We start from the raw sequence: 283559 nt of genomic DNA on the forward strand, positions 1-283559 counted from the left end.
GATGAACTTGTTGACTCAGCTTTATTACAACTCCAGAAACGCTTCCCACAGGTCGCCAGCCAATAATCAAACCACCATCAGATCATAAAAATCTTTCACTTTTACGAAGGTATTTTCTGCTCTTGTCCTTAAGTTCGTGGTAAGATACTATCATCTCCTGTGACCGTAATGTCAGTCTGTTCTGAGGGGCAGAGCAGTCAATCAGGAAATAATGAGGAATTAGTGAGAGCTCTATGTGAAGTTGTGTATGTATTACTGGTTAGCTCCTTGGAATAAACATTTTAAAAAGGAAATAGTTGAATAACAGAGCCTGCACATTTTAAAGGCTTTTAGAACATATTGTAAATTTGAGCTCAGGGATGTGCGACCAGAAGTTCATGGGAGTATCTCTTTCCCTACAACCTCATTAAATCTAACCGTTGCCATTTCTCTTTATTTTTACTAATATGAAGGTGAAATGGCATGATGTCTAATTTGTAATGCTTTATTGGACATTTTTCCATATATTTATTGGTCCTTAATGTTTATTCTTTTTTGTTCATGTGTTTAGCCTATTGCTCTTTGGAGGTTAATTTTTTTCTTATTGCTTTATAAAAGATCATTGTAGTGTAGATGCATTAACTCTTTTTTGTTCTGTTTTGTTTTGTTTTTGTTTTGAGATGGAGTCTTGCTCTGTAGCCCAGGCTGGTGTGAAGTGGTGCGATCTCGGCTCACTGCAGACTCTGCCTCCCAGGTTCAAGAGATTCTCCTGCCTCAGTAGCTGGGACTACAGGCATGCGCCACCTTGCCTGGCTAATTTTTGTATTTTTAGTAGAGATGGGGTTTCACCATGTTGGCCAGGCTGGTCTTGAACTCCTGACCTCAGGTGATCCACTCACCTCGGTCTCCCAAAGTGCTGGGATTATAGGTGTGAGCCACTGCACCCAGCTAATGTATTAATTCTTGACCACATATTTAACAACTGTTTGAGTTTGTTTGTTTGTTTGTTTGCTTTATCCAGTATATTATTTCACTTTTAAAGTTTATTATACTGTTTTAGAATTGCCTAAAAAATAATGAGCAACCATTTGTCCTATCCAATATAGATTTACTGAATGCCAACCAAGTGCCAGGCTCTGTGCCAGGCATTGGCATTAGAAAAGGAAAAAAGCTCAAATCGCTGCCCTCTAAGAGATCACAGTCCAGTGAGGATAGTGAGGAACAGTCATCAAAACCAGTGCTAGCAACGCAATGCAATTGTTGTGATAGTGAAGGGAAGTACTGGGGGCTGTAGGAGTATCCTAACCTAGTTCAGAGAGGATGAGGGGAATGAGGAAAGGTTTAGACAGAGCAAGGAGGGCATCCTAGGAACATGAAAGAGTGTAGGAAGAGGAAAGATCCCAAGGCATCAAAGAGGCTCAATCTTTTCAAAGATTCCAAATAGTTCAGTGACTAAAGTACATGATATAATGGGTTGGGGTAGCCTCATTCAAGGGGAGAGATTTGACAGTAATGAAGTTGGACACATAGTCAGGAACCAGATCATCAAGGTCCCCAGCTGTCAGCATAATGAGACCGAATGTCATCCTAAGAACCAAGGGTTGCTACTGGGGATTCTGGGCTCAGAAGGGACCTTGGTCAGAGTTAGGTATAAGTGTAAAGGCATAGACTAAAAGTGAGAATCCAGTTAGTTGGGTAAATGAACAAGCCAGGAAGAAAACTTGGTTTCTAATGGTGCAGGCTACTCAATCTTCTCTGGGAGGGTGCTGGGGCAGGATGGTATTGGGCCTCTGCATGCATAAGCCCTTCCTGGAAAGATCAGCTCCTGTTGCTCATATCCTGGAGTCAAGTTCAAGAGGCACAAGAAAAGGGTTCATTGCTACAGCCTCCCATCTCAGCTTTGGCCAGCCAGGGACATTGCAGCCCTGATTCCTGGGATTTGCCTATCCTGGGGAGGCAGGAAAGAGGGGTGGCAAGGAAGTTGAGGTCCATAATTCTGTTGACTTCAATTCACCAGGCTCTTACCAAAAACCCTCTGTATGCAAAGCCACAGAGAGGAATGAGGTTTGGTCCCTGTATTTGGTACAGGGATGAGAAAATAACAAAGCATAAAATAAAAAGCTGGCTTAAGCCTGACACCATATGATAATAACTACACAACTAGAGTCTAAGAATTAGGAAGAGCATCAAGGGGCTTTTGGGAACTGGCCCTAAAAGGCTGAGTGATGTTTCATTTGTAAGAATGGGAGAGAGAATTAGAAATTTTGGGCAAAGGATGTGACTTTTCAGCTCAAGGCAGGGCATTTCGAATAAAGTATTCAGAAGTAAGCCTGGAAAAGGAAGTGGAACCCTGTCTGGGGTTTTGTTCTCCAGGCAGTGGAAAGTCAGTGAAGATATTGATCTAGGAAGCACTAGGGAGAGAAGCATTCTAGCAGGATAACTTTAGAGTCACATTTACATAGACTGGAAACCAAGCAACTAGTGAAGAGACCATTGCAGCTCTCAGGCTGTTCTGAATGGTGACAGTGAGAAATGAGGGGAGGCATGGATTGCAAGGACACTATAGAGGTCAAGGACCTCAGAGATCAAGGTATGGGTTAGGGTGATGCTCTTTTACAGAGTCAGCTTAGGGAATTAGCAAGAAGCTGCTGGTATCCAAGGCCGACTATTGAATCTTTAAAACCACAGGACACCTGAACTGGCAGAGTCCTTGGAGTTCATGATTTAAGTGGAAGAGACACAGTCCCCACCTATAGGAGGAATGTCAAAACTTGAATCTGGGTGGGCTCCGCAACTGCAAAATTGCAAATCTGCAATTTGGTCCACTTCTTTTCCAGCCTTCCTTCTGAATATTTTATTCAAAATACCCTCCCTTGAGCTGAAACATCACCCAGCCTTTTAGGGCCAGCTCCCAGATTCAAGGCAGTGATGCTGCACTCCAGGAAGCATCAGCTGGGGAAGCTCAATTGGGGCAGGACGATCCACTTCCAAGATGGCTCACTTCTGTGGTTGGCAAGCTGGGGCTGGCTGTCAGCTGGGAACTCATCTGGGGCAGTTGGTGGATTTCCAATAATGTATGGTGACACTGTGCCAGTTTCTGAACCCTGGCCTTGAGACACTGACAGCCTCTACCTCTCATCTCTTGGAAAATTTACTCTTAGAACACAGCTGCCATACTGTGGGGAAGCCCAGGCAGCCCTGTGGAGAAGTCCACGTGAAGAAGTATCTTCCGGCTGATTTTTTTTTTTAAACAAAAACCAGTGGAGTCCCAAATGTGGCTGTCTAGCTATAGTTTGCCACCCTCTGCTGGATGACTGTTCCCTTTAACTATTGCTATGTGATAGGCCACTAGAAAATTTGGCAGCTGCTGGGCACAGTGCCTCATGTCTGTAATCTCAGCACTTTGGGATGCTGAGGTGGGATGATTGCTTGAGTCCAGGAGCTCAAGACCAGACTGGGCAACAGAGTGAGACCCTATCTCAACAACAACAACAAAATTTAAATTAGCTGAGTGTGGTGGCATGCGTCTGTAGTCCCATCTACTCGGCTGAGGTGGGAGGATCCCTTGAGCCCAGGAAATTGAGCTGCAGTGAGCTGTGATAGCGCTACCGCACTCCAGCCTGGCTTACAGAGAAGAGAGACAGAGAGAGAGAGAGAGAGAGAGAGAAGGGAGGAAGGGAGGAAAGGAGGAGGGAAGGAAGGAAGGAAGGAAAGAAAGAAGAAGGAAATGTAGCAGCTTAAAATGACAGTTTTAACAGTCCTTGCCATGGTCAGGAAAAAAGAATAACAAAAATACAAATAAAAACAAAAAGCAAAAAAACCCAACAGCAATCATTTACTTTGCCCATGAACTGCCTATTTCTATTTATTTGAACACAGCAGTGCCCACTTGCTCATGTACTGTCTTTGGCTGCTTTTGGGCAGCAGTGGTGGAGTTGAATGTTCATGACCGAGACCATATGGCCCACAAAGCTTAACATATTCACTATCTGGCAATTTACAGAAAACGTTTGCTGACCCTCATCCAGTGCATTAGAAAGAGGCCGAAGGAGAAGAAAGCACTTGCTCAAAGGCTGCACACAAGTCTACACATAGAATCCAGACAGAAACTCAGAATTCTCTAATCCCAGTCTTGTGCTATTTACCCCATCTAGTAAGACTTATTAACCACCTCTGTAAATCTGCAAGTTTAAAGATGATAGAGGTCACAGCTCCTGCCTGAGAGAGGATACATAACCAGCAGGGAAGACATGCAGATAAAGAAATGACCACCTAGAAAAATCTGTAATAGAAGTGAGCTCAGCACATGACAGAAACAAGAGCAAGTGCTTTTCACTCCTGCCGCAGTGGCTGGGAAGAGCTCCTGCGTGCCTTCCCAGCATCTCGCCTCCTTCTAATAACAGCATCCTAATTCTCCCTGAAGAAGCCACTCTGTCATGTCAGTTTCTGCGGTCTGAGTGAGGCACACCTCATGGTTCGGCTCCAGGCCTGGCCACTGTGCTCTGTTCAGGGATGTCCAGATGTCACAAGCCTGCCCCTGAGAGTCCACCCTCAGACTTTGGCTGGCTCTTCTGGGACAAAGAAGAATTCTTTCCCTGCAGTAGCTAAGCCGGAACCATTGGTGGCCACCTGTGTTGCCACTTTGTGAGGGCCTGGCCAAGACGGAAGTTCTCACAGAGGAAAGCAGAACCAGGGGCTGCAGAGAGACTCTGTAAGACACAGAGTCACTCTGAGCTCTTCCATGACGCCAGTAAATCTCCTTTTCTCCTTCAACCGCCAAGAGTTGGGACTCTGTCATTGTAACTCAACAGTTCCAACCAACATTGTTCTTTTCCTAGCAACCGCCACCCAACTCACTTGTGAATCTTTCCCTCCTCCAATCCCATCTCGGCTGCCTGCTTTCTGCATCAGCATCCTCCATTTAGGAATGCAAATTTCAGAAACCTATCATGCCTGAGGCACGCCTGAAAGGAGTGGAGCCAAGTCTGATAATGAATTTGTGTGCACTGTGTGAGCCGTTCTGCAGCTATTCAAAATCCATTCAATGTTTTTCTCTAGCGATTGTAAGTACACTGTTCTTGGTATTGCCTCTGTCACCAGCTAAATGATGGAGATATTTCCACTCAGGATCTCGATAGACTTGTGGCTCTGGCAACAGATGTGTGTGAACTGATGCACTTGGAACACCTGGAAGCAGGAGGTCGGCTGCTCTTGGAGGACCTGCTGAAGTCTGGACCCCATTGTTCTTCTTTTCTTTTCTGTTCTTTTCCTTTCTTTTGAGGTGGGGGCTGCCTCCTGGAATGGGCATCTCCACTGTGGCCAGGGGGCAACTGGGAAAGAGGTGGTCAGCAGCACCTTGACCTTGAGTGGGCCCAGATCTTAGATCTCCAGCCCCTGCTACTTTATTTCTCCTTCTCCCTCTTCTACAGAGATGGGGTCTCACTATGTTGTCCAGGCTAGAGTGCAGTGGCTATTCACAGGCACAATCTCTGCTGCTTTAGAATGTCCTGGAGAGCTTTCTGAAAGTCCAAGTTCCAGTCTCTATCCCTGCAAGACTCTGAATCAGTAGGTCTGGGGAAAGCAATTCTGATTTTACAAAGCTCCACATTTCTTTTTAAAAAAATATCGATGGGGTCTCACTATGTTGCCCAGGCTGGTCTCAAACTCCTAGGCTCAAGCAATCCTCCTGCCTCAGCCTCCCAAAGTGCTGGGACTACAGGTGTGAGCCTGGCCAAAGCTCTTCACTTCTAAAGGGCAGCCATGCTGCAGAATCCCATCAGCATGAAATGTCCAGAGGCCAGTGTCCTTCCTTTTCCAAGGGGCCCTCTCGTTTGTCCCCCAAGGCACCTCTCCTCCTAGTCTCTAAGGCCCCTCACTGGGACCCTTCCCCTCCATGGCTTGCCTAGGGTTACCTTTGTGGAGTCAGAGGTTGTTAGGGAGGAATATGTAGAACCACTGACCTAGTGCAACCCCTTAACTTTCTATTAAGGAAACCAACGGAGGACCAGGGAGGCCAAATGAGTTTCCCAAGATCACATAACAAATCCAGGGCTTACCGACCAGGGTGCACACCTTGGGAGCTGGAAAACTGTCCCGGGCCTGCTCTCACACAACAATGTGTGGGTTGTTTTTTGTTTGTTTGTTTGTTTTTGTATTTTTTAAATTTCATTAATTATTATTATTATTTTTTTTTTTTGAGACAGGGTCTTGCTTTGTTGCCTGGGCTAGAGTGCAGTGGTCCAACCACACAGCTCACAGCAGCCTCAGCCTTCCAGGCTCAAGCAATCCCTCCCCCTTCAGCCTCCCAAGTAGCTGGGATAATGGGCACAGGCCACCAAGTCCGGCTAATTAAAAAAAAAAAATTTTTTTTTGTAGAGATGGGGCAGAGGAGGGGGTCTCCCTGTGTTTCCCAGGCTGGTCTCAAACTCCTGGCCTCAAGCGATCCTCCCACCTTGGCCTCCCAAAGTACTGGGATTACAGGCGTAAGCCACTGCACCCAGCCTCACACACTCTGAATTATGTGGGGTGGGGTCCTAACTAACTCACTGAGCCTCCCAAGCCAAACTCAACCGCAGCTATTCTCCATCCCAAAAGTGGGAAGGAGCTGCCTATTGAGGGAGAGGTGGGCCTTCTTCCCATTCTCCATCTTCACCTACAAGCTATCCACTATGCAGGGGCTGCTTGGAGTTTTAACACTGATCCAGTAGCTCACCTGGCTCTTGCCTAAGTAAATTACCTTTCTCCCTTGGGGTTGGGGAGGTGTGGGTCTGGGTGGTGGGCACTGGCTTTACCTCCAGCTCAGCTCCTTCTCTTTGGTCCCGCCTCCCAGGGTTTTATGTGTCCATATAACCACTGACTCAGGGTCAGCTTTTTCCAGTCTAGTGCGTCAGCACAAGTGAGTGATAGAGCCTGAAGGCCATTACTCAGGGGAGGATGGTGGTGAGTCATCACGAGAGACTCCTTCCCTAGTCTGGCCACTCTGCTCCAAGCTGTGCTGGGAGACAGAGAATAATAACACCTTTTGGACTGGCCTTTTAAAAATAGAAACAATGGAGTCTGTGGCTTTAGGAGGAGAGGTCCTGGGAGTCAGAAGCTCAGTCCTGCTAGCTTGTCATTCCTTGGAGGATGCTGGCTACTACTTTGCCCACCGGTAATTGAGGGTGTTGCCCTTGGCCATTTGGGGTGGGCTTTCTGAGTCTTTTAGAGGTTGCAGAATCTTACATGTGCTATAAACCAAGGACACACCCTACCCAAAATTTATATACACATTCATGCAAAATGTGTCATGCAATCTCAGGGTTTCATGGAACCCGCTGACACCCAGTCATGGGCTCCTGGCAATGAATTCCTGATCTCTGGGCTCTATTTGTCTAATAATTCTATGAAATATGTTTCTTCCAAATTCTATACTCCCCACACCCTCCATAAAATCATTTTTTAAAACATTTTTTTGTCTTCATTTATTTAAGAAACATTTATTGAGTGCTACCCACTCCTGTGGAAAAGTCCAGTATTGCTGGGAGAGAGAAAAGAGGAAAGGCCTCCACCTGGGGTGTCTGCAAGAAGGGCACGGACATTGGAGGTGCAGATGCACTGAAGAACTGATGGGCAAGCAAGATAGATGGTCAAGGTTGGCACTCAGAGGGGTGACCGTTACCCGCCCCTCCACCCCTTTCCCCGGCTTGTTGTAAGGGCAAGATCCTTCCCTCAACTCCAGAAATGAGTCATCATGTGTCTATGCCAGCCCTGGCAATCCCATTCCCCTTTTTGAGTGTTTCCAACCCCAGTTTTGGACAAAGAGACCTAAGGGAAGTCAGTGTGCGACCCTCAATTCCTAGAAAAAAGACAGAGCCTCAGAAAGAAAAGGCTTTTGGGCTGGATTACAGGTGGCTCACACCTTTAATCCCAGCACTTTGGGAGGCCAAGGCAGGTGGATCACTTGAAGTCAGGAGTTCGAGGCTAGCCTGGCCAATGTGGTGAAACCCCATCTCTATTAAAAAAAAAAAAAAAAAAGAAAGAAGAAAAAGAAGAAAGAAAAGACTTTTGGACCATGCCTGTTCTTTCTGCTTTGGAAGGTTGGTAGCAGAGTTTATGCCTAATTGCTATCTTGTGACTTTGAGATGACAAGTGTGAACATGAAAAACTAACAGCTTAGGCGGAGCCAAAAGATAGGAAGAAACTGGGCTGTTGATCCCAGTGCTCATCACCTCTGAGCGGCCCTGCATCCTCTGGCTCCTAGTCTTCTAGGAGACATAATAAGGTCTATTTCATTTAAGCCACTATTGGATGGGTTTTGTAACTTTTAGCCAAAACCATTGGTCACTGATTCAGGTGAACAGTCCCAGAAGTACGGGGTATGCACAAAGGACTGATGGATTTCTAAGCAACAGGACCATTGTGGTGACACGTCAATCAAGTCACCCACCTGATAGTATTCCCTTCTCAGAGCATGCGTATTCTCACAAGGCTTACTGAGAAAAAATGAAATTGGTCCACACCTTTCCCAAAAAATATTAGAGGTCATTGGCCAGTGGGTAGTACGGTGTTCATCCAGGGATACCCCTTTGTCTTTTCCCTAAGGCCAAGACAGACATAGGGCTCAAACTGGGGTGTCTGCAAGAAAGGACACTGGTAGTCTGTTCCACCGTTGGACATCTGTTTAGCCAGCTGATTTGCAAAACTTCTCATCTACTACTTGAGCTGGGGAAAATACTTACGAAATGGCATGGCGGAGGCTGATCAGGTAGAGAGGGTGCCAGAAAGGTCACCTTGAATTCTTACTCCCTAGGAATTAAAAAAGATGAACTCCACACCTTCACATAAAATACACTGTGAATGGTGCCTGAGGAGGTGGGCAAACATGGTGGTCCTGTTGCACTTCAAGGGAAGAGCTGGGAAGTCCATGGCCGAGTATCACCACCTCTAATGTTGAAGGGGATGGTAATACTCAGTCTGGCATCTGTTACTAAGATCTGTCCCCAGACCATTTGTCTTCTAGAGGGGGTTACAATTAAAACTTGATGGACTGTCTCTGATTCCCATGACACCAACTAGGTGTACAACAATCCGATCCTATTCTGACATCGACTAACCAGAATTAGTGTCAGACTCCATAGGTTTAAGGGCTCAGTGCCACAAGACAGCCCTCACTTGGGACGCCAGCCATAAGTCCTGGGTTTCTGGGCTACCTGCACTTTTGTCCAATTTGGCTACAAATTCAGAAATCCCCATGGCCCATGCCTGCTTCAGGTACTATAATTTGCTAGAATGACTCACAGAACTCAGGAAAATACTATACCTACAGTTTATTATAAAGGATACGAATGAACAGCTAGATGAAGAGGGGCATAGGGTAAAGTCTGGAAGGGTCCCGAGTTCAGGAGCCTCTGTCCCTGTGGAGTCAGGGTGCACCACCCTCTCCATCCATGGATGTGTTCATCAACTCAGAAGCTCTGAAACCCTTCTGTCTCCTTTGGGGGATTTTATGGCAATTTCATTACATAGGCATGGTTGATTAAATCATTGGCTATTGGTGATTGAGCTGAAACTCCTGCCCCTGTCCCCTCCCCAGTGGGACTGGATGTTGCATCCCTGTAATCACATGATTGATTCCTCTGATGACCAGCCCCATCCTGAAGTCATCTAGGTGCCCAACAAGATTGACCTTATTCACATACACTTTCATATATGGCTGGAGACAGATAAGGACCCAAAGTCTCCTTTGAGTAACAAAAGACACTCCTTTCACTCAAAAAATGTCAAAGGATTTAGGAGCTCCTTGTCAAAAACCAGGGACAGGACAAGGACCAAATTATATATATATATATATATATATATATATATATACACACACACAATACCACAGTGTGTTTCACCAATTATTGATTAAGAAGTGTTAACTTTTGGAGTATAAATAGGGTTACTAGGACCCTTCTGAGGACGAAAAAGGATGCATAAACCAGGAGTGTCCTGGGCAAATTAGAGTGTGTGGTCCCCTTAATATAGAAATTGCTTCCCCTCTTTCAGTAGGTGCACTAACTAACACATACCTCCCCTGTTTCCCTGCCCCCCCCCCGCCCCCACTTTGCCTTTCCCATTGAATAATGAGTTCCATGATGTCATCTTGGTAAGGTTCCTTAATTTACCTTCACTTTTGGTCAGAGGTATCCAATTAAGGTGCCACAGCACACTGAACTATTAAGGTGCAGGACAGATGGAGAAATAAATCCCTTAACCCTCTGAGTAGCCTGGGTAGGGCCTGGGGCTGTCAGAGCTCTTGGCCAGTTGCCTTGGCCGAGTGGTCAACAAATGTCATCCTTTTCTTTGAGATTTGGAAGCACTGTTTTAGGCTGTTAGTAAAATCTCATTTTGACATTTATGATACAATTCTGTTTGTTCAATTATTTCACTTCAATTCCAAATGCAATTAAAACTCTTTTTCTCCTCTTTTGTGTTATGAGCTAGGAACAGGAGCTCCCTCTGGGTGGACAGAGAATGTGATGGCTTTGGCAGGCAGAGTAAGCATTGGATCTCAGCCCCTGTCCACATCTCAGCTGCGAACCCTTGTGCTAGGCACAAAACATTCATGGTCCTATGGGCACACTCCACAGAATACACACCACAGAAGATGCCATGTAAACACTGTCCCTGGAGTTGTGCAGTGCCATTACCCTGGGCTGCTTCCTCTCCTAAGAGCTGACTGTGCTGCAAATAGTCAGTTCCACTATAAGATGACTTATGTGTTCCTGAAAATCATTGTGCTATATAAAATTGTGTGATTAAAAATCACAGGGTAGGCCAGGTGTGGTGGCTCATGCCTGCCATCCCAGCACTTTGGGAGGCTGAGGCAGGTGGATCAGCTCAGGTCAGCAGTTCAAGACCAACCTGGACAACAAGATGAATCCCCATCTGTACTAAAAATACGAAATCAACCAGGCATTGTGCACACCTGTAGTCCCAGCTACTTGGGAGGCTGAGACACAAGAATCTCTTGAACCCAGGAGGCGGAGGCTGTAGTGAGCCAAGATTGTGCCACTGCACTCCAGCCTAGGCAACAGAACAAGACTCTGTCTCAAAGTAAAATAAAATAAAATAAAATAAAATAAAATAAAATAAAATAAAATAAAATCATAGGGCTTATGGAAAAATGGAGTTAAGGCACACTCAAAAGCATTGTCAGTGACACATTAAAAGAAAGTTAGGAAACTAATAAAAATGGTAGCACAGTCTCACACATATTAGATGGTTAAGAAAGACATAAACGCCATACTATTGTTTGAATGTGTCCCCCAAATTTCATGTGTTGGAAACTGAATCCCCAAATGCAGCACTGTTGAGAAGTGGCACATTTTAGAGGTGATTAGGTCATGATGGCACTGCCCTAATGAATAGATTAATGCTATTATCACGGGACTGGGTTAGTTATTGTGGGAGTGGGTTCCTGATAAAAAGGATGAGTTCAGCGCCCTTCCCTTCTTTCTCTCTCTTTTTCACTCATGTGCTCTCTTGCCCTTCAGCATTTCACCATGGCATGATGCGGCATGAAGGCCCTTGCTAGAAGCCAGTGCCATTCTCTTGGACTTCCCAGCCTCCAGAACCGTGAGCCAAATAAATTTCTGTTGATTATAAATTACCCAGTTGGTGGTATTCTGTTGTAGCAACACAAAACGGACTAAGACACACTACAATAAATGTGGCAGTTTATCTTGAATAAAACCTGAAGTTTAAAGTTCAAGAAAGAGTGACAGCTTGTGAGATACTGTGCAGTGGCAGAAGTGTTACCAGAATGGAATCCCAATCCAGACCCCAAGAGAGGGTTCTTGGACCTTGTGCAAGAAACAATTTGGGGTGAGTCCATATAGTAAAGTAAAAGCAAGTTTATTAGAGAAGTAAAGAAACAAAAGAATGGTTACTACATAAGCAGAGCAGCCCCAAGGGCTGCTGGTTGGCTGTTTTTAATCATTATTTCTTAATTATATGCTAAACAAGGGATGGATTATTCATGAGTTTTCCAGGAAAGGGGTGGGAAATTCCCGGAACTGAGGGTTCCTCCCCTTTTTAGGTCATACAGACTAACTTCCTTTTTTTTTTTTTGACATGGAGTCTCCCTCTGTCACCCAGGCTAGAGTGCAGTGGCGTGATCTCAGCTCACTGCAAGCTCCGCCTCCTAGGTTCACACCATTCTCCTGCCTCAGCCTCCTGAGTAGCTGGGACTACAGGCGCCCGCCACCACACTTGGCTAATTTTTTGTATTTTTAGTGGAGACGGGGTTTGACCGTGTTAACCAGGATGGTCTCAATCTCCTGACCTCGTGATCCACCCACCTTGGCCTCCCAAAGTGCTGGGATTACAGGCGTGAGCCACCGTGCCCAGCCATAGGGACTAACTTCCTGATGTTGCCATGGCATTTGTAAACTGTCATGGCACTGGTGGGAGTGTCTCTTAGTAGTATAATAAGTGTATAATGAGCAGTGAGGACAACCAGAGGTCACTTTCATGGTCATTTTGGTTTTGGTGGGATTTGGCTAGATTCTCTACCACATGCTGTTTTCAAGCAAGGTCTTTGTGACCTGTGGCAACTTCCTATGTCATCCTGTGACTAAGAATGCCTAACCTCCTGGAAATGCAGCCCAGTATGTCTCAGCCTTATTTTACCCAGCCCCATATTCAAGATGGAGTCACTCCGGTTCAAATGCCTCTGACAGAAGGAGGGTCATCTGAAATCGGAACATCAGCTGTAACACCATTTGTAGGGAGGTATGGCTTATAACACACCCACCTGGAGAACTGAGACAGCTAGTAGGTGTTTGAAGTGTATGTATTTGTATGTTTTGTTGAATTCCTATTCAGCATTCCTGTGGATGCTGTTGAATTTTATTGGAGTCCTCTTATCCCGGAAGACAGCAATAGGTAAAGAAATCCTGTCACCCTTCTGTGTTCTGGAAACAGCTTACTACAAAGAGTGACACTTCACATGTGACTTAGATAAGCCTCATGGAAGCCCCCTTGTTAACCTATGACAAGGCCAGACACAGATCCTCCAAACTGCTGTTCTCATAAGCCTTGTAAAATGCTTAGCTGAACTGGTTTGCCCCACTGATCAATCAGAAACAAAATCCTTGTTAACTAAACTCAGGTTAAGCTCCTCTCTTTCCCTGAGGCTCCTGAGCCTTGGCCCACCCTCAACCTCAGCCAGCAGACAGCCCCTCCCTATGAGAGATCCTCCTGGGAGCAGGCTGACATTCTCTGATCTGCTCTATTTGATCACACACGGCCTTTTATCTTAGTGTTCACACTGGTTCTTTCTAGCCTTGTTTACTTCTCTCCATAAAAGAAAAACTGGTTTTGCCTAACCCTGGAGATGCTTACAAATCTCGTGGTTAAAGTGTTCTTTCTTTTGCAATAGTCCACTGACCTTTGTGAAAAATCTTCAAATAAAAGTTTTCTTACCTTGGTCTAGATTTGTTTTTCACTTGACACTGTATGGCTCAGTTCAGCTGGAAGCAGTTTTCTGTTTTCACCTAGTGTCCTGTGGATGAAATCACACGTAAACAAATGCAAAATTTGCATTATGCTCAAATTGTTCTTCAATATATCAATTGCATTGGAACAAATTTGCATTTTCAAAACAAATGTTAAAGCAGAACAGACTATAGATGTCTGGTCCAGACATTTTGAACCTCAGTGGTGGACACAAATTATTTACATGCCAGGGTCCCTGTTAACGTGACAGTTTTTTTTTTAACTTATGGAAAGAGAGATGCTAGGTGAGCGTTTTGGTACTTGGCAAAAATCCATGACATCTCAATCGTCTCTCACCCTTATCTTTGTCTTTAAGTAAATCCTTTATTTATTTATTTTGAGACGGAGTCTTGCTCTGTTGCCCAGGCTGGAGCGCAGTGGCACGATCTTGGCTCACTGCAACCTCCGCCTCCCAGGTTCAAGTGATTCTCCTGCCTCAGCCTCCCAAGTAGCTGGGACTACAGGCACCCACCACCATGCCCAGCTAATTTTTGTATTTTTAGTAGAGACGCGGGTTTCACCATATTGGCCAGGCTGGTCTTGAACTCCTGACCTTGTGATCTGCCTGCCTTGGCCTCCCAAAGTGCTGGGATTACAGGCATGAGCCACCATGCCTGGCAAAGTAAAACCTTTCTTCATGGGCTTCTTCTGAGAATTGACCTCAGATTCATACAAATGGTAGAAACTCAAGGTGAGAAGGAATTTAAAAATCGTGTACTCTGACATCTTCATCTTACAAAGAAAGAAAGCGATGTTGCTGACCATGAGCTCCCTGAGGCAGATCCTGGGCTAGATTCACATCTGAGACCCTCATGCCTAGCTCTAGACCTGGTACAATCAGGTACTCAGGTGTGTGTGCTGTTTTGAATCGAAATGAATTACCCAAAGGGAAAATAAATGAAGGGCACCCAAGAAGAGCTTGCTTCATGGGCTCTTTTTTTTTTTCTTAATGAGGGTTTCACTTTGTCGCCCAGGCTGGAGTGCAGTGGCATGACCATGGCTCACTGCAGCCTCAACCTCCTGAGTCCAAGCGATCCTCCTATCTCAGCCTCCCAAGTACCTGGAACCACAGGCACACACCACCACAACCGGCTAGGTTTTAATTTATTTCTTTTTACTTTGTAGAGACAAGATTCTCCCTATGTTGTCCAAGCTGGTCTTGAACTCCTGGACTCAAGCAATCCTCCCACCTCAGCCTCCCAAAGTGTTGGGATTACAGGCATGAGCCACTGTGCCTGATCAATGGCCTCTTGAATGACACCAACTGGTCAAAGTCTTCCTTCCAAAGCCAATCAACAATTCCCATTGTTGTCAGTCCCACCCTCCAGTTGTTTCCTAAACCACCAAAAATACAGAGCACCTTTGTGCTCAGGGAAGACTGAGTTGAACCTGTTTTCCCTCTTTGATTGTTTTTGGCTGTATCAAAGTGGGTGGTGTGGATTATAAATGGTCAGACTACACATTCTAAAATGTGACTCCTTTGAGAGTTTTTAATCTATCCTAGACACAGGCACAGCACGAAAAGAGAAAACATCCCAGCTTCATTAGGGGAAATTTATAGCTTGCCTAGGGTCACCATGGCAACCAAAAGACAGGAACTATTTGTAGATGCCAGTATCTGCAGAAGAGCTCAGGTAAGGGACGGAGCTACATTTACTGACAACAAACTATGCATCAGGTTGCTTAGCACCCATTGCTTTATTCAATCCTTAAAAACACATGTGAGATAGTGTTCTCCCATTCAGAACTGAGGAAATTGAGGCTCAGAGGCTGAAAGCCATTCATTGAAGACCACACAAGACTGATCTGAACTGAGGTCTGTCTGACTCTAAAGTCTCCATGAGTTGGGCCTTTTAAGATTGTGAGAGAAGCTGTGCTCAGGTTGAGGCAGATGGTGGAAATTGTTTTAAAAGTGCACAGATGGCCGGGCGCGGTGGCCCACGCCTGTGATCCCAGCACTTTGGGAGGCCGAGGCAGGTGGATCAGAAGGTCAGGAGTTCAAGACCAGCTTGACCAACATGGAGAAACCCTGCCTCTACTAAAAATATAAAAATTAGCTGGGAGTGGTGGCGCATGCCTGTAATCCCAGCTACTCAGGAGGCTGAGGCAGGAGAATCTCTTGAACCTGGGAGGCGGAGCTTGCAGTGAGCTGAGATCGTGCCACTGCACTCCAGCCTGGGCAATAGAGTGAGACTCCGTCTCAAAAAAAAAAAAAAAGTGCACAGACATATTGGCACCCTCAGGGAAGCGCATCAGTGGGATGGTATAGTCAGGACTCAGGAGGACACTATCCTCCCCCAGGATGCCACCATTCCCAAAAGCCAGCTCATTTGTTACTCTTCCTTTTTCCCACTTTAGTTTCTTCCTTCTGTGCTCCCTGAGAAAAAGTTGGGTTGCTTTCCTAACCATAATCACGTACAGGGCAGAGTTGTGGCCAACCACAATGGCTGTCTTGGGTCAAGGCTCATTCCTTGTCTAATCAGTTGAGTCTGGTGATTAGTATGGGTTCTCTCAGAAGAAAGGATTTGAATACAAGTTTGTCTTTGGAAGGTGCAGGGCAGACTGGTAGGTGAGTGTGGAAGTGACACAAAGACTGCCAGGCGCAGTGGCTCACACCTGTAATCCCAGAACTTTGGGAGGCCAAGGCAGGCAGATCACCTGAGGTCAGGAGGTCGAGACCAGCTTGGCCAACATGGCGAAAACCTGTCTCTACTAAAAATACAAAAAATTAGCCGGCTGTGGTGGTGGGCACCTGTAATCCCAGCTACTCGGGAGGCTGAGGCAGGAGAATCTCTTGAACCCAGGAAGCGGAGGTTGCAGTGAGCCAAGATGGTGTCACTGCACTCCAACCTGGGCGACAGAGCGAGACTCCGTCCCCCCACCAAAAAAAGAAGTGACACAAGAAGGGAAAGTGCGTTATTAAGCAAGCTACCATAGTGGGCAACTAGAGTTTACTTCCCTGGGGGGAAACCCACCATGAAACATATGCTTCAGAATTATCCCACCAAAAGGAGGAGGGAATAGATGTATTTATATACCAACTTCCTACTGTTACTGTTTGAAGGCTGCTCTCTGAGGATGCTAATTCCCAGACACTTTCACCCTCCCCTGTGTCTGGGAAGAGCCACCTTTCTCAGTTCTGCGGAAAATAAAAAAGCCTCTGGGCTAAGAGTCGTAAATACCGGAAGTTGGGAATGGGCTGGAGCCCACTAAAAGGTCACAGGGAAATAAGTGGAGCAATGACAGCTCTGCTACTTCAGGGCTACAGGTCACATGAGTAAAAGCATGGCAACCCGTGTGCAAGGATCTGCTGCCTCTGACCACTTGGCTCATGAATGAACTGAGGGAGTGGCAGACGCTGAGTGTGGTCTCGATTCTTCGGTCAACCCAAATAACAGAGAGAGAAGCTCTCCAAGAGAAAATGATGTTTGTTACTGAGGAATGAGCATTGCAATGGGAGTACAGGTGGGTATATTCGGGGAAGTAAAGGAAGACAATGATTGTTTTGTTTTGTTTTGTTTTTGAGACAGAGTTTCACTCTTGCCGCCCAGGCTGGAGTACAATGGTGCGATCTTGGCTCACTGCAACCTCCGCCTCCTGGGTTCAAGTGATTCTCCTGCCTCAGCCTCCCGAGTACCTGGAATTACAGGCATGTGCCACCACACGCGGCTAATTTTTTATTTTTATTTTTAGTACAGATGGGGTTTCGCCATGTTGGCCAGGCTGGTCTCGAACTCCTGACCTCAGGTGATCCACCCGCCTCGGCCTCCCAAAGTGCTGGGATTACAGGTGGGAGCCACCGCGCCCGGCCCGCAGAAGTAGTTTTTGTGGGCTATTGTAGCAACTTTTGTGCAAGGTTGTTTTTGTAGTCCCTTGTGACTGTTCTTGTTACCAGGTGCATGTGCACGAGATCCCCCCTTCGTGGCTTCATTTGTCAATTTGGTTTGACACAAGTGATTCCATTTTGATTCTGATAACTTTTGTACTTTTCTTTTTTGATCAAGATCTTTCTCTGAAAGCATCTTTGATTAATTATCTTTTGGTTAGCTTTTGACTGTCTGTTGGTGTGGAGGTAACCTGTCCTGAGTTGTTAGTCTGGTCCCACATCAGAAGGAATTAACTGGCAACTAGGAGTAAGTGTCAAAACCCTTTTAGCCACATTTGAGTAACAAGGGAGGTTTGGAGGGGGTGCCTGTCAGGCGAAGTCTATCTAGAGTCCATCGTCAAGTTTAATTTTGTCTGTTCCGTAGGCATTGGCTAGCATTCAAAGCCCTGGGACAGCATTATTGTTAGAAGTCCTACTGCTGCAGAAATTTAACAGACAACAGATACAAAGTTTAAAAAGGAAAACACAAAATATCACTGATACTACTATGATAATTTCAGCTTGCCTAATAGTTTTGAACCATGAACGAAGGTTTAAAGGCAACCGACTAATAAATCAAATGACTATGTCGAATTAGGTGAGACCTATTGCTTCCATGTGGCCTGTTTTCTTATTTTGTGTATTTGGGTCTCGACTTCCCCAGAGGAATTTATCTGAGTACAGCATGTAGTGTTAGCAATAGCACAGACACTGCCTTTTTCAGCTGGATAATCAAGAGCAATTCTATCATCTATTATCTCATGACTGGGTTGAGTTAAAGCAAAGAGTGACAGTTGTATTAGGGATTTTGTTAAAGTTACCTATTGGATGCACTAAAGGATTTTTTTTTTTTTAGGCTATGTAAATACTTAGGATTGGCATGACAGATACAACATTTGGTCAAGTTCCCTGCAGAAGCTGCTGAATGTGAAATTTTAATTACATCATTATTATGCCAAGTGAAAAAGTTAGGCATAAGCAAGGAAAAATTCAGAGGGGCAAGAGTCTCATTATGACGGGAAATCTTATTCCATCATTTTAGGAACAGCATGCCCACAGCATGAAGATGTCAACTGCTCATTCTGGTTTGTAGTTTAAATGTCTCTGGTTATGGCATTGGGTGGTTTGGTGAACTTTTGATGTGACCCACACATCAGGCGTGAGTCTTGACCCTTGAAATTTACATCAAGTTGTCTAACTTCAGCTTACAGGGCTTCAGGAAAGAGCAGTTCCCATTCTTAGTAATTCCATGGGAGAAAAGTGGATTGGAGGAACCTAGAAGAATTTAAGATCCAGTTCAATCCACAGGTAAATAAAAAAACTCAAACAAACAAACAAAAATACCCCACACAGGGTTACAATCTAATAACAGGTATAGTCTAGCTTTTCTTCAGAAACATAGAAACACGATTTTTCTTTCTACAGTCATTCTGATTTCTACCAAAGATAATCCGAGTAAGACTAATTTGTTGTTATTTGTGTTTTATCAAATTTGGCCTGATAAATTCACACAAGCACAGCAGAAATAGTAATTGACCACATAGGAATCTCAGATTTGACTTTTAAAAATTTCTCAAGGCTAGAAAGCTAATCTACGGCAGACTTCAGACTTTTTCTGCTATACCTATAAATAACTTAAAATATGACATTCCATTTAAAAGCCTGGTAACGTAACCAATGTTTCCAACTATACCTTGTTATTTAAAAAGCAGCTTCTAATTAAACTTATGCAGACAACTTCATTGCCATAAAAATTAAGCATACTCACAAATAGTTTCCAAATTTTGGAGGGACAGAGAAAAAGTAAGTGTTGCCAGTTTTGTTCACAAAAGTATACTTTACCAAATTGTTGTAAACTATAGATATCTTGAGAGAGAAAGTCTCCTTAAATCTGGAAAACAAAACATGTAAGTAAAAAACCAACAATGTTTCAAATATCTGTCTTCATTAGATATTTAATCTCATGTAATTAATTTTTGTTCTGTTTAATCTTAGTTGTCAGTTTCATGAATTTATCAGTTTCTTCATGGGGGTCCTGAATATCTTTATTTAGTCCATTGATCTTAAACTTATCAGAAACCCATATTCAGGAGTACTTGCCAGAGTCTTTTCCATGAATCTGATTGCAGATGCATTTAAAGAAGAATTAAAACTGTGGAAGACAGAGGCTTAAAACAGCCATGGTTAAAAATCTGATGAGAGTTCAGCAATTGACAAGGAAACTCAGTTATGTTTATTGCATACAGCATTTTAAGACAACAACCAGAAAAATGACTAACAGTATCACATTAGGACCATCAAACATTTATAAATTTTACATAATTTTTAGATCTTTCACATCAATAACATAGCCATATAAATATAACTTAGAGAAGACTTAGTGTCACTTTGTTATTTGATCCCATCTGTGCCTCCAACGCTTCTCATACAACTCAATACATCAAACAAGCCTAATTAGTTTAACAGCTCTACAAGCTGAAAAATACATTGTTTGAGGCTCTCCAGGAGCCCAACTAGAAAATCTCAAAGATAATTCTAGGTTGAAAAGACTTCATTTAGAACTCTGATATTGAGAAAGCTGGCCAAATATGTCAAAAAGTATAAAACATTTAATTAAAACAGAATTGCAGATCATAGTGAAATAATAGTTGTTCACTTAACAAGAGTGACTGAAGATTTCAAGGTCTGAGGGTGGCACATCTCACACACGAGTGTGAACACTCAGTCATCATCCTTATGAACTACAAAAGGATCGTGACTGAAGATTTTAAAAGTAAGCTGAGCATGATGGTGTGCACCTGTAGTCCCAGCAACTTGGAAGAATGAGGTGGGAGGATCCCTTAAGTGTAGAAGTCTCAGGCCAGACTGGACAACATAGTGAGACCCTATCTTAAAGAATAAAAATTCCAAAGGCAAATGCAGAAAGTTGCATGTATGTTTTATTAAAAAAAAAAAAAGGCTAAAGACTCAGTTTTCCTAAGTAATCAAAAACCTGGCCGGGTGCAGCAGCTCACGCCTGTAATCCCAGCACTTTGGGAGGCTGAGGTGGGTGGATCACGAGGTCAAGAGATCAAGACCATCCTGGCCGACATGGTGAAACCCCGTCTCTACTAAAAATACAAAAATTAGCCGGGTGTGGTGGCACACACCTGTAGTCCCAGCTACTCGGGAGGCTGATGCAGGAGAATCGTCTGAACCCGGTAGGTGGAGGTTGCAGTGAGCCAAGATCACGCCACCGCACCCCAGCCTGGCAACAGAGCTAGACTCTGTCTCAAAAACAACAACAACGACAACAACAAAAAACCAATAAAGACAGCATGAAGCACAGGAAATTACCTTGATAAAACACAGAATCTTTGTTTCCTAGACCAATTACCAAAAAATAAATACTCCTGCAGTGTAATTGCTTCTTATAGGAAGTCCTTTTAGATAATCTGAAAATCTAACCTAATGAAAAGGTACTTGAATTCAAATTGACACTGGATGAGTGTGTGTCCAAGGTTATGAGTATACACTATATTATAGAAGAAGTAAACAAAAAAAATAAGTACCTTGAGCAGGGAAACATATGGCTCTTAGAAAAAGTGAAAGCACATTAAGTTTCCTTGTTACATGGAATAATTCAGACATTTCAAGAAAAGCCAACAGCACAGAATCAAGTTATTCTTGGAGGAAAACATTGCTTTTCTAGACCTTTAAGACAAACATATCAGCATTAGGCCTCAACAGCAGAGTTAGAACCAGAGAAAATAAATGCAGAAGCTTACCAAAATGTCAAGGGAGTGAGTCATTAAGTTGATTAAGAAAAAAAAAAAGTGTGGCCGGGTACGGTGGTTCATGCCTGTAATTCCAGCACTTTGGGAGGCCGAGGCAGGTGGATCACGAGGTCAGGAGTTCGAGACCAGCCTGGCCAACACAGTGAAACCCCGTCTCTGTTAAAAATACAAAAATTAGCCGGGTGTGGTGTCATGCACCTGTAGTCCCAGCTACTCGGGAGGCTGAGGCAGGAGAATCGCTTGAACCCAGGAGGCGGAGGTTGCAGTGAGCCAAGACCATGCCATTACACTTCAGCCTGGGTGACGGAGTGAGAATCCGTCTCAAAAAAAAAAAAAAAAAGTGTGCCTTCTTAAGGGGAGAAGGAGGAAGAGCAGAAGGCAATGGTGTATGACCTGCAAATCATGTGCAATGAGGTGCAGCAGAAGTTGAGCTTCTGAGACATAAATCTGAAAATCTTCAAGAGAAAGACTCTATTTTGAGAAAGTAACTTACTAATTTAAAAGATAGCATTCTAAACCTAGAATTAGGGAAATTAAACAGAAACCATAAAACAGGAAGAGGTTATAGTTCAGAAGATGGTAAAAAATTTAAAGAATCAGATTTCAGGGTTTTTGTTTGTTTGTTTTTTTAGAGATAGGGTCTTATTATGTTGCCCAGGCTGGAGTACAGTGGTACCATCATAGCTCACTGCAGACTCAAACTCCTGAGCTCAACTGATCCTCCCACCTCAGCCTCCTGAGAAGGTTGGGGGGTGGGGGAGGAACTAAAAGTGTGCACCATCATACCTGGCTAATTTTTAATTTTTTTTGGTAGAGATTGGGGTCTCATGATATTGTCTAAGCTGGTCTCAAACTCATGGCCTCAAGCAATCCTCCTGCCTCGGCCTCCCAAAGCACCAGGATTACAGGTGTGAGTCACCACATCCAGCCAGATTTCAGAATTAAAAACCAAAACCTGTGGTAATTTTTTTTTTAACTAAGAGCAATGATACTCCAGGAAACCCTTGCTGCTTTAAACATAGAGAACTAGTTTTGGGTTTTGTATCAGTATATTCAATTTTCAGAAAAATTTATAAACAATTTCCTTCTAAATTTAGCCAACTTGATTACATACAAAATTTATTTCATAAGATTCATGTTTCACAAACCTTTTGCAAGTTGCTCAAACCTCTTATGGCTTGCTTAGGCCTAATTTTGTTTTAGACTTTCTTTTTTAATATTGGAACAAATAATTATTCTACCTTAGGACAAAAATTTGCTTTTCTTTTTCTTTATCATTTTTACCACACAAGATTCTTTCTCATACAAAGTTATGTATCTTTTTCATCTTTCTTACCAAAGATACCTTCTCATATTTATAATTTTCTTTGCATGTCTCTTCCTACTTATTGATTTCTTTGCCTTGTTTTTATTTTCTTCTTAAATCTATATTTTGAAACCACCTTTAAATAATGTCTGAATTAGATATAATTATTATTTTTAAATTAAAAACATATATTCATGTTCTTTTTTAAAACAATTTTTTACTGGCTAGGTGCAGTGGCTCACATCTATAATCCCAACACTTTGGGAGGCTGAGGCAGGAGAACTGCTTGAGCTCAGGAGTTTGAGACTAGCCTGAGTAACATAGCAAGACTCCATCACTACAAAAAAAAAATTTAAACAATATTAAAGTAGCCTTATTCATCAAAGAATTACACAAAGATAATTTTGCTTTTAAGGCTGGATTTGTGGGTCTATGACCTTAGAACATCTAGCGGAGACAAATATAGAACTTTCTGACCAGTAAACTCAGGCAAAAATTTATGCTAAGAATTCTGAAGACATTTTTATTTTTATTTTACCAACAATTTTTTTTTTCTTTTCTTTTTTGAGGTGGAGTTTCACTCTGTCACCAAGGCTTGAGTGCAATAGCACGATCTCAGCTCACCGCAACCTTCACCTCCCAGGTTCAAGTGATTCTCCTGCCTCAGCCACCTGAGTAGCTGGGATCACAGGTGTGTGCCACCATGCCCAGCTAATTTTTGTATTTTTAGTAGAGTTGGGGTTTCACTATGTTGACCAGGCTGGTCTCAAACTCCTGACCTCAAGTGATCTGCCCACCTCGGCCTCCCATAGTGCTGGGATTACAGGTGTGAGCCACCATGTCCAGCCTATTTTACCAACAATTTTAAGATTAGTTTACTTACAAAAGATTTACCCACCAGGCGTGGTGGCTCACGCCTGTAATCTCAGCACTTTGGGAGGCTGAAGCAGGCGGATCACGAGATCAGGAGTTCGAGACCAGCTTGGCCAACATGGTGAAACCCTGTCTCTACTAAAAATACAAAAAATAAGCCAGGAGTGGTGGCGCATGCCTGTAATCCCAGCTACTCGGGAGGCTGAGGCAGGAGAATCACTTGAACCCAGGAGACGGAGGTTGTGGTGAGCAAAGATTGTGCCACTGCACTCCAGCCTGGGTGACAGAGCAAGACTCCATATCAGAAAAAAAAAAAAAGTATAGATTTATGTTCATGTGAACTTAAAAGCATTTGTGTTAATTACTATATTTCTAATAAATTACTTTTTAAGCACTTAATTATTTTCCTTCAAGCCAATTAGAGATCTCTGTAAATTTAAAATAATATACATAAAATATGTAGACACAAAAACGTAAAAACATATAGATGAAGAAAAACAAAAAAATTATAGTTTTTACTTTAAAATTCTAATCATCACACAGTAAAACAGTAATAAACTTGTCAGCTTATAAAAATACAGTTGGATCCAAATTATATCCCTAACAAAATGGGACAAGTTAGGGTCATGTTCATATGGCTAAACTTGAAAATTTTTATTTGTCCTGAGATGTAATATTATGAAGGCTGTGAACCAAATTTTGGGCAGTTTCCATAGCACTTTGGTTTTAAAAAGGCTTTTTTTTTTTAACCTTCTCCCCCCCTTTTTTCAGTTTCAAATGAGTTGTTCTAGTGAACTCTTGGATGTTTATATTTCATTTAGGGGTTGGAGGAAAAATGAAAAGCTCCAAGCAGCCTTTAGTGAAAGATTTATCTTGGCTGGGCGCGGTGGCTCACGCCTGTAATCCCAGCACTTTGGGAGGCAGAGGCAGACGGATCACAAGGTCAGGAGATCAAGACCATCCTGTGAATGGTGAAACCCCGTCTCTACTAAAAATACAAAAAATTAGCCGGGCGTGGTGGCGGGCGCCTGTAGTCCCAGCTACTCGGGAGGCTGAGGCGGGAGAATGGCGTGGACCCGGGAGGCGGAGCTTGCAGTGAGCCGAGATTGCGCCACTGCGCTCCAGCCTGGGCGACAGAGCGAGACTCCGTCTCAAAAAAAAAAAAAAAAAAAGATTTATCTTAATACAAGTGAAAAAATTAGCAGATTCAGAATAAACAACAACAACAAAAGTACATAGAGCGATCAGAAGCCTCTTCATGCATCCAACGTTTAGACTGCTTAACTCTGTAGTTGAGGTTTTCTGAGAAAAACAAGTTTAGAAAATTCAAATAATTCCCATAATGGCCATAAATTATCCTTGGTATAGATTGCCCATCAGTTTAAAAATGTGCATGAGATTAGGCCATCAATTTTGAATATCTTTCCAGCTGGAATGCCATCCCAGAAAGTCTGGCATGCCTAGAATTTTGAGAATCCTGTCCAATTTTTTATTAATCTTTTGAGAGCAGAAGAAACCCCTATAAGCCCTGCTGGGAATGTCAGGGGCTTGGACCCGTGTTTTTTTTTTTTTACAGTGTACCTGGCACAGAATACTTTTTTTATACCTGGCAGATGGCCTTTATCCGAAGTTGTCCAACCTGTGACCAAGTTTTTCCTAGTCACATGGCAATTTTCTTGAGACTGGCAGGCACCCCAGTAATAATCATACCTGTTTATCTTAACATGGGAGACTTTTTCTTCAGGGACAAGAGTCCCTCATAGATGGTGGCAACTACCCTAGTGGCTTTTATTTTTTATTATTTTGAGACGGAGTTTCGCTCATGTTGCCCAGGCTGAAGTGCAACGGCACGATCTCGGCTCACTGCAACCTTCATTTCCTGGGTTCAAACGATTCTCCTGTCTCAGCCTCCCGAGTAGCTGGGATTACAGGCATGCACCACCACACCTGGCTAATATCGTATTTTTAGTAGAGATGGGGTTTTGCCATGTTGGCCAGGCTGGTCTTGAACTCCTGATCAGGTGATCTGCCCGCCTCGGCCTCGCAAAGCGCTGGGATTACAGGCCTGAGTCACCACGCCCAGCCCCTAGTGGCTTTTCATTGGCCCACCTGTGCCCACCACTTAGAATGTTTATTTTTTGCCCTCAGAAAATGTTCAGAAACAAGCAGGGAAAAATAAAAGAACCCCCAAATCATTTGCAGATACACGTAACCAATCCAAAATGATATCAAAGTAAGACAGCCTCAAAAATTTTAAGCCAGGTGTGTGGACCACAGGAAATATTATATCAGGCATGCAGAAAAAAACAAAAGAGAATTCACCGGAAAAGGGGTGCCTCACAGAGAGAACATAAATTCTGTACAAACCAGACTTTGCTCTGTGATGATGCTATCCTCATAGGACGTGCTTGCCAGAAAAGACAAAAGCCTTTTATAGTCCCAAGAAGGATGCAAGGTCATTTATTAAGGAGGTCTTGGCCGGGCGCAGTGGCTCATGCCTATAATCCCAGTACTTTGGGAGGCTGAGGCGGGTGGATCCCTTGAGGTCAGGAGTTCGAGACCAGTCTGACAAACATGGTGAAACCCCATCTCTACTAAAAATACAAAATTAACCAGGAATGGTGGCGCATGCCTGTAATGCCAGCTACTTGGTTGGCTGAGGCAGGAAAATCGCTTGAGCCTGGGAGGTACAGGTTGCAGTAAGCTGAGATCGTGCCATTGCACTTCAGCCTGGGGAACAAGAATGAAAGTCCATCTCAAAAAAAAAAAAAAAAAAGGCCTTATTACCAGACCAGACCCCAAATAAAGTCAAAGAGCTTCTACAAAAAAAGAGGGAGGTTCAGCCTGAGAGAAGACTCACCAGAGGCTGGGCATGGTGGCTCATGCTTGTAATCCCAGCACTTTGGGAGGTTGAGGTGGGTGGATCACTTGAGCCCTGTGGAAACATAGAGAAACCCTGTCTCTACAAAAAAATACAAAAATTAGCCAGTTGTGGCGGTATACACCTGTAGTCCTAGCTACTTGGCAGACTGAATAGGGAGGATGGCTTGAGCCCAAGAGGCAGCAGTTGCAGTGAGCCAAGATTACATTACTCAAGGTGATCTTGACGTAGGTCTCACTTCTAACTCTAAGTCAGGGGTGTCCAATCTTTTTCTCTTCCCTGGGCCACATCGGAAGAAGAAGAATTGTCTTGGGCCACACATGAAATACACTAACACTAACAATAGCTGATAAGGTAAAAAAAAAATTGCAAAAAAATCTTGCAATGTTTTAAGAAAGTTCACGAATTTGTGTTGGGCCACATTCAAAGCTGCATACATGCGTGATGAGAACTCTCCCTTCATGGCCTTCCCCAGCCATATGTTTGGGTTTGACACAAGTAACTCCATTTGGATTCTGAAAACTTTCACACTTCTTTTTGTTTTGAGATGGAGTCTCGCTCCGTTGCCCAGGCTGGAGTGCAATAGCACGATCTTGGCTCACTGCAACCTCTGCCCCCCAGGTTCAAGCGATTCTCCTGCCTCAGCTTCCCAAGTAGCTGGGATTACAAGCGCCTGCCACCACACCCGGCTAAATTTTGTATTTTTAGTAGAATCGAGGTTTCGCTATGCTGGCCAGGCTGGTCAAACTCCCGATCTCAGGCGATCTGCCCGCCTCAGCCTCCAAAAGTGCTGGGATTAGAGGTGTGAGCCACCGTGCCCGACCTAACTTTCACACTTCTTATAGTAAAAGAAGAAAAAAAACTCTGCTCACATCATTTTTTACTTCTGACACCAAATGTGTGTGGGGTTTTCCTTCACTTTAAACAATTTAACAGCTCTCTGGCCACCATCTGGGTGTCTTACAATACAGTTATGACGCTATCCACCTAGAGTCAGACCTTAACCACAGGTTAAGGTCTCAGTCCCAGCAGACTGTCCCCTACTTCAGATATCAGTTGAAAGTAGTGAGTTCCCAAGTTACTCACTCCTCTGTCCAACGTGGCTACAACGTTTCACCAACTTCACCAACTTGGAAGCTCTCTGAACCTTTTGTTTTTTATTTATTATTTATTATTATTATTTTTTTTTTGAGATGGAGTCTTGCTCTGTCACCCAGGCTGGAGTGCAGTGGCGTGATCTCGGCTCACTGCAACCTCTGCCTCCTGGGTTCAAGCGATTGATTCTTTAGCCTCAGCCTCCCGAGTAGCTGGGACTACAGGTGTGCACCACCATGCCTGGCTAATTTTTATATTTTTAGTAGAGATGGGGTTTCACCATATTGGCCAGGCTGGTCTTGAACTCCTGACCTCGTGATCTGCCTCGGCCTCCCAAAGTGCTGGGATTACAGGAGTGAGCCTCCGTGCCCGGCCTGATGCCATTTCAAACAAGGACCTTTTCATTGATGTTTAGTATGAGAGATTCTTGGGACCTGAGATCTTTTTTTTTTTTTTTAAATCCAGAGTTTGCTAATCCAGACTTCACACAACCTACCCCGGAAGTTGTAGATGAAGTAATTCAGGATTGTCCTGTGAATGTCAGACATCTTCCCTGCAAGAATATTGTCCTCTCTGGTGGTTCAACTATGTTCAGGTACTTTGAATATTGCTTATGAGAGATTTGAACTCTAAGATGCCAGGAATTAAGTGAGGAATTGAGTAGCAGTAGATTGAGGCCAAAACCTATTGATACACAAATCACTACACAACACATGTAGCAATACAGTCTGATTTGGAGGATACATGCTGGCGTCTATGAGTACGCCATGCCAAAAAGGATTATGAAGAAACTGGACCTAGCATTTCTCATCACAATCCAGTGTTTGGAGTCCTGTCATAAAACTGACCTCATAGTTATTGGGGTTAGAGAGGTGGGGAAGAGATCAGCTTTCTGATTACCTGTTTTTTCTGGATGGCTGGTTTTGAGGTTTTATACCTGGCTGGAGGCTGGGTGCAGTGGCTCAGGCCTGTAATCCCAGCACTTTGGGAGGCTGAGGCAGGTGTATCACCTGAGGTCAGGAGTTCGAGACCTGGCCAACATGGCGAAACCTCATCTCTACTAAAAATACAAAAATTAGCCAGGCGTGATGGCGCACACCTGTAATCCCAGCTACTCTGGAGGCTGAGGCAGGAGAATTGCTTGAACCTGGGAGACAGAGGTTGCGGTGAGCCGAGATCATGCCACTGCACTCCAGCCTGGGCAATGAGTGAGACTCCGTCTCAAGAAAAAAAACAAACAAAAAAAACTGGCTGGAAACAGTAAGATTAAACATGATCATACAGGCGTATTTTTGTAAGTATACCACCATGCAGATGTAGAAGACAGCGAAAATGATTAAGTGTATTTCTTCAGACAGAATATTTGAATTTTATGTGTAACAAAAAAAAAGTGGGTTTTAGTTCTTTCTGAGCCTTGATATTTTTAAGGAATTGTTTAAGATTTGATGGGTTTTTTTTTTTTTTGGTGTGTAGATAGTTCCATGATGCTTGAATTGCACACACCTCTACATGTGCAATGCAAAAGCTTGTTTATATTTCATACTGTTTATACTTTGAGAAAAAAATTAAAAGAAAACCTGTGATATTTGAAGGGGGGAAGTGACCAAGTAAAGGATAAATTTTTAAAAATAGACTTATGAGGGCCAGATGCGGTGGCTCATGCCTGTAACCCCAGCACTTTGGGAGGCCGAGGTGGGCAAATCACGAAGTCAAGAGATCGAGACCAGCCTGATCAACATGGTGAAACCCCGTCTCTACTAAAAATATAAAAATTAGGTGGGCATGGTGGCGGGCACTTGCAATCCCAGCTACTCGGGAGGCTGAGGCAGGAGAATTGTTTGAACCTGGGAAGCAGAGGTTGCAGCGAGCCAAGATTGCTCCACTGCACTCCAGCCTGGGTGACAGAGAGAGACTGCCTCAAAAAAAAAAAAAAGAGACAAAATGCATAGGAAAATTAAGGATAAGATTTTATTAAGGCTATTGCAATAGGGAGAGCCATCTAGATGTGAAGATCAAAGTATTCTGGCAAAGTAGCTTTGCCTTAGACCTTTATAGTTAGGAATGGGCAAGTCACAGTTGCATAAGGAACAGTTAGAATGGTTTTGCAATCAGGGGAAGTCTCTACCAGCTGAACAGAAAATGTTTACTTTTGTCTCTAGTTTCAGGGGGACAGGCAATTCTAATCTTAATTGCTCATGAAAAAAGGAACTCGAAGTTGAAGGGTCTGCATTTGACCTTGTCACAAATACCTGGAAGTCATCTGTGAATCCTATAGAAGGGAGTCTTATCTAAATTAGTGGAGCCTGGAGCAGTGGCTCACACCTGTAATCCCAGCACTTTGGTAGTTCCAAGGTGGGCAAATCACCTGAGGTCAGGAGTTTGAGACCAGCTTGGCCAGCATGGTGAAACCACATCTCTACTAAAAATACAAAAATTAGCTGGGCATGGTGGCACACACCTGTAATCCCAGCTATTCAGAAGGCTGAGGCAGGAGAATCGCTTCAACCCAGGAAGCAGAGGTTGCAGGTTGCAGCCAGCCGAGATCGCTCCACTGCACTCCAGGCTGGGTGACAAGAGTGAAACTCCATCTCAAAAAAAAAAAAAAAAAAAAAGAGAGACCTCCATCTCTACAAAAAATTAAAAAGTTAGCCAGGTGTCCCAGCTACTTGGGGGCAGAGGTGGGAGGATTACTTGATCCTGGGAGGTAGAGCCTACAGTGAGCTATGAATGCACCACTGCACTCCAGCCTGGGCAACAAAGTGAGACCCTGTCTCAAAACAAAAACAAAAACAAAAAACAAACATAGAAGAAAAAGAAATAATTAATTAATTAATTAATGGGAGGAGCCAGTGGTTCTTACAGGTAAGCAATTTCCAGGAACACAAAAGGATGAGGGGAGTGTGAAAAACAAAAGGTTGGGAGATGTCTTAACTCTTGCCGTTTTCCAGGAGCATAGGGCTTAGGTAAAGTTCAACGTTGTTAATCTCATGAAAAAAGTGTGAAAATTAAACAAAAAGGGGCACACACACATAGGCTCTGGCTCCCTGCATCGGAGATGCCAGAAAGAGCAATCTCTTAAAAGGCATTCCTGCCATTCTCCTGCTGCCCTCCCATTGCTTGCTTGCTTGCTTGATTTATTTACTTTATTTATTTATTTGTTTATGATGGAGCCTCACTCTGTTGCCCAGTCTGGAGTGCGTGGCACTATCTTGGCTCACTGCAACCTCCACCTCTCGGGTTCAAGCAATTCTCCTGCCTTGGCTTCCTAAGCAGCTGGGATTACAGGCGCCTGCCACCATACCCAGCTAATTTTTGTATTTTTAGTAGAGACATATTTCATCATATTGGCCAGGCTGGTCTCACCTCCTGACTTCAGGTATCTGCCCACCTCAGCCTCCCAAAGTGTTGTGATTAGCAGTGTGAGCCACTGCACCTGGCCCCCATTGCTTTGAGATAAAGGCCAAAGTCCTTAGCAAGGCCTCCAGGCCCCACTGAGCTGGCCCCTGCCTACTTCTCCGGCCTCACCTCAGGGCCTTCTTCCCCTCTGTCTGTGCACTCCAGCTTCACTGCTCTTTCTGGAACACTCCATTCTCTCTTTTGCCTCAGGGCTTTTACTCAAGTTGTTCTTTCTGCCTCAAAAGCTCTCCAACCCTCCTAACCTCAAACCCTACCCCAATGTGGACACCTCAAGCTTGGTTAGTTACCTCTTCCTCATTCTTCAGTCTATATTGTCACCTGAAGAGTGATGAGGGTCACAAATTTCGAAGGCAGGGTTCTATTTCTCATAAAGGGTTGCAGCCTGCAAGTTGGGCCATTCTTTTTTTTTCTTTTTGTGACGGAGTTTCGTGCTTGTTGCCCAGGCTGGAGTGCAGTGGGGCAATGGGGCGATCTCAGCTCACTGCAACCTGTGCCTCCCAGGTTCAAGCGATTCTCCTGCCTCAGCCTCCCCAGTAGCTGGGATTACAGGCACCCGCCACCACGCCTGGCTAATTTTTGTATTTTTAGTAGAGACGAAGTTTCACCATGTTGGCCAGGCTGGTCTCGAACTCCTAACCTCAGGTGATCCACAAGGTGGCCATTCTGACAGGTTGGGAAGCATAGCCTGTGACAGAAGATGGGGAACAGGAGCTTCAAGAATGGGAAGTGTAGAGGCCGGTGCAGTGGCTCACGCCTGTAATCCCAGCACTTTGGGAGGCTGAGGCGGGTGGATCACGGGGTCAAGAGATCGAGACCCTCCTGGCCAACATGGTGAAACGCTGTCTCTATTAAAAAATACAAAAATTAGCTGGGCATAGTGGTGCATGCCTGTAGTCCCAGCTACTCAAGAGGCTGAGGCAGGAGAATCGCTTGAATCCAGGAGGCAGAGGTTGCAGTGAGCTGAGATCATACCATTGCATGCCAGCCTGGTGACAGACCGTGACTCTGTCTTCAAAAAAAAAAAGAATGGGAAGTGTAAAACAGAAATTTATGCTGAGCTGGTTGGCTGAGTATACATACGCAGTAAGCTATAGAAGGACTCATGAATATTTATGAAACAAGAAACATGCACATGTACAATTGAACTTCATGCCTCTTCATGGGTTGCATGTTCCAAAAACTGCGACATTAGCATGATCTGAGGGAGGTGTTTTCAGCCCTCTGATGTCAAAAGGTGAAGCAGAGGACACAGAGCTCACTGTCCCTCACTGCAGCCTCTATACCCTGCCCAGAACTGCTCTATGGTTGGTGACCTCTTAACAGGAAGGAGTGCTGGTCAGTTGCTGTGTGGAAACTGCAAAAGAGACGGGGAGTCTGGTCACGGCCTCAGGTGATTGACTAGAGGTGATAAAGGAATGAATTCTTTGTTTCTTGTTTCCTTTTTTTCTGTATTAATGTTATTTTTAAAATTTTTCTGTAGAGACAGGATCTCACTATGTTGCCCAGGCTGGTCATGAACTCCTGAGCTCAAGCAATCCTCCCAGCTAAGCCTCCCAAAGTGCTGAGATTACAGGTGTGAGCCACCACGCCTCATCTGTTTCTTGTTTTCTAGAGCTGCTCTCTGCTTATTCCTTAGGAAAGAATTCTGGCTGAGGTTAGTAAGGAAGGGGCCTCCTGAGGTGTGTCTGACCTCCTGTCCCAACATGACTGGGAGCTCAGCATTTAAAGATTTTCTGGGATCCGGTTGGCCAAGAGGGGGCCCATTCAGTTGGCTGGGAGGTTTAGGATTTTATTTTTATTTCTCATGATCAAGTTACTTTGTTAAAAAACCCTTGGATATCAAAATTCTGTTTTCTAGAGTAGCATCAACAGAAATATAATGCATACCACATGAGTAGTAATAAATTTTCCTGTTGGGCACATTTTTAAAAGTAAAGAGAAAAAGTAAAATAGATTTTTTTTGTTTTAACAATGTTTTATTTTTAATTGTAGTAAAATATAATATAAAAGTTATCATCCTGACCATTTTTAAGTGTACAGTTCAGTAACATTAACTGCATTCATATAGTTGTGGGATTAAACTCCAGAACATTTTCATCTTACAGAACAGAAACTGTCTACATATTAAACAACCCCTGATTCCTTTCTTCCCTACTCCCCCATCACCCGCCTTGCTCCTGGCAACCACCATTCTACTTTCTGTCTCTATAAGTTTGACAATGCTAGGAACCTCTTATAAATGGATTAATACAGTATTTGTCCTTTTGTGACTGGCTCATTTCACTTAGCAGAATGTTCTATTGTATGCATATATGTATATATATGTAGCTATCGAGCGCTTGAAATATAATAAATATTATTATATACATATATTGTGTTTAAATGTTAAATATATTATTTACATAATATAAATATAATATTAAACAATATCTGTAATAATTTTTTTTTTTTTGAGACAGAGTCCTGCTCTGTCACCCAGGCTGGAGTGCAGTGGCACCATCTCAGCTCACTGTAACCTCCGCCTCCCGGGTTCAAGTGATTCTCTTGCCTCAGCCTCCTGAGTAGCTAGGATTACAGGCGCACACCACCATGCCCGGCTAATTTTTTTATATTTTCAGTAGAGATGGGGTTTTGCCATGTTGGCCAGGCTGGTCTCAAATGCCTGACCTCAGGTGATCCGCCTGCTTTGGCCTCCCAAAGTGCTGGGTTTACAGGCATGAGTCACTGCACCCAACCTAAGAGTTTAAATATCTTAAATTTAAATATCTTTAAATATCCTAAATAAATTAAACACTTCATTCCATAAAATAGAATAAGTGTTCCAATGAGCCGAGCAGAGTCTCCTGACCTCGTGATCCACCCACCTCGGACTTCCAAAGTGCTGGGATTACAGGTGTGAGCCACCGCGCCTGGCGGATTGGTCATTTCAAAGTTCTCCTCTGCAAGGCAGGCACAAGGAAACAGAACTATAGAGAAATAAGTGATTGTTTTTTAAATTTCCTTTTCCTGTTTTTTTTTTAATTTAAAAACAATTTTTAGACTTCTACTTTTTATTTTATTTTTTTAGAGAGACAGAGTTTTGCTCTGTTGCTCAGGCTAGAGTGCAAGACTGGAGGCAAGACTGGGCTAAAATCCAGCCCATACTGTGACCATTTGGCCCAGAAGGTGCATCTTTTTAAATTTTTTTTTTTTTGAGACGGAGTCTTGCTCTGTCGCCCAGGCTGGAGGCCAGTGGCGCGATCTCGGCTCACTGCAAGCTCCGCCTACCAGGTTCACGCCATTCTCCTGCCTCAGCCTCCCGAGTAGCTGGGACTACAGGTGCCCGCCACCACGTCTGGCTAATTTTTTCTATTTTTAGTAGAGATGGGATTTCACTGTGTTAGCTAGGATGGTCTCGATCTCCTGACCTCGTGATCCATTTTAATTTTTTAATTTTAAAAAATTTTTGAGACAGAATCTTGCTCTGTCACCCAGGCTGGGGCACAGTGGCATTATTTCCGCTCACCGCAACCTCCGCCTCCCAGATTGAAGTGATTCTCGTGCCTCAGCCTCCCAAGTAGCTGGGATTGCAGGTGTGCACCACCACACCTGGCTAATTTTTGTATTTTTAGTAGAGATGTGTTTTGCCATGTTGGCCAGGCTGGTCTCAAATTCCTGAGCTCAAGCGATCCTCTTGCCTCGTCCTCCCAAAGTGCTGGGATTGCAAGTGTGAGCCACCACACCCAGCCACAATTACCTCTTGAAGCCACTTGCTACATAGTCTCTAGATCAACTGATGCCAAGTAGTCACCAAATGCCATATGCTGGATGCCATATCCCATACCCTATAGCTCAACGATGTCTAGCTGTTATAGTAGCTAGTCAGGCACACATGAGAAGACTAGACTGCAGTGGCTCGATCATATGGTAAACTATATATATACATAGCCATTCTTTTGGTCTAAGCTTCTGTACTAGGCCCCAGCAGACCAGACTAAAAATCAAAATGGAATCACTCAGGCTGAGGTTTCCATGCCACCAAACCAAAACTAATTTGTTATCTGACCTTCCCATAAATCAAGAGAGAGATAACAGCCTAACTTCCTGAACAGGCCAGTTTCAATTGGCATGATAATGAAGTTCTCTCTGCTTTAATCCTTAACAAAAAAGTAAACTGAGGTAAACTGATGTTAACCAATCACTTGGTTGGGCATGGTGGCTCATGCCTGTATCCCAGCACTTTGGGAGGCCAAGGCAGGTAGATCCCTTGTGTCCAGGAGTTTGAGACCAGCCTGGGCAATATGACAAAAGTACGTCTCTACAAAAAATACAAAAATTAGCTGGGTGTGGTGGTGCACACCTGTAGTTCCAGCTAATCAGGAAGTTAAGGTGGGAAGATGGCTTAAGCCCAGGTGGTCAAAGCTGCAGTGAGCCAAGATCACGCCACTTGTCACACCTAGTGCCAGGGAAAGGCAGTCTCCCAGTAGTTAGAAAAACCAGATACTAGTGATGAACAGCCTTCCAAGTTGGGTGAGTGGGCTCAGACATTCACACTAAGAGGCAAAATGGCAGAGTTTAACTGGTATATGACCTTCTAAGAGTATTTGACTAAGGGAAGAATGCCTCAAGTGAGCATGCATATAACTCCCGTAAACACGCTGCGCACGCAGCCCCTCTGAAATGCTGGCAGGCCACTGTACATGCGGACAGCCCACTCCAAGGGAAGAAGAATCAGGAGAGAAGTAATGCAAGACCCCAGAAAAATGCCAACATATAAAACCTCAAGTCAAAGGTCAAACTACACATTTGATCTCTCAAGTCACCCACTTGGCCCTCTTCCAAGTGGACTTTCCTTCCTTTCATTCCCACTCTAAAGCTTTTTAATAAACTTTCACTCCTGCTCTAAAACTTGCCTCAGTCTCTCACTTTGCCTTATGCCCCTGGGTCAAATTCTTTCTTCTGATGAGGCAAGAATTGAGGTTGCTGCAGAACCCTACAGATTCACTGATTCACCGCTACTAACATAGCCAGTTGCTAACCAATGTCATCTCTGTAAACCAGTGAGAATTCCTGTCAAACAACTTTGCATCAGCCCACTTCTTGCTTTTAAAACCCTGTTTAATAACAAAGGCCAAACAAAGCACTCTCCCAGTCAACTTGGAAGTGTGTCCTGGGCTGGAGTCCTCAAACTCTGCCCAAATAAATTCTCTGTATTAATTTTGCCTTAGTTTCTTTCTTTAGGTGGACAGGATGTTGAGAATTAATGGATGTTGAGAATTAATGCATAGCTAACCCTTCCTCTCCCTTGATTTATATGGAAGATAATTACTGTTAAGTAAAAATTATAGACGAGCCAGTCATGGTGGCTCACCACTGCAATCCCAGCTCTTTGGGAGGCCGAGGCGAGAGGATCGCTTGAGCCCAGGAGTTCAAGACCAGCCTGGCCAACATGGCAAAACCCGTCTCTACTAAAAATACAAAAATTAGCCAGATGTGATGGTTTACACTTGTAATCCCAGCTACTTGGGAGGCTAAGGCATGAGAATTGCTTGAATCTGTGAGGTGGAGGTTGCAGTGAGCAGAGATCACGCCACAGCACTCCAGCCTGGGTGACAGAGCAAGACTCTGTCTTAAAAATTAAAAAATAAATAAATTAATTTAAAAAATAAAATTAAAAAGATGCTCCTTCTGGGTCAAATGGTCCGGGTATGGGCTGGAATTTAGCCCAGTCTTGCCTCCTTATGCAGTAAACAGCCTATCCCACCATTTGCAGTGGCACTGCAGAGTCTCTGGAAGGAGTCCCCTTGTCTAAGGTGACCTTTCATTGACCAGATACACTAGGTCATTTCTTATCTTCTGTGGTGAAGTCCCCAAAAGCCAGTGGGAACTCGACCCCTGCTGGTGTCCAGGTTTTGTCACTGTCATGAGAAGGAATTCAAGGACTAGCAGAAAAATAGTGAAAGTACTGAGATTTATTGCAAAGTGCAGAGTACACACTCAAGAAAGGGAGGTGCAGGTGTTCTCAAGACAGAGAGCTATGCCATCGGGTTTGGGGTTTCTATCTTTATGGGTTTCCTTAGCCAAGGGGCAGAATATTCATGAAGGTTCCTGGAAAAAGGTGAAGATTTCTCAGAACTGTTGCTGCCCATTTTTTTTTTTTTTTTTTTTGAGACGGAGTCTCGCTCTGTCACCCAGGCTGGAGTGTAGTGGCGCGATCTCGTCTCACTGCAAGCTCCGCCTCCCGGGTTCACGCCATTCTCCTGCCTCAGCCTCCCGAGTAGCTGGGACTACAGGCGCCTGCCACCACGCCCGGCTAATGTTTTGTATTTTTAGTAGAGACGGGGTTTCACCATTCACAGGATGGTCTCGATCTCCTGACCTTGTGATCCCCCCACCTCGGCCTCCCAAAGTGCTGGGATTACAGGCATGAGCCACCGCGCCCAGCCTTGTTGCCGCCCATTTTTACACCAAATATGGGTGTTCCTGGGACTGTCCAGGTGCTGGTGGGTGTATGATTTGGTATGTTAATGAGCGTATAATGAGGTCCTAGGAGAAACCTAGGTCAAATTCAGCCCCAGATTGGGTCCAGTCGAACTTAGCCAGCTTGGCCTATACTCTGATTTTTCAGGGTTTTATCAACCCCTAGCTTATGCATCCATTTCAAAAGTTGCCTTTTATTAGTCATATGAATCTGCTGCCTAGAATTTTCCTTTTTTTTTTTTTTGAGACTGAGTCTTACTCTTTTGCCCAGGCTAGAGTGCACTGGCATGATCTCGGCTCACTGCAACCTCCGTCTCCCAGATTCAAGTGATTCTCTTGCCTCGCCCCACTAGTAGCTGGGATTACGGGCACATGCCACCATGCCCAGCTAATTTTTGTATTTTTAGTAGAGACGAGGTTTCGCTATGTTGGCCAGGCTGGCCTCGAACACCTGACCTCAGTTTATCCACCCTCCTCGGCCTCCCAAAGTGCTGGGATTACAGGCATGAACCACCGTCCCCAGCCTGCCTAGAATCTTCTATTCTCCTGCCACTGCCCTGTATTATTCTTGTGTCAACATGGGGTCCAGATATCTAAATTCTTGTGAGCAGTGAGTACATTGTAAGCTAGTTACATGTGTTAACTGATTTAATCCTCACAATAACATTATTATACTATTATTAGCTTCATTTTTTTTTTTTTTGAGACAGGGTCTCACTTTGTCACCCAGGCTAGAGTACAATGGCGTGATCACAGCTCACTGCAGCCCTCAACTCCTAGGCTCAAGCAATCCTTCTGCCTCAGCCTCTGGAGTACCTGGGACCACAGGCATGTGCCACCATGCCTGGCTAATTTTTTGAATTTTTTGTAGAGAAGAGGTCTCACTATGTTGCCCAGGCTGGTCTTAAACTTCTGGGCTCAAGCTATCCACCCACCTTGGCCGGCTAACTTCATTTTTAACATACGAGGAGTTGAACCCACAGAGTGGTTCCATTTGCTAAATTACAGGGCTAGGGATTTGAACTCGGGCCACCTGGCTTTCTTACCCAAGGTAGTGAGAGGCTCCACCTACCTTAGTTCTAGCTGAGCTGGGGTGTGTGAAGAACACCCTTGCTGCTTCTCCTTGTTTCCAGCCTGTGTTTGAATAACTACTTCTCAGAATGGAAACACTCCTTTCTTTGATATGCTAATACATTCCTTGGTCAGGGCAGCAAGGCCTGAGATCCACTCTGTTTCCTTCAGACGACTGTCTGAATCTACCCTACTGGCTCAAAACTTTCTCTCAGAGGGCAATGGCTTCACCTTTATTTCCTAGTTATTGTGGGACACCTCCCCAGGGTACATGAGTTCTGACAACAAACACCCACTCAGATCATCGGAAAATCCAAACCAGTCTAAAAATTTCAGAGGCGGGATTGTCTGATTTTTTTCTCTTTACACAATAAACTTTTGAAATGCTACAAGCAAAAAGAATTCTGGAATTTGTAGATATTTAGATGGTTTGAGGGACTGGACTGTTAGAGGAACCCTAATGTGAAGGCTTTTGTTAAGTGGAGCACCACATTTGTAATTCAAACAATCACCCCCTAGCCAGATAAAAATAACAGCTTCCATTTCCTGGCTCTTACTGCAGACTAGAAATTGCAAGGGCTTTACATCTGTCATCATCTCTCTCTAATAACACCTTTATAGAGGTATAATTCACATACTGTACTTTTAAAGTATGCAATTCAGTGTTGCTTTTTTTTTTTTTTTCTTTGGAGAAGGAGTTTCGCTCTTGTTGCCCAGGCTGGAGTGCAATGGTGTGATCTCGGCTCACTGCAACCTCCGCCTCCCAGGTTAAAGCCATTCTCTTGCCTCAGCCTCCCAAGTAGCTGGGATTACAGGTATGCACCACCATGCCCACCTAATTTTGTATTTTTAGTAGAGATGGGGTTTCTCCATGTTGGTCAGGCTGATCTCAAACTCCCGACCTCAGGTGATCCACCCGACTCAGACTCCCAAGGTGCTGGGATTACAGGTGTGAGCCACCGTGCCCGGCCGGGTTTGTTTTTGTTTTTGTTTACTGTATATTCACAAGGGTATGAAACTGTCACCACTAATTCCAGAATGTTTCCATCACCCGAAAAAGAAAACCCATGCCAATTAGCAGTCACTCCCCCATTCCTCTCCCCTCAGCCCCTGGTTAACCACTAATCTATTTTCTGTGTCTATTTGCCTATTCTGGATTGTTCCTATAAACGGAACTGTATAATATGTAGTCTTTTGTGCCTGGCTTTTTTCATTTAGCATATTACCAAGTTTCATCCACGTTGTAGCTTTATTTCCTTTTTATAACCAAATACTATTCTATTGTATGAATATGCTACATTTTATCTACTCATCAGTAGATGGACATTTGGGTTGTTTCCAGTTTTGGGGTACCATCATCTCTTTTAATCTTCATGCCACCTCTAGAAGTGTGTATTGCTGTCTTCCATTGATTGACTGAGTGAACTGTGGTTTCTTTCTTTTGTTCTCCTTTTGTTTATACAGATGGGGCCTCCCTGCATTGCCCATGCTGGAGTGCAGTGGCCATTTACAGGGGCAATCATAGTGCACTACAGCCTCTAATTCCTGGCATCAAGGGATCCTTCTGCTTCAGCCTCCCGAGTAGCTGGGTCTACAGGCATGTGCCACCATGCCCAGCTAATTTTTGTATTGCTAGTAGAGATGGGGTTTCACCATGTTGGCCAGGCTGGTCTGGAACTCCTTACCTTGTGATCCACCCGCCTCAGCCTCCCAAAGTGCTAGGATTACAGGTGTGAGCCACCACGCCCAGCCTTTATTTCTTTATTAAAATGTACTTTAACTGGCTGGTCGGGGTGGCTCACACCTGTAATCCCAGCACTTTGGAAGGCCGAAGCTGGTGGATCACGAGGTCAGGAGTTTAAGACCAGCTTGGCCAAGATGGGGAAACCCCATCTCTACTAAAACTACAAAAAAAATTAGCCAGGCACAGTGGTAGGCACCTGTAATCCCAGGTACTCGAGAGGCTGAGGCAGGAGAATCGCTTGAACCCGGGAGGCGGAGGTTGCAGTGAGCCGAAATCGCGCCACTGCACTCCAGCCTGGGCTACAGAATATCTAAAGAAAAAAAAAAAAAGAAAAAAGAAAAAGAAATAAGGTACATTTGCAGAAGTATAATCACTAACTCTGTCAGATGTTATCTTATGTGTAAAAGAGGCAAGGATTAGTGTAATTTATCCTTTAAGGAATATAGTAACTCAGGCAGGAGACATGTGGGCCCATGTGCTCTATTCTGTTTTATCTTCAAAACTCTTTCCAGTCCTGTTTCTCACATCAGAAAAGGATAGAAATTCTGTTCTTTCCAACCCCACCACGTCAATCAAATGAAAATGTCCTGAGCCATGAATCCAGCTCCTGGAGTGAAGAATCTTTGTATCAAGAAAAATTCTGGCATTATTTTATGTTCTCAGCACTCAGTGGACTCTAAGAGGTCACCTGGTCCTTTCCTCAGCCCAGAGGATTCCGGCAGAAAAGCAGTAGCTCAGAGGTTTTACTCTGCAGCCCTGACTGGATTCAAATACCCTGTCTGTGTGTTAATAGGGGCATGACTTTTGGCTCAGAGACTTTGCGACTCTCTGAGCTTCAGTTTGGTCAATATAAAATGGAATTAGTAACAGTATCAAAGTTAATGTGAGGAGTGAGTGAAGCGATGACAAGGGCCCGTCATACTGTAAACTCAAACCATGGCTTCCTATTTCCCTATTCACGGTGGATGGGGAGATGTCTCCGTGCCAAGTTGACCCCCTCCCCAACTCCGCACACGCTGGTCCTTTTCCCCTAATCATCTCCCACCGCCTCCATCCCCCACTATCCTTTCCTGGGTAACTTCTTATTCTTCAGATCTTATTTTATTTTTTGAGAATTTTTATTATTTATTTACTTATTTATTTTTGAGATGGAGTCTGCTCTGTCACCCAGGCTGGAGTGTAGTGACACGATCTCGGCTCACTGCAACCTCAGCTCCCAGGTTCAGGCGATTCTCCTACCTCAGCCTCCTGAGTAGCTGGGATTACAGGCGCGCGCCACCATGCCCGGATTTTTGTATTTTTAGTAGAGACCAGGTTTCACCACATTGGTCAGGCTGGTCTCAAATTCCTGATCTCGTGATCCGCCGGCCTCAGCCTCCCAAAGTGCTGGGATTATAGGCGTGAGCCACCGCGATTGGCCTATTTTAATTTTTTAATTTTAATTTTTTTGAGACAGTCTTGCTCTGTCGCCCTGGCTGCAGTGCAGCGTCACGATCTCGGCTCACTGCAGCCTCCGCCTCCCGGGTTCAAGCGATTCTCGTGCCTCAGCCTACTGAGTAGCTGCGATTACAGGCGCGCGCCACCACGCCCGGCTAATTTTTGTATTTTTAGTAAAGACGGGGTTTCACCACGTCGGCCAGGCTGGTCTCGAACTCCTCACCTGAAGTGATCCACCCGCCTCGGCCTCTCAAAGTGCTGGGATTACAGGCTCGTGAGCCACTGCGCCTGGCCTTCAGATCTTAAACACCACTTCCTTGGTACAGCATTCAGAGACACCTCCATATTCCTCTCCCCTTACTAAAGGTTCCTTCTTACGGCACCCTGCATTTTTCCTTCATGACTTTATCACAGTTTGTAATTGTCTATTTATTTTAATTAATCTGTCTGTGTCCATAAACTGTGAGCTCCGCCGGGACCTTGTTTGCCCTGCTCTCTGCTATGTCCTCAATATCAACAGTGGACTAGGATCACAGCAGGCTTTCATCAAATATTTATGGGAAACAGTCCAGTCCATTCCTGAACTCGGGTTCAGAAAAGGATAGCGACCTGTCCAAAATCACACAGGTTAGCGGCAGACTTGATCCCGAGTCTCCTAACTGGCAACCCAAGACTCTATCCCCGGAACTGGCAAGAATCTTCCTGAACTACCCCGATAAAATTTTGAGTGCCAAAGAAAGTCCCAGAAAGGGAGTGAGTAGAGCAGTGTGGAGAGTAGGAGGAAAGTGATTTGACTTGGCCCCTCCTCTCTTGACGTTGAGCATACTGCAAACAGACACTATACGTGGCAGGGCGGCTACAGAGTGAACCAGCGACAGGGTAGCCATTAAAAGAGGCCAGGGAGCGGACAGAGGAGTAGAGGGCAGTACTGCGCAGTAGACTGCACAGGCGCAGTCGAGGAGCTCCGCTCCTTTCTCCTCAGCCCCGCCCCGCCCCATTTCTGCCGAATCACAGAAGTTCAAGAGCGGTCAGCTGATGCTACGCTGTGCGGTCACGTGACAACGGGGGCGAAGCGCAGGCGCAAGGAGCAAGCGCAGATTGTGGGCGGCTGTGTCAGCTGACCCAAGGGGCCTTCGAGGTGCCTTAGGCCGCTTGCCTTGCTCTCAGAATCGCTGCCGCCATGGCTAGTCAGTCTCAGGGGATTCAGCAGCTGCTGCAGGCCGAGAAGCGGGCAGCCGAGAAGGTGTCCGAGGCCCGCAAAAGTGAGTTTCAGGGTGGGGCTGCCCGGCGTGGCGCGAGTCGAAGAAAGACCGCTGGGCCTCAGGTGGTGGGTAGATTAGGCCCGAAAAACTGCGGGGTGCGGGCGTGCGTATAGTCGCGGAAGGTTGTGTGTTTCGAAGCTTTGAGGAGCTGAGGCTCTGGAAGGCTTGCGGATCGCCTGGAAGCCACGATGTGAGATGGTAAATTGGGCGTGGAAACAATAATGGGTTACCGTCCTTGGGGCCTGGAGGCATGTGAAATGGGCTCTCCAAACGGAGCTCTTTGTTCTTCTTCTCTCCCACTTAACCGCTCTGGGGTGGTCAGTCTCGGTGAAGGGAGCCAGCATCCACACAGTTGCTTGGTCTAGAAACCTGGAGTCCTGCTTGCCTCTTCTCCCTCCCTCATTTAGTCAGTCGCCAAGGCTTGCGTATCTTTCACTTTTTCCCCCATGTCTACTACCAGCGTCTTAGTCCAGGACACCAGTTTCTCTAAAGGTACTGTAGTTGTCTAAATCGTTGGCGTGTGTGCGTGTGTGTGTTTCTGATATGTGGCAAGCGCAGTGTGTGTGTGTTTCTAACATGTGGCAAGCGCAGTGTGTGTGTGTGTGTGTGTGTGTGTGTGTTTCTGTCTAATATGTGGCAAGCGCAGTGCCCAGTGCATCAGTTGTCTCCCCTAACGTGGCATTCAGTGTCGCAGTGAAGGAAGCAGGTATTGGGTCAGTTAATTAATTGCAGGAGAGATGAGGGCTGGAGTGGAGAAATGTAAGGTTGCTAAAGAATTTAACAGGTGAGTTTAATCTAGACTGGGGAGTGGAAGAACCCGTTCTGGTCCCCTCCAGTCAATCCATTCTCCTCTCTGCAATCAGTCATCCTTCTAAAATGCAAATATGTGACTTCCTGCTGGTAAGGAACAAAATAAATAAATAAGTGCAGATATGATTTCCCTACCGCCTTTGTAGTCAGACGTTTAGTTCCTGCAGAAGAAAGCTCAAATTCCTTAATGAAGTTGGGGAGGCTCTTGTGGGTCAGGCCTGGTGCTTTCCTCCAGCTATACTGAATCGTTGTGGTCCCTCAGAAGCAGCATGATGTCTTTCACCTGCAGGTTTTTGCACACGCTGTTTCTTCTGACGTGAGAAGCCTTTTCCAATTCTCCTCCCCTTTGTTCTCTGACCCTTAGTCTTCCATCAGACCTCAATTTAGGAAACACTTCTTCCCGGGAAGCCTTTCCTGACTCATGCTTGTCCCCCGGACTAGGCTTGGAGTCCCTCCCAAGTGCTGATTTCTGCCACTGCCGTGCAATAACCTGTTTGTTTATATGGCTCAGTCACTAGACTAAGCTTCTGGAGAACAGAAACTATGTCTCATTTAACTTTATGTATCCAGTTTCCCGTCTGGTGAGAAAGATGCTTCTATCCCTATTTTACAGATAGTAAAAATGAGGCTCAGAGAGAAATGATTTATCCATACCCTGGGAAGCAACATAGTTGGGACTCAGAAGCCTCTTTTTCCATGCAAGGCGAAGATACTGATCTTAGTAATTCCTTGGTGTTTCTCCTAGTATAGGAGTTATTCTATCTGACATCCAACTAGATTTCAAGCATGTCTCCTCTACTTGTGCAGTTAGGGGTTGTGTGGTACTTGGAAAGCTTTCTTTGAGGGTGTTGGGAATGAGAAGAAGCCTTTTGTTCTTGCTCCGGTGACTGGAAAGTTCTTTGTTCTTCCCAGAATATTTCCAGTCATGCCCTTGATAGTGTATTTCCAGAATGACTTCTCACAGTTTGTGTTCTGATGGCTCATCAGTAACAGAAGTTGTATCTGTCGGGAGGGATAGGAGAATAGATTGGGGAAGTGCAGGAAAAAATGCTTGGAATAGGTAAGAATAATTCTGAGTGCCCTAGCCAGGTAGGATTTATGTTTTATACCTTTATCCTGTCAAGCCTGGTGCAGGGTTTTGTATATGTCAGGTAGCTGTGAATTGGTTTTAAAAAGTATTAATTTGGCTGGGCGTGGTGGCTCACGCCTGTAATCCCAGCACTTTGGGAGGCTGAGGTGGGTGGATCACCTGAGATCAAGAGTTTGAGACCAGCCTGGGCAATATGGAGAAACTCCGTGTCTACTAAAAATACAAAAGTTAGCTGGGCGTGGTGGTGTGCGCGTGTAGTCCCAGCTACTTGGGAGGCTGAGACAGGAGAAACGCTTGAACCCAGGAGGCAGAGGTTGCAGTGAGCGGAGATCTGTCCCACAGCACTCCAGCCTTGGGGACAGAGGGAGACGCCGTCTCAAAAAAAAAAAAAAACAAAAAACAAACCAAAGTATTAGTTTATGGCTTACATACTTCTCAGATTTTTTTTTTTTTTTTTGAGACAGAGTCTCACTCTGTCACTCAGGCTAGAGTGCAGTGGCACCATCTTGGCTCACTGCATCCTCCACCTCCAGAGTTCGAGATTTTGTGCCTCAGGCTCCCAAGTAGCTGGGATTACAGGTGCCTACCACCATGCCCATCTCTACTAAAAATACAAAAACATATAAATTAATACATAAATAAAAAAATAAATTTTTGTATTTTTAGTAGAGACAGTGTTTTACTATGTCGGCCGGGTTCTTCTCAAACTCTCGGCCTCCCAAAGTGCTGGGATTACAGATATGAGCGACTGCGCCTTGCCTGTCTCAGAATTGTTAATAGTTAGGAACAGAGAGGTAGTCAGAAGAACTGCAGTTTGAAAATTTGCCTTTCTTGATTTATAATTATGGTTGATTTGCCCAGTTAAGAGTTGGGAAGAGGCAGTATATAAAATGATCCCATCCAGTTTTTTTAATGAAATCATTGAGTTGGACCTTAAATTTTTTTTATTATTTTTTATTTTATTTTATATATTTTGTTTATTTATTTTTTTGAGATGGATTCTCGCTCTGTCGCCCCCAGGCAGGAGGGCAGTGGCGTGATCTCGGCTCACTACAATCTCTGCCTCCCAGGTTCAAGCGATTCTTCTGCCTCAGCCGCCCGAGTAGCTGGGACTACAGGTGCCTGCCACCATGCCCGGCTAGTTTTTGTGTTTTTAGTAGAGACAGGGTTTCACCATAGTGGCCAGGTTGGTCTCGAACTCCTGACCTTGTGATCTGCTCACCTTGGCCTCTCAAAGTGCTGGGATTACAGGCGTGAGCCAGCGCGCCCGGCGTGGACCTTAAAATTTTAAAAAAGTTTGTGTTAATGGCATATTTCATTGGAGTGAAACAAAACACTGGCTCCCATATGTAAGGCCCAAGAAGAACAAGATTTAAGAGAAATACGATTTTCTGTTTAAATATTTTTGATTTTTAGAGGCCCCTGTCAAAATTGAATGTTGAAGATGTTTGCCAAAGGCAGTAAATGGTATTATCCTGAGTTATAAATGCAGGGAGCCATGGGAGTTGGGAGGTGATGTCTTGTGAAATCATGCGGAGCTACTGCATAATGTTCAGGCCATGAGTGTTATTTATAGATTGTTGGTTTCGAAAGTATCTTTAGCTTTGAAATACAGCCCATTATAGCTGATGGGAAGATAGCATGTGAAGGATTGGGGTACAGGTGGCCGAAGCAGACAGTAGTAGGCCAGAAATAATACTGGAGTGAATGTGGACTTGCAGAAATAGTTCTTGGAGTTTTGAGAGAGAGACCTGTTAATTGTTTCAGACTAGCATCAGGGAATGTTGATGTCATGGGGTCATTTCATTACAGGTCCAAAGTTCTGTTCTGAATCAGGATGTGGAAGGTTAAGTTCATTTTCACTCATTCGCGTGGACTCTAGACAGTTGGTATACAATGATGTACAGTGTTGTATAACAAAGCTTAATTTTAGATGCAGGATGTCTTTTGCTCTCAAATAAATAGGTTGATGGTCTAGAACCTCTCTTTTTTTTTTTTTATTGGTGAGCGGAGACTCAAAGCAGAGATTATATGTTGGCTGTCCTTGTGGTCTGTTTTCATGTAGACTCTGACCAAACCTAGAGATTTTTTCCAGCTGTATGTTAAGCCACTCACTTCTAGAAACCAAAATACCTGTGTCTCCTCTTCTCTCAGCCACTTGTGCAGTCTTACTGTCCAGTACTCCTCATTCAGCATTCCTTCTCAGTCACCACTGTCCTTACTTCCTTGTGACAGGGACTGCTTTTAGTTTCCAGTGTTACATTATATAGTTGGTTCATTAGTTACATTATATGTTGCTGTCCCTTGCGAGCTTATTAGCCTTCTTGCTAAGCATCTGAGTAGGGTTGCACCTTTAATCAGCAGCATACTTAAGGTGTTTACTTCTGGAGAAGAGTTCCCTAGATGGTTAATGTTACTCATTTTATGTTGGTTCTTAATAGTTGAGATTGAGAGAATATTCTGACACATTCTACAATTTTTTTCCATCTTTTTAATGGGCTGTAGTTACAGAAGGTATTCATTTTTGTCTTGTCACTTCCTAGTTAAGTACAGCCTATAGGAGGGAGGAACCTGTACTGTTTGTTAGCTCTGAATTCCCTCTTTCCCATGCACATCTCTTCGGACTGTGTCATAATTTATTCTTGGCTTATTGTTATAATATACCATCTTGTCTCTGCTTGCTTTTCTACTTTTAACCACTTCCTGATATAGCTCTCTCCTTTGAAAACAGGAAAGAACCGGAGGCTGAAGCAGGCCAAAGAAGAAGCTCAGGCTGAAATTGAACAGTACCGCCTGCAGAGGGAGAAAGAATTCAAGGCCAAGGAAGCTGCGGTGGGGCACCATTTGTTTTTGTTACTGCTTTAGTTTCTGATCCCCTGTCCCGCCAAGGCTTTCAGAATATCCAGCATAGCTCAGAGATCCTGGTCGAAGTTTGAAAATGTGGTAGCTGTGTGTTTTATTGGCTGCTCAGGCATCTGTCTTTTAGGATGATCAGTTTTTCCATTCATATTGATTTCTAATTTTCATTTATTCACTCATTTAACACGTATCTGTTAAGCAGTTAACATGCGCCAGGTACTGTGCTAGATGCTAGGGATCAGTTGTGACCAGGAATAGACATGGTCCCTTCCCTCATGGAGTGTAGCTTACCATCCAGTGGTCAGGGAGACTCAGTAATACAGTGCAAATCATGCAGAGCTACTACTGAAAAATGCTGTGACGGTCATAAACATAAATCAAATGGAGCCCCACTTTAGTATATTGTATATAGTACAGACATTTACCAGTGATGTAGGCTATACTATGGTGCATACAATAATAGTACAAAAACAGATCACAGAAAGCATAGAGGAGGCAGGGACAATTGTGGAAAGGGGAAAGGATGGATAAGGGCCTCACAGAGAAAAGAAACTATCAGGACTCTTGGGTGCAGGTAACAAAATATAATTAAAACTGATTCTAAATGGGATGTATTGGCCTATATAATTAAAAACCCAAGAGCTTAAATAATATGCTCAGGACTTTCTCTCACCTCTGTGTTTGGCTTTGTATCATTCTCAAGTTCTACACTGTGGCCTCTAGTAGTTCCAGCATACACACTTCCAGGCCCAAGTCCAGTGAGTAAAGGCACATACCTCCCTCCTTGCATTAAGTAGCAAAAATTTTGATCAATTTTTTATTTTTTCTTTTTAAGAGACAGAGTCACACTCTATCATTCAGGCTTTAGTGCAGTGGTGTGATCATAGCTCACGGTGACCTGGAGCTTCTAGGCTTAAGCGATCCTCCCCTGCCCAGCCTTCTGAGTAGCTAGGACTGTAGGCATGATCCATCATGCTCAGCTAATTTTTTTTTTGTTTTTGTAGAGATAGGGTCTTGCTGTGTTGCCTTGGCTGGTCTCGAACTCCTGGCCTCAAGTGATCCTCACATCTCAACCTCCCAAAGTGCTGGATCATCTTTGTTCTTGGCAATTACAGTGCCATTAAAACGTGGCTGGGCATAGTGACTCACACCTGTAATCCCAATACTTTGGGAGGCTGAGGTGGGAGGATTGCTTGAAGCCACAAGTTCAAAACCAGCCTGGGCAATAAACCAAGACCCTGTCTCTACAAAAAAATAAGACAAATACAAATAAAACTTAACATGTTTCTTTGATTCTTGAACTGGGGCTGATAGGTGCTGTAAGTTGTCAGGCTGCTCATAAAACAATGTAGAAATACCCTTGTGTCAGGGCAGCCATCATCTTCATTTTTTTTTTTTTTTTTCTGAGACGGGGAGTTTTGCTCTTGTTGCCCAGGCTGGAGTGCAATGGCATGATCTCGGCTCACTGCAACCTCTGCCTCCCAGGTTCTAGCGATTCTTCCACCTCAACCTCCCGAGTAGCTGAAATTGCAGGCATGCGCCACCACATCCGGCTAAATTTGTATTTTTAGTAGAGATGGGGTTTCTCCTTGTTGGTCAGGCTTGTCTTGAACTCCCGACCGCAGGTGATCTGCCTGCCCCGGCCTCCCAGAGTGCTAGGATGACAGGTGTGAGCCACCGCGCCCAGCGCCCCCCGCCCCTTTTTTTTTTTTTTTCCTGTCCGAGATGTAGTCTTGCTCTGTCACCCAGGCTGGAGCGCAGTGGCGTCATCTCAGTTCACTACGACCTCCACCTCCCAGGTTCAAATGATTCTCCTGCCTCAGCCTCCCAAGTAGCTGAGACTGCAGGTGTGCGCCACCATGCCCGGCTAATTTTTGTATTTTTAGAAGAGACGGGGGTTTCACTGTGTTGGCCAGGCTGGTCTTGAACTCCTGACCTTGTGATCTGCCTACCTTGGCCTCCCAAAATGCTGGGATTACAGGCGTGAGCCACCACGCCTGGCCCATCTTCATATTTTTACATTCTTTTTTCTTTTTCGTGGCACAGGCCTAGGAGGTCCCAATGACATGTGCCCTCATATTCTTACATTCTGTGCTGTAGTTGATTATAGAGATGGTACTGGTATTGCACTGTAAAGCACAAGCTCTGATTCCTTTTTTCTTTCTTTTCTTTTCTTTTTTTCTTTTTTTTTTTTTTTTTGAGACAGTTTCACTCTTGTTGCCCAGGCTGGAGTGCAATGGCGCGATCTTGGCTCACTGCATCCCCCACCTCCCAGGTTCAAGTGATTCTCCTGCCTCAGCCTCCCAAGTAGCTGGGATTACAGGTGCCCACCACCACGCCTGGCAGTTTTTTTTTTTTTTGTCTTTTTAGTAGAGACAGGGTTTCACCATGTTGGCCAGGCTGGTCTTGAACTCCTGACCTCAGGTGATCCACCTGCCTCAGCCTCCCAAAGTGCAGGGATTAGAGGTGTGAGCTACCATGCTCAGCCAAGCTCTGAATCTTTCTAGCAGTGTTCCATTGTAACCTCTTTAGTTTTTGAGACAACTTAGCGGAGCTTGGCGTATGGTTTATATTCAAGAAACAGGTAATGGGGTTCTGAACATAAAAGAATGAGTTAGCAACTGAGCTGTTAATGAAATGCCCCAGGAGATTCCTGTAATATGAACAGTTATAGTATAGTATGAAGAGCCCTAAGGGCACAGTGGCTCATGCCTGTAATGCTAGCATTTTGGGAGGCCAAGGTGGGTGGATCGTTTGAGCCCAGGAGTTCAAGACCTGCCTGGGCAACATGGTGAAACTCTGACTCTACAAAAAAAATACAGAAATTAGCCGGGCATGGTGGTGTATACGTGTAGTTCCAGCTACTTGGGAGGCTCAGGTTGGAGGATGGCTTGAGCCCAGGAGGTGGAGATTGCAGTGAGCCGAGATCGTACCACTGCACTCCAGCCTAGGCAACAGAGTGAGACTCCATCTCTTAAGAGAAAATGGAGTGATAAAGTCAGGCACAGTGGTGCACACCTGTGGTCCCAGCTCTGCAGGAGGATCTCTTGAGCTTGGAGTCTGAGGCCATCCTGGGCAACATAGTGAGATCCCATCTCTTCGGGAAAAAAAAATGGAGTGATAGCCTCCTTATAGGTCGTTGTGAGGAATAGGTAATGGAGAGACTCCTTTGCAAATTAATATATTATGCAAATATGAAGGGATGTTATTAGCATATATATATATGTATATATAGTGAGGCAAGAACAGGTTAGGTGAATAAAAAGGGTCAGACAAAAAAGTTACGTCTTCCAGAACGTTATAGGTTAAGTTCTAATAAAGAAGGCACAGCAGTTAACAAAAAGCTGGCTGTATTGTGAAGATCATAGAAAGTAAAAGAAAATTCATGTCAGTGTGTGTGAAATTGCTAAGAGAAACTGAAGAGGTAAAATGTTTACGCTAAAAATTCAGGTAATAAAAAGGGGCAGGCTGAGGCAGATGGATCATGAGGTCAGGAGATCGAGACCATCCTGGCTAATATGGTGAAACCCTGTCTCTACTAAAAACACAGAAAAAAAAATTAGCCGGGCGTGGTGGCTGGCGCCTGTAGTCCCAGCTACTCAGGAGGCTGAGGCAGGAGAATGGCGTGAACCCGGGAGGCGGAGCTTGCAGTGAACGGAGATCGCGCCACTGCACTCCAGCCTGGACGACAGAGCGAGACTCCAACTCAAAAAAAAAAAAAAAAAAGTGTGGGGGCAGCAATGAGAAATTAGTTTTCCTCTCTCTCAGACCTGCAGTCCTCCTCAGAGCCAGTCACTGTTAACAGGTTTCTTTTTTTATTCTTCTAGAATATTTATATTTGCAAGAATAGATGTGACACACTGGTGAATCCACTGTTGAACTTAAGAACTAAAACACTAACCAATAATGGTGAAACTCCTTGTATATTCCTCCTAAATTGTATCTTCCTTGTGTTTGTTATTCTTGTTTGGAGATGGGGTCTTCTTGCAGTTTTGCTCAGGTAGGGCTCCAAGTCATGATCCTCCTGCTTCAGTCTCTCGAATAGCTGAGACTACAGGCATGCACCACCACGACTGGCTTGTGTTTATTATTATTTAGGAGTTTTTAAAAACCTTGTATCTCCCCACATTTAAAACCACAGGTACAAAAACATACTAACCACATTGATACTGTTGTATATCTTGCTTTTCCCCCTCCTTAAGCTGTATTTTACAGTTCACTGCAATTCCTGAATAGTTCTCTTGCACAGAAGCAAGTTGAGTTTTTAGGTTGATTCCTATCTTTGGTTAAGGCTATATAGCAGATTCTTTTTTTTTTTTTTTTTTTTTTGAGACGGAGTCTCGCTCTGTCGCCCAGGCTGGAGTGCAGTGGCGCGATCTTGGCTCACTGCAAGCTCCGCCTCCCGGGTTCACGCCATTCTCCTGCCTCAGCCTCCCGAGTAGCTGGGACTACAGGCGCCCGCTACCACGCCCGGCTAATTTTTTGTATTTTTAGTAGAGACGGGGTTTCACCGTGTTAGCCAGGATGGTCTCGATCTCCTGACCTCGTGATCCGCCCGCCTCGGCCTCCCAAAGTGCTGGGATTACAGGCGTGAGCCACCGCGCCCGGCCTATATAGCAGATTCTTAGAGGAGAGATGCGAATACATGTCTTTGGAATAATTTCCTAGCAGTGGGAATACTGTGTAGTTTACTTTTGGTAGATGTGGCTCCTGTTAACTCTGAGAATACCTCACATGTGCTCCAGCCATGAGGTCATATTGCCAGCTTCTGAGTATACTGATAGGTGAGCCTGGGTTTCTCCAAAAGTCAACAAGTAGCTTACGAAATGTACCTGACCAACCAGAGCATTGTTCTGATAATCCCTCCGTGACATCACTCCCCATCTCCAGGCATTGGGATCCCGTGGCAGTTGCAGCACTGAAGTGGAGAAGGAGACCCAGGAGAAGATGACCATCCTCCAGACATACTTCCGGCAGAACAGGGATGAAGTCTTGGACAACCTCTTGGCTTTTGTCTGTGACATTCGGCCAGAAATCCATGAAAACTACCGCATAAATGGATAGAAGAGAGAAGCACCTGTGCTGTGGAGTGGCATTTTAGATGCCCTCACGAATATGAAGCTTAGCACAGCTCTAGTTACATTCTTATGATATGGCATTAAATTATTTCCATATATTATATAATAGGTCCTTCCACTTTTTGGAGAGTAGCAAATCTAGCTTTTTTGTACAGACTTAGAAATTATCTAAAGATTTCATCTTTTTACCTCATATTTCTTAGGAATTTAATGGTTATATGTTGTCTTTTTTTCCTATGTCTTTTGGCTCAAGCAACATGTATATCAGTGTTGACTTTTTCTTTCTTAGATCTAGTTTAAAAAAAAAAAAAACCACATAACAATTCTTTGAAGAAAGGAAGGGATTAAATAATTTTTTTCCCTAACACTTTCTTGAAGGTCAGGGGCTTTATCTATGAAAAAGTAGTAAATAGTTCTTTGTAACCTGTGTGAAGCAGCAGCCAGCCTTAAAGTAGTCCATTCTTGCTAATGGTTAGAACAGTGAATACTAGTGGAATTGTTTGGGCTGCTTTTAGTTTCTCTTAATCAAAATTACTAGATGATAGAATTCAAGAACTTGTTACATGTATTACTTGGTGTATCGATAATCATTTAAAAGTAAAGACTCTGTCATGCATTTTTCCCCATTCTTTTTTTTTTCCCTGTCTCCGTGACAACCAGTGGTTCTTCATTTTTGATCATGCGAAATGCATTTTGACCCAGATGGTCTGCAGAACTTCACTTAGGACATTAGCACACAAATAGCACACATATCACATACCCATTTATATACATAATTAGAAAATGTTCCTGATACATGTGTCATGTGATTTCTTCCAACAAATGTTTTGGAAAACAGCAAGCAACTAGTCTGTAGGTTGTCTTTTCTCTAGAGATCCTTGTCCTGGGACAGCCTGGGGCAAGTTATTAAGCATATTTCCTTCCTGGTGGGCTAGATGATGTGCATTATACCTGTAGTACCTTCATACTAGCCCTTACAAGTTAAATGTCCTGTGGCCATCTTAGCCGAAAGTCTTTGGTTGCAAAATCTTATAGGTAAAAACAGTTGAAAGAACATTATGGGATTTCCTTGCTTGTTCTGATACAATACAACTAGATGACCTTAAAAACCCTCATATTTAATATGACTCAGGATTTTATTTTTCAGACCACTACTGTCTCTAGTTACTGTTTCATTTCTCTGTTCCTTTTTAATAGAATTCCTCAAAAGAGTGACTGGATGAGCTTTTCCTGTTTTTTTTTTTTTTTTTTTTTTTTTTAAACTGTTAAAACCCTCAAGGCTTGCTGTGCCACTGAAGCTGTATGTCAAGATCAGCAATGTGGTCCAGGTTGAGAAAGCTCATCCTCTTCCTCCTTGACCTTCAGTACTCTGACAGGGTTGACCATTCCTTCCTTGAAGCACTTTTTTTGAGACAGGGTCTCATTCTGTGGCCCAGGTTGGAGTGCAGTGGCCTGGTGTGATCTCAGCTCACTGCAACCTCCGTGTCCCGTGTTCAGTCGGCCCACCTCAGTCTCTCAAGTACCTAGGACTACAGGCACACACCACCGCACCTGGCTACTTTTTCTGTTTTTAGTAGAGACAGGGTTTCTCCATGTTCCCTGGGCTGGTCTCAAACTTCTGGGCTCAAGCGATCCTCCTGCCTTGGCTTCCCAAAGTGCTGGGATTACAGGTGTGAGCCACTGCACCCAGCCCACTTTACTTAGCTTCCATCGTGCAGTATTGTGCTTCCTTGCTTCTCATTCTCTCCCTCATTCTTCCTTCAACTTTTTTTTTTTTTTTTTTTTTGAGATGGAGTTTTGTTCTGTTGCCCAGGCTGGAGTGTGGTGGCATGATCTCGGCTCACTGCAGCCTCTGCCTCCCGGGGTTCAGGTGATTATACTGCCTCAGCCTCCCTAGTAGCTGGGACTACAGGTGTGCGCCACCATGGCCAGCTAATTTTTGTGTTTTTAGTAGAGACAGGGTTTCACCATGTTGGCCAGGATGGTCTCAATCTCTTGACCTCATGATCTGCCCACCTCGGCCTCCCAAAGTGCTGGGATTACAGGTGTGAGCCACTGCACCCGGCCTCCTTCAGCTTAATTTATTAGTCTTTTCACGCTGCTGATAAAGATATACCCGAGACAGGGAAGAAAAAGGTTTAATTGGACTTAAAGTTCCACATGGCTAGGGAGGCCTGAGAATCATGGCGGGAGGCAAAAGACACTTCTTATATGGTGACGGCAAGAGAAAATGAGGAAACCCCTCATAAACCCATAAGAGCTCATGAGACTTAGAGAATAGCATAGAAAGACACCCCTATGATTCAATTACCTCCCCCTGGGTCCCTCCCACAACACGTGGGAATTCTGGGAGATACAATTCAAGTTGAGATTTGGGTAGGGATGCAGCCAAACCATATCATTCTGCCTCTGGCCCCTCCAAATCTCATGTCCTCACATTTCAAAACCAATCATACCTTCCCAATAGTCCACCAAAGACTTACTTCAGTATTAACCCAAAAGTCCACAGTACAAAGTCTCATCTGAGACAAGGCAAGTCCCTTTGCCTATGAGCCTATAAAATCAAAAGCAAGCTAGTTACTTCCTAGATACAACGGGGGTACAGATATTGGGTAAACACAGCTGTTCCAAATGGGAGAAATTGGCCAAAACAAAGCAGTTACAGGGCCCATGCAAGTCTGAAATCCAGCAGGGCAGTCAAATTGTAAAGCTCCGAAGTGATCTTTGACTTCAGGTCTCACATCCAGGTCACGCTGATGCAAGAGGTGGGTTCTGCCCCTGTGGCTTTGCAGGGTACAGCCTGCAGTGGTCTTGGGCAGCTCTGTCCCTGTGGCTTTGCAGGGTACAGCCTCCTTCCTGGCTGCTTTCATGGGCTGGTGTTGAGTGTCTGTGGCTTTTCCAGGTGCATGGTGCAAGCTATCAGTGGATCCCATTCTGGGGTCTGGAGGACGGTGGCTGTCTCCTCACAGCTCCACTAGGCAGTGCCCCAGTAGGGACTCTGTGTGGGGCTCTGACCCCCCATTTCCCTTCCATACTGCCCTAGCAGAGGTTCTTCATGAGGGCCCCGCCCCTTCAGCAAACTTTTGCCTGGGTATCTAGGTGTTTCCATACATCTTCTGAAATCTAGGCGGAGGTTCCCAGACCTCAATTCTTGACTTCTGTGCACCTGCGGGCTCAACACCACGTGGAAGCTGCCAAAGCTTGGGGCTTCCACCCTTTGAAGCCACAGACTAAGCTGTACATTGGCCCCTTTCAGCCAGCCATGGCCAGAGGGGCTGGGACATGGTGCCAAGTCCCTAGGCTGCACACAGCACAGGGACCCTGGGCCTGGCTCACGCAACCACTTTTTCTTCCTGAGCCTCCAGGCCTGTGATGGGAAGGGCTCTCTAATAAAAATACAAAAATTAGCCAGGCGTGGTGGTGGGTGCCCGTAGTTTCAGCTACTCAGGAGGCTGAGATGGGAGAATCACTTGAACCTGGGAGGCAGAGGTTGCAGTGAGCTGAGATCACACCACGACACCCCAGCCTGGGCAACAGAGTAATGCTCTGCCTCAAAAAAGAAAAGCTGTTAGCAGTTGTAGCAGAAACATGGTTTTACCCGTGGAATATCCATGGGCTCTGACGTAGATATTCCATGTCCAGACCATGAAGGTCTCTGACATGGCCTGGAGACATTTTCCCTATGGTCTTGAGGATTAACATTAGCCTCCTTGCTACTTACGCAAATTTCCGCAGCCAGCTTGAATTTCTCCCCAGAAAATGCATTTTAATTTTCTATCACATAGGCTGCAAATTTTCCAAACTTTTATGCTCTGCTTCCCTTATAAAACTGAATGCCTTTAACAGCACCCAAGTCACCTCTTGAATGTTTTGCTGCTTAGAAATTTCTACCAGATACCCTAAATCATTTCTCTCAAGTTCAAAGTTCCATAAGTCACTAGGGCAGGGGTAAAATGCTGCCAGTCTCTTTGCTAAAACATAGCAAGAGTCACCTTTGCTCCAGTTCCCAACAAGTTCCTCATCTCCATCTGAGACCACCTCAGCCTGGACCTTATTGTTCATATTGGTATCAGCATTTTGGGCAAAGCCATTCAACAAGTCTCTGGGAAATTCCAAACTTCCCCACATTTTCCTGTCTTCCTCTGAGCCCTCCAAACTGTTCCAACCTCTACCTGTTACCCAGTTCCAAAGTTGCTTCCACATTTTTGGTTATCTTTTTAGCAGCACCCCACTCCTGGTACCAATATACTGTATCAGTCCGTTTTCATGCGGCTGATAAAGACATACCTGATACTGGGAAGAAAAAGAGGTTTAATTGGACTTAACAGTTCCACATGGCTGAGGAGGTCTCAGAATCATGGCAGGAGGTGAAAGGCACTTCTTACATGGTGGAGGCAAGAGAAAATGAGGAAGAAGCAAAAGCAGCCTGATAAATCTATCAGATCTCGTGAGACTTATTCACTATCATGAGAACAGCACAGGAAAGACTGACCCCCATGATTCAATTACCTCCCCCTTGGTCCCTCCCACAACACGTGGGAATTCTGGGAGATGCAATTGAAGTTGAGGCTTGGGTGGGGACACAGCCAAACCATATCACCAAGGTTTTGTTCTTGGACTTCTCTAACATTCTATTGGTGAGACCACATTCATTTCCAGGCTTTATTACCTATACTGAAGACCCAAATTTCTATCTCAAACCCATTTCTCTTGAGCTGTAGTCATTAAATTGCTTATTTGATATTTTGACTTGGATGTCTGGTAAACATCTCCATCTTAACATGTCAGTTTGGAGGGCTTAACAAACTGTATCCAGTTTTGTTAAGGCTTTACTCTCCTTATTGCTAAGTGTAGCAACTCCTAATCTCTGCCAACTGCAAATACAGATTTCCCAAACTGGAGAAACATGAAGCAACACTCATGTTCAAGTGCTTAGACTCAATGTTTAAATGGGTTGCCAACAGTATTTTTATTCTGGATTAATGGAGTTGTGCTTATTTACTTAACTGCTTGACTATTAATACTGAGCCAAGCAACCCAACGTTGCCAGTCACAGAAACCAACAGCAGAGAGGTTTTATTTTTTTGAGACGCTCTTTCGCCCAGGCTGGAGTGCAGTGGCATAACGATCAGGGCTCACTGCAGCTTCAACCTCTTGGGCTCAAGCCATCTGCCTGCCTCAGACTCCAGAGTGCAGAGATTACAGGTATGAACCACCATGCCTGGCCGGGAGGGTTTCCTTTTGTACACTTAATACATTATAGGGCTTTGTAGCAGTGTCCCTGGCCTCTACCCACTAGATGCCAGCAGAACCCCTTCAGTTGTGAAACAAAAAATATCTCCAGATATTGTCAAATGTCCCCTGGGTGCCAAAAACCACCCCCAGATTAGAGAAGATAAGGCACTATACAAGATGTCTGGAACATTCTAGGTACTCAGCAAATGTTTCCTAATTTTCTAAAATTTGCTGTCCTTTTCTCAGACTAATCATTCTTGATTACAAGTTTAATAATAGCTGCATCGGTCAGGACAGGACAGGTTCTGAAATCTCTGTGGCTTAATGTAACAAAGGTTTATTTCTTACAAAATCTGATACAAGTTGGGTGACTTCAGGGTGACTGTTCTCCATGTGGCCGCTCAGTGATTTGGATTACTTCCAGTTTGTGTCTCTACCATCTCACCACATGGTTTCCATGAAATTTCAGTGATGGGAAGAAAAAGTTGGCAAGCATGCATCAGCTCTCACCTGCTTCAGTCCTCAAATGACACTTGTTCTCAGCATATTGGTGTAGGTCACGTGTCCCGACCCAACACAAGGGAGGCTAAGAAATAAGGGGAAGCCCATGGATATTCCATGGGTAAAACCATGTTTCTGCTACAACTGCTAACAGCTTTTTTTTTTTTTTTTTGAGACAGAGCCTTACTCTATTGCCCAGGCTGGGGTGTAGTGGCATGATTTCGGCTCACTGCAACCTCCCGCTCCCAGGTTCAAGTGATTCTCCCACCTCAGCCTCCTGAGTAGCTGGGACTACAGGCGCCCACCACCACGCCTGGCTAATTTTTGTATTTTTAGTAGAGATGCGGTTTCACCATGTTGGCCAGGCTGGTCTCGAACTGCTGACCTCAAGTGATCTGCCTGCCTTGGCCTCCCAAAGTGCTGGGATTATGGATGTGAGCCACCATGCCCTGCCTGCTAACAGCTTTCTATGTGCCAGCTAGTTGTAAGAACTTTTACATTTATATTGACTAATTTAATTCTTTTTTTTTTTTTATGGGATATGAGACTGAGAGAGGTTAAGGAACCAGCCCAAGGATGTGCAGTGATGGAGCCAAGATTCAAACTTGCAATCCGGCTTTTGCATCTGTGTTTAACCACGGTGTGTACTGAGTATTGAACAACTTCATAGCTATATACCTTTTATGTATCTTACCCATCTGATTCTTTTCCCTTTACCTCTCCCAAATTGTAGAGTGATGCTCTTCAGTTGCCCTCTGGGCAATTTTATGTCATGTAAACCTACAGAGGATGCCCTGATAAAAGGCATAAAATATGGCTCACACCTGTAATCCCAGCACTTTGGGAGGCCGAGGCTGGTGGATCATTTGAGGCCAGGAGTTCGAGACGAGCCTGGCCAACATAGCGAAACCCTGTCTCTACTGAAAATACAAAAAATTTACTGGGGCGTGGTGGTGTGCACCTGTAGTCCCAGCTACTCAGGATGCTGAGGCATGAGAATCGCTTGAGCCTGGGAGTTGGAGGTTGCAGTGAGCTGAGATCGAGATCGCACCACTGCACTCCAGCCTGAGTGACAGAGCAAGACTCCGTCTCAAAAAAAAAAAAAAAAAAAAGACATAAAATAGTTTACAGCAAGCCATTGTGTAACCTTGTGGTAACATCTCACAAATTCCCTGAAGAATTACCCCTTCCACTTTCTGAATGGGGGAGAGGAGAGGGAAACTTGTAGAAAAAAAAAAGTAACTTGTCAGAGGCCACATGTCCAATCTCTGCTTCTATCAAGGGAAGGCCATTATGTTCTATGCACATATATAAACACACAGCAGCCCTGCAGGTTAGACACTGTAATCCCACTTCCATGGATGAGAAAGCTGAGGCCCAGAGGCTTACAGAATGTTCAATGTCACAGAGCAAGGAAGTGACAGAATTGAAGTCCCATCAGATCAGCCTGCAGGCTGCAAGAGAAAACCTACCATGCTCTGCCTTCAGGCTTTTCTCCCAGGACATTAGTGGACTGGGTACTTGGCTTCCTGTAACCCCAGTAAAGCCTTTGAGCCTGATTGAGTAAGGCCCGTAACTAACATTCTGCATTTGTTGGTCTTTATTGTACTCAAGAAAACTGATGGTACCAGAAGTCAGCAAAAGCTGTTCAACAGAAAAGAAACGCTTTGATCAGTCTTGCGTGTTCCTTGTTTTTCCACCTGTTTAATTATTTTTCTCCCCTTGAGGGTCATTCTGGCAGATCTCAGAGTGTTTTTCTCTTGTCAACTGATCTCACATCACTTCAGTGGCTCTGAAATTACTGAAAAAGCTTCAGCACAGGCAGGCAGCTCTAGTTTTGCTTTTTTTTCTGGTTTTTTTTTTCCTTCTTGTGCAAATACATGGGTCTTAAGAGGCAGGTTAAGCACATTCTTTATTGAAAGATTTGGCCAGTGGTTCAGGGAGATCTAGAAGGTGAAAGATCATCAGGTCAACATAGATCTTCTCTGGCTTTTAAAAAAATTTCAGATGCCACTGGCTCCTGGGTCAGCTGTGAATTTAAAGCCATAGTTTACTGTGTTTGAAGGGATGATTGATAGGGATGGGTAGGCTTGAAGAGTTAAGGAGCAGGCAGCCTCCTTTTTTTCCTACTTGAAAATAACTTACGGCCGGGTGCAGTGGCTGACACCTATAATCCTAGCATTTTGGGAGGCCAAGATGGGTGGATCGCTTGAGCTTAGGTGATCGATGCCAGACTGGGCAACAGGGGGAAACCCTGTCTCTACAAAAAATACAAAAGAAAAAAATTAGTTGGATATGGTGGTGGCGCTGCCTATAGTCTCAGCTACTTGTGGGGGCTAAAGCAGGAGGATCGCTTGAACCTGGGATGCAGAGGTTGCAGTGAGCCAAGATTGTGCCACTGCACTCCTGCCTGGGTAACAAAGTTGAGATCCTGTATCAAAAAACAAAAAAGAAAAGAAAATAACTTACAAAGCAGGATGGCAGCATTCTAGATGCTACTGTTGATGATAAGTTTAGGAGAGAAACAAGGCTGGTTGTTCAGAGAGCATGACTGGGTTGTCTACAATTATCTTAGGTGGTTTTTAAAGATGAAAAGACCGATAGTCTAGTTACCTAGTTAAAAAAGCCCAATTGCCTTCAACTGCCCTTGCCTCTTCTCCACAGCCGCTAGAGGGGAGTTCTCCCTCTTCTGACTCTTCTGACCCTGGCACTTGTCTTTCTGTTCATAGTGTAGAAACAGATCCCTGACCCCTATCTGCCCCGGGGGGATTGCTGGCCTTCCTGATAGGAATTCAGAGGATTTTTTCTTCTGACTTAGGCCCGGTTTCCTGACAAACAGCATGTGATCTGTCTGACTTCCAGCACACCTCCTGCCAAGCACAGCTATGTATTTAGTCCCAAGCTCTCACGTACAGTTAGTCTACCTCTCCCATAGTGGAGTCCGTCATTTGAGGATGTGACTTCCGGGAGCTGAAATCAATGTAATGGAGCCACTAGCAACGGAACATTCTGTGGGACACACTTTCGGAAATAATTTCTAAAATAGCTCACATTTATTAACATCAACTTTATACCAGGTGGCATTCAAGGTACTCTATATACATAATCTAATTTTCCTACCATCTCTATGAGGTAGGTATTATCATTTCTATTTTGCAGATTAGGAAACTGAGGCTACAGGGTCACAGAGCCAATTTGTGGTGAAGTCTGGATTTAAACCCAGGTCTGTCTGAGTTCCCAGCCTGAATTACTAATACTGCATTCTTTGGTTCAATTTGTTCAGGCCATGGCAATGTTCCAAGTAGTATGTCTCCATGAAAAGTTTAGGAAGTTAGTGAATCTATAACTGGCACATGAGCTCCAAAAGAAAAAAAAAAAAACCAAAAAACACCAAGATGTAAGTTTTGATCTTTTGATCTTTGCCTTTTCACTTACTCATCCAGCAGTTCTGAGGTTCTCTCAGTACCATCTGCTGCAACACTAAGGTTCTGCCAGGCTGGAAAAAAGTTCATTCTCTTACTTCATCCAAGTTATCAAACAGTGTTGGCAGCTAGCCCTCAGCCCTGGGTCTGTAACCCTTACAGACACAACAGGACAGATGGAGCAACTGCTGAGTAAGGGTGGCTTTGGCTGGGGTTTGTGGTTATTTGGATTTATCTATAGTTGAGGCCCTGATGATTTCATTCATATTTATTCATTCACTACTTCATATGCATTTAACAATTACTGAGGACAGGGTTAGGGGCAGGGGGATAGCTATGAACATGGGTAGAAACAGCCCTATGCCCAAAAGGCTTACTCTCTTTTTGGGAAAGGGGACACTGAACAATGACAATACCATGTGATGGGTATGGGATGAGTGTAGGTTAAGCAAGAGTAGGGCTGGACGCAGTGGCTTACACCTGTAATCCCAGCACTTTGGGAGGCCGAGGCAGGTGTATTGCTTGAGCTCAAGAGTTCGAGACCAGCTTGGGCAACATGGTAAAACCCTGTCTCTACTAAAAATAAAAAATTAGCCGGGAATGGTGGTGCATGCCTGTAGTCCCAGATACTTGGGAGGCTGAGGTGGGAGGATCACTTGAGCCTAGGAGGTCGGGGCTGCAGTGAGCCAAGATCGCGCTGCTGTACTCCAGCCTGGGTGACAGAGTGAGACCCTGTCTCAAAAAATAAAAACACACAAAGCCAGAAACAAACAAACAAGAGTAACTATGAGAATGAACTATGAGAATGGGGAACTGGCCTAGGCCCAGGACAGGGCAGGGCTCCCAGAAGAAGGGCCCTTTCAGCTGAAACCCGAGAATGAGTTGGTTCGTCAGGTAGAACGATGGGGCTGGGGTTTGGAGACAACTTTCCAGATGGGAGAGAATGGCAACCACTGAGAACTAGAAGTGAGAGAACAGGGGGAGAGGGTTATAGGAGGAAATGAGAGATGCTCTGTATTTTTGGAGCATAGGGTTTTTACGTGTTGGGAGAGAGTGAGTAAAGATTAGTCCAGGGTAGGCTGTGGGTGGGGAGAGGCTTGGGCCCACCACAAGGACCTTGTGGATTCAAGATGATCACTACTGAAGTCTGCTTTCCAGCACACCTGACTGGATTTCACCCTACTTTCACTGGATTCTATTGTCCTTTCTCCATTCTACATGAGCACCCACTCCTCCTTGCTATGCCAGGACTGAACACTGGTGACATTTCAGAGATGCAAACACATGATACCTCGTTGTCCAAGAATGCACCACACTTTTACTGAGCATTTTCTTCTAAGCATTTCATCACTTCAATTAATTCTTGCAATCTCCCAGATTAGCAGTTATCTGCCTTTCATAAATGAGGGTATTGAAACTCAGAGAGTGAGCTGAGCTGCCTGCCAATGCCACATGCCAGTAAGTGGTAGAGCCTGGTGGGCCAGCTCCAAAGGCCCCTGTCTTCTGTGCCTCCCTGGTATAGGAGATTGATGTGTCAGCACTAAGTTCACGCTGGAGTGACCAGCAGTGAGAATGAAGAGTAAAGGCAGCCTGGCAGAAAGGGCAGGGGGACCACATCTGGCTTCATGGAGGAGGGCAACCTTGTTGGAGAGGTAGGGTTTAGATAGATGGTGATCAGGCCACACACCTGTTGCAGGATCCCTTTTAATATCCTATCATCAGTGAGTAAAGCTTCAATATCTCTTGAGGCTCTTGCTCCCACGCGTCTAAATTGTTTTTTGTTTTTGTTTTGTTTGGAAATCAGGCACACTAAATAGGGACCTGGTGTGTATTGTTCACTCTTGCTCAGTACAATGCCTGTCCCTTAGCAGGTACTGAATGTCCATTTGTGGATAAATAAATGAATGAACTTCATTTTTAGTAGCCCACTACCTGGATCCTTGTGAATGAGGGTGCCTGGGTGGTATCTACTTCTCAGGTTGCCAATTCCTGCTCCTGCCTCCAATCATGCTGTCTCTGAGGGCTGGCCGAGCATGCAGCCAGCTAAGTTCTGGGGTCTGAGAGTTTCCCAACAATTTGGAATATCTGTTAAAATAAAAAAATGCATGCATAGGCCAGGTGCGGTGGCTTACCCCTGTAATCCCAGTACTTTGGGAGGCCAAGGCGGGTGGATCACCTGAGGTCGGGAGTTCGAGACCAGCCTGGGCAACATGGTGAAACCCCTGTCTCTACTAAAAATGCAAAAATTAGCCAGGCGTGGTGGCACACCCCTGTAATCCCAGCTACTCGGGAGGCTGAGGTGGGAGAATCGCTTGAACCCGGGAGGTGGAGGCTGCAGTGAGCCAAGATCACACCACTGCACTCCAGCCTGGGTGACAGAGCGAGACCCCATCTCAAAAACAAACAAACAAACAAACAAACAAACAAACAAGCATGTACATTCTGACTCAGCACATCTACTTATAGAAATGGGCCAGGCATGGTGGCTTGCACGTGTAATCCCAGCACTTTGGGAGGCTGAAGTGGGAGGATCACTTGAGTGTAGGAGTTTGAGACTAGCTGGGGAAACATAGTAAGACCCTGCATCTACAAAACAAAAACAAAAACAAAAACAAAAACATTAGCCGGGAGTGGTGGCATGCACTTTTAGACCCATCTACCAGAGAGGCTGAGGTGGGAGGATCCCTTGAGCCTGAGAGGAGAGGCCGAGGCTGCAGTGAGCTGTGACTGCACCACTGCACTCCAGCCTGGGCAAGAGAGTGACCCTGTCTCAGAAAAAGAAAAAGAAAAAGAAAAAGAAAAAGAAAAAGAAAAAGAAGGAAGGAAGGAAAGAAAGAAAGAAAGAAAGAAGGAAAGAAAAAGAAACAAAGAGAGAAAGAAATGAAAGAAGGAAAGAAAAAGAAACAAAGAAAGAAAGAGAGAAAGAAAGAAAGAAAGAAAGAGAAAGAGAAAGAAAGAAATGCAGGCTGTGGCATGTTTGCGTGTATGCAACAATGCTGCTATGTGTATCAGGGCAAGGCCTGTCAGCAAGGCTGGAAATCACCTTCATGTCCACTAAGAAAGAAGGGTTAAGAAAACAAAGACCCTTTCTATTAGGTTGGTGCAAAAATAATCGCGGTTTTTGCAATTTTTTTTTTTTTTGAGATGGAGTTTTGCTCTTGTTGCCCAGGCTGGAGTGCAATGGCGCAATCTCGGCTCACCGCAACCTCCACCTCCCGGGTTCAAGCGATTCTCCTGCCTCAGTCTCCCGAGTAGCTGGGATTACAGGCATGCGCCACCAGGCCCGGCTAATTTTGTATTTTTAGTAGAGACGGGGTTTCCCCATGTTGATCAGGCTGGTCTCGAACTCCCGACCTCAGGTAATCCTCCCGCCTCGGCCTCCCAAAGTGCTGGGATTACAGGCGTGAGCCACCGCGCCCAGCCTGTAATGTTTTTAATGGCAAAAAAACGCAATAACTTTTGCGCAAACCTAATATTAATATAGGGACGTTTATGTGCCCCTTAAAAGGAAATGAGGCAGTGTGGCGCGTTCTGGCCGATGAGCGCCAAGGTACTTTGTCGAATGAAAAAGCAGAGTGCCCAACAGAATAGAAAAGGCCTTCCTTTGTGTAAACGCACACACGCACAGGTACATATGTGCTCTAAGGAAAAATACAAGGAAAGCACAAGGTTAGTGTTTTCCTCAGGGGAAAGGTTACTTACTTTTAACCGTAGACCCTTTGAAATTACGAAGGATGGCGATGGGAGTGAGCCCTTGTGAGTATAGCAATTGGGAACACGAGTGAGTATGTGTCTGGTAGCTGTGAACATTTCACACACACTATCTCATTAAATCTTCACACGACCTCATGAAGTAGCTATAATTATCTGCTTTTTACAGAAAACGAAGGCACAAAGAGGTTAAATAATTTACCAAAGACGATAATAAGAAGTGGAGAGACCCGAATCACAGCCTAGTCTGACCCCAAACCAATGCTCTTAACAATACAGCACATACACAATTTTCCATTAGAAACAAGTCCCCGGCCAGGTGCGGTGGCTCACGCCTGTAATCCCAACACTTTGGGAGGCCAAGCAAGAGGATCGCTTGAGGTCAGGAGTCCGATAGCAGCCTGGGCAACACAGCGAAACCCCCGACTCTAAAAACAACGACAAAACCAACCAAACAAAAACCAAACCCAAGTCCCCAATAAACTTCTGGTCTCAAATACTGCCTCATCCACGGGTTCCGTGATTGTGTGTGAGGGGGCTGGACCTCTGGAGTAAGCCGCTCCTTTACAGTGGGGAGACGGCGGGAACCCGTGCCCCAAGATGCCGTGCACGTGGTCGGCTCCGCGCGGAGGCTCCTTCCGGCGTCCCGGGGGGGCGCTCGGCTGATGAAACGCGGCCTCCAGCTCCGCTCCGCCGCGGGCCCGGGAGGCGCGTTCCCTCTTGGCCCCAAAGCGAGTCCGGCGGGCGGCTCCTCGGGGTTGGGCGACCGAGCGGGGCCGGCCGGGCGGGGGGCGGGCCCGTGAAGGCGGCGCAGCGCGGCGCGGGAGGCGTGCTGGGCGCGGGGCTGCGGTGCCCAGAGGCTGCGGCATTAGGGGCTCGGCGCCCCCGACCTTCCGCGTCCCGGGGTGGCGGCGGCGGCGGCGGCGGCGGCGCGGGCGGTGAGTGTGCGCGGGCCCGGGCGCGCGCCCGTGTCCTGCGATCCGGGCTTGGTGCTGTGGGGCTCCGGGGCCGGGAAGCAGCCTGGGCGCCTCCGCCTTGGCCTGCGTTCGGGCCAGACGGCCTGGGTTCGGCGCGGCGGGCAGCCTGCGGGGGGTCCTTCGTGCGCCCTGGGGCCCCTCCCCCGCGTGCCGGCCGTGGGAGCGGCTCTGACAAGCCTCCTGGGGGCCCGCGGTTGGGGAGGGCCAGACTGATTTATGGGGAGAAGGAGATCCCCCATCCTCAGCCGACCTGGACAGTTCCAGAGGGCGGAGACTGAGACTGGGACGAGACAGCTGCCCAAGGCCAAGGCCGTGTATGGCGAGACAGCTCCAGCTGGCGTGAAGGAGCCTGGGTTTCAATTCTGGCCCAGTCCAGGACTGGCTCCTTGACCTTGGATGGTACACTTTCTTTTCTGGGTCTTAACGTCCTCACCTGTAAAATGGAGAGCTCGGACTCATTGTGTCTCAAGGTTTTTCCGCCCCGAAACTTCTGTAACAGGCCCTCTTAGGGTCTCGTGTTGTGTTTTTCACAAACAAAACAAAACCTGACTTAGGAAACTGACGAATCTCAGTGCTGCACATAGTTCCCGGGGAGGCTGGGCACTCGGTGTCTGCAGAGCTGGGGGCCTTTGCGCAATAGGACTTAAGAGTATGTTCCTTTGCAGATGCTCTCTACGGGCTGAAAAAGAGGGGAGTTGACCTTGTGCAAGATGGATATCTGGAAGTTCTGGTTAAAATGCAGAATCAGCAGAGGAGACCCAGAGAAGCTCTAGTTTTCCTGCTTAGTTGCAGGGGCCTCAAGGCTGTGCTCACTCCCCCTGCTCTGCCTCCACCCTGCTGTCTGTCTGACCTTCTGTGTTATCCTCGGGCTGGTGCAGGGCTGAGCTGGATGGGGAAATGGGGTTCAGGACATATGATAGGCATCTGCCCTTGAGGTCTTGCCAGCACCCCTCCTGCCCTCTGCAGCTTCCTGGTTGAATGAGGGGCTGCAAGGTGACCACACAGGCTGCCCTGATGGGCATGTCCTGGCCTCTGGTCCATATCCCTTTCTGCTTGGCACTGGCCTCTCTTGGCTCTCACCTCCACCTTTGCCAAGCCCAGGAGCCTCCTTCCTCCAGGAAGCCTTCCGGAGAACCCTTCCCCCACCCCAACCAAGGTGCTCCCTCTCACTGCCTTGTTGCAATTGTTTGTTTTGTAATTGTCTTTCCCTGAGTTTGTCTTTCCTACCAGATGGTGATCCCTAGCAGGGAGGGCTGAGTAGGAACTTCAGATTTTATTTCCAGTTTCGTGCTCAAGATAGCACAGGGCCTGGCCTGAGAAGGTGCTTAGGAAATGTCTGTGGAGTAAAAATGATGGCAGCTATATTTCTTCAATGATTCCTACTTGCCCAGTGCTATTTTGAGTGATTTACATGTGTGAACTCTTTAAACCTCACAACCACCTGAAGTTACTGTCGTTATCCCCACTTACATGTAAGGAAACTGAGGCAGAGAAGTAACTTACTCAAGGTTACACAGGTGAGAAGCGGCAGGACAGGGCCGGTTACTTTTAGCTATTACAGGAAACAGCCTCCAGGTGAATGGAATAAAGCCTGCTGATTAGTACTTTGTGAGAGGCTGATGGGGCCAAGTAGAGTGCTGTGGTTTCTTCTGAAAGACATTGCCTCATGGGGGGATTTTGCAACAAATGGAACCTTCCACGCAGTCTGAAAGGCTACCTGTGCAACTCCAGCCTGGGCATGGTCCCTCGTGGCTGCTCGGTCCCCCAGGCCTTTTTGAGACTCTAGTACAGCTTCTCTGGGCTGTAGGCCCCTAGCTACGATGTCCCTTCGTTTCTTGTCTGGAACATGGATCTCAGAATTATATCTGCCTCAGGGGCCTAAGAGATGATCAAATGAAGGAGGGAAGGGCTTCAGTGATTATCAAGTGCAGGGCAGAGATCCTTGTGGCTATTTTTGTTGGTACAGGAAGAAAGTAAGGCGTGATGAGAGTGAGAAACACTTAGCATATTTAGGAGAGTCTCCTGCTGTGGGCCAGGTGAGGAGGAGAAGGCCCCTGCCATCCCCAGAGTAGCATCTCAGGGCTGACTTGCATTTGTTGCTTGATCTTGCCTGGGAAATGCAGTCTCCCTTGACTCACTCTTTTTTGTTTTGTTTTGTTTTGTTTTGTAAGGGTGATTTCATGAACATTCTCAGAGACAGTCACACTAGAGTGCAGAGGGGCAAGGGCATGGAAATTATGGGCTTGGACCCTGGAGCCAGATGGCTTGGGTTTATCTCCTGGCTCCATGGCTGGTAGCATAGCCTCCCAACCTTGGGCAAGTCACTTTACATCTTTGACCTGCGGTTTTTTCTCCTGTAAAATAGGAAAATCATGTTGAGGAAAGGGGCCTGTCTGGTGAGCCGAGTACTGGATATTATGCTTGCATTTCCTTCTGTTACATCCCCACAGCAGCTATAGGAGGTAGACCTCTCTATCCCCATTTTACAGATGAGAACAGCAAGGTTCGGGTTGTTAAGTACCTTGACAGCTAATGTCAAAGAGCATGTATGTGGCAGAGTGGGAATTTAAGTCCAGGTTTTCTGGCTCTAAAGTCTTCAATGTTTTCATAGTTTGCTGCTTTGTAGCCTTAGAGCCCAGTGCAGGGCAGATACATGATAATTGTTAAAGGCTTGTCTTTTACATAGTCTTGGTTGGGAGAGGGGGCTCCTAAGTGATCTTCCAGAGCTGAAAATCGGGGCCAGCTTCAGGTGCATGCAATCTGTGCAGTCACACAGGGTCCCCCACTTAGGAAGCCCCTCCCATTTGGTTTAATGCTGTGCTGTCGCCATCTTGAAATTCTTCATTATTTTTGTAGAAGAGGCCCCACATTTTCATTTCGCATTGGGCCCATTCTGTAGCTGCTGCTGTTTAAAGTATTGAGAGAAGTGAAAAATGGTGAGGGCATGAGAGCCCTGTTCCCCCTCTAGGGGGCCTGATCAGTGGCCATCAGCCCTTGGGCCAGCTTGGAATCATGAAGATGTGTGCTGACTGGCCACTTCATATCTTCACAAACATCTAGAACCATGGCAGCAAAAGACGATTCTAGTAGACCTTTCACCAAGATGGTTAGTTAGCAGGGCTGGTGTGTCATCCCAGGGGACATAAGCCTGATTTTCCTTGGTGAGGGGTGATTTTCAGGCCTGCTGGAGGACACATAACAGAGGTAAATGTGCAGGTTGCTGCTGGAGGGAGTGGCACTGGAAACTCAGTTTCTCATTAAGGAAACACCCATGACAGGTGTCACTGCCTTTTTTTTTTTTTTTTTTTTTTAAGATGGAGTCTCTCTCTGTCGCCCAGGCTGGAGGGCAGTGGCGTGATCTCGGCTCACTGCAGTCTCTGCCTCCCGGGTTCAAGTGATTCTCCTGCCTCAGCCTCCTGAGTAGCTGGGATTACAGGCGCCTGCCACCATGCCCGGCTAATTTTTGTATTTTTAGTAGAGACGGGGTTTCACCATGTTTGCCAGGCTGGTCTCAAACTCCTGACCTCAAGTGATCCGCCCGCCTCAGCCTCCCAAAGTGCTGGGATTACAGGCGTGAGCCACCGTGCTGGGTGGTGTCACTGCTTTTGCTGATGAACGTGACTGAGTGGTTCCTGCTACGCCTCTCAATGACCTGGCTGTAGGGGCTTTGGAGAGTGTCCTTTGTTCAGATGCTGTTGTATGTCCTTTATATGTGTCATCCATTGATCCTTTGCGGCAACCCTGTGGGGAGGGTACCCAGATTTGGAGAGCTGAAGCTGTCTAAGATTAAACCACTTGCCCAAGTTGACATAACTAAGAGGTGGTAGAGCTGGCTTAAAAACATTTCTTTTTTGAGGCTAGTCAAGTGCAGTAGTGAGAAGGGGAGAAAAGAGTAGAACAAGGAGTTTGGTCTGTAACTGACTGTGAACACACAATTGAGATAATGCACTACTTTCAGAGCAGCCTAGAACTGGCGTTTAAACTGGTTAGTCTGACTTTGGAGACCATGTTCTTCAAAACAAACCACCACTGTCTCTGCTAGGGAGCCTGATTGCTTGAATATCTGGGTATTTTTGTTCTCTGTGGCTGCTACTTTTTTCTTTTTTTTGAGACAGTGTCTTGCTCTCTCAGGCTGGAGTGCAGTGGCACGATCTCAGCTCACTGCAACCTCCGCCTCCCAGGTTCAAGTGATTCTCCTGCCTCAGCCTCCCAAGCAGCTGGGATTACAGGTGCCCACCACCATGCCTGGCCTAATTTTTGTATTTTTTAGGAGAGACGGGGTTTTGCCATGTTGGCCAGGCTGGTCTCAAACTCCTGACCTCAGGTGATTCGCCCACTTTGGCCTCCCAAAGTGCTGGGATTACAGGCATGAGCCACCGTGCTCGGCCTACTTTTCTTTTTCTTTTTTCTTTTCTTTTTTTTTTTTTTTTGAGACGGAGTCTTGCTCTGTCGTCCAGGCTGGAGTGCAGTGGCGCGATCTCTGCTCACTGCAAGCTCCACCCCCCGGGTTCACGCCATTCTCCTGCCTCAGCCTCCCAAGTAGCTGGGACTACAGGCTCCCACCACCACGCCTGGCTAATTTTTTGTATTTTTAGTAGAGACGGGGTTTCCCCATGTTAGCCAGGATGGTCTCGATCTCCTGACCTCGTGATGTGCCAGCCTCGGCCTCCCAAAGTGCTGGGATTACAGGTGTGAGCCACCGCGCCTGGCTTCTTTTTCATTTATATTTCCTACCATCTGATTTTGTTTGTTTGTTTGTTTTTGTTTTTGTTTTTGTTTTGAGACAGGGTCTCTCTCTGTCACCCAGGCTGGAGTGCAGTGGTGCAATCTCAGCTCACTGCAACCTCTGCCTTCTGGGTTCAAGCTGTTCTGCTGCCTCAGCCTCCTGAGTAGCTGGGATTACAAGTGTGCACCACCACACCCGGCTGATTTTTGTGTTTTTGGTAGAGGTGGGGTTTCACCATGTTGGCCAGGCTGGTCTCAAACTCCTGACCTCAGGTGATCCACCCACCTCAGCCTCCCAAAGTGCTGGGATTACAGGCGTGAGCCACCGTGCCTGGCTGATTTTTTTTTTTTTTAATGTGTATTTTGCAGTGTCTTACAGGAAGCTACTTGAAATCCTGTGTGTAAACAAGACTCCCTGTAATGAATATACCTGTCCTGTGCCTGGTTGCCTGGGGCATCCTCTGTAAGGGAACAGAAATCCCAACTGCCTGGCAGTGGGGCCTGGTCAGCTCTTGAGTTCCCTGTGGGCCCCTGGCTGTGCCTGAGCTGGAGAAGACCCAAGACCAGAAGGGAAGTTCTCAGTTTGGGCCTTGGAAGGTTTTAGTTTCTCTTCCTCCTCCTTCTCCTCCTGGGAATTTTTCTCAGCATGTTCAAAAAGGCCAAAGTTGGCAAAAAGAGTCCGGGTAACTCTCCCTGGCCTTTGGTGACTTTGGCCCTGGAGACAGCCCCTAGGAACCCCGGCTTGCCCAGGCTCAGGCCTGAAGTTCTTTTTTGTGCTGTTTTCTGAAGGCATATGATGCTGAGCTGGCTGCTCCAGAATGAACCACAGCTCTGAGAAGGGGAAGTAGAAACAGCTGGCGCCCTGCCATGGCCTGTGAACCACAGGTGGACCCGGGGGCCACTGGCCCATTGCCCCCCTCCTCCCCTGGCTGGAGTGCCCTGCCTGGAGGGAGCCCTCCTGGCTGGGGGCAAGGTAAGATCATGACCTTTCATTTTCCACCTTCTTTCTACCTCATGCTGAACTGGACTCACAGGGCACAGAAGTTCCTTTAGATAAGGTCAGGGGGAGGTGTCTTTGAGGCCATATTCTGTCATTTTTACCAGTTCTGTCTCTTGGCCTTAGACCAAGCCACCATCACTCTCTGCTGAGCCCCTGCTGTAGCTTGCTTGTTGGTCTTCTCTTTTCCATTTATTCTTTACATGGCAGCCAGAGAGCTCTTTATTATTTATTTATATTTCTGATTTATTTTTACTTATTTAGAGACAGGGTCTTGCTCTGTTATCCTGGCTGGAGTGCAGTGGCGTGATTGTAGCTCACTGGAGCCTGGAACTCCTGGGCTCAAGTAATCCTCCCACCTCAGCCCCCTGAACAGCTGGGATTACAGGCATCCACCGCTACATCCTGCTAATTAAAAATGTTTTTTGTAGAGTTGGGGCCTTACTTTGTTGCCCAGGCTGGTCTCAGACTCCTGGCCTCAAGCAGTCCTCTGGCTTTGCCTTCCCAAAGTGCTGGGGTTACAGGAATGGGGCCCAGAGGTTTTTAATTTTTTATTTTTTTTATTTTTTGAGATGGAGTCCCACTCTGTTGCCCAGGTTGGAATGCAGTGGCATGATCTCGGTTCACTGTAGTCTTCACCTCCCAAGTTCAAGCAGTTCTCCTGCCTCGGCTTCCCGAGTAGCTGGGATTACAGGTACCCACCACCACGCCCAGCTAATTTTCGTATTTTTAGTAGAGATGGGGTTTCACCATCTTGGCCAGGCTGGTCTCGAATTTCTGACCTCAGGTGATCCGCCCACCTTGGGCTCCCAAAGTGCTGGGATTACAGGCGTGAGCCACCACACCTGGCCCCAGATATCTTTTTAAAATACACATTTAGTCCAACCATGTCAGTTTCTGCTCAGTGTTTTCCATGGGGCTTAGTGTGAAGGCCTGCCTTCATATTCTTTGCTGTGCTGTTTTGCCTCAGGACCTTTGCACCTGCATTCCCTTCTGCCTGTTGTGCTTTTCCCTTGCCTCCTTTCTCCTGATGAATTTCTATTCATCCATCAGACATGGTGGCTCACACCTGTAATCCCAGCACTTTGGGAGGCCAGGGTGGGCAGATCACTTGAGGTCAGGAGTTCAAACAGTACTTGAGTACATGTTTACCTGGCCAACATGGTAAAACCCTTTCTCTACTAAAAATCAGCTGGATGTGGTGGCGGGCGCCTGTAATGCCAGCTACTAGGGAGGCTGAGGCAGGATAATCACTTGAACCAGAGAGGCAGAGGTTGCGGTGAGCCGAGATCACACCACTGGACTCCAGTTTGGGTGACAGAGTGAGACTCCATCTCAAAAAAAAAAAGAAAGAAAAAGAATTTCCATTCATTCTTCAGAACTTAGTTCAATATCCCTTCCTTGAAGAATCTTCCTGGTGGCTCAGCCTAAGTCAGGACCCTCTGATATATTCCTGTTTCTCCCTCTAGCATTTATCATAGTCTGTAAATAATTATGTATAAAGTGTTGAAGTCTGGCTTCTTCACTAGAGTGTAAGCTCCCTGAAGGAAGGGGCTTCTGTCTTTTTCATCCCTGTATCTATAGTACCTAGCACAGACCTTGGCCCATAGTAGATGCTCAATCAATATTTTGTTGAATGAAAGAATTAATGAGTAGCTGGATATGGGCAAGGGGAAACAGCATCCAGAATTGTGGGGGCCCACGGGAATGTGGAGGGTTTTTTAGAGGCTTTGAAATTTGACTGCTTAAAAACAAAGGCTTCTTTTGTTACTAGTGTTGTTAGGAAAGCAATGTGTGTGTATATATGTAAGGAAAGCAGTGTGTACACACACACAAAAGTAGAACAAGATGGAATGAAATAATTTTTCTATCAGAACTTTGAAGACATTGCTTCACTGATTTTTGGCACGTCAGTTCTTGTTCCTTTGTAGGAAACTGCTTCCCCCTCTGCGCGTGCGTGCACGCGTGCACACACACACACACACACACACACACAGACACACACATTTTTCTTTGGTAGCTTTACTTAGCCTAGGTGTAAAAACAAGTATTTTTAAGCGGAGGACTTGCTGTTCTCACTTTAAGGAACAGATGAGAGCTGGTATTGCCAAGAATCCAGGAACTCTTGGTTCGAAAGGCAAACAAAGACATCCTGAAGGATCTTTGCATTGCTTGGGCAAACACGTAATTCAGTGTACAACGACCTAGACCTGGGAATGGTTCTGAGTCTCCATGCGTGGAGTCCAAATCAACGTGGAGTTTTCATTCTTGCTGTGGACTGGAGAGCTGGTCTGAGACCGGATCTGCTTGACTGCCTGCATTTTTGCACTACCTTCCCTTCTTGCTTCTTGTTCTCACTTTCATTTTCCCTGTTTACAAGGGAGTTTCTTCACTTTTCAAAGGCTCAGTTTTCTTTTCCATGCTGATGGTACCAAGCTTCGGGGGCTCTTGGAGGATGAAATGAAATCATGAATGAAGCCCAAGCATAGTGCCTGGTGCTTAGTAAATGGCTCCACATCCAGAACCTGTTCTTATTGTCTGCCTTTTTTTTTGTTGTTTTTTCTGGTTTTCCTCATTTGCTTATTTTAAAATTTATTTTTAGGCTGGGCATGGTGGCTCATGCCTGTAATCCCAGCACTTTGGGAGGCCTAGGTGGGTGGATCGGATCACCTGAGGTCAGGAGTTTGAGACCATCCCGGCCAACATGGTGAAACCCCATCTCTATGAAAAATACAAAAAATTAGCCGGGTGTGGTGGCGCACACCTGTAATCCCAGCTACCCGGGAGGCTGAGGCAGGAGAATTGCTTGAACCTGGGAGGCGGAGGTTGCAGTGAGCTGAGATCGCACCATTGCACTCCAGCCTTGGTGACAAGAGCGAAACTCCATCTCAAAAAAAAAATTATTTTTATAGTTTTAGTTACTTACTTATTTTTTTTGAGACAGGATCTCACTCTGTTGCCCAGGCTGGAATACAGTGGCGTGATTTTGGCTCACTGCAGCCTTGACCTCCCAGGCTCAGGTGATCCTCCTACCCTAGTCTCCCGAGTAGCTGGGACGACAGGCACGTGCCACCACGTCTGGCTAATTTTTTGTATTTTTTTGTAGAGACGGGGTTTTTCACCATGTTGCCCGGGTTGATCTCAACCTCCTGGGCTCAAGTAATCCACTTGCCTCAGCCTCCCAAAGTGCTGGGACTGCAGGCGTGAGCCACCATGCCTGGCCAGTTTTATCTTTTCATATTTTATTTTTATGAAATAAAATATGGAACAAGGTGTGGGAGGGTAAAAACACAAATAAATCAATGTTGCTTGATTGTAACTTTTGAGTTGTGACAAGCTTGCTTTTAAATTATGAAAATAGCAGCCAGTTATTTTGTACCCATCTTGTGCTGAGCACTTTATTTTTATCACGTTAATTATTTGTAAAGTCCTTTGCAGTGGATGTGTACGTCCTCTAAGCAAGGAAACAGGCCCATGGGTTTAAGTTTCCTCCTCAACTTTACCATGTTAGTGAGAGGCCGAGCTCCAATTTGAACTCCAAAGCTATCTAGCTTGTGTTTTCACCACTCACCACCTCGCCTCCTTGTCCCCCACCACTTCCAAAAAAAAACAGGAGAGAGAGAAAAAAAGCAAAATAAATTTCTTTTTGGCAGGAGGTGGAATTTAGAATTCTGTGGAACCCTTGAGATCAGAGATGATATCCCAGGGTATGAAAAAAGAACCTTTTCCTCTCTGGGTGCAGTGGCTCAGGCCTGTAATCCCAGCACTTTGGGAGGCTGACATGGAAGCATTCCTTGAGCCCAGGAATTTGAGACCAGGCTGGGCAACATAGTGACCTCATCTCTACAAAATAAAAAATTAAAAAAAAAATTAGCTGAGTGTGGTGGTGCATGCCTATGATCCCAGTTACTTGGGAGGCTGACGTGGGAGGATTGCTTGAGCCTTGGGAGGTGGAGGTTGCAGTGAGCCATGTTAGTGTCACTGCACTCCAGCCTGGGTGACAGAGTGAGATGCTGTCTCAAAAAAAAAAAAAAGAAAAAGAACCTTTTCCTATCTTATTAATTTGTTTATACACCAAACGTGTATTTAATGTGCCTCCTGTTTGTATCAGATCAGGGGATTCAGTGATGAACAAACCAGTGTGAGAGTGTATAGTCTGGTGGAAAAGATAGATTTTATTCAAGTAATTTCATGCATATGTAATCAAATAATTGCATACATAGGTATTTAGCTTGGGCGAGTATTAAGGAGAAGAGCGTCAGTTATGGTAGGTTTAGCAGAGGATTTGATCAGTTAGGAGTTTAGAGTGTCAAGGAGGCCTCTCTGGGGAAAGTGAATCATGAGCTGGGATACAAATGATGCATGGGCTGTAACTGGGTGAAGCTAGGTAGACGTGTCCTAGAGAGAGGAACAGTATATGCAAAGGCCCTGGGGTGGGGGAGAACATCATGTTCAGGGACTGAAGGAGGCGGGTGTGGTGAGACATAGAACGAGGCTGAGGGGCTCAAGCTGAGTCTGGCAGGAGGCTAGTTTTCCTAAGGGCTGGAAGAACGTGGTAACAAGGTTGGCTTTTGCAAAGCAACAGGAAGCGATTGAAAGTTTTCTCAAGGCATTGGTGTCATCTGATCTGCACCCTGGCCACTGTGTGGAAGATGCATTGTAGAAGTAAAGGTAGGTTTGCAGCAGAAGCCACTTAGGAGGCTACTGCAGAGGGCCAAGGGAGAGGTGAGGATGCCAGGAGGGCACAGAGTGGACAGATGTTTTGTTTGCCTAGTTGGCAGGGCTTGGTGATACATTGGGGGAGCAGGGAGAGAGAGGGTTTGGATAGGCCAGGAATTTCCTGGAAAGTGGAGTGAGTCATTTGGCTTTGAAGACTCAAGTACTGTTCAGAGCTAGACTGGGGTGACAGGAGTTTTGGATCAGCAGACAACACACTTATGCTTTAATCTCTTCTGTCCTGCCTCATTGTCTAAGCAGCCGCCATAGAGAATATGCCAAAATATCCAGTCCTCAGCAGTGCATGGCTGAAACCTGGGATCCTAGAATCCCAGGGCTGGAATCTCTCCCACCCCCCAGACCTCCTGGCTGCTGACCAGTGGCTCACAGGGCCTTGTACTGTGGTGCAAGGAGATCTCGATCCTTTTGTCCAGTTTCTCTACTTGGAACTGCAGGCAGGTAGGTTTGGCTTTGTGCTGCTGCCATTCCTCCCTGGTCTTGAGGGGATTTCAGTCCAGACTTTTCTCTCCAGCTGGTCTCATGGTCTGGCTTCATCCTACCCTTGGAGGGCGGGGGCTTTGGTAGCAGTTGTGAGCAGCCTGGGTTGATGCGTGTTTTTTGAGGGAATAAACACGTATTTTATGCTTTTGAAATGCGGAGTGTGTTGCAGCCATACGTAGGAGGGATTACAGTAAATCAGTGTATTAGTTTTCTATTGCTGCTATAACAAGTTACCACTAACATACTGGCTTAAAACCACGGATTTGGGCCAGGTGCAGTGGCTCATGCCTGTAATCCCAGTACTTTGGGAGGCCGAGGCGGGCAGATAACATGAAGCTGGGAGTTTGAGACCAGCCTGGCCAACATGGCGAAACTGTGTCTCTACTGAAATACAAAAATTAGCCAGGCATGGTGGTGCATGCCTGTAATCCCAGCTACTTGAAAGGCTGAGGCACAAGAATCACTTGAACCTGGGAGGTGGAGATTGTAGTAAGCTGAGATCGTGCCACTGCACTCCAGCCTGAGTGACAGAGAGAGACTCTGTCTCCAAAAAACAACAACAACAACAACAACAACAACAAGCCAAACCAACCACAGATTTGTTATTTATTTATTTATTTATTTTGAGATGGAGTTTCATTCTTGTTGCCCAGGCTGGAGTGTAATGGCGTGATCTCGGTTCACTGCAACCTCCACCTCCCAGGTTCAAGCAATTCTGCCTCAGCCTCCCCAGTAGCTGGGATTACAGGCACGTGCCACCACGCCCGGCTAATTTTTGTTTTTAGTAGAGACAGGGTTTCACCATGTTGGCCAGGCTGGTCTCGAACTCCTGACCTCAGGCGATCCATCTGCCTCGGCCTCCTAAAGTGCTGGGATTATAGGTGTGAGCCATTGCACCCAGCTGGATTTGTTATTTCATAGTTCTGTAAGTTAGATGTCTGACACTGATCTCACTGAGCCGAAATCCCCTTGGTGGCAGGACTGTTTTTCTTTCTGGAGGCTCTGGGGAGAATCCATTTCCTTTCCTTGTCCAGCCCCTTGGGGCCACCCACATTCCCTGGCTCATGGCCCTCTCCCTCCATGGTCAAAGCGATCGATGCCACATCCCTCCTTGCCTTTCATCCATAGTCAAATCTCCCTCTGACTCTACTTCTGTCCCGCTTTTCCACGTTTAAGGTTCCTTGTGATTTCATGGGGCCCACCCGGATGATTCAGGATAGTCTCCCTATTAAAGGCCAGCTAATGAGCCCCCTTACTTCCACCCTTTGCCATGGAAGGCAGTATATTTGCAGGCTCTGGGGATTAGGGTGTGGACATCTTTGGGGCCATTGTTCTGCCTACTGTGACCAGTTATTTCTTACTTAGACTCTCTGAGCCTACTGGGAATTTAACTTATTCAGCTGAGCATTCTTTGCAATGCTTAAATAAAGGTCCACTGCATCACCCCCCTCAATGTAGTTTTTCAGTCTCTGTTTAAATATTCCTTGTGTTGGGGAACATTTTTTTGTGGGGACAAAAAATGCCTATTTTTTATGGGGACAGCTTTTGCTCTTGGAAAATTCTTCCTTATATGGTCTCACATTGTGGTCCTAGGAGCCTCCTCCCTCTGGCCTTAATTCTGCCTCCTGGGGGCTTCCCAGTCAAATCCAGTCCTTCTCTCAAGAGGATTTGAGGATGGCCACCGTGTCCCTCCTTGTTGCGAGGAGGTTCTCATGGCCAGAGGTGTGATGCCGCCAGGCTTCGGGCTCACCCCACGAGCCTGGTATGGTTATCACTCAGCCAGATGAAGCTTCTGGTCTGCTTCCAGAGCTCCACAATGGCCAGGTCCTCACTGTTCTCCGGATTGACAATACCTGTGCACCCATCTCCTTCGACCTGGGAGCCGCAGAAGAGCAACTGCAAACTTGGGGCATCCAGGTGAGTGCTGATTTCCTTGAATCCCTACCATTTTCTCTTTCATCCATTCATCCCTCTATCTTTTCATCCAGTTTTTCACAAAATCTTTATGAAACAGTCTGTACCAGCTGTCGTAGGGTATATAAGGAAGGTATATTAGAAGTGCCCTCTCTTTCCTCTCTTCCCGGTTAACTCACTTAACAAATGTGTATTTTTTTGGGTGCCCACTCTGTGCCAGGCACTTAACTGGCTAAACATAATAGGGGTGGACAGGACACAGTACCTATGTCCACAGATCCCAGCGGGGAAGATGGACGTGTGTGGGAGAAATTGGGACAGTATCATATAAATGCCACAGAAGAGGAATGCACAGGCAGTGAAGACATTCACAGGAGAAAATGAGAAACTTGCCTGGGGGAAGAGGGCAGTGGTTGTGAAAGCTTTGCAGAGGAGCAGATGCTTGATCTGGGATCTTGAATAAATAGGAATATGCTGGGTGGAGAGGAGGAAGGGCATTTTAGGAGAGGGGACTGCATATACAAGGGAAAGTCCATATGAATTCATTAGATAATGATGCAGTACCTTCAAGCATAGTGATTTGAGGCCAGGCTTCACAGACCTGTGGAACTGGATGCAGATCTAGCTCCGATGCTCACTACCTGTGTGACTTTAGGAAGGTGATTTAACCTTTCTGAGCCTCAGTTTTATCATCTGTAAATGTGGATAATATTGATCCCTATTACAAGGGGTTTTTGTTAAGATTAAATGCAATAATGCTTGAGGAACCCTGGCATTGTCTCTAGTATATAGTAAATGCTCAATACATTGTAGCTATTATTGTTATGAAGTACCTATATGTATGGGTTTTACTCTCTTCCCAAAGCCCCCAACATGATCAGGCCTTTCCTGTGCTAGCCAAGGCCAAGGAGGATTAAGGATTAATTATGAATAGGGTAGATATACTGCTAATTTTAGCCTGAAGATTTTAGAATTTACTTCTTCTTCTTTTTTTTTTTTTTTTTTCAAGATAGAGTGTTGCTCTGTTGCCCAGGCTGGAGTGCAGTGGCGCAATCTGGGCTCACTGCAACCTGTGCTTCCTGGGTTCAAGTGATTCTGATGCCTCAGCCTCCCAAGTAGCTGGAACTACAAGCATGCACCACGGCTGGCTAATTTTTGTATTTTTTAGTAGAGACGGGGTTTCACCATGTTGGCCAGGCTGGTCTCGAACTCCTGACTTCAAGTGATCCACCCGCCTCGGCCTCCCAAAGTGCTGGGATTATAGGTATGAGCCACCACGCCTGGCAGATTGGGTTTTCTTATGGGTGAACAGTTTACGTATTGTTCTACCGTGTTCCTAAATATAATTTTTTTCAATTCAATTCAATTAATTAATTAATTAATTTTTTGAGACAGAGTCTTGCTCTGTGGCCCAGGCTGGAGTACAGTGGTGTGATCTCGGCTCACTGCAACCTCTGCCTCCCGGCTTCAAGCAATTCTCCTGCCTCAGCCTCCCGAGTAGCTGGGATTACAGGCACGTGCCACCATGCCCAGCTAATTTTTGTATTTTTAGCAGGAACAGGGTTTCACCATGTTGGCCAGGCTGGTCTCAAACTCCTGATCTCGTGATCCGCCCGCCTTGACCTCCCAAAGTGCGGGGATTACAGGTGTGAGCCACCGTGCCTGGCATTCTTTTTTATTTTTATAAAAAGAGACAGGGTCTTGCTATGTTGCCCAGCCTGGTCTTGAACTCCTAGGCTCAAGCAGTCCACCTGCCTTGGTCTCCCAAAGTGCTGGGATTACAGGTGTGAGACACTGCACCTGGCCTAAATATCATTTTAATGGTTAAGTTCTGTTTTCTTAGTTCTACTCTCACGGGGCCTTTATATTCTATAGACGCTTTTGTTTGGGCAGGAAGATGTGAGTGTTCAGTCTTTTGGACAGCATTAATAGATATTGATATTGCAGTATTGATAGTGGCAACTCTATATTGAGTGCTCACTGAGGGACTGGCCCTTTGCTCAGCACTGTACATGTATTATTTAATATGTACCTTAGTTCTACAAAGTGGGTACTTTTATTATCCTTATTTTACAGAGGAAAAAACAGGCTCAGAGGAGTGGGGTTACTTGCTCCAGGTCACACAGCACATGAGTGGCAGGGCCAGAGTTTGGGCCCAGGGCTGTCTGACTCCAGGGCCTATGCCTTAACCATCAGGCTGCCCTGTGTCTGCTGCAAGGTACTGAGTCTGAGGCTGTGTGGATCCTTCTCCAGATGTCATGATGCCTGTTCTTCCCTGAGCTGAGAGCTGCACCATGTGACTTCCACCCAGTGCTCCAAGCTCCTCATTCTGCCTTTGGGACAGCCCAGAATGTGCCTAATCCCCCTTCCACATGATAGTCACATGCACTGGAAACTGGCTGTCCTGCGGCTGATTGATCTCTTTCCCTGGGTTCCAAGCAGGTCCCGGCTGACCAGTACAGGAGCTTGGCTGAGAGTGCCCTCTTGGAGCCCCAAGTGAGAAGATATATCATCTACAACTCGAGGCCTATGCGGCTGGCCTTTGCTGTGGTAAGGGGGAGGTGGCCCGCACACTGACCCTGCCCTGACAGCTTATGGCACCACCAAATTCAGCACCGTGTCTTGGAGCCTGTTGGTGTGGGTCAGGGGCTTGGGGGCTGTTGGCCCAGGTGCCTGGAAACGAGCAGTACATATGGACATTGATTTGGGATCAGAGGAAATTTATGGGAGAGAGTTGTAACCAGGTCGTTGCATAAAGGATGGGAGTCAGGGTTTACTGTGGGCAGAGCTTGGGATTGGGAGTCTGCAGATCCACCCAGGCTCTGGGCTCAATATCTGGCCTTGGCCAAGACTTTCCTCCTCTCCGGAACTTGGTTTCCCCATCTGCTCAACAGATGGGTTATTTCAGCTCTATTCATATATACATGTACATATATATGTGTGTATACACATATGTATATATATATAAAATATATGTATACATCTTCATATTGATACATATAAACACTTACATACATAAATGACAGAGCCAGGATTTGAACCCAGGCAGTCTGGTTTCAGCGTCTGTGCTTGGAACCACTGTGATTTGCTGCTGTTTTGTATGTATAAATGGTCAAATAGCACACCTGACTCCCAGGTCCCACTTCTAGGGAGAAGGGAAAAGGGTGGGAACCAGCATTGATTCATTCCCTGGTGAGTGCTGGGCTGTTACTTATGTTGCCTTGTTAACCCTTATTACAATGCCGTGAAATAGGTGTTATTATCCCCATTTTACAGATGAGGAAACTGAGACTTAGGGGAGTTATAAATTGTCCAAAGCCATATAGTGCTTGAAGGATCATTATGGTCTTTGAACTGATATTTGTCTCACTTCAGATCCACCTGCCTTTTTCTGTTTTATTTAAAATTAAGGTAAACAAGGATTAGGAGTAGCTACTAACCCTTTTTGTCTACTTTTGCTTATAAACAAGGAACATTAGCTCATTCTCACAGATCCAGGTGACTGCATCAATCTCTTACTGGTGCTGTGAGCTGTCTGAATCCAAGGAGGGTATCAGTAGTGTCTGAAAGGTGTCCCTTTGAATGGAGCTGCTTTATGCAAGGACTGAAGTTCCTGACCATGCTCTCTGTCTGGCATCTTGCAGGTTTTCTATGTGGTGGTGTGGGCCAATATCTACTCTACCAGTCAGATGTTTGCCTTGGGGAACCACTGGGCTGGCATGCTGCTCGTGACCCTGGCCGCGGTGAGCCTGACCTTGACTCTTGTGCTGGTCTTTGAAAGACACCAGAAGAAGGTGAGATGTCTGGAGATCCCTGCCACACTCTCTCCAGAAGAGCGGTGCAGGCGTGAGAATCAGATTTTTCCCTTTTGCCTCCCTCAAAGAATTTCCCTGGCCATGAAAATTCACACTAGCCCGTAAGCCCAGTGACTAAAAGAAATCAAATTGTGTATGTGATTGTTCTCTCTGCTTTTCCTGTCTAATCCCTGTGGATTGTTTTTCTGGAAGCAAGCTGTGTTTTGGGAATGTGAGAGGAGAGCAGTAATTGCCCGTATCCTGACAGTACTTTAGTTAACTGAGCCCTCTCATGCACTTCCTCTCCCTGGGTGCTCACAACAGCCCTATGAACAAGGGAGGATTACTGAACCCACCCTGCAGCACAGGGTGCCTAAAGTTGACGTCTGGGGAGAGGTAATTTACATTATTCCCTCCTGTGACGGGCAGATGCCGACCTGGTGCTCTATTGACAGTCATGTCTCTAATCCCAGCAATGACCTTTGAGGCAAGGTGGGTGGTCCGAGAGTTTAGGTAACTTGTCCTGGATCCCACTGTTAGTGACAGAGCCAGGGTTCAAACCCTGAGCCCTCTGGTTCCTGATCATGTTCCGAAAGGAGGTGGATACCTCCCAGCTTGATGTATGATTTTAATTGTTTTCTGTCTCTTCAGTGTCTGTCTTTTGATATGTACTGAGCACATCATATGTAGTAGGTCCTCTGTTAAATGCTTACACATTAACTCATTAAATCCTTCGACATTAAATCTGGGTAGAGGCTGTTACACTCACTTTGCAGTCGAGGAACCCTAGACTCAGGCTCATAGAGTAGCCCTGGCCATGCTGCTAATAAATGCCAGAGTTGGAAATCAAGGCCAGGGCCTCAGATTCCAAGCCATGTTCTTAGCCACAACGCTAGAGAAAACTGTTGGTTTTCCAAAGCTGCTGTAACAAATTACCATGAACTTATTGGATTAAAACAACACCAATTTATTATCTTCCAGTTCTGTAGGTTAGATATTTGACATAGGTCTCACTGGACTAAAATCTAGGTACAGGCAGGGCTGCTTCCTTCTGAAGGCTCTGGGGGAGAATCTGTTTTCTTGCCTGTTTAGCTCCTAGTGGTCCTCTGCATTCCTTGGCTCGTGATCCTTTTCTTCATCTTCAAAGCCAGCAATGGCAGATCCAATCTTTTTCACATCTCCTTCTCTGGCTCTTTTGCCTCCCTCTTCTACTTTTAAGGACCCTTGTGATTACATTGGGCCAGCTGGATAATCTGAGATAATCTCCTAATTTTAAGGTCAGCTGATTAACAACATAAATTTCATCGGTGGCTTTAACTCCCCTTTGCTGTGTAACAACATTTGCACTGGTTTTGGCGAATAGGATTTAGACATCTTTGGGGACCATTTCTCTGCTACCACACCTATGTTGTCTTTCCACCTACTTGGGAAGCTCTTGTTCCTCCATCCCCCGATCCCTGGCACAGTGCTGGACTCTGATCTTGCCTGACTCAGAAAGAGGGGGCAGGATGTTGGGAAATGTAAATCAGCATTTGGGGTGTGAATTCCACTTAGTGCGTGTGTTCACGAGACAAACGGGAACTATATGGTGTACTCATTCTGTAAGGATCTTTGTTGGGCTTTGCCACAAGACTGACAAAATAATGCTGCCCTTGGGGTCTGTTGAAGCTTTCATGGCCCTTGTGTTTGGCCTATAAAACAAATCGAGCTGGCTACTCCTGCAGCAAGAACTTTGTCTTGGGGAGGGGAAGAAGCAAAGTGTTTTGTTTTAGTTAGCAGGAGCAAGCAAAAAAGATTGGCACCTGACAGGTGCTTCGAGGATGTGGATGTAATTCACATGGTGGAGGGAATGCCTGCTTTGGCTCTCTGCCTCTGTCTCTTCTTTCCTCCTTTTATTCAGCTGGTATTTATGAAGCCCTTGATAGTACCAGGACATACCTTGTCAGGGCCGCACAGCCAGGAAACAGCAGAGCTGGGCTCTGGCCCAGGACTGACACTATTGAATTTACTGTTCCAACAATATATATCTATCCATCCATCCATCCATCCATCCATCCATCCATCCAAGACAGGTCTTACTCTGTGCCAGGCACAGATCCCAGAAAATGCGCAAGGCTTGTGTGCAGCATGGAGGTCTCAGGTGCATCCTGGCAATGCCATCATCACTGTCTGCTCATTTAGGAGACTCCTTATTTTCTTCCTAATAATGTCCATCATTTCATGAGCACCTATTGTATGCTGTATGCTTGGGGCTTCACGTCTATGCCCAACAACAACCTTATAAGGAGGCAGGATACCGCCGCCATTTGCTAGCTCTGCAACTTGGGGTGAGTTACTTAATCTATCAGGGCCTCAGTTTCCTCATCTAAAACATGAGATAATAATTGTAGCTCCCTCATAGGGTTATTGTGAGAATTAAATGACTTAGACACACAAAGTGTTTATAATAGTACCTGGTGTAAAGTAAATGCTTTGTAAGTATTAACTGTTATTAACTCTGTTTGCCAGTGAGGAAACGGAAGTTCAGAGAGGTTAAGTAACCAGTCCATGGCCACACAGCCCTTCTCAGGTCTTCTTTTGGGTCTCAGCTCCAGGACCTCCTCCTCCCTGGATCCCTTGTCACTCAGGACTATGCAGATCCCCTCTTCCTGACCATTGTCACTCTTACTGTTAGCATCCTCTCTGTTGTTACTTGATGTCTTTGAGAGCATCAATGTCTGGCATAACTGTCTTGTTTTCCCTTTGGCTCACTGTTAGCCTTTCTCAGGATTGGAAGATTTGGGCCGGGCATGGTGGCTCACACTTATAATCCCAGTACTTTGGGAGGCTCAGGTGGGAGGATCACTTGGGCCCAGGAGTTTGAGACCAGGCTAGGCAACATTGTGAGACTCTGTCTCTACAAAAAATAAAATCAGCGGGGTGTGGTGGCACATGCCCATAGTCCTGGGAGGCTGAGGTGGGAGGATTGCTTGAGCCTAGGAGTTCAAGGCTGCAGTGAGCTCTGATGGCAACATTATACTCCAGCCTGCCTCAAAAAAAAAAAAAAAAAAAAAAAAGATTGGCTGGTTTGTAAAGGCAGGCAAGTCCTGGCACATTGCTAGGACACATGAGAAGTTCCAAGTTCCTACAAATATTTGCGGCTAATATGGCACAGTGAAAACACAATGATTTAAGTTCACTGTCATCCTCACTGTGATATTATCAGCTGACATGTGTTAAGTGTTCAATTCTTTCAATTATTCTACATGGATTAACTCATTTCATCCTTATTATACTCCTCTGAGGTAGGGGCATTATTATCTCCATTTGGGGGTAAGGAGATGGAGGCACAGAGATGTTTAGTAATTTGCCCAAGGTTATATGGGCAGTGAGAGGTACGTTAGGAATTGAACTATTGGTGATACAGATTTCTAGAAGGAAGAAATCCACATCAAATCCAAATCCACATCCAAATCTTCTTACTACAGATCTAGGCAAAACAAAATATAATTATTCCTCAATTTTCATAGTAGAGGCATTCCTGGAAAATTCAGTGTACATTAAACTCATGCAAACAATCACGTTAAGTGGCTGGGCGTGATGGCTCATGTCTGTAATCCCAGCACTTTGGGAGGCTGAGGTGGGAGAATTGCTTGAACCTAGGAGTTTGAGACCAGCCTGGGCAACATAGTGAGACTCGATCTCTACAAAAAATTTAAAAGTTAGCTGAGTGTGGTGGCATGCATGTGTGGTCCCAGCTGCTTGGGAGGCTGAGGTAGGAAGATCTGAGCTCAGGAGGTCAAGCCTGCAGTGAGCTGTGATCGTACCACTGCATTCCAACCTGGGTGACAGAGCGAGACTAGGTCTCCAAAAAAAAAAAAAAAAAAATCACTTTAGGTATAAATGTAAACTGGAGTTAGGTTGGCTGACCAGAGAATTCTAAGTAGATTTTTTTTTATCTGCATGTATGCTCAGTGGGACATTTGGAATCCAGGCAGCCCAGGGGACAGTCTTGAACATGCAGAATGGTTTCTAATAGGACATGTCTTTCAGTGGAAGGCATGGGTTCAGAACCCCTGGCCCTCATCCACTAAGTGCCAGCACTGTCCATCCCATCCCTGTGACAACCAAAGGGTCCTCCTTGCATTTCCAAAATCTCCCTTACAGGGTGCTGCCCCTTTTGAGAACTATTATTCTTGATCAGGCTGCTCTCTTCTAACTGAGTCTGAAAGTCCTCTTGTGCTTACTTCCCCAAACCAGCATTTGGGGTCCTCTTGTCCCTCCTCTTCTCCCCCACCTGTTTAGCATCCACTCTCCCAGCTGAATGCGTGGCGTCCATTGGTTTGGGTAGGAGAGCAGGAGGCTGATTCCCAGAGCCCCACCTGAGGGCCAGGCGCTGTGTTAGGTACTTTAAAGTAGGTGCTTTCTAGATGGAGTGAGTGCTTCACTTACACAACAGATTTGATGTGTCAGCTCAAACAGATCAAACCCATTTGATCTCCCATCTTCCGCAAATATCTTATGAACCTTGACAGAGTCCCAGGCCCTGGGTTAAGTACTTTACACACAATCTCAGTGAAATCTCACTCCATTCCTAGGAGGCAGACACATTCTTTTATTCTACAACTGAAGAAAATAAGGTTCAGGGAAGGGACATACCTTGTCCAGGGCCATATAGCTAGGAAGCAGCAGAGCTGGGCTTTATCCCAGGGCTGTCTGACACTATTGAATTTACTGTTCCAACTATCCCCCATCTCATTTTATTTTTCTTCCCTTATTTTTAAGAGATAGAGTCTCACTCTGTCACCTAGGCTGGAGTGCAGTGGCACAATCATAGCTTACTATAACCTCACACTCCTGGGCTCAAGTGATCCTCTCGCCTCACCCTCCCAAGTAGTTGGGACTACAGGTGGATGCTAACATGCCTAGTTAATTTTTTTTTTTTTTTTTGAGACAGAGTCTCACTCTGTTGCCCAGGCTGGAGTGCAGTGGCGTGATCTCTGTGCACTGCAACCTCTGCCTCCTGGGTTCAAGCAATTCTCCTGTCTCAGCCTCCCGAGTAGCTGGGACTACAGGTGTGTGTCACCACGCCCAGCTAATTTTTGTATTATTAGTAGAGAAGGGGTTTCACCATGTTGGCCAGGCTGGTCTCGAACTCCTGACCTTGTGATCCACCTGCCTCGGCCTCCCAAAGTGCTGGGATTACAGGCGTGAACCACCGCGCCTGGCCCCACGTAGTTAATTTTTAAACAATTTTTTATAGAGACGGCATCTCGCTACATTGTCCAGGCTGGCCTCAAACCCCTGGCTTCAAGAAATTCTCCTGCCTTAGTCTCTCAAAACACTGGGATTACAGGCATGAGTCACTGTGACTGCCTCCACCCCCGACCATTTAATAGGGGAGGAAATGGGACAGTCCTGAGGGTGGGGATTGTCCCTTGGCATCTGGGGGTGGGATGGTGTGTTTCTACTGCCCAGAGCCTGGGAGCTCCCCAGTAGCATGGAGGTCTGGTGATGGGCCTGGCGTTTGTCTTACAGGCCAACACCAACACGGACCTGAGGCTGGCAGCTGCCAATGGAGCCCTCCTGAGACACCGGGTGCTGCTGGGGGTGACAGACACAGTGGAAGGATGCCAGAGTGTGATTCAGGTGCTGTGTCTCATAGTTACCTCTTCCTGATGGCCCAGTTTTATGTTGGGCTAATGGAGAGCAGTGGCCTCATGTTCTCCCAGCCTACACAGTGTTTGCAGTAGTCTGCTAATGAGATGGCTGTTGGCAGCCCTTTCCTTCCTCCCTGCCCTGGTGTTTCTTCCTCAAGACACCTTCTCTGTGCAGTAACCAGTGGCCTGGAACCTCCACGTGGCAGGGCTGGAAGGGAAGCACAGATAATGTCCACACCTTGCTGCTCACCTGGCATTTATTCAGCAGACGGAGCCTCCTCTGTGCTGTGCCCTCGGTTGGACACTGGCGACATTGAGGGGCCCATGCAAGGTCCCTGTCCTGGCAGAGGATGACAGGCATACAGTGAGACAGTCAACAGTAGCCTCTCTGGCCTTATAGCAAACGGACAGCCCCCAACAAGGCTGAGAGGCAAGGTACACAGGGTCCCTTTGAAGGGCTGCATGGAGCTCACCATGGCTGGGGCTATACCAGAGTGACACAGCGGGGAGAGATGAGGCCGGAGAGGCAGGTCAGATGCTGAAGGCCTTGTTTGCCTGGCTTGGTCATTCTCTTTGCCCCGAAGGTTGGGGGGAGATCTGAAAGTGACTAGTATGGCGTGGCAGGGTGGGTCAGAACACAGTTAGGCCAGATCTCCTGATCCTGGCTGAACTCTCCTGTTCCTCCATCCATGCCTGATCTGCCCAGTGGAATTGCAAAACCTCCTTGGCACCACATCTGCATTCTCACCAGTCATGGCCCCTTGCCTGGTGGGAGCCCAGAGGTAGGTGTGCACGGGGGACCTGGGAAGAGGCTCCTCATGCACCTGCCTCAGTTCCTCCACGAATGTTTATTGAGAGCCTATTGTGTACCAGGCACTGTCCCAGGGATTGAGGCTGCAGCAGAGAACACATGCAGGTCCCTATGTTTGTGGAGCCTATCACACCCAAGATGGTGTAGGTATAAGATGATCTTGCCTATCATTGGAGTGAAGCAGATGACATCACAAGATTCTCGGCAGTTCAAGTGTGACATTGTAGACTGGGAGCTCCTGGAATGTGGGGGTCCTTTTTAGCCTCGTTTATCTTTGAATCTCCTTTATCCGTTGGCACGTAGGAGTGGCTTGACATGTGTTAGATGAATGCACGGATGGATAGATGACTAAAGAATGGGCTGGGCGTGGTGGCTCACATCTGTAATCCCAGCACTTTGGGAGGCTGAGGCGGATGGATTGCCTGAGCTCAGGAGTTCGAAACCAGCCTGGGCAACGTGGTGAAACCCCGTCTCTACTAAAAATATAAAAAAATTAGCAGGGCGTGGCAGTGTGCGCCTGTAGTCCCAGCTACTTGGGAGGCTGAGGCAGGAGAATCACTTGAACCCGGGAGGCAGAGGTTGCAGTGAGCTGAGATTGTGCCATTGCACTCCACACTCCAGCCTGGGCAACAGAGCGAGACTCCATCTCAAAAAAAAAAAATAAAAACAAAACAAAACAAAAAAGAGACACATCAGGTGGGCTCAGTGGCTCACCCCTATAATCCTAGCACTTTGGGAGGCTGAGGCAGGTGGATTGCTTGAATCTAAGAGTTCAACACCAGCAGCCTGGGCAACATGGCAAACTCTGTTTCTACAAAGAGTACAAAAACTAGCTGGGCATGGTGTCGCATGCCTGTAGTCCCAGCTACTTGGAAGGCTGAGGTGGGAGGATCACCTGAGCGCGGGATGTCAAGGCTGCAGTGAGCTGTGATCGCGCCACTGCGCTCCAGCCTGGGTGCCAGAGTGAGACCCTGTCTCAAAAAAAAAAGAATGGACACATCTTTTTAGACAACTTGAGTCTTTCAGTTTCTAAATAGTATCTTGGGATGAGGTGATACACTATCTGGCATGTCCTTCAGATTCACTGGGGGGTGCAGTGGAGGTTGGGGTGTTGGGGACGGGTACCGAGTGAGGATGGAGATGAACCAAGAGTGGCCATGAGGTGACCTAACAGTTGCAGCGGGAGGATGGGTTGCTGTCATCTACTTCTGAATATGCTAGGAAATTTTCATAGTAAAAAGCTTTAAAGGAACCATTTGAGAAATCCTCCCTTGTGGGTATGACATTGGGAGACTAGTTGGCAAGAAGGCTGTGACTTTGGGTCTCATGGGTCAGTCAGTGGGAGGAAGGAGGTCTGGGAACCAGAGGAGGTGGCCAGTGGATGGGAGTTTGGGGCAAGGGCCACCAGTTTCTCCAAGAACTTCAATTAGGATGTGTGGCAGCTGTGGTCTTGACAGGTTGTCGTAATGTGAATGTGGAAGATTTCAGCCTGGTTAAATTTAGCTTGGCCGGCCCCTGGGGTGGAAGGGGAGGCACAGGTGGGGTACGGACTTCTCACCCTGCTTCTGTCCCCACAGGCAACCAGGTTGATTACCTCAGACCTGGTTGTGGGCCACAGGTGTCAGCTCTGAAGGGTTTCACTCATTTGCATGTTCACGCCCCGCCCATTGAGGATGAAGGTAGCCTCAGGTGGACAGGTGATGTCCAGGAGGGTTCGGAGTCTGTCTGGGATGCTCAGCAGCTTGTGGGAAATGGGGCCGCAGCCATTTTGAACAGGGTTTAACTTTTTCTTTTCTTTTCTTTTCTTTCTTTTCTTTTCAGACAGAGTCTTTCTCTGTCACCCAGGCTGGAGTGCAGTGGTGTGATCTTGGCTTACTGCAACCTTCACCTCCCAGGTTCAAGTGATTCTTGTGCCTCAGGCTCCTGAGTAGCTGGGATTACAGGTGTCCACCACCACACCCAGCTAATTTTTTGTATTTTTTGTAGAGATGGGTTTCACCATGTTGGCCAGGCTGGTCTTGAACTCCTGGCCTCAAGTGATCTGCCTGCCTCGGCCTCCCACAGTGCTGGGATTACAGGTGTGAGCCACTGCATCTGGCCTAGGGTTTGACCTTTTCTAAACGTGCACACAAAGCCATTTTTCTACCAACCATACAAATGAGACATTGTCATGGTGCCAAATGGCACCTTCCTGCCAGACAGCAGGCTAAATAGGACTGTCTCAGGGAGGAAGAGTTCAGGGTTGGGCTGCCCTTGAGCCACGGTGGTCACTGCTGCTTCTCCCCACAGCTTTGGTTTGTCTACTTCGACCTGGAGAACTGTGTGCAGTTTTTGTCTGATCATGTTCAAGAAATGAAGACTAGCCAAGAGGTAAGATATCTTCAGTGAAAAAACAAAACAAAAACCAGGAGGCCAAGTTGTATCGATTTCATTATCTTAAGGGTGGGAAAATGTCTGAGAAAAAGTTACTTGGAAGAATACCTACGAGCAATCAGTGGTTGTTTTGCCTAGGGAATTATGGCTGCTTTTCTGCTTCTTTTTAATGCCTCGCTTCTTCTACATTTCCTATGGTGAGCATATATTTCTTCTTTTTTTTTTTTTTTTTTTCCTGAGACAGAGTTTCACTCAGTTGCCCAGACTGGAGTGCAGTAGAGTGATCTCTGCTCACTGCAGCCTTCGCTTCGTGGGTTCAAGCGATTCTCCTGCCTCAGCCTCCGGAGTAGCTGGAATTACAGGTGCCTGCCATCACACCTGGCTAATTTGTTGTATTTTTAGTAGAGACGGGGTTTCACCATGTTGGCCAGGCTAGTCTTAAACTCCTGACCTCAGGTGATCCGTCTGCCTTGGCCTCCCAAAGTGCTGGGATTACAGGTGTGAGCCACCACGCCCGGCCATATATTTCTTTATAATTATAATATTAATAAATTTTGGTGGATTCCAAAGTATCATGCATTGAGGCAACTTTTACTTGTTCACAGTGCCTTTCTACCGTTTATTAAGAAAATCAGAGGGATCTTGCTCTGCTTCTACAGAGGAGGAAACAGGCTCCGGGATGACCTGTTACCGGCCTGTGGTCATGGAGCTGGCTGGTGATGCCCAGGTTTGGAGGCCAGGCCTCCTGTCTCCAAGCCCTGGGCTCCTTCTCTAGGATTAGCCTTTTCTGAGCCCCGGCTGCAGTGAGTCTTGAAGTCAGAGTTGTGACTTAGCCCTGAATTTGGCTCATTAGTTCCTGTGTGGCCTCAGGCAGGGCCTTTGAGTCTCAGTTTATTCATTTGCAACATATGGATAAAGATACCCACATCCCAGGCTGCTTTGAGCAAGTGAGAGCATGAGAGGAAAAATATTTGTTTGTTTGTTTTGAGGCAGAGTCTTGCTGTGTCACCCAGGCTGGAGTGCAGTGGCGCCATCTTGACACACTGCAACCTCTGCCTCCCAGGTTCAAGCGATTCTCATGCCTCAGCCTCCTGAGTAGCTGGGACTACAGGTGCGTGCCACCACACCAGGCTAATTTTTGTATTTTTAGTGGTGACTGGGTTTCACCATATTGGCCAGGCCGGTCTTGAACTCCTAGTCTCAAGTGATCCCTCTGCCTTGGCCTCCCAAAGTGCTGGGATTACAGGCATGAGCCACCATGCCTGGTTATAAAAGGAAAAATATTTAGAGCTATTAATGACCATCTGTAGGGAATTATGTAATATCCCGAATGCGACCAGCTTTTTCTGAGGTCATCATCTGAGTCTGAGACCTCATCTTCTGCTCGGTCTGCAGCTTGGGGAGGGACTCAGCCTCGCAGATACCACCTGATTTAGGCACTCCTGAGCCCCTTCTCTGTTTCCTTTGCAGTCCTTGCTGAGAAGCAGATTGAGCCAGTTGTGTGTTGTCATGGAGACTGGGGTGAGCCCTGCAACAGCGGAGGGGCCTGAGAACTTGGAGGATGCTCCTCTCCTGCCCGGCAATTCTTGTCCTAACGAGAGGCCACTCATGCAGACTGAGCTTCATCAGCTTGTTCCTGAGGCTGAGCCGGAGGTAACAGGCACTGGGGCTTGTTGGGGCCATCTTCCCTCGGGGGAATTTGCATAGAGAAAGCCTATGTGGGGGCTTCTTAGATTCCCCAAGACATGCTTCTCTCAGTTAGTAGACACCACACAAATCTAGCTCAGGAGTTTTCAATCTTTTCATTCTTCACCCTAGCACTTAAAAAGATAGTTAACAGGAAGCATTTTATATTTATTGGGACTTTTTGTTGCATTATTTAATATCTTGGATATTCTTTTTGATGGTTGCATTGGATGGGTAGTTGCATGTTGATAGATTATAGCTTACTTAACCATGAACATACTGATGAACATTTGGGTCTCAGTCAATCAATTATTTATTCATCTATCCAACCATTCATCCATCTACTTTAATTGCAGTTAGACAGTTGACTCTTCTTTGAATTTTTTTTTGTTTAGAACAGGGTCTCACTCCCGTCACCCAGGCTGGGGTGCAGTGGTGTGATCACTGCTCATTATGGCCTCAACTTCCCAGGTTCAAGCAATCCTCCCACCTTAGTCTCCTGAGTAGTTGGGACTGTAGGCATGTGCCACCACACCTGGCTAATTTTTTGTATTTTTATTAGAGGCAGGGTTTTGCCATGTTGCCCAGGCTGGTCTCCAACTCCTGGGCTCAAGAGATCTACCCACCTCAACCTCCCACTTCTTTGCATTTCTGTTGAATTTCAGTTCCTGCAGCCCCAGAGTTCTGTTGGGTCCTGCCATCCACACTGTCTCTTGGCTATGGCTAAGCACTGGCAGACCAGAATTCTGAAAATGTGCAGCTTGTGCTTACCTTCTTCTCATGATGAGGACAGACCCACTGTCAGGGAGACAAGCAGTGATGGTGACCTCAGGTGACATTTGAAACTTCAGAAGAGCACTTATATCTTTTCAGCCAAGAGATTTGGGGATTCAAGGTCCAAACCAGTCCAGGCTTACTCTTTTGTGCTGGTGGGCAGTAGGAAGCCTGCAAGTAGTACTATTTAAAAGAGAAAATGACAGGAACATGCGGTGGCTCGTGCCTGTAATCCCAGCACTTTGGGAGGCTGAGGCGCGAGGATCATTTGAGTCCAGGAGTTCAAGTTGATCCTTCCGCCTCAGCCTCCCAAAGTCCTAGGATTACAGGCATGAGCCACCATGCCCGGCCTCTATTAAAATCTTTTATCTTTTTATATTAATTTTTAAATTTTTATTTAGAGACGGGGTTTTACCATGTTGCCAAGGCTTGTCTTGAACTCCTGAGCTCAAGCGATCCACCCGCTTCATCCTCCCAAAGTGTTAGGATCACAGGTGTGAGCACTGTGCCCTGCCAAAATATTAAAAAAAAAAAAGAGAGAAATGATAACTGTATTAACCTCTTCACTTTATCCTATTGACTTTTTTTTTTTTTAAAGAGAAGAGATTGATAAGGTTGTGTACTTTCTTGTGACATGCGTGTGTGGGTTTTTGTGCAATAGCCCTTTAAATATGGGTCTTTTAAGTGATTATTTTTAGATTTACTCAAACCAATAGTAATATAATTTCCTATCATGAGTATCAAGTGTGTGCACATGTTTTTAAAGTAGCTGCCCTTATAATTTAGTTAATGAAAATATAATCGATGCCCAAGTCTCAACCTGGGCCAGATGGTCACATTTCAGTAGGAACCTAGTGTCTGTAAAAGATGGAAAGATAGCGATAATGACCTCTTACATTTTTACAGATTTTTCTCATGCATAAAATTCATTAGCATACTCTTCGAGGTATGAATTATTTTCCCTTTTTCCTTGGTGGGTGAAATAAGGTTCCAAGAGGTCAGCTGACTGGCCCAAGGTTGCCAGAAAGGGAGAGTGCAGTAAGCCCATGGCAGAAGCCAGCCCTGCTGATTCTAAGTAGGCCAGTGTTCTTGCTACAGTTCCTTGCTTCTTACATTATTGATTTTAGAGTAAACTGGCGAGAAGACCAATCTGAGTTAGTGAGTGGTAAACTATTTGAAGTGTTTTATATTTTCTAGCACAAAGGATAACTTGAAACAAAAGCTAATCTTATGAACCATGTGGGGTTTCTGCTTTTTTGAGTGATAATGATGGAAAGATATTGATGCCATTTGTGGAGCACTAGGCACTGGGCTCAATGCTTTCTGTCTATTAGTCTCTCTCTCTCTCTTTTTTTTTTTCGAGAGGGAGTTTTGCTCTTTTGCCCAGGCTAGAGTGAAGTGGTGTGATCTCCGCTCACTGCAAACTCCATCTCCCAGGTTCAAGCAATCCTCCTGCCTCAGCCTCCCAAGTAGCTAGGATTACAGGCGTCTGCCATGATGGCTGGCTAATTTTTGTATTTTTAGTAGAGATGGGTTTTCACCATGTTGGCCAGGCTGGTCTTGAACTCTTGACCTCAGATGATCCACCTGCCTCGGCCTCCCAAAGTGCTAGGATTACAGGTGTGAGCCACCGCGCCCGGCCTCTATTAGTCTCTTTAATCCTCACTGTAACTTAGAGGGGTCAGTGCCACTATTTTCCTTATTCTACCAATGAAGAAATGGGCTCAGTAATGTGAAGTGACTGCTCTGGGTTAGTCATAGAGTGGCTGAGTTGAAACTCCCTCTTGGCCTTTTTGACTTTAAAGCCTATCCTTAATTACTAACTCTACAGACATACCTAGCGTAACCCACACTTCATTTCATTACATTCAGAGTGGACACAAGTATTGCAAAAGAGCTTCAACCCCATGCTTAAGGAAGTTAAGCATTTCCCCTGAGATCCCATCTTCTAGACCAGTGAATGGATCTTTACAGACCAACTGTGTTAATAAGAATGTGCATTAAGGCCTAGCGCCGTGGCTCACGCCTGTAATCCCAACACTGTAGGGAGGCCAAGGCAGGAGCCCAGGAGTTCAAGACCAGCCTGAGCAACATAGTAAGATCACATGTCTTTTTTTTTTGAAACGGAGTTTTGCTCTTTTTGCCCAGGCTGGAGTGCAATGGCGCCATCTTGGCTCACTGCAACCTCTGCCTCCGGGTTCAAGTGATTCTCCTGCCTCAACCTCCCAAATAGCTGGGATTACAGGCATGTGCCACCACACCTGGCTAAATTTTTTTTGTGTTTTTAGTAGAGACGGGGTTTCACCATGTTGACAGGCTGGTCTTGAACTCCTGACCTCAAGTAATCTCTCCTGCCTTGGCCTCTCAAAGTGCTGGGATTACAGGCATGAGCCACTGTACCCGGCTGTACTGTGTCTTTAAAAAAGAAAAAAAAAAGTACATTACATTCAATTTTTTAATCCTTTTTTACTTAAAATTGTTTTATTGTGGCAAATATACATAATATAAAATGTACCATCTTAACCATTTTAAGTATATAGTTCAGCAGCATGAGGTACATTCACATCGTTATGCAACCATCACCATCAGCCATCTGCAGAATGTTTTCCTCTTCCCAAATTGAAGCTCTGTGCTCATTAAACACTAACTTCCCCTTCCCTCCTTCCTCCCCACCCTCAACCCCTAGAAACCACCATTTTACTTTCTCTCCCTGTGAACTGATTACTCTAGGTGCCTCCTATTAGTGGAATCATACAGTACATGTCCTTTTGTGATAAACCTAATTTTTATAAGCAATCTCTTTTTTCCCTTTTTTATGTTTTTCTTTCTTTTTTTTTACTGTCAGTGATCATATTTAAATGTAAGCAGTTTCTTTTAATATGTTAGGAGTACTTGTGTAAAGAAATCTACCAGGTACCTTGTATGAATTAACTAATTCTGCTATAATGGGAATATTCCTCTCCCCACCTCCACATTTAACTAGTAATTTTCTTCAAGTGAGTCACTTTGATCTCATGTACTTTACAGACTCATAGACATTTGAAAGTGGAAAAAATGTATTTGTGGCTGGCTAGGTTTACTTTCTTTTTATATTTTTAAAATATATTTTTAATTTTAATTTTATTTTTGTAGAGACAGAGTCTCGCTCTGTTGCCCAGGCTGGTCTCAAACTCCTGACCTCAAGTGATCTTCCTACCTCGGCCTCCCAAAGTGCTGGGATTACAGGTTTGAACAACCATGCCTGGCCAGCTAGGCTTAAAAAATTAGATAATTAGAAATTTGGTAATTTCTCTAGGGCTTCGAGGTTGCATATTTTTTTTGTGCGTATTATTATTGCCATTCAGCAGTTAGTTACTCACCTTGGCAACGAGGACATTGAGGCTGCAGGAGCCCCACAGGCCATGAGTTGCAGAACTGGGCTTCTGGACCAGGCTGGCATCTTCTGAGAGTCCTAGGTGCTGACCTGGCCTGGTTCTTCCTAGAGAGCATCACTGCTGGGTCCAGGGGCAAGAAAGCAGCATGTCCTTCCCCTGGTGCCTAAGCCCTTTTTCCTCAAGGGGCTCCCCTGTGGTATTCAATCTGCTTCCCTGCCTCTTCTAGGAAATGGCCCGCCAGCTGCTGGCAGTGTTTGGCGGCTACTACATCCGGCTTCTAGTGACCTCCCAGCTCCCTCAGGCAATGGGGACACGACACACGAACTCTCCGAGAATTCCATGCCCCTGCCAGCTCATAGAAGCCTACATCCTAGGCACAGGGTGCTGCCCGTTCCTGGCGAGGTGACCTAGGGATGAAGGTACTCATCTTCCTTCAAGACTGAGCAGTCAGGAAGGCTTCAGGAGCCCAAGATGGCCAATGGGGAGCCCCAGGTGAGGAGAGAAGCATCTGGGGGCACTCCAAAAGGGGCCTGTGATGTCAGCCACTGGGGTGTTGTGCTCACTTCAGGGCCCAGCACAAAAATCCTTGTTTGACATCTCATGCTGACCCCCTGGCCTTTGCAGAAGCTGATGGTTACAGAGCTAGTCCCACCAAAGCTACTCTCTCTGCTGCTTAGAACTGTGGACACGTATGGAAAGACTGGACCCCCATTGCTTTCATTGTTCAGAGAACCCAGGAGACATGAAGATGACCAGACTGGGCAAATTATGTGTCCAAAACTTGGCCTCAGATGATGTTTCCATCTCCAACCCCTTCATGCCAGATGGGGAAACTGAGGCTCAGAGAGGATACTGCTCTATGTGGCATTGCCTTGAACCCCTAAAATTATCAGACTTCCTTTTTCCAATATAAAGAAAAAAAGTAAGTTTTCAGAATTCTCTCAATTTTTAAGTTTTTCTCCCCCATATTTTGTGAAAAGCAGTGGTATGTGTACGTGTTGTCTACCAGTACACAGGCTGCAGAAGACAGAGACAGAAGAAAGAGATCAAGGGCAGATAACTGTTGATAGGAATATTTGAGAAAGATTGATCCTGTTTGACTTGAGGACTTATTTTGTTCACAGGCATGCACGCTTGTGGTTGTGGTTTTATATTACAGATGTAGAACAATGGTTATGTTTCCCGACATGAACATTGTCCTGGAATGAAGTGTGATCAGCCACTTGTGGAATTCTTTGAAGAGCTCAGAGGCTTCCAAGTGATCTGCTCCTGAACAAGTTTGAAGACCTATTGTTTCATAGACCCAAGACCAAACGCATCTAAAGGATCCCCAGCCCCCAAGACCTAGCCTTTGTCTGCGATTTTGGCTTCATCTCCCACAAAACCCCTTTATGAGTTCACGCTCTTTCCTGGACTGACATACCTATTCCTTTCCATTTGTTGGACTCCTATTCATGCTTCAAAGTCCAGCTTTCTTAAGCCCTTCTTTAGGAAGCCTTCCCACACAGCCAACCCTGCTGCTCTCTGCCTCCTTTAAATTCTTGATACAGCTGCTGCTTGTTCTGATGTTTTATGGTATTGATTCTGTTTTCCTGTGTATATGCCAGTTTTTCTAGCTAGACTGTAAACTCCTTAAGGACAGAGACTACACCTTGTACTTTTTGTGCATGACCTGGACCTGCTAAGGAAAAAAAAATCTTGTGGATTGATTGCTTTGCCATCCCCACAGCAGCTTTTGCAAATTGCTTTCCAAACTCACTTGAATGATGACATTGCTGTGGACCTGGGTTCTGGACCTGATCTGCCACTTCAAGCTGTGTAATTTTTGGCAAGTTGCTTTCTTTGCCTGGTCCTCAGTTTGCCCATCAATATAATGGGTGGATTGGATGATTTTTTTTTTTTTAATTGAGATGGAGTCTTGCACTGTCACCCAGGCTGGAGTGCAGTGGCGCGATCTTGGCTCACTGCAACCCCCGCCACCTAGGTTCAAGTGATTCTCATGCCTCAGCCTCCCAAGTAGCTGGGACTACAGGTGTGCACCACTACTCCTGGATATTTTTTTGTGTTTTTAGTAGAGATGGGGTTTCGCCATGTTGGCCAAGCTGGTCTTGAACTCCTGACCTCAGGTGATCCACCCGCCTCGGGCTCCCAAAGTGCTGGGATTACAGACGTGAGGCACCACAACCAGCCTGGATGATTCTTAAGGGCCCTTCTAGGACCAAAGTTCTGGGAATTTCTAGCTTATTCTGCCCCCTCATAGCCCTTGGCCTATCTATCTTTATCCACATGCAGAAACATCTGGCAACCCCACATGGCTGAGATGACCTGGTCCTAGGACACCCTTGGACAGAAGACTGGCCTACCTAGCAGACCTGGATTTTTCTTCCTGATCTGCTGCTTCCAAGTTGTGTGACCTTGGCTAAGTCACTTAACCTTTCTGATTGTCATTTCGCTTTTTAATAAAGTGGGTCTGGTGAACAAGAAATGTAATAAACACGTGGCTTGCCATTCAAGAGATGAGTCTGACCATTCACTTTCTGTGTGCCAGAGAAGAGAGATCATGGGTATAGACCAGCCCCTGGAAAGGCTGCTTTGGTCAAGGCTGAGAGCAGCTTTGCTCAAGGAAATTATTCACGAAGGTGACCACTGTCTTTCTGACCTGGCACAGAGGAAATGTTGGCTGTGAATGTGACCAATAGAAAGAAGCCCGTATTTCTCAGTCAGTCCTAGAACCCCGGTAAGTAATTAACAGAGAATAAAAATGTGTTTGTTAAATGACAAAGCAGCAGTTTTTCAATTGTAAGGTCTGCTTGAGAGCCTTTGATGTGTGTTTCTTTTCCTGACTTTTCCTTTCTTTAGAATTTTTGATGGTCTCACCTGGTGGGTGGGGCTTTCAGGGTATGCCCACAATGTACATTTCTCGGCATCTGTGCCTCAGTTTCCTCATTTATAAAATCCCTATGATCTCTGTCTCACCTACTTTACAGGGTTGCTGTGAAGATCGCATACTACACACAGGAATGCTCATCAGTTTTTAAATTTTATTTAATTTTTATTTATTTTTTTTTAAATGTAATTTTTTCAGAGAGATAAGGTCTTGCTATGTTACCCAGCCTAGTCTTGAACTCCTGGCCTCAAGTGATCCTCCTGCCTTGGCCTCCCATGCTGCTGGGATTACAGGTGTGAACTACCATGCCCAGCCAGCTCCTAAGTCTTAAGGCTCTGTGTTAGTGATAGATGTGGCCATGGTGTAGGCAGTGCAATGTCTTCGAGTGAGAGTGAAGGTGGTAACTCATTGCATGGATTCTAGAGTTCTGTTTATTCTAATCCAAGTTCTTCCACTTAAAAACAATGTTCTTCCTCTCATTGAGTCTCATTCCTCATCTATAGGATGGGAATAAGAGCATGTACCTGGCAGGTTGTTGTAAGGATTAAATGGTGTAAAAAAATGTCAAGTGCTTGCAACTTTGAATACCAAACTTGAGTGAAAGCTCAATAAATTGTTACTTAAAAAATTTTTTGTCTCGCATATTGTAGATACCTGATGTATATTTTTGTTGATCTAGCAGGTCATTAACCGTTAAGGTTATTCAGTCTGCCTCAGACCTCAGCTATTTCAGTGCCATGGGGTATATTTATGTCAATAAAGATTTTAGTCAAATCTCTGGAATTCAGCATCCAGAGATAATATAGCAAGGAGATAAAGAGCAAGCTGGTGACTTTGGGCCAGATACTCACTCTTACTGTACTTTCTGTACCTAATTTCCTCATGTATTAAGGGGGGAGTGTGATAATAAGGGGGATTAACGGGAGTGATTGATGTGAAGCACAAAGCCTGGTCCACAGTAAGGGCTCAGTCAGTGGGGGCGTTTCTTCTGCAGCTGCTGGCTGCTGTTGGCTCCTAGTTTATGTTATCCTATGTTATCTTATAGTTGAGTGTTTTTACACTTAGGTCTGTGATTCATTTTGAGTTAGTTTTTCTGAAGGTTGTAAGGTCTCCATCTGGATTAATTTTTTGCATATTGTTCCAGCACCATCTGTTGAAAAGACTCTCTTTGCTCCATTGTATTGCCTTTGCTTTTTTTTTTTTTTTTTCAAGGATCAGTTGACTATACTTATGTGGGTCTATTTCTGGGCTCTCTATTTGTTCCATTGATCTATGTGTCTGTTCTTTCCCAATAACACACTGTCTTGATTACTGTAGCTTTATAGTAAGTCTTGAAATTGGGTAGTGTGAGTCCTCCAACTTAGTTCTTCTCTCCCAATGTTGATTTGGCTATTGTGTGTCTTATGCCTTTCCATGTAAACTTTAGAATCAGTTTGTCAATATCCACAAACTAACTCACTGTTTATTTTGATTGGGATTGCATCAAATCCATAGATCAAGTTGCAAGAACTGACATTTTCACAATATTGATTTCTATCCACAAACATAGAATCTGTCTTCATTTATTTAGTTGTTCTTTGATTTCTTTTATCAGTTTTGTAGGGGTTTTTCCCTTTTCCTACAGTTTTTTTTTTTTTGGTAATTTTTCTTATAGATCTTGTACATATTTTGTTAGATTTATAAGATTTATACCTAAATATCTTATTTTTGGGGGTGCTAATAAAAATAGTATTGTGTATTTAGTTTCAAATTTCATTTGTTCATTGCTAGTTATGGGAAAGTGATTGAATTTTATCTACTCACATTGTATCCTGCAACCTTGCTATAATCTCTTATTAGTTTTAGGAGTTTCTTTGTTGATTCTTTTGTTGATGAGATAATCATCTCACCTGTAAACAAAGACAGTTTTATTTCTTCCTTCCTCATCTGTATATCTGTATACTTTTTATTTCCTTTTCTTGTCCTATTTCATTGGCTTGGACTTCCAGTATGATGTTGAAGAGTAGTGGTAAGAGGGAACATTCTTGCCTTGTTTATGATTGTAGTGGGAGTTTCTAGTGTCTCACTATTTTTTGTTTGTTTGTTTGAGACAGAGTCTTGCTCTGTTGCCCAGGCTGGAGTATAGTGGTACAATCTCAGCTCACTGGAACCTCCACCTCCTGGGTTCAAGCAATTTTCCTACCTCAGCCTCCCGAATAGCTGGGATTACAGGCCTGCACAACCATACCTGACTAATTTTTATATGTTTTATTTTTTTATTTTTTTATTTTTATTTTTCTTTAGTAGAGATGGGGTTTCTCCATGTTGGCCAGCCTGGTCTCAAACTCCTGACCTTAGGTGATCTGCCCTCCTTGGCCTCCCAAAGTGCTGGGATTACAGGCGTGAGCCACCATGCCTGGCATTCACTATTAAATATAATGTTAGCTCCGGACTTTCTGGTAGGTTTTTTTTGTTTTATTTTGTTTTATTTTGAGACAGTGTCTTGCTCCATCACCAGGCTGGAGTGCAGTGGCCCGATCTCACCTCACTGCAACCTCTACTTCCTGAGTTCAAGCAATTCTCCTGCCTCAGCCTCTGGAGTAGCTAGGACTATAGGCGTGTGCCACCACGCCCAGCTAATTTTTTTGTGTTTTTAGTAGAGATCGGGTTTCACCATGTTGGCCAGGATGGTCTTGATCACTTGACCTTGTGATCCGCCCGCCTCAGCCTCCCAAAGTGCTAGGGATTACAGGTGTGAGCCACCATTCCCGGCCCTAGTAGGTTTTTTGTTTTGTTTTGAGACAGGGTCTCACTCTGTTATCCAGGCTGGAGGCTGGAGTGCAGTGGCACAATCATAGCTTACTGCAGCCTTGATCTCCCGAGCTCAAGCAATCCTTCTGAGTAGCTGGGTCTATATGCCATTTATTTTTTTTTTTGAAATGGGATCTCACTCTGTCACCCAGGTTGGAGTGGAGTAGTGGGATCTTGGCTCACTGCAACCTCTGCCTCCCAGGCTCAAGTGATCCTCTCACCTCAGCCTCCTGAGTAGCTGGGACCACAGGCATGCACCACCATGCTTGGCTACCAAAAGGTAGAGACAGGGTTCTGTCATGTTGATGTTGCTCAGTTTGGTCTTGAACTCCTGAGTTCAGGTGATCCACCCACCTTGGCTTCCCAAAGTGCTGAGATTACAGGCGTGAGCCACTGTGCCTGGCCTGGGCCACCACATCCAGCCATAATTTTTTAGTTTTTTGTAGAGATGGGGTCTCACTATGTTGCCCAGGCTGATCTTGAACTCCTGGAGTTGATCCTCCCACCTCAGCCTTCCAGAGTGTTGAGATTTCAGGCCTGAGCCACCATGCCTAGATGAGATATTCTTTAACAAGTTGAGAAAGTTTCTTCTCTATTCCTTGCTTACTGAGAGGAAATTAGCTTTCTTTTGATTAGTCATTGCGTAGTATATCTTTGTTCATCCTTTTACTTTTGACCTTTTCACATTCTTATATTTAAGGTTTCACCCTTGTAGGCATGTAAGATTTGCTTTTTTGAAATTAAGTTTTTTTCTAATTCAAAGTATTTACTACACTATATCTAATGTGTTTACTGATAGACTTAGGTTTGAATGTACCATCTTACTAATAATTCTTTCTATCGGTTTTTCTGTTACTGTGTTCTTTTCTTTTTTCTGTCTTTTTTCCTTGTTTTGGATTAAGGTTGTTTGTTTTGGGTAATTTCTCCTTTATTAGCATATGAAGTATACTTTTCTTTCAGTTCTTACCCTAGATTTAACAAGCATCCTTGACTTACTGAAGTGTATTATACATGATCACTTCTATCATTTCCTGGATAACCCAGCGACTACACAATTTTTTTTTTTTTTTTTTTTGGAGACGGAGTCTCCCTCTGTGGCCTGGGCTAGAGTGCAGTGGTACGATCTTGGCTCACTGCAACCTCCGCCTCCCAGGTTCAAGTGATTCTCCCGCCTCAGCCTCCCGAGTAGCTGGAATTGCAAGTGTGCACCACCACACCCTGATGATTTTTGTATTTTTAGTAGAGACAGAGTTTCACTATGTTGTCCAGGCTCGTCTCGATCTCCTGACCTTAAGTGATCCACCTGCCTCAGCCTCCCAAAGTGCTGGGATTACAGGTGAGAGCCACCGTGCCTGGCTCCAACAACTATACAATTCTTTCACCTTTCTACCTGTTACGGTAGTCTTGTCATGGATTTCAATTTTCTATGTATTTTAAGCCACAACAGACATTCTTATTAATGCTTTCTATAGTCAATATTCATTTAGATTTATTCACATGTTACTTTTTATTGCTCTTTGTTACTTCAATTTTATTGCCCTTTGTTCCTTTCTGTATTTCCATACATCTATTTTGGATCCTGCTTCTGGAACTAACTTTAGAATTTTTCTTCAATATAGTATCATATTTAGTATAGTATATTTAGAAATACCTTTAGTATTTTCCTTTCAGTACAGATCTTATGGTGACAAATTCAATTTTTGTTTGCTGAGAAGTCTGTATTTTGTTTTTATTTTTGAAAGATATTTTTGGTAAGTAAGGAATTCTAGGTTAGTGCAGTTATTTTCTTTCAACCTTTTGAAGATGTCATTGGTTTCTGTTGCTTCTGTTGAGAAGTCATCTGTCAGCCCCATTGCTGCTCTCAACATTTTCTCTTTGCATTGAGTTTTAGCAGTTATATTCTGATGTGCCTAGCTGTAGCTTTTAAAGTATTTTTCCTGCTTGTGCTTGTTCATAGCACATCTTGAAACTGTGACATGATATCTTTCATCACAGCATTCACCCTCTTCTCTCTCATCTTGTTCAGGACTCTAATGATAAGTGTTAGACCTTTTCACTATATCTCTAAGACCCTTCTTGGTATTTTTCCATTCTTTTGGTTCTTTGTGATTCAGCCTGGATATTTTCTACTGACTCGTCTTCTCCATTAATCTTGCCCTCATTTGTGTTTAATTCTATCAATGGAGTTTTTTTGTTAACCCTATGTTTCATTTAAAAATCAATCCAGTTTCTAATTTTTTTATCTTTTTTTTTTTTTTTAAGAGGCAGGGTCTTGCTCTGTTGCCCAGGCTGGAGTGCAGTAGCACAATCACAGCTCACTGCAACCTTAAACTCCTGGGACCTAAGACTCCCAAGTAGCTAGGACTATAGGCAGGTGCCACCATGCCTGGCCAATTTTTAAATGTTTTGTAGAGACGGGGTTTTGCTGTGTTGCCCAGGCTGGTCTTGAACTTCTGGCCTCAAGTAATCCTCCTGCCTCTGCCTCCTGAAGCACTGGGATTACAGCTGTGAGCCACCATGCCCAGCCTGAGTTTTTAATTTCATCCATCATAATGTTCAGTTCTATAATTTTGTTTTTTTAGAAATAGTTTCCAGTTCTCAAATGAAATTACCAATCTTGTCATCTATTCTCCTCAATATTTAATTGTACTGCTTTTAAAGTTTATGTCTGCAAACTCTAATATCTGGTTCTTTTTTTTTTCCTTTTGCTTTTCAGTCAGTTGGTCTTATTTTTTGATATTCATGGTAATTTTTCATTAAATGCTAGACATTTTGAAAAATGAAAATTTTGAAAAATTGAAGAGATATACAAGGCTCTGGATCTTCCCTCAGGCAGGATTTACTTTTGCTTCTGGGAAAAGTAGGCTTGAGATAAACTTGACCCTGGGCTTTGTGAGAGCTAGTCTAGGTGTGATTAAACCTTACTCTCAGGTTGTAGCCCTACAGGGGTTTTAGCTGAAAACGTGTGTGTGTGTGTTTATAAAACCAGGACTCCTCTTTCATGGTGAGTCCTAAACCTCCAATTTTTGTTACCCCAAGCTGTGAGACATTTTTTTTTTTTTTTTTTTTTTTTGAGACAGAGACTCGCTCTGTCTCCCAGGCTGGAGTGCAGTGGCATGATCTTGGCTCACTGCAAGCTCCGCCTCCCAGGTCCACGCCATTCTCCTGCCTCAGCCTCCCCAGTAGCTGGGACTACAGGCGCCCACCACCACACGCGGCTAATTTTTTGTATTTTTAGTAGAGACGGGGTTTCACTGTGTTAGCCAGGATGGTCTTGATCTCCTGACCTTGTGATCCACCTGTCTCGGCCTCCCAAAGTGCTGGGATTACAGGCGTGAGCCCCCACGCCTGGCCGCTGTGAGACTTCTGAAAGCTCTACTCAACTTTTCAGCTACTTGGACTCTGCTTAGGACTCGGCAGGTGCCTCAAGGGGATAAGAAGGCTTCGGTGCTCATCTCCTCTCTCTACTTTTCTCTTCAGCATCTTGGCCCCTCGTGTCCTGACTATGTTGATATCTCTCTGATGCATTCAAACACATTTAAGAAAAAAGAACAATTGCTTTTAAACTGCTGTCAGCAGGAGGGTTGGTCTGATACAAGCTAGTTTACCATGATCAGAAGTAAATCCAGCTGTGGTTTCCATGATTATTTTTATTGTTACTATTTGAAAATCCTTCAAAGAAAGATGTCACCCTGTGGCTGAGAGCCCTTTAAAAAAGTCACAGGATGGAGGCTTCTTTGCATCCCTTCTGTGAAGGAGTTTCTAAATTATCAAAGCAGGAAGTGACATTTAAGGAGCATCTTTTTTGTGTAAAGCACCTGCTACAGTTGTTGCAGAAAGCAGTCCAAGAAATAAGGAATATGGGGTTTGCTGGGGAAGGAAAGTGGGACCTTCGCATGAGAGGAGGTGAGGAATGCATAGGACAAGGGGAATCTGGGTAAGAGGGTGGGTCCAGGGGATACAGTATGAGAATGGGCAGTGGAAGAGGACTCTGGACATGAGGTCCGGGAAAGTGAACTGTATCTTCACCCAACAGATGCCAGTGGGGTCTCATCCCATGGGGAAGAGGTGCCACGATGCAGTGAGCTGACAACTCCACACACATGTTGTAGGCCTCTCTGCTTCCTTCCAGCTATAGTTCTTTTACCTTTTCCTGCTAAATATTGCCAACCTTCTTAATATGGTCATCTGGATGTCCCATAGGCCCCTCCAGCTTGGAATAGCCCAAAATTAAGTGATCTGCTGTTGTTGTCAACTTGGCCTCAATACCACAAGGACCTCATTCCCTAGAATCTTCTTTCCTGTATGGTTCTGAGTTAGAATTGGCCAGCTTTGCCTGAGAAATATGACTCAAGGTCCTCTTATTCATCCTGACTGCTGCTGCCCTACTTTAGGCCTGTATCACTGTCTGTCCTGATTGCCTAGGCAGTCGCTTAATTTGTTTTGTTTTGTTTTGGTAGAGATCGGGTCTTGCTGTGTTGCCCAGGCTGATCTCAAACTCCTGGCCTCAAGTGATACTCCTGCCTCTGCCTCCTGTATTTCTGGGGCCACAGACATAAGCCCAGCCTCTTAATTTGATTTCTGCATTAGTCATGATCCACTTGGGAGACAGAAACCACATAACAATTTGAATATGAGAAGATTAATATAAGTACTAACTAGAACAGGGGATTGGAGTAATGAAGGAGTGGTAAGAAGTCAGGAGAGCTTTAAAGAATATAGGAATAATGGACATAAGGAGCAGCCAGCACCCCTAGAACTAAGAAAGAACACCCCCAGGCTCTATCCCCAGCTGAGATCCAGATGTTGCTGGGAAGGGCATGGCTGTGCCTCACAATGGCAGAGAAGTCTGGGAGAATGTTCTAGAAGTCTGCCCTTGGGTGCCAGGGAAAGCTGTCATGGAACAGTGTCTGATTAGAGGCACACCTATTTGTGGGGGCACTAGGAGAAGCTGCTAGTTGCCAAGTGCTACTGACCACCATCCTCTGCAGGATTCCTGTTCTGGAAAAGTTGCCTGCACTGCGGGAGGGTGATGTTGGAGAAGCTGTGAGCTCTGTGCTGTTAAGATGAGCCCAGCACAACCAGAAAGGAAGGCCTCTTCCTCCTCCAATGTCTCTAGCTCCCCCTCCTGACAGAGCCTAGCATTGCACCAACTACCAAAAGAAAAATATTTAAAGGGCCAGCTCCATTTTTGAAGAGCAGGCGATGAACAGTAAATTTGGGGTCCAGAGTAATAACTGAATGTCATTCTACCATTATCGAGGGGCCGCATAACCAAGTTGTTAAGAGTGTGGACTCTGCAGTTGGGTTTCTTGAGTTAAAGTCTTAGCTCTGGCACTTAATGTGAGTTAGTGTAAACCTTAAAAGATTTATTTAACCTGTGTCTCACTTCCCTAATCTGTAAAATCAGGTAGTAACAGTTCTAACCTTGTTGGGTTATTGTGCTGATTGGGTTGATATTTATGAAGCACTTGGAAGAGGATCTGGCACAGAGTAAGCAAGGAACCAGGCTGTCTATTGTGATTACTATTACACTCAAATCGTGGTGGCATGCGCCTGTAGTCCTAGCTACTTGGGAGGCTGAGGCAGGAGAATCGCTTGAACCCGAGAGGTGGAGGTTGCAGTGAGCTGAGATCGCACCACTGCACTCCAGCCTGGATGACAGAGCGAGACTCCGTCTCAAAAAACAAAACAAAACAAAACAAAATCCATCCTTCACATTATAGCCAGGATGGGCTTTTCATTGAAGGTATGAATTTTACTCCACATTGCCATGGCATAGACATCATATTCCTTTATTCTTCTCTTTTCTGAGGTGGGGAAGGCATAAGGAGTGCTAATTAATAAATTGTCTTCTGGCCGGGTGTAGTGGCTCACGCCTGTAATCCCAGGACTTTGGGAGGTTGAGATGGGCGGATCACCTGAGGTCAGGAGTTTAAGACCAGCCTGAACAAAATGGCAAAACCCCGTCTCTACTAAAAATACAAAAATTAGGCCGGGCGCGGTAGCTCACGCCTGTAATCCCAGCGTTTTGGGAGGCTGAGGCGGGCGGATCACCTGAGGTCAGGAGTTGGAGACCAGCCTGATCAACATGGAGAAACCCTGTCTCTACTAAAAATACAAAATTAGCCAGGCATGGTGGAGGGTGCCTGTAATCCCAGCTACTCAGGAGGCTGAGGCAGGAGAATCGCTTGAACCCGGGAGGCAGAGGTTGCTGTGAGCCGAAAGTGTGCCATTGCACTCCAGCCTGGGCAACGAAAGAGAAACTCCGTCTCAAAAAAAAAATTAAAAAAAAAAATTAGCTGGGTGTGGTGGCACTTTCCTGTAGCTACTTGGGAGGCTGAGGCAGGAGAATCCTTGAACCTGGGAGGTGGAGGTTGCAGCCAGCCAAGATCATGCCACTGCCCTCCAGGCTGGGTGACAGAGCAAGACTCCGTCTCAGACAAACAGACAAACAAACAAAAAAAGTGTTGTCTTCCAACTCGCCTTGTTTGTTATGGTCTGAATGTTAATGTTCCCCCAAATTCATGTGTTGAAATCTTAACTCCCAAGGTGATGGTATAAGAATTGTGGTCTTTGGGAGGTTTAGGAGGATTAGGTCATGAGAGCAGAGCCCTCACGATTGAGATTAGTGCCCTTATGAAAGAGCCTGAGAGAGACCCCTTGCCCCTTCTGCTATGTGAGAACACAGCAAGAAGCGCCCTCTATGAGGAACAGGCCCTCACCAGACACTGATGCTGCTGGAGTTTTGATCTTGGACTTCCCAGCCTCCAAAACTGTGAGAAATAAACTTCTGTTGTTTGTAAGTCACCCGGTTATGGTATCTTATTTTAGTAGTCTGAACAGACTAAGGCACTGTTCATAGTACAAAAGTTGGAAATCAGGCTGTGTCACTTTGTTGCTTAAAACTCACCTGTGGCTTCCCATTATTTTCAAGATAGAGTTCAGCTCCTTTTCCCTGGATACAAAGCTCTTGATGCTCTGCCCACTTCACCTCCCACCAAACCCTGGCTCAGGTTTTCACTTGAGTCATTCTAGACTTGGTACTTTGCTACCCTCATGCCCTCCCAGGTCGTGCCCCTATTTTCCAACTTTGCTGATTGTATTCCCTCCTTCTGGAATATCATCCCTTCTCCTTTTAGCTAACTTCCCTTCAAGCACCATCGCCTCCAGGAAGCCTTCCATTAATCCCCGAGTCAGTTGCAAAATGCTCCTTTGTCATTTTGCTTTCCAAGTTTTTGCCCTATTATGTCAGAGTGATACACTTCCATGCCTGGCTCCCTGGCTAATGTGGAAACCATGTGGGGTCTTCTGCATATTACTCACAGTTGCATACTCCGTGTTTCAGCACAAGCGGTGCTGCGTATCAGCACTGGCTACGCATTGCATAACTCTAGGGCTGCTGTTTGTAGAGTTTTTCACAACATGCCCTGCTGTTCCCTATGGCCCTGAGCGTCAAATGGAGTCGCACAGTAGGCAAGCAGAATTGTGCCCTGAAGCTCTGGACGTTTATGACAGTGGCCTGTTATACAAACTGGCCTCTCCTAATATAGCACTTCCCTGTTAGGTTGGTTAGGAGTGACTGAAACAAATGTGTTAATGCGTTAAAATGACAAAACCACATTTCTTTCCAAGAGGTGCCAGGGTCTAATTGCTCCATGTTTTTGGGAATCTCAGAGGTAGGGCTGGCAAAGGGGGAAGGAGGAGAGACACTTCCTCTGATGTGACCAAGGACTTTAATTGGAGGCGGCTCCCCCCCACGGTGGCTTTTTCAGAAGCTGGAGTGACTCTTGGTGGTGGCACAGGGATGGCTCAGACGTCTTCTCCTCCTGCAGGGGAGTTTCTGAATCAGTCTTCATGACTCTTGTCCACTGCCCTCTTCCTCATGGAAGCCCAGCAGCTGTGCAGCCGCAGGGACCACGTGGGTGCCGCCGGCTAGAATGCTCATGGCCTCCTAAGGATGCACGCCTTGAGCATCATGCGGTTGTCATAGGGGAGGCGTGGATGTCTTTTTGGTACAGCACTGTGGAGAGAATTTGTGTTCAGATCTGAAAGAACAGAGGAATAAACTTATCCTGGGTAAAGGCTTTGAGTGATGCGCGTATAACCTATCTTGGCCATACTCCACTCAGAGACTCCTCAAATCATTAATCTCTTTAAAAATAAAAGTTTGCTTGTATGAGCTAAGAATGATCTCGAGCTGGGTGAAGCAATGGAGATTTTAGAGTTTACTCATTACCTCAGCGTGGCCCAGCTGATCCTTATACACATCCACAGATATCATTTGTTGAATGTCTTTTTTTTTGTTTTGAGGTGGAGTCTCGCTCTGTCGCTCAGGCTGGAGTGCAGTGGCGCGATCTCGGCTCACTGCAAGCTCCGCCTCCTCGGTTCACTCCATTCTCCTGCCTCAGCCTCCTGAGTAGCTGGGACTACAGGCGCCCACCACCATGCCCCGCTAATTTTTTGTATTTTTAGTAGAGACGGGGTTTCACCGTGTTAGCCAGGATGGTCTCGATCTCCTGACCTCGTGATCTGCCCGCCTCAGTCTCCCAAAGTGCTGGGATTACAGGCGTGAGCCACCGTGCCCGGCCTTGTTGAATGTCTTCTTTGTGTGGGGCCATATGCATTCACTTACACACGGTGCCTGCCTTCATCCTCCTAACAGCCTGCACAGTGGGCAATATATTATCGTTATCCTCATTTTGGAGAGAAGGATGCTGAGGCTTAGAGAGGGAGGGTCGGCGACATGCCCAAACTCAGTAAGCAGCAGAGGCAGAGTTTAAACTACCATCTAATAAAGTACCACAAACTCAGTGAGAAATTAAATAAATCAACAAATGGCCATGGAGGACTAAAGCCAGTGATTTCAACGAATATCTACCACCTAATAACTAATCTCTAATAACTGATAGAGTCTTTAGACTGTGTTGTTCCAGGCTTGAGTAACTACGCCCTTTCCACACTCCCAGAAGGCTGAAAGAAGTCTGACTATGTCCCAGCAGGAGGTGGCCGGGGAGGCCGAGGCGCAGAGAATCATTCAGGTGTTCCTGACACTATCACACACCCACGTCTGGAACCTACTGAAGGACCGTGGATGATGCTGTTCGAACATTCTTGGATTGTGGAAGCCAACAGTGGTGGAAGACCCCTCGCTGGTCTTGCGGCAACAACAGAAGATCTTGGACCCCATGTTTTGGTGCGCGGTGGGAGGAGGAAAGGGCACTGGGGCTCCTGGCTCTGCAGCTCCAATCCCAGAAACCCATTGTTATTTAAGCGCTGGGTCATAGTGGGCCCTTCCCCTCTCTCTGACCTGCTGTAGCTCCCTGTGGCCAGCAGTTCCAGGCCCACCTGCCTGGGCCCACCACTCTGAGGGTCAGTCTTTCCTCAACTGTGCACATTTCTCCTACCTGTGGAAAGGACATGGAGCCTCCACTCTGCCAGTCTTTCCCTGTAGCGTTGCCTTCTTGAACCACAGATGTTGGAGGTCCAGCACAGTTCTCTGGGCAGGGTTGTTTTCTAGATGAACTTAAGACTGTAGCTGGAAAACGTGAATCTCTGCTTTGCCAGGTCCTATGGCAGCAGAACCCCAGGAGATGCGGCAGCCCACACAGACAAGCTTGTGTTTAAGGGTCAGATTTGCCTTCTCTCTAGGTGTATGTGTGCTCTTGGGTTGGTTCTGTAATCTCTTTGTGCCTCACTTTATTTTATTTTATTTATTTATTTTTTGAGACAGGGTCTTGCTTTGTAGCCCAGGCAGGAGTGAAGTGGCAAAATCATAGCTCACTGCAGCCTCGAACTCCTAGGCTCAAGTGATCCTCTTGCCTCAGCTTCCTGAGTAGCTGGGACTACAGGTGTGTGACACCGTATCTGGCTAATTTTTTTTTTTTTAAACTTTTTGTAGAGACCGGATCTTGCTATTCTGCCCAGGCTGGTCTTAAACTCTTCGCCTCAAGAGATCCTTCTGCCTCAGCCTCCCAAAGTGCTGGAATTACAGGCATGAGTCACTTTGCCCAGCCACTGGCCTCCCTTTCTTATCTGGAAAATGGGAACAGTAATACCACCTTGGAGTAATGAGTGTTTAATTGTCTGTAAACTGGCCGCTCTGATGGGAGGTACCCCAAAGTACTTTCTGTGCTCATTGTCTTCCCATATGGTTTGTTGGCTCCATTATTCCAGCTGGGCCCAGGTCCCACAGGAGCATGATGATGAAGCCCAGCTTTGCTGGTCCCAGTCCTGGCACTGCCACTAACTTGCTGTGTGGCTTTGGGCTAGCCCATACTGAGGCCCCCCGCATCTGCAACAGGAAGTCAGTGGGCTGCGTCATCTATCTTTCCAAGGATTCTCCCAGCTCTGATGACCGAAGGTTGTAAGTCTATGTTATTCCCAACCTCCTTTCTCTTTTCCAGGCTCTGGCCATCTGCTGTTGCTCCCCTTTCTCTGTGGCCAAAGCCCCACTCTGGAAATTTCCATCATCGGTGGTCGTGTGTCGATCACAGCACACTGGGTTCACTCCATGGCCTCATCCTTGGGTAGTGAGTTCCCACCCGTCCAGTGCTCCTCTCCAGCCTCAGTCACCAGCATCTCCTACTTGGATTATTGCAACGGCTCCTAAGCATCAGCATTAAGCACCAACACAGATGAATCCTCCTCCTACAGACATTAGATCATGTCACACCTCTGCCCAGACCTCCCAGTGGCTTCCAGTATCATGTTGAATAAAAGAAAAGTCTTTCCCTGGGCCTGTCTTGAAAAAACTCATAATCTAACCATTTATCCACTTGTCCCTCACTGTCTCCTGCTACTTTACCCTTCACCCCTTTCCCGCCACACCAAACACACCACTGTTTGCATTTCTGCTGGAACGCTCTTCCCCTAGAAATCCACAAGACTCATTCTCTCACTTGTTTCAAGCCTTTGCTTAAAGAACACTTCATCTTTTTTTTTTTTTTTTTGAATGGAGTATCACTCTATTGCCCAGGCTGGAGGGCAGTGGGGCGATCTCAGCTCACTAACCTCTGCCTTTGGGGTTCAGGCGATTCTTATTCCTTAGCCTCCTGAGTAGCTGGGATTACAGGTGCGCACCACCATGCCCGGCTAATTTTTGTGTTTTTAGTAGAGACGGGGTTTCACCATGTTGGCCAGGCTGGTCTCAAACTCCTGACCTCAGGAAATCTGCCTGCCTCGGCCTCCCAAGTTGCAAGGATTACAGGCGTGAGCCACCATGCCTGGCCATGAACACTTTTTCTAGTGAGGCCTTCTCTGGCCTATTTACTCTATTTAATTCTCTCTGTTTATTCCCTCTGTTTAAGCCTCCTCCCTGCTCCCAGCACTCTCTATTTCCCTTCCCCACCTCATGCTTCTCTGCAGCCCTTGTCATGTTCAGAAGTAGCCTAGAATTTATTTATGAGCACGTACTCACTTTCCCATTAGTAAACCCAGGAAGGCAGGGAGTCTCCTGTGTTCACTGCTGGGTCCCCAGTGCAGGGTGTAGGACAGGTGGTTAACAGCATTTATGGCATGGTTGGATGAACCTGTATGTATCTCACTTTGGTCTAGGGTCCAAGCAGGTGCTGTCACCGGGGAGCAGCAAGGAATGTCACAACAAGTAAGACACCACCTGCCTCATCCACCTGCCAAGCTGATGGATGGCTTTATGGATGACTTATAGGGTTGCTTTTGGCTGCCTTCTGATGGGACCACCTCTCTTCTCCACCCTCTCCATCCCAAACTTGCTTTTCCTCCTCTCATGTTTCCTATTTTGGGGACAGGTACCACTATTCATTTTGTGTCTGCAGCTAGAAATGGGGCACCCCTTACCTCCCCTCCGCTCACATTCATCAAGGCCTTTTGAATCTATCCCATAAATATCTCCATTGTCAGCCACCCTCCGTTGCCATTGCCCTCACCACTAGCGCCTCCTGCCTTTGGATCCTGACCACTGCTTTCCCACTAGCCTCTCTGGTGGCTCATCTGCAACCAGAAGATCTGCCCCTGGTGCAAATCCTGTTAGGTCACTCCTCCTCTGCCTTAACCCCTCAGTGGCTCCCCTGTTCTGCTGCTCGAACTTGTCTGAGGATCTGCCCCTGTCGACTTTGCCAGCTCCGTTCATTCCAACTCAGTCACTACTCTTCGGCCATAGGAGCTGCTGGCTGTGCTCCAGACTTTTTCTTACTGTTCCATCCCTGTGCCTCTGCACAAGCTGAAACCTGCCCCTCCATGTCCTCTCCTCATCACACTTGAAGACAGCTCAGGTGTCACTTCCTTCAAGAAGCCATTCCTTTTTTTTTTTTTTTTTTTGAGACAGAGTCTCACTGTATCACCCAGGCTGGAGTGCAGTGGTGCGATCTTGGCTCACTTCAACCATCCTCCACCCTTTGGGCTTAAGCGATTCTTTTGCCTCAGCCTCCTGAGTAGCTGGGATTATAGGTGCACACCATCACACCCAGCTAATTTTTGTATTTTTAGTAGAGACAGAGTTGTGCCATGTTGGTCAGGCTGGTCTTGAATTCCCGATCTCAAGTGATCTGCCCGCCTCTGTCTCCCAAGTTGCTGGGGTTACAGGTGTGAGCCACCATACCCAGCCAGGAAGCCATCTCTTAAACCTGGGATGAATTGAGGCATTTCCTTTATGGTTCCCTTGTCCCCTGGGCTTCCCTGTGTCCTGGACCTGACTGTCATTCCAGTGTCTGCCTAAACCACAGTGGATGCTCAGTAATATTTGTTGAATGGACTGTATTTTCACTGCCTGTTTATTTGCCTACAAAAAATCAGTGATTAAAAAAATTTGTTCAGCATATACTTTTTGAGGACCTACTGGTGCCAAGCACTGACTGTGGTGCTGGGGATACTGCCGTGGACAAGAGCAACAGAGCCTCACTCTCGAGGAGGCAGGGGTGGGTCCAGCCCACCTTCGGGTCCCAGGATGCAGCACCGGGCTGTGTGCAGAACGCGTATGCTCTCCATACTGATTGAATAAATACAGGAACATTGTCTGACTGTTGGACAATGGTACGCTCAATCCTTCACCCTGTTCTCCCTTCCATGAACAGGCTTTTTTTTTTCTTTAATGTCAGAAAGTTATGGGAATAGAAACAGAACACTGACATTCATTGAGCATTTGGGCAGGTCCTTTGACATTGCTGAGCTCATTTCATTTTCCTCTCCACCTTGCAAGGCAGGACTTTGTCTGATTTTCCAGATGGAGGGAATTGAGCCTAAGAAAGGTGACTTGCTCAGCTGTGGCAGCCAAGAGGAACAGCTGGGATTTTAATGTAGTTTTATCTGAAGCCAGATTTTATTCCGTCTATACAATTCCAGAATGAGATGTTCAGAACCACCTTGATCTCCAAGAGTTGATGGTAAGTGGTTTTTAAATGGAAAGGCTCCATCTGAAGCCTGGCAGAACAGCATAACAGTTAAGAGCACACTCCTTTTTTACTTAGATGGACTTCAGTTCTTAATTCCTGTTGCACCTTGCTGTGTAATTTCGGGCCGTTTAGCTTCCTTGAACCTCAGTTTTCCAGTCTGTGCAGTGGTATGGTGAAACCTACCCGCAGAATGCCGTTGTAAGGATTTGGTGACATAAAGATGTCAAGTGCTTTGCAGGGTATGCGGTACACAGTAGGCGTTTAATATCACTGAGATGCTGGCTGGGACAGAGTAGGGGTGGGTGTGGTGTTTCTTGCATTACCAGTGTCCGCCTCTAGAGGGAAGCAGGAGCCAAAGAAAAGGGCCCTTGGGCTGTCCCCACTGGGCTGTGAGTTTCAGGTCTCTAGGGACCCCACAGCACCTTGATCAGAATAAGAAAGATCAATGAAGTCAAACAGGAAGTCGTCTGGAGCTAGGGGAGCCCTCAGGAGTCTTTCAGCACAGTGGGGGAGACTGAGACCCAGAGACAGAGAAACAGTGGGGTCAAGGCAAATAAGGGGTGCTTCTTGTAGCAAAGTGAATAGGTGTCCAGGAGTGGCGGGGACATTTTCTGTTTTAGTACAGAAAAATTACGCCCTCTTACCCTTAGGTCTAACCTATGAGTCTCATTCACCTGCAGCTGGCAGAGTGGACAGGAGGCTGTCTGTGATGTCACAGAGTGGGGGAACCGGGGAATGTTGGGGACAGTGGGGTTTGGACTGAACCACAAAGGCAGGGAGGAGGGAGGACATATGCTGAGCCCCTCTCCAGCAGTCCATTCCTTTGTCCACCATGCTGTAATGTCCACTGTGCCTATCAGGTCGGCTGGAGTGGTTCTGCCTCACATGTCTCTTACCCCTTTTGGGTTAGTAGGCTAGCCAGGTGTGTTCTTCTTCTGGGGCTGCTAGAGGAAGACACAGCAAGCCCCACTGTGAAAACACATTTCTAAGCCCCTGTTAGTGTCCTATCTGTTATGTTTTCATTGGCCAAGCAAGTCATATGACAATTTAGTTCCTTCTCCCCAGGAAGGGGATGTTGGTGAATTCCCGACTGCTGCCACCTCCTCTCCTGTCCTGGCCTCTGTGCTGTTGTGGCAGAAACATGCCCCAGAGTGGGCTGCAGATTCTCCCAATGTGATTAGATGGGGCCCACCCAGGTAATTGTGAATTATCTCAAGGTCACTGATTAGCAACCTTAATTGTATCTTCAACTTTAATCTTTTGCAGTGGGGTCATTATTCTGTCTACCACTGTGTTTAAACACTTGTATCAAGAAAATAAAAGAATGAAATAATTTCCCAATTCTTAAAGCTGGAAAAAGAGCAACAAAGTAAGGAAAAGAAAGTATAAGATTAAAAGCAGAATTTACTAGAGTATTAAAAAGCAGATCTAATTAATCAAAATCTTTTTTTGAAAAAAATTAACAAAATAGAAATACTGTGTAGCTTAATCAGGAAAAAAAGGAGAAAGCAAAAATATATAAAATTAGAAAGAATAAGGGGGAAAAATTGTTGAAACAAAAGAAATTTTAAAAATCTTTAGAGTCCATAATATACTTTTATGTAAAAAAGTTTGAAAAACTATGAAGTAGATAGTTTTCTGGGAAAATAGTTTATTAAATTGACTGCATTAAAGATAGAAACTATCAATTTCTGTAGAAGAAATTTATTAAGAAACTACCCTCCCCCAAACAGGCAACAGGTCCAGAAGGTTGCACAAGGAGAGTTTCACCAAGCTTTTAAAGACCAGTTACAGTACTACATAAATTGTTCTAGAGCATATAAAATAAAACTTCCAAATTCTTTTTGTGAAGCAAGTGTATATTGATAACCGCATGTGATAGGGATAATCAAAAAGAAAATTACAAGGCAACGTTACCTACCAATACTGATACAAAAATTCTTAATAAAATATTAGTGAACAGAATCCAACCTCACAGTATGAAGATAATAAATCATGATCAGGTGAAATTTATCTGTGGAATGGAAGTTTGATTCGATATGAGTAAAGAAATTGTGATTTTTTTTATAGATGCTGAAAAAAGAAAAAAGAGGGAATTGATGGATATTATATTAATATGATAAAATGGCACTCTCTCTCTCTCTCTTTATCTCTACCTCTATGCCTTTGTCCTAAACCCAACTTCTTCCTTAATTTGCAAATACTGGAGCTATTTAAAATCAGGAACGAAGCACAGATATCTACTGACTTTAACATTGTAGCGGTGGCATTAACCATTGCAATCAGAAAAGGTAAATTGGAGACATAAAAATTAGAAGAAGAAGAAGTTAAAGTATTTCTACTTGCAGATTACATAATAGTATTACTGGTAAACCATCGGAAAGCAAAAACAAAACTACTCAAACAATGAAAGAATTCAGAAGGGAAGCAAGGCATACAATTAGCATACTGAACTCAATAGTGTTATTATACGCAAGCAATAACTAACTACAACAATAGTGAGAGAGAAAACTTCATTTACAATAGCAACAAAAGATAAAATACCTAGGAGTAAAGTTAATAAGAAATTTGCAAAATTAATATAAAGAACTCTTGAAAATAGTCCTGAAAGCCAACAAAGTAGGTTTGAACAAATGAAAAGACATTGGTTGGTGGTTAGGAAGAATCAATGTTATAGATGTGTCAGTTCTTCCTGATTTATAATTTTCCCTAATTTGTAAATTTAGCACAATCATGATGAAAATAACATCAAGATTTTTTCTGAAGCTAGACAAATTGATCCTAACATTTACATGAAAAAACAAGCAAGAATAAAACAGGCATTGGGCGACAGTGAGACTCCGTCTCAAAAAACAAACAAACAAACAAACAAACAAACAAACAAACAAAAAAACAGGCAGACTCCCCAGTGGAGTAGAATAGAAAGTTCAGAAAGAGACACAAATATATATGAAAATTTAGTGTATGATAATAAAGGTGTCATCTCAGATGGATGATTGGACCAAAGATATTCTCCTTAATAAATATGCTGAAATGACTATATAATCATTTGGAGAAAGTGTAAAGTTAGATCCATACTTCCTAAATACATAATAATAAATGCCAAATGGAATAGGTTATATTTCTGATGTATAATGCTATACAAGCAAACGAAGAAGTGTGGGTGAATTCCTCTATAAACTGGATGTAGGGAAAGGCTAACGACAACCCAAAGTCCAGATTCAATGAAACATTAATAAACTTGACTTTGAGGAGCTAGTATTTCTAGTATATAAAGAGCACTCAAAAATTAACAGGAAACAGGAAAAAGAAAAAAGAGTGGAAGACATAAACAGATCATTAATAAAAACATATAAAAATGACCCTTAAACATATGAATAGATGTTAGTCTTCACTCATGGTAAGGGAAATGCAGGTTAAAACCAAAATGAGATACCGTTTCTCACCTGTAGGATTGGGAGAGCCTAAACAGTTGCTGAGGGCATGAGGAAACAGGTATCTCAGATATCATATACTCTTACAGAACAGAACTTGGCAGCATCTAACAAAACTGTATATATCTTTTCCATTTGGCTCAAAAGTCCATGCTGAAAAATTAACCCTAAAGATACACCGTATTAATCCGTTCTCATGCTGTTAATAAAGATATACCTTGGCCTGGCACAGTGGCTCACGCCTGTAATCCCGCACTTTGGGAGGTTGAGGAGGGCGGATCACCTGAGGTCAGGAGTTCGAGACCAGCCTGGCCAACATGGTGAAACCCCATCTCTACTAAAAATACAAAAATTAGCCAGGCCTGGTGGCAGGCACTTGTAATCCCAGCTACTCGGGAGGCTGAGGCAGGATTGAACTGAGTTCAATCACTTGAACTCAGGAGGCGGAGGTTGCAGTGAGCTGAAATGGTGCAAATGGGGAAAATGTAGATTAAACAATTGGTGACTCTGGGTAAAAGGTAAATGGGAGTTCTCTGTATTATTCTTGTGACATTTCTGTAAATTTGGAATTATTTCAGAAGGTATCCAAAAAGCTGTTTTCTCCTTCCTCTCTCTCTCTTTTTTCTTTCTTCCCTTCCCCCTTCCCCCTTCCCTTCCTTTCTTTCTTTCACGGAGTCTCACTCTGTTACCCAGGCTGGAGTGCAGCGGCGAGATCTCAGCTCATTGCAACCTCTGCCTCCTGGGTTCAAGTGATTCTCCTGCCTCAGCCTCCCTAGTAGCTGAGATTACAGGAGCACGCCACCACACCTGGCAGATTTTTTTATTTTTAGCACAGATGGGGTTTCACCGCATTGGCCAGGCTGGTCTTGAACTTATGACCTCATGTGATCCACCTGCCTCGGTCTCCCAAAGTGTTGGGATTACAGGCGTGAGCCACTGCGCCCAGCCAATAGGCTAAATTTTTTAAGCTTAGTTAGATGTGACAATATATTTAAAAATAATAAGACATTAGTTGGTAAGGGGGAAAGGAAAAGAGAAGGACACATCCTCTGGTGCAATCAAGAACTTTAATTGGAGGCAGCTCTTCCCATGGTGGCTTTTTAGGAGCTGGAGTGACTCTTGCTTGGTGGCACAAGGATGGCTCAGATGTCTTCTCCTCCTTCAGGGGAGTTTCCGAATTAGTCTTCATGACTCCTGTCCACCGCCCTCTTCCTCATGGAGATGCCCCAGCAGCTGTGCAGCCGCCGGCTAGAATGCTCAGGGCCTCCCAGTGAGGCATGGCTGGAATGGCCAGTGCTCCTGGCAGTAGCGGTTTAAGTTTCTCTTGTAAAAATTTCTTTGGGAAGCATATGCATTCAGATCTGAAAGAAGAAAGGAAAAAATTATGCTGGGTGAAGGCCTTTGAATTGGGCTTTGATGAACTGTTTTGGTTGTTTGTATCCATTGCTGATCATTCCTCAGCTTCTTGAATCTCAAGGGACCCAAGGCAGACCCTAGTCTAGGACTTGGAAGTCTTTTGTGATAGGAGGAGTTTCTTGCAGTGTATTTTGCATTGTGTTACGTTGGTGGCTTCAGTGACAGTAGGCTGTCTTGCAAAGCACAGTGATATGGAAGGTAGGAGACTTGGGCCCATCCTGGCTCTGACACTTACGTCATTCCCTAGTGCACTCGTGGGAAGTCCCTTTCCCTCTGTGAGCCTCACCCCTATGGGGGGGTGGGAAGGGCAGAAGGAAGGAGTGGGCGAGCTAGTGGGGTTCCTACCTTCTCAAGCTTGATTCAAGCAGAGCTGTTCCTCTTTGATCTTTTATAGAAAATGGACTCTGTGAAATGCTGTTTTCAAGGGGGTTTAGTTGTTAGGGGAATTCAAAATGACTGGGTTGGATAATCCTTAGTTCTCAACAGGACTCCTGGGGTGGTTGTGAGTTATGTGAGACCACCTGGGGATAGAACTGGCGCCCAGCAATGTGGCTGCATTTCTTCTTCCTGGGCTGTGCCACTGTCCTGGGATTGGGCATCTGTTCTTCTGTGACCCAGAGGCATTTCACCCCCAGTTGAACTACACTCAATCCACAAGTGTTTTCTGGCATTGTTTACTTGCCATGCACCTGGCTGGATCTGGGGGCATAACAGGGAATAAAACTGATGTGGGCCCCTGCCCTCCTGGCACTTACTGTCTAGTGGCCAAAGTAGACATCAAGTAAGCATATGAAAAATACACGTGTAAGATGATGCCGCCAGGTGCGGTGGTTACACCTGTAATCCCAGCACTTTGGGAGGCCAAGGTAGGTGGATCACTTGAGGTCAGGAGTTCGTGACCAGCCTGGCCAACATGGTGAAACCCTTTTTCTACTAAGAATACAAAAATTAACCAGGCATGTTGGTGGGCGCCTGTAATCTCAGCTACTCAGGAAGCTGAGACAGGAGAATCACTTGAACCTGGGAGGTGGAAGTTGCAGTGAGCTGAGATTGGAGACTGCACCACTGCACTCAAGCCTAGACAACAGAGGGAGACTCCATCTCAAAAAAAAAAAAAAAAAAAAAAGATGATGCCACAAAGCTTTGAAAGGAAAGCATGGATGTTTGCCCTTCCCCCCAGACCTGCTCCTTCTCATGCACTTCCTAGCTTGGAAGATAGTGGAGTCAGGTCTTAGCCTCTAGGGTCTCCCCAGTGTGCTCTGGAATATGACTGGGGCTGCTTGATGGGAGCAATTCCATCTCCCCATCTCGCTTAGCTGAAGTATCAATGGGGTCTGGTTATTAGGACCAGGCTCCCTGTCTGGGAGTTTCTGGTCAGTGTTAGGACCCCAATTTGGGACTCACCCTCAAACTCACTGCTGCTGGAGGAAGTGCTCTTTTTTGTCTGGATCAGGGGTGTTCTCGAAGGCAAATGGGAGACTGCGTTAATGCGCTTGGGATTTTGTCTGTCAAGCTCATCCTTCTGAAGCAGCAAATCTGGCAATGAGAATTCCACAGGGTCACGTGGGGGAGGCTTAGGTGAGATCACGGAAGTGAAGATGTTTTGCAAGCTCTGAAGCAGCGCACACAGGCAAGTGGGGGTTATTATGGGGTGGGGGTGTACCTGAAACTACCACCTCCTGTCCTCTGAGGGCTTCCCCTCACAAGCAGGTGCTGGATTCAAAGTGTGTATTTTAAAATAATACATTGTATTTGTATGTATTTATGGGCTACATATGAAATTTTGTTACATGCATAGAATGTGTAATGATCAATTCAGGGCAAAGTATGTATTCTTTTTAAAACATTAACTTTTTTCCATTTATAAATGTAATGCATACGCTTTATAGAAAAGTTAGGAAATATTGAATAGTATAAGGGAGGAAAAAGTGCCCCAAACATCTCTTCCCCAAGTTATTATCACAGTTCCAGTCTTTTCCTATGCATATTTTACATAGTCCATCATATCCTATGTATTATGGATGAATTTTACTTATCTATTTATTTATTTTTTGAGACAGGGATCTGCTCTGTTGCCCAGGCTGGAGTGCAATGGTGTGATCATAGCTCCCTGTAACCTCAAACTCCTAGGCTCAAGCAATCCTCCTGCCTCAGCCCCCCGAGTAGCTAGGACTACAGGCATGTGTCACTGCGCCCAGCTAATTTTTAAATTTTTTTTTGTAGGGAGCGGGAGTCTCACTATGTTGCCAGGCTGGTCTTGAACTCCTGGCCTCAAGTAATCCTTTAGCCTCAGCCTCCCGAAGTGCTAGGATCACAGTTGTGAGCCATCTCACCCAGCCCTGCATTTGACTTTATTCATATACATTATGGCATAAATATTTTTCTCATGTCACTAAATTTAAAAAATGGTTGTACAGTATTCTAGTTTTTGAATAATGTAAGATTTATTTAACCAAAGTTCCAATGTTGTATTATTTATTTATTTATTTATTTTTTTGAGAGAATCTCACTCTGGTACCTAGGCTGGAGTGCAGTGGTGCAATCATGACTTACTGCAGCCTCGACCTCCTGGGCTCAAGTGATCATCCCACCTCAGCCTCCTTAGTAGCTGAAATTACAGGTGTGCACCACCATGGCTGGCTAATTTTTTTTTTTTTGAGATAGAGTTTCGCTCTTGTTGCCCAGGCTGGAGTGCGATGGCACGATCTCGGCTCACCGCAACCTCCACCTCTCGGGTTCAAGCGATTCTCCTGCCTCAGCCTCCTGAATAGCTGGGATTACAGACATGTGCCACCATGCCTGGCTAGTTTTGTATTTTTAATAGAGACGGGGTTTCTCCATGTTGGTCAGGCTGGTCTCAAACTCCCAACCTCAGGTGATCCACCTGCCTTGGCCTCCCAAAGTGCTGGGATTAAAGACATGAACCACCATGCCCAGTCTGGCTAATTTTTTATTATTTGTAGAGGTGGGATCTTCCCATGTTGCCCAGGCTGGTCTTGAACTCCTGGGCTCAAGTTATCCTCCTGCCCCTCAAAGTGCTGGGATTATAGGTGTGAGCCACTGTGCCCGGCCCAGATTTTGCTACCATAAATACTGTTGTGATGAACATTGTTGTATATGAGACTTTGTCTTTATACACTTCTAGGTTTCTAGAAGAACAACAAAGAATTTTGTCAATAGTCTGAGCTGTGTTCTGTGATAGGCAGCTCTGTCATTTATTAGCTGCATGCCTTAACTAATTGCTTAACCCCCACCTGCCTCTTCATTCATATCTGCAAAATGCTATGCTCAATTTGAATACTAATGTCTGCTTCTTAGAGTTATCATGGGGATTAAATAATATCATTTTACTGTTAAATATGAAATATACACTCTGAAACAGTAAGGGATTTATCTGATCACAGCTGGGTCCCCAGTGTCTAGACAGTGCTTTGCATATTATAGAGTTTCATTAATTATCATCATTCTTACCTTGGGAAAAGGCATTGATATTTTTAAGGTTCCTGATTTTTATTGTGACTCTACTTCCAGGGAAAGTATTTTAAAGACCCTCACATGTGGATTTCTGTCAAAATACATCATTGTATTATCCTGTCTCTCAGTGGGACTCTGCCACGTTCCTGGCCATCTGTGCTCACCCCCTCCCACCTGTGTGAGTCCTAACTTTGGCTGATTTTGACAATAGTGCTTCTTTTTTTTTTTCTGTCTGAAATTGTTGATTTTGATCCCTGATCTTCTCTGCTTGATCTCTTTTCATGGATCTTCAAGAAGGTTTTGATTACAAACTGAAGGCCAGGGTGACTTCTCTGTCTCTCTCTCTTCCCTTGACATGGTAGCCTAGGAAGTCTCATATTCCAGAGGCTCTGGCTAAAGATTTAAAGGGGGGTGGCTGGTTTGTACTAGACTTTGTGCAAGCAAGAAATACATTTTTATTTTGTAAACCATTGAGATTTCAAGGCTTATTTGTTTCAGCAGCAGAACATACTCTATCCTGATCAATACCTATATATTTTTTCTGCATGTTGAGTGCCTACTCTGTGCCAGACCCTGAGCTAGATGCTTATTTATATTGCCTCACAATAATAATGTATTGTGAATATCCCTGTTTTAGAGGCAAGGACAGTGAGACTCAGGGAGGTCAAGAGACTTGCCCAATTTCTGTGGCAGAGCTGAGGTTTGAACTAACATGTATTGCCCCCAAAACAGGGATCTTAACCACTATTTTTATAGTCTTTAATCCAGTGCTTCTCAAACTATCATGTACATTCAAATTTACCTGGAGATCCTGTTAAAGTGCCAGTTCTGATTCAGTAGTTCCAGAGCGGGGTCTGAAAATGCATTTCTAACAAGCTCCCAAGTGATGCCAATATTGCTGGCCCATAGACTACACTTTAAGCACAAGAGTTTAAGCTCTCTTGTTTATTGGTTTGAGTACTTAGCCATCCAACACCCACCTCATTTTAAATTGGAATTATCACTCAGTGATAGTGATGAAGGCAGTTTGGGGGTATCCCAGCAGGCAGAGAGTGAGCAAAGTGAGGTTTAGAGAGGCCATGCAGAGTGTCCTTATCTGATACCTACTTTGGGTCGATGGCTTGTGCTCCTGGGTTTGACTGGGAACCTTGGAGTCATTGATGGCATAGGGCTCCTGACAGTCCCTGCAGCATAAACAGAAGATCTTCAAGATCAGGTTTTGGTGGGCTGCTGTTGGAGGCAAAGGAATGAGGGGCATGGGTTCCGGAATCTGAATTCCAGATGCCTATTGGAAATTGACTGTGGTGGGGGTATCATTGGGTCAGCCTCTCCCAAGGCATTAATATAATACTCCTCCCCTCTCCCAAATCTTCTGTAGCTTCCCATGGCCAGCAGATCCTTCTGCCTAGGCCATTTTTTCCTATTCTGTACAAAGTTTTCTTACCCATGGAAAGGAGTTGAAACTTCTACTCTGCCAGCTTTGTCTGCAGGGGTGCCTTGTTGAATCAGCCAGTCTTGAGTTTGAGCCCAGTTCACTGGGCTGGGCTGTTTCCTAAGTAAACATAAGACCGTGGCTGAAAAATGCTAGTCCTTCACCTGTGTTCACACTCCAGATAGGATCTAATGACAGCAAAATCCCACCTCATGCAGACATGCACATAAACATGCTCAGGTTTCAGATAGCTCTGTGTCCTACCCCATGAACAGGTGCATGTTCTTAGGTGGATTCTTTACCCTTTTTGAACTTCACTTTTATCACTTGAAAAATGAGAATAGCAGTGCCTACTTTGCAGGAGTAAAGACTCATATATATGAAAAGTAGCTCCTGTGAAGCTAGGTATATGGTAAGTGCTCAATCAATGGTCATTCCATTTTCCTCCCTTCTCTTTATGTAGCTCACTGGCTTCCAATGATCCCAGCTGGTCCAGGTCCTATGGAAAGGAAGCATATGGACTTGTAGGTTTAAATTCTGGTTTTGCCACTAATTTGCTGGAGGGCTTTGGGTAGGTCCATGCTTTTTTCTGTGTCTCAGGCTCCTCGTCAGTAGTAAGAAGTTAGGCTGGATGATCTCCTCAAGGATCTTTCTAGTTTTGAAGGTCCAGGATTATAAGGCCTTGCTTTAGTCCCAGATCCCTTTATTTGTGTATCAAGTTTTTAGATCTCTGGATACATTCTGTTCTCACTCCCCTTCTTGTGGCAAAACCCTCTTTAAAAGGAAATTCTTATCATGGTATTGTTTAGGCGTCCCTCACAATACCTAATTCACTTCGCTTTGTGAGTTTTGCCTTCATTATAGGCACTTGAGTCCCATTTTCTCTACTGCCATACCCTGGCCTAAGCCACCATCATCTCTTGCCTGAATTCCTGCGATAGCTTCCTGACTGGTCTCCTTATTTCTCTTACCCTGAACTTCCTCCATAATTAATACAAAAGTTGGGGTAGTTCTGTTAAAATATATCATGTCACTCTTCAGCTCAAAACTTCCAAGGATAGGAAAAAATGGGTATAGTAGATGGAGCGATATAATATGGAAGGAAGAAATGGAAACTCAAATAGAATCAAATAGAAATTCTAGTTCTATAAAAACCAGTATCTGAAGAAAATATGTATTGGGTAGGGTTAACAACAGATTGGACAAAGCAAAAGCAATGATCAGTAAACTTGCGAAAAGGTCAATAGAAATTATCCAAACTGAAACAGGGAAAGCAAAAAAGATTTTAAAAGGATGAAGAGTACCCCACTGACCTTGCGGGATGCTACCAAGCTGTATAACATACGCGCGTTACTGGACTCTCAGAAGGACGAAGGGCAGAAAAAATATTTGGCAATAGTGGCTGAAAAGTTACTAAATTTGATGGAAAGCATCAACATAAGTATTCAGTGAGCACCAAACATGAAAAACAAAAAATCACAACGACCGGGCGCGGTGGCTCATGCCTGTAATCTCAGCACTTTGGGAGGCCGAGGCTGGCAGATCACCTGAGGTCAGGAGTTCGAGACCAGCCTGACCAACATGGAGAAACCCCGTCTCTGCTAAAAATACAAAACTAGCTGGGTGTGTGGCACATGCCTGTAATCCCAGCTACTCAGGAGGCTGAGGCAGGAGAATCGCTTGAACCCTGGAGGCGGAGGTTGTGGTGAGCCGAGATCACGCCATTGCACTCCAGCCTGGGCAAGAAGAATAAAACTCTGTCTCAAAAAAAAAAAAAGAAAAGAAAAGAAAATCACACCTAGGCACATTTTAGTCAAATGGCTAAAAAGTAAAGAACAGGCTCTTAAAACAACTGGAATAAATAAACATGAAAGAAAGAAACTGTAAACCTTTCACTTCATATTCCATGAAAATATCCTTCAATAATTAAGGCAAAATGAAGACATTATAAGATAAACAAAAATAGAGAGAATTTGTCTTTAGAAGGCCCAGGCTGTAAAAAATGCTAAGATCGAAGGAAAATGATACCAGATGGAAATTCACATTTACAGAAAGGGATGAATAGGATAAGAAATAGCAAATATGTGGGGGTAAATGCAAACTTTTTTTTTTTTTTGAGACAGAGTTTTACTCTGTCACCCAGGCTGGAGTACAGTGGCGTGATCACAGCTCACTGCAGCCTCAAACTCCTGGGCTCAAGTGATCCTCCTGCTTCAGCCTCCCCAGTAGCTGGGACTACAGGTGTGCACCACCACACCTGGCTAACTTTTGTATTTTTTGTAGAGACGTGGTCTCCCTATATAGCCCAGGCTGGCCTTGAACTCCTGGGCTCAAGTGATCCTCCCACATTGGCCTCAAAAGGTGCTGGGATTACAGGAGTGAGTCACCGCGCCTGGCCAGAAAGATTTTTTCTCTTTCTTTTCTCCAAAATTCAGTGGTTTTGCATATTCCTCAGAAGAAAAACCAAAGTTCTCACCTGGGTCTTAAGATACTCTGTAATCTAATCATCCTTCTTCCCTCCTGTCCACCCACAACCCTCATCACCAACTCTGTCTTCAATTCCTCCAATTCCCCAATTCCATTTGCCCCCCCTGCTGAGTTTTAAAACACAGCAAGCTCCCAACTCAACAATTTGTGCTTGTTTTACTCTCTGCCTGGAATTCAGTTCTCTTAGATAACAACATTCTGTCATTACCTTCAAGTCTTTGCTTCACCTTTTCTAGTGAGACTTTCTCTGTTGTATTTAACATTATAACCCCCTTGCCCAGCACCCCAGCACTTCCTAATCTCTTCCTTGTTTACTTTTCAAACATTTTCTCTTTCTTTTTTCTTCTTTCTTTCTCTCTTTTTCTTCTTTTTTTCTTTTCTTTCTTTTTTTCTCTTTTCTCTTTTTCTTTCCTTCCTTCCTTCCTTCCTTCCTTCCTTCCTTCCTTCCTTCCTTCCTTCCTTCCTTCCTTCCTTCTTTCCTTCTCTCTTGCTCTCACTCTCTTTCTTGACAGGGTCTAGCTCTATGCTCAGGCTGGAGTGCAGTGGCACAATCATGGTTCACTGCAGCCTTGAACTTCTGGGCTCCTCCTGCCTCAGCCTCCTGAGTAGCTGGGACTACAGGTGCATGCCACCATGTCCAGCAAATTCTTTTTTTTTTTTTTTTTTAAGAGAAGGGGTCTCACTGTATTGCTCAGGCTGGTCTTGAAATCAAGTGATCCTCCCATGTTGGCCTCCCAAAGTGCTGGGGTTACAGGTGTGAGTCACCGTGCCCAGCTTCATTTCCTAACACTCTACATAATTTGCTAAATTACTGTGTTGAAGGTCTGCTTCTTCCCACTAAATTAGAAGTCACATGAGGTCATGGATTTTAGCTGTTTGGTTTACTGCTCTATTCTCAGTGTCTAGAGCAGTACCTAGTGCAGTGTGGGAAGTCAATAATTGTTTGTAGAATAAAAATTGAGGGTGTTTGTAGAATAAACTAGCATTTATTCTTGTCTTGAGTAAAAGCACTTGCAGGCCCTGGGGGCAGTAGAGAGGTGGGTGGTAGTTTTTGTGCCAGGAACATCACAAGCTGTAGGACACAGCTTACCTCATTCACATGCTAAGCTTACTCTGATGGTTTCATGAGTCAATTTTAGTTCTGCTCTCTGTTTACTGGTTGGGACTATTTTTCTTCCCTGTCCACTGCAAAGCATATCTATCTTCTTCCCATGTTCCCTATTTCGTGGGATGATCCTATTATTCACTCTGTCTCTAGAGTCAGAAGCCTGCCAGCCTCCTGCCATCTGCTCGTGTTCATCAGTCTTTGAACTTTACTTTCCAAATATCTCTTCAGTCTGTCTGCCCAGCCAATCCTTTGCCATTTCCTTCACCGTAGTGTAAGCCACCATCACTTCTCACCTGGACCACTGCTTAAACTTTCTCATTGGTTTGTTTGCCTCCACCTAAAGCTAGAGTTATCTGGTAGACATGTAAATCCTATCTCTCTTCTGCCCCAACAACCCTCTGCCCCACCAAGGGGGTCCCCAAGTCTGCAGATCCAACTCCTTTTGTGATCACCACTGTTATTCTCTTCATCCTCATCTTCTCTGGGTTGCACTCACCGCCCTACAGCCATAAGAGATGCTGTATAGGCAGCTTCCCCAATCACCTTTTACTGAATGGACCCTGTTCACATCCTGTTCCCTCTACCTGGGATGTTCTCACCTCAATCCTTGAGTCATCAAACTCCAGGATTCAGCTCAGGGGCTACAGGAAGGCATGGGATAAGTTAGGAGTCCCTCCCTTGTGCTCCCACAGCACTCCCCTGCTGGCCCACCATGTTTTCCTGTACACAGCCTGTTATTGTACAGTGACTGCCTAACTCATGGTAAATGCTTAATAAACACTTGTTGAAACGTTGTCTTGTAACTGCCTCTTGTTGACAGTCTGGATACTAGTTCATGAGCTTTTTCCTTTTTCTTTTTCTTTTCTTTTTTTATTTTTTGAGACAGGGTCTCACTCTGACACCCGTGCTGGACTGTAGTGGCACCATCAGGGCTCACTCCAGCCTCATCCTCCCAGGTGCAAGCGATTTCCCTGCCTCAGCCTCCTGAGTAGCTTGGACTACAGGCTCGCACTACCATGCCCGGTTATAGTTTTTTTGTTTTTGTTTTGGTAGAGATGGGATTTTGCCGTATTGCCCAGGCTTATCTCGAATTCCTTAGCTCAAGAGATCTCCTGCCTCAGCCTCCAAAAGTGCTGGGTTATAGGCTTGAGACACTGAGCCCAGCCAAGCTTTTTTCTTTTTTTTTTCTTCATTTATTTCACATGTATTTACTGAAAACCTGCCATGTTCCAGGTACTGTTAGGTGCTGGAGATATAGCAGTGAACAAGACACAGGATAGACAAATGTCCATGGAAGCAGGGACAGTATTTTATTCACTTTTTTTTTTTTTTGAGATGGAGTCGCGCTCTGTTGCCCAGGCTGGAGTACAGTGGCGCAATCTTGTCTCACTTCGTGCTCCGCCTCCCGGGTTCACGCCATTCTCCTGCCTCAGCCTCCCGAGTAGCTGGGACTACAGGCACCTGCCACCACGCCTGGCTAATTTTTTGTATTTTTAGTAGAGACGGGGTTTCACTGTGTTAGCCAGGATGGTCTCGATCTCCTGACCTAGTGATCTGCCCATCTCGGCCTCCCAAAGTGCTGGGATTCCAGGCGTGAGCCACCGCGCCTGGCCTTTATTCACTTTTGTATCCTCAGCACTCAGCCCAGGGATGGGCACAGAATAGGTACTTTATACATATTTGTTGAATAAACACATGAACCTTCTCTGACTGTTGGAAAAAAACTATGCCAAACAGATCTCCTTCCTCCCTTCCACTAACTGATTTTTAACTTTCTGCACATAAGCTGTTCCTTGTGGTTAGATACGATGCGGGCTAGACACATACAGATGTCACCATTGTGTGGATTTTTTGGTCAAAGTGGGGGCACTCACTAGGTCCATTTAGCTCCAATCTCCAATAGTCTTTTGGATCTGCTGCCAGGTGAGGTGTTTTTGTTTGTTTGTTTGTTTTTTTGTTTTTCCCTAGACCTAGTGTCAGTGTCATGGGATTTTTTTTTTTTAACATGATTTTAGCTCTGATGTATTTCATTGAGTTCTCTTTAGTGGATTTATTTCATTTTCCTATAATTTATAAAGAAATAGAAATTTATACAGGCAGTTAGATCTTTTGTTTTGGAGATACACCATTTAGCAAATATCCTTGCCATTAATCTGCTTCGTATTCTGCTACTTGCTTTAGTTTCAGTTGTCTTCATCCACTTATAAAAATGCTTGCCTCACGGGGTTTGGCTTTGTTCCAGACTGCCTTGTGTATGTTGAATGTAGAAGGATGCACTTCATAAGAAAGGAATGGAAGCATAGCTCTGACAAGCCCCCACCATGAGTCAGCCCTGAGTGTCTGGAGTTTTACTGGAGTGGTAATTGATTTGTCTAGAAGAAATTGCTAAAACCTGGACTTGGGTCCCTCTAAACCTTTGTCAGCATGTGTTCTGTCTTGGTAAATCATAAAAGAAGGTCACTTTTTTTTTTTAGCTTATATTCGGGAGTCAGTAATTTTCAGGTTTTTGATCATGTGGCCTCTTTTAGGCTCTGCTTGGTCAAGAAATTCAAGACACTGCACAAGTAGAAACTGTTTATCAATTGTAGCGTGCTCTTTCCTGCTTGTCGTGGTCTCATCTGCATTAAGGTTGTTGCCTCTTCCTGGAAAAACTCCGTATATATACTCTCACTATAGGTACTCTCATGTATTTGTCTTAATAAATGGCAAAAGTTCACTAGATGACTTAGGATTACTGTAGCCATGATGACAAAGTTTTGATGTCAAAAATCAGATTTAAGAGGAGCTCTAGAGAAGAGAGAAGACAAAAATGCCAAACATAAATAGAAGGCTTCTTTGTCTGGAATGCTATGGCCTCAGGAAGAAAAAGATAAAAAAGACCTTACTCTTACTCAAACCTTCTGACACCTGTTTTCTTTGCTTCTGTCTTTCTCTCTCCACCCAACTTGATCTTTACTACCCACGTATACTCCTCTTACTCCTTCCCCTGGCTGCCCAAATAAACTTTTTCAGGGAGCATTTTTCTAGAGAAGAACAATCACATTGCACAACACCCACCTAAAACTTCTGCACTGAAGGTAGATCAAGAGAGGCCGAATTTAAACTCTGAGTAAGAGTTGAGTTGGGTAAAAATAGAATCTTCCCAAATTTCAGAACAAAAGAAAGTTTGTTTTGTATATCCTGTGTAATTCAGGATTCTGTTCGTTACTTATTGTCTTGGACTATCATATTTGTACCAATTAGTTCATTTCGTTGTTGACCTTTAGGCCAGGCACAGTGGCTCACACCTGTAATCCCAGCACTTTGGGAGGCTGAGACAGGAAGATTGCTTGAGTTTTGGAGTTTGAGACCAGCCTGGACAACATACCTCATCTCTACTAAAAATTAAAATTTAGCTGGGCATGGTGGTGTGCACTTGCACTTCCAGTTACTCAGAGGCTGAGGAGAGAGTATTGCTTGAATTTGAGAAATCAAGACTTCAGTGAGCTATAATCATGCCACTGCACTCCAGCCCAGGCAACAGGAGATCCTGACTCAAAAAAAAAAAAAAAAAAAAATTGTTGACCTTCAACAATGGGGAAAATGTTTAAGAGTAGCAGGATGAAAAAGGTCAGAAGATTCAAATAACCTATCTATGCATAATATTTTTAAGCATGGACTTGAGAGGGTAAGAAAAATAGGAAGTATGCCACATGAAACTATTTTAAAAGATTTTCTCTTAAGGGTGGATAGGGCAAAGATTCAAGAATAACAAACAAAATGATGAATCAATAGGTGACTTAATAGACTTCAGGACACTTTCAAAGGACATTCTGGGGCAAACAAAAAGTGTAAGTAAAAGGAGCCCTTTCTTTATGCAAAAGCTCATATCTAAAATAGAGGATTTAGAAAAAATCAATTGGAATGGGAAATTCCATTAGTGTAGATATCTTGATCATTTTCCAAGAGTCCTAAAATGTTAACTAGAAATCGAGATAATCTTTTGACCTACTAGATAAAACAACTGGCCCCTGAAATAAAGACAGGACCCAAATCTCCTCTGTTCTTTAAGAATTTGGAGTCTGTGGAGAACACTTGCACTTACTGTATGCAGAAAGGCCATTAGAAGAACTAATGTTCCATGTCAGAAGGACAGCTGTCCATATCTGTCTACTGAGTCTTTCTGAGGAGAACTTTGCACTTAACATTTTCCTATTTTGCCTCTAAACTCCCAAAGGGCATTGTCTATAAATATAAATGAACAGCTATACTGCTTGCTTGTTGATATGGTTTGTTTCTTATGTGGAGATCAGACTCTTCTATTCCAACTATAATTAAGACTAATTGTTCTGCATGATGAATACTTAGACCATTCCAGTGCATGATTCTCCAGCACCCACGGTGGACTATGTCTTCTTACACAGAGTCTGAAGGGATGAAACCCTTCTTGGGGGTTTAACTACTAGTAGATGAAACAGACTTCTGAGGATTCTGAGTTGAACAATTTAAAGTGCCTTTTTTCCCCTCACCTTGACTGACACAGCAAATCATGTAGCCCACACCCTAGGGTACACCTGACCAATTTAAAATCCTTAGTTTGAGTAATTATGGATCACAGAAACCTTCGGGTTTTATTTTAGCTAATTAGGGGAGTCTGCACCATTGCTAACACTCCCGTTGTGCCTGGATTAATATCACAGGTGAGGTTAATCTATAGCTAAGCCCAAAGAAAAAGCAGCCTGGCTATCTAAGGTAGATGGTCATGCCAGGGAAATCATGGGGCATGACTCCAGAGAGGCTTTCAGATCTTTTTGAAAATACTTTTAATTGTCATTGTCCCTTTTTTTTTTTTTTTTTTTTTTTGAGATGGAGTTTTGCTCTTGTTGCCAGGGTTGGAGTGCAATGGTGCGATCTCGGGTCACTGCAACCTCCGCCTCCTGGGTTCAAGCGATTCTCCTGCCTCAGCCTCCCGAGTAGCTGGGATTACAGGCATGCACCACCACGCATGGCTAATTTTAGTTTTTAGTAGAGATGGGGTTTCCCCATGTTGGGTCAGGCTGGTCTCGAACTCCTGACCTCAGGTGATCTGCCAGCCTTGGCCTCCCAACGTGCTGGGATTACAGGCGTGAGCCACTGTGCCTGGCCTTAATTATCATTGTCTTGCATCATTCAGGTTCTGTTGTCCAGAGAGCTGAATGCTTTTATGTAGCCTCTGGTTTGACAAATGGTGAAACAAATGATTCAAAGAAAAAATGAGAAGAAATGAGGCAGACTGATACTCAAAATGAAAACCAGATCTCTGTACATGGAAAAATGGAACTGTGTTTTCAAGAAAAGCCAATGACAGTGGTGAAGATCTGGACAATCTTGGAGGGTCTTTCCTGCACCTTTAGTTGAGGGAGACCAGAAGGCAGATAATGAGAATTAAAAAGAGAAGCTCCCACATTCCTAGGTGACGATGGATTGCCCTGTAACCACGGTAACAACGAATCCCCAGAACCTGTGTGACACTCATTTAATCTATTAATGAAACTCCCTTGGTAACCATTCTAACAGACACATGCCAGTAGGTACATTTCATAGCTAAAGGTCTACCATTCCTAAACACTGCTGCCTCTGAAACACCACCAGTCCACGAACTCAACACCTCCCAAAGCCCCTTATGCATCAGCCATGAGCTTTGTTCAGAGACTTTGCCATACAAGCACAGTTCTCCCTTGTTTAACCAGAAATAAATTCAGTTTTTGTTTCATGTAGTGAATGCAGGCATCTTCCACCAAAGCAGCTTATGGATATACAAGAAAATGTAGTTATTCAAATTCTCTTTTTCTCTCTTTTTAATGCAAATGATAGCTTACTATACACCACGTTTTGCACCTTGATTTTTTTCAATTAAAAATAAACCGTGGAGATCGTCCGTATTATCAGCAGCGATCTGAAGCGCAGGTTTGTTGACACCCCGTGCTGATGCTCTCTCCACATCTTTACTAGAAAATTTTGCAAGAAAGAGGGTAGTAGAACCACTTTCTCCTCTAAGTGTTGACAGCAGAGAGCTTTGAGTTTTTGAACCCTCTTCAAGAAATGAAAAGGCTCTTAGGGAGAGCAGTGTATCAGTTACAAGCACATTCTCTGGGGGTATAATTCTTGGAGATCTACTGTTAGCTAGGAAATTTAGAATTTATGACCTCTTTGAATCTCTGTTTTCTGACCTGTAAAATGGGGATGAGAATAATAGTATCTACAATAGAAGGTAGTTCTGAGGATTAAATAATGATGGAAAGTGCTTAGCACAGCTTTCTGGTGTGTCGTAAAGGCTTAATAAATACAGATGAAGGTTCTGATGCTGATGAATATGTAGGGAGATGCCTAGGGGATGTGTGGCACTTCTTGCACTACCAGTGACCCCCTCTAGAGGGAAGCAGAAACCAAAGAAGAGGGCCCTTGGGTTGTCCCCAGTGGGTATGAACTTCAGGTCTCTAGTGACCCCATTGCACTTTGATCAGAAGAAAGATGAATGAGGTCAAACAGGAAGGCTTCTGGCGCTGCGGGCGGGGGTGGGGGAGGTCATTCAGCACAGGTGGAGACTGGGACCCAGAGAGAGAGAGAAACAGTGAGGTTAGAGCAAATGAAGGATGGGGATTGCTTCTTGGAGCAAAATGAATAGGTGTCCAGGAGTGGTGGGGACATTGTGCCTTTTAGTACAGAAAAATTATCACCTCCCGCCCTTTGGTTTAAACTGTGAGCCCCACTCACCTGCAGCTGGCAGAGTAGACAGAAGGCTGTCTGTGATGTCACAGAGCTGGGGAACCAGGGAATGTTGGGGCTGGGATGTTTGGACTGGACCACAACAGCGAGGAGGAGGGAGAAGTTCTGCTGAGCACGATGCCATGCTGGCCACCAGACTGTATACTGGGGCACAAGTCCTGGGGCCTCAGGAAGCACCTAGAGGATGGCCAGAAGGGGGCAGTACAACACTGGATGCTGTAGATCTGGGTGCCATTCTGTCTCTGTCCGCCCACTGGGTAGTAACCTTAGGCAAAGTGACTTCACGCTCAGGTTCTCCCTCTGCAATATGGGAATAATAATAATTTTTTTTTCTTTTTTGAGACAGAATCTCACTCTGTCACCCAGGCTGGAGCACAGTGGTGCAATCTTGGCTCACTGCAGCCTCCGCTTCCCAGGTTCAAGCGATTCTCATGCCTCAGCCTCCCAAATAGCTGGGGCTACAGGCATGCACCATCACGTCCGGCTAATTTTTGTATTTTTAGTAGAGACAGGGTTTCACCATGTTGGCCATGCTGGTCTCGAACTCCTGACTTCAAGTGACCCCCCCCCCCCCACCCCACCACCTTGACCTCCCAAAGTGCTGGGATTATAGGTGTGGCCTTCGCCTGGCCAGGAATAATAATAATTATATGTCCTGTTTGCATTTTTAAGTATTAAATGAAATCAGGTAAACATTTAACATGGTATCTAGATGTAGTAAGCACTTTAAGAAAGGGTAGTTATTAATAACATATGCAAAAATGAAGTGACATTTTCTTCCCTATTTATTTTTCAGAAAAGAAGGAATCACTTTGTATTGGAGTCCTGACAAAATCTCTCAGCTTATGGGGCACTCTTTCCATTCCTTTATTTAGGACAACCAAGTACTATTCATATATGGGGAAGCCACATTGGATTAACATGTTCTCAATCAGTGCTATCATTTGATGCACAGAGAGGTCACTGGATACAATAGAAACAGAAGAAAGCAAAGGAATTCAGCACAGCTGTGGGGTCATTCATGTGGTTGGGGCGGGTGATGTGACTCCACAGCTGTGCTGAATTCCTTTAATAAATATTTGATGGTGAGTTAAACAGCCTTTGAAAGCTCACAGGTAAAGCCACATTCTTTTTTTTTTTAAATTATACTTTAAGTTCTAGGGTACATGTGCACAATGTGCGGGTTTGTTACATACGTATATATGTGCCATGTAGGTGTGCTGCACCCATTAACTCATCATTTACATTTGTTATATCTCCTAATGCTATCCCTCCCCTCTTCCCCCCACCCCACGACAGGCCCCGGTGTGTGATGTTCCCCGCCCTGTGTCCGATGTTGCCCGCCCTGTGTCCAAGTGTTCTCATTGTTCAATTCTCACCTATGAGTGAGAACATGCGGTGTTTGGTTTTCTGTCCCTGCGATAGTTTGCTCAGAATGATTAAAGCCACACTCTTAAATGGTAATTGAAGGTTCTCCATTTTGGCTGCAAGTGAGATTCACTTGAAGTGTTTTTAAAACAAAGAATACCTGGGGCCTAACCCCAGATAAATTATAATTTTGGTAGGGTGTGGAAACTGGGTAGCAGTATGTTTACAAAAATTTCCAGGTGATTCTTGAGTATAATCAAGAACTGCTGAATTCCATTGTGCAGGTCATTATATACAGGTAAGCGGTGGTTCTCAGATCAGGCTGTATATTAGAATCATGGGAGGAGCTTTAGAAAATGCCACTCCTAGCACCTGCTCCCAGTCAGTAAAATCACTATTTTGGGGGCAAGGGCCCAGGTGTCGATAGATTTTACAGCTCCCCAGTTGATTTTAATTCGCAGCCAGCATTAAGAACTACTGATTTATAGAGGTTTTTTTTTAATCATAAATTTCATTGATGTGATACAAATGGATCCTTTTTAGCTTGGGATGAGCTTTTCAGGAACAGCATTATTTATATACAGATTCAAAAGCATTATTTAAAAAATAACTTAGAAATGAAGATAATATATTCTGAAAACCTGTGCTAGATGAGGTTAAAGATGTGTATGAAGCATTTGAATGAAATTGTTTCAGAAAATGAAAGATTGAGGATAGTGATATAGTTTGGCTGTGTCCCTACCCAAATCTCCTCTGGATTTGTAATCAAAATTGTAATCCTCACGTCGGGGGAGGGACCTTGTGGGAGGTCATTGACTCATGGGGGTGGTTTCCCCCATTCTGTTCTCCTGATAGTGAGTGAGTTCTCACGAGATCTGATGGTTTTATACGTGGCAGTTGCTCCCGCTCTCTTCTCTTTCACCTGCTGCCATGTAAGATGCGACTGCTTCCCCTTCTGCCATGATTGTAAGTTTCCTGAGGCCTCCCAAGTCATGCAGAACTGTGAGTCAATTAAACCTCTTTTCTTTATAAATTACCTGGTCGTGGGTATTTCTTTATAGCAGTGTAAAAACAGACTAATATGGATAGCAACACAGGTATTTCCAAATTAATGTATTTTATATAATATGCTCTGGCAAACACATATCAGGTACTGACTACTTATAAGTTGATGCTTGATTATTTCACCCATAGCACTAAATGTGTATATATTCAAATTGGAGAAAATACTTAAAATCTTTGCATAAAGAAACTGCCTTCTGTTTGGGGTGGTTTACCATTCAAGCATGTATGGTGTGATTACTTTCTTCTCTTTGGGTCTGGGAGGGGAGATGGGCCAACAGGCTTCTGTATTAATTTCTGGTTCAGGTAGGGAATAATGAAATCTTGACCTGATGCACTGGGCTAAGACAAATGGGTGGATTTTTACTCTGGTGATTTCACAGTGGGTAAGTTCTGGGGTCCGAGTACCTGGGTGGGACGCTTGCCTTCCTAACTTAATGCATGACCTGGGCCATAGCCATTAACCCCTCTAATTCTCAGTTTCCTTAACTTTAAAATAGAAATAATAATAGAGTTGGTGTGAGGAGTAAATTAGACCAGCCATGGAAAGCTGTAAATGTAGTGCCTGCTAGAGAGGCAGCACTCAATAAATTTTCCTTATTATTATCTGGTGTTGAGAGTGAAGGATTAGCTTTCACACCTGTGGATGTGAAATCAGGGAATTCAATTTAGGTTTTCAAAAGTTTTATTTTGTTTATTTTTATTTTTATTATTTATTTATTTATTTGAGACAGATTCCCGCTCAGTCGCCCAGGCTGGAGTGCAGTGACTCTATCTCCGCTCACTGCAAGCTCTGCCTCCTGGGTTAACGCTGTTCTCCTGCCTCAGCCTCCCGAGTGGCTGGGACTACAGGCGCCCGCCATCACGCCCAGCTAATTTCTTTCTTTCTTTTTTTTTTTTTGTATTTTTTTTAGTAAAGACGGGGTTTCACCGTGTTAGCCAGGATGGTCGCGAACTCCTGACCTCGCGATCCGCCCGCCTCGGCCTCCTAAAGTGCTGGGATTACAGGCGTGAGCCACCGCGCCCAGCCTTGTTTTTAAATAAAGTCTCGATCTGTTGCCCAGGCTAGAGTGCAGTGACATGAACTCGGCTCACTGCAGTCTTGACCTCTTGGGCTCAAGCCATCCTCCCACCTCAGCCTCCCGAGTAGCTGGAACCACAGGCACACACCACCACGCCAGGCTAATTTTTAAATTTTGTGGAGAGGGGGTCTTGCCATGTTGCCTAGGCTAGTCTCAAACTCCTGTGCTAAAGCAATCTTCCCACCTCTGCTTCCCAAAGTGGTGGGATTATAGGCTGAGCCACTGTGTCTGGCCCAAAACTTTATTTTGAAATAATTACAAATGCACAGAGAGTTACAGAGGTAACTTTGTAGCTTTCTCTCTTTAGAGAGAAACAAAGAGGTAACTTTGTAACTTTCTCTCTGCAGACAGTTCCCATGAACCCATCCCCCAGCCTCCTCCAATGTTAACATCTTGCCTTACTATATTACAAGATCAAAATCGGAAATTAACATTGGCCCAATCTACAGAGCTTATTCAAAGTTCAGTCGTTATTCAAGTACTCATTTGTGTGTGTATGTGTATAGCTGCATGAAATTTTATTACATGTGTAGCTTCGTGTAACTACCACCACAATCACGGTACTTAACTGTGCCATCACCACAAGGTTCCTTTCTGCTTCCGCTTTATAGCCACACCCACTCCCTCTCCCCAACATTTCTAACCCCTGGAAACCACTAACCTGTTCTACATTCTATAATTGTCATTTCATGAATATTACATAAATGGACACATGCAGTATATATGTATATTTCTGAGGTTGGCTTTTCTCAGCACAACTTCCTTGTTCCTCATATACATGAGGAACATGTATCAGTAGTTAGCTCCTTTTTATTGCTGAGTAGTAATCCATAGTAATGCATGTACCAAAGATTTTTTGACCATTCGCCCATCGGAAGATATTTGGATGGTTTGCAGTTTTTGGCTATTACAGATAAAGCTACTGAGAACATTTGTGTACTAGTTTCTGGTGAAAATGTTTTCATTTCTGTATGATAAATGCCCAATTTACTATACAATTGCTGGATTGTATGGTCAATCAATTTTTAGTTTTAAAAGAAACTGCCATATTATTTTCCAGAGTGACTGTACCATTTTACATTTCCATAAACAATATATGAGTAATCACATTTCTCTGAATCCTCTCCAGGGTTGTTTTTTTTTTTTTTTTTTTTTTTTTTTCCACTATTTTTTACTTTTGTCATTCTTATATCTTGAGCCCAGGAGGTTGAGCCTGCATTGAGCCATGATCGTACCACTGTACTCCAGTGTGGGTGACAGAGCAAGACACGGTCTCAAAAGAAAAAAAAAAAAAAGAAAAAAAAATTTCACTGTATGGATATATCACATTTTGTTTATTCATTCATCTGTTGACAAATGTTTAGGTTGTTTTCACATTTTGGCTCTATGAATAATGCTGCTATGAATATTTGTGTGCAAGTTTTTGTGTGGATGGATATTTTTGTTTCTCTGGACTATATACCTAGAAGTGAAATTGCTAAGTCATATGATAATTCTATGTTTAACATTTTGAGGAATTGCCAAACTTTTTCCAAAGGTGCTGCACCATTCTGCAATGCTGCCAGCAATGTTTGAAGGTTCCAGTCTTTTCACATCCTTGATGACACTTTATACTGTCTGTCTTTTAAATTTCAGCCTAGTGTGTTTTAAGTATTATCTCATTGTGGTTTTGATTTGTATTTTCTTAATGACTAATGATGTTGAGCATCATTTTATGTATGTATTGGCCATTTTCATATCCTGTTAAGAGAAATGTTTATTCAAATCCTTTGCCCTTTAAGAAATTGAGTTATTTGTCTTTCTAGTGTTGAGTTTTAAGAGTTTTAAAAATATATTCTGTATACTAGACCTTTGTCAGATCTATGGATTGCAAATATGTCTTGCATTTTGTGGGTTATCTTTTCATTTGCTTAATAGTTATAGTGTCCTTTGAAGCAAAAAATTTTAAATTTTGATGTTAGATTTATCTTTTTTTTTTCTTTTGATGCTTGTGCTTTTGGTGTTACATCTAACAAACCAATTGTCGAACCCAAGGTCATAAAGATTTATTTACTCCTGTCTTCTTTTTTTTGAGATGGAGTCTCACTTTATTGCCCAGGCTGGAGTGCAGTGGCGCGATCTTGGCTCACTGCAACCTCCACCTTCTGGGTTCAAGCGATTCTTCCACCTTAGCCTCCCAAGTAGCTGGGATTACAGGGGCACACCACCATGCCTGGCTAATTTTGTGTATTTTTATTAGACACAAGGTTTCACCATGTTGGTCAGGCTCTTCTTGAACTCCCGACCTCAAGTTATCTACCTGCCTTGGCCTCCCAAAGTGCTGGGATTACAGGCGTGAGCCACCACACCTGGCCTAATTTACTCCTATGTCTTATTCTAAGAGTTGTATAGCTTTAGCTCTTACACGTAGGTGGATCATCCATTTAATTTTTGTATATGGTGTGAGGTGGGGTCCAACTTCATTGTTTTGCATGGAGCTAACTAGTTGTCCCAGCACCATTTGTTGAGAAGACAATTCTTTCCCCCATTACATGGTCATTGTACTCTTGTTGAAAATCAACTGATCATAAAGGTAAGAATTTAAATTTAGTTCTGAGCATGTTGCATTTGGCTCTAAAGGATACTCAAATGGAGGTTTCCAGAAAGATCAAAGGAGATATTGAGTGTGATAGATTGAACTGTTGTCCCCAATTCTTTATCCCTGCCTATGGTTATACCTTTGCCATGGCCTCATTGTGGACAGTATGTGTTTCCATGCTTTTGATTTTGGATTTGACTAAGTAACTTGCTTTGGCCAATGGCTTGTGGGCAGAAGAATAGTATTAGGGTTCTGAGCTTATGCCTTAAAGTTCCCCTATGCTGCCAATTATGATCTTGCTCTTCTGCCAGTGTCAAGAAAAAGTATGCCCCCCCTAACCTATTAGTCCCTGGAGGACAACGAGAAACATAGATCAGTCATTCCAGGCAAGCACCCAGCTAGGCCCAGCATTGACCCGCATGCTACTCACAGATAAGAAAGTGATGAAAACTGGGTGTTGTCACTGAATTTTTGGGTGGTTTGTTACACAGAGTGGATAAGTGAGATACAGGGCACAAGATCTCTTTATATCTACGAAGTACTGTCCATATGAGAGGGAGGACAGATCACTCACTCCCCTTTCTTCTTTTTTAAAAAACTTTTAGGTTCAGGGGTACGTGTGCAGGTTTGTTATACAGGTAAACTCACACCTTGGGGGTTTGGTGGACAGATTATTTCATCACCCAGGTGCTAAGCATAATACCTGATAGGTATTTTTTCTGATCCTCTCCTTCTCCCCACCCTCCACTCAAGTAGGCCCCAGTGTCTATTGTTCCCTTCTTTATGTCCATGTACACTCATTATTTAGCTCCCACTTATAAGTGAGAGCATGCAGTATTTGGTTTTCTGTTGCTGCATTCATTTGTTAAGGATAATGATCTCCAGCTCCATCCATATTCCTGCGAAGGACACGATCACATTCTTTTTTATGGTTGCATAGTATTTCATCATGCATATGTATCACATTTTCTTTATCCAGGCTACCACTGATGGACATTTAGGTTGATTCATGTTTTTGCTATTGCAAATAGTGCTTCAATGAACATAGATGTGCATGTGTCTTTATGATAGAATGATTTATGTTCCTTTGGGTATATACCCAGTGATGGGATTGCTGGGTTGAATGGTAGTTCTGTTTTTAGTTCTTTGAGGAATCACCACACTTTTCCATGATGGTTGAACGAATTTATTTCATTCCACCTTTGTTTTTGAACAAGAGCTCTAATCAATCAGAGATCTTGGGACATTTCCTAGGTGAAGACATTAGTGAAATATTTTCCTGCAGTGTGGGGCCCAGTCCCCTGATGAGAAGTGGGGAAATTTAAGGCCAAACATGGACATGACATTCTATAGCACTGGTTCACATCATGAAGGAATGACTCCCTTTTTAGTCCTTTCAATTACCTAAATTTAGCTGGATGCTACCCCCTCAGTAATGCCTCCAAACAGTTGCTGACCTCCCTCACAATAAAAAGAGAACAGCAGGCAGGCTCTGAGTCTTTGGCAGGTGATGGCATCAGGCTAGAAGTTAAGCTCATTGTTTTGTTTTTGTTATGTTTATTTTTGTGTTGATCTTTTCTATTTATGGTAGTGGTATGTACCTTTGTTTTAATGTAAAAGAATAATATGGTTTAAAGAAAAATATTAAGGAAATAAGAGTAGAGGTAATAGAGTCACAGTGATATGTGAATAAATGGGGTTTAGAAAACCTCTTTTGAGATACATCCTTGTGTTAGGGTTCTCCAAAAAACGGAACCACTAGGATCCTGCTTTCCTCTCTCTTTCTCTCTCTCTCCGTGTCTCTCTTGGTGTCTCTCTCTCGGTGTCTCTCTCTCGGTGTCTCTCTCTCTCTCGGTGTCTCTCTCTCTCTGTCTCTCTCTTTCAGTGTCTCTGTCTGTCTGTGTCTCTGTCTCTCTGTCTGTCTGTCTCTCTGTCTCTGTCTCTCTGTTTCTCTGTCTCTCTGTCTCTCTCTGTTTCTCTTTCTCTCTGTCTGTCTCTCTCTGTCTCTCTCCGTCTCTCTCTGTCTCTCTCCGTCTCTCTCCCTCCCTCTCCCTCCCCCTCCCTCCCCTCCCTCCCTCTTTCAGTCTCTCTCTCTCGACCTCTCTCTCTTTCTGTCTCCATCTATATGTATGTCTTATCATCTACAAGCTGGAAAGCCAATGGTGTACAATCCCGCGTTGAGTCCGAAGGCCTGAGGACTGTAAGTGCTGAGGGCAGGTGAAGGTGGATGTCCAAGTTAAGGCAGTCAGGCAGGGAGAAGTTGACTCCTCCCTTCCTCTGCCTTTTTGTTCTGTTCAGGCCTCCAACAGATTGGATGCTGCCCACCCCCATTGAGGAGGGCAAACCAGTTTACTTAGTCCACTGATTCAAAGGCTGATCTGTTCCAGACATACCCAGAAATAATGTTTAACCAGATAGCTGAACATTTCATGATCCTGTCAAGTTGACTTATACAATTAACTATCACAGCCATTGTATCCATGACCTATATACTAAAAGTTATGGGATGGTTTTTTGTTTCCCTCCTAAGAAGCTGTGGGAGGGCATCATTGTGGATGTAAACTCGTCACTTGTCCATGGTTTCTGAGCTGGAAATTTGGTTTATTCTTTCAAACTACTTCAGATTCTTGATTTCCAAGAATCCTAGCACCTAAGCTCTCTTCAAAGCCCCAAGGTGATTGTCACAAACAAAACCCTTCTGTGGCTCATACATAATTGATACTTATAAACCTTTTGGAAAAAAAATCATCCTCTGTAATGTAATTTCCCATTCTAAAAATAGGCTTGACTTTTGGATTTCTGCTTAATAAAAATATATTTTTCGATTACACTGGAGACAGAGAAAAAAATTTCCAGTATCAGTTTGAGGCTTGTGAGAAAATGGAGAGAAGACAAGTTTCACTGCTCTTGTTGAAGGCTTTGTATTAAAATTTTGCCACAGTGGCTGAGTTCTGAGTGTGGTGGGGCTGGGGAGGAAGGAAGAGTGAACACTGTCACCAGTCATTTAAGATGTCATTTATTACTCAGATCTGACCCCAAATGCGAAGGCTGCAGCAGGGAGATGAAGCTGGCATCGCTGTACACGTTTGTGGTTAAGGAGCGCATCTCTGAAATTCTATGGTTTCTCTGAGTAATCACTGAATCATCTCTTTATTACAGTGAAACTTCACAGTGCCATTATTTGCTGTGGAGCGAAGCTAGAGAGCATCACTCTGAGGCTTCTTGGGCAGCATTGGAAAGGGCTTAGGTTCCGAAGAGGTGGTGCCCGTCCCTTTCTAAGGCTCTCTCCCCCAATAGATGGCCCAAGGAACAGTGTTACAGTGCAGGTCATCTCTCAGGAGCACTTGGTGGGCATTCCTCTTGGTGCTGTGTTTTGTGCTTCCCTTTTGGAAGAGAAGGAGGAAGGAGCCGCCGCAGTGTAGGGCAGCATGTGATTCAGAGTCAATATGGCTTCCCTTTCCTTCCACACATGCTTTCTTGTCACCAAGTCATCTGGAATGTCCATGGCCAAACATACTACCCACCCCTAGTTGGATTCAGACTTCTGCCTTTCCCATGCAGGGCAAATCACTTTCCTTCTCTGAGTCTCATTTGCTCATCTTTAAAATGACACCCACAATTCCCACCTTGCTCAGGGCAAAAAGAGCTGGCATGTATGAAGTTACATTTTGAACTGCATGGTGTGCTGTATCTTGGAAAGACTTCTGTGCCTTCCCCGATGACACACTGTGCTGTCTTTCGGTAGCCACCCACCTCTCTATGCTTTTGTGCTCATGAAGCTCAAAAGCTTCTTCATGATGATTCTATACTGAGCCTTATAACTGATTTCAAGACAGTGTGCTAATTTTCAGAGATATGGAAGAAATTTTTTTTTTCTTTTGTTTGTTTTGAGACAGGGTATTGCTCAGTTGCCTAGGCTGAAGTGCAGTGGCACTATTATGGCTCACTGCAGTCTCTTCTTCCCTGGCTCAAGTGGTCCTCCCACCTCAGCCTCCTGGGTAGCTGGAACTAAAGGCATGCACCAGCACACTGGGCTAATTTTTTCTATTTTTTGTAGAGGTGGAGTCTCACTATGGTGCCTAGGCTGGTCTCTAACTCTGGGACTCAAGCAATTCTCCCACCTCAGCCTCCCAAAGTGCTGGGATTATAGGCTTGAGCTGCTGCGCTTGGCCAGAGGAGATTATTTCTTAAGATTGTTCTGATGAAACCCTAAAAAGTGAAATCAACATTCTCAGAAACCAATAAAATAAGACAAATCTTCTGGCTTTGGCAGGGATGTGGGAAACTTACAGGAAAAATTATGGGTTTGCCAATGAAAATCATCTAGACACTGTGGGTTAAGGAATCTGTGGGACCACCTTGCCCAAATATATGCAGGAATCATTTTATTGATTGATTGATTGATTGATTTTTGAGCCTGAGTCTCCTGTCGCCCAGACTGAAGCTCAGTGATGTTATCTTGGCTCACTGCAACCTCCACCCTTGGGGTTCAAGTGATTCTACTGCCTCAGCCTCCTGAGTAGCTGGGATTACAGGTGCCTGCCACCACGTCTGGCTACTTTTTGTATTTTTAGTAGAGACAGGGTTTCACCATGTTGTTCAGGCTGGTCTCAAACTCCTGACCTCAAGAGATCCGCCCGTTCGGCCTCCCAAACTGCTGGGATTACAGGCGTTAGCCACTGTGCCTGACTGGCAGAAATCATTTTAAGGAAAGTAAGCATAATAGTAACATTTGTGACATTAACTATGTGTAAGACACTGTGCCAAGTGCTTTGCTGTGGAGACAACTATCTAAGATGAAATCCCAGCTCACCGTATGTTAGCTGTGTGACCTTAGATGACTTATGTGGCTTCTCTGAGCTTCAGTGTCCATGCCTGTAAGTGGCATGGTAATGCCTAATGGCTTTTTGAGGATGCATTGAAACATTGAACTCAAAGTTTTAAGCACAGAGTAAACACTCAATACCTAATGTTGCTGTTTTGTTGTTATAATTCATGCATTTCTTACAAAATTCAGGACAGTCGTGAATTTTGTGGCAGATAGAGCATTCTGAGGGCCCTGGGCTTCAGTGCTATTTTGAATTTTTTTTTTCCTCAAGGGGAGAGATAAGTACACTTGAGGTTTAGAGTAAAAGTAAGAGGATTCTTGAGTTGTAAATTACGTAAGTCTGATTTATCAAATATAAAGTGGGAAGTTTCTTTCATTGCAGAACTATAAAGATTTATAGGACTTTTAGAAAGCTGTAATTACACTCTGAGTAAAGGTTTCTTTCCTCTTTATAAAGTACACATATGGGCTATGTAATTTGATGATGGTAAATTAAAATGTAGTTTTCTCTATTCCTACTCCAAACAGGACCATATAAATGTTGCCTGGCTGGATTTTGACTATCAGACCACTCCCTTTCCATATCTTTTTGGGTCTCTGCTTCCTTAGATGGAGTCCCAGGCAGGAGTTGAGCAACATAATTGGATCTTTGTTCTCTGACCTCTACTGGGTGCTTGAGGGTTATAGCTAGAGGCCTTAATGGACTAGATGCCTGCACCAGACAGCTGCTTCTATGTAACTTGAAAAGCAGCAAGAGCGAGCCCAGGCAGATCTTTTTCCAACACAAGTTTCTGCTAGGTGTTGGCCTTTTTGTTCACTAAATAGCTTCAGACTGAAGGGGCAATGTCACCTAGGTGTGTAAATAGGTTCATCTTTGCTAGCATCTGATGGAAGGCCAACCCCTTCAAAATCTTCACTTTGATTTCTAGCAAGGAAAGAGCCAGGAGGAGCTTAAGAGCCCATGCGGACTAACTCTCCCTTGCTCCCACTGTATAGATAGGAACACTGAGGTCCCCGAGAAGGAAACATTTTGCCCACGGTCACAAGTTGAGTCCCTGGTTGAGCTGCGATATGGACCTACGTCTGTTTGATCCCAAACCTGTCTGCACTTGCAGCAAGACTTCTAATTGTTTCCCAGTTTCCTTTCACCACTTCTCCCTTAATAATAGAACTTGCAATTTGTGGCTGGAAATGTAACTGTCTGGAATAAAGACCATTATTTTCCAATCTTCTCTGCAGTGGAGGCAGCTGTGAGACTGAGTTCTTGCCAATGACAAATAACTGATAGCATCCTATGTGACTTCTGGAAACATTCTTTTGTCCTTCCTCCTTCCTGCTAGCTGGAATGTAGAGGTGATTTATTGCCACAATAATGCTTAGTAATAAATACAAAACCTCAGTGGCTTATGGCAATGCCTGTTTCTTGCTCTTGTGCCCGGGATGGCCGGCCAGTTCTGCTGAAATTGGTTGGGGTTGGTCATACATCAGGGCAGTTGGCTGGCTACTGGATGGTCTATAATGGGCATGGCTGGGACAACTGGGTGACTTGACCCTGGTTCATGTCTCTCATCTTCCAGCAGGCTGGCTTATGCCCATGGAAGAGGCTACAAGGGATAAATAGGAACATGCTAGTAATTTTTCTTGCCTCTGCTTGTGCCATGTTCTCTGATTTTCTGCTGGCTAAAACAAGAAACATGGCTAGGGCCCAGAGACAGAGTAGGAGGACACCTCACTTTTATATCTATGTCATGGGTGTAGGGTAGAAGGAAAGCTGGGGCCTTAATGGATCCAATCTATTGTTGATGGATGACTGAATGAATGGAGGGATGGATGGAAAGGCAGCGAAAAAAGGCAGACAGGGGAGGAAGTTCTCTTGACCGTGTCCAATACAGGGGGAAAGTAAGCACTAGAGAGCAGTTTCCCATGGCTCTACGGTTCTCTGAGACCCTCCTGGCTTGGAGACTGCGCATGGCACACGGGGGTGCTTGGAGCTTGTGGGGTGTTTATTTCATGACTTGCTTCTCTGTTGGGGAACCTTTGCTTCTGAGTGAGTCATTGCGAAAGGCTTCTTAAGCTTCACTTTCAGGTTGGGAAGAGTCTATTTTGGAGATGAGAAGCCTTTTCAGAGGTCCTGAGCTTATAACATGAAAACAGTTGTGCTGTGGCCTGAGAACTGAACTGAGAAGCAAGGGACATGTGTTTCAGTCCCACCTCTGCCAACTCAGGAAAAAAACAAAAGCAAACCAAGAACAAAACACATCAGAAGTAGGAATCTCTCTTGGGCAATTTCTAAGTACTATAGAACTTGTCAGCAAGAGAGAAGGCCAAGGAAAAAGTTTTGTTGTTGTTGTTGTTTGTTTTTTTTTTGAGACTAAGTCTTGCTCTGTCACCCAGTCTGGAGTGCAGTGGCATGAACTTGGCTCACTGCAACCTCTGCCTCCCAGGCTCAAGGCATCCTCCTGCCTCAGCCTCCTGAGTAGCTGGGATTATAGGCACCCACCACCATGCCTGGCTAATTTTTTTTTTTTTTGTATTTTTAATAGAGACAGGGTTTTACCATGTTGATCAGGCTGGTCTTGAACTCCTGACCTCAAGTGATCCACCCACCTCAGCCTCCCAAAGTGCTGGGATTACAGGTGTTAGCCACTGTGCTCAGCCAGAAAAAGTTTTAAGAATTCATTTTTTTTTTTTTTTTTTTTTTTTTTTGAGACAGAGTCTCGCTCTGTTGCCCAGGCTCTGGAGTGCAGTGGCATGATCCCGGCTTACTGCATTTTAACCCAGGCTTCATGGTTCTTTGAGCTTCTGATAATATATTTTTTAAATAAGATACAAATTTTAAAGGAGATAAAACTAAGGTTGATAATTGAGTTTTCCTTTTTTTTTTTTTTTCAATTCAAGAGCAGGTACTGTTTATTAACTGACCAGATTAGAAAAATAATCATGGTAGACATCTTCATTTATTCTTCTAAGAAGGCTGTTGATCTGGTCCCCCCTGTTGTCAGCATTTCCACCTTCTACAAAATGGGTGGTCTTTTTCTTCATTCCACCTTCTGGAGAGGATGGTTTGGAGGGCCACAGGAAGTTACTTGCTTGTTTGAAGCATTTTCCAACAGTATAGATCTCATGAATCAGATCTTCCGTGCAGATGATACCATATTTACCAAGAGATTGAGCAATCAAAGTGTTACCTGTCAAAGCAATTCGCTTCTTATTGATTTTGCCATAACCACACTTACAGATTAGTTCATTTACTGACTTCAGATTTGGCTACCCACATGCAATATATGGTTCTACAATCCTCAGCATGTTAATTGAAGATGTGTTGAGCTTCACAAAGGTTCCATTGAAGATTTTATTTATTTATTTATTTAGAGATGGAGTCTCGCTCTGTCACCCAGGCTGGAGTGCAGTGGTGCAATCTCGGCTCACTGCAAGCTCCACTTCCCGGGTTCACGCCATTCTCCTGCCTCAGCCTCCTGAGTAGTTGGGATTACAGGCGTGTACCACCACACCTGGCTAAATTTGGGATTTTTAGTAGAGACAGTGTTTCGCCGTGTTGGTGAGGCTGGTCTCGAACTCCTGACCTCAGATGATCCACCCACGTCGGCCTCCCAAAGTGTTGGGATTATAGGTGTGAGCCACTGTGCCTGGCAGGGTCTACATTTTTATCAGTTCTGGAAGAGCCAGGATTTTGCCTTTATTAGGTTTGCCATTTCACCCGGTAGAAGGTGGAGAACTAAATCCCAGGAGCTTTGGGGGTCCCTTCCTGCTCTGACTTTGGGTGGTTTTGCAAGGTTCACTCCCAGAGAAAGGGAAAGGTCCCATTATCACATGGTGGTGTGAATCGGAATAAGACAACAGCAAAAAACAACTCCCACCATCCCCCAACTTTTACTATCTCTGGGGCCTCTTCTGAATCTCTCTGCAGAGAGAGATCAGGGATGCCCCGAAATTGAGATTGTGGTCGAGGACTGAGACCAAGTTATTCACAACATGGTTATATAATGGATGCTCAGTCATATCAGGACTCAGAAGATGTGAAGGGCCCCGCCCTGCAAGCTGTTTGAAGGTCATGATGGCTTCGCAGTGATGGGAAACAAGGCCAGTGTCTCTGTTTGTGGGTTCCCTGCACCAAGGGTATAATTCACTGGGGCTCTTCCCACCATGGCCTGGCCATGTCTCCACCCACCCACCCACCACCTGACTCCTGGAGAATGGGGGGGAAACTTTTATACTTAATTTTTTTTTGTCTTCTCCTCTTTTTCTGTGTTTTCTTCAAATTTGTTATAAGGGGGCAGCTTGGCAGAGGAAATGTGGTAGTGGCCTGAGGCCTTGGGGCTGAAAGAGCCCGGGGTCTGAAATCATCAGAATTGTCTCCAGATGAATTGAAACTGAGATGGAAAGCAGCATATGACTCATCGTGGGTAAGAAGCCACAGTCTTTTTTGTATGATTGTAACCCCCGGCCAAGTGAAAGCAGAATGACCCCTGTCTCTTCTTTGGGGTCACACAGCTACTCAGGAGGGTGAGAGAAAATGATGTCTATGAAGCACCTGCTATGGGATAGGCATTCTATCTAAACCTGTCCCATTTAAACCTGACAATGCACAGTGAGGGAGGTGTGAGTACCACCCCTGTTTTGTAGATGTGGCTCAAGGAAGGTAAAGAACACATCTTAGGGGAGAGGTTTCTGGTAGTCACTCTCCCTAGACCAGAGAGAATAAGTAATCCCTTGGTACCCTCCATTTTTCAGCCCCTCTGCCTTAAAAAGTGTGTGCTATAGAAGGGGAGGTGTCATGTCCACTCTGCTCTGTGTCTTTAGGAAAATCCCCTTTCCTCTCTGGTCTATTTCTGCTTCTGTAAAATAAAGTCTTTGGTATGAGGTCTTTTTGTGCTCAAGGATTCTATATTTCATGCCCACTTCTTACTGCTCACTTTCATTTTCCCTAGCTCCAGGATAGGCCATATCACTTCCTGGAAAGTTCTGTCCATTCCCATGCTCCCATGGACAACTGAGAGTGAGGACATAAGGTGATTGGGATAAGATCTTGATATTGTAGGAAAAATGGTGAATGACTTTGAAATGGACCGAAAAGATGACTGGGTGTCTTCATCAGAAAACTAGGTGTTTCTATGGGGCCTCTGGGCCTTTCGTTGCCTTTGAACTGTTTCAGAACTGTAAGTTGTAGATGACTGAGAGTGATGCAAATGGTTCTTGTCCGTAGATATGCAAATACATTTTCTGGTGGTAATACAATTGTCTTACCACATCTCCTGTGGAATAAACCAGTTTTGCATCTTTATTCATTTCAGTATTTCTTGCTTGTGTATATGTGGTTCTTGGAATTATCCTTGCAACTAGATGTGACGTCCTACTAGTTCTCTCACAAATTAATGAGCTAAATCATTGATATGCAATTCTTTGATATTTCAGTGAGTGTTATGATTATGTGCTCTTCTAGCAATTATCCTTTAATGGTATATAGGTAAGTATAATCCAATTCTATTTGGCATTGTTGGTGGGTAAAGGATGATGGTGGGGTATGTTAACATAAACCTTCCTATGTATTTCAGCCTGGAGGCTGCTTTTCTGGCCCAAACCGTTTTTCATGACACCCTCCCTCCCGGCAGGCTTCCTATGGCTTCTGCTTATCCTGTGTGCTACCACTGCTCTGGGATCCCGGGCTTCTCTCTCTGCGTTTCCTGGAGGGGAATCTATTCTCCCCAGCTCCCTACTTCTAAGCTACCCTAGAAGCTTTGCTAGCCTACTACCTACATCTGTGTTCAGATTTGACTTATCATCATTTGGGGGGAATAAATACCTACCGTGGGGCAGTGATAAGAGTTCAGCTATGTTGCACGTGTCTGAGGTTACTGACCTGCAGTCATTCCAGGTACTAACGGGTGCCTGTGCCTACTCCATCTTCATTTATGAGAGTGGGACTCTCCCAACACCTGGCAAGGTGGTGGAATCCTCTACTACTTGGAAACAAAATATGGGCCTAAAGAGCCCAGATTTCCACTGTCCATGGGATAACACTCAAGTTAATCAATCCCATTTTATTTGCATCACAAAGGACAGTTACAATCAGCTAACATTGGGTTAGGAGAATATCCCAAACCAAAAGGAAGGGGTAGAACAGAGTCCTCCCTCACTCAGATCCTCTCTTTGACCAAGGTCACAAACTTCTACAACAGCCAATGTTGGGGGAAGCTGGCCATCTAGAGTCAAAGTGAAGAGTACAGCTAGAGGCGAACATCCAACCAGTGCAGAATGTTAGGTGTCTCTACTTTTCAGAGCAGGTGATGAGACTTGCTGAGGCCTTCAGTGTTGCCTGGAATGATATTCTCTAGAAATTTCCTCGCTAGTGCTTTACTATTTACACAATCTACTTCCATCCATTCTGAGTTGAGCCTACAATGACTCCTTGAGCTACGCAGGAAAAACTTGATTATCCTCCACCTTACACATGAGGGATGTGAACTTCAGAGAGAAGTGACTTGCCCAAGGTGGGTGTGGCAGGAAAAGAACCGGAGCCGGGACATGACAGACCTGGCACATCTCATTCTACTTTTCACTTTGACTCTAGACAGCCAGCTTCCCCCAACTTTGGGTGTTACAGAAGTTTGTGACTTTGGTCAAAAAGAGGATCTGAGTGAGAGAAGAGAACTCTGTTCTACCCCTTCCTTTCTGTTTGGGATAGTCTCCTAACTCATTGTTAGCTGATAGTAACCATCCTTTGTAATGCAAATAAAATGGGATTGATTGACTTGAATGTTATCTCATGGGCAGTGGAAGCCCTGGGGATCTCCTAAGCTCTCTCTCTCTCTGGTAGTGACACAGGCAGGAGGGCAGGGTCCCTGGTGAGGGCTCCACCCTCAAGCCTGGACCTATGGCCCTAAATGAGAACAAGTATTCCTATTTTTGTGCCTGAATGTTGCCTTTCCAAGACCAGTCTGGCCCACTCCACCCCTTATCCTATGCCTGTAAGAACCCCAAATCCCAGGCTCCATGAGCAGCAGAGCAGCAGAGTGGCACAGCAGAGGAGAGAAGAAGCATCTGAACGTGGTGAGGAGTTTGGCTATGGACAGTCAGAAAGGAGTTCATCCTGGGACGGCTGAACTCCAGGGGAAGATTATCTTCCCATTGCATCCCCTTTCCAGCTCCCTATGCCACTGAAAGCCACCCTGTCACTCAATAAAAACTCCGCATTCATCACCTTTCAAACTGTTCGTGTGACCTGATTCTTTCTGAACACTGGACAAGAATTTGGGACCCACTGGGTGTGGGAACCTCAAAAGGCTGTCACACTGGCCCTTTGCCCTTGTTGGCAGGGGGCAGCTGCTCTATACGATGAGGCAAAAGGGCCACTGAGCTGGTAACATGCCCTCTGGGGCTCAGGGGTTGCAGGCACCCCATCCTGGATGGCAGAGCTAAAAGAGAATTGTAATATGCTTTGATGCAGCCATGAGGCCTATACAGGGCCTGCTCCTGCTGGAAAGAATGGCTGGGGGTTCCAGCCTTTTTTTCTCTGGTTCCTGCACCCATCTGCTCATGTGCTCCCTCCTGTAAGGGATGGAGCATGGTAGCCGAGTAAACAAGCCACCCCCTTCATGAGGGGTCCCATGAAGGGGTCAAGGGAATTGTCCCATTTCAGTAGGATCTGCTAGAATACATATAACTGCAGGTAAATGTATTGATTTACAGTGATTTAAAAATTAGGCATTTATTTCTCTTATATAACATGGAGTCTGAAGACATGTGGCTCAACACTGAGTAGAGATTCTAGGAATGTCTCACTTTAGCTGTCTAATAAGGTCATCACTAGCCACAGGTGGCTATTTAAATTGAGATGAATTAAAATTAAAGAAAAATGGAAAAGAATCCAGTTCCTCCTTCCCACTAGCAACATTACAAGTGGCCAGTGGCTACTGTGCTGGGTCAGTGCAAATGTAGAACATTTCCATCATGGGGGGAAGTTCTGGTGAGTGTCAGCAAGAAGGCTCCTGCTGGAGGTATCGTGTATCTGTTCAAAGAAGAAAGGAAGAAGCTGATGCTGTTAGCCATGTTTGTTCCTTTTTATTAAAAAAGAAACACTATTTTAGAATTCCTACAAGGCTTCTGTCAGTATCTTATCAACCAGAACCATGTCAAGTGGCCCTTCTGAGCTGCGAGGAAAACTGGGAAAATGAGAATCTTGAATAGGGCTGGAAATTTTGAGACACTAAAAGAATTGGGGTGTGGATAGCCAGAAGGAAGAGAGAAGGATATTGGGCAGGAGACACTGCACTGGGAGAGGTTTATATTTTCCTGGCCACCTCTACTCTGAGATGCCCCACTCTGCTGGATTTGTTCAGCACATGGACTATTCCTATAGGTGCTGATCTATTCCACCTCACTTTCCCCAACAAGCTGTCTTCGATTTCCTCAAAAAACAACAAAAAAAGCAAAATTAAAAATGCTCACCAAAGGTTTTTGTGTGCAGTGTCCTTTATTAGAGGTTCGGGGGACATAAAGGAGGCTTAGATCATGTTAACAGAAATCCCTTCATGCTAACATCAGACATTCCTGATCTTTACATTCTGTCTGTACCACTCTGTCATGTGGCTGTTTCTCCTCTCACTCTCTACTTACCTATTATTAGGATCTTCACCCATCAGCCCTCCTGATTTCCCTGTTTTTATTAAGTAATTTAGGCTGATACCACAGATCATGTGGCATGGGGCCTCCCTTTGCACGCCCAAAGACTCTTTAAAGCCATGGGCAGTCTTCTTCAATGCCTCCCCACCTCCCACTACTTTCACTGGTGCCAGAGAACCTGGGAAAGACTCTGAAATGTCAGTCTATTCCTTTCTCTCTCCCTACCAGCTCTGCCAGACAACAGGGCACCACACAGATTTATCTTCCTTCTGATAGAAACAACATCATCTTTGAAAGGCAGCAATGACAGCTAGTTTTTATTTTAAATAACATGTTTTTTATCTTCTCACATTTATGAACATTGCACTATGAACATTGAAAAAGCAGTTAAGCATATTGGTTAAGAACCAGAGGTTGGCAGATTTTTTAAAAAATGAAATACAGTAAAGAAGTCTTAATCCTGGAGGCAGAGTGGCCCAGGAGTCAGATATGAAAAATGCCTGTCTTAATCACTGGGTGACCTTGGGCAAGCATACTTAACCTCTTTGGATCTTGGTTTTTCCTTCTGTGTGGTGAGAGGGTTGGGTGAAGCTGGGATCCACCAACCATGGTCTTCAGGCCAAATTCTGCCCCAGGCCTGTTTGTGTATGCTCTTGAGCTAAGAGTGGTTTTTTTTTTTAAAGGGCATAATGAAAATAGAAGAATATTCAACAGAAACTGGGTGTGACCCACCAAAACTAATATGTTTATAATTTGGCCCTTTAGAGAAAAATTTGGCCCATGCCTGGATTAGGTGTTCTCTGAGGGTTTTTCCAACTGTCAAGAGTCTACAAGTCTAGGGCCCTGGTAGCCTAGACAATTCCGGGTGTGCTGGTCAAGTTCAGGGCCTTATGGGGCTCATGAGAGTGAAAATCATGGGAGCAGTTTCCCACATCTCTGGGGTCTTTCTGTTCCCGTATCTAACGGGAAACCAGAAGGAGCATGACTAACTAGGGACTCGGGCTGGAAGCTGTGAGATGGTAACTTTATGGTAAACCTGCTGATATTGGTCTGTGGAAAGAGATTTCCCACGGCGGCTGAGCAGCGGGCGCCCACGTCAGAGTCTGGAAACTGTGGTGCAGAACGTCTGGTTTTCCGGTCACAGAGGGGCCTGCTCATCCGAAGCCGACAGGACAAGTTTTTCGTTTTTTTTTTTTTTTTTTTTGAGACGGAGTCTCGCTCTGTCGCCCAGGCGGGACTGCGGACTGCAGTGGCGCAGTCTCGGCTCACTGCAAGCTCCGCTTCCCGGGTTCACGCCATTCTCCTGCCTCAGCCTCCCGAGTAGCTGGGACTACAGGCGCCCGCCACCGCGCCCGGCTAATTTTTTTGTATTTTTAGTAGAGACGGGGTTTCACCTTGTTAGCCAGGATGGTCTCGATCTCCTGACCTCATGATCCACCCGCCTCGGCCTCCCAAAGTGCTGGGATTACAGGCGTGAGCCACCGCGCCCGGCCCGACAGGACAAGTTTTGTGGGAAGCTGATGGGTGCCTGTCTGTGGTCAGGTGCTGGTGGCTCCGACGGCAGTCAGCTGGGCAGCACTGGCACCAGGCCCTGGCTCAGATGGGGGTGGGGAAACTGAGTCACATTTGCTCTTCCATAAGAGTACTGAGTCTGGAATTTCACCCTATGTAGGGGGCTTTGTATGGGATTTGGCACCCTTGGCTTTTGCTCTGTTCCTCTGGTGATTCCGGGGCTTCTCCTTGGGGCCTGTGAGGCCAGCCTTTTACTGCAGGCCTTGGAAGGCACTGAGTCTTCCCCTCTAGTCATCCCCGGTGTGACCTAGGCCAAGTCACTTCATTTCTCCAACAGTCAAGTGGTGCTAATGAGTCCTATCTATAGACATCTGGTTGGGTTATTGGGAAAGCAAAAGAGGATACTATGTGGAAAATCAGATACAAACAGCAAAGAACAGAAAGCCTCAAAGTTCCAGCTGGAGATTTAAAAAAAAAAAAAAAAACACCCTACTGTTTATTGAGCACTTAATTAGGAATTAGGCACTAGGCCCTTGGATAAACCTTTTACATAGTTTATTCATGTAACCCTCACAACAATCCTCTAGATACATGTTGTTATCCCTGTTTTTGGGTGAGGAGACCATTTTAATGCATAAGGTAACTTTTTAAAGGGCAGCATTTGGATTCAATCGGGCATGGTGTGATCTCTCGGTCTTGTCCACTTTCTAAGACCTGGAAAGATGATGCATGGCTGGAACTGATGTTTTTAGGCCACTATAAGGATTCCTGCATTTGCTCAGCTGGCTTCCTCATTCCCTTTGTGGGAAAGACCAGTATTGCTTTAGAGGTGCTTTGTGTCTGCTGTCCCATAGAATTTTACCTTGGCTCCTGACTAGCCACGTGGAGGATTGTTGCTATGAAAGCTCTTAACTGGAGTATTTCTATTGTTTAGTAACACCAGAGAACAGAAAAAAGACAACTGTTCTTGGGAAGTAAACAGACAAAAAAGATTGTAATCCAAAATGAAATAATAGTAGAAATAACGAAATAGGGTTTAAGATGGGATCCAAATGTTCTGCTTTGGGTAGATTTTGTGCTATTAGAGGTTTCCAACATAGATGGGGTCTCACTATGTTGATGGGGCTAGTCTCGAACTACTGGCCTTAAGCAATCCTCCCGTATTGGCCTCCCAAAGTGCTAGGTTTACAGGCATAAGCCACTGCTCCAGGCCCCAAATATTTTGATTTTATCTTACCTCTCCCACTGCTAATTTTCATCTCTTTTCTGCCTGCATCCTGAGTAACTGTGGAATGAAAGCATTTTAGAATTACTGTTGTCCAGTCACATCTAAATCATAATTTTCCTTTTATGGAGTCATGCTACAGAGTTTTCTAACCACTATTATTTCTATTGTCTTAGTTGAATATTACAGAAACATTCTGAGGTCTGGATAGTATTAAAATCTATTTTCCACACCAGGCGTGGTGGCTCATGCCTATATTCCCAGCACTTTGGGAGGCCGAGGCAGGCGGATCACCTGAGGTCAGGAGTTTGAGACCAGTTTTGTCAACATGGTGAAACCCCATCTGTACTAAAAAAAAATACAAAAATTAGCCAGGAGTGGTGGTATGCACCTGTAGTCCCAGTTACTCAGGATGCTGAGGCAGGAGAATTGCTTGAACCTGGGAGGTGGAGGTTGCAATGAGCCGAGATCATGCCATTGCACTCCAGCCTGGGTGACAAAAGCAAAACTCTGGGGGGAAAAAAAATCTATTGCCCATAAGAAGGAATGGGGGCTCAGGGAGGTTAAATGACTTGCTTAGAACCACGTAACGACTCCCCAGCAGAGGCTGGATTCCCAAGACTGGCCACACCTAGCTGCCCTTCTGGGGAGGGCAACCTACCCTGATTTCATGGTATATGATATTAACAGTGGCAACCACCACAAACATTGGCTGACTCTATGTTTAATTGCTTCTTTTTTAAACATCATAAAAACCAGCAAAATAGGTATTGATTGTCACTGCTGTCTCACAGATGAGGAAACTAAGACTTACAGGGGTCCACACTTTGCCCAAGTTCACTCAGCCAGTTGGAGGCAGGATCTGAGCCCAGCTCTGCCTGCTCTGGGACCTACATGCTTGCCCACTGTTTTCTGTCCTGTCACTGGAACCGCCAGGGAAAATTTAGGTGATGGGGAGGGGAGAGCATAGGGTATCTTGGCTTCTAAATTCATTGGAATTTTTTTTTTTTTTTTTTTTGAGATGGAGTCTTGCTCTGTCACCAGGCTGGAGTGCAGTGGCGTGATCTCGGCTCCTGCAATCTCCGCTTCCCGGGTTCAAGCGATTCTTCTGCTCAGCCTCCTAAGTAGCTGGGATTACAGGCACGTGCCATCACACCCAGCTAATTTTTGTATTTTTAGTGGAGACGGGGTTTTGCCACGTTGACCAGGCTGGTCTCAATCTCCTGACTTTGTGATCTGCCTGCCTCAGCCTCCCAAAGTGCTGGGATTACAGGCATGAGCCACCACACATGGCCCAATCCATTGGAATTTTATGTGGCCAGGGAGTGAGTCTGGTGGAGGACCTACATTAAGTTTGGTGATCAAGACACACACAGTGTGTATTTAGATCTCTGTCATTAGGAAATTAGTATGTATTAAGGTAGCTAAAAGGATGGTCTACAAACAGCAGGCAAGTAGGGTCAATCTGGGCAGGTGATGTGTTTGTGCATGCATCAGTGTCTTGTTCCCCCTGCTTTTTTTTTTCTTAAGCTCAGCATGAAAAAGTTAAAAACATTTATCAAGCACCTCCTATGTACCCTGAAGCTTACTGCAAGATACATATTTATTATCTCCATTTTAAAGCAGAGGAAATGGAGGCTAGAGATATACAGTGACTTGGCCAAGCTCGCATGGCTGGAAGGGGCAGAACTAGGATTTACACCCAGGTCTCTTTGGTACTGAGACACTCCACCTGCTATCTTTATCTGCCTTTTCATTCAGCCTATGGCTACTTTTCTTTTAAGTAGCCCCTGCTGCCATATTTCTAAGCTGACTTTTCCCCAAACACAGCTCTGAGGAAGTCCATGCTGGGCCCAGGCACAAGAAAACTCAATTCCCAGAGGCTAAGATGCTGCTCTTGGTTATAAGCTCTGCTTGGGTGAGCGAGCTCCTGCTTTCTAGTTCTCTTTCCCTTACCAGCATCTTGTATGACCAGAGTAGGCTTTCTCCAAGAAGACTAGTGTTAGTAATGGCTAAAAAATGAGCAGTGCTTCATACTCACATTCATCCTCCATCTGGACTGCAAAGGCTCAAACACTTCATAGCTGTTGCCCTCTTCCAGGTGGGTTCCTGGGTTCTGGTGTAAGCTCTGCCAACTATCTTTGTAGGCCCTTGGCTCTGCAGCTTCCCTTTTCTGGATCTCAGCTTTCCCATTCGCAGATGGACGGGATCATTGGAGAGCTTCTAAGGGAACAGGCTGAGGCCTCTTTGGCTTCTGTGTAAACTTCTAAGATCTTACTTAGTCTTTTACATTTTGCTCTGTTAAAAGACTAGTTTCATAAAAACACCCAAAACAAACAACAACTCCTTCTCTCTCAAACCTTTTTTGGCAGAGGGCATATTTCCTTGTTACAGTGTGAACTGCACCCAAATATAATTGATTATTCTCTACTCTACCCCCAAGAAATGGGGAAGATGAATTTAGCTTTAGAGCGATTACTCCTAACCCAGTACAATATTTCCCTACCATGCCCATGAGCTGAGCTCCTAACAGTACATCAGAATGAAGATGTTTTCCACTCAGGGGACTGTATCTATTTCTGTGATCAATCTCATCCCTCCCCCTCTGACAGAACACTCAATTCTTGGACAATTTCGAGAGCTTGCTTTAGGGAAAAACCCATTTTCCACTTGACAGCAGAGCTTTCTTTTTGAATCAGCTTTGGATGCTGCAGCCCAGGCAAACAGATTGCTCCCTTTGCTTTACCAAATTGTTTTTCTTTTTCCCTTTGCGTATTTTTTTCACAGGCATCCCTGTACCCATCGCTACCCTACCCTCACCTTTGTGCTAACTGGAAGCATTGGCCTAAGATGGTAAATGAGACATCAAACCAGGAATCGTGTCCTTCCAGGCTGCAAGGAGAGCTGGAAGGTCAGAGGTCTTTGATTCCATTCCTGGCCATCTTGTCCCTTATGGCTGCACAGTATCTCCTGGCCAGGATGAGGATGTTTTCCTCATCTCCTCTGAAACATCATTAATCAGCTGCCCCTCCCCTATGCCTGCCTGAGCTTTGGAGGTTTGCAGAGAAGCCTGAAGGTCTACTTTTTGTCCTTGGGAGGGTGTCCCCTTGAGGCAAGTAGATTTGATTGAAAAAAGTGCAAAGTTGACCAAGAATGGTCTGCCGAGGCTGCACTGAAATTACTAACATGCTCTCTGTCCCCCACCAAGCCTGGGGCCACCAGCTCTTCCCAATTTGTGCTAACCCCTGGGGCTTTGCAGATCAAAAATAAATTTGGTTATTTGGTCCTTAGGAGGTTACAAGATAGTCTGGAAAAATACCACTTTCATCATGTCCTTGCTTTCTCAAAAATACTCAGTTGTTCCTTGTAATAGTTTTCTATTCTTGTGGAACAAATTATTCCCAAACCTAGCAGCTTGATATAACAATAAACATTTAGTATTTTACACAGTTTCTGAGGACCAGGAATCTGGGACCAGGTTATAGCTGGGTCGTTCTGGCCTCAAGAAAGAATATCCTCACACTTCAGCAGAGGAGACAGGTTTGTTAATAAACGTGATATCTGTGACTTGTCTTACTGGCTTTGGGGATAAGCATGGTCACAAAAATTTATTAGGAAACATATTTTGAAAGAAATAAGGCATAAAGAATAATGTAAGGTGGGTATACCTAACCTATTCTAAGAAACAAAGCATTTCCAATATGGTAGAACCTCCTGTGCATCCCTTTCCTACCACATCCTCCTCTGTGCCACCTCCTTTCTCAACAAGTAGCCAATTTGCTGAATGAGCTTTTTATCATTCCTGGTCATTTTACTTATACTTTTACTGCACTGGCACATGTGTGTCCTTAAGCCATGTAAAGCATTGTTTTGCAGGTTTTGAACTACATTAAATTATGTCATACTGCATATATGACATGATTTTTATGCAATTTGCCTTTTTTAAATTTACTGTGATATTTTACATGTGAATATCCTTTTTCATCCTTTTTTTATGCCATATAGTATTTCACTATGTGAAAATACCTTAATTTATTAATTCATTCTCTTGTTGACAGATACTTGGTTTGCTTATCATTTCTTTCAAATTAATTGCATTGCTTATCATTTCTTTCAAATTAATTGCAGAAGCATTCCCTGTCCCAATTAGCAGGAAGTTTCCATTGCATCCATGAGGATCCACCTTCCCACTTCCCCCCTCCCCCCACCCTCCACCAAGATGTCCGGGAGTCTCAGTGACTTTCTTAGGTTGAAGAGATCAGTTCTGCTCAAGAGTTGAAACAGTCCATGGCTGCCCTTGCTTCTGGATAGTAGTGTTGTGTCACTGCTCATAATTTGTTCTACACAGTCCTTTGTGTCCTTATTCCCTGACATGGTGATACTCTTAGAAGAAGAGCTGAGTTTTCTGAGTATGAACAAAAGAGCAGTAACCCAGAGTCTGAGTGTGGGGCACTGCTGATCCCATGCAGGGCACAGTCATTAAGGGGTTGTTGCAGCAGGGCACAGGGACAGAAATTCCCTGACCAGTGCCCCATCAGCGTGGAGAACACTTCTCCAGGCAAACCCATCAATAACTGATCAATAATTGTTTGAACGCTGTGAGATTGGAATGCTGTTGCTGAGGTCTGTAGAAGCACTGCCTTTGGTGGGTCTGTGGGAGGAGCTTTATTTTATTTATATATATATTTATTTATTTTTGAGATGGAGTTTCACTCTTGTCGCCCAGGCTGGAGTACAATGGCGCAATCTCGGCTCACTGCAACCTAGGAGGACCTTTATTTTTCACTAACATTTCCTCTGTACTTTAGTTTCCTTATCTGTAAAGAGTGTTACCCTATGTGATGAAGAAAACCATTGTTACTGATTATTTAGCTAGAAGTAATCTCAGCTAGCACATGCACTGCCAGCCCCTACATGCGCTCCCTCCTTCCCCTGGGCAGTAATTTTTTTTTCTTTGAGATGGAGTCTCGTTCTGTTGCACAGGCTGGAGTGCAGTGGTGCAATCTTGGCTCACTGCAAGCTCTGCCTCCTGGGTTCATGCCATTCTCCTGCCTTAGCCTCCCGAGTAGCTGGGACTGCAGGTGCCTGCCACCATACCTAGCTAATTTTTTTGTATTTTTTAGTAGAGACGGGGTTTCACCATGTTATCAGGATGGTCTTGATCTCCTGACCTCGTGATCTGCCTGCCTCGGCCTCCCAAAGTGCTGGGATTACAGGCGTGAGCCACCACGCCCTACCCCCTGGGCAGTAATTCTTGCTGGGTTTCCCTGACAGGTGACTGCTCAGCCCAGATGTCTCCAATGGAAGGCATGGCCAAAACACTGCTCTTGGAACAAGAAGTGGACCTTCAGGTTCTCCATCTGTTAAGTTCAGGGAAAACCACCTCTCTCTCCCCACAGAACTGTTTTGAAGGTGAAATGAGACAATGAACTTGAAAGTGCTTGAGAAGGTGGAGTGGGTAGAGTGAGGGTGAGGCTGTCATTGTCTTTGGAGGTAGCACATCCTGTTATTGGACAACTCTGATTTTACAGACATCTGAGTCAGGCCCTGATGCCCACAGCCCTCTGAAGCTCTGCTTGGAAGACTGCACAGCCTTTTGGGAATTTGAAGACGCTCAGCATGTTCAGAATATCCCCCAATTTGTTTATGGAACAAATTTCCCTAGTTCCTTAATATGTGACTTTATGATCTACAATTTCCATAAAACAGAAGAAGGTTGTGGAACATAAACTGCTTACAAAAGTATAAAATGTCACATAATTCTAAGGTGATACCATTGTGACCATTGTTATTGTCACAGCAGTGAAAATGACAACCTCCCCTATTGGGAGCAGAGGTGGCTGATGACTTCCATGTCCCTAAATCCAGGGAATACCTTTCAGTCCTCTGGTCACACTTATTTTTTTTGAGATAGGGTTTTGCTCTGTTGCCCAGGTTGGAGTGCAGTGATGTGATCACAGCTCACTGCAGTCTCAATTTCCCCAGACTCAGGTGATCCTTCTGCCCCAGCCTCCCGAGTAGCTGGGACTACAGGCATGTGTCCCCACACCTGGCTAATATTTGTATATATATATATTTTTGAAGAGACGGGGTTTCATCATGTTGCCCGGGGCTGGTCTTGAACTCTTGGGCTCAAGTGATCCTCCCTCTTTGGCCTCCCGAAGTGCTGGGATTACAGGCATGAGCCTCTGCACCCATCTTGGTCACATTTCTTGACACCTGCTCTTCTCTTGGCTCTTTTGACACTCCTGGGTTTCTTGCCATCTCACTGGCAGCTCCTTCTGAGCCTCCTTTCCTGTCTCTTCTTTTTCAGATCAGCCCTTAAATGTTGTGGTTTTCAGGGTTTATATCCTGGACCCTCTATTCTCCTCCTCACACCATCCCAGGAAGCTCACTTTAGCTCATCCATTCCGGTGGCTTCTATTACCATTCATATACTGCTGACTTCCAAAGTCATCAAGTCCACATTTCTCCCCTGGGTGTAAGGCCTAGAGCTCCAACTGTCTGCTAAACACCTCAATTGGGATGTCTTATGGGCACTCCCCATCCTCCTCCCTCAACCCCCAAACCTCCCCTTTCTGCTACATCCTGTATCACAGTGAAAGTCCCCACCATTTGCCCAGTGGCCCAAGCCAAAAACCTGGGAATCATTCTTGACCTTTTCCTTGCCTTCTATCCTACATGTAAAAAAGCACCGAGTCCTGTCAATACCATCTGTTTCTCTATTCCCACTGCCAGGACCTCTGTGTAGGATGTCAACAGGTCATCTGCTGCCATAGTCCCTTATCTGGTTTCTCTGCCTCTAATATTGCCCATGTCTGATTCAGTTTCTACACTCCAGCCGAAGAGACCTTTCTAAAGTGCAATCAGATCGTGGGGATTTCTGGCTAGATAGTTTTCTTCATTCTCCCTACCCCTCTTCCCGCCCCCACCACAAAAACTTGAATTCTGGAGGCACATGGAAGGAGAGGGAAGCATGGAGATGCTGAAGAAATAGCACAAAACTTGTGGGAAAACTCTGGGGTACTGCAGGGGAAGGAATCTTAACTCAGAAGGAAATGTGAGCCAGAGACAGATGGGGATGGATGGGGAGCCTCACCAGGGGACAGGCATGACTCCTACTCTTTCCTCTATCCCATGCATTGCTTCAGGGCATCAGTGCCTGCCTGGCATAACTGTGACATGGAAAAGTATGTGAGCACTTTGGATTATCACTACAGTTGAAACCAAGAACAAGCAATGTGAGATTGTTATGGGTGCATTGTATCCCCAGTTCGCATGTTGACATCCTAACCGCCAGAACCTCAGAATGGGACTGTATTTGGAGACAAGGTCTTTACAGAGGTAATTAAATTAAATAAGGTCACTAAGTTGGTCCCTAATATAATGTGACTGTTATCTGTATAGGAAGAGGAGATTAGGACACATATAGGTACAGAGACAAGACATTGTAAAGACACGGGGAGTGTAGCCATCCACAAGCCAAAAGGATCACAAGAATTGTGAGAAAATAAATTTCTACTGTTGTTGGATGACTCTGATTTTACAAACATCTGAGCCTTCAGAATTGTGAGAAAATAAATTTCTATTCTTTAAGACATCCAGTCTGGTGTGTGTGTGTTTCTTTTTTAATGGCACCCTAGCAAATTAGTATAAAAGTGTGTGAGGATTAAAAGGGAGAGGCAGGCTGGGTATAGTGGCTCACGCCTGTAATCCCAGCACTTTTTTTTTTTTTTTTGAGAGAGAGTCTCGCTCTGTTACCAGACTGGAGTGCAGTGGCACGATCTCGGCTCACTGCCACCTCTGCCTCCCGGGTTCACGCGATTCTCCTGCCTCAGCCTCCCGAGTAGCTGGGACTACAGGCGTGTGCCACCACGCCCAACTAATTTTTGTATTTTTAGTAGAGATGGGGTTTCACCATGTTGGCCGGGAAGGTCTGGATCTCTTGACTTTGTGATCTGCCTGCCTCAGCCTCCCAAAGTGCTGGGATTACAGGCGTGAGGCGCCGCGCCTGGCCATAATCCCAGCACTTTGGGAGGCCTAGGTGGGTGGATCACTAGAGGCCAGGAGTTTGAGACTAGCCTGGCCAACATGGCAAAAACCTGTCTCTACAAAAAATACAAAAACTAGCCAGGCGTGGTTGCACATGCCTGTAGTCCCAGCTACTCGGGAGGCTGAGGCAGAGAATTGCTTGAACCTGGGAAGCGGAGGTTGCAGTGAGCTGAGATTGCGCCATTGCACTGCAGCCTGGGTGACAGAGGGAAACTCTGTCTCAAAAAAAGGAAGAGGCAAAACTATCATTATTTGTAAGTGCTATAGTAATCTGCATAGAAAGCCAACTGAATCGGCAGACTCTGTTTTAGAACTGATAAGAGGATACAACAAGATTTCCAGATACAAGATCAACTACTAAAAACTAATAGCATGTGTCCATACCAGAAAATACAGAACCAACCATCAAACCTAAGAAAATAAAATGCCATTCACAGTAGCAAGAGAAACTAAATATACCTAGCCATTAATTTATCAAGGAGTGAAGAAGTTCTCTATGGAAGAAAAATTTAAATTCAATCAAAGGACATAAAAGGAAGTTTTGAGTAAGTGAAGAGATATTTCATGTTTGTGATAGAATAACAGAACCTTGTAAAAATGTCAATTTTCTTCAAAGTAATCTATAAATTTGATATAATTGAATTAGAGTTCCAGATGGCTATGTTGATAAACTTGACAAATATTCTAAAATTAATAAATATAAAGGTCCACAAATAGCTGAGCCAGCTTTTAAAAAGAGGAGGGACTTGTCTTCTAGATATTAAGATATATTACGGGGTCACAGTAATAGAAGAATTGTGTGGTTCTGATGGAAGGACAGGAAAATAGATGAATAGATAAGATAGCTCAGAGACAGACCACACATACATGGGAACTTGACATATGATAAATATGGTATCATGCATTAATGGGAAAGGTCTCACTGACTTGCAGATGGCTTTGAAAAACTGGGTGACTATGTCTATCAAATTATACCTAGAAACCTACTTTATCCAGAATATAAAAGTAGAGCATAAATTAAAGACTTAAATGTCAAAGGTTAAACAATAAATCTGATAAGAAACACTATAGGGCCCGGTGTGGTGGCTCATGTCTATATTCCCAGCACTTTGGGGGGCCGAGGCGGGCAGATCACTTGAGGTCAGGAGTTTGAGACCAGACATTATAGGGAAATATTTTTATAACCGAGGAATGATAAAGTCTTCTCAAATAATACCTCCCAAACACAAAGCACGACATAAAAGTGGATTTTATTAAAAGTTACGGATTTCTAATCAACAGAATTAGGTAATTATAACCCAATAGGATGAATAACCACTGGTTATAGACCAGTGGTTCTCACCTGGGACCAATTTTGCCCCCCACCCCTCAGGATGTTTGGCAATGTCTGGAGACATTTTTGGTTGTCACAACTGGGTGGGGGGTGCTACTGGCAAATCTGTCAGGTAGAGGCCAGAAATGCTGCTAAACATTCTCCAATGTGCAGGATACCTCACAACTAGTAATTATCTGGCCAAATATTAATAATGTTGAGATTGAGAAACCATGCTATAGATGGATGCCATATGCAGACTCCAAGTTTAAAATCCACATGTAACCTAATCCTAGACTACACAAAGAAGTCCTATAAATCGTCCAGAAAAAGGCAGGGAACCCGAAAGAAAAGTAGTCAAAGTATACAAATAGCAATTCACAGAAGGGGAAACACAAATAGCTCATAAGTATATGAAGAGATGCTCAAACTCAATAATTAGATACATATAAACACAATAGTGAATTATTACTTTACATTCACTAGCCTGGCAAAAATGAGAAAGTTGGATAATGCCAAATGTTGGCAGGGATGGAAAGGAACTGGGAGCCCCTGTATACCACTGTTGAGGATGTAGACCAATGCAGGAGTTTTGAAGAGCCATCAGGGAGAATTTATTCAAGATATCGTGTCCATATGAAGGATCCAGCAATCTCACTGATGAGCATCCCCAGCCCTGCTACATAGCTCCAAAAGGGGACATCGTCAAGCATGTTCATTGTGGCATTGTTTTTGGTGGCAGGACATTGGAGTTCCCTAGGGTCCTCCACTAGGGGAATGGAAAAGTAAATATGGTGTAGGCATATACTAAAATACTATGCAACAGTCAGAATCCATCTACTTGATATACATGCACCAACATGGATAGGCCTTAAACAATTGTAAGAATTAAATGAAATCAATTAGAATCATAGCTGGCACACAAGTTAACTTTGAATAATACCTTTGCACATGCCAGTTAGATAAATTTAAAATACATGTCTATATGTTTTTGCTAGAACATGCACCTGTGGTTTTTTTTTTTTTTTTGGAGGGGAGTCTCACTCTGTTGCCTAGGCTGGAGTGCAGTGGCGTGATCTCGGCTCACTGCAAGCTCTGCTTCCCAGGTTCACACTATTCTCCTGCCTCAGTCTCCTGAGTAGCTGGGACCACAGGTGCCTGCCACCACAGGTGCCTGCCACCACGCCTGGCTAATTTTGTTTTTGTATTCTTAGTAGAGACGGGGTTTCACTGTGTTAGCCAGGATGGTCTTGATCTCCTGACCTTGTGATCCGCCTGCCTTGGCCTCCCAAAGTGCTGGGATTACAGGCGTGAGCCACCACGCCTGGCCTGTGTGTTGTAAATTTACCTAAATTCCTTCTATGCCTTGTTTACTCAGTACTATGCTATCGGTGAACACTTAGATAGTATGCCAGGGACTATTTTCATTACTCACCTCCTCATGCCCCCACAAGAAACTAGATTAATAAGTATATATATATATATATATATATATATACACACACACACACACATATAGATATACATATATATATATATATATAGTGTGTTTGTGTGTGTGTAATAAAAATTAATTAAAGCAGGAGAGAAGCATTCATTAGTCTGCTTGGGCTGCCATCACAAGATACCATAGGCTGGGTGTCTTAAACCAGACATTTATTTTCTCATGGTTCTGGAGGCTGGAATTCCAAGATCAAAGTGTCAGCAGGGTTGGTTTCTCCTGAGACCTCTGTCCTTGGCTTGTAGGTAGATGGCCACCTTCTCCCTGTGTCCTCACATGGCATTTTCTCTTGTGGCTTGCTGCTGTCTTCTTTTTCTTATAAGGACACCAGTCCTTTTGGATCAGGACCCCACTTTATAACTTTAACATTAATTACCCTCTTTAGAGGCTCTGTCTCCAAATACAGTCACTTTGATGATTAGGGATTCAACAAATGAACTTTACAAGGACACAATTCAGCCCACACAGCCCGACTGGTGTTGAAGAGGACATGGGGAGGGCTCTGGGATGCTTCTTGCGTTCTGTTTCTTGATCCAAGTGCTCATTACACAGGTGTGTTTAGCTGGTGAAAATTCACTGTACAGTGAGGATTTGTAGACTTTTTTTGTAGGTATGTTATCCTTCATTGAAAGCCTTAAAAAGAATTGAATTGTAGCCACTGCTTTCTCTGCATTTACTGATATGTTTATATAGGTTTTCTACTTTGGTCTTTTACTCTAGTACTTTGCTGGGGCTGCCCTACCAAAGTTCCACAGACTGAGTGGCTTAAAGAACAGACATTTATTTTCTCATGGTTCTGGTGGCTGGACGTCTGAAGATCAAGGTGTCAGCAGGATTGGTTTCTTCTGAGGCCTCTCTCTTTGGCTTGTAGATGATTGTCTTCTCCCTGTGTCCTCACACGGTGTTTCCTCTGCAGATATCTATGCCTCTGCCCAAATTTCCTCTTCTTACAAGGACACCAGTCAGATTAGGGCCCACCCTAATAACCTCACTTTAACTTAATTACCACTTTAAAGACTCTATCTCCAAATACAGTCATATTCTGAGGTACTGGGTGTTAGAACCTCAACATATGAATTCTGGGGGGACATAATTCAGCTCAGAACAGGTATCTTATATTGAAATATTCTTGTGGTACTACTATCATGAGGTATTTTATGCATTGCTGAATTCAAATTGCTAGCATTTTGTATAAGATAAAAATAAGCTACGGCCACATTGAAATTTGTCTCACATTTTATTTTATGATGCCATCCCTGTCAGGTTTAAGCATCAAGGTTATAATAGCTTTAAAATGAGATAGGTAATTTTTGCTCTTTGTTCTATTCTGCAAAACAACTATTGTAATTTCATTTTATGTGTGTCTTGGAGGCTTGCTGAAACTGAACAGTAAAACTCTTTTACCTCAAACAAAAAGTAAATCAAAATGGGAAAAGAGAAGGGGAGGGAGGCACGCACAAAAGTAGATGAATGGCACCATGAGTGTATTTTCTGTCCAATTCCCACCCCGTCCAAACACATAAAGGAGCAAACAAAACAAGTTGCATCAAGCCACTCTCCTGCTCAAACTTTCCAGTTGCTCCCTATTGCCCTCTGGAAAGAGCCCACTCTTTACCATAGACCCCCTCAACCTGAAACAGCTTTTATCTCCCTTCTGCACTTTCGTTTTGTTTTCTGAAACAGGGTCTTGCTCTGTTGCCCAGGCTGAGTGCAGTGGCATGATCATGGCTCACTGTAGCCTTGACCTTCTGGGTTCAAGCAATCCTTCCTCCTTGGCTTCCTGTGTGGCTTGGACTATAGACATGTGCTCATCACACCTAGCCCCTTCTGTACTTTTGATTGGAACACTGTCCTACTTCCTAAATGCTCCCCAGGTGAACTCCTCTTCCTCTTTCAGTTTATCTCAGATAGCACCTCCTCCGTGGAGCCCCCCCACCCACCCAGGCTTCTCCCACCCTACCCGACTCTAGTCCCAACTAGAGGTCCTCCTCTTGGCTCCTCCTACTCTTTATGCTGTCCCAGCCTCAGCCCTCCCCTCTCCATTGTTCTTGTTGCTGGGAACCCTTTTATGGCCCGGCAGGGGTGTTGTGGGCTCCAGTCAAACTCTGCAGGATGGATGACAATCTGACTCAGTGGGTGAGACTCACAGACTCACATCATGGAAACAGCCTTTCCCTAATTAAACATGGAAAGAAATGGAAGTCAGCCTTTGCTTTGATGACCAAAACTTTTTCAAGAAGGTAGTGGCTCTCATAATTACATCTAGAGTTAAACACTACACAAGTTTGTATTTAGGAGTGAGGTGGACTTGGGTGGGTGAGGCATGCAGCCCCCTCTCTCTTCTCTTACAGCTCAGAGTGACAGGAGGTGTCTTCTTCTCTTGCTCCTGGGCTGCCTGAGACAGGCTCACTCACTCCCAAGGGAGGATTTAGAGTCTCTAAACTTAGCATTACCTCCCCTCCCTTCTTTTAGCCTTGAATGGGCTTGTTTGAAAGACCATCTGGCTCTTTTTTTGAGCCCCTGGGACATTTGCCCTTGGAAGAGAGCTTGGTTGTATCCTGGGGATATTTGAGAACAGCACTACTCCTACATTGTGTACCAGCGAAATAGAGACACAGATAGGGGAAGCGCTTAAAGTTCCTCCAGTGCTGGCAGAGGCTCTTGCTACCAATAGGTGCTGTTCTGGCAGTGTGTGTTCTAGGGCAGGTGTGCTTCCTGGGCTACCATTTTCCCATCTTCATCCTACCTCTGCCCTCCTGCTGTGGACTGAGTTGTGTCCCTCCCCAATTCAAAAGTTGTAACCCTAACCCCCAAGGTGACTGTATTTGGAGACAAGCCCTTTACAGAAGTAATTAAGGCTAAATGACGTCATAAGGGCAGAGCCCTGATCCAAAAGGATTTTAGGGTGCTTAAGAGATACTAGAGAGCTTTCTCTCTCTCTCTCTCTCTTTCCTCTCTCTCTTCTCTCTCTCTCTCTTTATCTCCTCTTCTCTCTCTCTTCTTTCTCTCTTCTCTCTCTCTCCTCGCACCATATGAAGACACAGCAAGAAGGTGGCCATCTGCAAGCCAGGAAGGGAGCCCTCATCAGGACCCGACCATGCTGAAACCCTGGCCTCAGACTTCTAGTTTGCAGAGCTGTGAGAAAATAAATGTCTGTTGTTTAGGTCACCCAGCCCATGGTATTTTGTTATGACAGCCTGAGCTGAAAAATACATCTCTCAATCCTGATAGACCTGCTCTTCCCCTTATCTCAGACTGCTTTACCTGTCTAATCCTCTGTCTCCTTTTTCTCCCTAAAATCCTAGATGTTGGCATTCTTCAAGGTTTTGCCCCTTACACCATGCCCTTCCTTCTCCCCTTTCCTGTTCCCACTCTTCCCTCTTTCTTCTCTTTTCTATACTCTGGCTTTCACATCTTCAGTTCTAGCCTCACTGTAGGTAATATCTTCATTACTTCTCTCCTGACTCCTATCTGGCATTTCCAGCCACCTCCTGAAGTTTTCTACCTGGGTTTCCTTTCATCAAAGATGGTGTCCTCTCCACTCTCCCCAACCAGAAAATTCATGGCCCTCCTGACTTCCTTGTTTACATCCTTGACACCCCACTCCCCCTGCCTTCTAATAAATTTCCAAGTCATCTTTGGTCTGCCATGCCTCCTTTCTGGACCAGGGAAGAGGGGGTGTGAGTTGCAGCCTTAGGGAGTGGTTAGCAAACCTGGTCGCATAGTCAAAAAGCACCTGCAGGAGTGGCCTCTGTGAGTCATGAAACCACAGGGGCCCCACCTCTTGTGTTTTTCTTGGAATCGGGTGTGTGGGTGTGAGCGCCCTCTCACGAAGACCTCTGCAGGGTTGCATCCTCAAAGGAGGGCAACAGCTGACCTGTGCAGAGCGCTTTGCAGTTTACAAAGCACTTTCACATACCTTGACTCATTTCCACCCTACGACAACTCCATGAGGCGGGATTATTGTTCCGCATCAAGAGCTGAAGGGACTGAGAGTGACTTGCCCAAGGTCAGCGCTAGAAGGTGGCCAAACTGGGACTCAAATCTGGTTATCCTGCTCACAGACAGAGGAATTCCCTGGGCACCTCTCACTGCTAGGCCCTTGACATTGGCTCTCTCAATACGTGAGGAAAGTTGAGGCTCAGCTAAGTGGGATGATTTGCTTAGGATCTCCAGTGGGTGAGTGCTGCCCTGAGGCTCTGAACCCATGTGGATCTGACTCCAAAGCCAGTGTATGCATGACTTCACTAGGTGCATGGCCTCCCAAATCCCAGGGCTTCCCATTAACCCAGAGGGACTTCCTGATGGGTATTGAGCCGTGGCTTGTCATCTTGTTGAAGTGGCTTCCAGCCTGGAGAGTCATCATCTCCGTCATCACCCTCATGTTTGGCACTATTTATTGAGTGCTTACCATATGCCAAGCACTGTGTCTGATGCATTATATACTTGATCCCTGCGTTGATGCATATAATGATGCAAATTCATCTGCTGAAGTCCTACTGTCCAGTATTTCAGAATGTGACTATATTTGGAGATAGAGTCTTTAGAGAGGTAATCAAGTTAAAGTCACCACGATGGGTCCTAATCCAATGTGACTAGGGTCCTTAAAAGGAAATCTGGACACAGACACATACTGAGGGGAGACCATGTGCAGACATGAAGAGAAGGTGATCATCTATAAGCCAAGGAGAGAGGCCATGGAAGAAACCAACTCTACTGATACCTTGATCTGGAACTTCTAGCCTCCAGAACTGTGGGGAAATGCATTTCTGTTTAAGCCACTCAGTCTGTGGTACTTTTTTATGGCAGCCCTAGCAAATGATATATCTGATCTCATTAGGTTCTCACAGCCATTATGGTAATGGGCTTCTGATCCCTAGGGGAGCCCAAGGCAGGAGAGAGAGAGGAATGGGCCCCATGAGGTTGTCTGAGAATGACCTGCTGACAATCAGACTGGTGCCCACAAAGTGGCAATTACCCTGGTGAGGCTGCCAGGGTTCGGGTTGTTGCCATGGTAAGGGCTGGCGGCCCCCAGCTCTGTGAGTTCAGAACCAGCCCACTGAGAATGAGAGCAACACAGCTGCACTTGACTGGGTCCTGCCTCTGTGCCAAGCACATGCTCAGTGATGTCAAAGAGTCTGTGGGTGGGAGCTGTCATCACCTTACTGTATGGATGGGGACATGGCGGTTCAGGGAGCTTCCCTGACTTGCCCAGGGCAACACAGCTTACAGGGACTAGAGGTAGAACATGAACCCAGTTCTGTCTGGCTCCAGGACTTGGCATCACACCAAGCAACTCAGAGACATGGCATCTATATTTATAAACCTGATGCCAAGGGATCCATTTCCAGTGAGGAATGTACCCCCATGTGATCTGGAATGCTCCAGGGCTTTGGGAGGATGTTTTGCTCCCTGTAGCCAACTTGTCACAGGGTTGCTTGGTGACCCTGGAATTGGAGTGATGAGAGTGAGTTTCCTTCTTTCAAGGCACAGTGGTCAGGAGGACACACCTGGTGGAGCCAGCCTGCGTCTCAGCTCTGACACTTGCCGGCCATGTGAACAGGGACAAGCTGCTTAATCTCATTGTTCCTCTGTTTCCTCATCCAGGAAACACAGAAGATGCAAATGGCAGAGTCCCTCCTAAGGCCATTTAGGAGGACGAGGGCATCAGGTTCCCATGCCAGGCTGGGCGAGGAGGCCACTCACGTCCGTGGAGGGGCTCACTGTACCAAGAGGTCAGGAGATGGAGACACTTCTGGGCAATCTTGGCTCAGCAACATCTCCTTGTCCTTCCCTTTCCCGGACACCAGATCTAGTCTAGTTGGTTTATTATCTTTTCTAACAGAATCTAATCCAATGACTTTTGATTGTCCCCCATGGGGTTTTGGAAACCAGGCTCTACACTCGCGCATTCTCCTGGTCCACTTAGATGGCTCATCTCTTCCTTTTGTGGGTGGATTTTGGTAACTAGAAGATTCTCTCCTTGTTCTTTCCCCTCCTCCTCCCATTAGAATGTAAGTTTGCTGAGGGCAGGAGTGTGACCCTCTTGTTAACGATTGAATCTGCAGCGAGTGTCTGCTTGGATTAGCTTGAGGTCATGATGCAAATGAAAAGGGTTGGACTGGAATCCAGATCTCAGGGCTCCCAAGAAGATCTTCTCGGTCCCCCATCCCTCCCTTCCTTCATACACCGCGCCAGATGCCCGGTTTCCAGCAGGGAAAAGACAGACACTCACCCTCTGCCTTGATGGGTTTCTTTCCTCCCATGCCAGTGCCTCCTTGGAAGCCTCCTGTTAATCACCCCAGTGTGCTCAGTTCTTTTCAGCCTCCAGGTTTTTGTCCTGCTGTTTCCTCCCCTGGAGCCGCCTTCTCCCTGCTCTGTGTGCTGGCTCCTCCTGGGGAGCCTGTCCACACCTGCCTCCCTGCGATGGCTGTTGTTCTGTTTCCCCTGCTCACTGCCCTGTCAGTCACAATCTGCTCACACAGGTTTGCTTGCTTGTTATCCACGCCCCCACTAAGCTTAAAGCCTCGCAAGGGCAGCAACTCTGTAGTCGTATTTACAGCGATGTCTACATGGACTCTGAGCTTGAAAACCACCTGGTGATTGAAAGAATGAAGGACTCTGCTTTCTAGTAGGTGAATGACTCTTTGTCAAAGGATTACACAAAAAACAAACAATGATGCAGTGAGGTAACTGCTGTGAAGGGAGTTTACAGTGTGCACGAGGGCACAACACACTGGGGCTGACCTCTGCTGGGTCTTGCATGGAGGCACACACAACCCTGTGGGGTAGGAGCTGGCGTTGCTTCCTCAGAGAAGCATCCCTGATACCCCAGATGAGTGCAGGCCTCCCTGTCATGTGGCTTGACAGCTCCCTGTACTTTCCCTACAGCACTTATTGCAACGATACACATTTATACAATTAGTTTTATTTTCATTGTGCTGAAACGTGCATAAAATTTGCTATTTGTGACGTTCGGTACATTCACAGTGTTGCTCAACCATCACTGCTATCTAGTTCCAGAAATTTTCATCATCTCAAAAGGAAACCCCATACACTTTAAACGGTCACTCCCCATCCTCCATACCCCGGGAAACACTCATCTTTCTGTCTCTATGATTTGCCTATTCTAGATATTTCTTATAAATAAGATGTAATTAGTTAAAAATGTTTTCCCCCCACAGCCATAAAAAAGAATGAAATCACATCTTCTGCAGCAACATGGATGGAGCTGGAGGCCATTATCCTAAGTGAAATGACTCAGAAACAGAAAATCAAATACCGTGTGTTCTCACTTATAAGTGGGAGCTAAACAATGGTTACTCATGGACATAAAGAGGGAAATAATAGACACTGGTGACTCCAAAATCCAGAAGGGTGGGAGGAGGGTGAGGGTTGAAAAATTACCTATTAGATGCAATGTTTACTATTCGGGTGATGGGTTCACCAGAAGCCCAACCTCACCATTACACAATATATCCATGTAACCTGTACATGTGCCCCCTGAAACTATAAAAAACAAAAACCAGTGGAGGAAAATATTTTCTTCCTCTCTTTTCGTCTCCCTCAGGGTAAGAATTGTAGGATTTGTGTCTGTCTGGCTTACTTTCGCCCAGTCCTGGCACAGAGGCTGGCATGTGCTCTATGCCCCCCAAACAGTGGTGGCATGATGGAAGAACATTTTCTCACTGCACGTCTGCAAGCTCACTGGATGAAAACGGTGTGACTTATAGGATACAGGAGTCAGCGTGCTTGGGTACAGTTCCTCCAAATGCCTCTTGCTAGATCAAGTATTACCTTAGTCTTGTTATTAAACACCTTGGCACATCAATTTCCTCATCAATGAATTGGGGAGAGTTGTAATGCCTGCCTCCTTCGGGTAACACGAGGACAACTGACACTCTATCTGCACAAGTGCCTGTTGCAGCAGCTGGCCCAGAGCAGGCTCTCAGGATCACTAGCTATTATTATATTCCTTGTGCTTTTCAACCCCAAGTTCTGGACTGGGTCATATACAGAGTCTATGGCAAATGCACGTTAGTTTGAATGATGCCTAAAAGGGTTTAAAAATTAGGCAGGTGGATGCCTAGGTCAAAACTGAAGAGAGTTCAGTTGGGATGATGATAAAGAAGAGACTTCTCCCATGAGATTTTGTTCAGTTGTGCTGCAACACCAGTATCTCAGAGACTTACAACACTGCGAGTGTGTTTGGCTCACTCTGTAGGTCCCTGTGGGCCAACTGTGGCTCTGCTCCATGGGCTTTTTATTCTGAGATCCAGGCTGAGGATGCAGCTCTCATCTGGGCTGTGCTGCTCCTGTCGCATGGCAGAGGGGAGTGACAGGGTTGGCTCCAAGACTCCTGCTCCCGTGTTGCATACATCACTACTGCTTATATCCTGAGGCCACACCAATCACAGCCAAGCCAAGCAGGGCAGCCACGGTGATCTCTTCCAGGGAGTGCAGCAAATGACTGGGAATAATTATACACAACCATGCTGTGGTCTCAGAGCTTTAGTTATGTTTCGGGCATCTTCCGATGCATCCCTCTAGTTCATGCACTCCAACTCTCTACCCACAAGTTAGAACCATCATCCCAAGAGTTTTGAGAGGGTTGTCAGCTAGCAGTAGCTACTCTGTGGTCTGTGAGGCTCTCCTGCTCTGCAGATTTGGTCCATAGATGGAAAGCTTTGAAACTCCATTTGTGGCAGTGTTATTTATGGTAATGGAAAGCTGGGAAGAATCTAAATATCCAGCAATAGGGGAAAGGGAATAAATGGTGGTTTGTTCACACAAATGGTACTCTGTACCACCATCAAAATAAATAAATGACAGCAAAGTATTAAATTGGAGGAATCTCCAAAACATACACAGTGAGTGGAAAAAGCAGATGTGGGATGATACCATGTGAAAATATGCAAAGTGCTGGAAACCATCTGGCAGTTCCTTAAAATGTTAAAATAAACATAAGTTACTATATCACCAAGTGATTCTACTCCTAGGTATGTAACCAAGAGAACTGAAAATGTCTGTCTGTATAAAAACTTGCACATGAATATTCATAGCAGCATTATTCATAATAGCTGAAAAGTAGAAGCAACCTAAATGTCCATCAACCGATGACTGGAAAAAGTAGTATATCCACCAAATGGAATATTATTTGGCCATAAAAAGGAATGAAGTACTGATACATGCCATAACATGGATGAACCTTGAAAGCATTATGCTACATGAAAAAAGTCAGTCACAAAAATCTCATATTTCATGATTCTGCTTGTATAAAAAGCTCATCAGCCGTGTGCAGTGGCTCATGCCTGTTGCAGTTTGGGAGGCCAAGTCAGGAGAATTGCTTGAGTCCAGGAGTTCAAGAGCAGCCTGGGCAGCTAAGTGACGTCCTGTATCTATAAAAAATAAAAAAATTAGCTGGACATGGTGGCATATGCCTGTGGTCCCAGCTACTCGGGAGGCTAAGGTGGGAGGATTACTTGAACCCAGGAGGTTGAGGCCGCACTGAGCTGTAATCATTCCACTGTACACCAGCCTGGGCAGCAGAGCAAGACCTTGTCTGAAAAACAAAAAAGTCCATTATAGGCCAATCTATGGGGACAAAAGTTATATTAGTGGCTGCCAGGGGCTAGGGAGAGGGGAGAATGAGGAATGATTGATTGCTTAGATGGCATGAGGTTTCCTTCTGGGCTGATAAAAATATTCTAGATCTAGATAGTGGTGATAGTTGCACAATACTTTGTATGTACTAAATGTCACTGAATTATACACTTCAGAATGGTTAAAGCTGGATGTGGTGGCTCGCACCTGAAATCCCATCACTTTGGGAGGCGGGCTGATCACTTGAGTCCAAGAGTTTGAGACCAGCCTTCGCAACATGGTGAAACTCCATATCTACAAAAATTACAAAAACTAGCTGAGCATGGTGGCATGCGCCTGTAGTCCCAGCTACTTAGGAGGCTGAGGTGGGAGGATCACCTGAGCCCTGGAGGTTGAGGCTGCAGTAAGCTGAGATCATACCACTGCACTCTAGCCTGGGTAACAGAGAGAGACCCTATAATGTTAAATTTTATCATGTTATGTGTGTTTTACCACAGTAGGGAAAGATAAGCAGGACAACACATATATAGTGTGTATAAAAACCCACAGGGAGGAACTGCATATACCTATATCAGATTATTATTATACAGCAGAATATTAGTTATCTCTGGGGAAGGAGAAAAGGGGCTGGGAGGATGGATGAGCAGTGAAGGAATTTCCAGCATACTATACCTGTGACATTTTATTGCTTTAGAATGCTTTTGAGGGCATTTTGTCAAAATGGCAAAATGTCAACATTGATTAAATCTGGGTTAGTGTGGGAGTATTTATTGTAAGATTCTATGCATTTTTCTGAATGTTTGAAATATATCATAATTAGAAGAAAGCCCAGCAGCTTGGAAAGCCCTGTCTCTGGACAGCTGAAAGTGTGCCTGTGTCTTCTACCTCACTGCATTCTGGGAGCAGGTGACTTAGGGAACAGGGAACATTCGATTTCATTGTGTTTTTGCCTGGCTGCATCCCATTATTTTAGATTCTATTGAAATTAATGATGCAGGGACCTTATTTTTTTTCCACCCAGGCCTGGAACTTTAACTCTGATCAATGAATTTCATTTTCCAGAGGCACAGTGATGGGCTGGGGGTTTTCATCTCAGATAATTGCCTTTTTTCCTTTTATTTGGTGAAAGACAGAATTTTCCTTTCAGGCCCAAACTATTCAAAAATAAGGCAGTAAACTTGTTTTCTCAGTTTGCGATTTTTAAAATGAGTTATTCCATCATCATTATAAGCAATTCTCCAATCTATAGAAACTCTCAGAAATGATGAAGTGGGAGACAGAGGAAGCTCTGTTGCTAATTTTAGATGATGTTACTGATTATGTCTCTTGAATAAACAAATTCTGAGAGTGTCTCTGGGGATGAGGCAGGAGGCGGTGGGGAGTTGTTTTTCCTCAGTAAGATTTAATACCTTTCTGGGTCCTGTTCTTTTTTCCTATAAAACAAAATGATTACCCTTGTTGTTTCCTGAGTGCCTATGCAATGAAGTTACCAATCGTTTTAACAAAATATAGCCATATTTTACATATCCAGCAACAAGCATAATATCCCTGGGGTCACTATTGTTCAAACCTTTTCTGAAGGTCCCTTCAAGGTCATGTTGTCCAACAAACTCGTTTTACAGATGAGAAAACTGAGGCCCAGTTTGGCAACAAGATTTGTCCATGATCCTGAAGTCTGTTTTCTATTTCAAGGTGAAATCTCTCTATGATCTACTCACTAATCTACCTCACTCACCAGTTGTGTATTCCAATGTCTTTTGTCTGTGAAAATCAAACTTTTCTTTCCAAGGGTGTAGATTGCCCACTAAAAATTTTTCCTTGGGACAATCATGCTGTGAAAAAACTCTGCATGTTGGAGTCAGAAAGCCTGGTTAAAATACCTGCTTTATCTGAGAACCTGTATGGTTTTGGGCCAGTCATTTCTCTTGCATGATTATCAGTTTCCTTCTATATAAATTAGGATAAGGATCCCCAAATTGAAGGGTTGTTGTGAGACAACAGAGGTTCCCTGTGTTTGAGCATCTTGGAGTCAAAGAAAGGGGCCCAGCACGTAGTACCTGGGCATGAGCAAAAGTTCAAATGGCAGTGGCCGGGTGGGATGGCTCATGCCTGTAATCCCAACACTCTGGGAGGCCAAGGCGGGTGGATCATTTGAGGTCAGGAGTTCGAGACCAGCCTGGCCAACATGGTGAAACCCCGTCTCTACTAAAAATATAAAAATTAGCTGGGTGTGGTGGCGCGTGCCTGTAATCCCAGCTACTCTGGAGGCTGAGGCAGGAGAATCACTTGAACCCAGGAGATGAAGGTTGCAGTGAGCTGAGGTTGCACCACTGCACTCCAGCCTGGGTGACAGAGTAAGACTCTGTCTCAAAAAAAAAAAAAAAAAGTTCAAATGGCAACAGAGCCAGCCTCAGCCTTCACACACTGGCATGTTACCAGTGAAAACTGGCTTCTCTCGGGCTCATACACGTGCTAAGCATTGTATTCATTGCAGTTTGTGGATTTTCTTTTTAAATTCTCATATAACTCTTTAATGTAGGTGTTATCGTTATCCTCATTTCAACTGATAGGGAAACTAAGGCACAGATGGGTGAAGCAACTCACCGAAGGTCACACAGCCACTGGAAAGCAGCCAGAATTTGCACTCAGGCCTGCTGGCTCCAGGGCCCTTGTGTGTGTAACCTCAAGGCTGTCATTCTTTTCTGCTTTTGTGTCCAAGGAGGTATTTGCAGATCAGTGAGATGTTCTTAGCTGATGAACCCCAGAATCTTATCATCTCAATCCAGAAATCTTCAGAATATCTTCATGGTTTATGAAGGAACACTAGGGAGAGACATAGCAGACAGTACAACCCAGATGATGTCAGCCAGGCCTCAAATTTCCTTTCCTTGACAGGGGTCACTTTCTTGTTTACTTTCTGGCTGTTGGCAGGATGATTTCTTTCTTTTTTTTTTTAAATTTTATTATTATACTTTTAAGTTTTAGGGTACTTGTGCACAATGTGCAGGTTTGTTACGTATATATACATGTGCCATGTTGGTGTGCTGCACCCATTAACTCATCATTTAGCATTAGGTATATCTCCTAATGCTATCCCTCCCCCCTCCCCCCACCTCACAACAGTCCCCAGTGTGTGATGTTCCCCTTCCTGTGTCCATGTATTCTCATTGTTCAATTCCCACCTATGAGTGAGAACATGCGGTATTTGGTTTTTTGTCCTTGTGATAGTTTGCTGAGAATGATAGTTTCCAGTTTCATCCGTGTGCCTACAAAGGACATGAACTCATCATTTTTTATGGCTGCATAGTATTCCACGGTGTATATGTGCCACATTTTCTTAATCCAGTCTATCATTGTTGGACATTTGGGTTGGTTCCAAGTCTTTGCTATTGTGACTAGTGCCGCGATAAACATACATGTGCATGTGTCTTTATAGCAGCATGATTTATAATCCTTTGGGTATATACCCAGTAATGGGATGGCTGGGTCAAATGGTATTTCTAGTTCTAGATCCCTGAGGAACCGCCACATTGACTTCCACAATGGTTGAACAAGTTTACAGTCCTACCAACAGTGTAAAACTGTTCCTATTTCTCCACATCCTCTCTAGCACCTGGCAGGATGATTTCTAAAAGAAAGAGCTTGTGTTAAAGGACATACAATTACAGTGAGATAGAAGGAGTAAGTTCTGCATCCTATAACACTGTAGGGTGACAATAGTTAACAATAATATATTATTTAGTGTATTATTCTGTTTTCATGCTGCTGATAAAGACATACCCAAGACTGGGTAATTTATAAAGAAAGAGATTTAATGGACTCACAGTTCATCATGGCTGGGGAGGCCTCAAAATCATGGTGGAAGGTGAAAGGCACGTCTTACATGGCAGCAGACAGGAGAGAAAGAGAACCAAGTGAAAGGGGAAACCCCTTATAAAGTCATCAGATCTCATGAGACTTATCCACTATCAACAGAACGTAATGGGTGAAACTGCCTCCGTGATTCAGTTATCTCCCACTGGGTCTCTCCCACAACAAGTGGGAATTATGGGAGCTATAATTTAAGATGAGATTTGGGTAGGGACAGAGGCAAACCATATCATATAGTTTCAAATCACTAGGAGGAAGATATTGAATGTTCCCAACACAAAGAAATGATGAATGTTTGAGTCGATGCATATGCTAATTACCCTAATCTGTTCATTATACATTATATGTATCAAAACATTACTATGTACCTTGTAAATAGGTACAATTATTATACGTCAATTAAAATAATGAAATTTAAAAATGGCACCTGGAGTTTTATTTACTTGGGATAAGGAGAGACTGAAGAGGGAGACCACATATTTCGAAAGGATGTTTTGAAAGCTGACCCAGGATGAATGCTCTTGCCTTCCAAATTTCAGATCAGAGCAACTTCCTTGGCATCACCTGCTTCCACCAACTCTGTCTGCACCAGGAAAAATCAGGTCAGCTACTTACTCAACAGGACCTCTGACATTGTTTCCTGTGGACAGAGTTCCCTGAGGTCTTCACTGCAATAGAGTTGGAACCACTGAGAATGGATTTGGGCCCTGGTAAGAACATTCCTTTGGTGCCCCCAGCAAGGGACCCCACTAAAAATCTTTGCATGTGATTTATAGTGCATGTCGTAGAATGGTGCCCTGCAACCCCTTTTCTATTGCTGAACAGAGTCCTGGTTTTCTGTGCTGGCTTCCCCATTCTCTGGGAGGCTCTGAGTGGGGAGGAATATCAAGAAGAAGGCGGCAGTTTTGATGCCCTGTTTCCTGGTCTGTCTTACCCTGCAACCCCTCAACCTCCCACACCTACCTGTGCCCTCACTTTTCCTTTCATCCACGTACGTCCAGCCTCATAGACTGAGAATCCATGGCCCAGGTCCTCTCCCAGTCCTTGTTAGTATCTATTTTACATGTCAATGGAGCATATTCTATCGACAGTGCTATTTCTCTTTCTTTTTTTTTTTTTTTTCAAATAAGTTCTTCAGTATTACCACATAATGAAAGCCAATCTTCTCATCAGCCTAAAAGTCTGCATTGTGCCCTTGTCAATGAACAATGAGAACACATGGACACAGGGAGGGGAACATCACACACTGGGGCCAGTCATGGGGTGGGGAGCAAGGGGAGGGAAAGCATTAGGACAAATACCTAATGCATGCTGGGCTTAAAACCTAGGTGACGGTTGAATAGGTGCAGCAAACCGCCATGACGCATGTATATCTATGTAACAAACCTGCACGTTCTACACATGTAGCCCAGAACTTAAAGTAAAATAAAAATAAATTAGTTAAGTCCACATCTCTTATCTGCATTTCTGAAATCTGTGAAGCTTCATAAACCAGTTCTTCTGCTGAGAAAGTTCTTTTTCCTAACCTCACCTGAACAGATATGAGGCTATTTGTATTCTTTATTGATCCCACTTATGATGACTGTGTATCTGTTTTGCTGCTGCTACTAGTGTCTTTGATGTATCGCCCTAGACTCTGCTGGGTATGATATACAATAGAATATAAGCAAAAATAGATTTTCTAAAATTGGGAACATTTTGATTTCCAAAATACATTAGGCCCTAAAGATTTCAGATAAAAAATTGTGTACCTATATAATGTGCCACACAAGCTGCTTATCTGTTCTCTTGTTGCTATGTGTTTGCGATTTTTTAAAAACACTACTCTATAATATAAAGATATAAAGTTACTCCTCACCAGTCCCTCCTTCCTTTGGGATTATTTCCTTGGGTACACTCCTCAGAACTAAATTATTTTACATTGGGCAGGAGCAGTTTTATAGATTGTGTGTCTGGTGCCAGGTTAGTTCCCCAGAACTGTTAAGTTTGTGAGCACCAACGACACCTGATCACTCTCTCCTCACTCCAGGGAGGGGGATTTGTGTAAGATGCTGTCTTGTTCAGATGAGGCTGTGAAAGTGAGCAAGCTGTGGGACTCCACATAAATAATCAGTTACCCTGTGAATGTCTGCTTGGATTTCTGGGTGCAATGTGGTCTCCTCAATTCTGTTGACTGGCTGAGGCCCAGGCTGTTGGCTGGCTTTCTAGGGGGTATCAATCTACTCATCATCCATCCATGCTTCCATCTTTTCACCCGCCCATCCATCCATCCATCCATCCATCCATCCATCCATCCATCATCCATTCACCCTTCTAACATCCATCGATCCACCCATCTATCCATCCATCTGTCCATCATCCATTCACCCTTCTACCATCCATCGATCCACCCACTATCCATCCACCCATCCACCTACCCATCCATCCACCCATCCACCCACCCACCCACCCCCCACCTCCACCCCGATCTATCCATCCACCTATCCACCCACCTATCCATCCAGCCAGTTATCCATCTAGCCATCCTTCCTTCATGGGATATTTGTTGAGATCCTATCCCTTATCCAGGAACCAGGAAGAATGCAGCAGGCAAGACAGACAAAGTCCTTGCTCTCATGGAGCCTGTGATACAGTGGGCATGGGGAAGGGGAGGCAGACAATAAATAACAAATAAACAAGATGATGTCAGATAGGATTAAATATAATAAAAATAAAATGAAGTGGGGTGTGGTGGCTCATGCCTGTAATCCCAGCACTTTGGAAGGCCAAGGTGGGCAGATTGCTTGAGCCCAGGAGTTTGAGGCCAGCCTGGGCAACATGGAGAAACCCTGTTTCTATAAAAAAAAGTACAAAAAATTAGCCAGGCATGGTAGCATGTTCCTGTAGTCCCAGTTACTTGCTGGGGCTGAGGCGGGAGGATCGCTTGATCCTGGGAGGCAGAGGTTGTAGTGGGCTAAGATCGCGCCACTGCACTCCAGCCTAGGCTACAGAGTGAGACCCTGTTTAAAAAAAAAAAAAGAAAGAAAAAGAAAAAAAATGAAGTGATAGGATTAGGGGAAACCTGTCTATTCTGATTTAAAAAGAAGTACCTTAAGGACCTAAGGATAAAGGCTATAAACTTAATATAGGAAGAAAGTAATCCACAAGGCTACTCTGTGTTCATTCTTCAAAAGTCACATGACAGAGGGTAAAGACTAATAGCCCCAGACACCAGCAATGATGTGTCAATACTCACAAGGCGTGGTTTGAGCTAACATCCATGCCAAGGCCATCAAGACTAGTATATTTCCACTAGTTTGTACAGGAAAATGAAGGAAGGCTTTTTGAGGAGGTGGTGCTTGATATGAGGCCTGGATGGCAAGAAGGAAACCATCATTCAAAGATCTTGGGGGAGATGCCTCCAAGCAGAAGAAATAGCAAGTGTAAAGGCCTTGAGTGGGAAGGAGCTGGCATTTTGAAGGAAGACATGGGGGCAATTTCTCCCTTCCCTCGGCCCCTTGGAAACCACCATTCCACTCTGATTCTAGGAGTTGACTATTTTAGATACCTCATGTAAGTGCAGTCAGGAAACATTTGTCTTTCTTTTTTTAAAGATAACATTGTTGAGATGTAATTGGCATATAAGACCTGCACATACAGATGTGCACAATTTGTTGCGTTCGGGCAAAAGGCACACACCTGTGCTGTCATCACAATCAAGGTCATAGACATATCCAACATCTCCCAATTGGATGGTGTAGATATAAAACAATTTCATTATTATGCAAAATGTTCTTAGACAATGCTGGTCTAATTTGAAATATAAGCAGGCCTATCATTTTCCAGGGAGGGCTTCCTTGGTGACTGTTAGGGGTTGAATTGTGTACTCCAAAATTCATGTTGAAATCCTAACCCCCAGTACTTCAGAATGTAACTATATTTAGAGATTAAAGTCTTTAAAGAGGTAATTAAGATTAAATAAGGTCATTGGGATGGGCTGTAGTCCAATATAATTGTTGTCCTTCTAAGAAGAGGAAATTAGGGTTTAGACTCACATAGACCATGTGAAGACACGGTGAGAAACTGATCATCTGCAAGTCAAGGAGAGAGGCCTTCTGACACCTTGTTCTTGGACTTCCAGTCTCCAAAACTGTCAGAAAATAAATTTCTGTTGTTTAATCCACCCAGTCTGTGGCACTTTGTTACGGCAGCCTGAGCAGCAAAACAGTGATTTTATTCTTTGATCTGCTTATAACACAGGAGAATGCATTGAACTCTTTGGGAATTCAAACCTGTTCAGTCTTGGCCTGTGGAAATATACTAGTCGTAATAGCCTTGGCATGGATGTTAGCTCAAGCCACACCTTCTGAGTATTGATGCATCATCCCTGGTGTCCAGAGCTATTATAATCTTCACCCTCTGTCATGTGACTTTTGAAGAATGAACCCAGAGTAGCCTTTGTGGATTGCTTTATTCCTGTAATTAAGTTTATAGCCTTTAATCTTAGGTCGTTAATGTATTTCTTTTTAAATTAGTAAATAAGTAAGTAATAGACATAAGAAAAAAATTCCATACAGCTCAAGAAAAGCAGGGGAAAATAAATTCTTAAGACAATAACAGTACAGGGTCAGGAGCAAGGAAATCAAATTCCTAGTTCAACATTGAATAGCTTGGATTTTAAAAATGTTATGTAATATTTTTATATATAAGATAATGTTACATAATGATAGTTACATTATCACTGTGACATTATTACATATATTATGGAATTATAGTTTATGTATATGTATGCATGTGCATATCTATATGTGTAGATATATAGTACTGTGGTTCCTCCTTGTCCTCAGTCTTGCTTTTCAAAAGTTCAGTTACCTGCCGGGCACGGTGGCTCACGCCTGTAATCCCAGCACTTTGGGAGGCCTAGGTGGGTGGATCACGAGGTCAGGAGATCGAGACCATCCTGGCTAACACGGTGAAACCCCGTCTCTACTAAAACAAATACAAAAAAAAATTAGCTGTGCGTGGTGGTGGGTGCCAGCTACTCAGGTAGTCCCAGCTACTCGGGAGGCTGAGGCAGGAGAATGGCGTGAACCCGGGAGGCAGAGCTTACAGTGAGCCGAGATCACGCCACTGCGCTCCAGCCTGGGCGACACAGCGAGACTCCGTTTCAAAAAATAAAATAAAATAAAATAAAATAAAAAGTTCAGTTACCTGCAGTCTACTGCAGTCTGAAAATATTGAATGGAAAATTCCAGAAATAAACAATTCCTAAGTTTTAGACCGTGCGTCACCCTGAGTGATGAAAACTTGTGCCATCCTTCTCTGTTCCACCTAGGACATGACTCATCCCACCATATCCACCCTGTATACGCTCCCTGGCCATTAGTCATTTAGTATCTGTTTCAGTTATCTGAAAACCTGTCTTGGTATTACAGTGTGGGTATTCAAGTGACCCTCATTTTCAAAATGCAAGAGTAGCGATGCTGGCATATTGTTATAATTGTTCTATTTCATTATTAGTTGTTAATCTCTGACTGTGCCTAATTTATAAATTAAACATCCTAGGGGTGTATGTCTTGAAAAAGCCATACCATAGTACATATAGGGTTTGGTACTGTCTGTAGTTTCGGGCATCCACTGGGGTTCTTGGAATGTATCCCCTAGGACTACTTTAAATTATGAAGAATCACATTTAAATGGATAAACCTACCGCGCACAGGGAACTTTTCTAATACTATTGAATTGATCTACGTGCTGCTCCTAATCCCATTCCTTCACCCGTCTTTCAGCAGTAAGTACTACCCTGAAATTAAAAAACATCATTTCTTTCTTTTTTTTTTTTTTTTTTTTGAGACAGTTTCGCTCTTGTTGTCCAGGCTGGAGTGCAGTGACGTGATCTTGGCTCACTGCAACCTCCACCTGCTGGGTTCAAGTGATTCTCCTGTCTCAGCCTCCCAAGTAGCTGGGACTAGAGGCGTGCCACCACGCCCGGCTCATTTTTGTATTTTTAGTAGAGACGGGGTTTTGCCATGTTGGCCAGGCTGGTCTCAAACTCCTGACCTCAGGTGATCCGCCCACCTTGGTCCCCCAAAGTGCTGGGATTACAGGTGTGAGCCACCACGCCTGGCCTTCTTTGTTTTTTTTAACAATAGGGCTTCAGTACTTCTCTATGTACCCCCTAAACATGATCTAATTTAGGATCGTTTGTGTTTTAACTTTCTAAAAGTGGTATCACACTTACATGTAGTACTCCAAGAGTTACTTCTTTTCATTCAATATTATGCTTCTAGGATTTATCCATGCTGCTTGGAGCTATAATTTCATTGTCTTCACTGCACAGCGTTGCATTGCATAAATACATAATTTAGGGCCAGGTGCGGTGGCTCACATCTGTAATCTCAGCACTTTGGGAGGCCAAGGGGGGCGGGGTGGATCATGAGGTCAAGAGATTGGGACCATCCTGGCCAACATGGCGAAACCCCGTCTCTACTAAAAATACAAAAATTAGCTGGGTGTGGTGGTATGCACCTGTAGTCTCAGCTATTTGGGAGGCTGAGACAGGAGAATTGCTTGAACCCGGGAGGTGGAGGTTGCAGTAAGCTGAGATCGTGCCACTGCACTCCTGCCTGGGCGACAGAGTGAGACTCTGTCTCGAAAACCAAAACCAAAACCAAAACCATAATTTATTTATTATCTGTTGGTAGATAGTTGGGTTCCTTGCCAAGAATATTGTTTTTGACATTCTTGTGCATGTCTCCTATTGTATATTACAATAGCTTCTCTTAGTTATGTACCTACAATGCTTTTATAATTTAAAAAGTTTGAAGGATATGTACAAATGTAAAATATGCTTGAAAGTAATTCTCTTTTTGAGTAAAATTAAGCAAATAAATATTGTTTTGTTTGAAACAATCTAGTCATAGGACATTCCAGAAACTGATCTTTTATTGTATCATTAGCAGCTCCTGTAGCTTATCTCATTTCTTACGATAAATAAAGGTAGTTCAGAATCTTTAACTCAGTAGCTTTCGTTGAAGTATCTTTAAAAGCTCATATGTGAGATGCTGTAATCTTCCTTTTATTTTCACGCCTATATCCTGATTTCTTGACTAGGTGGTAAACAATGTGAAGGTATGTAATGAAGATATATTGCCTCCATTTACGGGGAAGGAAATTGAGACTCAGCGAAATTGAGTAATTTGCCCAAGTCACAAAACAGAGCTGGGAATCAGTCCAAAACCCATGCATGTCTTGCTACGGGATGCTGTGGGTCACAGATGTTTGTCTCCTTCTCCCCCAGTGTCTGCTCTCACCTCTTGCTACTGGGGTTGGCACATGAGAAAAGGAAGCCTCTGTATTTGGCAGGCTGGTTGTCTACTAATTGCTGTCATTTCTTAAATGCCTGCTATGTGCTTCCCAGACACAGTGCTAAAAACTCTAGCTGAGGCTGAGTTAATCCTCATGACAACAATATGATACTGATGTTATTCTCTACATTTCTCAAGTTTAGGGGAATGAGACCCAGAATGAATAACATTCAAGATCACACAGGTAGAAGAGACAGCAGAGTTGGGTCTCTAATCCAGGTCTGTCTTACTCCCAAGCCTTTATTCTTTCTAAAAATATCATATTGCTTTCAGAAGGAGAAAAAGCCAAATGTGCTTCCAATGTGGTATTACTTCCCATCAGGCTCTGATTAAGTATCTGTGCCTATGTTGCTAGAAGGAGGCAGAGTGACACAAAAATGTTTAGAACGATTATGAAAACTTAATTTAGATGTGCCTCTGGGGGGATACCACCCAGGGCTCAAACCCAAAACAGAACCTTTTGAGTGATTTTTGACTTTTGATACCCGAAGTCCTAGTCCCTGCTGGAATTTAACTAGGATGATAAGGAAGTTGGTCTGCATACACATATGTAATTGATGATCTTCAGAGTGGGGTTGGGTTTAAAAGCATAGACTCTGAAGTTGGGTGGACTTGAGTTCAACCCTGGCTCTTCCACTTATGAGTTGTGCGATCTTGGATAAGTTACTTAACCTCTCTGAGCCTAAGTTTTTCCATCTTTGGAGTGGTAATGATTAACAGTGACATCTTTATAGAGTTTTTGTGATGATTGATTCAACTCATGCAAACCTCATAAAATAATGCTGCTATCAGCTATTGTTAGTATTGAGTGATAATAGTAAAGAGACAGAGCAGTGAATCAGGCTAAGCTTCAGGGATTCGTCAAGAAATGAGAGGAATGGCCAGGTTATTCCACTGTGGGTGATTAAAAATCTGTACATTTGTGTTGCTTTGTGATCTTTGGACAAAGTCCACTAGATCAGTGGTCCCCAACCTTTTTGGCACCAGGGACCGGTTTTGTGGCAGACATTTTTTTCCACTGACAAGGTTGAGGGGATGGTTTCGGGATGAAACTGCTCCACCTGAGATTATCAGGCATTAGATTCTCATAAAGAGTACACAACCTAGATCCCTCTCATGCGCAGTTCATAGTAAGGTTTGTGCTCTAATGCTGCTGCTGATCTGACAGGAGGGGGAGCTCAGGTGGTAATGCTCGCCCAGCTCCTGCTGTGTGACCTGGTTCCTAACAGGCCACAGACAGTACCAGTCCACTGCCTGGAGGCTGGGGACTCCTGCACTAGATTCTCTCAGTAGCCCTGCAAAGCTAGCAGGGCCTACCTGATGGCCCTCTACTATCAACGAGAAAGCTAGGCCATGCAGAGAGTGGGAGGACAAGTGACTCACTCAAGGTTTCTCTTGCTTTTTCTTTCTCTTCCTTCCTTCCTTTCTGCCTTCCCTCCCCTCCTCTCCCTTCCTTCCTCTCCCCTCCCTTTCCCTCCCCTCCCCTCCCCTTCTGCCTCTCCCTCCCCCCTTCCCCTCCCTCCCTCCCTACCTTCCTTCCTTCCTTCCTTCTTTGCTTTCTTTCTTTTCTATCCTTCCTTCCTTTCTTTTCTTTTTTTCAATTGATGAATAATAATTGTATCTGTTTAAGAGGTATAATGTGATGGTTATATATATACATGTCATAAAATATTAAATCAAACTAATTAACATATCCATCACCTCACCTACTTACCACTTTTTCCCCCACCTGCTCTTTCTGGGGACAGAACTCAGGTGGCTTATTTGAATCCTACTTTGGTTGAAGTTTTCCGTGTGTGTGTGTGTGTGTGTGTGTGTGTGTTTATGTGTGTTTAGTTTCCAAAGGGACTTAGAAAATAAAGACTTCCAAAAATCCCATTAAAAAGGACATTTCCTCTCCATTGCAAAGACCCAACATGACCGCTTCTTTCGGCATTTATTAAAATGGCAAATTGGAACTGCTTGAGTGTGGGTTCTTATGGAAATCATGCGTGGGCTGGCAGCTGTGTTGGCATGAGGAGGGTTTGCTTTGAAGCCCTCTGAACTGTTCTAGCTTCATAGATAAACACCTGTGGCAGAGATTGGTCTTTAAAATAAAGGGTCTTTCTCTAACTTGTGTAGAAATCAGGTATTCTGTTGTTCTTTTCTCTTAGAATTATCCAGTTATGCTTACTAGTGTTTTCTTTTTTTTTTTTTTTTTTAAATGGAGACGGAGTCTCACTCACTCTGTCACCCAGGCTGGAGTGCAGTGGTGTGATCTCAGCTCACTGCAACCTCCGCCTTCCAGGTTCAAGCCATTCTTCTGCCTCAGCCTCCCAAGTAGCTGGGACTACAGGCACACCACCACCACACCCAGCTAAGTTTTGTATTTTTAGTAGAGACGGGGTTTCACCATGTTGACCAGGATTGTCTCGATCTCTTGACTTCGTCATCCACCCACCTCAGCCTCCCAAAGTGTTAGGATTACAGGCGTGAGCCACCACACCCAGCTGAGAAGTGTTTTCTTTCCATGTTTCCAAGAAGTTGCCATAGTTATAGCTTGGGTTATTTGTACCAAAAGCAAAACATTAACATGGTACATTTTAAAGAGAATAACATAACTTTTTGACAATATAACTGGGTGGGGAAATTACCCAATCTTGGGCAGAATCCAGCTAACCTGCTGCTGCTGACAGCATGGCTGAGCTGGGTCAAGGGCTCAGGGATGTAGGGATATGAACCACAAACATGAAGGTTTGGTGTTTCATGGCAGAGAGAAGGACCTTGGCCCTGGATGGGGGTCGAGGGTTTGAGGTCTGGCCTTGGCTCTGACAGTTGTCCTTGGTGTGACCTTAGGCAAGTCACTCTCACTCTTGGGTCTTTCATTGTCCCATCAGTAAATGAGGATGTTAGACTAAATGGTGTCAAAGATCTCTTTCACTTCTGAAATTCCACGATTCTGTGAGTTCTGTTTTTGTAGCCTTGCAGCCCGTTTGAAAACCATACCCTTTCCATTTAAGCCCACCAGAGGGCGATATGCCCCACGTGTTGGTCCTGCCCCGGTCCAAGAGACCTAATCACTGGGTTAAGTGCCTTAGAAGAGGAAGCCATGACTCAATCCCTGCTTCTAGGGAAGAGAGATGGAAGTGGACACTATTTAAGTTGCTTCTTGGATCTGCGATTGACCAGGGCTCTTCACGTCCATTTTCTCTTTGATTTCATGTCAGTTCCCTGGGCCACATGCCAGTTTCTTATTTCACAGGGAACCAAGACTTAAGGAATTGAAAGGACTTACCTTGGACTAGGTGGGTTTCCAGTGGTAGGCCCAAGACCTTACCTCTCCATCTGTGACTTGTCCTTCTGGGCCTTTTCCAGTGGATCTCAAGAGGCTGCCTCTGTTTCTAAGGGGCTCCTGCTGAACTAATAAGACAATTTACACATGAGTTGATTAAGGCAAAATACGAAACCGTATTAGAGTCAGGACTAGGAGCTACACTGCATGGATAGACAAACACTTCTTTCCAATGAAGCTCTTCTTCTGGGATTTGGACTAAATGATCTGTTAAATGTGAACTTCCATAGGAACTATAATGGTCTTGATTCTATGTTGCAGACAGTGGAATCCACTCTGGCTCATTTAAGTAGCAAAGGAATTTTTGAAAGGGTATTAGGAAACTCTCAGAATCTCCAGGAGAGGCAGAGAGTGAGAATCTGAAATTATGTAGCCAGAAACCATGACTAATTCCAATGTGGGGGCTTTTCTAGAAAAAAACCCACTGCTACATTTGCTTGCCCCCTCAGATGTTCGGAATTGGGCACATCATGGAAACTAATATTGACTGAGCATCTCCTATACAGTGGGCTTTGTGCTGGGCATGTATCTTATTTAATCCTATGGGATGGGTATGGTTATCCCTAATTTATATATAAGGAATGCAGGCTTGGGGAGTTTGATGACTTGCTCAATGAAACCCACCTCTCTCTGACTTCAAAATCTAGGCTCCAACAGAACAAGAGAATATGGACTTTGGGTTGAAACTAGGAACCACCACTAGTCCCCAAAGGGCAAATTCAAGGGAGGAGGGACTTTCTCTGTGTTTCTTACTGCCTTTGTAACTCTTTTATTGTCTAGTAATTTGGAAGAAGAGGAGCACAAAGGAATGTTAAATTCTAATTTTCTATTATTATTTTTTGCCTCTGGTTCTTCTGATCAGTAGAAATAGCTGCAAAGGAAGGGAGTCTTTCCCATATGATGCTTTGTGGGCATTACTTGGATCTCTCTTTGAATAAAAAATTGTTGGACTTGGAAGAGACCATGACATAGATTTATTCAATCTTGTTAGTTTATGAACTGGGAAACTGATTAGAAAACTACTTGCCCAAAGTCATATACTGTAATAAGATAATGGCTTTCATGCATTCAACAAATGTTCAATGAGTTGCCTACTACTTGCCAGTAAATGGACACAGTGTAAGATAGACAACTTCTCTGTTGCCATGAAGCTTTATATAAACAGAGATCCTAGAGGTAGCTTCACTTGTAGTTCTCCAACCTTCAAATAATCTGAAACAAAAATACTTTTCGCTCTTGGCTAGCCACATGTAGAAGAATGAAATTGGATCCTCATCTTATACAAAAATCAACTCAAGATGGATTAAGAATTTAAACCTAAGACCTGGAACTATAAAAATTCTAGAAGATAACATTGGAAAAACCCTCCTAGACACTGGCTTAGGCAAGGATTTTGTGACCAAGAACCTGCAAGCAAATGCAATAAAAACAAAGATAAATAGTTGGGACCTAATTAAACTAAAGAGCTTTTGCAAGGCAAAAGGAACAGTCAGCAGACTAAACAGAAAACCCACAGAATGGGAGAAAATCTTCACAATCTGCGCATCTCACAAAGGACTAATATCCAGAATCTACAACAAACTCAAATCAGTAAGAAAAAAACAGACAATCCCATCAAAAAGTGGGCTAAGGACATGAATAGACAACTGTCAAGATATACAAATGGCCAACGAACATATGAAAAAATGCACAACATCACTAATGATCAGAGAAATGCAAATCAAAACCACAATGCGATACCACCTTACTCCTGCAAGAATGGCCATAATAAAAAAAGCAAAAAACAGTAGATGTTGGCATGGATGCGGTGATCAGGGGACACTTGTGCACTGCTGATGGGAATGTAAGCTAGTACAGCCTCTATGGAAAACACTGTGGAGATTCCTTGAAGAACTAAAAGTGGAACTACCATTTGATCCAGCAATCCCACTACTGGGTATCGACCCAGAGGAAAAGAAGTCATTATTTGGAAAAGATACTTGCACATGCATGTTTATAGCAGCACAATTCATGATTGCAAAATCGTGGAACCAACTCAAATGCCCATCAATCAACAAGTTGATAAAGAAACTGTGGTATATATAGATGATGGAATACTACTCAGTCATAAAAAGAAATGAAAAAAGGCCACTGCATTTGCAGTGACCTGGATGAGACTGGAGACTATTATTCCAAGTGAAGTAACTCAGGAATGGAAAACCAAACATCGTATGTTCTTACTGATATGTGGGAGCTAAGCTATGAGGACACAAAGGCATAAGAATGATACAATGGACTCTGAGGACTTAGGGGGAAGAGTGGGAAGGGGGTGAGGGATAAAAGACTACAAATAGGGTGCAGTGTGTACTGCCTGGCTGATGGGTGCACCAAAATCTCACAAATCACCATGAAAGAACTTACTCTTGTAACCAAATACCACCTGTACTCCAATAACTTATGGAAAAATGAAATAAAAAAATAAAATTTAAAGTAAAAAACACTTTTGGCTCTTTTTCTTAATTTTTTTTAAACAATAAAGATAAAATGACAATTTTATCCAATGGCAGATAAATAGAAAAAAGTTTAACTATATTAGTTATCAAAAAATACAAACAAACCTTTTTTCCTTATCGATTTGCAAATATTTAGAAAAAAAAGACTGCCCAATGACGATGAAAGAATGTGGAATTCCACCGTCTCATACACTATTGACATAAATATAAATTAGCTTTTGTGAAGGAAAAAATTTGCAATATGTATCAAAACATTCTTGACCCAGAATTTACTTCTTAGATTATCTCCTGGAAAAATAACTCTGAATGTGTATGAAGATACATCAAATAAGGATCACAGTGTGATGTATAATAAACAGCAAAATCTGGCAATAATCTAAATGTTCAACATCTGATTGATTATATAATGTATGCTACAGCCACTCTATTGGTCAGGATTAGATTTGGCCATGTGTAACAGAAAATCCTAAATAACAGTAACTTAAACATAAATGGATTTGCCCTTTTCTACCTAAACAAAATCTGGAGGTAGGTAGTTTGGGTCACAAAGTTATTTAGAACTCAGGTTCCTTCTGTGTTTTCACTATTGCTATTCTTCGTGCAAGTTCAAGCTGTCTGCTAGAGCTACAGCTATTGTGTTCACATTCAATATGGAAGAGAGGAATGGCAACGTGCACAGCTTATTGGCCAGACCTTGATAATATGTATCTGCAAAGAGACTTGGAAAGGTAGATCTTTAGCTGGACACATTGCCTACAGCTTTGGCATAAGGAACAGAAAGAAATGAGAGAGAATGGGCATTGGATAGGCCTATGGTCTTCAAAAAACCTTGCTCACATGTTCCTGAAAAGGATTTTGAGTCTGGTCATGGTGGCTCATGACTGTAATCCCAGAACTTTGGGGGGCCGGGGTCAGGACTTTGAGACCAGCCTGGCCAACATGGTGAAACCCTGTCTCTACTTAAGATACAAAAATTAGCCAGGCATGGTGGCATGCACCTGTAGTCCCAGCTACTATGGAGGCTGAGGCATGATAGTTGCTTGAACCCAGGAGGCAGAGGTTGCAGTGAGCCCATATCAGGTCACTGCACTCCAGCCTGGGCGACAGAGCAAGACTGTCTCAAAAAAAAAAAAAAAAAAAAAAAATTTTGAAAAATTATCTACCATTTTGTACTTCTTTAAATTGTTCCTGATTTTTTTTTAAAATCACAGGTGTACATGAATATGAAGAATACAACTTCTGGCCCATTGTAAATATTGACATAAAAAATAAAGCTGTTGCATCATCTCTTAAAATACACCCAATGGAATGTAAATACCATTGTGATGTAATAGCCACCATCCTCCACCTAAAACATAACTCAAACTGTTGGCAAATCTCTATTTTTCTTTTTTCTCATTCTACTTCTTCTACAGACTTTTTCCTAATATAGTATATATTTTTCTGTTTGAAAGTTTTTTGAATTGACCACCTTATACCTTTCCGCCACAACAATATATATAGAAATATAAATTTTAACTTCATGTGGCTTTAAGATTTTAAAAGTATTAAAATATTTCTTTGGATTATCATTACAATTATTAATACTAGGTGGGGAGCAGTGGCTTATGCCTGTAAATCCCAGCGTTTTGGGAGGCTGAGGCGGGAGGATCGCTTGAGCTCAGAAGTTCAAGACCAGCCTGGGCAACATAGTGAGACACTGTCTCTACAAGAAATTTTTGAAAAAATTAGCCAGGCATGGCAGTGCATGCCTGTGGTCCCAGCTGCTTGTGGGGCTGAGGTAGAATTGCTTGAGCCTGGCAAGTCAAGGCTGTGGTGAGCTATGATTGTGCCACTGCACTCCAGCTCCTGGAGGGTATGGTATCTGCATAAACTATTTGGTATTTTTTTTGGTATAGCAGATTTGTCTCTTCTCCTTTTGTTAACTTAGTCACTCTTTTTTGTTTATATCAACACAGACTCATGGATATTTATTTTATACTTTGGGCCATAATCCAATACTATCTTATTGATTTGGTTGCTCAAATGGTTCCAGCTTTGGCCATTGGATGATCTTTTAATTGGCTACTGGGTCCCTTGGAAATAATCCCATCATTTTGTCTTTTGAGCATTTTCTTACTTTTTAGCATGAGAGGCCATTTCTTTTTTTTTCTTTTTTCTTCAACCTTTATTTTATTTATTATTATTATTATTTTATTTTATTTTTGAGACAGTCTCACTCTATCGCCCAGGCTGGGGTGTAGTGGTGCAATCTTGGCTCACTGCAACTTACGTCTCCTAGGTTCAAGCAATTCTTGTGCCTCAGCCTCCAGAGTAGCTGGGATTACGGGTGAGCACCACCACGCCAGGCTAATTTTTTTTTTTTTGTATTTTTGGTAGAGATAGGGTCTCACCATGTTGGCCATGGCTGGTCTCTAAATCCTGGCCTCAAGTGATCTGCCCGCCTTGGCTTCCCAAAGTGCTGGGATTACAGGTGTGAGCCACCGTTCCTGGCCTTCAACTTTTATTTTAGTTTCAGGGGTACATGTGCAGGTTTGTTACATGGGTATATTGTTACATGGGCAGGTTTGGGGTAGATTGATCCTGTCACCCAGGTATAAGCATAGTACCCGAGAGGTAGTTTCTCAGCCTTTGCTTCCCTTTATTCCTCCTCCCTCTTATGGTCTCCACTGTCTATCTTTCCCATCTTTGTATCCATGTGTACCCAATGTTTAGCTCCCACTTACAAGTGAGAATATGTGGCATTTGGTTTTCTGCTTCTGTGTTAGTTTGCCTAGGATAATGAGATGTCATTTCAGATCACTAAATTAAAATAGCACTTCATCTCCAACCAATCCCTCTCTATGACACAACCTTTAAGATATTTTTATGGAATGAATCACTATAAAAATTATCTTTTTTAAATTTTAAATTTTGTGGGTTCATACTAGGTATATAGATTTATGAGGTACATGAAATGTTTTGATATAGGCATGCAATGCATAATAATCACATCTTGGAGAATAGAGTATCCATCCCCTGAAGCATTTATCCTTTGTGTTACAAACAATCCAATTATACCCTTTTAGTTATTTTAAAATGTACAATTAAGTTATCATTGACTATAGTCACCCTGTTGTACTATCAAACAGTAGGTCTTATTTATTCTATATTTTTTTGTACCCATTAATTATCCTCACTTTCCCCCCAACCTCCACTACCCTTCCCAGCCTCTGGTAACCATCCTTCTACTCTCTATGTCCATGAATTCAATTGTTTTGATTTTAGATCCCACAAGTAAGTGAGAACATGTGACATTTATCTTTCCCTGCTGGCTTATTTAACTTAACATAATGACCTCCAATTCCATCCATGTTGTTGCAAATGACAGAATCTCATTCTTTTTTAATGGCTGAATATACTCCATTGTGTATATGTGCCACATTGTCTTTATCCATTCATCTGTTGATGGACTCTTGGCTTGCTTACAAATCTTGGCTATTGTGAATGGTGCTGTAACAAACATGGGAGGGCAAATATCACTTCGATATCCTGATTTCCTTTCTTTGGGTATATACCCAGCAGTGAGACAGCTGGAACATACAGTAGCTCTATTTTTAGTTTTTTTGAGGAACCTCTGAACTGTTCTCCATAGTGGTTGTACTAATTTACATTCCCACTAACAGTGTACAAGGGTTCCCTTTTCTCCACGTCCTTGCCAACATTCGTTATTGCCTGCTTTGGATCTAAGCCATTTGAACTGTGTACAATTATGTTTTTTGGAGATGGGTGGAGTAGAGGAATGTTATTTTTTGGTGACTAAACCATGTATTTTTGTCAGCGATTACTCTCGCTTCCTAGTGGTCCAGTAGCTCCTATGTAAATAGTCAAATTCAGCCAACTTAGACCACAGAGCCTCCTGTGCCATGTAAAGAGGATTCTCCTCTACTGAGACAACAAGACCATGAGGAGCAAGGCGGATGTCACATTAGAGATGTTCTGATTGGGCTGGGAGAGGAAGGGGAAAACCTTGTTAGGGTGAGGGTCAGAGGATGCAAAGACTCAGATGTGTGTGTCCCATTCTGACCCTGCTTGTCTGGACTAATATCTGGAAGGGGAGGCCTTCCTCAAGATGAAGGGAGCACCCAAGCAGAGGAGGTTTGTGCTGGGTCGCTGGAGGATGCTTCTTTGCTGGGTCACTCATGTCAATTAGGGAGAGGAGGGTGGTGCAGAGAAGAGGCAGCACTTTCAGAAGCACAGAGGCAGAGCTGCAGAGCCAGATGTGGTACCACTTGTTGGGCGGGGAGCAGTCTTGGTCCTGGCTGCTCCTCCATGGAGTGAGAAGCATCCAGACAATTCCTGCATCCATCCTGGGGGCACTCTTCCTGGGGAGGAGATTGTGGCAGAGGCTTAGCATGGGTACCCTTCTCATAGGCCCAGTGGAGTATGTGACTGAGGCCCAGCAGAACCTTCAGGGCTAGCCAGAGCTGAGGCGGGGCTGAGTCACCCAGGGAGGACAACACAGGTCCATATCAGGCCTGGCATCTGTCAGTCATGTGTGAGGACCCAGAGGCCAGAGCATAGATCAGAGGCCCCATCTTTTAATATCATAGTGACACCACACCAGTCTCCTTACTCACCCAGAACAGAGAAAAAGAAAAGGTGAGGCTTTACCCAAAAGAACCTGAGATGAAAGAGACTATTGCACATGGAAATTACTGAGATAACTGTTAATTGGCAAATTGAAGTTTCCCTCTCTGTTTTCTTTACTGGTGAATCCCCAGACATTAGAACTGTGCTTGGCACAGAGAAGGCATCCAATAAATGTTTGAATGAATGAACCACAGAGACAATAACCCACTTCAGGAGGCCAGACTGGGGGAAGAAAGGCAATGCAATCCCATTCCATCTGGTTTTAAAAAATTGTTCTCCAGACCTTTATCCAAACTCCTCCTTCTCCTGCTATAAAACAAATGTTCCCGTGGCTAGCAATGAATACAAACAGATGTCGTGGAACAGTGATGGTGATTGCAAGAGAGAGGGGAGGATGCAGGCTTTGTGTCTCTAGGAGCATCTAGATGCCAGCTCAGCTTTTAAAAAGGCTTTTTCTGTGCTTTTCTTTATTTGTCATAGTTCTAATAATTCACAAGTGTTGATTTTGAATTCAGCAAAGGGAAATCTATTCAAACTGCTTTTGACAGCCTTTGGCATCCATTGTTTGGGATTGTTTTGTTTGTTTGTTTTTTTCTGTTTAAATATCAGGAGGTGGTATAGTACAACAGCTAAGAGGGTGAACTCTGGAGTCAGAGTGCCTGATGTCAAATCCCAGACTGACATTTGCTAGCTTTGTGACCTCTGGGAAACTAATCCTCTTTAAGCCTTAGCTTATTGACTGAGCTCCACTTGTCTCTTAGACACTGGTCCAATTTTTTTCATCCATTCTTGTTACTTTCTATGCTTCTATTTGCATATTTTCTATTGACTTGTCTTCTCCTATGTCTAGTCTGCTGTTAATGTATCCATGGTTTTAATTCAAACATATTTTTCAGTTCTAGAAAGTCTACTTGATTCTTTTTCATAAATTCTGACTCTCTTGAAATTCCTTTCTTTCCCACTATTCTAACTTCTATTTTCTTGACTATATTAAAATAGTCATTTTAGAGTCTCCATCTAATAAATCTGAGATTATCTGAATCATCTTTGAGTCTGTTTCGGTTGTCTATTTTAAATTTTCATCATACCTCATAATTTTGGAACAGATGCTAGATATAGTGGATGAAAAATTGTAGAGGTTCTGCATGATGTTATCTTTTTCCAAAGATCGTTAAGTTTTCTTCTGAAAGGCAGATAAAGCACTGGCAGATCACCTTGAAATTGTCAAAAGCCTGATTTTAATCTTTATTAGAGTCAGTCTATTTCAAGGTTTCTCTTACCCCTAGCGTACAGCCTTTACTGTTAGTGCATGGTCATTTATTCTAATGGATGGTCTTTTGGGAGACTCAATTGAAAATCTAGGGTATTTACCAAGGTCTTTCACCTTGGCGGGGCTTGAATTTCAACCTTAGTCTCCTAACACCTTGGAGTTGCTGAAGGTTGTTCTTGTCCCTTTAGCTTTTAAGCTGCTTTTTCTGCTGGGTTTCTTGGAGTCTTGGCCTGTGATTAAGCATTTTGGGAGTTGGCCATGTGTGGATTATATGCAGAATTTAGGAGTCTTTCTCTGTATTTTCCTGTCTCCCTCAAGTTCTCACCATTTCAGCAGCCCTGAATTCCAACATCTACCCCTTTGGCCCACTGAGACTGCTGCTTTCTGTCTGGGTTCTAGTCTTCTACACAGTGATTTGGAAAATGCCCTCATAAAATACACTAGGGAGAATGTAAAATTTGCATCAATTGCATTCTCTCTTTCAAAGACTCCTTAATTCCTGTCTTTGTTGGTTGTACACCAATGCTTTGAAATAATATATATTATTATATATACTTTAGCTTTAATAGTTACTTCCAGTGGGAGAATAATCTGTCATAAACTATTCTATCATGGCTGGAACTGAAAGTCATAGCCTTTTTATTTTTATTTTTATTTTTTTTTTTGAGATGGAGTCTCACTCTGTCTCTCAGGCTGGAGTGCAGTGGCATAATCTCTGCTCACTGTAACCTCTCTCTCCTGGGTTCAAGCGATTCTCCTGCCTCAGCCTCCTGAGTAGCCGGTACTATAAACATGCATCACCAGGCCTGGCTAATTTTTGTGTTTCTAGTAGAGATGGGGTTTCATCATGTTGGCCAGGCTGGTCTCAAACTCCTGACCTCAAGTGATCCACTCACCTTGGCCTCCCAAAGTGCTGGGATTAGAGGTGTGAGCCACTACACCCAACCCATTGCCTTCATTTTTGAAGAATATTTTCACTGGGTCTAGAATTTTAGATTGTTGGAGTGTGTGTGTGTGTGTGTGTGTCTGTGTGTGTATGTGTGTTGTCCTGGTGTTATTCTACTGTTTTCTGCTTTACACAGATTCTATTGAAAAGTTAATTGTCAGCCTTACAATTGACCGCAAAAAGCAGCCTTATTGGTTGCTTGTCTTTTTCCTTCAATTAGCTTTCAAGATTTTCATTTTGATTTTGATCTTTAGCATTTTGACTATTAAAGAAAATGACTGAAATTAACTGAGTTTCTTAAATCTGTATGTTGGTAACTATCACAGTTTTGTAAAATTCTCAGCCATTATCTCTTGATATCTCTTGAAATATTCCTGATGTATTTTTGTCTCTTTCTCTTCTCTCTGACTCTGGTTATGCATATTTTATACATGTTGACTGAATCCAACATACATCTTTATCTTACATTTTATTCCACTTTTCTTTTGTTCTTTTTTTTATTCTTGTTGCTTCAGTTCACATATTTTCTATGGCTGGGCTTCTATTTCACTACTCCTGGTTTTTCTGTGTCTAGTTTGCTCTTTACCTATTCTATATATTTTTAATTTTCGAATACTTTTTAGTTATAGAATGTCCATTTGATTCTTATCTGTAGATTCAGTTCTGTGTTGAAATCCTTCATCTTTTTAATTGCTTTGTCTACCTCTTCCTTTGTTTTCTTAATCTATTGCTTATAACCATTTAAAAGTCCCTACCTGGTAAGACCAATATCTGCCTGTATTGTTTTTTTGTCTTGATCATTAGTTATATTTTGTTGCATTTTGCAAATCTTATGGCTGGGTATGGTTCCTCATGCCTGTAATCCCAGTAATGCCAGTACTTTGAGAGGCTGAGGAGGGAGGATCACTTGAGCTCAGGAGTTCAAGACCAACGTGGGCAACATAGTGAGACCTCATGTCTACAAAAAAAAATTTAACAGGACATGGTGGCCTGTTAGGCCACATAAATGTGCCTGTGGTCCCATCTGCTTGGGAGGCTGAGGCAAAAGCTTCACCTGAGCCCAGGAGATCAGGGCTACAGTGAGCTGTGATTGTGCCACTCCACTCCAGTCTGGGTGAGAGAGACCCTGCTTTTTTTTTTTTTTTTTTAGAAGAAAGAAAATCTTTATTTTAATTGTGTGCCATAGAGACATACCACAGGAGCTCCCCCTTTGCTCTATTAGATGAAGGGCTGATACCTCTTTCTTTTTTTTTTTTAATTATACTTTAAGTTCTGGGATATATGTGCAGAATGTGCAGGTTTGTTACATAGATATAACACATGCCATGGCAGTTTGCTGCACCCATCAACCTGTCATCTGCATTAGGTATTTTTCCTTATGCTATCACTTTCCTTGCCCCCCACCCCTCAACAGGTCCCGGTGTGTGATGTTCCCCTCCCTGTGTCCATGTGTTCTCATTGTTCAACTCCCATTTATGAGTGAGGACATGCGGTGTTTGGTTTTCTGTTTCTGTGTTAGTTTTCTGAGAATGATGGTTTCCAGCTTCATCCATGTCCCTGCAAAGGACATAAACTCATTCTTTTTAATGGCTGCATAGTATTCCATGGTATATATGTGCCACATTTTCTTTATCCAGTCTATCATTGATGAGCGTTTGGGTTGGTTCCAAGTCTTTGCTATTGTCAATAGTACTGCAATAAACATATGTGTGCATGTGTCTTTATAGTAGAATGATTTATGATCCTTTGGGTATATATCCAGTAATGGGATTGCTGGGTCAAATGGTGTTTCTGGTTCTAGATCCTTGAGGAGTTGCCACACTGTCTTCCACAATGGGAAAGGCTGATATTTCAACCTCATCAGTGACTGAGTGTGGTTGGCGTGGGGTTGCAATTTTAGTAAAACTCAGTCAATCTCTGTTTCATTCTTGTGCTTAAGTCATGGCCTTTTTGTTTGTTTGTTTGTTTGTGATTGAAAGCCTGTTCACTCTCTATCTCTTTGTGCTTGCAAGATTGTGGTACTTTCAGTTATGTCGTTTGTTTGTTTGGGGCTTAGTTCTTGGGCCTCACATTGTCCATAGCTTCAAAAACTGGCAGGTGTCTTGATGCCCTGTGTTTGAGCCCGCCTCCTTCCCTCCAGTAGGACTCCCACACACTATGTTGTTGTGAGAACTTTTGCTCTGCCCTTTATTGAGCTTTGCTCTCCAGTCTTCTGCACTGCCCCAGAACTTAGCACATTTTTTTTTCATAGGGAATTCTTGACAAATTAAGGGGTCCTTAAGTTTTCAATATAAATATGTATATGCATGATATACATACTCTTGACATCAAGCTATGCATTGTGTTCTGCAACTTGCTTTTCCCAGTTACACAATATAGTATACATGTCTTTCCAGATCTATATATATGATTCTATTGTATTTTTAAAAGCAACATTTGATCTTCTCTCACTCTCTTTTATTCTCTCCCTCCACACATGTAGCAATTTTTCCATTGATGAAACATAGAGAGTTTTACTTTTTTTTTTTTTTTTTTTTTTTTTGAGATGAAGTCTCACTCTTGTCCCCCAGGCTGGAGTGCAATGGTGTGATCTTAGCTCAATGCAAACTCGACCTCCTGGGTTCAAGTGATTCTCCTGCCTTAGCCTCCCGAGTAGCTGGGATTACAGGCATCTACCACCATGCCCAGCTAACTTTTGTATTTTTAGTAGAGTCGGGGTTTCACCATGTTGGCCAGGCTGGTCTCGATCTCCTGACGTCAGGTGATCTGCCCACCTTGGCCTCCCAAAGTGCTGGGATTACGGGCGTGAGCCATCACACCCGGCCCAATTTTACATTTTTTTTTTTTACTGTTACAAACAGTACCACAGATAATGTGCGTATCTTTGTGAATTCTCAACTTTTTAGAGCTGTGAAAATTTTTAAAGAATTTACTAAGCAATGGCCACTATACTAAGTGCTTTTACATGTGTTAAATTATTTAACTCTCACAACAAATCTATAAGATAGCTGCTACCATTGTTCTCATTTCACAGATGAGAAAGCTAGGCTAAGATAGGCTAGATAACCTGTCTATTACCACATATTTGGTGGATGGCAGAGTCTGGATTTGAGTTCAGATATGTCTGCCTCTAGAATCAAAGAACTTAATACTATGGAATTTTGTATATGAGAGGAATTTGAGAAGTTTCCGGTATGCACTTTCTCAAAATTTCTTATGTTTATTCCCAAACTGCCTTTTCAAAAGCTGTACATAGTCTTTCTATCTATAATTCTGCTCTCTATATAAAATAACAATTCTGGCTTTTGATAAAAGTTATATGGTTGGCCGGGCGCGGTGGCTCACGCCTGTAATCCCAGCACTTTGGGAGGCCGAGGCGGGCGGATCACGAGGTCAGGAGATCGAGACCACGGTGAAACCCCGTCTCTACTAAAAATACAAAAAAAAAATTAGCCGGGCGCAGTGGCGGGCGCCTGTAGTCCCAGCTACTCGGGAGGCTGAGGCAGGAGAATGGCGTGAACCCAGAAGGCGGAGCTTGCAGTGAGCGGAGATCGCGCCACAGCACTCCCGCCTGGGCGACAGAACGAGACTCCGTCTCAAAAAAAAAAAAAAAAAAAAAAAAAAAGTTGTATGGTTAAGCCTTAATAAAAACTTTCCCGAAGGTACATGTATTTCTTTACTTTGACATCTCTACCATTTTGACTCTATGGTAGCCATTACTGCGGCTTATCAAATATTCCCAGATCTTTGCTTTCTGGGTATATGGTAGAATTGTACTTCTACCATCTCTGAATTTAGTATAGTTATATTATTTTCATTGCCCAAAGAAATGACCAGAGTGAGTGATGCGTGTCAAATTCCTGGGGACTCACACTGAACTTATAGTGGAAGCCAGAAATAAACTCTGGTTGTGTTAAGCCATTGAGATTTTGATTCTTTTTGTTAATGCAATGTAACCTAATTTATCCTGACAGATACAGCCTGATCTACAGTACCAATTTGCTGCTTCGTAATTCTCTAGCACAGAAGCATTGCTCTATTCAGGTTCCTTCAGAATACTTTGTATCCTCCTTCCTCTAACTCCTTTCACTGCCACCCTTCTTTCTGTCTTCTAAAATCTTATTTGCTATAGTAATAATGAAGTTATACTTCTTCCAGAAAGCCTCTCCAGACCACCCAAATCTATAAGCAAAATGTAAAAATAAAATAAAATAAAATAAAATATTTATCTACTGGGGCTTTGAATAAAGCAAGACTAAATTTAAATCCGCAGGTTGCCTGTTCACTCTGATGGTGGTTTCTTTAGCTGTGCAGAAGCTTTTTAGTTTAATTAGATCCCATTTGTCAATTTTGGCTTTTGTTGCCATTGCTTTTGGTGTTTTAGTCATGAAGTCCTTGCCTGTGACTATGGCCTGAATGGTATTGCCTAGGTTTTCTTCTAGGGTTTTTAGGCACATGGATGAAGCTGGAAGCCATCATTCTGAGCAAACTATCGCAAGGACAGAAAACCAAACACTGCATGTTCTCACTCAGGTGGGAACTGAACAATGAGAACACTTGGACACAGGGTGGGGAACATCACACACTGGGGCCTGTCCTGGGGTGGGGGGAGGGGGGAGGGATAGCATTAGGAGAAATACCTAATGTAAATGACAAGTTAATGGCCGCAGCACTCCAACATGGCACATGTATACATATGTAACAAACCTGCACATTGTGCACATGTACCCTAGAACTTAAAGTATAATAAAAAAATCTGTTTTCTGACACTAGGGGATTGACTTTGTGCAGGTAATTTGATGTTTTTGAAGCCTGTTGTATTCATTAAAGAATGTTTGCTACAGTAAGAGATAAACTTTTGGTGGCTTATTACAATAGAATTTTTTTCTCTTCTTCTAAGGTCACTAATCACGATCATAATAGAATTTTATTTCTCACTCACCTAAACTCCAACAGCAGGGGCCAGGGGCACTCTGCTCCATGCAGTGATTCAGGGAATCCGACTGAAAGAGCCTCTGTCATCTTCAGCATGTGGCTTCCAGGGTTCTCTGGGGTATGACATAGAGAAGAAGGGAGAGTAAAGGATTATACAGAGGTTTTTTTAGTTGTTTTTTATTTTTGTGATGGAGTCTTGCTCTGTCACCCAGGCTGGAGTGCAGTAGAGCTATCTCAGCTCACTGCAACCTCCGCCTCCAGGGTTCAAGTAATTCTCCTGCCTCAGCCTCCCTAGTAGCTGGGATTGCAGGTGCGTGCCACCATGCCTGGCTAATTTTTGTATTTTTAGTAGAGATGGGGTTTCACCATATTGGCCAGGCTGGTCTTGAACTCCTGATCTCCAGTGACCCACCAGGCTTGGCCTCCCAGAGTGCTGGGATTACAGGTGTAAGTCACCATGCCTGGCCTATACAGAGTTTTTAATGGGCCAGGTCTGGAAGTAGCACCTGTAACTTCTATTGGGCAGGACTAACTGCCAGGAAGTCTGGGAAATGTAGTCTACATGTATGAACAGTAAAAAGAGAACATGAGTTTGTTGAAAGCTTGCTAGTCATTGTTGTATGGAGTTTCTTCTCCCACTGTGTACAAAATGTAGGGACTAAATTCCATCTCATGATTTATTATGAGAATTGAATGAGATGCCATATAGAAAACACTCATACAGTGCCTAGCATATAGTAGGTGCCTGAAAATGTTTTGTTTCCCTACCTTTTGAATTTGTGCCTTTAATTTGGGCATTATATGCAAAATGGCCTCAGTTTATAATGTGACTTTATCACTGAGCTTTCCACTGAGCAAGATCTGATGATGGATGTAGTGCAGGTGTTTAATACAAATCTGGTGGTTGATTGCATTTGCTGAGATGGGGAGAAGGTTGAAACCTGCAGGCTCCAAAAGTCCAGAAGCAACAGACATCAGATAGCATATACTAGGCTCAGCTCTGAGCAGGGAGAAGTGGTTTATTCTAGGCAGAATAATTATGGTGATATGTTACTTCCCTTTTGCAAGATTGCTTGAAGAAGAAAGAGCAGTGGGCCCTGCTGTGACACCAAGACCACAGCAGCTGAGGAGCTATGGGTGTGTGAGGTGAGGCCAGAGAGTAGGTGGGGACAATTCTGCCATAAGAGGAAATGCTACCTTTTGTCAGATTTGACCTCCCTCCATACAGGAACCATTTTAACCACGGGTGAAGGGCTGGCAATTTGTGCGGTGAGGATAAAGGAAGTCCAGGCTCCAACTCTGATGGGGAATTTGAGATGAACAGAAATGACTATGGGTGATATCGCTTGGATTTTCTTCCTTTGTTCTCCTAAACAGGAATTTGGAGCTTCCAGGGTGATATTATTGATGATCAGACCCATGTTGGTTTTGGGAATTTGGCCTCCTGGTGTTCCCTTGTTTTTAGGAGATGTATAGTCAGGAGGAGTCCTCTCCTAGCTCTACTTCTTGACTTTATGACTCTTCACCTCACAGACTGTTAGTGTCTCCATTTAAGTGATGGGAGGAGTGCTATCTATTTCACAAGGCTTGTTGCAAGCAGCATGTAAATAACATATGATATTAAATGCACCACTGTCCTATCTCCTGAACCAGACTTGATTTTCCCCTAGGGTCATTTAGCTTTGAGAGCAGCACGACGATGCACTCAATTACTCAGGCCAGAAATCTGGACATCATACTTGCATTTTCTTCTTTCAACTCCTACATTCTATCAATTGCCAACGGCTGCTGTAAATAGCTCCTTAAGATCTCTGGCCCTCATTCGCCTCTCCATCCCTCTGCCCACACTTTAGTCCAGGCCACTGTTACCTCTTCTCTGGATGACAGCAACAGCCTCCAACAGGCCTTCCTAACCCCAGCGTCTCTCCCGACCAATTTCTTCTCCTGAGTGTAGCCAGAATAGCCTTCCTGAACTAGAAATCCTATCAATTCTTCCCGTTTCAAGCATATGCATGACTCCCCGTGACCCTCTAGAGAAGGTCTGGAATCATTAACGTGGCCTACGGTTCACCTTGTTCCCTGGCACCCTCTACTGCTCCAATGTCCTCTCTCTCTTTGTGCCCTTCATCTTCCCCTCTCACCCCCAGTGCTCTTCTCTCAGTTGTACTCAAGCCCCTCCAGTTTCCCAAACATCCTATCCTGTCTTGTACCTCCAGTCCTTTACCTGGGCCTTCTCCTTGCTTAAAACAGGCTCTTTTTTGCTAGGCTAACTCTTATTCAGTCTTGGAGGGGTAGCTCAGTTGTTCCTTCTTGCCTTGGGACAAACTTTCCTTGGGATACCCCTTCACCTCCTTCCTTGCCTGTAATCATCTGGTTCTTTGTCTGTTTCCCATACTAGGCACAAGCTCCTTAAAGCTAGTACTATCCATAGATCTAGGGCACATAAGGTCTTTAGCTTATAATTGTTGGATTTAATTGAAGTGATTTAACCATATAGAGTCCCTTTTCTGAAAGGCTTCCCAGCCAAAACAAGGTCAGTAACTATGATTATTAACTTCGCAAACACTAACACTATGCTAGGTACCTGCTCTCTCTTTCTGAATCAAACAGATTGGTCTCAAACAGCCTGTTTTCATGTCACTGGAGGCTACCAGGTAGTACTGGGATTGTAGCAGAGATAGCACCCTATTGCTACTAAATTCTTCTAAGTCTCGTTCAAAGAAGGTCTAGTTCTATGTGAATGACTTCCACGGGTCCCCAGGATCCAGAGGCTGAACAAGGTTGTTGGTCTTATCAGAAGGGAAGAAGAGGGCCACAGGAGTCAGCAGGGGGAATTTTTGGAGGGGACACTGTGTTTGTGGACTGTCAACTCTCCTTTCTCTTCCTCTCCTCTGAGGAGGGTGTTTGACTTGTCCTTCTCCTTCCTAAAAAATTGCCAAAGTCGAACTCCTGTTCCCTCACCCTCTTCAACACATTGAATTGGGCCAATTATCTCACTTCTGAAGCCTTTTGAATCCGATGACCTGGGGAGAACCAGAGACCCTGAAGCTGGTGGTGCTGGTTGTGGGAAAGGGTAGGTGAGAGCAGGTGGAAATGAGAGAGGAAGTGTGGGCAGGCTGGGCTCTCAGGGAACTGATAGGGAGTCTCCCGTAGGTACAGTGGGCCCCAGGAAGGTGTCTGGGCTTAAACTTTCTTGCTGGTTCCTCTAAGTGGACCACCAACTGGAAGAAGGGGCTTTTGCAGGCAGAGGCTATATGATGGACCACCCATGGAGGGGAGGGTTGAGAGAAGAGGAAGAGGTCAAGCCTCAGCTGGATCTGCCACACCAGGGGACTGGGTAGAGGGCAATCCCCAGAGAGCCCTTCAGAGAACCATAAACTGCCTCTACAAAAGGACCTGCATCTAAGCACCAGGCCCTAGAGTGAAACAGCCAGTCCCTTCAAGAGGGAGACTAAGAAGCAGAGACATCCCACAAGAAGGGAACTCAACATCACCCCAGCAGACCCCTGTGGGTTTGCTCACATAAGGGAACAGGAGTTATGAGCAATGAAGAGAACAGCCACATCCTCCAGCAACAGTCAGGTGAAGACAAACACCAATTTCCTTCTCCTTCCTTCCCATTCCAACACCAGAGGAGGGTGGCCAGGGAAGAACAATGAGCCAATGGGCCAAGAGTGCACCACATGAAGTGCCCTCTGCCCTAAGCAGCTGAGACCCAAGCACAACCTGGGCAGAGGGGTCAGGGAAAGGAGAACTTTTATGAGATGGGAATTCAAAAATAGATTGGACTAAGCTATAATAATAGAAATGAGACTGTTTTATATTTAAGCTGACTGAGAAGTAGCAAAAATGGACAGAATCATATTTAAGGGAGCCCATTACCCAGAAGCAAGAGAAGGTTGGATTGAGCATGAATTTGCCAAGAATTTGAAAAATAGTCATTTGTGGTTTACATACCAAGCTGAGCATTTCTGAATCCTTCCAACAGTCCTGCAAAATCGGTATTATTATCTTCATTTCCAGATGAAATTGAGAGTCATTTAAGTGACTTGCTAGAGATTGCCCAGCTAAAAGGTGGAAAATTATATCACAGCGTGACAGCCACACAGACTTCAGACAGCACAAAAATAGGAAAAGGGAGGGTGGGATTGTTCCTATCTGGGAGGGCAGTGGGTTTAAGGAGGGTCTTCTGGAGTAGTTAACAGCTGAGTTAGGTTTTGAGTGACAAATAGGAATTTCCCACCAAGGGGGTGGTAAGGACCCCCAGAGAGAGTGAAGGGAACATGTAAAGGCATGAAAATGACAATAAGCTGTGTTTATAGAACAACATACAGTTTATACAGCTGGAATTTTAATAACTATTGCTGAATGTTCCTTCTGACAGGCAAGTTTCATTTTAGACTTTATTTGGCAATATATGGGAGTGCCATATATTTTCTCTGAGCCTAGCCCACCTTGGGTGTTCGGTTAAAAACAATTACCGGCCAGGTGCGGTGGCTCATGCCTGTAATCCCTAAACTGTGAGAAGCCAAGATGGATGGATCACTTGAGGCCAGAAATTCGACACCAGCCTGACCAACACGGTGAATCCCCGTATCTACTAAAAATACGAAAATTAGCTGGGTGTGGTGGCACCTGCCTGTAGTCCCAGTTACTTGGTTGGCTGAGGCAGGAGATTTGCTTGAACTGGGGAGGCAGACGTTGCAGTGAGCCAGATTATGCTACTGCATTCCAGCGTGGGTGACAGAGTGAGACCTGTCTCAAAAACAAACAAACAAACAAACAACAGCAACAAAAAAACTGCCACTTAAATTTCTGGAAAATGGAGTCTCAGCATTTGAATTGGATTCTTTGATTGCCAGTGAAGTTTAAAGTTTTATTATCTGCTTATTGGCTATTTTGTTTTCTTCTTTTGTCTATATATCTTTGCCCATTTTCCACTGGGGTGTTTTTTTTTTTTCTTGATCTGAAAGAATTCTTTAAATAGTAATTTTACCGATAATTTCCCTAGTTTTTGATTTTTTTATCTTCATTTTTGACTTGTGGGATTTCAAAATATTCATCTAGTCAAAATGCCTTTCACTTTATGACTCTACTGTCAGAGTTTTTAGGAAGAGTTCCACCTTTATTTTATTTTATTTTTATCATTTAATAGTCTTCTTTGGGGATAGTTTAAAAATTTTTTTAATTAAAATATTTTTGTTTTAATAGTCTTTGTAGTATAAGTGGTTTTTGGTTACATGAATGAATTGTATAGTGGTGAAGTCTGAGATTTTAGTGTACCTGTCACCCAAGTAGAGTACAGTGTACCTAAAATGTAGTTTCTAATCCCTAACCCCTCTCCTCCTACCCCCATTTCTGAGTCTCCAATGTTCATTATACTACTCTGTATGCCTTTGTACACTCATAGATCTCCACCTTTGTATGTGCAATAGTTTATCCATATTTTCTTCTAGTACTTTTACTGTTTTATTTTTTATGACTGTCTAATATCTTATTTCTCAGTTTCGATAGGTTAGTAAATTGGAAGTTAAGCTTAGCAGAATGAGGGCCGTGTTGTGTGTGTGTGTGTGTGTGCGCACGCACACGTGTGTGTTTGAGCCATGTTCATGACTTTGAGTGCATGCAGTTATGAGTTGTCTGAAGTTTTTCTCTCCCCTTTCTCATTTACCACAAGTTCTCCTCTCAACCCACTTCCATCGGGCTATGGTTCTGAAAAATATTAAAGATGGCTGAAAATTCTTTGCCAATCTCTTATTGAAAGGTGAAGTCTGTTTCCCCTCCCCTTGATTCTGGGCTTACTTTGATTATAGAACCTAGTAGAAACAGTGCTTCATGACTTCTGAGGCTAGCTCATAATAATCCCTGTAGCTTCTGCCTAGGTGTCATGGAATGGTCCCTCTTAGGACACTGCCTTTTAGAACTGAGATGCTACAAGAATCCCAGGCCACATGGAGAGTCCAAGTTTAAACAATCTGGTCCGTAGCCCAAGCTGAGTTCCCATCCAACAGCCAGCATCAAATTCCAGCCATTGAGTGAGCCCTGTTGGATATTCCAATCCGATCAATTCCAGATGACTGTAACTATTCCAGCACACCATATGACACTGGATGGAACAGAGGAACAATCTGTCATCCCACAGAATCGTGAGAGATAATAAATTGTTCTTTTAAGCCTTAACCATTTGTTGATTTGTTACGCAGTGACCACCACATTGAAGTTCGTCTGCCAATGATCTTCTTTTTATCAAATCTGGTGGTCACTTCTTGGCTGTCACCTTGTGTGGACTCCCAACAGCATCATGTTTTGAAACACTCCCTTTTCCTTGGCTTTTCGACTTCCCACGCTCCTGGATTTTTCCCTGCTTTATTGGCTGCCACTTTTCAGTTTTCTTTGCTTTCTCTTTTATTCAACCTCTAAGTCTTGGAATGCCTCAGAGTAGTCAAGAACCTCTTTCTCCATTTATATCTGTACAGTCTCTTAGGTGACCTCATCAGTCCCATTGCTTTACAAATATCTTTGTGTTGATGGCTCCCAAGCATATTGGCTGGTGTTGACTTTTCCCTGGAACTGTAGACTTATAGAGCCCATTGTCTGCCTGACACATCCATCTGGCTATTGCATAGGCATCCCCAAATGTACATAGTGAAAGCATAGCTCTGGATTCTCCCTATACCCAAGACCTCTTTCTGTTGACCTCACCTTGGTAAATGACAACAACAGCTACCCAAATGCTAAAGTCCCCCAAATTAGCTGTTACCTTCATCTCTTTTCCTCGATCCCCACAATCAATCCAGTATTAAATCATGTGGAATACAGTTGAAAAACATAGTTTAAAATAATCAATTTCTCTTGAATCTACATATAAAGATTACAGCCCCACTTTCTCTTGCCTTGGTTCATCCAAACAATCTTTCAACTGGTGTCCTTCTCTCCTCTCTTGTGCCTCTCCAATCTGTTCTCTAAACTCCAGGTAGATTGATCTTTGAAAATATAGCTCAGATTTTGTCACTACCTTGCTTATGTTTAGTGGATTCTAATTGGCTTAAACTCAACTCTTTCTCCTCATGCAGAGCCCTCCATGATCTGGCCTCTGTCTTCTTCTCCGACCTCATCTCCTACTGCATTCCCTCCCATATATTCTTCTTGGATCACACCAGCTTTCTGTTGGTTCCTTGAACACTTCAAGCTCATTTGTACTTTAAAGCCACTGTGCTACTTAATCTTTGTGCCTGCAATTGTCTCTCTCTTTTTATCATCAACAACAATTGTTCCTTTCTACCCACCCCATCACTCCTGATTCCATCACTGAATTTTTTTTACTTCCTCCCCTCAGCTTTATTTTCCACAGCAGACATTTTACACACTCTCCAAAATTAATAAACAACACTTTGTCATATTTACTTCATGCTGTTTTTTTAAAGAAGTAAAATTTTGTAGCCTTTTCCCTTCTTTCCTTTCCAAAGGTAATAACATTCACAAATTTTATGTCTATTTTTATACTTCTACTACATATGTAACTACCCATAAATGATATATGTTATTTTTTGTGTATTTGAAAAAAATGTAGTGTTATTATCCTATACATATTGTTCTATAATTTGCTTTAAAAACAACAAAATAAACGTATTTTTGAGGTCTATCCATGTTGGTATCTATCTATCTATCTATCTATCTATCTATCTATCTATCTATTGTTATATAATTCTATCTAGCTATGCCATCACTGAATTTTTGTTTTCCATGTAGCACTTGGTTTGTTACCAGCTTCCCCCAGTAGAATATTATCTTCATGAGACCAAAGACCTTGTCTGTCTTCCTCGCTATGATGTCTCCAGCACTTCCAAAATAATGTCTGGCATGCAACAGGTACTCAGTGAATACTCATTGAAATAACTCTTCTTTTTAATCTCCTCATCTTTTTTGTCCTCTTTGAGACAGAGGTAAGTAAAATGCTACAATAAATGAGAAACACAAGCGAGTCACCAGGGAGGAAGCACACTAGAGCAAAGTGATATCCTAGAAGCACCATTTTGCCTAACAATATACAGTGACTCTTACAGCCCTCACAATAAAGCCTCAGGAGGTCCACAGCCCAGCTCCACCTACCACTGTGGTCTCACTGGCTGTTGCTGTTCTATGCCAGTCTCTCTCCCCAGTAAACTCGTCTTCTTTCCTAAATAGCCAACTCCTCTCCCTGTGTTCCTATATTTTTCACACTGTTTCCACAACTGAAGTGCCCATTCTTTTTTGACTCAACATAGCCTTCAAAATTCACCTCATGCCCCACCTCAACAGGTTTGCACATCTTTATTGAGCTTTTTTGTCAAGTGAGGGCTTTTCAGTCATGTGAGCTCAGGCAGGCCTCTTAGTGGCAGGCAGGGCAGGTACCACACCTTATGCTCATTTTACAGATGGTCCTGAACTTGGTCTCTAGACAGGTAAAGAAAGTCGAAAGAGGCTGCATTGGGTGAGGGAGATTCTTAGAGTTCATCCCACATCTCTGCACCAGAGAGGGCCTTCTCTCCTTTTCTTTTCTCTCCTCTCCTCTCCTCTCCTCTCCTCTCCTCTCCTCTCCTCTCCTCTCTTCTCTCTCTCCCTCCCTCCCTCCCTCTCTCTCTTTTTCTTTCTTTCTTTCTTTCTTTCTTTCTTTCTTTCTTTCTTTCTTTCTCTCTCTCTCTTTCTTTCTTTCTTTTTCTTTCTCTCTCTCTCTCTTTTTCTCTTTTGAGAGGGAGTCTCACTCTGTCACCAGGTTGGAGTGCAGTGGCATGATCTCAGCTCACCGCCACCTCCGCCTCCAGGGTTCGATTCCCCTTCCTCAGCCTCCTGGGACTACAGGTGCACACCACCACACCCGGCTAATTTTTTTTTTTTTGTATTTTAGTAGAGACGGGGTTTCACCATGTTGGCCAGGATAGTCTCAATCTCCTGATTTAATCTCGTGATCCACCCGCCTTGGCCTCCCAAAGTGCAGGGATTACAGGCGTGAGCCACCGTGCTCGGCCCTTGTTTATTTTTTTTTTATATGGTAGAATCCCATCTAACCAGGGTGAGCTTTTATTTATTTATTTATTTTTTGAGACGAAGTCTCACTCTGTCGCCCAGGCTGGAGTGCAGTGGCATGATCTCAGCTCCAGGGTGAGCTTTTAAAGCCAGCCCATGAAAACCCCTTTGAAAGGCTTAGCTTTGAAGAGCAAACCCATGGGCAGCACAGCCAGTTTTATATCCAATGGGGCTGCTGTTTCTTTCTTTCTGATTTTTTTTTTTTAAGATGGTAGTCTCAGTATGTTGCCAAGGCTGGTCTTGAACTCATGACCTCAAGCAATCCCCCTGCCTTGGCCCTCCAAAGAGCTGGGATTAAATGTGGGGCATTGCCCCTGGCCTGCTGTTTCTTTAGTTGAGCAACTTTGTCCTCTGTTTACTGGGAATACTGTATAAACAACACAAACCTATACCTTTAAATAACGGAATCAGCTTCAGCTCACATTCTTAAAAGAAGCATGGGGTGAGACCCTCCAAGTGTCCAGTAGTGTCACACCTGTTGCCCTGGTGGAACGATAAGCAGACGCCCATGAGATCTGACTTGTTGATTTTGTGTTCTCTCTTTTTGCGTGCCATGTTGGTTGAGATCTTGCCCACTGACTGGTGCATTTTCAAAGCATCTCACATTCACGTAAACATCTCACATTCATGTAAACATCTCACATTCACTTAAATTTGAACATTTTAAAATGTTGAAATCACAGCTCTATACCTCACTGTCTTCTGTGCTTCAGCAAATTGCTGAATTTGCATTATGCAATATTCGTGTGCAATATGTCTTGGAGAAAGTCTGAGGCTCGCAGTTTAATTATTGCTTTGAAGTTCTAGGAGCAGGGGATTTATCACCTTGTGCCATAAATACAAAAGTTGGTGACACATCATTAGAAATATGGATCCCCAGAATTAAATTGTTTTAGCTAAAAAGAATGCTATCAAAATGCTTTAAAAAAGATCCTAACTTCTCAGAGCTTAAGGCTATTATATCAGCAAGGTTGAGAGAAAAAGTTTCTTAATTGAGTAAACTTAAAGAAGCTTCATTAAGTGTGTGGGAACTGAGTAATTAGGATTTTCAATCCCTTGTTAAAATACCCTAGTGCATTTCAGGAGGGGAGTTTTCCTGTGGCAACAGATCAACAGAAAGGACCTATAGGCTTGATGTCATTTTATGAGGTTACTGTATTCAGTTTATTCATTCAGTCAATATTTATGGAGTGCTTATTTTGTGCTAGACAGTATTCAGTATGCATTGGCTATACTATTAACAACATAGGTAGGTCTCCCTTCTCAAGATTATTCCAGTGGAATGGGGCTGGAGATATGTATATAATAAAAAAAAACCCAGCATGATTTTGGAGAGTGGTACATGCTGTGTATGGGCAAAGTAGCAGTTGGGAAGTGCTAGGAACAAAGGATGGGGATCAGGCTTGCTAGGGTTGAGAAAGACCTCTCCAATAAGGGGACATTTTGATGTAAAACCGTAGAACCCTAAAAGCTAGGTTCAAGTACCTGATGCGTAGTAAGCCAAACACTGATACATCAGTGCTTAGGAGCAGAGAAAGTTTTATTTGATTTGGCCGAAGTGTGAGGATGGGAGAGGCAAACTCTCAAATCTGACTGGTCTTTGAACATAACTGGGGGTTTTTGTGAGTAAGGTAGGTATGTGGAAGGCGAGATCCCCAATGATCAAAGCTGCTTGCATCCCTCGGCTGATCAAACTTCTGGATGCCATCAAGGAGATCTGCATGAGCTAAGCATCATTGTTCTTTGAAAGAAAACCAAGTTCATTAATCTTGTGGGCAGCCCCCGGGGTCAATATATGAGGTTTATGAATTATTAGTGAATACTCTCTACCAAAATGACTAAGTGCAAGCAAGCACGCATGGAGGAAGAAAAGAACAAAGATTTTTATAACACAGGCTTGGTTACAATCTGAACTGAGACCAACTAAGGGGAAGGAGTGAGCTATGCAACATTCTGGAAAGGCCGTCATAAGCAGGAAGACAGCAAATGCAAAGTCCCCGAGAATTCCTGGAGAAGGAGGGTTGGCATAGTGGCCAAAGGCAGGTGAGAGTCTGGCAGACAACAGTCAGCAAATCCCCATAGTGGGGATTTGATTCTAATTGCAATGGGAAGCCATTGGAAGGTTTTAAGCAGGAGAATGGGATCACTCATATATAATCATTTTCTGCTTGCTGGATCAACTAATTCCCCTGCAGAAGGACTAAATCAGACATTCTAAATTATATCACAGAGAAAGGATTAAAGTAATACCTAGATCCAAGCCTGACCCTAGAGATTCTGATTTATCAGGCTGTAGAAAATTGGTATGTTGGCCCCTCTCTGGGTATTTCTGGTGTTCAGCCATGATAGAGTTGCCACTGAATTAGATCTTATTTTGCAGTAGGTGTTTACAAGTTGGAAAATGAAGCCCATACATTATTAATTATGTACATTCCTACTTAGATGGGAATGAAGCTTGCAATTAAATAAATGCAACAGAACGATTAAATTAGGAAATTATGCCAGAAATGGGATGCTACTACTGTACTATTTCTTTGTTGAGAACCAACTATATATCTAAGGCATTGGACTAGTGCTTTGTGTATCTGATCATATTTATACTTATAAGAAGCATGGAAGGTAGGTATATTATCCCATTTGGACTACAAAGTCTAAGGTCATATGACCAGAAAGTGTATGGCTGGGCCTTAAGATGAGAAGATAATTGTTGTAGAAATAGGGCATCAGACAGGACTGGTTGGTTCCTTCCTTTTGTACACAGACAGACCCATCATTTTCACATTGTGTCTTGGATTTGAGATAAACTCATACATCCCTAGCCATAATCAATTAGAAAACAGCCTCTCTCATTTCTCAGATGGTCTGAATTTATATCAGTGTATGGTTTTAGAATTTCCAAGCCCTAGACCTTGTAGATTTCATCTCCTGTAAGGACTGAAATATTGCCTCTTTTAGAGTCTCAGTTTTGTTCCAGTTTATGTGAAAAATTCTAGACCTATCCTGCCAGGCTGGGCTTCTTGCTCCTTGTAGGTTATCTCCAAAGATGGGGACTTGCAGGCTCATACTCCAAAGTCCCTGTCATGGCCTATGAGGGCCCCTGCTCATCTCCCTACTCCTCCACTGTTCTCCCCTCTTCACTCCTCTCCCGCTCCCATATCCAGCCGCACTGACCTCTCTGCTGTACCTGGAACATGTTAAGCTTCTTTCCCTTGCAGAGCATTTGCATTTCTTATCCCCTCTCCTTGGAGTGCTTTTCCCCCTGATCTTTTCATGGCTGGCTCCTTCCCTTCATCAGGTCACCTTCTCAGAAATGCCTTCCCTGACCACTGGATCCAAATCATGTCGCTCCCCCAGAATCCTTTATCACATCACTGTAACTTTTTTCCTTCATGGATGTATCATTATCTGAAATTATTTTGATTTATTTCTCAGTTGTTTATTTTCTTGAACAAGGACTTAAGCACTATGAGGGCCAGGATTTTGCCTCTCTTGTGTGCTGCTAATATCCCTAGTGCCTGGAACAGACACAATGCTCAATAAGCATTTGCTGAATGAATGAATCTAATTGTTTTAGGACTCCCCATCTCCCCAGGAGTGTAATCATGTCCTGTACCAAATATTAGGCAGAGTGTCAAAATATAAAGCAAATCAAAATGAGGTGTCTCTACTGAGGCAGTGTCAGGGCATGCCATGTACAGTGAAGGCAGTAACCCCTCCTGCCTCTAGATCCCAAGAAAATACTCTGTGGCCACTCATGGCTCCGTGGACCTCCATTTGAGAACTGCTGCTCTAATTGCAAAGCTAGGAAGGCTAAGACTCTGACAGGGGACAGGGCATGCCTGGGTTCAGTGAATCTGTGGCACAAAGAAGACTGGTGGAGCCCTGTCTTCCTTGCTTCCTCCTTCCCTCCCTCCCTCCCTCCTTTCTTTCCTTCTTTCCCTTCCTCCCTTCCTCCTTTCCTTCCTACCTTCCTTCCTTCCTTCCTTCCTTCCTCCCTCCCTCCCTTCCTCCCTCCCTCCCTTCCTTCCTTCTTTCCTTCCTTCCTTTCTTCCTCCCTTCTTTTTGATGGAGTTTCGCCCTGTTGCCCAGGCGGGAGTGCAATGGCATGATCTCAGCTCACTGCAACCTCCGCCTCTCGGGTTCAAGCAATTCTCTGCCTCATCCTCCCTAGTAACTGGGATTATAGGTGCACAACACCATGCCTGGCTAATTTTTTGTATCCTTAGTAGAGATGGGGTTTTACTCGAACTCCTTACCTCGTGATCCACCGGCCTCTGCTTCCCAAAGTGCCGGGATTACAGGTGTAAGCCACCATGCCCAGCCTGTTTCCTTATTTCTATAGGTCAGGGCTTTATATAGAACTTCTTACTTCCTGACAGTGTTATCCACTTCTTTCATTCCTCTACTCTTTAAATAACTATTTATTGAATACATTATAGGTACTAGGCTTCATAAAGGGGTTCAATTATGTAAGCTTTAACCAAAAGGGTTGCCTTTAGGCAATGGCCCTTAATGTTTCAGGGTCTCTAGCCTTGAGCTTCTCATGTTTTTGTCCAAACATATCAGAAAATAACTTGCAAAAAGTGGTTCTGCATCAGTAGCTCCCCACTTCTTGTTCACCTATGTGAGTAACAGAAGATGCACATTCCACAAATGTGCAGTGGGTCCCTGCTACATGAGAAACATGGGGACGCAGAGATGAAGAAAGCATAGCCTCTGGCTCAGGTAGCTCACAGTCCAGTGGAAGAGGCCAGTGCACATGACAGTGGCAGAGTGGATAAGCAGGTGAGCTAAGGCCTGCCAGGGAGCAAAGAGGGAGAGGCTAACCCAGCTGGGATGTCTGGTCAGAGAAGACTTCTTGGAAGAAGGGGCATTTCACCTGAGTCCTAAACAATGAATAGGAGTTAACCAGAGAAGGTTGAGGGAGGAGAGGGGACTGAAGGTGAGAAGGAGCTGTCCAGATTTTTGGAATATTTCATGTAAAGACATTAAATTGTCCAAGAGCATTTGAGAGAGCTTCAGGTGGCTGAGAGTGCCAGATATTCTAGGAACTGAGTACAAAGGGCTCTGTGGGAAGAGAGGCTCCTGGTTTTATTGTATCAGAATTGATATGGTTGAAGACAAAGATTCCTAGATCAAGTTCCCAAGTTAGTTTTACTCCTCTACTCGATTGACATCATGCCATACCATTCTTTGAACCCCCAAAGCAAGGGCAAAAGTTAGAGGACTAGCAAAGTAGGATCATTCTGCTCCCTCTCTAAATGTGAGTCCAGTGGTATGTGGGACTGGTCCCCTGAAAGGTAGAACAAAGGAAGTCTTAGTTTCTTTGGGTGAGTGTGCATACATTGGGAGTAGTGAGTGTGCAGATATATACATGTGTGTGCATGAATGGGGTAGAGTGTGCGTGTGTGTGCGTGGGGTAGATTGTGTGAATGTGTATGGATGCATGGGGGTTGAATATGTGTGTTTGCATGGGAGGGTGAATGGATGTGTGTGTGAATGTGTGTGCATGCATGGGGTTGAATATGTGTGTATGTATGTGTGTGGGGGTAGATGTGTGTGTGTGTGTGTTTGTGTGCATGCCTGGGGGCACTGAATGTGTATGTGAACATGTGTGCCTGCATGGAGTGTGCTGTAGACTGAATGTTTGTGTTCTTGGTAGATTCACAGGTTGAAATCTTAACCCCCAATAGGATGGTATTAGGAGGAAATTAGGTCATGGAATGTAGCCCTCATGATTAGAATTACTGTCCTTATAAAAGAGACCTCAGACATCTACCTTGTCCCTTTTACCATGTGAGGTCACAACACAAATATGGTCACCAATGAACCTGGAAGGTAGTGGGCCCTTGCTAGAAACCAAATCTGCCAGAACCTTGATCTTGGACTTCCTAGACTCCAGAACTGTGAAAAATAAATTTCTGTTGTTTATAAGCCAACCAACCAATGGTGTTCCCCTTGATAGCATCCCAAATGGACTGAGACTTCTTGAGTTTATGGCCCATTCCATCTTCTGATTTACTGAACACCCACTATGTGCCACTGCTGAGCTAGACACTAAAAGAATATGACATGTCCATATAAGCTTATGTCCATAAGCTTATAGAGAGCAGGGATCACGTCTGTCTTGTCCAGTGCTGGGTCCCAAGTACCTAATATAGTGTCTGGCACACAATATGCACCCAGAAAATTGTTTGAATAAATGAGTAGATGCCTCAAATTTGGTTTCTTTGTGGAATTAAGACACTTGGCATATCAATGATTCACAGCAATAAAAGTGCTTCTGGAGAGGAGAATAGATGTACAAGGTGATCCAGAGAGTTCTGATGACTTCCCTTCCCACCAGCATTTCAGAAAAAGTACTGATTTTGAGTCAGACAGATCTGGCCTCAAAGTCTGTTCCTTCCACTTTCTCTCTGGGTAAATTGGGCAAGTCATTCCCCTTCTCCTAGCTTTGCGTTCCATCTGTAATTTGCTACAGTGGTCCAAACAGCCTAACCCGAGGGGTGAATATGCATGTGTGTTCATGAGGGGCGAATGTGTGTTGTGTGAATGTGTGTGTTTAGAGTGATTGTGTGACATGGGGGTGAATGTGTGTATGTGCATGCATTGAAGGTGAATGTGTCTGTGTTTGTGTGCATGAGAGTGTGTGTGAATGTGCGTGTGTCTGTGTATGGAGGTAAATGGGAAATGTGTGTGGGTGTGTGCATGAAGGGTGAAAGTGTGTGTGTGTCTGTGTGCACAAAGGTGAATGTGTGTTTTGAGTGATTATGTGTGTGTGTTCATGAGGTAAATGTATATATGTCTGTGTGTGCCTAGGTGTGATATGTGTATGTCTATATGTGCTTGAGGGGAGCGAATGTGCATGTGTGTGGTGTGCAGTTGGAATGAGACAAGAGGAGGGCTGGGAGCCAACACAATGAAACAATACCACTTCTGAGGTCCCACTTTGTTCCAGGAGCCAGAGGGTTAATAGTGATTTCACAAAACCAGCATCTTTGGCTAGAGAAGCACCTGGCAGCTTATCTCACTCTCCCTATAATTCTTGTTTCACCCTTGTAGTAAAATTTAAATTAACTTGCTTTGATGGCTTTGAGTCCACATGGCAGGCTACACAAGATAGAAATATGCTCACATTAGCAGAAAAGAAAAAAAAAATACAGGCTCGCCCACAAAAGCTGACTCAAATCATTTGTAAGCTGATACATCCTAAGAGAACTTTTACTTTCCTTCTTGAATACTTTTGCACAAATGGAGAAGGGCATGCAAACATTAGATAGTGTTCAGCCCATGGAAATAGAATTCTGGGATAAAGATAATAATAATAGATAACATTTACAGAGAGCTTAGAGTGAACTAAGCTGTTTACATGTGGGGTCTCATTTAATGCACACAATAATTGAATGAGGAGGCATAATTATCCTCATTCTCATTTTACTAATGAAGAGGCTGAGGCTCTGAGAGATTGCCCATGGTCCTGCAGCTGGTGGAACTTAAGAGATCATCAGTTGCTTGCCCAGAGATACTCAGCAGATAAGGAGAGGAGTGAAGAGCAGAACCGCAGTAGTTTGACTCCAGTCCTCGACCTCCCAAGGTGTATCCACTGTTGAACTTTCTCTAAGGTTTGCAATCACTGTGGGGATCCATTTGGAAAGAAGCTCACTGCTTGTTTTTTAATGGACTGGGGTGAATATTTATCTTCAGAGAAAAATCCTCAAGGATCTGCATTTTTCTGAGACTTTGGTTGTGGAAAGGTCTGTGAAATCAAGTGCCTGGAATGGTTTCTGTGTTGGAGCTGGTAGATTCTGGCATTCTCAGGAAATCCGAGGTGCATGAGTTCCGGCTCCTACTTCAAGAGAAAGACCAATTGGTCTTCACTGGTTAGGTCATTCACCAACTCCCACTTTGGCTTGGTGCTCATTGTATCTGGGCCTTGTTGGGAGGCTGAGCTCTTGGATCCTAGTTATCAGAATGCAGGCCATTCTTGAGTTTCTGGCCCATTCCATCTTCTGATTTACTGAACACCCACTATGTGCCACTGCTGAGCTAGACACAAAAAGAATATGACATGTTCCCTGCCTTTATGGGACTCACAGTGTAGTGGGGGTGACAGATGCAGACACTAAAAATTTGACTACAGTATGGCTACATAAAATGATAGGGAGGTACTTGTACAAGCTCAGAGAAGACCTCCAACCTGTTGATGGCAGAGGAGGGGAAGGAGGATGTCAGGAAATGCTATAAATGACATCTCATCTGAGACCTGAATTAAGAGAAGTTGGCTAAGTGAAGAGGGGTGTGTGTGTTTGAACATTAAAAATGGGAAGCAATGTGCAAAATCAGAGCTAAGTAACTCAAGCGGACTGCAATACAGTTTGCAAAGGGAGAGTGGTGGGAGGTGAGACAGAGGTATACATGAACCGGATCATGCAGGCCCATTCCTGAGAGGAGATGGAATTTATCCTAAGGGCAATGGAGAGTGACACTGAAATATTTCTCTTTCAAACCAATCATTGACTGCCATGTGAGGGCCTCACTGGAGAGGTCAGACTACAGGCTGGCAGTCTGCCTAGGAAGCCATTGCAGTGGTAGGACTGCAACTAGTATGGAGGAAATGAAATTGCTCTCGAAATGGATGGAACAAAGAAATGATAAGGCAGGGTTCCATCCATGTCTTGAAGAAATCTGCAGATTAGAGTGTGAGCCTCTTGATGACAATGTCAAGGTTTTCTTCTTTTTAAAAACTGGTGTGCAATTTACATGGAGTAAAATGCATAGATTTTAAGTGCAGGGTCTAATGAGTTTTGATAAATACATATATTGATGTAACCCATATCACTATTGAGATATAGACTATTTTCTTCATTCCGTAAATTTCCCTAGTGTGCCTTCCCTGCCAGTCCCTGCTCAGAGGATAACATTGTTCTGATTTCTATTCTGATTTTTATCACTGTAGATTAGTTTGGCCTATTCTACAACTTCATATGAATAATATATATGCATTCTTTTGTGTGTTGCTTTTTCATTTAACATGATGTTTTTGAGATTCATACATGTGGTTGCATGGTGAGTAGTAACCTACTGTATAAAATACTGCAGTGTGTTTATCCATACTCTTGTTGATGGACATTTGGGTTAGTTCCAGATTTTGGCTATTACGAATGATTCTTCTCCAAATATCCCTTTTGGGGATATATATTTTAATTTCTCTTGGGTAATATCTAGGATTAAAATTGTTTGGTCTGGGTGGTTATATAAGGAAACTGTACAAGAAGCTGCCAACAGTTCTCCGGTGTGGCTGTACCATTTTACATTCCCTCCAGCAACGTGTGAGAGTTCCAAATGCTCAGTGTCTTGGACAATATTTGCTGTTGTCAGTGTTTTAAATACTAGCCATTCTAGTGGGTGTGCTGTGGTTTCTCATTGTGGTTTTATTTGTATTATCCTAATGACTAACAATCTTAAGCAATTTTTCGTGTGCCATTTACATATCATCCTTGGTGATGTATACGTTTAAGTCTTTGTCCGTTTTTGCTTTGGATTATATAATTTTTAAATTTTTATTTATTTATTTTTTTTGAGACCGAGTCTCACTCTCTTACCCAGGCTGGAGTGCAGTGGTGTGATCTCAGCTCACTGCAAACTTCACCTCCCGAGTTCAAGTGATTCCCTTGTCTCAGCCTCTCGAGTAGCTGCGACTACAGGTGTGAGCCACCACGCCTGGCTAATTTTTGTATTTTTTAATAGAGAAGGGATTTCACCAGAGTTCGAGGCAAGGTTGTTCTCGAACTTCTGACCTCAGGTGATCCACCCGCCTTGGCCTCCCGAAGTGCTGGGATTACAGGTGTGAGCCACTGCGCCTGGCCAAGGACTGTATGACTTCTAAAGATTGAGTTATAGGCATTCTTTTTATGCATTCTGATGTCTAATTTATTAATTTTTCTTTTATAGTTAGTGTTTCCTGTGTCCTGTCTAAAGGATCTCTGTCTATCTCAAGGTTAAGAAGATATACTCCTTTGCTTTTAGCTTTTGTTTTTACGTCTATAATCCATTTCAAATAATTTTTTTGATTCATGATGTGAGTTAATATTTTTCTAATACATATCTAGTTGTTCCTGCATCAATTATGGAAAAGACTTTCCCCTTTGAATTATTTGGCCCTTTATCAAAAATCAATAAAAGGTATAAATATAGGAGCATTCTTGGACTCTTTATTTTATTCCACTGAAATATTTATCTATCCTTGTGTCAATACGAAACTGCCTTGATTACTATAGCTTTACCATAAGTGTTGAAGGCAGGCAGAGTAAATCTTCCAACTATATTTTTCTTTCACAAGATTGTGTTGGTTATTTTAAATCCTTTGCAATTTCTTATGCAGTTTAGAGCCAACCTATCAATTTCTATTAAAAAAAAGTCTACTGGGGTTTTGATTTAGATGGTAATGAATTATTTATTAATCAATAACAGACAGAAATGACATCTTAGCAATATTGAGTTTAGCAATCCAAAAAGTGGTAAATGTCTGCACTTTTTTTTTTTTTTTTTTTCTTTTGAGACGGAGTCTCGCTCTGTTGCCCAGGCTGGAGTGCAGTGGCGCCATCTCGGCTCGCTGCAACCTCCGCCTCCCAGGTTCAAGCAATTCTCCTGCCTCAGCCTCCCGAGTAGCTGAGACTACAGGCAAGTGCCACCACACCCAGCTGATTTTTTGTACTTTTAGTAGAGACCGGGTTTCACCGTGTTAGCCAGGATGGTCTCGATCTCCTGACCTCGTGATCCACCCACCTCAGCCTCCCAGGTGCTGGGATTACAGGCATGAGCCACCGCTCCCGGCCAATGTCTGCACTTTTTAAGGTCTTAAGTTCTCCAAACATTGTTCAGTAATTTTCAGTGTAGAGCAGGGGTGGGCAAACAATTTTTTGGTAAAGGTCTAGATAGTAAGTATTTAAGCTTTGTGGCGAAGAGGCAAAATAGAAGATATTGGGTAGACTCTCATATAACAAGACAGAAAACAAATTTTCACAATTTTATTTTGATGAAATAAAAATATCGACTGCATTTTTTGGTATCTTTCTGTTATACCCTTTCAGGTTCTCTCCATTTTCACCAAGACGTTACTAAAACTAAGGTTTACTTTCACTCTAAAACCATTATATCCCTATGCTCTCAATCTAACTCATTAAACTATCACACAATTAGAGTTAATGAGTTAGATAAAAATTAAAATGCTTAAGGTTGCCACAATGAAAAATTCATGTGTGCTGAAAAGGCAGCATCAGAGAAACTCTATTAAGGAGGAAAAACTGTAGATATATTCTGGCTTTAAAGATAGTTTGGTAATGTGGTTTAAGCTGCAGTATTTTTATATTTTTAATATATTTCATAGCTTTAATAGGTCTCCGGAATATAATTTACATGTTTTGTAGAATGGTGTTATTTATATGCTTCAATTTTGACTTCAAATTGAAAGTCTTAACATTTTTAAAAGACTCACTATAATTAAAAATTGTAAAGCAATTCAATGTAAACAGTTCAAGATGTATAGTATCTAAATGTCTTCCTTTCAGTAGGCTATTTCTCAATTAAGTCTTCCTTCATTCAGCACATTTTCATTATGTGCCCACTATTAGGTTGGTGCAAAAGTAATTGCAGTTTTTGCCATTACTTAAAAAAATGGCAAAACTACAATTACTTGTATACCAACCCGATATATGCAAGGCACTGGGCCAGGTGCTGGGAGTCAGCAGTGAGAAGGCAGATATGTTACTACTACCTTAAAACACATTAAAAGAAATAAAAAATAATGCAAGAGTCTATGAAGGAAACAAAAGAGATGCAGAGCTCTATGTAGAGTGATCTTGGAAAGTCACACTAACGAGGTCATCAATGAATTGGCTGACTTTGAATAACTATTGGTGAAAGCATGGATGAGAAGGACAGTCTCAACAAACCATCTGAGACAACAGCAGACTCATTTCAGATTGCTTATGGCAATATGGACTCTAGTTTCATTTCCTTTCATTCAGTCTTAGAAGTTTCTATATGTAGCTGCTGAGCTGGAACTAATATGTATTGTTGCTGTTGAGCTGTGCTAACTGCTGAATTTTTAGTTCATTCGTCCCCTGAAAGAGCTGCTGCTGGAAATCGTGGTCAAAAGGGCCTGCTGCAGTAGCTTCTGAAGAGTCATTGGTACCTAAATACCACGATGGTCAAACTGTAAGGAATCCAGAGTACCTCGTTCCAGAGCATACTGATTCTGAATCTCAGGATCTGAAAAGTCTTCTACTAGTGGTTTATTAGCTGTAGAGTTAGGAAGAGACCCTAATCTATCTGGGGGATTATTCTGGACCCCAGATGCTCAACTACTTCGGTTGGAGAGACATAACAACTTCTAGGAGTACAATGAAAATCTTTGTAATTAACATCATTCTATTTCTTTGGAAAGTGTTGAGTTTCCCCCCCACCCCTCCCCTTGGTGGGGGTTGGTCCTTGGTTTAAGGACTTGTTGAAATGGGACTAAGGTAGTGTAGCACAGCCTACTCCTAATCATGGCCTTTTTAGGGTCTCAATGAATGCCTGTGGTTACAGTAATCTTTTTCTACCCTGGCTTGTCATAATTCCATCTTATTCTAATAGTGTGAGATCTCTGTAATCCCCATTCAGTTCTTGGGCCCCCGCAGCTGTTTTCTGTGAGGCTTCTGCACTTGCACAGTTTAACATTCAACCAAAGGGACCTAAGTGAAGATTTCTGCAGTTTCTCTGCATAGCATCCTTCTTTCCTTTATTCTTTGCCACAAATTTCAGCTATTGCAATAACACCAAAACCTGTTATATATTTCCCCAACCTTGTAAGATTGATGCTGTCTGTTTGGGCTTACTTTCCTGTGTCACTGGCAATTTTACAGGCAGAAAACTGAGGTAAATATGGAGTACATCTCACATATTTTCCTTCTGTCAAAGATTGTAGCCCTATGTTATCTGTTGTCTAATGTCCAATTTTATAGTTGTTATAATAAGCAGGCAAGTCCTGTAGCCATTGCTCTGTCTTGGCTAGAACTGGGAGTTCCAATGTTTTCTTCATCTTTTTTTTTTTTCTCAGAACTTAGAGTAGTTCCTAGAACTAGGTGCTTGGGGTTAGTTGAATGAATACACAATAATTTTGTTATGTTGACCTGGATAAGGGCACATGGCAAAGCAAAATGTAGTAGACCCCTGGTCTCTGGTCTCTTGGTGTGGGCTATTCTATGCTGCATCACACAGGGCTTCATTTTCTTCTCTGTGGTTCTGAATTGGGGATCACAGTTCACTCAACATGTACCTTTGTGGATAAAAGCCTTAAGTTCCCCATGAATGACTTTTCCCCCCTCCTTTATAAAATTGACACCCATGCTTGTGATGAAACCACATTTAACCTTTTGGGATTCACTTTGCACTTTGGGGGACTGTGGGGGAAGCACACAGAAATGTCTGGAATTTTTTCAGTACTATCTTCTTAGCTTCCTTCTTCATTTAACAAAGCCACAGAACATGGCTTAGATCATTTGTCTGATAAAATGCGGAGCTACTTTCCTGGTTTCTTGAATAATTCTGTTGATTAGCCAGGTCCTCTTGGGGCAACTGTTTATTGGCCTACATTCTTTCAAGTTGATGCTGAAATATTGATTTTTATTTAACTCACTTTCTTAAGTGACTTAAATATAAATTAAGTGGCTGCAGGGGGAAGTGGGGTACAGTTTAAGTGGCTGCAGAGGGAAGTGGGGTTAGAAGCTTGTGTCGGTCAGAAATGTGGACCCTAGAAGGAAGAAGGCTTTTGAAAGCTAAGTTCTATTGTGGATGAGATGTGCAACACTGGCCAATTTTCTCAAGCTCTCTGAACCTCAGTTTCTTTAGGTGTAAAATGGGAATAATAATACTTATCTTCTATATAAAGTTGTATTAGTCTCTTCTCACACTGCTATAAAGAACTATCAGAGACTGGGTAATTTATAAAGAAAAGAGGTTTAATTGGCTCATGGTTCCACAAGCTGTACAGGGAGCATGGCTAGGGAGGCCTCAGGAAAATTACAACCATGGTGGAAGGCGAAGGCGAAGCTGACACATCTTCATATGGTGGAGCAGGAGAGAGACCGAGAGCGAAGGGGGAGGTGCTACACACTTTCAAACAACCAGATCTCGTGAGAACTCACTCACTGTCATGAGAACAGCGAGAGAGAAGTTCACTCCCATGATCCAATCACTTCCCACTAGGTCCCTCCCCCAACATTGGGAATTACAATTCCACATGAGATTTGGGTGGGGACAGAGACCCAAACCATATTAATAATTAAATGAGTTAACAAGGGTAAAGCACCTAGTGCTGTACTTGCCTCAAAGGAGGTTCTCAATAATCTTGTGAATATTCCTTTCTTTTCTTTTCCTTCCCTTCTTTTTTCCTCCTCTTCTTCTCTTTCTCTCTCTCTTTCTTTCTTTTTTCTTTCTCTCTCCCTCTCTCTCTTTCTGTCTTTCCTTTCCTTCTTCCTTTCTCTCTCACTCTCTCTTTTTCTCTTTGTTCTCTTAAAGAGGTCAGGGAAGAGAGGAATAGTATGTTTTATTACAGTGTTTAACAACATGGTTTTTGCAATCAGCCAGACCTTGGTTTAAATCTTGGCTCCACAGCTCATTACCTTTGGGACTTTGGAAGAGTCACAGCATATCTTCAACCCTCAGTCTATTTAGCTGTAAAATGGAGGTAATGATTTCTGATTGATAAAATTATTGTGAGACTTGAATAAAAACTGAGTAAATGAGAAGTGGCCACCTAAACCTGTTCCATGGCAGGTGCCCAGGAGTTCTGTCTTCCAGTTTAGCTGTGGGTCAATCCCAGTTGTCATCCTACGATCAGCTACTTGATAGGTCTAGGTCCTCCCATTCTGAGTCCCTCTCCTTTCTCCTCACTAGGGAAAGTTTGTCTGGGGTGAAGATGTGAGTGTAAACTGGATTTATATTTATTCAAAACCATAAATGATTAAAATGCATTTTGCAGATTTGGGTTGGAACTTCCCCTTCCATTTTCCCCAACCTGCTTCCACTTCCCATATAAAGCCTGTTTTTGCTCTGGGTGACATCCTTGGGAATAGGAAGGATTGAATAAAAACTGGAAATTGGAAGACAAATGTATATAGGGAAGGAATCCAGATACAAAACTATGTTGAATAGTTTGTCCCACAAACATTTATTAGAGTTCAGCTGATGACAGTTCCTAAAAGTGAGTAAGACACCATCAGATGGGGGAAAGACAGACGATCAGACAACAAGCCCGAGACAGGGGATGGGGAGGGTTCCTGTGAGAGTCCCTGCATGAGGCATTCAGGGTTGGCTCCGCAGATGAAAGGACAGCTGAGCAGAGTCTTGAGAAATGACTAGCAGTTCACCACGGGGTAGGGGAGGGCAGGCATTCTACCCAGAGTGCTTTAATCAGGGGTGCTAGGGCAAATGTGTACCAATTTACAAGAAGGGAATATTAAATTACCAGGAGTTTTGTGAGCTGGTCATTAAACACAGCCATAATAAAATTAAATTACATAAACCTACATTTATATAAATTATATTACAACAAAGGTAATAAATACTCCAAACTTGTCACTTCTTAGTTATTACTACATTATCCATTATCTATCCTCTTGTGGTTGTAAATATCTATTGTATCCATATGGCTGAAATACATCCTTTCTGAACTCACTGGCAACACATTGGTTGCTTGTAATTGGTCATGGTGGAAATATTTACAACACAGATAGCAACAAATGGTGCGAATCAGGGCTTTATTTTGGAGAGCCGGATGTTCAACATTTATTAGCACATCACTGCCTCTATAACATAGGCAGAGGGGACATGGGAAACCAAATGAAGCAGAGAGGTTGGTAGGGACTGGATCAGGAAGGGCTTTGAATGCCAAATCCAGGAGCTTGGATTTCCCTCTAAAGATGATAGGAAGCTACCCTGGCCTTTCGAAGAAGGAGAGTTCTATGAACTGTTTTTGTAATAGCAAGACCACTGTAGTTGCTGTAGAGCAGATGGACTTCAGTGGGCTTCACTTGGTGCAGGGAGACCAGTGAGGAGGCTATTGACATAAAGAAGGAAAGAAGGGGTCTAATTTGAGACTCAGGAGTTGGCCTTAGTGAGTGATTAAATGTGAGGGATGGGGAGAGTGGCCAGCCTAAGATGACCCAGGGTTCTGTCTTGGGACACTTGGTGAAAGATGGTGATGCCTCAGAAGTACAAGTGCCCATGGGCAGATGGACAGAGTGTGACAGTGTCCTGGAGAGAAGGGAAGGGCAGATCCCAAAGCATTCAGACCTCACTCCTCAATTCCTGCCTTTATCAGACTCGTAAACACAGGGATTTATTTTTGCTAGACTCGCAGAGTGGGGTCTCTCTGACCCTTTTGCTCATGGACTGAACGCCTAAGGCAGCATCATGGGACTAGAAGCATGGTATTGGATTTGGTCAGATCTGGCTCAGTCCCTTTATTCCTATGAATATGATGGCTTCCTTTCTGAGCCTTGATTTATCTTTTTGTAAAATGGGTATTCTCATCCAGACCATACTTTCCTCCCCATGGAGCTCTTGAAAGAAGGGACACATGCTGGTAATTTTCCTTATCCTTATGATGTCAGATCATGTTTGTTAGCACAAGGGCAAAAACCAGGAAAACTTCCTGGCACACAGGAAAGCAAAGTCTATTTGGGCGTCATTCTTGAAAAACAGTAGGGAGTGCCAAGGACAACGTTGGATCTTCCTGTAGTGGCTGCAGGAGAAAAGTTTTCCATTGAGAGGCTGGAGTGGAGCTCTAGGGATTGGTGGGGTTGTCACCAGCCATACCAGTGCATTCTAAGGCACAAGTTGTTTGCTTTGGCCCAGAAACAGCTGGCAGTTGGCCAGTGCCCAGCCACCTTGTCCTTTGCCCATGAAGGCTCTAGTAATTAGCAATATTCACCGAATGAATCACAGTTGCTATCAGCCAGTAATTGTGCTATGGAGTCATGAGTCTAAATGTTAACTAAATCAAACACGCTGTGCAGAGTGGCCTTAGAGAGGCCTTCACTGAATCACTGACTTGGAAATTGGGTCCTATTTTTGTTCTTTATCTTTACAGCCTGTTTTTCTCCTTTAGATCACTTATCACAATAAGTTTTTGCACAGTAATTCCTTTATTGTAAACCTCCCCATTCCCCTCCAACTTCAACCCAATAGCATGGAAGTTTTATGAGTTTAGTAGCTATGTTTATTTCATGTGTAGCCCTTGGCATTGAGGGTCCTCATTAAGTAAGAGTTAGATGAATGAATAACCAAGTCTCCAGACCTTCATGTGCCATTCTATTATGATCTTATAATTTCTATAATTTGGTGTTGCTTCTTTAAATGTAGAAGAGAAGAAATAGAGACAGCAGAATTTTCAGGTAATTTTCTGATGAGGGACCAGGTACCTTTGTGGGTTTCATCTCATTTTATCCTCACAAGGGTGTGGTGAGGCATGTACTACTTTTTAAAAAATTTTTTTTCAAGTATTTCATATTTTTTGAGAAGCTTTCCTTCTGGTACCCATGAGCTTTTAGTTTACAGCATATAAACGTTTTAATGTCTTTATTTCCAAAACACAATACATTGCATTGTCTAAAGCATTCTTAAACCTTGGCATGTAGGAATAGCTTTATTCTGCTCTCATGCAATGGATGAATTGTGGTTTATATAATTAACAACTAGAGTGTCAAACTCAATGGGTATAACTGTGTACTGGGGAAAAATCAACAACAAAGGGATCAAGTCCACTGAGAACTTTTAAGAGATATCAAAAAATATTGTATTGGTACTAGAGTTCTCATCTTGACATGGTCACTGGCCAGGTATGTGACTCGCAACATGTGCTACTTTCATTCCCATTTTGCAGATGAAGAAATTGAGTCTCAGGTAGATTAACTCAGCTCTCTGAAATCTCATAGGTAAAAAGTGGCAGAACTGAAAACATAATGCGCATCTATCTAGCTTCAGGGCCGTGCTTTTTCTCTCATGTGGCAGTGCTTTGAAAACTGCAATTCTCAATTCTGGCTGCACACTGGAATTACCTGAGAGGTTAAAGAAAATATATCATTGTGTGCCATGCATGGTGGCTCATGCTTGTAATCCCAGAACTTTGGGAGGCTGTGGTGGGAGGATTGCTGGAGGCCAGGAGTTTGACACCAGCATGAGCAACATAGAGAGACCCTGTCTTTATAAGAAATTAAAAAATCATCCAGGCATGGTGGTGCATGCTGGGTAGTCCCAGCTGCTTAGGAGGCTGAGGTGGGAGGATTGCTTGAGGCTAGTAGTTGGAAGTTGCAATGACTGCACCACCGTACTCCAGCCTGGGCAACAGAGAGAGGAGTGAGACCTTATCTCTCAAAAAACCATTGTCTGTCTTCCATCATTAACGATTCTGCTTTAATTAGCCTGGGGCATGACCTAGATACTGGGCTTTTTATTTTATCCTAATCCCTGTTCCCATCAATGTGCAGTCAAAATTGGGGACTATTGGGCTGAAAGGTAATGAGATACACATGGAGTTCATCAAGTATCTTTCCTCCGGAGCAGCCACAGCAGAGCTTACTGGGAAAAGCTTTGGTGATGGTGCTTCATGGTTCCCTGGGGTAGATGCACAGGCTGAAGAGGAGGGGCTTTGGGTAAGATGCCCCTTAAAAATTGAGACCTGACTTACCTGGGAATGCTCAGCTGGTTACTGTTTAGCTGGAATCCTAGAAATTTTGGGCTGAGAGTGAAAGTGGCATTCCTTACTGAGGCCCAAAGAAGTTAGATGACTTACTCAAGACCACACAATGGTTAAGAGGCAGAGATGTGGGCAAACCTGAGAAGCAGAACAAGACAGTTGATGAGAGGCAGGAATAACACGGACCGATGGGTTCAAATCCACGTTTATCATTCTGGCTGTGTGGCTTTGGGAAAGTCACTGTGCCTCATTGAGCCTCAGATTTCTCATCTGCAAAATCACCGTGATGATAATAGTACCTGCTCTCCAGGGTTCTGTGACGAGGAGAGGAAAATGTATTTGCTAAGCGCTTAGCACAGTGCTTGGCCTGGGGTAGGTGCTCAAATCTTTCTGTGGTTGACAAAAGCAGAATGGAGAATAGAGACAAAGGCAAAATGGGCACCAGAGGCCAAGTTGGGTGGAGGGTAACATTGCAGAGGATCCTGAGGCCAGTGGAGAAGGGAAACCCATGATCACAAGGTTGGTAGCTGGAGCTGGTCTGCATGTGGCCAGAGCTGGGGCTCCCCAGGTTGGGCAAGAATAGCTGACATGATAGTGGTGGTACCAATATTTCTGTTAGAGGAACCAGGAATGGGGGATCAAGCAGGACCTGCATTCTAGCAAGAGGACATCCTTGGATCCCTTTGGGGTCAGTATGCCTGATCAATGGTTACTCTTTTGAATAGAAGACCCAGTCATCCTTTGCAGATTTGATGGCTCATTCCTGGGAATGCCACCTCTGTAAGAGTAGATGTGGCTTATTGACTTGGAGCCAGGAAATCCACCTTTGATTAAGGATTGCTTTTTTTTTTTTTTTTTTTTGGATACAGAGTGTTACTCTGTAGCCCAGCTGGAGTGCAGTGGTGCGATCTTGGCTCACTACAACTTCTGCTTCTGGATTCAAGTGATTCTCTTGCCTCAGCTTCCTGAGTAGCTGGGATTATAGGCACTGCCACAACACCTGGCTAATTTTTGTATTTTTAGTAGAGATGGGGTTTTGTCATGTTGGCCAGGCAGGTCTTGAACACCTGACCTCAAGTGACCTGCCTGGCTTTGGCCTCCCAAAGTGCTGGAATTACAGGCGTGCGCCAGCACACTCTGCCCTTGATTGAGGATTAAATGAGATGATGCAGGTGAAGTGTTCAACACTGTAAATGCTCCCAAATGTTTGCTGCTCTTATTCACTATTGATAATGAATTCAGCAAGGGGGACACTTTTATCCTGTCTGACTTGGAAACTTGGTTTAACTGATTCTTCCTGGGCAAGTGGACTTAATCCCTCAGACCTCATTTCCCTCATCTGTAAAACAAGAGGATAATGCTAATCTCATTGAATTGTGAAATAAGATGAGTTATGTGATGAGTTGAGCTCAATGCCTGACATGGCCTAAGAACACAGGAAACACTAGCTGGTGTAAGGACTGGTATTAAGGTCCAAAATGAACCTGTGAGGATGGCATCCTTGGCTATGCAGAATGGAGAGTGGGCCACCAAGCCCCACTGAAGGTTAGAGAGACCAGGTGGGGAGAGGAGGAATGAAGTGCTGTCAAAATGGGACAGCACTGGTGGACCTGGGAGTTCACAGCTCAGTTCCAGTTACCTTTCTATTTCCTGCACTGAAGAAGTAAAAAGTCCCCATATATCAGCTGGAGAGCTTTGCAGTCTAAGGTACACGGGGGAATTTTGCTTTCTCTTGGAGAAACCTCTTGGCTTCTACCACATACCTGAAAAAAGGGAGCTTATTTGAAACTCAAACACTACAAGCACAGAATTATTGAGACCTGCAAATAGAAGGGAATTTAGCTCACTTCATCCACTTCTCCTCCAGATTCTCAGAGAAGGAAACTGAGACCTGTTGAAATGGTTGTTCAAGGCCTTAGAATTTGCCAGTTTGGCAGACCCGGGCCTGGAGCCCAGGACAGCAGACTCCTGATCCATTGCATCTTCTTCAGTTCCATCTTGGGCATTCTTATTATGGCTTATGATGAAGGTGATGATGATGTGTGCATGTTGTGGAGGGGGAGTGGAAGCAATGAAAACAGGAATAGTAGTCAGAACGTCTAACAACCAGTGTGGTATGAGCATCCATTAATCAGAATCACATCTAACAAATCGGAACAGACGCCACCTGTGTGCGTCCTAACTGAATGTTAGCTGGGGTCTGGTTGGACACTAGATATCCCCTGTGGACAACTGGACAAACATCAGGAGAGACCAATGGATAGTTTTTCTCTTTGCTCTGAAGTTCTTAGGCATGGAGGGTCCATTTGAGAATTAGTTGAAAAAGTTGTCTTTGGTGACTTAGATTAAATAACTATCAATGTTTTTCCTCTAGAGAACTGGCACTATGACTTTTGCAGATACTTGGTTTTTAATAAATTCAGGGCAAATAATTCACTTCTCTCCCCAAGTGTAAAAATATTTTGTTCTTATCACCCCCAGGAATAGAGTGAGAACTGAATTTCAGAAGGCCATCAATACATCCATTCTGATTCCCCACTGGGAGGGAAATTTTTGAGTCTGATGTTTTAGAGGAAAGCCTTACCCCCTCTCCCTTGAAGTTTGATTCTACATACAACTATCAGGTGGAAACAAATGAAATTTCTGGCATGTGACCCCTTTTGACCTTCAGAAATGGCAATTTAGTATGGTTCAATCTAATATTATTGACTGAGCACCAACAGGGACCCCAGCTACTGTGCTGGAAAACAGAAAGTGATGGATGTGTTGAATCCTCTTGATTCCCGCGGATTGCTGTTTTGATGCAAGGCAGACGGTGTAGTGTCAGAGAGTGACCTGGATCCAAATTCGGGCTCCTCCATGTACTAGCATGGGTCTTTATGGCCTCTCTTTCTTTTTCAGGGATGTTCAATGTGAGATTAGGCTACTCAACTACAAAGTCTTCTAATTCATGAAAGGAACCCTGTAGATTCTCTCCTTCCCTCCCTTTCCCTCATCTGACTAGAATGACACCATCTGTGGTGTTCAGTTTAAGGTTTATTATAATCTCAAGGTTTTAAGGTTTATTATAACTATGAAAGCCAGTTGCCATTTTGCAGCCAAGTACATGGAGAATTAGAAGCATTTAAAAAAAAAATCCCAAGAGGTTACCCTTAGACTTAATCTAGAAAGAAAAACAAAGGAACACATTAACAAAAGAACTGACAGTGTGAAAATTCTTCAGTCTTCAATGCCAGTTTATTAAGTTACATCTATTAAATATATTAACACATACAACATTTCATTTACAGAGATTAGAATTCATACACTAGTACCCAAAGACATGGGATGCATACCAGTTAAGTACGTATCCAACAACATACAATATGCATTTTACCTTGCGGTTGATGTTTTAACATAAAACATAAAATCAATGAAAGCACATGGGGTTTGTCACTAAAACCACATAAACACCTACACTTCTTCAATCTGTACACCCCTGAAACAAAAAAAGGGGAACATTACATGCTTTAATGACTTTAAGAATAAAATCATTTGATGAAGTTCAGCTACTTTATTTACTTGGCACTGTGTGTCTTGTTCCTCCTGAATGTATACACTGTGAGAGTAGGACTTGCCTGTCGCATTCCTTCTCAGCTCTCCAGTATCCAGGCAAGTGCTGCCACGTGACAGATGCTCAAAACAAAAATGATTTACGAATGAAGTTGAAAGACTGCTGGGCTTATTGTTAAGATATCTAAATTCTACTTTTAGCATCCAACTAGCTACTGTCTGGCACTGGCCACGAAGGGTGACAGGGTGTGGATGTGATGGCTCCCTCTGAGCCTGGGTTTCTTCATCTTTGAAATGATATAACTTGGAATAAACTCCGCAGATACTGTCATTTCTAAAATTCCATGACATTTCTCTATTGGCCAAGATCTTAGGGGTATTTTGTGTTGGACACTCTCTGGACAAATGGGAAATGACAGCTAATTACTGAACCCTTGAGAAGGCCTGCCAGGTTTGTAATGATCAACTAGAACACATGGAAGTCAATGAACAAAAGGCCACATAATTATAGATTTGAAAAAGACCTCAGAGATCCTTTGGCTTAATCTCTCCCCCAACCTCTGTGAAGAATAGCTTCTACAAAAACCCTTGTGACAAGCCCTTTGTTTGAGTATCTCCAGGGACTGAGAAATAGCATCCTAGAAAAATTCTATTTTGGAGTAGAAAATTCCTTTGGGGATCAAGCCAGAGAGGGCAACCTTGTAACTGCAACTCTGTAGCCCTAGCTCTCTTCTCTGGGGAGCTACAGTAGAAGTCTCCTCCCACTTCCATGTTGTCCTACAGGTGTTTGAAAATACTTGTCCCATCTTCCTTCAAATCACTAAAATGAACTCTATTTGCGATGAGTAGAGAGGTTAGAAGAGTCCAGGATTATGGTTCAGGAAGACAGCTTCCTAGCTCTAGATCAGCCCTTAACTCACTATGTGGCCCTGGGCAAGTAACTTCTTCCTTCCAGGCTGGTGTGGTATTTTCATCTTAAAATGGGGTGATGGAAGGGGTGGAGGCAAGTGTGTCTCAGAGCTGGGGAAGTTGTAAATGTGGTTGTTAGAGGGTGACGGGGCATGGAGGTGATGGCTCTGATCCACATTCTCTCACCACTGGTGCAAAAGGATTCAAGGCTTATTAGGTTAACAGTCTACTAAATTCTCTGTAGGTCCAGCTGCCAATATGATGCAAAAATGTTAATATCCAGGATAAGGATGTACACTTGAAAATTCTGCTACAAATATCAAAACACTTCTAGGACTCTGGGCCATAGGAAAGCCAGAAATCTTAAGGCAAGAGATGTTTGCATGTGTTTTTAAGGTACAGAATATAAACAGTTCTGTCTTGCAGAATTAATCCCCAATGTCACAATCATGGAAACAGAATTGGGTAAGGGCTTGGGAAAATACCTTGCAAGAGAATGTTGGCAATGGCCGTGCCTTGTGCACAGTGAGTTAGTTAAACTTTTATAATCCAGGGGGATTACTGACCAGCACAGAGGCGGAATTTCCTCTGGGGTGATGAGAACTGAATAGTTTAGGTTGAAATGGAGCCAAGAGTTCTGGTGTGCTCTATTATTGATTCAACCTGACATATTTCAGGAAGTGAAAACGTACACTTTTCCCTTTTCTTACTGTACCTTAGTAAAAAAAAAATCAGAGTCCGGGCACAGTGGCTCACGCCTGTAATCCCAGCACTTTGGAAGGCTGAGGCGGGCGGATCACGAGGTCAGGAGATCGAGACCATCCTGGCTAACACGGTGAAACCCCGTCTCTACTAAAAATGCAAAAAATTAGCCGGGCATGGTGGTGGGAGCCTGTAGTCCCAGCTACTCGGGAGGCTGAAGCAGGAGAATGGCGTGAACCTGGGAGGCAGAGGTTGCAGTGAACTGAGATCCTGCCACTGCACTTCAGCCTGGGTGACAAAGCAAGACTCTGTCTCAAAAAAAAAAAAAAAAAAAAAGAAAAAGAAATTTTAGTAGCATAATCAATTCTGTTCTGCCAAATAGACTGAAACCATGCTAGCATCAAAATGTTAGTGATTCTGTGCATTTTGATCATGGTCTCTGTATTTGCTGAGGAACACAGATTTTCAAAGCATTTCTGGGTCATCCATAAAATTCTAATATTTTTAAGGGTATTGATGACCAAACTTGAATATAGCAAATAATAACCTGTCTCTACATGTAGTTTAAATAATGGATTCTACAATAAAAAATGGGAACTTTTTTACCTTCTTGATTTATGGAAAACTATCCTTGAGTAGCTATTTTTAAAAAAACACTTCGAGTAAACACAAATCATTTTGTTAGTCATCAGCCTTAATCAAATGGCATCCATTTTCATAATGAGAATAGATCCATGTGCCTAAAGTTTACGAATTAATTAGCTAATACAACCAAAATAAATTAAAGAATCTGCAGACAGTAGAGGTGCTGGGAAGTTAGAATGAGTGTGTCTGAGACTAAATAATTTATCTCTGTGTCCCCAGGGGCAGTAGGTACTCAGTAAATGTTTGTGGAATTGATTTGAATTCAGCCTTTTGAGTGACATTTAACCAACAAAGCATTTTCTCCCTAAATTTACTGTTTTCTAAAGCATGCTTCTTCCTCCCTCCCAAACCCTGAATACACCCCATTAACCCCTTTTAGGGGAACATCACATGATCTTAAAAGCATTTTCCCACCTCACTTTTGAAAACAGTGCACTAATTTTTGCTATGGAGATAATGCCTTGGGAACAGAAGTTCTGACATGAGCCCTATTAGGAATGTCTGACTGTGCCTTTCCGTAAAAAATATACTATACAGAATTTAACAAAATCAGCAGTAAAAACTTGAGCTATGATACATTCTTTAAAAAACAAGCTTATGACAGGAGCCAAATAAATGCACAGCAGAGAATTTCCCAAAGCCTCAAATGTCTTCGAATATTAGGAAATTCCTGTCTTGGGATAAATTTCCAGATCCACCAGATCACCTACAGAACAGTGGGCAGGTTTGAGCAGGCCACTCTTCTGTGCAAAACTCCTCCTGCATACCAAAGCTGCTTGGTGCTCTCACGCACCATGAAGACCGGTTCAGAAAGAACATTTTATGTTTTTAATGGGTGTTAGTTCTGATCATGGAGCTAGACTAGAGTTATTGAGGAAACATTCTTGATCTACCAATAAATATTGTCCTAGGAATTGGTTGAGGGAATATTCTCCTATCAAGCAAGTTTTGGAGTTACTGAGAAATCTTTCTTTTCTGCTTTAAGTCAAGGGTAATTCCTCCATCTGAGATGCCCTTTCCCTGTGGTCATCTGGGGCCCGCCCAGTTTCTTCCAGGCTTCACTTCCTCTATGAAGACTCTGGTGAGCCAGGTGGAGGTGACCACACTCCTCTGTGCTCCCACTGAGTCTGTGCTGACTGTTTTGAGAAAGGGAAGGCAAGAAAAAGGCCTGGCTTAAGTTAGCCTAGCAGAGGTTAGAAAATATATTTAGAGCCTTAACCTCCAAACTGAGAAATCAGAAATTAATTTTTATTTAATTATAACTCAATAAATATTAATGAAGTGCTCCTGCTACACTGGACACTTTGCTCAGGAGCCTCTCAAATGCCTCTCTGCCTCTATAGTCTACTGGAAACCAGAGTGAGAGTGATTTTGGTGCCAAATTTCCTCTCAGACTCATCCATGAGGTCTCCCAGGATAGGAAGCATTTATAATACGGGCCAAGGGTCACCAGTCATATAATACCGAAATGCTCAGATGGCACAGAATGCATGAAGTTAACATCTTTCATTCTCATGAGCTCATTTGCTCCTTGGAAACAAATGGGCAGATTCCTGCTTTGCAGACAAGTCAACAAAGGCTAGGAGAACAGAGCTGCCTCTCCTGCCCTTGACATATTAGCGTAGGAAAATCATACGGACTAGAGGATATGAACCCACTGAAGCACAGAAGGGACCTCCGCAATGACCAGCCTGTCCTCCAGGGAAGGTCTTGGCTAGGCTCATTAGCTAATCCCATATGTAAATCCCTTTGAATATTTTAAGGGAAAATACCCACATAATACTCTGCATATAAAGTTGCAAATCAAACCTCAAAGATCTAGGTTAACTTCTTCAGATTTGGTGATTGACTTCTTTTTTCCCTTCCCCCATGGAATAAGTCCATTGTCTCTCAGCATCAAACAAGTTGGCAGTGTAGTTGATCTAGTTAACCAGGTATCTGTCTTCAGGTTTCTTCAGGGAACTAATCAGCTGGCTATCTTCCAGTCAGCTGGCTATCTTCCACAGTCAGTAGAGTGCCAGAAATCTGATGTAACAGTTTCAGATGATATTTTTTAAAGGCTTGGAGTTATTATTTTATTTTTTTTTTTTTGGACAGAGTTTTGCTCTTGTTACCCAGGCTGGAGTGCAATGGCGCGATCTGGGCTCACCGCAACCTCTGCCTCCCCAGTTCAAGCAATTCTTCTGCCTCGGCCTCCTGAGTAGCCAGGATTACAGCCATGCGCTACCACGCCCGGCTAATTTTGTATTTTTAGTAGAGATGGGGTTTCTCCACGTTGGTCAGGCTGGTCTTGAACTCCCGGCCTTAGATGATCCACCCACCTTGGCCTCCCAAAGTGTTGGGATTACAGGTGTGAGCCACTGCGCCTGGCCAAGACTTGGAGTTATTCTTTAGAGTATGTTGACTGATGTTTGATCAGGAAGTATCTAGTGGTGTTCATATAAATTTTGAGTGGAGTCTGTCTTGTTTTTCATAGTGTCTTCTGGGTTAAGGTAGAACCCAGCACAAAATAGGTGGGCAAGAAAACTCTACTGAATACAAGCAACTGTTGTATTTTTGATATACATGTGAAACTCATACTTCCTTATTTAGATATCTGTGTACATAATCAAAAGAAAGGTAGCTTTTCTCATATGCTGTAGATGACATGAAAACCAACTCCTTCTGTGTGAACATTCATGAGACATACCAACTCTCTTTTCATTTTTTTTAGGCAAGGCATGAAAGTATGTGGAAAAATTGGTGAAGGATTTTGCCTCTGAAAGTTTATACTGTTTTCTAGAGCTTTCCTTGGACTTCCTTCAAAGCTCCTGAATTGAAGCAAATTTATGATCAAATTGAACAATAACTGGACCACTGGTGACCATTGTATAGCAGGAAGGTGTTGAAATATTTCTCTTTCAATCCTGACCCGAGTAGATCATCCATTCATTTAGTGATCAGTGTCTTAATATTTAGAAACTCGCCAATCCTCCAACCCATCTTAATAATATATTTGCTCTCTTCAGCCTTTTTCCAGTTAGTACTCTCATCAGTAAGGCACATGAAGTGTGAAATTTTGGGCCCCAAATTTCATAGCTAAACCGTTGTCCCTGTGGAATGCCCCCTACTCCCGGCCCCAAGAAAACCCCTGGTTATAATTACATTTGAACAAAGAAAATTAGGAACTCGGTGGCAGAGGACTTTCATATAATGATATTTGCTCTCCTCCTATAGTAAGAAGGCTCCAAAGAAGGTTTTATCTTCTTTTGTGTAATCCACCAAAGAGATGTCACTGACGTTCACCATTAGCTTGTCCCCTTCTTGCAAGGAGAACATGGCTCCGAGGTAGATGGGCTGGAACCAGTTGCTACCTACTTCGCATACAGACTTGGTCCCCATGAGGAGCTGGGTTGGCTCAGGGTAGCTGTCTGTTACCTTGGTGATGACCACAGTGATGGAGTCTGGCTTGTTTGGTCGGCCTGCTTGTCTGATTTCACTGCACTCAGAGGTCATCCCACGGAATGTGACCTGGGAGTAAATGAAGTAGTCTCCCGACTCTGGGATCAGCAGGAATTTGTTGGTATAGTTCATTCGGTTCTTGGTGAAGGCCAGGCCTAGTTCATGTTCCCAGTGCAGAGCTGGGAACTGATTTTTAAAGTGCTGTGTGGGAGTTTGTCTCACAACTGGAAAGACAAGAAAGAGGATTAATTTTCTCATTGGGAAACTGTAGACTTTGCTTAAAAAGTGTCTCATATCATTTTCAAAATAGACTAAAGTGATCGAATATACCTAACAGCTAAAAACTGCTTTGGGGAGGAATGAATGAAGAATATGTGACTGGACATACACATTTGTTCAAAGAGAATAACATCTTGGACTAGTGACCTGGGGCAAATTACTTTGCCTTTCTGAGACTGAGTGGTCTGACCTGAAAATTTTTAATTTTACCTGAGACCTATGATCCTGGAGAACAATGAAGGTTAAGGAATCCCCCTATTCTTCTGTGTTTAGGAAAATGGCTTGCTGCAAGAATTATCCTTTCCCAAATGACTCAGATAAAACTCATCGATGCCTCTCTTGTTTACGTATGACAAGGCCAGGCACCAGACCCTTCAAATTCCCATTCTTTGCCCCATAAGTGATTGGCTGAACTGTTTTATCCCCATTCATCAATTGGAACAAAACACTTGTCTTACAGGCATGAGGTAAGTGATAGAAACTTGGCATCTCCCTGGTCCTAATCCTCACTCAGAGCTCACCACAAATAATTTCCTCTTAGTCAAATGATAACACCAATGTCTTGGGCCACAAGGATATCCCCCTGCAGACTGAAAATTTTCTTATAGGTCAGGAGGGTATGCTTCCTTTTTAACCTTCTAGGTTTTCAGTGGGTTCTAACATATCCTTCTGCACTGTCTTGTTCTTTCCTCTGGAGTCTCAGAGGTATAGGAACTCTAGGTGTGAGGTGCCTTGGATTTCTGCACTAGACTTGGAAAGTTGGCCAACTGGTGATAGTATGGAATTTCTCTTGATTTGGTGATAGTATGGAATTTCTCTTGATTTCTATATATCGATGAAAATTCTTTGGAAACACCTCCCTGAAGGTAAATGTTTAGTTACATCATCTTGAACAGGGCACAGATGAACTAGATAAATTGGCAACTCTGGGGACTTTTTGTTTGTGACCAGATCCAGAATTACTTGCAGCTCCGAGTTGGAGAGAAGCCATTTCTGAATGACTCAGTGTATGAATGAAAGAGAGAGACAGGAGAGAAAGAGAGAGGGCTGATAGAATCTGAAAGAAAATGCCCAAGAGACATGGGCCTTTGGAACCCCCCCACAGGGAAGAAGACATCCAAAAAACCCTCCATGAGATACCTGCACTCACATGCTTATTGCAGCACTATTCACAATCGCAAAAATATGGAATCAACTTAAGTGTTCATCAACAGATGAATAGATAAGGAAAACGTGTGTGTGTGTGTATATACATATGTGTGTACACACACACACACACACACACACACACACACACACACACACTGGAATATTGAGGGGAGGAGTCTCTTACCAAGGAATGTAGTTTTCATTTTAAGCCACTAGAATGAATTTTGGTAAAGTGCTGAAAGAAATCTCAGGATTCTGGCCCATGGTCTCCCGTAAAACACAGCAGGGAGGCTTACCTGTCAGGTGTGCCCTTGGCTTATCTCCGTCTGCTCTAAGAGGTGCATCTGTAACAAAAGGAGAAATGTGCTTTGTATGAGACAAAGGGTGACTGAAATGAAGACGGCCCTTTGTGAGTTGCATGGCGCCTATGATAGGAGAGAAACCTTGATCTCCTCCAGCTTGGTCCAGTGCCACTCCTTGCAGGATTTTGGATTGGAATGTGGCACCCGCAGCAAGCACCACCAAGGACAGGGTGACTCAGAAGAAAGAGTCTTGAACACAAATGAATCTTGGCCCCATGGCTTTGGGCAAGTTTATCTAGCCTGCCTGAGACCCTGTTTTCTCATCTCATCTAAGATGGGCACAGTATAGATGGAGGTGCTTAGCATGAATTTTGCACATGGCCAATGCTCAATAAAGCACAACTCACTGCTCTTTCCCACAAAATTCTTTCACAGGAGTGAATTGGCTTTTTGCCTTCTTCCATGGTCCCTTTAACTATATTCACTGAATAGATGGCCCAAAAGAAATGGGATGAAGAGTGGATGGGAACTATTCTTTAGCTATATGACTTTGGTGAATCCTTTTCCCTCTCTGGGCCTCTGTTTGTCTATTAGTTCTTGAGAAGACCTTAGAATTTCCCTTTGGTTCTCAGAAATATTATGTTGGATTAGGCATGGTCTAATTACAGTTATAAATATGGTGGTGTTGATGATAATAAAAAGCAAAAATGAAGTGCATACTTTTGATGTGCTAGACATTGTTCTAACTCCTTTATAGGAATTAACTGATTTAATTCACATTAACCCTTTTGAGTAGGATCTACTATAACCATTTTTACAGGTGAATAAATGCAGGCAGAGACAGGTGAGATTATTTGCCCAAAGGTCACACTGCTAGTAGATTCCGGAGTTGGGGTTTGAGTTCAGGCCATCAGCTCCACAGGCCATGCACTTTGACATGGTGCCATTTTGCCTTCTTAGTGCCTGCAGCAGAGCCTCATTTCTCCTCTGGATTTGCATCCCTCAGCTTAGCAACTTGTACTTAAAGACTCATCTCTGAACTTCCTGCATACAGAACTACTAGAAATGTTCTTATTCCCCACGAGGAAAGGCGTTGAAGATGAGCATACTTACAAACTTGCTGATGTGAAGGTGCAAACTCCTGTCCTTTTAGAGCCTATTGGGAAAGAAAGTATAGTTTAGACCAACTGTGGTCCTTTTGATCCCAACACTTACAGCTTCCCATAGCACAGGTATGATTACAAAGCTTCTGCTGCCCAGCCTGGGTACTCTGTGATGAGGGAAATGAGAATGAAAATATTTTTGTTGATGGGAATCTTGCATCTCAGCTCTCCACTTTCCTCCCCTGACACTTCCAATGACCTTCCTCTTTCTTAGGCTTGTCTCTGAAGCTCAACTTTAAGGTTCTTTTCTTGAGAGATTTTCTCGTTCTATTCTAGGGGAACTCAGCATCTTGTCTATGCTTTTGTTATTTGAACAAATAATGGCACTTGCTTTATTTTCTTTCCTCTACCATAATTTAAAAATTGGGACTCTTCTTAAAAACGACACAGAAGAGAAAATAATGGCTATGTTCTCCTTTTCATCAGCCTCAACAATTCTTCCTTGTTTCTGTGCAATACATAAAGACTTTTTAAATAATTGCAACCCTAGTTTGTGAGCTATTTCAGATACCACATGATGGTGGAAGAGTAACTGCCTTAGAGGCAGACAGATCTGAATTTAAATCCTTGTTCCACCATTTATTAACAATATGACCTTGACAAGACTTTTTCTCTCTGAGCTTTGGTGTCTTTATTTCTAAAGTGGGAATAATAACATACTTAGCCCTAAATTACTCATAGGATTGAGGTGAAGAGCAAATCAGAAAATCTATGAGTTAGTGCAAAGAATGCATGGAAAATGAAGGAACCATCACTCACATACCTGAGCATAAAGCTTAATAGCAAAAGTATGCTCTTAGCTTACAAATAATATCATGCATTGGACTATTATACATGGTTGGTGGGAATATAAATTAGTACAGCCACTATGGAAAATAGCATGGATATTTCTCAAAAAACTAAAAATAGAACTACCATACAGTCTAGCAATCTCACTACTGGGCACGTATTCAAAAGAAAAGAAATGAATATATCAAAGGGATACTTGCGCTCACATGCTTATTGAAAGACTATTCACAATAGTAGAGATATGGAATCAATCTGATCCATATCTCTATCAAGATATAGATGGAAGGATAAAGAAAAGGTGGTACCTATAAACAATGGAATACTATTTGGCATAAAAAATGAAATCACGTTATTTGCAGCAACATGGATAGAACTGGAGGTCATTATGTTAAGTGAAATAAACCAGACACACAAAGACACACTTTGCATGTTCTCATTGATATGTGGGAGCTAAAAGAGTCGGTCTCATGCGAGTAAAGAGTAGAATGACAGACACTAGGGGCTGGGAAAGGTGTGTGAGTGGGAGAGGATGGGGATGAAGTGAGGTTAGACAATGGGTACAAACGTACAGTTGGATAGAAAGTTTAAGTTCTAATGTTTGGTAGCAGAGTATGGTGACTATATTTAGGAACTATATATTATACTGTACATTACAAAGTAGCTAGAAGAGAAAACTTGAAATGTTCCCAACACATAGAAATGATAAATACTCAAAGTGATGGATACCCCAAATACCCTGACTTGATCATTACACATTTTATGTATGTAGCAAAATATCACATGTACCCCACACGTATATAAAATATTATGTATCAATAAAAAATAAAAATAAAACAAAATTTATGATATTAAAAAAAGCCTTCTCTAATATGATTTCGACTCAACCCAATCTTCTGATTTGGTTCTTGTTGCTACACAGTCTCCTCTAATAGAGTGATCCTCTTATTATATGAACACTTGATCTATTTTACATCTCAAAATGTGTGTGTTGTGAGTGTATAGTCAGGTTCTATGATTTCCATATCTGCAGATTCAACCAACTGTGGATCAAAAATATTTGAAGAAAATTACAACCATGAAAATAATGCAAATAACAAACAATATAGCATAGCAACAATTTACACTGTATTAGGTATCATAAGCATTTACATGTATTAGCATTTACACTGTATTAGGTATCACAAGCAATCTATGGATGATTTAAAGTATATAGGAGGATGTGACTAGGTTATGTGCAAATACTATGCCATTTTATATCAAGGACTTCAGCATCTGCAGATTTTGGTGTCCATGGGGGTCTTGAAATCAATCCCTGTGGATACCGAGGGAGGACTGTCTCATGAATGAGGAATTGTGTGTCTGTGTGAGTGTGAGAGAATACAGCTCCATCAGTGGGGAGACTAAATTGACGTGTTTTAGCATCTGTACACGTGTCTGTGATGTGGCGTCATATGTATGGATGTCTTGCCATCTGCCTGCGTAGTCATGTGGATGTAATTGTGTCATTGCTGAGTCTAGGTCTGTGAGCAGGTGTGTGATGTCAGTGATTTTGTTAGAGCCGGGACCTCCAGCCTTTTTTCACTCCCAGGTCATGCTACCTAACCTCTACTAGAAGCCCCTTGAGGGCAGAAATCTTGTCTTTGAATGACTAACTGACTTTACAGTCTGTCCAGCCCCTTTCCATCCACTTCTCAATTCTGTTAAAGCCACCATTACTGCTTTCTCTCGATTACCAGACCTGAAATTTTCTTTTTTTCTTCTTCTGCAAAACCAAGGGCTGTCATTTCTATTTTGCAATTTTCTCATGGTGTTTCAATTCCAGGCCTTGGCATGCTGCTCTCCTGGATTCTTTCATCAGCCCCTGGCAGGGTCTTTGTACTTCAGTTTTCTCCTTTTCCTTGATCTATTTCCTGGCCTGCCTTCAGAGGGCTTTTTCTAAAGCATCACTTTATCTAGATACTACACTGCTTATAAACCTTCAATGGCTCCTCATGGCTCTTAAGACCCAGTCCAATCTCATTTTGTCTTGGCATTCAAAGTCCTAACTTATCCCAGTCTCGCTATCCATTATTTACTTCTCTCTAAGCCCTCTGTGTTCCCAGCCATGAGAGGCAACCACTGTGAATTGATTCAAGGTATCTGAAGAAACAGAGTTAAGTGTAGTTACTTTATTGAATTAGTAGGGACACAGAGACCTGGCCCAGAAATGGGAGAATCAGAAGAAATTGCTCCTGAACAGAGTCTTAGAGGTCCTGCAGGTACTAGCCAGGTGATAAAAGAGGTAATGACTATTCCAGACAAGGCCAACAGCTTGCACAACAGCAAATACCTCAATACCCTGCATCTGTGATGTGGTGTCGTATGTATGGATACGACATGTAAGGAGGCTCAACAGGACATGGGAGTAGTTGGAAAACATCAAGGCTTTCTGCTGGGAAATGAATACATTATGTGCATTTGGCACAGAGTCATGAGTACAGCAGTTTTTGAAAACCTAAACCCAATTTCTGTGATCACCTATCCAGAATCAATAACTTGGATGGTCTTGAGGGAGTGGAGAAGCAGCCCAGAAATGAACTTATTCTGTAGTCTATTGCCTTCCTTGATATTGACAGAGCTGAAGGAATTGATCCTTTGGCAAGGCAGAAAACTGAAGGTGGAGTTCTCAAAGAGAATCAGAGAGATCTTGATTGCATCCTCTGGTGTAGGAAAGGTACCTGCCCTGGTTGGCCTCTTTTGATTTATTTAATTATCTGCTGAGAAATTTTGAACATCCTGCTTGTCTTTGGCTAAGATGACATTCAGCTAAGAGTTTACAACATTCCTCTTTGACTCAGAATCCCATTGTCATTAGCATGTATCTGAGCTGTGGACACATTTCCCTGTTTGCTCTGCTGGACTTCTGTAACTTGGGCACACATTTTATTTTCATATATGGATGGATAAGTATGGTCCAGTGTGCCACTAAACATCTGGAGGTGGTGACCAAGCCTGTTGGCAGATATTGAAGACTACAACATTCCAAGAGTCCGCAAGAAGGACGTCATTTGAGACTCTTTCTCCAAGAACAACATCTAAACCTTCCATTGCTGCTTCTCTTAATAACAACTCTGTCTATCACAGGAGGAAAATTATTGTGATAGGAAGCAGTAATGAATGAGGAAGAAATTTGAGAGGATGGAATAATAGCTTATTTGAGAAAAGGTTTATGCATTACAGCTGTCCTAATGCCTGCTCTCAGGATGGTTCCTGGGAACACCAGGCCAATGCAATGTCTTCTGTGTTCCAGCCCTGACTCATCTCCATCACTTCTTGTTATTCTGGGGGCACCGAAGAGGTGTTGGCTCCTAAGAGGTGCTGGTCATGGCAACATTAGCCTCCAATTGAATAGACATGGTGTCTGATAATGAGATTATTCCTACATACATATCTTTTCAAACCACTGGCTGAAATCCAGGATCGAATTTTATTATTTATTTGTGTGCTTATGACTTTTCTCGCTCTGAAAATTCAACCTGCCTACAGGTGGGGACCTATATTCCTAGTGCCTCAGTCAGTGCCTGGCACTTTTGCCAGATTATCCAACTGGCAAAATGCACAGATTCTCAGGCATCAGGAAGACAGAGGCAGACAAAGAGAGTCAGAGAGGGGGTGAGGATGCAGTGACTTCAGCCAGAGTTTTATAATCCAAAAATCTAGGAAAGACAACTTTTTGTTCCTATTAAAAATGTTTGTCATTTAGTACGAGGGCCTCTAAAGGTCTTCATCAGGCTCTGTGTGGAGCATAGCTGTGGCTCTAGAAAGATTTGTTGTAAGTGGCAAGGCTTAGCCAGGAGCCAGAGTCAGAAAAGCAAATGTGTATGTCCATAAGCATGCATCTTAGAGGGAGATGGGATGCTTGCTCCCACCAGCATATGTTAGCCCTAGCAAAAAACAGCTGGTGCTTCTCTTCCCCTACCCTCCTTAGTTCTTGTAGGTCAGGGAATTTTTCCTCTCATTTGATTTTTGTTTTTTTTTTTGTATGTTGACTGGTAATCCCTGACTCAAACTAACCATGGTCTGTTACTATAGGTATTTTTGGAATTACTTTAATTATTTAAATTGGGCAGAAGAAAGCATAAAGAGGAGATTGAAGTTTAGTGGAATGCTCCCCAGGTGCCAGGTCCTGTATTGGGCATTTATGTGTTTGCCTCATCTAATACTCCAGCTACTTTTAAAGGAGGGGTCAGCATCACCTTTTCATGGCTTAGAATGGCACGAAAAGAGGTCAAGCAACTGTCCAAGGTCAAAGAGTGCATGGAGGGCTTGGGATCTGAACCTTTAGACCAAGTACAGACCCTGGCACATATTGGGAGCTTCATAAACATCAGCTCAGTGTACAATAGATGAACAAGCCTGAAGCAAGATAATCTTTGAGATTTCCTGGCATTTCCCCAGAAAAATCCCCTAAGTATATTTTAATTAATGATCCACATAGCCTTTCCTCTCATGTACTATAGTCACTCTCTATCTCTATTCATAAACAGGGAGAGATATTCATCTCTTGCTGTCATAAATGCTGTAATTGCAAAGGCATAAATGTTTTATGATCCAAAACATCCTCCCAGCACTTCCAGGAGAAATATGCAGATGTTTGCCTCTTTGTCTCTTCCTTCTGCTTCTGCCTGTTTATACTTGCCCAAGGATAACGCCAACCTGGAAATGTTTTATTCTGAGGTCATTTCATTTCATCATCCTCCAAGGTGCCCTGGATAGGGCTTTATGTGCAACATTCAGCACAGTACAAAGCAAAGATGCTGGTGTTTGCAGGTGAGCAAATTTGGAAATCCCAGCTCCATTATTTCCTGGTGCTCTGATTGTGGCATGTCACTTGACCTCAATGGAACTGTTTCCTCGTCAATAAAAGCAGACAATAATTCTTACCTCCCAGGTCTATTGTGATGGCTCAGAAAGGCCACATATATAAGGTTCATTTTCCTCATTTCTTTGGGCTCAATATATGATTGTAGGCTGTATTGTTGGTTCTGCACATCCTCTTTTTGGTCTTAGGACTTCAGTTGTACACAGAAGCCACCCTTGTATCTTTTTATCACAAGGAGTAGATTTGGATGCTTTAGGAGCTCCGGGAGGCATCTGCTTTTCCCCAAGGACAGACATTCACTAGGCTTCCTCAGGCTTTTGAACTTCTGCCCTTTCAGAGTGCAAATAGATTGAGGGAATGGAATTTACGCCCCACCCACTTCACATCCCCAGCTTGTTGCTGCTGTCAGCTACAAGGAGGGGTCAGGCTGGGAGATGACCTCTTGTAGCCAGTGTGTGGTCTGCAGTGTATGCTCCATTGGGTGCGGATGCAGGAGCTCTCCAAGCTGGCCTGGCACTCAGCGATATGTTCACTTTACCTGGTGGTTGAGTGGATTCTGCCGTTACCAGCTGCAAGCTGCCTGGATGTCTGAGATTCACAGCCAGGCTTGCTTGCCCTTCCTGCCTCTGCACTTCCTCAGTGCACCTTCACTGCCTCTGGTTTCCCTTCCCTTTGCCCACAACCTGATCTTTGGAGTGAATATCTTCCAGGTATGCTGGTGCTTCCTGAGGTTATAGCAAGGGCATCTTCACTGAGGGATAAGGGGTCTGCAATTTACAAAGTACTTTTATCTCAACTATCTGTTTTTCTCTAGATAGCACTGAAAGAGATTATCATGATCCCTAATCCTTCGGAAAGAGGAAACAACTTGAGTGAGATAAGAGGGCTCATCCCAGGTGGAGTGGGGAGGGGGAGGGGGAGGGAATCATGTCTGCTGAGCATCTATTCTATGGCAGCAGCTTTCTGGACATTTTGCAGAATTCTCACCATAGTGCTATATAGAAAGCGTATTAATCTCCTCATTTTATAGACAGTGAGTCTATGGCCCAGGGAGATCTAGTACATTTCCCACCCCTCCAACCCTCCCTCCATCCAGAAAACACTTAGTGAGTGCCTTCTGTGTGCCAGGTACAGATAGGTGCCCTCAGGGGAGGAAGAGGACTGGCATTTATTGAGCACTTACTATGGGGTAGGTGCTTTTCATAGTTAAATCCTCCTGCCTATCCCAGGAGGTGAATACTTGGTTGGACTTATTCCCAAAGGCAGACAACATAGTGATTAGGAGAAATATATACAGTGGATTTAAATCCGTGTCACAGTCTTTAACTGTGTGACTGGGCACATTGTTTAGCCTTTCCAAACCTCAGCTTCATCATCTCTAAAATGTGGATAATAATAGTAGTTTCCTCATTGTGTGATTTCCATTATTAACTGAGGTGATGCATGTAGTAATGATAGCAAACAAGTATTGCACATGTTTACCTACCAGGTACCATGCTAGATGCTTTATAGGTGTGATCTCATGTACTTGTCTCAAAACCTTTAATATGAAAATATTTAGTGTGGTTTCTGCTATATAATAAGTTATTAAGAGGTCGCAGCTGTGATGCGGTGGAGCCATGGCTTTTCCTCAAGTCTGTGTGACTCTGAAGCCCAAGCCATCACTACAAGACCCTATTGGTCTGATTGGAGACCAGGAGGCCTCAGCAGGGAAGAATGGTTCAGGAATAAAAGGCAGGAGCATTGTAGAGATTTTCAGGGAGGCATGAAGTGAGGTTGGAGGGAACCAAGGAGAATGTGGGGAGAGTGTGCAGATGATCCTGGAAGTAGAACTGAAAAGGGAAGGACAGGTTGGGCAGTGGTTAAACCCTGGGCAGGAATGCCTCCTACGGCATCCCTGAGGATTCGTTGTGAGGTACTGAGTGCCACTGCTGGGCTTGGGCTGAGTCACCTTGGTGCATTCTGCTTTGCCTGCACAGACTTTGTGTGCCAGAGCTGTGCCCAGAGAGGATGGAGGCCTGGTCTCAGGGCACCTGGGCCCAGAGTAAGGCCTGTGGACCCAATCTGAGGGCAGTGGAAGATACTGTAGGGCCCAAAGAATGCCCAGCCTACAGGGCTGTCAAGTGCAGCTGGGTAAAAAATGGATTGAGGAATTAGTGGGGGTTGGGAGGCAAGACCTGGTTGGGGAATGAAACACAGAGAGAGCTCATAAACATGGACCAAGAAAATCCCTCTAGTATCAACACCTACTCTCTGGCCAGGCGATGGCAAATTCCAGGGCAGGTGAAGAAGTTGTCTTCTATGATGTGATTTCCCTGAGCGGGGAAATTCCCTGGTCATAATAATAATAATTGTTAACATTTACTAATCCCTCACTCCTTGACAGACACTTCAAATACTTTATTTCTAATTATTCCCATTTTATACATAAAGAAGCCGAGGCCCGAAAGGGTTAGGTAACATGGTTAAGAAGTGTCTAGGCCAGAATTCAAGCTGGATTTTAACTTTCAACCCTAAACTCTTCCAAGATACGTCTGTCTAATATTCTGCAGAAATCTAAAGGACCTAACAGTTTTATTATTTCTATACTTTTTTGTATAGGTAGCATACACATTTTGTATGGAAGAGGCTAGGTTTATAAATGACTCCCTCCTTCCCTTGCTGACAAGCCACCCAGTTTTCTACCAGGATGCTAGCAGAATTACTACTTTCTTTTGTGCGCTTCCTGAGATATAACATGCATTTCCAAATATGTTCATATAGGTAAATATTTTCATAAAAGGAATGTACCACATTATATATGCTGTTAACGCACTTTGCTTTTTTTTCAGTTAACTTGTGTGCAATGGGTTGTATTTGCTTGGCTGCATAAGAGGGTGAGATATTTATCTTTGCCATCTCTTGGTAGATTGCCTGTGATGTGCATCACATTCTGGTTTAATGCTTATTCAACAATAAAACTGTTTTCTTTCTCTACTACCTTTGTGGAGAGGATTTCTAGATTGGGAGAAGACTTTGGTTTTTTTTGTTTTTGTTTTTGTTTTTGAGACGGAGTCTTGCTCTGTCACCCAGGCTGGAGTGAGCTGGCGTGATCTCAGCTCACTGCAACCTCCGCCTCCCGGGTTCAAGTGATTATCCTGACTCAGCCTCCTGAGTAGCTGGGACTACAGGCGCGCGCCACCACGCCCAGCTGATTTTTGTATTTTTAGTAGAGACAGGGTTTCACCATGTTAGCCAGGGTGGTCTCGATCTCCTGACCTCGTGATCCGCCTGCCTCAGCCTCCCAAAGTGCTGGGATTACAGGCATGAGCCACTGTGCCCGGCCAGATTTTGTTTTTAATTGTATTTCTGTAATGTAAGCATGCTGTGTTAGCTCTCTGATTCTTAATTCTCTCTTTGGAAAAATACAGGTAGCCTTACTCTCTGCTGGGCCAGTAGTTCTAGATGGGTGACTCTGTGGGTGGCATAAGATTTGCCATCTGAAGTTCTTCAATGGGAGAGGGGTGAGGCTCAGTAACTGGTATAGTTGTGGTAATAGTTTTCTCCATGGTATTACTGATCTCCTTCTTCCTTTGATCCATGGTGTGGCCACCTGGCACTTGGAACAGCACAAATATGGCTGCCTGAATGCACAGGGAAGGAGGCCAGATGGTCCAGTTTCAAATTGTGGCTCTGTCACCGACTAGAGGTATGGGATTGGGCAAATCTCTTCAATCCCCTGGGCCTCAGTGTCCCTATGTGCAAAACTAGGCACTTTAGGCTAGCTGACCTTCAAAGGCCTTGTTATCTCCAATGACCTGCGATCATCTGACTGGTTTTTACCCATAATGGTGTCTGTGATCTGGACCTCAGCCACAGCTTCTAGCCCAGGTGCCTTCCTTCCCTCCTCCAGAAAGCTTTTCCTGAACCACCCCTGTCTCTGTGGCTGGGCCGGGAGAGCATCTGAAATTCCATAGCACCTCTCTGTTGAAATAGCCTATTTCCTGAGGCCAACATCAAATTTTCTCTGTAGTTGCCTGGTGCCTGGGGTAGAGTGATGATCACGTCACAGCCACCATGTGCATGCGGCTCTCCCCACATTTCTAACATACACAATGCTCCTTCTGCACACGCCTTATTGGTGCTGTCAGAGTATTGATATTAATACCCCCTTCAGAGAAAAGGAAAAAGGCTCAAAGAAATGAAGCCACATGCCTATTTTCATAGCTGGAAGTGAGCCACATTTCACTGTATGTTTACCCAAGTTCTCCTTGGTGCCCTGGTTTTCCCTCCTTGAATCCAGTCTTTTCCCATCTCCTCTGAGCCATTTCTTCTCCATCAGTCCCTCCAGATCCTCTCTCAGCCCTTCCTGACCCTGCTCTGTCCTGTGAAGCTGACTCCTGGCTCAGTTGCCCCTGGACCTTTGAGCTCTGGCTTCCTCCTGAGCCTGGTCAATGGGATTGGATTGGAGGCAGGGTGGGGGATGGGGGAGCAGTCAGCATTCCCTCCTTCCTTCTGTGCTCTTGCTGCTGTTTTGGCAGTGACTGCCTTTCTCCCCAGAGCCCTTAGGTCTTCCAGGCAGGCCCTCTCCTAGGCTTTAGTTCTCTCTGGGTTTCTCTAACACTTCTCCCTCCATGTGCCCTTCATGCCAAGGCATGGTTGCTGGTTTCCCACTGTTGCTAGTGCTGGATGTTCCAGCCCTTTCAGTTCCCTTCAATCCGTCTGCATCTCAGCAAAGAGGCCCTTCTTTAAATCCCTTCAAACTCTTTAAATATTCTTCTACAAATGCACTTTCTTGAGTGAGCCAGCTGTTTCTTTTCAGGACCCTGATTGCTACATGAGCCCAGCCTCACCCCCATTTCCCTCTCCTTTTCTTCTGACACACTAAGAAGTTACAGAGCCTGGGCAAACCAGAGCTGCAATCATCCCCACACATCTGCTCTCCAGGAAGATGAATTTAATGATAATGGAATGGATGGTGTCAGCCTTATTCATTTCTTGAGCATCTGCAATTGGATAGGCACAGTGATAGATTCAGGTAGGGGCAGTAGCAGTGAGTAAAAAAGACCCCGTGCCTTCCTTCACCGAGCTTCCCGTCTAGTGACAGTGCATGTCTCCATCTCACCTTCTGGCTGGGCAAGTCATGGATCCTCCCTGGTCTGTAACATTCTGCTTGCTGGTCTTCTAGATAGACAAAGGCAGTCCTCGCCTTCTGCTGACCAAGGGCTCTCAGACATCATCTTGATCGTGGGAACCTGTCATGCCTCTGGGCTTCCTTCAGACCCCAGTGCAGGTTTCTGGAGGCCACTCAGTGTCTCATTCAAGGACAACTATCTCCTTCTGGCTAAAGAGGGACAGAGTCCCAGAGCACCAACTGGGCGCTGCAGTTTGACTTCCAGCAGAAACTGGCCCCTTGGTGGTCAAAGGGTCAAAGTCTGACTTCCCATGACCTGCGGTTCTTCTTTAACATAAACAGCATTTCCGGTTTGTCTGCATATTTCTACATTTTATGAGCAATGGCATCTGGCCATGAACGCTGCTGCCTGAATCACAGTCTGTTTGTTGACCCTGATGGGGCAGCGAGAATTACAGATTTTCCATGGCTTACTTGTGGTGTCTATGCTTTGAAACTGGCCAGGATTGCTTAGAGGCTAGGTTTCCAGTTAAACCCATTGAAAACCCATTTTTTTCCCTTTGCAATTTAATACTTTGAACTGAAATGAAATCAGCCACCATAGATTATGAAGGGACATTTTTAAAAAGGATATTACTGGAAAGACTCATTCCTTAGGTTTTGAGGTACATCTTTGTTGTTCCCAGCCAAGAATTATGTTTTCTTCTTGACACCTATCGCTGCCCCTACCATTGTTCTCCCTAGACTTCATATTCTTTTTCTGACTAGGCTTCTCCCAGGCCTCAGCAAGACCTTAGAGATAGACAACCAGGCAGGAGGTTCTTTCTTAAGCTCTAAAAAGAGAAAAAGTTCTAAACCCAAGAAAAAGAGTGGGTAAAGAAATTATAGCATCCACATATAGGAATGTGTATCTATAGCATCATGTTGTTGTGAATTCATTAGCATATAAATAAAATCATAATATATTAGCAGACTCAGAATAATCTCGTCTCATTAAAAAATCCGTTTTATATCTGGCATATAATTCTGTACAGAATTATATATCCCAAACTGTTAACAGTGGTCAGCTATAAGAGTTATGGGTAATGATGACTTTCTTCCTCTCCTTATCTGTATTTTCTAACTTTTTTCAATGACCGTGTTAGTTATGTAATTTTAAGTTTTTTTCTTAAATAAAAAGAATCTTCCCAAATTACCAGTATACTATGATTATAATTATCTAAAAAATATGAGGCTGAAGGTTATCCCCACAGTAAAAGAAGGGACTGTTCATTCCCTAGAAATATTGAGAATAAACACCAAATTGAACCTCTCCACCCCTCCCACTCTACATTTCCTCTGCATGTAGAAACAAGAAATGTGATACATCAAGAAACTCTATCCTCTGTCCAGAGCTGAAATAGTTGCCACTCACTGCAGAGAGTCCACTGCTCCTCCCCAAGGTCAGAGTGCCATGTGGCTTACCTGGAACTGCACACAGGCCTCTCCCTGGGCCCGGAGCTGGCTGACAAGCAGGTATGTGGTGAGTCCTGCAAGGAAGGGGAGCAACACCAGGCAGCAGGTGAGAGCCCAGCGTGCGCTGCTGCTCCTGGCCTTGGGCCTGCAGCTGCCGTGCTCTGGCAGCATTTCCACACTGGCTGTTTCCCCAAAGCTCAGTCCCAGATCCTCGGCCATGCTCCTGCTGCTCCTGGAGGCACCTCTGACTCCTGGGCAGAGAGAGCCCCCATTAAATAGAAGACCAGCTCTCACAGTGGGTGACTTAATCACTCAGTCTCCTCCTTCCCTTTTCCTCTCCCCTCCCCTCTTCAAGAGCACACTGTGGCCCTACCCTGCTAGAGAATGCACCGCCTACAACAGAAACCAAGTTTGGTTTGAGGAAAAAAAAAAAAAAAAAAAAAAGAAGAAGAAGGAGAAGAAGAAAGCTTTCCCAAGCATATTTATATACAGTATGCTCATGTGCTCCTTCCTTCGTTTACAGAAGGAAGTTAGGAAAGTCCCTGAAGGAGGAGAGAAAGAATTCATCAAGTCAGTGGGTGGGGCAAATTAAAATATACCTGTTCCCTGCACTGGAGGCTTACCAGCTGTGCCAGTCTGGGGAGTGTGCTTCTGGAAGTGAAAGTGAGGGATGAGAGGTGTGTGGTTTGCAGATTGGGAAACGGAAATCACATTTGCATCAGCTCTTTGCAAAGTGCTGCCTAGCCCTCTGTCATTTTGAACCTCATAGAAATTCATTCTCAGTGTACAGATGGGAATAGCAAAGTTCTAAAAGGTGAAGGCACTTGTCCTAGGTCATCCAAGGATGAAGACAGAGGAGCTAGGAAGATGACCTAGTTCTAAATCACGGCTTGGAGTTGTAACCTCTAGCACATGACTGCCCATGAAAGGAAAGTATTTCCAGTCTGCATTGACCATTGTTTAATCAGAGTATGAGGCCACAGATCGAGGTGACTGTCTGTGAGGGTAGAACATTAACCACTACTCCCTGATTAGTCTAAAGTTAATTGATCATGTGATGTGCTTTGCCTGCAGTTGGGTGTGGGGGCCACAACATGTAATAAAAGATTATATTTATTAAGTGCTTACTTTGTGCCAATCACTGCTCTAAGTTAAATACATCAATAAAATTATTCAATCCTGAGATAAATTTTGTGACAATAAAGCTATCATTCTCATTTTACACATAAGAAAATAAAGCACAGACGGCAAGTGGTAGAGCCAGGATTGGGACTCAGGCAGGCTGGCTGCTGGCTTCTTCACCATCACACTTCACCATAGGTACTGCTGGATCATGCATGTTCATAAATACCTGCACTGTCTTTACCCAGGAGTGGGTAAGACCCTGCAGTGAGGGGGTTGAGGGGGCTTCCTGGAGAAAGAGGTGGTGTTGGAACTCGGCCTTAGAGCTCAGGGAGGGTTGATCTCAGAGGAAAGTAAAGGACCCTGGGAAAAGATGGGTTCTAGAAATAATAGGAAAGTTTAAGGAATGGCCTGTGATGTACGGCAGAAACCAGTTTTACTAGCGCCTCCATCCAGTTGCTACTTCTGGTTATGTCACAGCCTGGACTCTTCAGGCTACTTGGAAAGGCCTTTCATGGCTTGGTCCCTGCTCACTGTCACCCGTCCCCAGTGTCCAGCCTCAACTTTTACTACTTTCCCAAGCTGCAGTTCCCTGGATACACTATTGACTAGCTGTACTGTTGCAAAATGGAAGTGTCCAGTCCTCTTCCTTCATATCACTATGCTCCTATGCTCATTCTAGCAAAGGATGATTTTCATGTCCCATGGCTACTCATTCTTGGTTTAACAAATCTATTAAAAAATGTCTTTGAGACTAACCTAAATCTCTGCTATTGTAACTTAACCTTTCTTTTCTATGCTCCTGTTCCTTAATTGTGTGTAGAAACCATTTTTGTATCCGCCTGCCTCCAAGATTGGGTAAGATGATCATATTCTATGTTCCTATAGCTTCCCTTTCTTCCCTATCATTGAATACCTCCTACTAGACTATGTTTGACCATTCCTTCTGTCTCCCCAATTAGACCATCAGGTCTGGGAGAGCAGGTACTAAGTCATAACCCTTCCCCATGACTATTGCTCCTAACTGTTATTCAATAGACTCATTACCATCTACTAAAATAAGCATCTAACGTATTTTCAAAGAATTCTAGCAAAGGATGATTTTGATGTCCCATGGTTACTCATTCTGGATTGAACAAATCTATTAAGAAACATCTTTGAGATTAACCTAAATCTTTGCTATTGTAACTTAACCTTTCTTTTGATGACTGAGTAGCATTCTATGGTACGGATATACAACAGTTTGTTTAATCATTCGCCCACTGAAGGACATTTGGGTTATTTCCAGTTTTGAGTTATTATGAATAATGCTGTTGTGAATATTTGTGTACAGATTATTTTGTGTGAACATGTTTTCACTTTTTCTGGTATAAATGCCCAAAGTGAAATTGTTGGCTGTATGGTAAACAAATGTTTAATTTCCCATGGTAAAATTAACTGCCATGGTAAAAACATACCATGTTTTTTACCATGGTATGTTTTTACCATGGCAGTTACCTATAAAATTTAAGCAGTTGCCTAAATATAGCAGTTATCTACAATTAATTCTGTAGGTAACTGTATGGCAGTTACCTACAACCAGAGTGGTTGTATCATTTTACTTCCCACAAGTAATGTGTGAAAGGTCCAGCATCCTCTCTGTATCCTCTCTCCAGCATTTGGTGCCTTTACTATATTTTGCTTTTGCCGTTCTGATAAGTGTGTGGTCGTATCTCACTGTGGTTTTAATTTGCATTCCCCTAATGGCTAATCATGTTGAACATCTTTTCACATACTTATTTGCCATCTGTATAACTTCTTTGATAATACAGAGATCTATTTTGGCTGCCAGGAGGTACTTCTTTTTTCCTTCTTGAATCTCAGTGGATTCAAAGGCAAAAAGTAAATCACTTAACAGATAAATGATGAGTTATCGCACTTGAGTATGTGCAAGATAGTGTTCTAGGTACTGGGGATAAAACAGTGAAAAGAACAGACAAAACCTCCTGCTTTCATGAAGCTTATATTCTGGTGGGGGGAGACGGCCAGTAATTAAAACAAATAAGTTAATTTATAGTACATTAGATGGCCTTAAGTGATTTAGAAAAAAAAAAGAGATAAATGATCTTAATTGCAATTGAAAATAGAGTTGTCAGAATAGACCTCATTGAGAGGAGACATATGAATGAAGACTTGAAGAGGGTGGGGGAGGACGTGGAGGTGTCTGGAGGAAGAGAGCCTGGCATTGAAGCCAGTGTACATGGTGTATTTACAGAGCAGCAAGGTGGCCAGGTCAGCTGGGGCAGTGGGTGAGGGGGAGTGGGGGGACCACAAGGTCAGAGTGATGGAGGAGGCTGACCGTGTGTGTCCTCCTGGGTCCAGGTAGGACTTGGCTTCTTCTTCACTGAGTTTGATGGGAAGAGAGGTGGTGGTGAGTGGAGTAGGGGTTCTTTGGAAGGTGATGGGCGGAGAGGTGGCAGGCTCTGATTTTACTTTGAAAAGATCATCCTGTTTGCTGTGTTGAGAACAGCCTGAAGTCTGGGAGACCCATTTGGAGACCACTGCAATCATCCAGGAGAGGCAGGATGGTGGCTTGGATGAGGTGATGACAATGAGGGTCACAAGAAATAGTGGATCCTGGATATATTAATATTTTAAACTAGAGCAGACATAATTTCTTATTATGCTAGATGTGGAGTGAGAGAGAAAGAGAAGAGAAAAGTCTGAGTCAAGGGCTTTTTGTTTGAGCGTGGGGTGCGTAAAGACATCTTTAATGGAGGCAGGGCAGGCTTTGGCTAGATGCTTGAGAGCGGAGATTGAGATAAATAAAGTAAGGGGACTTTTAGATGACCAAGCGGAGGCAATTAATAGGTAGATGAACGGTTATTTGGGGCTTCCAGGCAGAGGCTTGCATGGAGATACTAATTTGAGAGTCATGCTTGACACGGCACCTACCACACAGTTAATACTCAAAGTGGAGGGTCTCCATAAGATTACAGGCCGTCAAATCCTGTATCTCAAGTCCTTGGAGCCAGGTTTCAAAAAGCATTAAGTTGAACCATCTGAAATTGCATATATCTGGTCATTTTTGACCTGCAATAATAATAGTTTTATATGGTTGTCCTGAGTAACCTATTACACATACCTTATATTTCATAACACTTTTGGTGGGGTCTGAAACAACACCTAATAATCAAATACAGAAAGAATTCTGCAGCCCAACATACTCATACTGAATGTGATAGGTAACAATTCCCAACAACACATGCCCTTTCAGGTCAGCTTTTGCTGCCAAATGCTTTCAGTTTTTAGATATTTTTGGATTTTGTTTACGGACTGGTATTATTATCACTGTTGCTGTTATTATTGTTACCATTCTGTATGGCATTCAGGGGGTTGAACTAGGCAATAAGTAGAAGTTACTGAAAGGCAAACTTTGGCTCAATTTGAAGACTTTGTCAATACTGTCCAAAGATAAATCATGTTGCTTCCAGAGGTGGGGGCTCTCTGTTTCAACGATAAGGACAGGACCTGAATGGCCACTGATTGAGAATATTTTAGAGGAAATTTGATTATTGGAGAAATGATTGGAGTTGATGTCTTTTATAGCTTTTGCTCCTACTGAGACAAGATGACTCTACATTTTTTCTACTTTTCAGGCCTTCTTCTCTTCATGTGTTAAATGGGGACAGGGAGCTTTGTGATTGCTAAGGATGCTTCTACCATTAACGTTTTCAGGGTCTCGTGATTCCCTGTGTCTTCTCTCTGCTTGTTGGTTGTTCCTTCCACCCATCTCTGCACATCTTTGCTTACATCCTTGTTTGCTAATAAATACATTTTTCAGAATGTCCCATAGCAATTTCCTCATGATGTGCAAATGAGGGATTAGCAAGGGCAGCTGAGTTGGGTCAGCAGATGTTTTCTCTGTTGCTTGAGTTAGTAAAAAAAGTTCATTTTTCAGCAATTACTTCTAGATAGGTTTTGGACTTGAGCAATATCCACAGCCTTTCTGCAAGGGTGCTTATTTGGGCATAGCCCTACTTTCCTGGACTGGCATCGATGGTTGGCAAGACCTCCCCCCATCTGGTTCTCTTGGGAAAAGAGCTATTTGATGAAATAGAAATTTTCAGTGGCTAACTCACTGTCTTCTAAGTGGCAACAGAAAAAGTGCAAACATTTTGAATAGAAACCTTTCTGAAATACAGTTTAAACTTTTAAAACAGTTTTTTTATGATTATAAAAGTAACATTTTAACTTTAGAAAACTAAAGAAACGGAAGACAATTGAGTCTTCTGCACTTATTGAATCACAAAGAGCAATGTTATTCCTATGCGGAATATGCCCTGAAAATCAGGCTTTGAGAAATCTTTCTTCTTTTCCTTTCTTCTTAATCATTTTCTTTCTTCCTGCTTTGCTTAAATCTAGCTTCCCTTTGGATTAATAAAAATTCTCAAGAGGGTGACAGCCAACTATTTCACTTACAGGCATATACCCGAAAGAAACCCTCACATATGTTCAACAGGAGGTATGTATGAGGAACAAGGAGCTTAACCGTAGCACCGTCATCACAGTGGCACAAACCTGGATGCACACCAGATGCCTGTCATCAGGCAGGCAGCAAATAAACTGTGGTGAGCCACACAATAGGGCATTGTTCAGCCATCCAGATAAAGGATCAACAGCAACATGCCTCAATGCGGATGAATCTTAACACAATAATATTAAGTGAAGATGCAAATTTCCAAAGATTTTATATAACAAAGCTTACATAAAGTTAAAAATAACATGTGTGCATTTGTGGTACACACACACATATGGACATATATACATACCACTCATTGAAATGGAGAGCAAAGCAAAGATGAATACAGGACTCTGGGTGATGGATACCCTGAGCAGGGGGATCAGAGGGTGGATTGGCAAAGGGTTTCATATGGTGTCATTTGATGCCGCATCCAGGCCCTAGCTTTCATTTTATGTCATGGGTTACTAGGTACTTATAACATTGCAACTAATTAACTAGCTGACTTAATAAAAGAAGTCCAGGCACGAACCTTGATGACAATGTGACATAATCTGAGGATGATGATTATTCCAATTCTGTGTATCTGAGATCCAAAAACAGAAAAGAAATGGGAGTCAGTGGGCACTGTATGAGGTCCTAGTAAACTTTCCATGAATCATGGGATGAGCATTAGTGCACAGATTTCACAGTGTCTATTTTGGCCTCACAGAGAAACATTTTTAAAATTTTTTTCATAGTTCTTGGCACTGGTCCAGGCAGGTGATGTTGCCAGACACATGAGATCTTGCAGAACCTGGTCCCACTCTTAAAGCTAATAAGTACTCCCTTGAAAAAGCCTGGAGTTATGACTTTGTATTTGATGGCCATTTGGTTCCAGTTAGAATATAGGAGTAGACCTATCTCTGGGTAGATGACAAGCTCTGGTTGAAAGAGTAGGGCCCATGTGGAGAGAGGATTGGCAGAAGTTCAGAAATAGAGAACAGCCAGCACCGAGGTAGAGAGATGCACCTGGTAGTGACAGAGCGTCTGCAATTCTGAGCCAGCCGGGTGGAGCCCAGGGAGTCTTGGCCAACCAGACAATTTCGTTGGACCCTTTATCCCTTCTCTAGCTTTGAGATTACTCAGTTTTAACTAAGAATGCTGCTAAATTGTGAGGCCTGGCTGAAGATGTGGACAATCTCTCATTCCTTGGATACCGACTCTGTGGCCCAGAGTCTATCAGAACCTGGAGATACAGATGCAACCCAGATCTGAAGTTGGAGATTGTTATTATTTTTCCATGGTTGTAGCCATACTTCTCAGGAAGAAAGTACTAGCTTTCAGTGCTGAGCTGAGTTAGTGGATCTTGCTATTAAGGAGCAAAGGCATTAGCTATAGACTGCGTTTACAGCGGCAGCCCCAGGCAAAGTTAGAGCTCCCTCTTTTGAGTGTGTGTCCAGCCCACATCTCCATTACTGTATTCTTATCACACTGCGTTGTTATGATTTATTTACCCATGGCTGCCACCCACTAGCTTGTGAACATCTCAAGGGTAGAGACTATGTCCTTTTCATTGCCAAGTCTCCCAAGTCCAGGGTGCAGTGTAGGTGCTAAATAAGTGTTTGAGGGGACACCATATATTGCACTTTGTGGCTGATGCCTGGTGAGTGAAATTCAAGGTGTGGACAGATGATCACTGGTTAGGAGGGATCCAAGGGGAATTTAGAGAGGAGGAGGGGGTGGTTTGGCTTGGGCTTTGAGTGAATTTTATGGATGGAGATGATAGGGAGAGTGAAGGCGGTGATGAGGGAGTTTTGGTATTGCTGGTGGTGGTATGGGGATATTCAAAGTAATAACCAGAACTGCATCCCTGCTGACCCACCAGAGTGGATTCTGGCTGTAAATAGTCAGCATTGCCACTCCTGTGCCTCCTAGCTGCAGGTCAGCCCTGAAGATAATGAGGGGCGTGGGGCCATGATGGTGCTGTGGTAGAAGGGGAATAAACGTTTCAGCATCACCACCTTTATTCCAGCTCTGTATCAGGACCTTTATGTATATGACCTTTGCTGATTCTCATACAACCTTGACAGGTGGGCACTATTACCTTCAATTTTGAAACAGACCCAGAAGGGTGACACAAGTGGCAGGGCTGGTGCTGAAGTTGAGCCCAGGTTCCTAGTTGCTGGGACTGTGCTCTGTTCTCTCTGGAAGGTGTAGGCAGCAGGGGTCAGAGCCAAGACGCCTACCGGGTCTTGAGCAGGAGCCATGAGATAGGTCCAGGGGCAAATGTGGGGGAAGAGCAGGAGATATGGCTTTAGAAGAGGGCTAGCAGGGTGTTTAGGGCTGGAGTGGATAAAGCACCCTATTCAGGCATCTGTGTTCAGGAACATTCTCCTCCTTCATATCCATGGAAGCTCACACCCTTGGCATGGCCTTGCTGGGGAATGTTTCTGGAACTGGACACAGAGTTCAGGGTCAATGGAAGGAAAAGTGCTGCTCTGGAATCAGGGCCAGAGACAACAATTTTGGAAGTGAGAGTGGAGAGGTTGAGCACAAGGTTTCAGTCACTGGGGCTGGAGATGAGTAATGCCTGCCTAGTTAGGGGAGAAACTTCATTAGAGGGATGAAAAGAAAGTGATTTTAAAAATAAAATGACAAAAAGTCAGAAACTGAAGATGCAGTTGAACACGTAAATGGCTTTAGTACCAGCTATGGTGAGAGAGAAACGCTCAAGGACCAGTTTCCTAGGGGTGCATTTTTCATAAAAAAGTGTCTGACTGATTTATTGATGGAGGCAACACGTATAAGGGAGAGATAGAGTGAGGGTTGCGAAAGAGGTGAAAAGACTCACAGAAACAGAAAGACAGACTGAGATGGAGGCAGGAATATACAAAGGCAAAAGAAATACAAATACAGTAACCCAGAGACACAGAGGAGGATAACAAGCCAGAGGTCCAGGGACAAAAGGAAACCGGTATAGAGAGAATCAGAGACAGGGAGAAAAGGACAGAGATAGAAAGAGGAAGGGGTCCAATGACACACATGCCCAATGCATAGCTGTGTTTAATGGAGAAAACACAGTGAAACTTCCTGAGAAGGACTGCATTCTGGGCCTTGGGGCCTCCCCAGGAGGATGGGTCTTTTGGCTTAGCTGAGATACTGAATGGTCCTAAGTCTCTGTGCCTTCCTCACTGTCTTAGTCTGTTACGGTTGCTATAGCAAAATACATTAAACTGGGTAATTTATAAATAATAGAAATTTATTGGTCTTAGTTCTGGAGGCTGGGAAGTCCAAGATCAAGGCACCAGCAGATTCAGTGTCTGGTGAAGGCTCACTCTCTGTTTCAAAGATGGTGACTTCTTGTTGCATCCTTACACGGAGGAAGGGACAAACCAGCTCCCTCAGGACTCTTTTATAAAAACACTAATCCCAAAGGTTCTGCCCTCATGACCTAATCACCTCTAGAAGGCCCCACCTTTTAATACTATTGCATTTGGGATTAAGCCTCAAGATATCAATTTTTTTTTTTTTTGGTGGGGGACACAGACCTTCAGACCACAGCACTCCCTGACATGTGGAAACTCCTGGGCCAAAGGCTACCTTTAATACAGATTTTCCATGTAATGACAGCATCTTAGCACTGGAAGAGAGAGGCCTTGGAGCCATCTCCCATTCTCTTATCTCAGACTGCTGCTTGCTCCTCTGCAATTAACTCCAATCACCAGTTGCTCATTACTCTTCCAGAACATTATTCCTTAAACTGAGCTACCTCCCTGTGATTTCCACAGTTTGGGAGCAACACATGTGCAAATCTAGTGTTGGTTTTTCTCTTGGCTTTTCAGGTTGTTGATGACAACAACAACCTTGTTCCCAACTATGTTCTTTCTTCTTTGGGACAATCTCCTGCATTTCCTTCACTGGTGTTATTAGTCAAGACAAGCTAGGTTATGCTGTAGAAACAAACAACTCCAAGATCTCAGGAGCTCTCAGGAGCAAAGGTTAATTTCCTGCTCACACTATGTATTCATCACAGGCTAAAACAACTTTACTCTGCTCTAACCCATATTCACCCCAGGACTCATGTTGATCAAGTAGACTCTATCTAAAACATTGCTGATCATGGTGATTGAAGAAAAAGAGAACACGAGTCTTCATACCCTGTTTCTGAAAGTTTCTACCAGAACTGAAACATATCACCTTCACTCATGTGACACTGGCCATGCCAATGAGGTGGGGAAGGGAAATTTGCTCTTAGGAAAGGACAGCAAATATTTGTGAACAGTAATAGTCTACTACAATTGGTTTCTCCCATCCCACAGTTTCTAGCTCTCTATAGAAACTACTCCCCTGTTCATGGAGGCTCCCAAGCTTATTGATGTTTCTCTTAATATTTGGGAGCCAGTACAGAACAAGCCACTTGGAGGGAGGTGATGCTCACGGGGCACCGGGTGACCATACTCATGAATGGTCCTCCTCTGTCTTAGAGCTGTACCATATACAATACGTGTCCACTGAGTTTACCAATGCCATGAAGAGAGAACAAGCACACCTTTAATCTGATCTCTCTACCCACGTTAAGTGGGCCTTTATCCCTCGAAGCCTTTTAAACAATCTCATCCTTTATTGCTTAAGTTCTAGAAGCAATTTTCTTTTCTGTAGCTCCAAGATGAAAAAGGTCTTCCTTACCTTCATTGGATTTTGAATGAGTGAGTAATAAACTTTTATTGTATTAATCCACTGAAATTTTCAGGATTTGTCTGTATTAGCAGCTAGTGCCAATTAGTCTAATGCAGAAATTGATACTGGTAGTGAGGGTGCTTCATTAAAAAGAAGGATAATAGAAATGACTTTAGCTTAGTGGTCAAGAGACAGTTGATTGGAAACTGAACTGTAGACTGGAAAGATGGAGATCAGGTTATGCAGGGGCAAAGTTTTGGAAAGTTGTCACCTGTGATGACTAGACGGGCAAACAGTGCTCATTGAACTCATCATTTCAGAGCAAGAAGTAGGAAAATAGTGTTATGGTAGCATAGCTGTATTTGGCAAGGTATTAGGAGTATTACACAAGCTCAAGAAATTGTTAGATGAGTTGCAAGCAGAAATTCAGAATAATAGAGCCCAGAAAGATGGGGCCTTGGAGTTGAAACAGCAGACTATTTCTAGGTTCCACACAATATGAGATGGAATTTAAAAGGGATTTACGTGGCAAGGGCCCAGTAAAATCTCCTGTTTGGGAAATGACTCAGGTCAAAGATCAAATTAGAAGTGTGGTCTTCTCATTGATTTTTCCATGTAGCCTCAAGGTAGCTGCTATTAGGTGAAGAGAGAGAGAAACAAGGTGATGAAAAAGAAAAGGAAAAGGCAGATTTAGGAAGTGTATCTTAAAAAGAACTTTGCCTGTGTTCACTGGCAAATACATCAGAAGCCTATTAAGTTATTGAGTGAAATGCAACACCAAAGAAGCCTCAAGTCTGGGCTGGACAATCTTTGAGATTTAAAGCAATCCCTGGGATGCCAGCCTCCCATGAACAGAAAGTGGATTAAGGAAACTATTTAAACTCCAAGGAGTGTTGTGGGAAGAGAAACCCCCCCAACCCCCAACCAAAGAGTGGAGCCAGTGGTCATGAGAACAATGGACAAGGCTCAGCTTCCTTGAGAGAAGATTCACAGCCCCTCACCTAGAGCTGGAGCCTTCAGGACATCTGCCTGGCAGGATTTCAGAGCAGCTCTGGATCTGTGACTCCTGTGTGTGTCCCATTCTTTCCACCACGTGTGTTTGTTGTGGCTGTCCCGTCCTGTTCCATCTTTGTATCTTGGATATGTAGTGTGTGTAGTGGGGTGTAGGGGTTGTTGGCAGAGAAGGATGTAGAAAATGTCCTTACAGATCATAGGCCTAGGGCAGTGACTCTCAACTGGGGGCACTTTTGGCCGCAGGAACTTTTGTTAATAGCGGAGGGCATTTTTGGTTGTCACAACTAAAGGTGGTGGTGATATTGACAACTAGTGGGCTGAAGGCAGGATTGCCATGAAACATTCTACAATGCAGGGGACAGTCCCCCCACGACAATGAGTTATCTAGTCTAAAATATCTACATGACCAAGGCATTTATTCCCTTGTCTAGGGAATAAAAGGCACAACATCCCAATCTCATAGCAAGATTATAGGACGTCACCTGGCAATCAGAGAGCCTGATGTGGAGTTGGTGCTCAGTTCTTCATTCAACAGACACTGAGTATCTGTGGAAGGCTGGGGGAGGTAAAGCAGTGGGGATTGGTCAGGGTAATTAGTGCTGGTTGCTGCAATAGACAAGCCCCCCAAATCTCACTCAGTGTCTTAAACAATAAAGGTTTATTTTTCACATCATGTCAAAGAAAATCTGTTTTTCTTCTGATCATCAGATATATATTTTTTCTCTTATGGGCAGCGTAAGCCTGGTAATGGATTGAGTTTCCTCACTGATTTGGCTACTAGGCAGCTCATTATAACAACTGTTTCTTGCTGTTTACTGATGTTTCCTGGCTTTTCTTATTATCTGACATTCATTTGCCCATTACTCTGATTTCTTCTCCTGCCTGCTACCCACTACTGTCAAAATACTTTGGGATGAGATAAGCTATAAACTAATGAATGAAGCAAAAACATTCTTGCTGGCACATGGCTGCTGTGAAAGAGAAATCAGGGAACCACTGTGTGCCTCTTTCCTTTTTTAAAAAGGAAAGTGGAGCTTTGAGTCCTGGCTTAAAGATTTACAGAATTGAAACATTTTGGGGTTGGGATCTTCAAACAGCTTTTCTTTTTGCATTCTGTAGTTTTACTTACCCATGTTAAGTTGCTATTTTAACAATCCAGAGTCTCATTTGCTTTAGCTGAGCAAGGGAGGAGACAAGAAACCAAGGTCTTTTCTCCAAGATCTTTTGGGGAATCACTTCATGCAAATGTCTTTGTATCAGAAGGAAACTGTCTGAAGGTCAGCCCCCTCTCCACTCCTGAAAAGGCATAATTCAGAGTTGGCATTTTTAGTTTTGCTTTTCTATTTCCAAATATGAAACAGACAAGGAGTCAGGAGACCCATCACGAACTTGCTATGTGACTTCAGGCTGTTCACTCCCCTGTCTCTGGTCTCCAGGAAAACAAGAGGGCTGAGAATCCACCCAGATCCATGGTTTTTGTGTATCTGGGGAGTGGGCTATTCCATTGAAATGTGTGTTTTGATGATCATGGCTAAGTGGGACTTCAGTGACTCAAACCCTGTGTTCAGATGAAGCCTGCTCAGATTTCTCCTATAAGCGTAGAAGAAATGAGGGTTTTGGAGGCCCAGGCTGGGGTCTCACTGGACAGTCTTGAGAGGTGGGAGTGAATGTGAACTCTGGAGCACATTGGTTTCCACGTGTCCCTCTGTTGTGTAACCCCAGGCAAATCATGGAGCCTCCTTAGGCCTCAGAGTCCTCATGGACTACAACAGGATGACAGAACTACTTGTTATGAAGAATAAGTGACATGATGCTCATAAAGTCCTGGGTACATTCTGTAATTCACGTTCTTGATTACTGCCCTTCATTGGGTCAGATGTGGCTGGGTTGGGGTATGACCACCAGGAGGACTGGGCCAGGATGCCCTCACCCAGGGCACCACTGACTGGCCTCTTTCCCCTTGAAAGAGGTTAGAAAATAGTTGCCCCAGCAACTCTCCCTGAACAAAGAGCAAGAAGGATACAGAAACATCTTTACTGTTAAGGTTCCAGACAGCCAGCTTGCAATTTGCAGGGTCTTCTTCCTCTCCATCCAAATGTTCCTCGAGACACAAGCCGCTTTTCCTTTCTGGATTTCCATTTTCTCCTCTGTAAAATGAATAAGTTAGATTAGATCGTTCCTAATCTATCTGGGTGCAGTGGCATGTGCCTGTAATCCCAGCTACTTGGGAGGCTGAGGCAGGAGGATTGCTTGAGCCCAGGGGTTTGAGACGAGGCCAGGCAACATAGTGGGGCCCTGTGTCAATAAAGGGAAAAAAATGTGTGCCTCTTATCTAATCTTGGCACTACTGGCATTTTAGACCAAGTAATTCTTTGTTGATCTGTGCACTGTAGGACGTTTAGCAGCTTCCCTGCCTCTGCCTACTAGAAGCCAGTAGCAACCTTCTCCTGAGTTGTGACAACCACAAATTTGGCAAGAGATTGCCAAATGCTGAACACCTTTATTGAGTGCTTCTTTATTCCAGCTACTGTGCTAAGAGATTTCCATGTCCTAATCTTAATCAGTCCTCATGACATCCTTGTGAAGTCAGTAATTATCTTTTGCTTTGCAAACGAGGGTGATGAGCTGCTGATAAATCACGAAGCTGGGATTTGTACCCGTGTTTTCCTGACTTCAGAGCCTGTAAGCTTCACCATTCTGAAAATTTTGAAATACAGAGGTGGTCTTTTGAAGACCAAGGCAAAATGGTTGAAGTAGTAAAAGCACAGGATTTGGGACCAGGTGGACCTGACTTGGAATCTCAACTCCATGCTGATGAGCTTATCACTGTCTCCATGCTGACCCCCACTTCTGCCATTGTTAAATTGGGAGTAACTCCAGCCATGCAGACTGTTGGAGGATAGAATAAGGCTGCAGGACACCGGACATATCAGGTCCTTTTCCCGCTAAACCATATGCTTAACGACAATGGAGAGCTCTGTGAACGTTGCTTTTGTTCCTTCCCCACCATCCCCCATTTGGTGTCAGCTCTCCTGGGGTAGTTGAAGACCTCACGACACAGTGTATTACCCCCATTTTGGTACCACTGTCCCTTGGGTGTTGAGGCCTTTCTTCCGAGCCCCATACCCGTATAGACAGTGGGCTGCTGGAAAATTCATACTCAATATAACCAGAACCGAAATAGGCACGTTGCCCCAATTTGCAACTTCCCTGTGTCTCCTATCTCAGTGACCACCAGAGTGGTCCCAAGGCAGGACTCTGGGAGTCATACTTGACTTCTCCCAGCACCTCACTTCCATAGCCAAGCAGTAGCCAGGCACCGTCCGCCATACTTACTCAGCCCCACTGGCATTTGTTTGCATGTCTCATCCCTGCTGCCTTTTCCCTGGGCCAGGCTGCCATACCCTCAGCTGGACTGCTGAAAACACCTTCTAACTAGTCTCCCTGCCTCCCCTCTTGCCCTCACCATCTATCCTGACAGTGCCCTCACCATCTATCCTGATCGTGCCTCCAGAACGATCCTTCTCCTCTGGAAATCAGAGCAGGTCTCTGCCTCCTTGTCCTGAGATAAAGCCTAGCTCCTTAACTGGCACATACAACCCCTCTCATTCTGGCTCTGTCTTCTCTTCACCCTCCTCTTCGGCCTCTCTCACCTTAATTTTCTCAGTTTCAGTCCTAGGGGACCATTCACAGTTTCTCGAAGGCACCATGCTCTCTCTTCTCTTCAGCCATCGGAATATACTTTTGTCCAGCCTAGAGCTCTTCTCTGCCACTTTTACTTTGGCCTAGATGACTCTTTTAAGCTTCAGCTTAGAGTTCACTTCCCCTTGGGAGCCTTCTCTGATTCCTCAACATGGGTCAAGTACAGTCATGCATCCTTAATGACGGAAATACATTCTGAGAAATGTGTTGTTAGGCAATTTCGTTGTTGTGTGAACATCATAGAGTGTACTTAACACAAACCCAGATGGCACAGCTACGGCACACCCAGGCTATATGGTAGAGCCTACTGCTCCTAGGCTACATCACTGTACAGCATGCTACTGTACTGAATACTTAGGCAGTTGTAACGCCGTGGTAAGTTTTGTCTATCTAAACATAGAAAATGTCCAGTAAAAATATGGTATAAAAGATTTTAAAAATGGAAAAGCTGTATAGGACACTTACTATGAATGGAGTTTGCAGAAATGGAAGTTGCTCCGAGTGAGTCAATGTGTGAGTGGTGAGTGAATGTGAAGGCCTAGGACATTACTGTACACTACTGTACTTTATAAACACTCTACATTTAGGCTACACTAAATTGACATAAACATTTTATTTCTTCAATAATAACCTTAGTGAACAGTAACTTTTTAACTTTATGAACTTTAACTTTTTAACTGAGTTAAAAAGTTAACTTATTAACTTTATTTTTTAAATTTTTGACTCTTGAAACACCTAGCTTAAAACACAAACACATTGTACAGCTGTATAAAAATATTTTATTTCTTTGTATCGTTCATCTATAAGCTTTTTTCTATTTTAAAATATTTTTAAAATTTCTTATTTTTAAAACATTTTTGTTTAAAGACACAAATACACACATTAGCCTAGGCCTACACAGGGTCAGAATCATTAATATCCCTGTTTTTCATTTTCACATGCTGTCCCATTGGAAGGTCTATGGGGACAATACCATGCATGGAACTGTCATCTCCTATGATACTAATGCTTTCTTCTGGAAAACCTCCTGAGGCTGTTTTGCAGTTAATTTAAATTCAGTAGAGGGAGTACGTGTGAAAATAATGATAAAAAGTATAATATAGTAAACACATAGTCTAATAACATAGTCATTTCTTATCATTATCAAGTATTATGTACTGCACATAACTGCATGTGCTATATGACTAGCAGCATAGTAGGTTCGTTTACACCAGCATCATCATAAACATGGCAGTAATGCATTGTGCTACAACGTTATGATGGCTATGATGTCACTAGGTGATAGAAATTTTTCAGCTCCATTATAATCTTATGGGGCCACCATCATACATGTGGTCTGTTGTTAACCAAAATATCCTTATGTGGCATGTGACTGTATCTACTTAGGGCTTCCCCACTAAGGTAGTTACTCTTGTATGCCATAACCATCCATTGACGTGTCTGTCTCCCCCACCAGACTGAGAATTTTTTTTTTGAGAGAAGCAAGTATGTCTTTTTCTATAACCCTAGACCCCAGAACAGGCATTGCTATGATCATTGTTGGTAGCACAAATGAATGATAGGTGGTGTTGCATGACTTAAAGAGTAGCATAAGGAGGTGGGAAGAAATGAAGGCAGGGAGCTATGGACTCTGACAAACAAGCAGTCATGACCAGTTTTGAAACTGGCTCAGCATCCCCTCATCCCATTTTGAAATCTCCAGGAATTCAACTGGTAAATTATCCTATTTGTGGAAATGTGACTCAAGGCAACTTTATCTTTGACATTAAGAGAAATAAAAAAAACTAATGCAGAAACAGAAAATCAAACATCACATGTTCTCACTTACAAGTGGGAGCTAAACATTGGGTACACATGGACAGAAAGATGAGAACAATAGACAATGGGGACTGCTAATGGGGAGAGAGAAGGGAAGTAAGGGCTGAAAAACCACTTATTAGGTACTATGTTCACTTCCTAGGTGATGGGTTTAGTTATACCTCACACCTTAGCATCATGCAATATACCTTTGTAACAAACCTGCACATGTACCCTCTGATTCTAAAATAAAAGTTGAAAAAGAAAAATAGAAACCAAAACCAAATCCAAAACGTCTTTGCACCTGACAAGAAAGCTGTGCTCCTTTTGTGTGATCTAAATGTCAGATGGGGAGGTTCAAGAACCAGGAGCTATAGGACCTGTGATTCATTCTTAGCTGGGATGTTAAATAATTTATTAACAAGACTATCTGTTGAGGTAACTTGAAAAACCGGATGAGCTTTTGGTATGCTTAGAGCAGGATTTCCCACCCTTGACACCATTGACATTTTGGACCAGATAATTCTTTGTTGTGGGGACTTGTTCTGTGCATTGTAGGATGCATGGCATCATCCCTGGCTTCTACCCATTAGATGCCAGTAGAACTCCCCCCACTCCTATTGTGACAACTGAAAATGCCTTCAGACATTGCCCTGTGGGGACAAAGTCAGCCCTGGTTAAGAGTTACTGTCCTAGAGGAATTGGAGCCCATCTAATGGAACCAAAGAAGCACTGGATGAGAGTTGAGTTTGAAGTCCATTGCCAACTCTGCCATTTAGTGCAGATGTTTTCTTTAAGTTCTATCTGAATTCAAGGTCAGGCTGTTTGACTCTGGATAAACAGCTTGACCTGCTGGATAGCAGCCTTCTCATCTCAGGTAATAGAATAATGCAAGTCCAGAATATTGTTGATACTTCTGAGTTCAGCTTTGGTCTTAGGTGATCTGGGGGATGGGTGAGCTCAGACCTCAGAATGGGAATTGGTGGCCTGGCAACCACAGTCAGATGATAAGATTCAGGCCCCTGCTGGCTCCAGATGGTTTGTCTCCACAGGCTAGCTCTGCTCTCTTCCTTGGGCTTTTCCAGATGTCCCAGGGAGGACTCTGTCTCACCCATTCATTTCTGGGCTTCCCTTTTTTTCCTAACAGCTCAGGCTGTCAGGGCTGAAATGTGCTTAGAAACATTCGATATCAGCCCTTTGCTACAGAAGGGTAAACTGAGGCTCAGAGGAGGGAAGAGATTTGGCTGAGGTCATATAGTGAGCTAGAGTAAGTCCCCTTATTTGTCCAAGTTTTAAAATTCATAGCGTGGTATTCTTTCTCTTACTCTGTGCTACCTAACTGTGGGAGCCCACTCCCATGTCTTGGTGGAACTCTTAATTGTAGACTTTTCTTTTTATTTCACTGAAACTCACATGTCTTTAGTTTTACACTACCTGCATCTTGCTTTCTGCTTGGTGATAGCCATCTTACATGAAAGTAGGACTGTAACACTTTAGCAAGAAATAATGGGCTTACTTTACATCCCTAGTGCAACATTTGGTTTTTAATTGAGCTTTAATCCAATGAAGCAAAACTAGTGGTAAGACTTTGAGGGACTTAGCTAGGTTTAGAAAGACTTTTGGAGAGCAGCTAGGCCCTTTTGGGAAACTCCCCCATTCTTGGAAGCCATCTAGTCTACCATTGTAGGGTTACACACTGGGGTTATTTCCCATCATGTGATTTGGAGGGAAGAGCCTGGGCTTTGGACATGGGTTCAGATTCCAGCTCCATCATCTCACAGCTATGTGAATTTACCACAAGGGTAACACCACGTTTTTGAATGGTCACTGTGGGCTGGTTAAATTATGTATTACTTTAATATACTTTACAAGGACTGTGAGAAGAAGGGTTTACAGTTTATAAAAGAGAATACAAAGTGGCAGATAGTTTAAGACACAAAGTTACTACATTAAGGAACAAAGTTAAAAGTATCAGAGCCAGGAGTTGAACCCAAGACAATCTGGCTCAGGATTATAAATGACTAAAATCAGATTTTAAAAAATGATTAGGTATAGCATAGCTTTCTCGAACTTCAGTTACTTAGAAGGCTAAGTTGGGAGGATAATACCTCCTTAGAAAAACTGCTCTGAGGATTAAATAAAGTAATGCCTTCACAGCACGTGGCACCAAGTGTCTGTTTAATAGATACCTAGTCTTCCTCTCTTTAGCAGAAGTTGTTAACGTTAGCTAATTGTCAGTTATGATTTAACAACTGCTAGCTTGGCGCAGGCACATTGCTAAGGAGCTTACATTTATAATTTCACAAAAATAACATGAAGTTCCTATGATTTACTCCATATTCTCACTGAAGATATGGAGGCACAGAGAGCTGGAAGGAAACTGCGCAAGTTCAAACAGGGAGGAGATGGCAGACTGAGGATTTTTGCATTCACACCTGGCTAACTCCAAAGCTACACTCTTGGCCCTAGGCCATGCTCACCTCCTCTAACTACTCAAACCTTCAGAAAATCTCAGCTGCCCTAAGTTATCCCATTAGCATGCTTCGCACCTTTACAAACTAAAATAAACCAAGTTCTCATTTTAAGTAGTAGATCTTTTCCTGTTCAGGAGGCTGGTACCTTGAGAACCATCTGAGTTCTATTAAGCCTTGAGGATGCTGGAGTCATTTCTTGCTTATTCCTAGTGAATTTCTAATTTAGACTTGTTTCCATCCCTCTTCCAGTGTACCCAATACCTCCTCAGGGACTTCAGACTGACTAATCTTCAGCTGAACTGGAGTGAGATCTAATTAAAGTTGTTCATGGTCTGGCCCTAAAGCACCTAGCCAATCTCATTTTTCAGCATACCCTCTCCTCTTCAAGCCCCCTGTGACTCACAGCTTCCTGGACCCTCTGAAGCCTTTAGCCAGGCAGGCCCCTGCTCCTCTGCTTGGCATTTCCAAATCCAGTCCAGCCCTGTCTCCATCTGATTCAAATATTTCTTCTCTCTGAAGCTATGTTTGCAAATATGGGAAAGCCGGGTGAAGTCAGAGTCACATATTTCAGACCAAAGTTATCAGACTGAAAGCTCATTTTCTCTTTGTCTCGATAAGAGCCCAATATAGTGCCCCAAGCCGTAGGCCCTGATAAATGCCTGGTTAAAAAAACAAAACAAAATGAAACAAAACAGAAAACTGCCTATGGCATAAAAGCAGGGGCTATGGAGGCAGAGAGACCTGGGTGTGAATCTCAGCACTTATTAGTTCTTTGATCTTAGGTTATACCAAGATATTATTCTGAACCTCTCTTAGCCTCAGTTTCCTTATTGGTAAATGGGGGACAGCAATGTGATTGTTGTGAAGATTTAAGGATGTCTTACCTATGAAAGCATGTAGGATTGCTGAGTTTGGTCTAAGCGGATGGTTACTAAATCATAGCAGAACCGTAAGTTGCTCTTCTTGGATAGAATAAACAACCTTTGGGAGAAAAAGAACTCTATTGTGCTTCAAGGAGAAATTTATGAGAATCAGTCTGTGAAGGTAGGGATTGTATTTGTCTCAGTCACAGCTGTGTCCTCATCACTTGACACGGTGACAGGTGATATCCAGTGTTCAACCTATAACTACTGGAAAAATGAATATGGGTCCAGAAATATTTAGCCTATTAGAGTGCATAAAACTCACTTGGACTGATACCCATCTAGCCTCAGAAAGAGAAACTGAGGCCCAAGGAAGGGAAAGGACTCCCCAGTTTCACACAGAGACTTGGCAGCAGGTATTTTAGGTTACCTGGTATATAGTATTATCTATAACCTGGTATCACCATGGTGATTGGTTGACAAAGGCTGACTTGGTGTGGCCAGTCAGAACTGAATCTAGCCCAATTCTCTTGCTCCTCAGTGACTGGCAAGAGTGGAACCAAGCAGAGGATGAAAAGGGCTAAAGCATTCAAGAGGAGTAAGCACCTGTGTAGTAATCCACTCGGCACAGCTAGAATACAGGCTGCCTGGAGAAGAAACAGGGGAGGAAAGGAGGGCACAAAGATAATGATGACCCGGTAAACCAGGCTTACTGGGACTTTGTACCTGTGATTGTAGATTGTAGGCAGAAGAGAGACTTGATCACGTCTGCATGTTAGAATAATCATTCTGGCAGCTGTGTGAAGGGTGAGTTGGTGATAAGAGAGGCTGGAGTCAAGGCCCCCCATGGAAGGAAGTTCCTTTGTCTAGGTGAGAGATGCTTAAGACAGGGGCCAGATAGATGGGGTGGAGGAATAGATGAAACTAACATTAAGAGATATGATCCATCAAGGCCTCAGATTCCCCATCTGTAGTTGAATATTTCAGAACCAGTTTCTATGATGGCTTCAAAGACTAGAATAGAGTGTAACTACAACTAGGATTTGGGATGCCCTGGGAAATGAGTGGACTCCTGGAATAAGATTTTGTAGATTCCCTATTGTTTGATTGGCTAGATATATTTCATGGGGGGGTGCAGTGAGTGTTTCAATATTTATAATAGTCCTCCTAAATGGTGAAGAAAGTGCTATGGACCTTGAATGATGGGTTCTAAGGCTGGGTATATTTGAATGGTGGCAAGAGTTGGAAGAACTTTAGAAGCCAACTTGTTGGGTGCTCTCAGCACCTCTACAACCTGCTCATCAAGAGATTGTCCAGTCTGTTTTTGGATCTCTTCTGTAATGAGAAGACTTTTGCCTCCTGGATAGCGTGTTCCACTGCTGAGAAGTTTCAAGTTGCATATCAACACATTTGTCCTGTTTTTACTCTGCCTTGGCCAGAGGAAAGAGTGTCTTTGAAAGAGATTGTGTTAAGAATCCTTGCACAAAAATACCCAGTAAATGAAGGCATGAAAAAGGCAAGCCATCACCTTGATTGAAATTGATTTTCAGTTTTTCTCATTTGAGGCCCAATAGTATTTCAAGCTGCATGTCAAACAGAGACGGAAACACGGTAGAGCTCAAGAAGGATTTTTGTCAAAATGGAGCTCTGGTAGCCAGGTAAATCCAATGCCAACAGTACAGTTGAGATAGCTCCATTCATGGAGAAGCCCATAGTGGGGAGGAGGGGCACAAGGTGGAGTCTGAGAAAACTGGAATCTATTCTTGGCGGTAGGGATGATGTCAAAGCATGAATACAAGCATAAACTCATGATCATTAGAATGTATGATCACAGTCACTAGGATGTACATGGGAGCTGTTAAGAAATAAGGAAGAAACTGCTGCAGTGAGTGTGACCAAAGGGTTGGAAAAACATTGAGGCAATGACTTTAAATGCAATGGGCTGTGTACTACCCTCTGTTACCTCCACTTCCCTTATCCTCCTCCTACTCCAAACCTCTTCTTCCCAGTTTCTTCCATTGTCCTTTATCTAAACTGACTACCTCCTTCCTCCTTCCTTCCCCACTTAGATCTTCCTCACTCCAGGTTTCTGTCTCATTCCCCCCATGGAAGCCATGCCTTACATTTTTATAATGGTTGGCAGTTCACAATGCCAGCTGGAATACATTATCTCATCAACCTCATAACCACACTTGTAGGTAGGTGCTGTCCCCATTCTGCAGATGATGAAAACGAGCCTAAGGGAGATGAAGTCACTGGCCTAAAGTCACATAGCCATGTGGGGGCAGAGGCACAATGATGGCCCATGGTTTTTTCTCCATTCACCTCTCCAACTTTACAGATTAAGTCCCTGGCATTCCAGTGTGCTGACTTGCACTAGATTTGCCCTGAATGTTGAAAATCAAGTGATCCCCTCCTTTAAGGACCCCAAGGTGGCTACTTTCTCTAGGAGGGATTTTTAGTCAAAAGAGGATTTGTCTCCCTGAACGTTGTCTTGAATTCTGGGGAAGTCCCATCCTAAGTCATTGGAATCTTTTAATGCCCAAGCCCGTTGCCTATGTTCAAACTCCATTCTGATGATACTGATACTGTGGGTACAAATCAGCAGGCTAGAATCAGCAGCGAGCTGGAGCCCACATATACTGGCTTGTTGGTTAAATTTTCAGGAATTTTTTGAGCTGGCTGTTAAACACAACCATTACTGAAAATTATTTAAGCTTATAATCAAGTGAATTATATTGAAAACAAAGGTAAGGGATATTCAAAACTCATTACTTCTCATTTTGCTAGACTTTACTATTACTGTAATTAATGTACTCTTGAAGTTATTCCTATGTATTGTATCCGAAAGAGGAAAATGCCATGTAA

At 43.9% G+C, this 283559-nt stretch overlaps 5 protein-coding genes, 3 long non-coding RNA genes and 1 other non-coding gene across 35 annotated transcripts, besides 24 other annotated features; 4 read left to right on the forward strand and 5 right to left on the reverse strand.

The window, feature by feature from the left end:
* Positions 1 to 13428: 13428 nt before the first annotated feature.
* LOC105376229 (uncharacterized) lies at positions 13429 to 21209 on the reverse strand. The gene is made up of 3 exons (XR_930260.2): positions 21133 to 21209; positions 19134 to 19256; positions 13429 to 13507 (listed from the first exon to the last, which is right to left on the reverse strand). It is a non-coding gene; the product is annotated as an uncharacterized LOC105376229 (long non-coding RNA).
* On the reverse strand, positions 20016 to 20118 carry LOC124902352 (small nucleolar RNA U13). The gene has a single exon (XR_007061926.1). It is a non-coding gene; the product is annotated as a small nucleolar RNA U13 (small nucleolar RNA).
* Positions 37978 to 38482: an enhancer, noted in NCBI's record as "OCT4-NANOG-H3K27ac hESC enhancer chr9:117345492-117345996 (GRCh37/hg19 assembly coordinates)". NCBI's record gives its function as "activates a minimal SCP1, AML or CMV promoter by ChIP-STARR-seq in primed H9 embryonic stem cells {active_cell/tissue: H9 hESC(primed)}" and the evidence as "EXISTENCE:reporter gene assay evidence [ECO:0000049][PMID:30033119]".
* Positions 40994 to 41813: an enhancer, noted in NCBI's record as "H3K27ac-H3K4me1 hESC enhancer chr9:117348508-117349327 (GRCh37/hg19 assembly coordinates)". NCBI's record gives its function as "activates a minimal SCP1, AML or CMV promoter by ChIP-STARR-seq in naive H9 embryonic stem cells {active_cell/tissue: H9 hESC(naive)}" and the evidence as "EXISTENCE:reporter gene assay evidence [ECO:0000049][PMID:30033119]".
* Positions 41814 to 42632: an enhancer, noted in NCBI's record as "NANOG-H3K27ac-H3K4me1 hESC enhancer chr9:117349328-117350146 (GRCh37/hg19 assembly coordinates)". NCBI's record gives its function as "activates a minimal SCP1, AML or CMV promoter by ChIP-STARR-seq in primed H9 embryonic stem cells {active_cell/tissue: H9 hESC(primed)}" and the evidence as "EXISTENCE:reporter gene assay evidence [ECO:0000049][PMID:30033119]".
* Positions 41814 to 42970: a biological region, named in NCBI's record as "NANOG-H3K27ac-H3K4me1 hESC enhancer GRCh37_chr9:117349328-117350146".
* Positions 42271 to 42350: an enhancer, noted in NCBI's record as "active region_28869". NCBI's record gives its function as "activates an Ori minimal core promoter by ATAC-STARR-seq in GM12878 lymphoblastoid cells {active_cell/tissue: GM12878}" and the evidence as "EXISTENCE:reporter gene assay evidence [ECO:0000049][PMID:35858748]".
* Positions 42461 to 42970: an enhancer, noted in NCBI's record as "active region_28870". NCBI's record gives its function as "activates an Ori minimal core promoter by ATAC-STARR-seq in GM12878 lymphoblastoid cells {active_cell/tissue: GM12878}" and the evidence as "EXISTENCE:reporter gene assay evidence [ECO:0000049][PMID:35858748]".
* On the forward strand, positions 42535 to 53645 carry ATP6V1G1 (ATPase H+ transporting V1 subunit G1). The gene is made up of 3 exons (NM_004888.4): positions 42535 to 42686; positions 47318 to 47418; positions 52336 to 53645. The coding sequence occupies exons 1-3, from the start codon at positions 42605 to 42607 to the stop codon at positions 52507 to 52509; spliced, it is 357 nt and encodes a 118-aa protein (NP_004879.1). The 5' UTR covers positions 42535 to 42604; the 3' UTR covers positions 52510 to 53645.
* A 5024-nt stretch (positions 53646 to 58669) lies between these two features.
* TMEM268 (transmembrane protein 268) lies at positions 58670 to 101188 on the forward strand. Of its 19 annotated transcripts, none has more exons than XR_001746225.2 (11): positions 66057 to 66330; positions 71884 to 72067; positions 77069 to 77266; positions 79116 to 79225; positions 81662 to 81772; positions 82867 to 83016; positions 88534 to 88644; positions 91756 to 91836; positions 93310 to 93492; positions 97900 to 98165; positions 98833 to 100455. XR_001746225.2 is itself a non-coding variant. In XM_011518351.3 (10 exons), exons 2-10 carry the CDS (start codon positions 71962 to 71964, stop codon positions 98077 to 98079), a joined length of 1230 nt encoding a protein of 409 aa, XP_011516653.1. In that variant the 5' UTR covers positions 58670 to 58899; positions 71884 to 71961; the 3' UTR covers positions 98080 to 101188. The 19 variants fall into 19 exon arrangements, 16 of the variants coding, with proteins under 16 accessions (XP_011516653.1, XP_047278881.1, XP_011516652.1 ...); XR_007061260.1 differs by having other exon boundaries at positions 81665 to 81772; XM_011518351.3 differs by lacking the exon at positions 66057 to 66330 and adding an exon at positions 58670 to 58899 and having other exon boundaries at positions 97900 to 101188.
* Positions 59521 to 59721: a silencer, noted in NCBI's record as "peak7324 fragment used in MPRA reporter construct". NCBI's record gives its function as "represses an SCP1 promoter by STARR-seq MPRAs in K562 erythroleukemia cells {active_cell/tissue: K562}" and the evidence as "EXISTENCE:reporter gene assay evidence [ECO:0000049][PMID:32103011]".
* Positions 62787 to 62846: an enhancer, noted in NCBI's record as "active region_28871". NCBI's record gives its function as "activates an Ori minimal core promoter by ATAC-STARR-seq in GM12878 lymphoblastoid cells {active_cell/tissue: GM12878}" and the evidence as "EXISTENCE:reporter gene assay evidence [ECO:0000049][PMID:35858748]".
* Positions 65969 to 66048: a silencer, noted in NCBI's record as "silent region_20214". NCBI's record gives its function as "represses an Ori minimal core promoter by ATAC-STARR-seq in GM12878 lymphoblastoid cells {active_cell/tissue: GM12878}" and the evidence as "EXISTENCE:reporter gene assay evidence [ECO:0000049][PMID:35858748]".
* Positions 66089 to 66298: a silencer, noted in NCBI's record as "silent region_20215". NCBI's record gives its function as "represses an Ori minimal core promoter by ATAC-STARR-seq in GM12878 lymphoblastoid cells {active_cell/tissue: GM12878}" and the evidence as "EXISTENCE:reporter gene assay evidence [ECO:0000049][PMID:35858748]".
* Positions 66409 to 66688: a silencer, noted in NCBI's record as "silent region_20216". NCBI's record gives its function as "represses an Ori minimal core promoter by ATAC-STARR-seq in GM12878 lymphoblastoid cells {active_cell/tissue: GM12878}" and the evidence as "EXISTENCE:reporter gene assay evidence [ECO:0000049][PMID:35858748]".
* Positions 71416 to 71915: an enhancer, noted in NCBI's record as "active region_28872". NCBI's record gives its function as "activates an Ori minimal core promoter by ATAC-STARR-seq in GM12878 lymphoblastoid cells {active_cell/tissue: GM12878}" and the evidence as "EXISTENCE:reporter gene assay evidence [ECO:0000049][PMID:35858748]".
* Positions 74133 to 74462: an enhancer, noted in NCBI's record as "active region_28873". NCBI's record gives its function as "activates an Ori minimal core promoter by ATAC-STARR-seq in GM12878 lymphoblastoid cells {active_cell/tissue: GM12878}" and the evidence as "EXISTENCE:reporter gene assay evidence [ECO:0000049][PMID:35858748]".
* Positions 108106 to 108612: an enhancer, noted in NCBI's record as "NANOG hESC enhancer chr9:117415620-117416126 (GRCh37/hg19 assembly coordinates)". NCBI's record gives its function as "activates a minimal SCP1, AML or CMV promoter by ChIP-STARR-seq in primed H9 embryonic stem cells {active_cell/tissue: H9 hESC(primed)}" and the evidence as "EXISTENCE:reporter gene assay evidence [ECO:0000049][PMID:30033119]".
* Positions 108440 to 108489: an enhancer, noted in NCBI's record as "active region_28874". NCBI's record gives its function as "activates an Ori minimal core promoter by ATAC-STARR-seq in GM12878 lymphoblastoid cells {active_cell/tissue: GM12878}" and the evidence as "EXISTENCE:reporter gene assay evidence [ECO:0000049][PMID:35858748]".
* Positions 108500 to 108579: an enhancer, noted in NCBI's record as "active region_28875". NCBI's record gives its function as "activates an Ori minimal core promoter by ATAC-STARR-seq in GM12878 lymphoblastoid cells {active_cell/tissue: GM12878}" and the evidence as "EXISTENCE:reporter gene assay evidence [ECO:0000049][PMID:35858748]".
* Positions 111070 to 112571, reverse strand: TEX53 (testis expressed 53). The gene is made up of 2 exons (NM_001354645.2): positions 112432 to 112571; positions 111070 to 111398 (listed from the first exon to the last, which is right to left on the reverse strand). Exons 1-2 carry the CDS (start codon positions 112538 to 112540, stop codon positions 111295 to 111297), a joined length of 213 nt encoding a protein of 70 aa, NP_001341574.1. The 5' UTR covers positions 112541 to 112571; the 3' UTR covers positions 111070 to 111294.
* Positions 112572 to 112681: 110 nt separating this feature from the next.
* Positions 112682 to 116146, forward strand: LOC107987121 (uncharacterized). 2 transcript variants are annotated; one of them, XR_001746908.3, is made up of 2 exons: positions 112682 to 112979; positions 113757 to 116146. It is a non-coding gene; the product is annotated as an uncharacterized LOC107987121 (long non-coding RNA). The 2 variants fall into 2 exon arrangements; XR_007061744.1 differs by having other exon boundaries at positions 112682 to 112834.
* Positions 116147 to 121199: 5053 nt separating this feature from the next.
* On the reverse strand, positions 121200 to 136958 carry TEX48 (testis expressed 48). 6 transcript variants are annotated; one of them, NR_163989.1, is made up of 6 exons: positions 136801 to 136958; positions 135925 to 136631; positions 126486 to 126593; positions 126149 to 126225; positions 122972 to 123103; positions 121200 to 121512 (listed from the first exon to the last, which is right to left on the reverse strand). NR_163989.1 is itself a non-coding variant. In NM_001371884.1 (5 exons), the coding sequence occupies exons 2-5, from the start codon at positions 126487 to 126489 to the stop codon at positions 121409 to 121411; spliced, it is 360 nt and encodes a 119-aa protein (NP_001358813.1). In that variant the 5' UTR covers positions 126490 to 126593; positions 136801 to 136958; the 3' UTR covers positions 121200 to 121408. The 6 variants fall into 6 exon arrangements, 2 of the variants coding, with proteins under 2 accessions (NP_001358813.1, NP_001186162.1); NR_144867.2 differs by lacking the exon at positions 135925 to 136631; NR_163988.1 differs by lacking the exon at positions 135925 to 136631 and having other exon boundaries at positions 126022 to 126225.
* Positions 145338 to 146537: an enhancer, noted in NCBI's record as "P300/CBP strongly-dependent group 1 enhancer chr9:117452852-117454051 (GRCh37/hg19 assembly coordinates)". NCBI's record gives its function as "activates an origin of replication core promoter dependent on BRD2, BRD4, P300/CBP, MED14 and CDK7 cofactors, with strong dependence on P300/CBP, by STARR-seq in HCT116 cells {active_cell/tissue: HCT116}" and the evidence as "EXISTENCE:reporter gene assay evidence [ECO:0000049][PMID:35650434]".
* Positions 146011 to 146060: a silencer, noted in NCBI's record as "silent region_20217". NCBI's record gives its function as "represses an Ori minimal core promoter by ATAC-STARR-seq in GM12878 lymphoblastoid cells {active_cell/tissue: GM12878}" and the evidence as "EXISTENCE:reporter gene assay evidence [ECO:0000049][PMID:35858748]".
* Positions 150616 to 154957, forward strand: LOC105376231 (uncharacterized). Of its 2 annotated transcripts, XR_001746578.2 has the most exons (4): positions 151374 to 152154; positions 152680 to 152760; positions 153164 to 153215; positions 154722 to 154957. It is a non-coding gene; the product is annotated as an uncharacterized LOC105376231 (long non-coding RNA). The 2 variants fall into 2 exon arrangements; XR_007061745.1 differs by having other exon boundaries at positions 150616 to 153215.
* Positions 151707 to 151756: an enhancer, noted in NCBI's record as "active region_28876". NCBI's record gives its function as "activates an Ori minimal core promoter by ATAC-STARR-seq in GM12878 lymphoblastoid cells {active_cell/tissue: GM12878}" and the evidence as "EXISTENCE:reporter gene assay evidence [ECO:0000049][PMID:35858748]".
* Positions 151767 to 151886: an enhancer, noted in NCBI's record as "active region_28877". NCBI's record gives its function as "activates an Ori minimal core promoter by ATAC-STARR-seq in GM12878 lymphoblastoid cells {active_cell/tissue: GM12878}" and the evidence as "EXISTENCE:reporter gene assay evidence [ECO:0000049][PMID:35858748]".
* Positions 152872 to 153071: an enhancer, noted in NCBI's record as "active region_28878". NCBI's record gives its function as "activates an Ori minimal core promoter by ATAC-STARR-seq in GM12878 lymphoblastoid cells {active_cell/tissue: GM12878}" and the evidence as "EXISTENCE:reporter gene assay evidence [ECO:0000049][PMID:35858748]".
* Positions 173103 to 174302: an enhancer, noted in NCBI's record as "P300/CBP strongly-dependent group 1 enhancer chr9:117480617-117481816 (GRCh37/hg19 assembly coordinates)". NCBI's record gives its function as "activates an origin of replication core promoter dependent on BRD2, BRD4, P300/CBP, MED14 and CDK7 cofactors, with strong dependence on P300/CBP, by STARR-seq in HCT116 cells {active_cell/tissue: HCT116}" and the evidence as "EXISTENCE:reporter gene assay evidence [ECO:0000049][PMID:35650434]".
* Positions 173670 to 173789: an enhancer, noted in NCBI's record as "active region_28879". NCBI's record gives its function as "activates an Ori minimal core promoter by ATAC-STARR-seq in GM12878 lymphoblastoid cells {active_cell/tissue: GM12878}" and the evidence as "EXISTENCE:reporter gene assay evidence [ECO:0000049][PMID:35858748]".
* Positions 193752 to 193801: an enhancer, noted in NCBI's record as "active region_28880". NCBI's record gives its function as "activates an Ori minimal core promoter by ATAC-STARR-seq in GM12878 lymphoblastoid cells {active_cell/tissue: GM12878}" and the evidence as "EXISTENCE:reporter gene assay evidence [ECO:0000049][PMID:35858748]".
* Positions 239401 to 260805, reverse strand: TNFSF15 (TNF superfamily member 15). 2 transcript variants are annotated; one of them, NM_005118.4, is made up of 4 exons: positions 260569 to 260805; positions 248292 to 248334; positions 247173 to 247220; positions 239418 to 245672 (listed from the first exon to the last, which is right to left on the reverse strand). In NM_005118.4, exons 1-4 carry the CDS (start codon positions 260776 to 260778, stop codon positions 245218 to 245220), a joined length of 756 nt encoding a protein of 251 aa, NP_005109.2. In that variant the 5' UTR covers positions 260779 to 260805; the 3' UTR covers positions 239418 to 245217. The 2 variants fall into 2 exon arrangements, with proteins under 2 accessions (NP_001191273.1, NP_005109.2); NM_001204344.1 differs by lacking the exons at positions 248292 to 248334; positions 260569 to 260805 and having other exon boundaries at positions 239401 to 245672; positions 247173 to 247296.

This window comes from Homo sapiens, chromosome 9 (assembly GCF_000001405.40).
Source record: "Homo sapiens chromosome 9, GRCh38.p14 Primary Assembly".
NCBI lineage: Eukaryota > Metazoa > Chordata > Mammalia > Primates > Hominidae > Homo > Homo sapiens.

Bases quoted from the DNA above. Each gene is read 5' to 3' on its own strand.
- ATP6V1G1 (NM_004888.4), top strand. From the start codon at position 42,605: ATGGCTAGTCAGTCTCAGGGGATTCAGCAGCTGCTGCAGGCCGAGAAG. The intron at 42,687-47,317 runs GTGAGTTTCAGG...CTTTGAAAACAG, and splicing joins GGTGTCCGAGGCCCGCAAAA to GAAAGAACCGGAGGCTGAAG. The intron at 47,419-52,335 runs GTGGGGCACCAT...CCCCATCTCCAG, and splicing joins TCAAGGCCAAGGAAGCTGCG to GCATTGGGATCCCGTGGCAG.
- TMEM268 (XM_011518351.3), top strand. From the start codon at position 71,962: ATGGCCTGTGAACCACAGGTGGACCCGGGGGCCACTGGCCCATTGCCC. The intron at 88,645-91,755 runs GTGCTGTGTCTC...TTCTCCCCACAG, and splicing joins GATGCCAGAGTGTGATTCAG to CTTTGGTTTGTCTACTTCGA. The intron at 91,837-93,309 runs GTAAGATATCTT...TTTCCTTTGCAG, and splicing joins AAATGAAGACTAGCCAAGAG to TCCTTGCTGAGAAGCAGATT.
- TEX53 (NM_001354645.2), bottom strand. From the start codon at position 112,540: ATGGGGTCCAAGATCTTCTGTTGTTGCCGCAAGACCAGCGAGGGGTCT. The intron at 111,399-112,431 runs GTAGGTTCCAGA...CTGTTCTTTCAG, and splicing joins GCATCATCCACGGTCCTTCA to ATCTGAACACAAATTCTCTC.
- TEX48 (NM_001199233.2), bottom strand. The intron at 123,104-126,148 runs GTAGGTATCAGA...TCTCATTGCCAG, and splicing joins GCACAAGCCATCGACCCAAA to ATTTGCTGCTTCAGAAGGAT. The intron at 121,513-122,971 runs GTGAGTCCCAAA...TTCTTCTTTCAG, and splicing joins CAGCAGCAGTGAGTTTGAGG to ATCTGAATGCATATGCTTCC.
- TNFSF15 (NM_005118.4), bottom strand. From the start codon at position 260,778: ATGGCCGAGGATCTGGGACTGAGCTTTGGGGAAACAGCCAGTGTGGAA. The intron at 247,221-248,291 runs GTAAGTATGCTC...CTTTTGTTACAG, and splicing joins ACCTTCACATCAGCAAGTTT to ATGCACCTCTTAGAGCAGAC. The intron at 245,673-247,172 runs GTAAGCCTCCCT...TTGTCTTTCCAG, and splicing joins GCCAAGGGCACACCTGACAG to TTGTGAGACAAACTCCCACA.